At 43.1% G+C, this 205593-nt stretch overlaps 9 protein-coding genes, 1 long non-coding RNA gene and 3 other non-coding genes across 25 annotated transcripts; 9 read left to right on the top strand and 4 right to left on the bottom strand.

The window, feature by feature from the left end:
* Positions 1-59098: 59098 nt before the first annotated feature.
* tmem200b (transmembrane protein 200B) lies at positions 59099-60298 on the bottom strand. The gene has a single exon (XM_034545758.1). The coding sequence runs from the start codon at positions 60296-60298 to the stop codon at positions 59099-59101; it is 1200 nt and encodes a 399-aa protein (XP_034401649.1).
* Positions 60299-73946: 13648 nt separating this feature from the next.
* On the bottom strand, positions 73947-81916 carry LOC117739265 (tRNA selenocysteine 1-associated protein 1-like). Of its 5 annotated transcripts, none has more exons than XM_034545570.1 (9): positions 81859-81916; positions 80853-80950; positions 80676-80775; positions 80541-80590; positions 79279-79410; positions 75404-75520; positions 75108-75312; positions 75002-75035; positions 73947-74703 (listed from the first exon to the last, which is right to left on the bottom strand). In XM_034545570.1, exons 2-9 carry the CDS (start codon positions 80936-80938, stop codon positions 74543-74545), a joined length of 885 nt encoding a protein of 294 aa, XP_034401461.1. In that variant the 5' UTR covers positions 80939-80950; positions 81859-81916; the 3' UTR covers positions 73947-74542. The 5 variants fall into 5 exon arrangements, with proteins under 5 accessions (XP_034401461.1, XP_034401459.1, XP_034401457.1 ...); XM_034545568.1 differs by having other exon boundaries at positions 80676-80790; positions 81859-81915; XM_034545566.1 differs by having other exon boundaries at positions 75108-75306; positions 80676-80790; positions 81701-81909.
* A 1470-nt stretch (positions 81917-83386) lies between these two features.
* sacm1la (SAC1 like phosphatidylinositide phosphatase a) lies at positions 83387-100606 on the bottom strand. The gene is made up of 20 exons (XM_034544701.1): positions 100478-100606; positions 99121-99218; positions 97613-97687; positions 97396-97523; positions 92335-92484; positions 90365-90424; positions 90253-90286; positions 90019-90120; positions 89822-89907; positions 89613-89699; positions 89468-89536; positions 89308-89387; positions 88422-88520; positions 88211-88349; positions 87994-88063; positions 87781-87853; positions 87585-87678; positions 87123-87215; positions 86981-87038; positions 83387-86700 (listed from the first exon to the last, which is right to left on the bottom strand). The coding sequence occupies exons 1-20, from the start codon at positions 100504-100506 to the stop codon at positions 86564-86566; spliced, it is 1761 nt and encodes a 586-aa protein (XP_034400592.1). The 5' UTR covers positions 100507-100606; the 3' UTR covers positions 83387-86563.
* A 1547-nt stretch (positions 100607-102153) lies between these two features.
* Positions 102154-102222, top strand: LOC117739910. Its single transcript, XR_004610473.1, has one exon. It is a non-coding gene; the product is annotated as a small nucleolar RNA SNORD52 (small nucleolar RNA).
* A 1009-nt stretch (positions 102223-103231) lies between these two features.
* Positions 103232-103300, top strand: LOC117739909. The gene has a single exon (XR_004610472.1). It is a non-coding gene; the product is annotated as a small nucleolar RNA SNORD52 (small nucleolar RNA).
* Positions 103301-104296: 996 nt separating this feature from the next.
* LOC117739908 lies at positions 104297-104365 on the top strand. Its single transcript, XR_004610471.1, has one exon. It is a non-coding gene; the product is annotated as a small nucleolar RNA SNORD52 (small nucleolar RNA).
* A 1514-nt stretch (positions 104366-105879) lies between these two features.
* Positions 105880-111883, top strand: LOC117738963. Of its 2 annotated transcripts, none has more exons than XR_004610146.1 (3): positions 105880-106091; positions 106247-107590; positions 109940-111883. It is a non-coding gene; the product is annotated as an uncharacterized LOC117738963 (long non-coding RNA). The 2 variants fall into 2 exon arrangements; XR_004610145.1 differs by having other exon boundaries at positions 106247-107595.
* A 7111-nt stretch (positions 111884-118994) lies between these two features.
* ppp1r11 (protein phosphatase 1, regulatory (inhibitor) subunit 11) lies at positions 118995-121005 on the bottom strand. 2 transcript variants are annotated; one of them, XR_004610097.1, is made up of 4 exons: positions 120717-120830; positions 120203-120311; positions 119391-119657; positions 118995-119265 (listed from the first exon to the last, which is right to left on the bottom strand). XR_004610097.1 is itself a non-coding variant. In XM_034544640.1 (3 exons), exons 1-3 carry the CDS (start codon positions 120792-120794, stop codon positions 119467-119469), a joined length of 378 nt encoding a protein of 125 aa, XP_034400531.1. In that variant the 5' UTR covers positions 120795-121005; the 3' UTR covers positions 118995-119466. The 2 variants fall into 2 exon arrangements, 1 of the variants encoding a protein (XP_034400531.1); XM_034544640.1 differs by having other exon boundaries at positions 118995-119657; positions 120717-121005.
* A 251-nt stretch (positions 121006-121256) lies between these two features.
* vars2 (valyl-tRNA synthetase 2, mitochondrial) lies at positions 121257-145918 on the top strand. Of its 2 annotated transcripts, none has more exons than XM_034544637.1 (30): positions 121257-121527; positions 121640-121829; positions 123432-123513; positions 123589-123689; positions 123991-124112; positions 124206-124272; positions 124629-124726; positions 124814-124895; positions 126113-126232; positions 127435-127561; positions 127652-127740; positions 130197-130287; positions 130405-130532; positions 130729-130832; positions 132432-132513; positions 132706-132782; positions 132966-133053; positions 133268-133361; positions 134161-134231; positions 134315-134440; positions 134564-134668; positions 136562-136630; positions 136726-136804; positions 137435-137565; positions 139086-139238; positions 139403-139654; positions 141083-141194; positions 141332-141531; positions 142600-142752; positions 145609-145918. In XM_034544637.1, exons 2-30 carry the CDS (start codon positions 121653-121655, stop codon positions 145684-145686), a joined length of 3258 nt encoding a protein of 1085 aa, XP_034400528.1. In that variant the 5' UTR covers positions 121257-121527; positions 121640-121652; the 3' UTR covers positions 145687-145918. The 2 variants fall into 2 exon arrangements, with proteins under 2 accessions (XP_034400528.1, XP_034400529.1); XM_034544638.1 differs by having other exon boundaries at positions 121274-121527; positions 127453-127561.
* Positions 145919-148371: 2453 nt separating this feature from the next.
* Positions 148372-162248, top strand: mgat1b (alpha-1,3-mannosyl-glycoprotein 2-beta-N-acetylglucosaminyltransferase b). 4 transcript variants are annotated; one of them, XM_034544988.1, is made up of 4 exons: positions 148372-149999; positions 152681-152825; positions 154695-155964; positions 159499-162248. In XM_034544988.1, the coding sequence occupies exons 3-4, from the start codon at positions 155095-155097 to the stop codon at positions 160198-160200; spliced, it is 1572 nt and encodes a 523-aa protein (XP_034400879.1). In that variant the 5' UTR covers positions 148372-149999; positions 152681-152825; positions 154695-155094; the 3' UTR covers positions 160201-162248. The 4 variants fall into 4 exon arrangements, with proteins under 4 accessions (XP_034400879.1, XP_034400880.1, XP_034400878.1 ...); XM_034544987.1 differs by lacking the exon at positions 148372-149999 and adding an exon at positions 150010-150561; XM_034544989.1 differs by lacking the exon at positions 152681-152825.
* A 2096-nt stretch (positions 162249-164344) lies between these two features.
* Positions 164345-168442, top strand: polr1h (RNA polymerase I subunit H). Its single transcript, XM_034545210.1, has 5 exons — positions 164345-164503; positions 167141-167258; positions 167627-167730; positions 167809-167918; positions 168002-168442. The coding sequence occupies exons 2-5, from the start codon at positions 167141-167143 to the stop codon at positions 168024-168026; spliced, it is 357 nt and encodes a 118-aa protein (XP_034401101.1). The 5' UTR covers positions 164345-164503; the 3' UTR covers positions 168027-168442.
* A 1624-nt stretch (positions 168443-170066) lies between these two features.
* gtf2h4 (general transcription factor IIH, polypeptide 4) lies at positions 170067-179956 on the top strand. 3 transcript variants are annotated; one of them, XM_034545207.1, is made up of 14 exons: positions 170067-170258; positions 170520-170638; positions 170720-170824; positions 172445-172576; positions 172804-172989; positions 173194-173302; positions 175495-175563; positions 175684-175767; positions 177042-177201; positions 177679-177809; positions 178369-178416; positions 178510-178588; positions 179117-179178; positions 179677-179956. In XM_034545207.1, exons 2-14 carry the CDS (start codon positions 170523-170525, stop codon positions 179785-179787), a joined length of 1392 nt encoding a protein of 463 aa, XP_034401098.1. In that variant the 5' UTR covers positions 170067-170258; positions 170520-170522; the 3' UTR covers positions 179788-179956. The 3 variants fall into 3 exon arrangements, with proteins under 3 accessions (XP_034401098.1, XP_034401099.1, XP_034401100.1); XM_034545208.1 differs by having other exon boundaries at positions 170075-170194; XM_034545209.1 differs by having other exon boundaries at positions 170089-170136.
* A 2512-nt stretch (positions 179957-182468) lies between these two features.
* Positions 182469-194200, top strand: sh3bp5lb (SH3-binding domain protein 5-like, b). The gene is made up of 6 exons (XM_034545171.1): positions 182469-182854; positions 183063-183125; positions 183205-183333; positions 188573-188734; positions 190402-190575; positions 191463-194200. Exons 1-6 carry the CDS (start codon positions 182480-182482, stop codon positions 192063-192065), a joined length of 1506 nt encoding a protein of 501 aa, XP_034401062.1. The 5' UTR covers positions 182469-182479; the 3' UTR covers positions 192066-194200.
* Positions 194201-205593: the final 11393 nt, after the last annotated feature.

Genomic DNA, 205593 nt, shown 5'->3' with positions numbered 1-205593 from the left:
GAAAGGGCTGTTTATATCTTCACACCATATTTAAGATAAATAATGAGCAGCCAACACCCAGGCACAATGTGGAGTTTTTAAATGAACCATGGCCAGACCTTCATTCTTGCAGCTCAAATTGTATGCACTGGCTAATACACACATCACACAATTGTTCTTATTCTGAGCATGTTGTTGTTCAAATCATGAACTTCTGTCATGGTCTCTGCTGTGCCTCTCCCCCCTCCTAGTGTCTCTCTTTTCCCTCCTTCTGCCAATTAACCGGGACACATGCAACCCATCCACTCATCAAGCCCCACAGTACCCAGTTCTTCACCCCAGTCTTTGTCAGAATGCCAGTTCTCACTTTGAACAACTGCTGCGGCCAACCTTAATTTCCAGCAATTGTCTGCTTGCGACTTTGTCTAACCGGCATTTCCCTCAGGCTCACTGCTCCTCTCGGGATCCCCTGTGGCCTGCCTTGACTACCCAACCAGCTAGCAGCCTGCCTCCCGGTTCTCCCTGCCTGCTCAACCCTTTGCCAGCCTGCCACTCTGCTCCCATGATCTGTCCAGCCCGCTTATGATGACACACTCTGACCCTCATCATCTCAGCCCCTGGTTCCTTGCTAGTAAGTTCCTCAACTACTCCTGCTCTTTCTGTATTCTGCTTTTGGGTCTAGCTTTACACAAACATGATAACTTCCTCCACTGGTGCCGTGTCAGGCTCTGCTTACATCATGAGATCTGCCATGCCAGAGTTTATTTTGTTACTGATAAAAATACATACTGCAAATGCTGCATTATTGAAGCAGTGATGCAATGCTGACAATCTGTTCCACTGCACTGCCAATGGGCAGAGAGGAAATAAAACACCAGGCGGCAATCACACACGCACGCGCACACACACACACGCACACACGCACACACACACACACGCAAACAGGGCACTTTAGCAATTCTACCAATGTGAAGACTCTAAAAGCTGTGATAATGAAGCCACTGTACATTCAGTGTAGTCAGATGAGGCTCTGCAGAGGACCCGAGGTGTTTCGCAGTTCTCACTGTATCTTGTCTACAAGCTGCAGCTTTATATTGCATTAAACAGGTCGAGTGTGACCAATTTCTATCTGGTCCTGCTGAGGAAAAAGGAGCAGGAAAGTGGAGGGATTTTGGTACTATGGGACATATGGATGGAAAGAAATGTCAGATGTGTGCAAGAGCTCTTACTGAAATAAACATAAACCAATACTCTGATTAATTTTCTCTGTTGTTTTCGCCACTGGTGTGACAATGTGATTGAGTTGCCAGGAATGTAAGTCTATGTTCTGTGTTGTAGGCTGAGATACAGGATAAGCGAGATGGAAATAGATCTAAGATATCAGCATGTGTGTAGACATTTCAAGTAATGATTACCACATTAACTTCAGTCGACAATTCATCTCGCAGTAGCAGAGCTTGGGTTGAGGCCAGCTGAGGGAGAGAAAACTGAGGTGATGAGTAAAAAATAAAAGTAAAACACTGTTTGTTTTTTAAGTAGCTAATTGGTAAACATGGAATGGAATAAAAAATATATATTATTGTCTTTCTAACACTTAATTCAACTTCAGTCATGTTGACCAAGGTTAGGGAGTTAAACAAGTTGTCTGGAATGAACTTAAGCCATGGTTGCCGGATGTGAGGTGGTGTTCTTGGGTTAGACAGACAGAATGCACAGATTGGAGATAGAATGTGTGGGCTATTTTTTTCAATTCAATTCAGTTTATTTTGTATAGCCCAATATCACAAATTACAAATTTGCCTCAGAGGGCTTTACAATCTGTACACATACGACATCCCTGTCCCAGGACCTCACATCGAATCAGGAAAAACTCCCCAAAAATAACCTTTCACAGGGAAAAAAGGGAAGAAACCTTCAGGAGAGCAACAGAGGAGGATCCCTCTCCCCGGATGGACAGAAGCAATAGATGTCATGTGTACAGAATGAACAGCATTTACAAAGTTACATAAACACATTACATGAATATGACAATGTATGAATGGAACTCCAATCCATGAAACAGAAGGAGGTAGAGAGGAGGGGGCGGGGCATCAGCAGGGCCAAGGTGGGAGGCCGGCTCACCAGGCATCAGACACCTCCAGGTCCAATGGACCCTATGAGACGTGAAGTCACAACGACTCCGGGGAGGAAGCAGAGTTAATAAGGTGCAATGGAGAGATGTAAATGTATCCATAAGGAGAGAGAGAAGAGGAGAGAGGTGCTCAGTGTATCCTAAAACATCCCCCAGCAGCCTATAAGCCTATAGCAGCATATCATGGGGCTCGACCAGGGCAAACCTGATTCAGCCCTAACTATAAGCACTATCAAACAGGAAAGTCTTAAGTCTATTCTTGAATGAGGTGACTGTGTCTGCCTCCCGGACTGAAAGTGGAAGCTGGTTCCATAAAAGAGGAGCTTGATAACTGAAGGCTCTTGCTCCCATCCTACTTTTTAGGACTCTAGGAACCACAAGTAGCCCCGCATTTAGTGAGCGCAGCTCTCTAGTGGGGCAATATGGTACTACAAGCTCCTTAAGATATGATGGTGCATCACCAATCAAGGCTTTGTAGGTGAGGAGAAGAATTTTAAATGTGATTCTTGATAGTCTTGATAGGTGACTGGACTAATTGTTTCAACATTTTTCATGAACATGCTGACAGGAATAAGAGTCAGAGAGTAATAAGTCAGTCAGTGTCTCCTAAAAATTAAATTCATTTATTACTAAATAGTTTGAACAAGTGACAATAAAAGAAATTGCTTCTTGCATCATGTTCACTGGCAGCATGTGCTCCAGTCCAGCAAGTGTTTTTGTGCAGCCTAGTTGAAGTGGACGGTGGATGTTCTGAATGCAGGTTTGACAGCAAAGGCTTGGATTCTTTCAGTTAAGAGCAGCCACAGCTGTCCTTTCACTGTGACATGCTGTTGAATGGAAAACTACTTGAAATCCGAATGCAGTAAGAAATCAGGTCAAGGCTGTGATTTTTGTTCACTGACTTCTTTATAAAGATATTGATTTGCTGCAAAGCATAGTAAAGCCCTCTGAGGCAAATCTGTAATTTGTGTTTCTGGGCTATACAAAATAAACTGAATTTAATTTAATTAAACAAAGATAACATATGCTATTTCAGTCATTCTGATCTGATCATACTGTATTCCATATATTAACAAAATACTGCTCCATTGGAATCTAGTGCATGTTCACGGAGCCTTAGCATACTGTGTATAGACGGTTAGCATTTGTACAGGCTGGAACACATGATGTCACTATGTCCTGCATCCTGTCATGGCTTGCGGCAGCTATTTTCAGCACTTTCCCTTAAAGCCTAGGGAGCTGGATTACAGAGGACGGTGAGAAGTGGATGTTTTATGCAAAATGATAATTACTGTATGTGCAACAACTCTTCTTAGTTCCCTTGAGGCAGGAGGCACAGAGAAGGATGCAGGGCCATTAGGAAGGAGGCCAGGCCCAGGACAGGGGCTGGATGCAGGAAGCAGGGGCAAGGAGACAGGACCCAGGACCAGCTTCAGACACAGCCAGGTCCAATGGACCCTGTGAGGCAAGAAGGCACAAAGACAAAGACTCCGGGGAAGAGTTAATAATGTGCAATGAAGAGCTGTAAAGGAGAGAGAGAGAAGAGGAGAGAGGAGCTTAGGGTATCCTAAAACGTCCCCCAGCAGCCTATAGCAGCATATCTAGGGGCTGGACCAGGGCAAACCTGATTCAGCCCTAACTATAAGCACTATTAAAGAGGAAAGTCTAAAGTCTGTTCTTAAATGAGGTGACTGTGTCTGCCTCCCGGACTGAAAGTGGAAGCTGGTTCCATAAACTAGTAACATTTACTGGGCCCTGAACACCTCAGAGATCAATTATCTGGTGATGTGGTTTCTGTAGATGGCATTGCCCTGGCATCCAACACCACTGTAAAGAATCTCGGCGTTATCTTTGACCGAGACTTGTCCTTTAACTCCCACGTTAAGCAAATCTCAAGGACTGCATGTTTTCATCTACGTAACATTTCAAATATCAGGCACATCTTGTCCCAAAAAGATGCAGAAAAGCTGGTTCACGCGTTTGTTACTTCTAGACTAGATTATTGCAATTCCTCAGATCCGGTCCAGTAATTTCATGTCGGTTCTGGCGTTATTGGAATGTCATTTAATTTGTCTAATAGCGCGGGATAGCATTATTTCAGACATGCAAAATATTTCTTATATTCTCGTTAAAACTACTTCTTATTCTTTTGTTTAAATAGATCTTTTTTCATGATAGGTAGAATGTCATTGCATTCCAGTCTGTTTGACTCCCACTCTTCTCTGGTCTAACGTGACCATGTTCTCCATTTGCTGTTCTACAGACCGTTTCTCAATCTCCCGTCGTCTCAAATTCCTGGTCTAATGTGACCGTTTATCTGCTGGTCTAACGTGACCGTTTCTCCTCTCCTGGTCTAACGTGACCGGTTTGTATCTGTTGATCGAACATGACAATTTTTATCTCCTGGTCTACCTTGACCGTTTCTATCTCTTGGTCTAACGTGACCTGGTTTCAACATGACCCTTTATTTCCGGTTGTAACAGGTTTCCCTGTTACCCGGTGACTCGAACAGAGGCAGCAACACAGCTTGAGGTAGTTCACAATGCTTTTATTTGCAACAATCACCAGGTTACGTGACGCTCCTCGCTCCTCTCTCTCGCCTCTCAGTCCCTGCTGCTCTTTATTGGGAAGAGAGACAGATTAACCCCAGCTGAGGCTGAAGTCAGCCCCAGCTGAGACTGATTAAACATCATTCCGGCACTGTTCCCTGAACCACACCCCAGCTCCACCCACTCTACAGCTGAGTCTAACCACACCCCACTGCCACATACCTCCACCGCCCGTCTTAGGCAGTCGGCCAAGACCATCTGCGTCCCCGGCCTATGGATCACCTTGAAATTAAAAGGCTGTAAAGCCAGATACCACCGAGTGATAAGGGCGTTGGCATCTTTCATGCGGTGGAGCCACTGGAGCGGGGCATGGTCCGACCAGAGGGTGAATGAGCGCCCCAGGAGGTAGTAGCGCAGGGAGTCGACTGCCCACCAGATGGCCAGGCACTCCTTCTCCACCGTGCTGTACCTGGCCTCCCTCTCTGAAAGCTTCCGGCTGATGTACAGGACCGGGCGGTCAACCCCCTCTACCTGCTGGGACAAAACGGCCCCCAGCCCTCTGTTCGACGTATCAGTCTGCAGAGTAAAAGGATGAGAAAAGTTAGGTGTGTGAAGGAGTGGTTCCCCACAGAGAGCTTATTTTACCTTCTCGAACACCAACTGGCACTGCTCCGTCCACTGGACCGGATCTGAGGCACCTTTCCGGGCTAGGTCAGTCAAGGGGCTGGTCAAATCTGCAACATTCCCGGACCGGGGGAAGGTGTTGGAGAGCCGGCAACCTGAATCACCTGGCCCACCTGCACGCACCTCCAACACTCCTGCCCTGGTGTTCGAGAACCCCCCGGTGCTGTCGGTGGGCGGTGGCTCGGGGACCCGCGGGAGGGGTGCCGGACACTGTGCCGGCGTCGACCCCGCCAGGGGCTGTGTGGGTAGCATACTTCGGTGTGAAGTAAGCGATCGTTCACGGCCTATTGGGTTATGCGAGGAAGTCAGTACTCTCAAGGCACGAAAACAGGCCGCGGATTAGACCACTAACCAAAGCATGATAGTACGTATTTGACCAATTGCAAATAGTACACGAGAACTGCAGCAAGTTACTAGTTTTGATTTCAATTACGGCAGTGTATGTTAGCGGAACGAAAAACTGCAGCAATTCACTACGTAGACCGTTACGGGTTACTAGTTTTGATTTCAATTACGGCAGTGTATGTTAGCGGAACGAAAAACTGCAGCAATTCACTACGTAGACCATTACGGGTTACTAGTTTTGATTTCAATTACGGCAGTGTATGTTAGCAGAACGAAAAACTGCAGCAATTCACTACGTAGACCGTTACGGGTTACTAGTTTTGATTTCAATTACGGCAGTGTATGTTAGCAGAACGAAAAACTGCAGCAATTCACTACGGAGACCGTTACGGGTTACTAGTTTTGATTTCAATTACGGCAGTGTATGTTAGCAGAACGAAAAACTGCAGCAATTCACTACGTAGACCGTTACGGGTTACTAGTTTTGATTTCAGTTACAGAACGGACGATAAAAGTAATGAATAGCGAAGGCTGGCAGACATAGATGAAAGGACGATAAAAGTGATGAATATCGAAGAAAGCTGGGTAGTTAGTGACGTTGAACAGACTTGCGTTTCCCTCCAAGTGCAACCAGAATAGACGATTAGTGACACGCAAACCGGACACGTTACGCTAGCCCACTTGTTTGCTCAGACCACCTGGATAATTAAGAGACAGAGAAATCAGGGAATAATCGGGTGCTCCAGGTGGACTGGACCGTACGAAGGCAGCAGTACTGTACGTTTCTATACTAGCAGAATTTCTCTACGTAGGACTGAGAAAATGCCGAGCATATCGTAGGGAAAGCACAGCTCCACTCTCAGCGCGTGCCCGCGCACACCTCCGCATCCACCCCAGTGCGCGCGCGCGCACACACACACACACACACACACACACACACACACACACACACACACACACAGTTAAAGGCAGAAGAGGGATTGAGGAAGTGATACAAAGGAACGAGGCAAGGAGATAAGATGAAATGGCGTCAAACGGAGAGCAGTTGAGAAGCAGGATGAAGCAAGAAGGGAAAAAGGCAGGAAAAGGAAAGATAGCGGAAAAGTTGATAACTAGATGGGAGGAAGCAGGTCTGTTGCCACAGTTTGGAACCCCGAGTCGAGCCCAACTCAATGCCATAGTACTCGACGCACGAAAAAGATTGCAAGCAGCAAAAAGAAACGCTAAAGAAGAAGAAGAGATGTGGTGTTTCACATCTCAAAGACATTCAAGCCAAAGCGGGACCTTATGAGTGGTCAGTCTGGACCCGTAGAGTAGCACAAAAAGACAAAGAAGGCCTATGGAGAGCGCACAATGGAAGAATCGTGGCTCCTGCAGAACTATGTAAACTACTGCTCCCCAAGGCTCACAGACCCACCCATGAAGGACAAAAGACAACCATGATGAACATCTCGTCCGAATGGTGGCACCCCCACCTAGACAGTATGGTTAAATTGTACTGCGAAGAGTGCAAAGTGTGTGGCGCGCACAACTCTAGAAAACCATACAAAACACCAATGGGATCCTATCCTGTACCATCAGCCTGTTTCCAAGACATAAGTATAGATTATACTGATATGGGGGCAGAAAATGTAGTACAGGGAAAGAGATATCTATTAGTAATGGTAGACAGATTCTCAAGATGGGTAGAAGCAATACCTGCCCAAAGGGAAGACAGCAAAACAGTGGTAAAATGGTTACAAACAGAGCTGCTACCCCGCTACGGGGTACCAGATAGAATGAGGTCCGACAACGGAACACATTTCAGCAACAAGTTGCTACAGGAGGTGGAAACAAGTCTGGGCATCGTTCACAGCGATGGGTCCGTGTACCATCCACAGTCCCAGGGACTGGTGGAACGAGCTAATCAAACATTGAAAGCTAAGATAGCTAAGGCATGTTCAGGGAACAGGATGACATGGGTAGAGGCACTCCCCTTGGCACTCATGGCCATGAGATCGTCAAAAGGGGGAGGCACACACCTCTCACCGCACAAACTCTTAACCGGAAGGGTTATGCCAGGACCACCCAGGGATGGAGGTCATATGCCATCCTTGGATGTCAGTCAGATAGATAAGTCTGACTATATGCACGCATTGACATCTTTGGTCTCAGCCCTCTCTACCCAGGTGGCGAAAACTCTCGAGAAAGAGCCAACGGAAGGAGAGGACCAGACCGTGAAAATAGGTGACTGGGTAAGGGTCAAGGTTCACAAGAGAAAGTGGGATGACCCCAGGTGGACTGGACCGTACGAAGTGAAGGAGGTTACCTCACACTCGGTCCAGGTCAGAGGCAAATCAGGAGCGCCCTGGCATCACTTGACACATTGTTCCCCAGCATCTCCACCAACACGCTCCCTTGCTGAAGTAAGGAGGGACGTGGCCGATTTGGACAATGGAGAAGGTAGCGAGACGACTGTTAGGGGCTCCGGCCCAGCCACAGGCTTACAGACGCCCCTCCCTTAAGGAATTAGGTTTGACCAAAGAGAAGCCCCCTCCACCTCCCTATGAGGCTGGAATACTTGGAATAAACCATGCCCCGTCTGCATCATTTTTGACTTTTAACCCAATAGGACCTCACAAGAGGAATCCTATATGAAGCTTCCGCGCACTCTGTTTAAGCGCCTTTTCCTTGGATACTCAACCCTGTTGGATGTTCAACTTAGGACCGTGCACGTTTAACTGTATGGGAGCATTAACTCTGCTTTTTATTACTGAATAAATATTGAGAACTAACTTTACTTCACCGGACTCCGTTTGCTCATTAATTGTTGGGTTGTACTCCACAACATTAGCAACTAGAATTTATAGGTAATCAGAGAGGCCGGGGCAGTCGTTCCGGGAAAGTGAACTGACGATCTGGCGAGTAGTTGAGGGAGAACTGAGGCAGATATAGTTGGGAGCTTGATGAGAGAATGGGTTTCATGTGTGTGGGTTGATTGGCAACAGGAGGGGGGAAAAAAGGTTACGCCCAGGCAGACACACAGATAAATAGGGGACCATGACATATTGTGATTTTTCCAAACTTGCTTCGAGGAACCGAAAACCCTGACTCTCATCCGGAAGATTATCCCGGAAAATTATCCCGCTAACCACGTTAGCCAGGTACGAGAAATAGGGCCCTGCTCAAAATGGAGCTTAAGTGGTAGTCTAAGAAGGAAGAATCTCTTTGCACTACTCGTCATTCATAAGTCTATATTTCCCAGTGATTACACCATCAGCTGATTAGGGGGCGTCCACTTTTAAGCAACCAACAAGATGCGGCACTGTGTCAATCATATTGTTGCTGTCAAACTTTTAAATGGGTTCTCCGCTCTGCTGCTGTCAGTTGTCATTTCAGCTCAAAACCAGATGCGACCCTCCTCCACTCCAGGTACCTCCAGCCAGAATTCAGTCACTCTCCTTATTTATCAGCCTGATCAGAACTTAGTATTACTGCCCCTTGATTATCCTGTTTCAGGATAGAATCCAATTGCCAAAGACTTTGCACTATTCCAGACTTGAATAATGGAACCTATCCGTGACATTTTTAGTCCCCCAATAACAAAGGTTTAGGAATGGCAGAATTGTCAGACATTTGTTCTGTCCGACACTTAGGTATTGTGGACTGTAAAGAGCCTCCAGAGCTGCCTGCGAGACTGCAAGACTTTAGTCGAACATGGCGTGTGTTGTATTTGGTGAAACTCTACACAATTTCTACAGCTATTCCCTCTTGTTATCTTCAAATCTGAGGCTTGGTCTGCAGTACCTGAATGCCTTGTAATGTCACATTCAGAGAAGTGTGAGCTGAATATGAAATTCACAGCAACATATGACATTTCTACACAGAACACAAAAAGATTTTAATATTTAGCCTTATTATGAGCTTCCCTCATGGCATGAATAAATAAAAAGCAATCCGTTTTTACAGTCCTCTAGGAAATTAAATGGAGCACTCAAAGATGCAATAAATCAGCTGCCCGTTTGATGGCCTCCCAGCAACACTGACAGTAGTAGTTCTGAGAAGTTATTAGTTAATTGCCAAGGTTGCTTGAAAGAAACAATTGACTTGTGCTGCAAAACATCCATCTATTTTGTCAAGCATCCTGTCACAGTATTCTCCTGTCTATGTGGTTGGATGGTGTCTTTTTCATTTCCTCCCACCTGAGAGCTCAGGAAGCAGCAGGTAGTGTTTTGAAGTCTAAACAAAAGATGAATTGGCCCAAACACATTTGACACAAAGATGGGCTGATTTGGAGCCCAGCATATGTGCGCCTGTTTGTCAAAGGTTATGTTTTCCATCACTCTATTCTTAGCTGTTGGGAAGAAGAAAAAACTGTTTCATACACATATTGATGGAAAAAAGTTAATGTCAAATGCATGTTGAGTATACACTCCAAGTTTCCAGTGTAAGCTAAAACTAATGCAGTCAAATACAATAGTCCTGCATAAATCCTAAATTCATGAATGTTCCATTTTTGTAAAACTATTTGTGTGTTGATTTTACAATGTGTGTACTTTTTCTGTTTTTGTTTGTTTGTCTTGTTTCCTCTCTGATCACATTCAGCAGGGAGGAACTTTTAAACTTCCATCAACCGACTGGTCAAACTTTTTCTCTGTTTTTCATTAAACCGGAAAGCTTTACAGAGATTCTGGTTGCAGGAGCAGCGGCTCTTCTCGGAATTTACCGGGGACGCCGACGGGGAAAGCGCGCAGGAGCGCTTGTTAAAATGCGTCAGCGGGGATTTCGAACTATGCTCCGGTCCATCCACCTGGCGAATGTCCGCTCTCTGGCGAACAAGATGGATGAGCTGGGTTTCCAACTCCTCCGAGCGGACCGCGTCACGGCTCTGTCTGGGAAAACGAGGGGAGGCGGCATCTGCTTTTATATTAACGAAAGTTGGTGAACAGATGTCACAGTGTTAAAGGAAACATGCAGCCCTCACTTAGAAACTCTTTTAATAGACTGCAAACCATTTTATTCACCGCGGGAGTTTTCCTCATTCATTCTGGCCAGTGTTTACATCCCACCTCAGGCCTGTGTGAGTGAGGCACTCCAACATCTGGCTGAGCAGATCACCAACATGGAGCACAAACACCCAGACTCCCTGCTCATTGTTCTTGGGGACTTCAACAGAGCTAACCTCAGCAAAGAACTGCCTAAATACAGACAGCACATTAAGTGTAGCACTAGGGACAAAAACACACTGGACCACTGCTACGCTCTGCTAAAGGATGCATATTGCTCAGTCCCTCGTGCAGCTTTGGGACTCTCTGATCATTGTCTGGTTCATCTTCTCCCGTCCTACCGGCAGAAACTAAACTCTGCAACTCCGGTGGTGAAGACGGTGAGGAGATGGACCAATGAGGCCAAGCTGGAGCTACAGTCCTGCTTGGCCTCCACTGATTGGAGCGTTTTTGAGGCTGCTACTATAGACCTGGATGAGCTAACTGACACTGTGACATTAGTTTTTGTGACTAAAAACTTCTGCACATACAATAACAATAAACCCTGGTTCACTGAAAGACTCAGGCAGCTTCGTCAGGCTAAAGAGTAGGCCTACAGAGGTGGGGACAGGACTCTGTACAACCAGGCCAGAAACACCCTGACAAGGGAGATCAAGGTAGATAAGAAGAGCTACACTGGAAAATTGGAAAAAAGTTTTTCAGCCAACGACCCCTAGTCAGGCCTGGAAGTACTCACAAACTACAGGAGACCATACCCCCGCTCTGAGGACAATCACCGACTGGCTAACGACCCGAACGTCTTCTACTGCAGGTTTGATAAGCCCACTTCCACCCCCGCACCACCCAACTCCCCCGTCATCAAACAACAACCTACACTCTCTGCCTCCTTCTCACCTCTCCCAAACAACCCCCCTCCGGCACTGAGGATCTGCGAAGAGGATGGAGTCGGCTGTTTCAGACAGAAGATCAGGAAGGCTCCGGGCCCAGACGGTGTGTCCCCCTCCTGCCTGAAAGTCTGTGCCGACCAGCTGGCCCCCATCTTCACGCAGATCTTCAACCGATCACTGGAGCTGTGTGAAGTCCCATCATGCTTCAGGTGCTCCATGATCATCCCGGTCCCCAAGAAATCCTCCATCACAGGATTGAATGACTACAGGCCCGTCGCCCTGACATCTGTGGTCATGAAATCCTTTGAGAGATTGGTGTTGACCCATCTAAAGGACATCACAGGGCCCCTGCTGGACCCCCTGCAGTTTGCCTACCGGGAAAACAGGTCGGTGGATGATGCAGTCAACATGGGACTGCACCATGTGCTGCAACACCTCAACTCCTCAGGGACATACGCACGGATCCTGTTTGTGGACTTCAGTTCAGCGTTCAACACAATCATCCCGGAGGTACTTCACCATAAACTCTCCCAGCTCAGCGTGCCTGCCTCCACCTGCCAGTGGATCACCAACTTCTTGACAGACAGGACGCAGCAGGTGAGGCTGTGAAAAATCACATCCAGCACCCGGTCTATTATCACTGGCGCCCCCCAGGGATGTGTGCTCTCCCCACTGCTCTTCTCCCTCTACACCAACGACTGCACCTCAGGGGACCCGACTCTTAAACTCCTGAAGTTCGCAGATGACACAACGGTCATCGGCCTCATCAGGACCGGTGATGAGTCTGCGTACAGACGGGAGGTTGAACAGCTGGTCCTCTGTTGTGGTCAGAACAACCTGGAGCTGAACAAGCCCAAAACTGTGGAGATGACAGTGGACTTCAGGGGGAGCCCCCCTCACCATACTCAACAGCACTGTGTCTGCGGTGGAGACCTTCAAGTTTCTGGGATCCACAATCTCCCAGGACCTGAAGTGGGCCTCCAACATCAACACCATCAGGAAAAAGGCCAAGCAGAGGTTGTACTTCCTGCGCCAGCTCAGGAAGTACAACCTGCCCCAGGAGCTGCTGATCCTGTTCTACTCTGCCATCATCCAGTCTGTTCTCTGTTCTTCTATCACTGTGTGGTTTGGATCGGCCACCAAACAGGACAGAGACAGACTACAACGCATAGTCAGGTCTGCTGAGAGAACTATTGGTTCCAGCCTGCCCTCCATCCTGGACTTGTACACCACCAGAGTCAGGAAGCGGGCTGGAAAGATCACTACAGACCCTTCACACCCTAGACACAAGCTGTTCCAACTCCTCTTCTCTGGTACAGAGCACTGTACGCCAAAACCACCAGACACAGGAACAGCTTCTTCCCTCTGGCCGTCACTCTGAACAATTAATCAGACACATCCATCTGCACTATTTGCACTATCACCACTTTCTGCACTACATCCCCATTTCACTGTTGTTTATATTGTACATGCATGTTGCTAGTGTTGTCTTTAATGTCTTTATATCTATCCTGTTATATTGTAATTTAAATATGTAACCGTAGTCAAATTCCATGTATGTGCACTCATACATGGCCAATAAAGCTGATTCTATATTGTCATTTGGTCATTTTGGAGGATGCAATGTTTCTGTTATTTCAACTCATTCTCATCCCAACATGTCACATATAGGCGCTGGGTAGGAATCACTTTGCGTCACTTTCTGACATACTGGGTAGCCTAGTACAAATTTGGATGCTCCACTCTGGTCGCCGTAAACACAAGGTTAACGTTGTGAATTCAAACTAAAACACTTAGCTAGGTTTATGAAGAACATCATGGTTTGTGAAAAAAAAGTAAGTAAAACATTATCAATGTATAAGTACAGAACATTGGTAACACTATGGGACATGACCACCAGTCTCCTTTTGTTAAAAGTCCTGAGTCCTGAATTTGATTAATCCACCCTGTATTGGTTCTCTCAGTTTTTATACTATGTCATCACACTCCAAGAGCATTTTCTTTGAGCTTCTAGAAATAATGAGGATGGGTTTACATTGAAATGACTAGAGCCCGGTATGTCTCAAACTGATGCTACTGGCTTCAAGTGTTTAACAATGAAATGCAATTGTACCTTATTTGCTATAAATGAAAAACATGACAAAACAAAAACTAATATTACATTCCTGTAGTGCGTTGTTGGAGTTTGTATAAGGAGAAATGTATAAAGCAGCAACCAACACCTATACTTCCAGCCTTCCAGCTTAACTCTTTCAGTTCAGAATCAGAATCAGCTTTATTGGCCATGTACTCATACATGGAATTTGACTCCAGATTTACCGTTACTCTCAATGTACATCCACAGAAATTGACAAATAAACCCCAAAAAACAAAGACAACAAAATATATATATATGTATATGTATATGTATATGTATATATATATATATATATATATATATATATATATATATATATATATATATATATATATATGCCTAAAATGCATCGGATTCACATGTAATTTACACAACGTGGTCTACACTTCACGTAGAGACACATGATGCATGATGCTCAACTGGACTTGCTCAAATCTGCCCCAAACTTGTCGTGCTTGGGGGGGGGGGGTTCAGGGAACGGTGCCGGAATGATGTCTAATCAGCCTCAGCTGGGGTTAATCTGTCTGTGTCTCTCCCCAATAAGGAGCAGTAGGGACTGAGACACGAGAGAGGCGCGAAGCCGTCATTCAGCTGTTGTGTTAGACTATATATTTACTATAATAAAAAGGTTTTGGGAACTACAACCAGCCGTGTTGCTGCCTCTGTTCAGTCCGAGACTCACGTGATAACGGGGAAACTCGTTACAAGGTTCAACAAAAGTTCCTTGTACGTTTTAAAATTGAACATCTGCAGGAAATGTTTAGGGTCACAATAACAAATAAAATGAAACGCAAATAGAAGCAGTTCCAAGTAATTAAAAATGTATGCCTTTTCAAAGCACACATTTTGACTTGTCAAGGGAGGACAAGCACAGGTGGAATTGGTAACACTAATGATGGCTACATTCCTTATAGGTGGGTTTGTTCCAGTTTGCTGGTATTATGTATGCTCACTCCTGCTGCTCATTCCTTTAGCTCTCTCATTTGACTGTGCTGTGCTCAATTATGTGCAGTGTGAAACAGAAAAATGTGTGGAATAATTCCATAATGCCACAATCCCCCTACTATTGCCATCTGCATGTTTTTGATTTGATCATCTTGTTGCAAGGCTAATATTAAATATTAGCTCACAATAATAATAATATTAATTAAAGCTGCGAGCAGCGATGAACAGGTCCTCGCTCATTCGCACCATTCGGGGAGCTGGCTCCCGCCGATTGGAGCAAGTCCAGTTGAGTGGCACAATGAGAATATGAACATATACATGCATCATGTGTCTCTACGTGAAGTCTAGACCACATCACCACGATCTCTAACCTTCCCTTCCTCTCTAAGATCCTTGAGAAAGTAGTCGCAAATCAGTTGTGCGACTTCCTACATCAGAATAGTTTATTTGAGGAGTTTCAGTCAGGATTTAGAAAACACCACAGCACAGAGACAGCACTGGTGAAAATTACAAATGACCTCCTAATTGCATCAGATAAAGGACTCATCTCCGTACTGGTATTATTAGACCTTAGTGCTGCGTTCGACACCATTGATCATGACATCCTATTACAGAGACTGGATCAGTCGATTGGCATTTCAGGTACCGCACTAAGTTGCTTTAAATCCTATTTATCAGATCGGTCTTAATTTGTATTTGTAAACGATGAAGCCTCAATGACCACCAACGTTAATCACGGAGTTCCACAAGGTTCTGTGCTTGGACCAATTTTATTTACTTTATATATGCTTCCTTTGGGCAATATTATCAGGAAACACTGCATAAACTTTCATTGCTATGCAGACGATACTCAATTATATCTATCGATCAAACCAGAGGAGACCAACCAGCTCACTAAAATTCAAGAATGTCTTAAAGACATAAAAACATGGATGACCTGCAACTTCCTGATGTTAAACTCAGACAAAACTGAAGTTATTATCTACGTAACATTTCAAAAATCAGGCACATATTGTCTCAAAAAGATGCAGAAAAGCTGGTTCACGCGTTTGTTACTTCCAGACTAGATTAATGCAACTCTTTATTATTAGGCTGCTCTAATAAGTCTCTTAAATTCCTTCAGTTGATCCAGAATGCTGCAGCTCGTGTACTCACAAAAACTATGAAAAGAGATCACATTACTCCTGTATTAGCTGCTCTGCACTGGCTCCCTGTAAAATCAAGAATCACATTTAAGATTCTTCTCCTCACCTACAAAGCCTTGATTGGTCATGCACCATCATATCTTAAGGAGCTTGTAGTACCATATTGCCCCACTAGAGAGCTGCGCTCACTAAATGCAGGGCTACTTGTGGTTCCTAGAGTCCTAAAAAGTAGGATGGGAGCAAGAGCCTTCAGTTATCAAGCTCCTCTTTTATGGAACCAGCTTCCACTTTCAGTCCGGGAGGCAGACACAGTCACCTCATTCAAGAATAGACTTAAGACTTTCCTGTTTGATAGTGCTTATAGTTAGGGCTGAATCAGGTTTGCCCTGGTCGAGCCCCTTGATATGCTGCTATAGGCTTATAGGCTGCTGGGGGATGTTTTAGGATACACTGAGCACCTATCTCCTCTTCTCTCTACTTATGGATGAATTTACATCTCTCCATTGCACCTTATTAACTCTGCTTCCTCCCCGGAGTCGTTGTGACTTCACGTCTCATAGGGTCCATTGGACCTGGAGGTGTCTGATGCCTGGTGAGCCGGCCTCCCGCGTTGGCCCTGCTGATGCGCCCCACTCCCCCCTCCTCTCTACCTCCTTCTGTTTCATGAATTGGAGTTCCATTCATACATTGTCATATTCATATAATGTGTTTATGTAACTTTGTAAATGCTGTTCATTCTGTACACATGACATCTATTGCATCTATCCATCTGGGGAGAGGGATCCTCCTTTGTTGCTCTCCTGAAGGTTTCTTCCCTTTTTTCCCTGTCAAAGGTTATTTCTGGGGAGTTTTTCCTGATCCGATGTGAGGTCCTGGGACAGGGATGTCGTATGTGTACAGATTGTAAAGCCCTCTGAGGCAAATTTGTAATTTGTGATATTGGGCTATACAAAATAAACTGAATTGAATTGAATCATGTAAATTAAAAAGTAAAAAATGCAAAAATAAACCCTGGCTTGGATTTGAACACCGGTCTCCCGGTCACAAGGCCAATGACTATACCTTTACACCACCAATCTGATGAAAACACTTATTGTCTAAAACTTGTCATTTTATTTTTTTAGTAGGTGTTCCTATGACAATTTCAAATGTTTCTTCTTGTAAATGTGTTCAAGGCTTGACTGGCATGCGTGATTATTTTTGGAAGGATTGGTTTAGTTAAAGCAACAGTCCATAACAGGGGTGCCCACACTTTATAGGCTTCTGAGCTACTTTTGAAATGACCAGCTCAACATGATCTACCAACCAAATAAAACATATTGGCATTGTTGCAATCACAAAAATGTACTGAAATAAGAACAAATGAAGATTCCGCTACATTGTTTCAAAATTCAATTAAAGCTGCGAGCAGCGATGAACGGGTCCTCGCTCATTCGCGCCAGTCGGGGGCGCCGGCGGGCCGCCGACACGCTCGGCCGAGAACGCAGGGCCGCCGGTGGTACGTTTTACCGTTTGTCGCCTAACACTGATTTTCTTTTGCCAGTACGTGGCGCTTCGACTGACTGAAAATAAGCTTTGCGATATCCTCAGGTCGCGACTTGTAACAAGCACAACAAGTTTGGGGCAGATTCGAGCAAGTCTAGTTGAGCCAGTAGGTGGCGCTCTGACTGACTGAAATTAGACTTGTCAATATCCTCAGGCCGTGACTTGTAACAAGCACAACAAGTTTGGGGCAGATTCGAGCAAGTCCAGTTGAGCCAGTAGGGGTTCTTTGAGAATGTGAACATATACATGCATATGTCTCTACGTGAAGTGTAGACCACGTTGTGTAAATTACATGTGAATCCGATACATTTTAGGCTTATTTGTTTTGGCCAGTAGGGGGCGCTTTGAGAATGTGAACAGAAACCCTAGTTTTCTCTGGCCCTCTCCACAATCTGATTAATGATGACATGTATAACCGCATGTCGTCATTTAACCGCAAACAATGTGGGCGACATAGATAACTGGCAGACTTTCTGGGGAGAGCCTGATCTGATGAGTCGAGACAAAAAGGCTCTCCGTAATGCCAGAGCAGCCTATTACTAATCAGTAATAGAGAAAAATAAGAACAACCCCAGGGTTCTCTTTAGCACTGTAGCCAGGCTGACAGAGAGTCACAGCTCTGTGGAGCCGTGTATTCCAATAGACCTCAGTAGTAATGACTTCATGAACTTCTTCAAGAACTAGCATTAACCCTTTGTAAGTCAAATCCTGTTGCAGCCTGTTTTAGTGGTCACGGCCCACTTTCCACTGCTTGGAAGCGAAAAAATTACTAAAAAAAACATTTTAATATTGTAGAACCTATAGAATGTGTACTTGATTCCAAAAACAGAACATCCTTTCAGTACATTTCCATACTTAAGTCTTTACAGCAGATCCTAAGTTGTCAAACTGTTCTGGATAAAGCAATCAATTTGAAATCTCCCCATCTAGTTCAATCTGATGAAATTCAGTATAAGTCCTTTTATGATAGTAGTAATTACAAATATAATTTGCAATTGTCAAAGGAGTATGCTATTTCACTTATTTTGTATGTAGATGATTTTGAAATCTGTAATCCACTGGGAACATCCAATAAACATAAAATCTTTGGAGTGTATTGGGTATTGGGGAACTTACCCAGTAGTTTTAACTCATCGCTGTCTAATATATATTTAGCTGCACTTATTCATAGTGAGGATGTTAAATGCTATGGTTATGACAGTGTATTCAATTCAGTTTATTTTGTATAGCCCAATATCACAAATTACAAATTTGCCTCAGAGGGCTTTACAATCTGTACACATACGACATCCCTGTCCCAGGACCTCACATCGGATCAGGAAAAACTCCCCAAAAATAACCTTTCACAGGGAAAAAAAGGGAAGAAACCTTCAGAAGAGCAACAGAGGAGAATCCCTCTCCCCGGATGGACAGATGCAATAGATGTCATGTGTACAGAATGAACAGAGTTACAGAGTTACATAAACACATTACATGAATATGACAATGTATGAATGGAACTCCAATCCATGAAACAGAAGGAGGTAGAGAGGAGGGGGCGCGGGGCGCATCAGCAGGGCCAAGGCAGGAGGCCGGCTCACCAGGCATCAGACACCTCCAGGTCCAATGGACCTTATGAGACGTGAAGTCACAACGACTCCGGGGAGGAAGCAGAGTTAATGAGGTGCAGTGGAGAGATGTAAATTCATCCATAAGGAGAGAGAGAAGAGGAGATAGGTGCTCAGTGTATCCTAAAACTTCCCCCAGCAGCCTATAAGCCTATAGCAGCATATCTGATTCAGCCCTAACTATAAGCACTATTAAAGAGGAAAGTCTTAAGTCTATTCTTGAATGAGGTGACTGTGTCTGCCTCCCGGACTGAAAGTGGAAGCTGTTTCCATAAAAGAGGAGCTTGATAACTGAAGGCTCTTGCTCCCATCCTACTTTTTAGGACTCTAGGAACCACAAGTAGCCCTGCATATGTCTTTAAGACATTCTTGAATTTTAGCGAGCTGGTTGGTCTCCTCTGGTTTGATCGATAGATATAATTGAGTATCGTCTGCATAGCAATGAAAGTTAATGCAGTGTTTCCTGATAATATTGCCCAAAGGAAGCATATATAAAGGTAAATAAAATTGGTCCAAGCACAGAACCTTGTGGAACTCCGTGATTAACGTTGGTGGTCATTGAGGCTTCATCGTTTACAAATACAAATTGAGATCGATCTGATAAATAGGATTTAAACCAACTTAGTGCGCTACCTGAAATGCCAATCGACTGATCCAGTCTCTGTAATAGGATGTCATGATCAATGGTGTCGAACGCAGCACTAAGGTCTAATAATACCAGTACGGCGATGAGTCCTTTATCTGATGCAATTAGGAAGTCATTTGTAATTTTCACCAGTGCTGTATCTGTGCTGTGGTGTTTTCTAAATTCTGACTGAAACTCCTCAAATAAACTATTCTGATGTAGGAAGTCGCACAACTGATTTGCGACTACTTTCTCAAGGATCTTAGAGAGGAAGGGAATGTTAGAGATTGTGTTGATGTGGTCTAGACTTCACGTAGAGACACATGATGCATGTATATGTTCATATTCTCATTGCGCCACTCAACTAGACTTGCTCGAATCTGCCCCAATCTTGTTGTGCTTGTTACAAGTCACGGCCCGAGGATATTGACAAGTCTAATTTCAGTCAGTCAAAGCGCCACCTAGTAGCTCAACTGGATACTTGCTCGAATCTGCCCCAAACTTGTCATGCTTGTTACAAGCCATGGCATGAGGATATCGACAAGGCTAATTTTAGTCAGTCAAAGCGCCACCTACTGGCTCAACTGGACTTGCTCCAATCTGCCCCAAACTTGTCGTGGTTGTTACAAGTCACGGCCTGAGGATATCAACAAGCTTATTTTCAGTCAGTCAAAGCAATTTGCGACTACTTTCTCAAGGATCTTAGAGAGGAAGGGAAGGTTAGAGATCAGTCTGTAGTTAGCCAACACCTCTGGATTAAGAGTGGGCTTTTTCATGAGAGGTTTAATTACAGCTACTTTGAAGGAATGTGGTACATGCCCTGTTAGCAAAGACACATTAACAATATCCAACAGAGAGGTGCCAATTAAAGGCAGCAACACGTCTTTAAGCAGCCTCGTTGGGATGGGGTCTAAGAGACAGGTAGACGGTTTAGAAGTAAAAACCGTTGAGGACAATTGGTCTAGGTTAATGGGAGAAAAGCTATCCAAATATAGACCAGGGCATACAGCCGTTTCCAAGGCCACCCCTCTTGATGACAGATCGGCAGTAGTTTAGGGCAAGAGATCAACAATCTTGCCTCTAATAGTTAAAATCCTTTCATTGAAGAAGTTCATAAAGTCATTACTACTGAGGTCTATAGGAATACACGGCTCCACAGAGCTGTGACTCTCTGTCAGCCTGGCTACAGTGCTAAAGAGAAACCTGGGGTTGTTCTTATATTTCTCTATTACTGATGAGTAATAGGCTGCTCTGGCATTACGGAGAGCCTTTTTATATGTTTTAAGGCTAAGCGTGATTCTTCCAGATTGGTGGAACGCCATATACTTTCGAGCTTTCGTGAAGTTTGCTTTAGGTCGCGGGTCTGAGGGTTATACCAGGGAGCAAACCTCCTTTGCCTCATTGTCTTTTTCTTCAGTGGGGCTATCGAGTCCAGTGTCATTCTCAGTGAGCCTGTAGCACTATCGACAATATGATTAATCTGGGACAGACTAAAGTTAGCACAGGAGTCCTCCGTCACATTGAGACGTGGTATTGAATCAAATGCAGAAGGAATCGCTTCTTTAAATTTAGCTACAGCACTGTCAGTTAGACATCTGGTGTAGAAACTTTTGACTAACGGTGTACACTCCGGGAGTATAAACTCAAAAGTTATGAGGTAATGGTCTGACAGAAGAGGGTTCTGTGGGAAGACCTCCAAATGATCAATGTCAATGCCATATGCAAGAACAAGGTTGAGGGTGTGGCCAAAGAAGTGAGTGGGTTTCTGTACTCTCAGACAGAAGAAGCCCTTGGTTGAAGCCCTTGGTAGATGATCTTACTATATTAGAACAACAAGGACTATTTATTGCCAAGTTGGGGAAAACTTTGAAAGGCTTTGTTCAATGTGTCGTAGCAGACAACCTTGGGGCCCACAGTATTGCAGGTTTCTTGGGAAACTTTTCCGGTAAATATGTTTGCAGATTTTGTACAGCAGAAAATGTAGACATTCAAACCAAAGAAGTCAATTCAGGAGCATTTTGTGTGAGAACTGAGCACATTCATGTTTCTCATCTGAAAGCTATTGAAGAAAAATCCTTGGTTAATCATTTCGGTGTAAAAAGAAAGTGTGTGCTGTCAGAACATTTGTCATATTTTAATGTGACGCAGAGTTTTCCCCCAGATATAGCTCATGATCTCTTTGAAGGCATTATCTCTGTTGAGCTTGCTCTTTATCTTACTGTGTTAATCTCAAAAAAATGTTACATTGGGTGATTTAAATGAAGCCATAACAACAATTGGAGGAAATGCACACGAGAATTGGAGCCTACTGAGATTTCTTCCCCTCTTGGTCGGACCCAGAGTTCCTTCAAACGAACCAGCGTGGCATGTTCTTTGTGAATTGAAGGACATTGTAGAATTTGTGGTTGCACCTCTTCACACTGAGGACTCTATTTCATATCTTGACAAACATCATTACTTGGAGCATTATCCACAGTTGATACGCCAGTTTGGCCCCTTGTTGCTCTATGGACTTTGAGATTTGAATCAAAACATAGCTTCTTCAAAAGAGTAATCCGTCATACAAACTGTTACAAAAATGTACTGTACTCATTGCGCAAAGGCACCAATTTCAGACTGCATATAATCTGTACATGTGCAGATTTTCTAAGCCATCTTTGGAGGTTACTGATGTGTCAACACTTCCCCTTGATGTTATTAATGAAGATATTGCACTTGTAGTGAAACGGAAACACCCACATATGGACAATGTGAACCTGGCAAAAAATGTATCCTACAGCGGCTTCAACTATAGGATTGGAATGGTGTCGCTGGCTGGACTTCCAGAGTTTTGGGAAATTGTTCAAATGATTGTTCTACAAGAGAAACTCATTTTCATTCTCAAAAAAGTGGATGCCTGGAACCTGGAACATTATCGAGCTTATGGCTTGGTCATATCTAGTCCTAAAGAACTACGGCTTGTTGGTGTGGATGAGCTGACAGATCCCTATCCTTTGGCTCACTACATAGTTGGTGGACAGTGCATCATCTCTCTGAAGAGATACATTCATGCATAAGGTTGTATATTAATGAATTTGTGAATATGAATTTGATGTTATGGCCAATGTTATCACACTAATATTACTGTTTTCATTCATGTTTTTAACAGATCCTTTTGGATGGGCTGACATGGCAGGGAAAAGACCAGCCAAGTTGCGAGTGATTCTGAATTCTGATGACACCAGGAAGCTAATTCTGCCTGATGGAATTCCAGAGACAATACAGCAGCTGTTGAATGAAGTCAGAAAAGTATGTGAGTTGAATGGGAATTTTAGACTGCAGTACCAAGACAGAGACTTTGGAGATGCCCTTGTAAACTTAACATCTACTGCAGAACTTGAGGATTTGACAACTCTCAAGGTCATCCCAATAACTGATGATTGCAGAGAAGGATTTAATATCACTGCCTCTAATGAGTCAATGTCTACACAATCAGATGACACGGAGCTCCTGTCCTCATCCTCCAGCACTGTCTCTACACAAACTCAGTTGTGGCCAAGAGTGTTTCCGATACCAACGTTCTCTTACGAAACTGAACTGCAGTTAGAAACAGGAAATGCAGTGCATCGGTCAAACATGACAAGATTGTGAGTTTAAAATTAAAGTCAGATATCCTGGAAAAGGTAGCTGAAGAGATGTTTAAGTCCAAAGCCTACCCAACAGATGCTGACTTCAGTGACATGGCTGAAGCATTAATCAAGAAGCACCTATGTGTTGAAAATTATATACTTAAAAACTAGGATAGAAACCAGACACATAGGAAGGCCTTGAAACGCCAATTAGGTAGATAGCACACGTATAAATTATACTACGAAGACTCTCCTCCACACAGTTCTCAGGGACTCAGATAGAGAATTTGAGTACGCCTTCCGGGGTCGGATTTGTGTGGGAACGCATAGCGTAAAAACAAGCCCAGAGAGGTTGTTACGTGGGAGCTCATGAAATCGCGGAAATTAATGTAAAGGAATTTTACGAGGTAAAGATAAAAGTAGAACGTTTGGGTGAGGACGCATCGCTGTAAAAACGCTCCCGTTGGGTTGGTGTGTGGGCACTCACCGAACAAAGATTAAAGAAGTTAAAGAGTAAAGATTAAAGAGATTGAAGAGAAATGAATAAAGAATATAAAGAGCAGTGAATCTGATGACGCTGGTTTGATAAGTGTTTGAGCTTTGTGAGTCCGCCGTGTCAGCTGTTCCTGATAACACACACTCACACACACCCTCGTCGGAAAACGTGTGGCTGACACTGATAACATACAATCTGAATTAAAAGCGGATAAACCTTGCATGTTTTAAAATTAAGCAAATACAGATCCGTTGGTTGATTGCGCAATTGTTTTAGCGTCCCTTGTAATTTTAATATCCACGAGTAAAAGTTGTTTTGGGTGATAGGGAGAAGAAACAGGAAAAGAGGGAGTGAGATAAAGAGAGTAACAAAGTTGCGAAGCACATGTGGTAGCGTCAAGATAAACGGAGTTTAGTGAGTTTTTGACGGAGAGAGTAAAGGATAGACCAGAAGGGACAGGAGAAGAAAGATGGGAGGATTTGGGAGACAGTTTTAGGGAGATGGACGGTGAATTGCTGGATACGCCCCGGTCCAAAAGTCCCGAACAAGATTGATATGGCTAAAATGAGGAAACAAGATGTGGAGCATTCTCTAAAGCTAAAGCTAACAGAAAAAGAGCAGAAAATGAAGAAAGAGTGGGCTTGAAAGGATGGGATGAAATCATATGTCTCCATCTGAACAGGCCAATGGTGTCACGAAAATCGGGTATGCCCGGCAGCGCAGGTTCAATGTTTGTACAGAGAGCAGGATGTGAAGCGAAGAAGACCAAGAAAGACACTGAGAGAGAAAACGAAGACAGGGAAAGGGACAGCAGATCCGCCCCTCTTAGTAGCTCCGCCTACGTCCCTCTTTACCCGACACTACCTCTTTCTCCCCACATGGAGGCGCCATCGTTGCACGTACGGGGAGGTCCCCCGCCTTACTCCACAGAAACTGCAATAGCATCAGCTCCCCACATGATGGCGCCAATGTTGCAAGTAACAGGAGGAAAATTGATTGGAGCCATGTCAATGGATGTGACGGATGGGAGACTGGAAGTGGAGGACACACAACTAGCGGGGATTGTGGGGGTTCTCACAAATGAACTCACTGATCTCCAGGAGCACGTGCAACAAGTCAACCTGCACATAAGAAGCCTGACACTAGAGACTGCAGAACAATGGGAGGGACAGACCAGACCAAATACCCGTCCCCCGTTCAAAGCAGGAGAATTCCAGCTGTCAGGAGAAGGGGGGGTCATCTATGGAATGGAAGGAGATGACTCTGCAGCTCGAAGAGCAACAAACTCTGCCCCGTGGTGGAACACCACGGTTAAACAATGACAGCCAGCCCATCCTAGAAGGAAGACCGACCCCAACACCGCCACCTGCTGGCTCAACCGTGCCAACAACAATGACATCTCCACCTCCACCTGGTGGACAATCATTGACATCTGCGGTACAAATGCTGCCACCGGCTGGCCAAACAGTAGGAAAGTCCCAACACAGAACAACAAGACTGATGACAGCCACACCCCCTCCCATGCCCTTTCCACTCTCCCCCATACCCTTTCCACAAGCCCCTCCCGCAGGATCAAGAACCCCCACTCCCCTGAATACAACGATGAGATCCACCAACCCCTTCATAGGTCCAAGCGTTTTGGGAAACGTTTACGTCCAGCCAAGTGACCACATCGTCTACATAGATCACTATGGCTACCCACTCCCTCAGTCAGTGCCACCCTTCCCCGTGCCCACACAAGATCAACAAGCAGCCAACAACAATGACCCTTCAAGCCGCTCTGACAGCGAAGAAGATAAGTATGTGGTCTCAGGAACCTTGAGAGGCTCTGCAAAACCAGTAGCTCCCCGCAGGTCATCAAGAATACACCAGAAGAACAAAAAGGAGCAAGAAAGTGAGAAAATGAGGAAGAGGAAGAACTACAGCATCTTCACAACAACATGCCCCTGCGCCAAGTACCAGGAGCACAGACAGGTACCTGCAGCTTCTCCCCATTCAGCTTTGGAGACCTGACTGGAATGCTTCAGACACTGCCCCAACTAACAGCTGGAGCTGATCCATGGATTGAAGGATTTGAAGCAGTCACTTCTGGCCACCTGCTGGCCATAGGAGACATCAGAGCTGTCATCACAAGATGCCTGGATGGATACAGAGGCCCCAAGATCCTGGAACAAGCAGGAATTGTCTGTACCATGACACCTCCGACCCCCTTCAATCCCCACAGGAATGGACTATGGACTGTCCTACGATGCAAGTTCCCCACCCCATTGGACAAAGGTGCAGTCAAAAGCTGCAATTGGGATGGAAAAGAAACGCCCTCGGCATACCTGGCAGGCACCCAAGAAAAATGGAGAAAGGCTTTTAAAGAACCACATGATGCCTCAGACTCCACCATCTCCATGTGGCGATACATGGCAGTGAACGGTCTGCCCTTCTCGGTCAGAGAGAAGCTGGCTGACTATGCAGAACTGAATGAAGCCTCTGATGAGACCTGGGCAGCTCAAGTACGTCACCAGATGAACAGGTACATCACCAAAGAATCAAATGAAGACAAAGAAGTCAAGCTGTTGGAGAAACGCCTTCTCCTCAGCCAACTGAAAGAGAAAGAAGATGCTCTGGCTGAGAAGAAAGCATCAGCCCAGATGGCCGTTGTTCCCATGGGACCAGCAGAAGTAGAAGCCCTGATTCAAACACAGATGGCCGCACTGCAAGCACAGCCCCCTCCCCAACCCATGATGCAACAGGACCCTCCCCAGCCCTACTATCAGCCCCAGCAGCCACAACCCTTCTACCCGCCCAGACAAAGCCAATGGCCACAGAGAAGAGGAGGAGGAGGCAGAGGATCAGCCTACTTCTGCTATAACTGTGGAAGACCAGGCCACTATGCCCGAGACTGTCGTGCAGCCCCACAACAACAACAACAGCAGCAAGGGAGAGGAAGAGGACCCCCGCAGGCCGCACTAGGTCCTGCAGCGTACCCAGTGCCATATCAACATGATGCTTACCCTCCCCCACCACCAGCCTTCGACCCTGCCAACGGAGAATACCCCCTCCAAGCCCCTCAACGACATTGGTACGATCAGCAGCAGTATTGACGGGGCCCGCCACAGATGACGTCAGAGACACAGACCATGCACTTCTCAATATCCACAGAACCGCTGATTGAATGCACTATTGGAGGAAAGACCCATGTGCTGCTCGCAGATTCTGGTGGAACCTTCTCTTGTTTCCGAACGCCACAACCACTGTCCGCAGACTCGACAATGGTGGTAGGGGTCTCAGGGTCTCCAGTCCGACAAACTTTTACAGTCCCAGTGCCTGTCATATGGCAAAACACATCAGTCACGCATTCATTTCTCTCAGCCAAATCCTGCCCAGTCAACCTCCTAGGTAGAGACCTGATGTGTAAACTACGCATGCACATATACCTAGATGAAGATGGTGTCCATGTCTCATCACAAGTTCCGTCCTCCACTCTACAAAGACCAGTCCGCATGCTATACATGTCTGCCCCTCCACTGCCGACGGATCAAGAAGTGTTCTGGTTAAGACTCATTCCCACAGTATCACTGACACCTGCCATTCAATATTGTTTCAACATTCTGAAATCAACGATCTTCTCTCTCCACCCATACAAGACACCCCTTGATCATGTACACTGTACCCTCCATGTTGCCTCCAACCCAGATGAAACATATCAGGAAGATTGGGATGAAAACATGTCCCACTTGAAACCAAAACTATAATGTCACCACTTGTATTGTGGAAAAGAAGGTGTAGCTGCAAGCGTCCAACTAACCCCTTTCCTCCAAGACTGGTACAAACTGTCCGAAGATTCGGCACCCCATGTCATACTTGCCGTGGGATTTGGTCATGAAGCTAGAAGTCTTGGCCCCATGATAAAAAGAGCCGCTACACTCACGTGGCTCCCCACCACAGACCCTGCCTTACAAAGAGCGAAAGAAGAAATGTGGAGATTTACTAACGTCAACACAGAAGACATCGCCATTCCTGAACATCTGCCCCTGCCCAGACATCATGGTCTCTCATGCACAGATCACCCAGACACAAAACGAATGCTGGATTCAGTCCCAGCAACCATATGGACCACATCTCCATATGACGTAGGAAGACTCAGAACTGAACCTATCACGATCACCCTGACAGACCCACAGATGAGGCCCATCTACCGTCCACAATACCGCCTGAGACTAGAACAAGTGGAGGGGATCGCTCCCACCATCGAGGGATTGTTATCAGCAGGAGTAATATATCCCACAGAGTCTGACTACAACACAGCCATTTTGCCAGTCCAAAAACCAGGAGGTAAAGGATGGAGATTGGTGCAAGATTTCAAACCCATAAACGATGTCACCGTTCCTTCCTGGGTCTCACCGGATAGTCGTGCACATATCCCTGACTACAGTGGTCTCACTCAGCGACTAAGAGACATGATCAAAGAGGTTGGCAACAGGAACCTCTCAGCAACCCTGACTTGGACTCCTGAAGCTGAGAGTGCCTTCATACAAACAAAACAGTCACTGTCCCAGGCTGCTGCACTGATGTCACCTGACTACACTCACCCGTTCCATTTGGATGTTTCTGAACAGAAGGCATTTGTCAATGCTGTGTTGTATCAGAAAAAAGGGGGGGAGGGACAAGTGCTATTATACCACTCTTCAAAACTTCATGCAGTTGAAACAGGCCAACCAACATGTGCAAGATACGTTGCAGCAGTGGCCAAAGCTATTGAAAAAAACAGTCACGTGGTAATGTGTCATCCACTCAAAATCCACACCAACCACGGAGTCACAGCGTACCTGCAAAGCAAAGAATTTGCGTTCAGTGTGGCAAGAAACAATGCACTCAGACTCACATCACGTTTTGGCCATCAAGCAACAATATGGCCAACAAAATGCAAAATGGAGATCCGCATGTGTGTGAAGAGCTGGCCATAAAAGAAACAAAGATCAGAGTGGACCTGAAAAATGAACCAGGAACAGAAGTGGATGCCTGGCTCTACACTGATGGATGTTGCTACAAAGGAAGTGAAGGAAATATAGCAGCATATGCAGTGCTACAGCAACTACCAGACGGACAACACATCACCTTGAATGAAGGCATCATTGAACAGCCTGCCTCGGCACAATTGGCCGAGGCAGGCCAATTGGCAGGTAACAGCCCTAACAAAAGCACTTGAATGGGCAAAAGACAAAAGAGTGAACATTTTCACAGACTCAGCCTATGCGCACGGAGCAGTGCACATAGATGGACACTCATGGATCAGAAGAGGTTTCACAACATCCAATGATCAACCCATCAGACACAAAGCTGCAATGATAAAACTACTCAATGCAATTACTCCCAGTCACATTATCCGTAATGTGCAAAGGACATGACAAAATCAAAACAAGAGTGAGCGTCGGAATTGATGCAGCAGACGCAGCAGCAAAACAAGCGGGAGGATACACCCCCACTCAAATGATCATGAAACCACTGAAAGAAGTCACTCAGCAACCAGAACTGACAGAAGAACACATCTAACAGCTCCAACAGAAAGCAGGACCATATGAATGGTCAGAATGGAGAAGAAAAGGAGCCACGATGGATGGAAAAGGACTATGGAGAGCTCATGACGGACGTCTTCTAGCACCAGCCGAACTATGCCAAGTCCTATTGAAAGAAGCACATGGAAAACACATGAAGGAAAGAAAAGAACACTCGAAAGAATCGCCTACTTGTGGTGGCACCCCCACCTTGAAAGTATGACCTACCTCTTCTGTCACGAATGTTCCACTTGTGGTAACCACAATCCACGAAAACCATATCAAACGCCAATGGGAGCGTATCCAGTACCTGCAGCCTGTTTCCAAGACATCAGTATAGATTATACAGACATGGGAGCAGAGAACATAGTGCAAGGGAAAAGATATGTGTTAGTAATGGTAGACAGATTTTCAAAATGGGTGGAAGCAATCCCCACCAAGCGCGAAGACGCTCAGATAGTAGTCAAATGGCTGCAGACAGAACTCATAACTAGATATGGGGTACCTAGATGCATCAGGTCCGACAACGGAACACATTTCAACAACAAACTTCTGCAAAAAGTGTAACTAGCTCTGGGCATAAACCACAAGTTTGGTTCGGTGTATCATCCACAGTCACAAGGTCTGGTCGAAAGGGCCAATCAAACAATCAAGGGAAAGCTGGCAAAGATGTGTGCAGGTACAAGGATGACATGGGTTGAAGCCCTACCTTTGGTATTGATGACAATGAGGTCATCCCCAGGCGGTAAGACGCACCTTTCGCCACATGAGTTATTGACTGTTGCGTGATGCCAGGTCCGCCCAGGGATGGAGGTCATATGCCAGCCCTGGATGTACACGAGATAGAGATGAGTGAATATGTGAAGGCACTAAAATGTCTTTCTGAAGCTCTCTCCAACCAGGTTGTTCGTGCCCAGACGATTGATCCGGCGGAGACGAAGCTGCCACAGGTGAAAGTAGGTGACTTGGTTAGGGTTAAGGTTCATAAACGAAAGTGGACAGACCCCAGGTAGACTGGTCCGTATGAAGTGAAGGAGGTTACTTCACTCTCGGTTCAGGTCAAAGGTAAATCAGGAGCACCCTGGCACCACCTGACACATTGTACCCCAGCACCAGTTCCAACGAGAACACTGACAGAGGTCAGGACTGATTTGAAAGATGCAACAAGCTCTTAGAAGATGTTTTGGGGACCCTGATTATCCAATTATCCAAGCGATTCCTGTGTTGACTAACTGTCTGCATATCGTGTCAGATAAAGAACACCTGCTAACTGACCCCCCTGAAACTGAGAGACTATGCCCCCACTTTGCACATAAGATTGCACAACATACACACACACTGATCTGCTACGCCACCTGGAGGCCAGATGATCCGTGAGCCTAGAGGACGGGACCGTCCTGTGCTCCAATGAGGCTCTCAGAAAGTCTAAACCAAGAGCCGCCTCCATCAACTAGTCGACAAATCACAAATGCCCTTAAGGACTACTTAGCCTATGAGCGCTCTCTGCTTAGCGCCCTTTTTTCGCTGTTCTCAGCTAGATTGGGTCCATGCATGTTTAACTGCTGGACATAATATTCCTGTTACAATTAAATAAATGTTCATTGTTTGATTTTAATTTGAACAGGTAAGATGTATTCCAAAGAATTTAACATAAAGACAGGAAATGTGTGCAATAGAATTAGGCATGTTTTTGTAAATGAGAGTAGTTATTAAACATTTTAATTCTTTAAGGTAGAAAAGATGTCTCGTAAAAGACCGTTGCCAGGCCGAGGACAAAAGCAACATTTATTATATTATTTAAAGAACCAGCCAGTCAGAACAGCCAGAACAATTTATAGAAACAACAGAGCAACAGACAGAGGAGCAACACACAGGACAGAGAGAGATATGGACAGCTTCTGGGCTGGAATGGCAACAAGGAAACATAAGGTATACATTTTTTTTGGCAGGTGTGGCTTGACTACATCTGTTGCTTTTATTGATGCATACATATATTGTGTCATACATGATGCAAACTATGCATGTTGTATCTGAAGTTTGTTACAGTATACTTACAGTATTAATGAAAACAAAATATGGTATGTTTTTCCATTTTGTTCATTTTCAATAGGTGACAGGAGCCAAAGAATTTCAGAGGCTTGTTGCCGTCTCCAAGCTGGTCCTGGTTGCCCCATTCAAATGCAGATGCTGAGAGGGTGTTTTCAGTTGTGGGACTAAATAAAACAAAGACCAGAAATAGCTTGGCATTGGATGGCACCCTGTCCTCCATCATGGCCATAAAGATGGCCGACCTGGAGCCCTGCTTCAGATGGGAGCCCCCCTCAGCGGTCATCAAGGCCTCCAAGAATGCCACAAGCCAGTACAACCTTGCCCACAAATCGTAAAATATTCTGCTCTCTGATACCTAATTTTTTGTTATTTTATTTATGTGTTGAACCATTGTTTTGGTTAAAAAGGTTACTGTTTAAGCACTTTATTTGTTGCACTTTTTTGTTTCATAATGAAAAATATTTCTCCCTAACTAATCTAATACAATTATTAACAATAAAGGTTAGGTTTCAGTTAAGAATTAGTTAAATGCCATTGTAATCAAAATGTCAATCAACCTACCTTGGTCAAATCTTAAACACAGGTCTATTAATTAGGTTATATTGTGGTACATAGACAGTCATTGAGGCAAAACAATAGTTTTCTGGTTGAATGTTCAGCTCAAGTCTAGAAGGCCCTGCAAGTCATGAGCAGATTGTCACACCTGTATGTCAAGTTGGGTTTTTGTCCTGTCTCCATGTTTGTTTTGTGACTTCCTGTTTTATTTTGGAAATTAACTCTCCTTTCGTTTCAGGTTCCGTGCCCTTCCTCTTGTGTCACCAGTCCGATTGTCTTCCCTGATTCCTGATTGTGTCCACCTGTTTCCCCACTTCCCTCATGTGTCCATATAGTCTGTGTCTCCCCTTGTCCTGTGCCAGTGTGTCTGATCCTTCGTCCTGCACACGCCTTGTCATAGTCAAGTCCAGGAACCTAGTGTTAGAGAATCATTTTGTTCCCGTTCATCCCTCTTCGGAGGAGCTAGTCTTTCCAGGTTTTTTTTCCTGTGATTTTTTGTTAGTCGTTTACAGGTTTTTTTCCCTGTGATTTTTTGTTAAGAAATAAATATACTGTTAGTTAAACGTCCACTCTGCGTCCGAGTCCTCCTCCACAGTTCCCGCCGCGTGACACAGATGGACATGAATCGGAATAAGTTCAGGTATTGCACATCTTTAGCATACCACCCAAAGATCCACTAGAATGCATGAAATAACATCTACTTAAACCAAAATTTCCTGGAGGCGGACCACCATGTCTTTGCTTCACAGAATGTAACCAATGTTGTCCATCTCCCGGCTGGGACAGAAATATATGCTTATGATCCTTATTCTTTTATTAAATACTTTATATTATAAATTACTGGTCTCAGAACATCTTTCAAAGCGCGGGAAGCTCAGAATTTGGGTTGAACTTAACACCATCCAGGAATAACAGGAATCAGTTTCATCATAGGCATTGAATGCATAATAACCCTGTTATGTCATAGAAAAGAAGAGCTATGAACTCATGTGGGGCTCTGTGTCCGCCTCAACCCAATCACACATAGCCACGCAATGTAAAGGTCTCCATAAAACTAACGTAACCGTCTGCCTCTCACTTCAGACCCCCATACCTGCCGCAGCTATACTCACCGCTCAGGCTAGCGGTTTCCCTTCATGGGCAAAGTATTAAAGTATATTGTCTTGCTGGCTTTCGCCGACCTCCTGCGTCCCTCCGAGTTTACCGCCTCAAACTCAGATCACCATCCGTCACAACATACCCCCACGTTCGACATCTCCATCCTCCCGACACCATCAACCATCACCTCAAACTACGCAAGACGACCAACCAACCAACACTGTCTGCCTCAACCCACCTTCGCCTTCCGACTAGACTCGTACCGAAGTCCATGCGACCCTAACCGCAACTACTTAAACACTCTGCCAGCCGAACTTCTTAGCGAAACCACATCTTTAAGACGCGTGGCCGGCGGTCCTCCCCCACTTACCTCTCCTATACCTGCTCCAACCTAACGACACCAGTAACAGGCATGCACACTCCTTTATGAAGCTATCTTTTGGGGACTCTGCACAGCCAGAGCTTCAGAAGAGACGGCCCCCACCCACGATTTTCCACCCCCGTCTTTCCCTCTAACCACCGGACGCCAGCAGTCTCCCATGGCACCCCTCCAACCCTCTCTTCACGACACCCTCTACCCTTCTCGTTCCGGCTGATAACCATCCCTCGATCCCTCCATTCATTTATATTGCAATAAACCAACTGTAAACTCATATCGCTATTGGCGTGGTCTTTGTTAGTGAAATGGTGTGTTATTAATAACATAGTTCGGGAACGAAGACCACGCCCCGAACTCAGCCAAACATCCGAGCCATCACACTGACTTGAGTCACATGACTTCTGATGGCATTGTGATGGGACACAGAGCTGAACTTAGTTGCACTGACTGAGAATGTTGTCAGTGTTGTAACTTCAGTTGATAAATACAACAGTTAATATTGGTAGTTCATCCAGCCTGCTCATTGCAAATGTGTTTTTTCTTGTTCATATTGTGTGCGGTTAACAAATAATTTCCTTTTTATGTTGCACTGAAATTAAGTCATTTAGTGTGTTCTTGGTCACATCAATTTGAAAGCTGGACCAAAGTGTTTGATTTAATTCAATTACAATGAGGCCAAATAAAAAGCCTCAAGTTGTAAGTACAGTCTGTACAGTGTTTTTCTCTCAACGCCTCAATAGGTAGATCTTGCCTGTCACCAAAGCAGAGGTCAGGGATCTTGGGCTTAAAAAGGTTGGTGACCACTGGTGTAGACAAACGATATTTCTAATCATAACAGCCATTGAAAAAACTTTCAACAAATGTACAGCCAAGTCTCTCTCTCACTCTAAAACACACACCAACATTATTGTGATCATTTATTAGTAAGATCATTGTGCATGAATATACTTGATGTGTCCTGGCTTCAGAAAAACAAGAAAACATTTGATTATATCTGCTACAAACCAACAGCTGCCTGCCTTATAGCGCTGCAATTATGTGTTCGTCGCAACATCAAACATTTCCTTTCTCCCCTCGACTACAGATTACATCACACATGATGGTATATTTTCATTGGTTAGACAAAGTAGTGTAAAACTAGCTTTAAAATACATTAATATGCTACCTCATATTAGCCGTAGGATGAAATAAAGTAAAGCTTGTGGGTTAGGGTTGTGTTCTTACTGCTTTTTCTCATCAAAGTCACTTTCATATAGTATTTAGACATGTAAACGTCCCATATCTGTTCATGATATTTGACAGGTAGATTCTTTGATATATAATACTACTTAAACTTTGATGGCGATCGCCAAAGAAAATGCCAGCAAAAAGTTGGATAACTCCGGTTTAGGCCAATCCTAGCTAACGCTGTCCAGCGTAGGCCACCTTGGTGCTACAGTTAACTTTGTACATATGTTAAAATGCTATAGTTTTTAGATTTCATCTGCTTATTCTCATAATACAGTTGTAGATGTAGAGGCCATTCTGCCAACAGTGTGTATCTGCTGAACAGAGTAAATTACTGTTAGGTGCTGGACATTCTTGTAGAATGATTTGCCTCAGAATGTTTAAGATAAGATATTACTTTATTCATCCCCAGGGGGAAATTTCGTGAAACAGCAGCAAACATATTTACAAATATACAATACAATAAAATAGCAGGGCAAGACACATTACATTTAAGAATTTAAATAATAAAGGAAATGAAAATGTAAAAATTAAAGTGTATACAGTGCATCTAAAGAATATAGTGAAAGCGGTGCAAGGTTTATTGGTGTTCATTTGAGGAGGATCTGGCCAGAGGTGATTTATTGTACAGTAATTGTACAGTATCTGCCCTTGTGACAGCAGAGCTGAAGCAGTCTGTTGGAAAACGTGCTCCGCTGTCCCTGCAGTAGGTGGTGGAGATTCTTCAGTGTCCTCTCCACCACCTGTTCCAGTCCTGTTTGCAGCAAATGATCGAGCGGGCCTTCCTCACTAGTTTAGTGAGTCTGTTTGTGTCACCGGCTCCAATCCTGCTCCCCCAGCAGACTACGGAGAAGTACAGAACACTGGCCACAACAGACTGGTAGAACACCTCCAACACCTTGCTGCATATATCGAAGGATTGAAGTTTCCATCCTTTATACACCCGACCAGTCATCAGAAAACTTCTGCAGATGGCATGACCCCGAGTTGTACTGGAAGTCAGTGATGCACAGGGGTTTCAAACACCGATAGTCTTTTTCCGTTGAATGTGAATAAGAAAACACAATTGTAGATTTAAAAAGACAATTTATGATTAAATGTTACTTCATTTAATAGGTTTACGCTCAGCTCCATTCTTATTTGCATACAACATGTTGCAGTGTTCCTGTTATTATACCCTAAAAACAAAAGATTTTCAAATGGTTTAATAACGTGTTCCTGACTAGTTTGATTAGGCTAATGATTTACAGAAATGCAGTGAAGATTCAATAAGATAAGAGCAGTAAGATAATAGACCTCTAATGTGGACCGATAAACAGATCTTCTCTTATTGTCCTGGATGTAGTGGCCTTGCATCCGATATAGTGATGGCTCCAATTCACACTCATCTAGCTATGTTAAGTGGACTCTGTACTTCAATTCAACTCCAAATATAAAACTAAACATGCATATCAACCCCCCCCCCCCCCCCCCCCCCCCCCCACACACACCCAAAAAAATTGAACTATAAATAAAACCCAAACAGAGTAATCAATTAAAACGTGCACAAACAACAGTTAAAGAATGTCCCACCTTGACTCAAATAGTCATTTTGGACTTCCGATAAACTGAACTTAAGCTGAAGACTGTCCAATTGTTTTAGATATATGTTATTAAAAGGTGATAGTGAGACTCATTATACTATGTCATATAACTACATGTTCAGGCTGTTTGGTAGATTTGAGTGAAGTAAGCAGTTGTGGGACAGACAACAATGGAAGAAGTGCCTATCCAATGACTCATTACTTTGACCTGGTGGAAGGGTTTGTTTGCCCCAGTGACCCTAGGCCCTTTGTTGTTGGGGATATAGCTCTTAGTAGTATCTCCAATAGAAAAGTGGTCCCAGGGGATGGACCATTCCAAGAGAGTCCTGATAAGGGCACCAACTGGGGACTCTAGCTCGGACGTCAACACTCACATGGGTAAAGATGGAGAAAGTTGGAGGGAAATGATTGATTGGGTCTGCCTATATTGAACCCAAAAGGTGCTTTGTGACAGACTTCTATGCTAGTCATGGATTGTTTATAACAAACACAGAGCGCTGGAAAACATTGGTAGGAAGAGGCACATTTGGAGTGCCCTGCTGAGTCTGCTGCCCCCATGACCTGGCCCCAGAAGATAATAGATGGATGTAAAAAGGCACTCAGTAGAAATAAGGTCACATCTAATGTATGCAGCTGTCTGCACTGGGTCCATGCAAGTTCGCGTCTCAGCTGCGTAAATTCTTCCAACATCATGGCGGGTGAACACTTGCTCTGTCCAAAGACTAGTTTGTAAACACACAGACTCTCCCTTCACTTTTGCCCAGCAGCTGAGAAAAAAGACACAGGGCTGTCTTGGTTATTGAGTAGTATTCTTTGCAGTGTTTACTTATGCGCAAACTGTAACATACACGGTACATTTACTGCCACTAAACAATTAAATTCAGTGTATTTTGTATAGCCCAGAATCTATTATGGGCTATACAATCTGTACACATACAACATCCCTGTGCCAGGACCTCACATTGAATCAGGAAAAACTCCCCAAAAAACAGTAAATATTCTCAATGAAATAGAGAGAGAAAGACGAATAATTGAACTTAAGTCAGTATGCACCTATGGTTTTACAACGGTGGGCCTTTGACATTGCATCTTTACAACAGTCGTGACTAACGCCCCCCCAGTCACAGTTTACAGCATTGTAAACATTGACTCACTCACAGAAGTATCACATACATTTCTAACCAAAACAAGTTTTGGTTAGAGAGGGATCCTCCTCTGTTGCTCTCCTGAAGGTTTCTTCCCTTTTTTCCTTGTCAAAGGTTATTTTTGGGGAGTTTTTCCTGATTCGATGTGAGGTCCTGGGACAGGGATGTCGTATGTGTACAGATTGTAAAGCCCTCTGAGGCAAATGTGTGATATTGGGCTATACAAAATAAACTGAATTGAAAATTGAATTGAAGTTTAGAATAAAGGTTGCAAATATCAGAAGATGTAAACTGAAGTTACTGGAATAATATATTAATTGAATAAAGTTATGGAATGTGATCTAGGAGAAAGTAACTAAGTAATGTCAGTTAAGCAAACAAAAATAGGAGGTTGCAACTTGCGGAATGATCTACTCACAACACTGTCACAGGGAAGAAAAGGAGAGGTCTCGGAAAGCTGTCTCAGATTCCTGAGGACAGTGGAACAGTATGGGCTTTCCATCCACCATCTCTTAACATACAAGTATACAGCAGAGAACATTTGATATCAGAAGGAAAGAGGTTTTTTTTGGACAGCAACAAAATGCCACAGAATTTGGAATAAATATGGACTCAAGCACCCATATAGGTGTGCTCTCTTCATTCCCTGGCCAGATGTGAAATCCTCAATTTGTCCTGGAAATATAAAAACTTGACAAGGTTGGGTCTAGGACAGGGGTGGGCAAACTACGTCCCACGGGCCCCACATCGGATCAGGGAAAACTCCCCGAAAATAACCTTTTACAGGGAAAAAAGGGAAGAAACCTTCAGGTGAGCAAAAGAGGAGGATCCCTCTCCCCGGATGGACAGATGCAATAGATGTCATGTGTTCAGAATGAACAGCATTACAGAGTTAGATAAACATATTACATGAATATGACAATGTATGAATGGACCTCCAATCCATGAAACAGGAGGTAGAGAGGAGGGGGGGGCGGGGCGATCAGCAGGGCCAAACGCGGGAAGCCGGCTTACCAGGCATCAGACACCGCCAGGTCCAATGCCCTATGAGACGTGAAGTCACAAAGACTCCAGGGAGGAAGCAGAGTTAATAAGGTGCAATGGAGAGATGTAAATTCATCCATAAGGAGAGAGAGAAGAGGAGATAGGTGCTCAGTGTATCCTAAAACATCCCCCAGCAGCCTATAAGCCTATAGCAGCATATGAAGGGGCTCGACCAGGGCAAACCTGATTCAGCCCTAACTATAAGCACTATCAAACAGGAAAGTCTTCAGTCTATTCTTGAATGAGGTGACTGTCTGCCTCCCGGACTGAAAGTGGAAGCTGGTTCCATAAAAGAGGAGCTTGATAACTGAAGGCTCTGGCTCCCATTCTAAGTTTTAGGACTCTAGGAACCCACGAGTAGCCCCGCATTTATTGAGCGCAGCTCTCTAGTGGGGCAATATGGTACTACAAGCTGCTTAAGATATGATGGTGCATCACCAATCAAGGCTTTGTAGGTGAGGAGAAGAATTTCAAATGTGATTCTTGATTTTACAGGGAGCCAGTGCAGAGCAGCTAATACGGGAGTAATGTGATCTCTTTTCTTAGTTTTTGTGAGTACACAAGCTGCAGCATTCTGGATTAACTGGATATACCTAAGAGACTTATTAGAGCAGCCTGATAATAAGCAGTTGCAGTAATCTAGTCTGGAAGTAACAAACGCATGAACCAGCTTTTCCGCATCTTTTTGAGACAAGATGTGCTTGATTTTTTAAATGTTACGTAGATGAACAAATTCAGTCCTTGAGATTTGCTTAACATGGGAGTTAAAGGACAAGTCTCGGTCAAAGATAACTAGAGATTCTGTACAGTGGTGTTGGATGCCAGGGCAATGCCATCTACAGAAACCACATCACCAGATAATTGATCTGAGGTGTTCAGGGCCCAGTAAAATAACTTTTTTTTACATCAGGAAGTTGCAGGTCATCCATGTTTTTATGTCTTTAAGATACGCTTGAATTTTAGTGAGCTGGTTGGTCTCCTCTGGTTTGATCGATAGATATAATTGAGTATCATCTGCATAACGATTAAAGTTTATGGAGTGTTTCTTGATAATGTTGCCCAAAGGAAGCATATATAAAAAGGTAAATAAAATTGGTCCAAGCACAGAACCTTGTGGAACTCCGTGATTAACGCTGGTGGTCATTGAGGCTTCATCGTTTAAAAAAAAATAATTGAGATCGATCTGATGAATAGGATTTAAACCAACTTAGTGCAATACCTGATATGCCAATAGACTGATCCAGTCTCTATAATAGGATGTCATGATCAATGGTGTCGAACGCAGTAAGACCAGGACAGAGATGAGTCCCCTATCTGATGCAATTAGGAGGTCATTTGTAATTTACACCAGTGCCGTCTCTGTGCTGTGGTGTTTTCTAAATCCAAATAAACTATTCTGATATAGAAAGTCACACAACTGATTTGAGACTACTTTCTCAAGGATCTTAGAGAGGAAGGGAAGGTTAGAGATCGGTCTGTAGTTAGCCAACACCTCTAGATTAAGAGTGGGCTTCTTCAGGACAGGTTTAATTACAGCTTCTTTGAAGGAATGTGGTACATGCCCTGTTAGCAAAGACACATTAACAATATCCAACAGAGAGGTGCCAATTAAAGGGAACATGTTTTTAAGCAGTCCCGTTGGGATGGGGTCCAAGAGACAGGTAGACGGTTTAGAAGTAGAAACTGTTGAGGACAATTGGTCTAGTTTAATGGGAGAAAACCCATCCAAATATATACCAGGGCATACAGCCGTTTCCAAGGCCACTCCTCTTGAGGACAGATTGGCACTGGTTGAGGGCAGGAGATCATCAATATTGCCTCTAATAGTTAAAATCTTTTCATTGAAGAAGTTCATGAAGTCATTACTACTGAGGTCTATTGAAATACACGGCTCCACAGAGCTGTGACTCGGTCAGCCTGGCTACAGCGCTAAAGAGAAACCTGGGGTTGTTCTTATTTTTCTCTATTACTGATGAGTAATAGGCTGCTCTGGCATTACGGAGAGCCTTTTTATATGTTTTAAGGCTGTCTCGCCAAACTAGGCGTGATTCTTCCAGATTGGTGGAACGCCATATGGTTTCGAGCTTTCGTGATGTTTGCTTTAGTTTGCGGGTCTGAGGGTTATACCAGGGAGCAAACCTCCTTTGCCTCATTGTCTTTTTCTTCAGAGGGGCTATCAAGTCTAGTGTCACTCAGTGAGCCTGTAGCACTATCGACAATATGATCAATCTGGGATGGACTAAAGTTAGCACAGGAGTCCTCCGTCACATTGAGACATGGTATTGAATCAAATGCAGAAGGAATCGCTTCTTTACATTTAGCTACAGCACTGTCAGTTAGACATCTGGTGTAGAAACTTTTGACTAACGGTATATACTCCGGGAGTATAAACTCAAAAGTTATTAGGTAATGGTCTGACAGAAGAGGGTTCTGTGGGAAGACCTCCAAATGCTCAATGCCACATGCAAGAACAAGGTCGAGGGTGTGGCCAAAGCAGTGAGTGGGTTTCTGTATTCTCTGACAGAAGCCAATAGAGTCCAACAATGAGATAATGCAGCACTAAGGCAATCATTATCAACATCCACATGAATATTAAAATCTCCTACAATAATAACCTTATCAGTTTTAAGGACTAAACTTGATAGAAACTCTGAAAATTCAGATATAAATTCTGAATATGGACCTGGTGGCCAGTACAGTATAACAAATAGGATTGGCTGTAATGTTTTCCAGGTTGGATGTGAAAGACTAAGAACAAGGCTTTCAAATGAGTTGTAGTTTAATTTAGGTTTAGGATTTATTAATAGGCTTGAGTCAAAGATGGCTGCTACTCCACCTCCTCAGTCGGTGCCTCGAGGAATGTGAGTATTAATATGACTTGGAGGAGTTGATTCATTTAGGCTGACATTCTTCACGACTCAGCCAGGTTTCAGTAAGACACAATAAATCAATGTGATTGTCTGATATTAAATCATTTACCAATATAGCTTTAGATGACAGAGATCTAATATTTAGGAGTCCACATTTAATTATTCTGTTTTGTTGTACTGTTGCAGTAGTGTTGTTAACCTGTATGAGGTTATTTTGTATGACTCTTCTTCCGGTTACTTTTGATTTAATTAATTTAAGTGGCCGTGGGACAGACACAGTCTCTATAGAGTTAAGGTTAAGGGTGGGTAACTGCTCAAATGGAAGTGCAGAGAAGGGTGGAAGACTACAACTCTGCTTCTGCTTCCTGATCTGAACTCTGGGTCATGGATTAAGTCCGTTAATCAACTTGGCCATGTTCGCAGAAATGAGACGCGCTCCATCCCAAGTGAGATGAATGCCGTCTCAACTCATCAGATCAGGCTTTCCCCAGAAAGTCTGCCAGTTATCTATGTAGCCCACATTGTTTGCTGGACACCACCTGGACAACCAGCGGTTGAATGATGACATGCGGCTATACATGTCATCATTGATCAGATTGGGGAGAGGGACAGAGAAAACTACGGTGTCCGACATTGTCTTGGCATAAGTACACACCGATTCCACATTAATTTTAGTGACCTCCGACCGCCGCAGTCGGAAGTCATTACCGCCGGCGTGTATTATAATCTTACTGTAACTACGCTCATCTTTAGACAGCAGTTTTAAACAAGATTCAATGTCGCCCTCTCTGGCCCCCGGGATGCATATGACTTTGGTCTGTGGCTTCGCTATCTTCACGTTTCTGACTATGGAGCTACCTATAACCACAGTGGGTTTGTCAGCGGGTGCGTCGCTGAGTGGGGAAAACTGGTTCGAAACGTGAAGAGGTTGGCAGTGCTCAGTGGGCTTCTGTTTAGACTTAAAACCCCTTGGAACAGTCACCCAGCCATCCGGCTGCTCGGGGGCTGCCGGGGGCCAGCTAACAGAGGCTAATGCTAAAGGCTCCGCACCGGCTATGGGGGGAGGCGGGCTAACTAGCGTAACTGTCTGAGCTTCGATGGTGCGGAGCCGTGCATCTAACTCACTTAGAACTGCCTCCAACCTAGCAAATGAACTACACTTGTTGCATGTACCGTTATCATTAAGGGAGGCAGAGGAATAGCTATACATGAGACACTGAGCAAGAGGGAGCGGGAGGGGGAGAAGAAGACATCGCGAGCTGCTAAGCTGGCAACCGGAAGTGATGCAATACGCTTACCGGAAGAGAGAGAGCGATGCGTTCAGGAACCTCAGAGTTATCTACCGTTTTACATTACCCAATAGGCTACTGTGGTGGCGGGGCATGATTAGGCTCAGCTGCGGAGGAGAGTGGGAGAGTGGCTCAGGAAACCGGTGCTGGGAGGAGGCCTAATTGGCCTCAGCTGGATCTGATTAGATGTTTTGTGTCTCTTCTCTATATTAAGCTGAGTAGGGATGGAGGCACAGGAGAGGAGACCAAGAGGCAGAGACTACCAGAGTGCGCAGATCACAATAAAAATCATTGCAAACCGATACTTTGAGCGGGCTCAATCAATAGTGCTGGGGGGGGGGACTTGGGAAGGTAACACACTGTTACAGCTACATTTATACCTGAAGACAATACTAGTGGTTAATGTGGTACTGCAATTATCCCTGAAATGAAGAAATAATAGCAGATATGGTGATGTGCCGGATATGCCAGCAGATGAACAACCTGTTATAACATCTTCTTTCATCCTTTGATTTTCATCCTTTTCATTTAGTGCCATTAGATTAATAGATTACTCTTAAATCAGAGTATTTTTAACCCCAGGTTAACTTTCAGCTCAATTGCTTAGATTGATTCTGAAACGCTTGATAAATGCGTCATATCTTTATATGGCTCAGAGTTAAAGTGTGGCTTGGAAGGCAAACTGGAGAGATCTAGCTTAATTATTCTGTTTGAATAGCAGAAAGACTGCCTCTCTCCCCTTGCTACCCTCCATCCTGCCTTGGCAGCTCTGAAGCAGATGCATGGCTGCAACCCTGAGACGACTGGTAACAAGTCAGGGAATCTGGAGGAGCACCTCACAGACTCTTTACACTGACCTAAAGGGTCAGTAACACCCACATTGCAATGGTATAGCCATGAAGATAGTTTTGGATTGACTAATCCCTAAACCAGGGGTCTCAAACTGCCAGCCCTCGGGCCATTTACCCCTCCCGATAGCTCGCTACATAATGTCAAAATTCTCATATCTGGCCAGCAAAATATTTTATTTCATTATTTGTTGTTGTTTCATGTAAATTCAAACTACCCCTTAAAATACAATTTAAATAAAAAAACAATTCCAATAAATTTAGTTTGGCTCAAAAATAATGGCAAAGGTCAAAGGTGACCACACATGGCAGTTATGCAGGGATTTATTGGTTGTTTGGCTGCGAAAGATAAAAATGTCTGAAGTGGATGATGAACACAGACAGTTTCAAGATAGATGGACATTGCAGTATTTTTTTGTGGAGTTTAATGTAAATGCCACTTGCCTTTATTTGTTTTAAAAGGAATATAATCTCAAGCGTCATTACTCGACTAAACACTGAGAAAAGTATAAGTAGTACCTGGGAGACGAGGAAAAAAACGAGCCACGCAGCTTCAGAAATGACTCTAGTCTCAGCAAAGTATTTTTTACAAGACCAAGAAGGAAGGCGATGCTGCAGTTGAGGCAAGTTATGTGGTGAGTGAGTTAATTGCCAAAGCAGGAAAGCCGTTCACCGAAGGCCAGTTTCTGAAGGGTTGCATGTTGCTGATATTCTGTGTCCAGAAAATACAAGATATTGCTTGTTCAGCAATATCTCTATCGGCGAACAGAGATAGAATGGATTAACGAGCTGTCGAGTGACATCTTTGGTCAGTTGCGCCAACAAGCCCGAGGTGTCACTGCATGGTCTGTGGCTCTTGACGAAAGCACAGACAATGCTCAGCTAGCCATATTCATCAGGGGTATTAATGAGCAATTTGAAGTGACAGAAGAATTACTGTGTCCAATGCACGGTTGCACCACAGCCAAGAATATATTTCAGGAGCTATCAGAGCTGGTTTACCGTGGAACAGACTGGTGGGCATTACCGCGGATGGAGCCCCTTCTATGACAGGCAAAAAAAACAGACTGGTAGCGCTGGTACAAAGAAAGTTAGAGGAAAATGCAGATCCAGCAGTTGTTCTGAACTGCATTACATTACATGTCATTTAGCTGACGCTTTTATCCAGAGCGACTTACAATAAGTGCATTCAACCATGAGTACAAACTCAGAACAAGAATTGAGAAAGTACAATTTCTTCAATAAAGTTAAACTACAAAGTGCTATCAGTAAGAGCCATTTAAGTGCTACTAAAGTGCTACTAGGGCGCTACCTTCCCTATTCAAGGTATAGTCGAAGAAGATGTGTTTTTAGTTTGCGACGGAAGATGTAGAGACTTCCTGCTGTCCTGATGTCAATGGGGAGCTCGTTCCACCAATGAGGAGCCAGCACAGCAAACAGTCGTGACTTTGTTGAGTGTTTAGCTCGAAGTGAAGGAGCTACAAGCCGATTGGCAGGAGCCGAGCGATGTGAACAAGCTGGGTTGTGCGTGATATACTTTATTTTACTGAGGTGCGCTGGCTCAGCAGGGGAAATGTCCCGAAGAGATTGTTTGAGTTAAGTGAAGAAATTCATGGAAGATGGCAGAATGGATGTTTCTGAACTTGATGATCGAAGATGGGTTATGGACTTTGCATTCCTAGTGGATATAACACAGGAGCTGAACATCCCTGAGCTTTCAGTCGGGTAATGTGCCTTTTTATGGAAGCACATATCTGTGTGAGAAACTTCGAAAACCTGTACGCCCTAAAGCATCCTCTGCTTTATGGTCAGTTTGACTCTATATGGACAATAATTTACTAAATGAACATCATGCTGTATTGAAAAAGACTGGAAACTAGAGATTTGAAACCATAAACTCATGTTTACAATGTTTACTGAGGGAATAAATCAAGAGAAGTACAGTCATACCTTGTTATGAGAAAGTTACATGTTTTAAATGGGGTCATATTAGTTATAGGCAATATTACTATAGGCAGATTCACAAATGTATTTTGTGATTTATATGTGACTCTCCACAAAAATATTTTTTTATCAGAAATAGTTATATATTAATGGAAACAAAATCCTCATAAGAAAATATGATTTGCTTGTATGTTTGAACTTCACTGCAGGGTGTGAACCTGGAAACGGGTGGAAAGGAATCTCTTGGAAACCGCTCAGACTACAAACAGCTCAGCATCGAACATCTGTGTGTTGAAACAACCAAACATGGACAGATTAGTCTGTAAGGATCCTCAAAACAATCCAAACAAAGTGATGCAGCAACTGATTTAAAAGGTCACCCACAATGTTGAAGGAAAAAAACATAATCTGGCCCACAAACACATAGGTCACCCACAATGTTACGGTAATGTTAGCATTAGCCAATGATAGCTAATACTGGCTCTGATAACAGAAACCTTAAGCAGCCAGTCATATATTAGAATGAGTTTGAGAGGTGCAGGAAACTTCCAAAGGCTTGTGCGATATGTTATCCAGCTCATTTCCAATCAGCCTGACCTTGTGCAGGTTGGAGCTGAAGGACTGTTACTATAGCAACAGCTCCAGATGAATTTGAAGCCAGTTTTGAGGACTTAAAGGCTCATGTCAAATCATCAGTAATCAAATCAGGCTAACACAATTATCCAAGTGGGAAGAACACAGAGCAGCACTGTGCTGGCTGGATTTGAGAGCGTAGCTTTGGTACAGAGTGGGGAGTGAGAGGATTGCTTCAGGGATGCTGAACTTAGGTGTTCTGGTTCTGAGCCCTTTGGTCAGTACTCACTCACATTGAAGGAAAGGAAAAGAGCTTTCAGAAACAGTGATTTTAGCCATTTTTATTTCAACACAGCATTTAAACATTCACAATCAATAGCTTGGAGACAACCATCTGTTTGTTCTTTAACAATCTTTATTTAAAAAAAAAAAAAAAAGATTTTTAAGATTGGTATCATTGGCCAGTTGTCTTATAATTACTTGTTCATCAAAAACATTCAGTTTAACAATTATAAATTCTGCTGCCAAAATAAACGAGTGGGGAGATGTTGCATCCTTGTTCATCCCCCAAATCCAAACATATTAAACAGAAATGGATCCTCTAACATAGCGGTCTTCAACCTTTTGTTTAGGCCACGATTTGGTGTAAGACAATATTTTCACGGACTGGCCTTCAAGGACTGGGGGATTAAAATTACAAAATGAAATGATACGGCCGTCATAAAAACAGATATAAACAACATAAAAAACACAAACTCACCATTACGCTGAATTATCGCCATATTAAGCAGAGCGGGCGCGTGAGCATCACCTGTAGCAGTAAACCCGTATTTTAAGGAAGACTCCTGATATTGTCTTTTTAAATGCTCCTTTATTCCTCTTGAAAGTCGTAGGCCTTTTCCCCTTTCCAAAGAAGCTTTACAAAGACGTCTGTTTTTTACTCGCCTTTGGACTTAATTTTTGGGGTAAGACGAGACGAGCATCTTGACATGTGTCAAGAGGCTCAGACGGATGTATCCGGTCATTTTTCAAAATAAATCATCATTCAGACAGTGATAATAATAATATTTTTTTCTTATTAATTATTTCTGTGCGGCCCGGTACCTGTCTGTGGCCCGGTGGTTGGGGTCCACTGCTCTAACATATCACATACCTTTTAGAAGCCACTGTTGTAGCCGTTAAAGGTAGCGTTGGGCGCCAGACAGGTGAACAATAGCCCTTCTACCTAAAACAATTAGAGTCTTAGCCCGGATAGCCTGCTAACCCGAAAAGATACACAAAACCAATACATATTCATCCACTTTTTACTCTTAAAGCTAAATGGTCAAATCAAAAGCGCTTGGGTTAAACTCAATACAATCTTATTACACAAAATGTCCATGACCGAAAGAAACACAAATAAAGAGTCCGTATTTCGTAATCAAATTTCCTAAATCAAAGTAATTAAACTAAATGAGGACTCCAGAGAAATGCCAAGTGTCCAGAATGGGAAGGTTCAATAACTCCACGAGTAATCATCTCTCTTACTTGTTCTTCTACAATAGCTTGTATTGTCCCACAGGGGACATTCTGTAAGGTCGTTGTTTTATAGGCACACAGTTTGTGGTATAGAGGGTGTGCTGCATAACATCAGTTTTCCCAGGTTCATTACTACAGACCTTTGGGTTAGATTCAAAGAGTTGTCGTAATTGTTTTTCTCCATCTTGCAAGTTAGCCTCAGACACAACAATGTTGATGTAGTCTTTTACTTCCATTCGCACAGTTTCTAAAGAAAGAATGGGAGGGGGTACAGAACTTATTAGGGAAAGTTTTCGGACTGGAGAGTTCTGTGTAAATTGGGTGTTTGTTTGGTTGTTATGCTCTCTATTCTGTGGTAGGTTAGCATTACCTGGCTGGAATGGATAAGTTACAGAGGGGTTAAACATAAAACTATATGATTTATCAGCCACATGTATTACCATTCCAACACCAGAAATGAAATTGAGTCCAAGGACAATGCCATAGGCTAGAGCTTTTGGACCAAGTACAGCAATAGGGAGAGTGGAAACATTCCCGTGAAGATCCACAGAAAGGTTTCTCCATAGTGTAGCAGAAAGGGAGAATTAAAAAGCACAGACTAGCCCTGAGAAGCCCACAACCTGAACGCCCCAAAGAAATTCAACATGATGTCTCACATAAAGCAAAGTTGATGACTTCTGTTCCTCTGTGGAGGAAGCGAGAAGAGGAAAAGTGGGTGCTGCTCGAGAAAGTGGCTTAGCTTGAGGAGGCCTGGATGCAGAAAGACAAGTTCATCCACTCAAGCAGAATAAGTGTCAGGTTTCGAGAGGAACACATCTGTCGCCTTGAGAAAAAAATTGAAGACAGAATTATGCTCACTGTCAGTCTCTGATCACGCAGCAGAACAAAGAGATAAAGATCTTGAGACCAGGTTGAACACCACCCAAAGATGACACGATACGCAGCGGAGAACTTCAGCCTCAGACAGGAGAACCGTCGGGAGTAAAAGCCAAAGAGGTTGCAGTTCATGTTGTTGCTGAGTTGGAAGAGGCCTTCCAGAGGGCTTTGAAGACCAAAAGACCCAAAGAGACTCCAGCAACCACTTCAGCCCCTGTGCCTGTAGATACTGTCTCGGCAGCTACAATTGAGAGGCTGAAGGCTCAGCTGCTTCACAAACAGTCTGACCTCACTGGTGCCCTTCAGGCCTTTGAGGAGTACAAAGAAATCACCAACAAACAGATGTCACAGCTGGAGTCTGAGAAAAGATATCTTGAGAAGTCCAACGAGCATTTGGAAAACATTTTTTTACCATGCCACCCTGAACACGCCCGATCTCGTCCGATCTCGCCAGCTAAGCACCATTTCTGTAGCGTAGGTTTCCCTTCAAACCATTAAAGTTGGACGCCAGACAGGTGAACAATAGCCCTTCTACCTAAAACAATTGGAGGCTTAGCCCGGATAGCCTGCTAACGCCACTACAAAAGACACAAAACCAATAAATATTCAAACACTTTTTACTCCTTAAGCTAAGTGGTCAAATCAAAAGCGCTTAAACTCAATACAATCTTATTACACAAAATGTCCATGACCGAAAGAAAGTCGTATATCGGAATCAAATTTCCTTAATCAAAGTAATTAAACTAAATGATGACTCCAGAGAAATGCCAAGCGTCTTGGGTCAGAGGGGAAGTGTAAGTGTGTAGGAGTGTGTGAGCGTGTAGGGAAGGGAGGGGTTTGTAAGTCCTTTAAATCCAAATGAATCCAGTTTAATTCAAAAGAAAGGAGAAGCCTGGAGAGTGTGCAGTTCAAGAGACTTAGCTTGATGGCCCAATGACGCAAAGGAGTTCCACTGTGGCATCCAAGAGGGGTCAGGCCGTTGCTGATCAGGTCTGCTCCCGGGATCCACGCTCTTCACTGCCTTTGTTTTCCACCAAGGCAATAAACTCAGCCGGTTCTTTTTCCTTGTTGCTCCATTGGAGATATATTTCAACTATTTTTAGTTGAAAAGCTTATGGTTTCCAGAAACTGACTATTATGTAACCTTCTATTCCTTTAATCACATTCACTTCTCTCTCTCTCTTCTCTGCTGTCTTTGTTAGTTGATTGTTTTGTTTTTTTCTCACAGGTGTGCTCATTTAACCCCTCCTTGGCTCCACCGTCTTTTGCTGTCAGGAAGGGAAAGGCCTAATCTGCACTTTTAATTCTCCCTTTCTGCTACACTGTCAGTTTAAAGAATACTTTCTTTCATCATGTTAATAAAAGTCAAAATCTGCTTTATTTGATAGAATGTACTTATTTCTTTTGAAATTAATTTTGTTTCGGAGCAATCCATGCCTTTTTTGTAAGGGTTTTGAAAGAATTTCTCTCCTGTTGTTTGTCGACAGAATAGGTTTTCCCTCTTCACTGCACTTAGATCGTGACTTGATCAGTTTATTATATTAATTCTGTCACGGGGTGTGGTGAGGCAAAAGCTCAGGTGCAGAGAAGTAGGCAGGAGTCCAGGTAACGTGAAACAAAAAGCTCTTTTTATTAAGAAAAAGGTCAAACATGGAACTCAGGTAGAACGGCAAAGTGACACAAGAGACTAACAGGAATTAACAACATGACTAAACAACAATCTGGCAGGGGACAAGTGAAAGAATGAGAGTGTATATATAAGGGGGAAACCACAGGTGTAGGACATGAGTAATCAGGGAGGCAGAGGTGTGGCTGAGGGCGGTGAAGAGAATGAGCAAACATCAGACACTGGGGAGACCGACACAGAACTAACAGGGTTACACATTCTGTTCAAATCGAGGCGATGCTCGTCAAGTGTATCTCTTTTATGATATTTTCTCCTTCCACGTTATTTATATATTAGTTAAGGAGATTGAATATTGACAGATCTAATATTTTAAAACTCCTATTTCTGAGTTTATGATAATATGGAGTAATTATGTGAGACTTCATGAATATGATTTTTAATGTCATTACAATATTCATCATATTCTATATATCCTTTAAACTGGCAGACAGCGTTAGAGAGAGGTGTTACTGATAAATCAATAAAGCAGTGATCAATAAGTGGTCCAGGGGATATTTCACTGACTAAGCGTTTATCTGCCACCAACCAGTAATCTGTTCTAGATTTACTTGAGGCTTCTGGTGTTAATCAACAACACTCTCTGAGATTTGGACAGGCCCCGAGCATTGACTGTCAAAAGTTGAAGATAAAGAAGTAGAAGATAAAGCCGAACACATCTGGTATCTGCACATCTGTCCCTTTCAGTCAGACGTCAGCTCTGCTGCCGGCTCAGCAGAACAACTCTGCCTCTACCTTTCATACAGACCGGAGAGGAGGAACAACAGGCCGGCCTCGGTCTCCCTCTCTTGTTGCAGACACTTTCATACATCCATACATGCCCAAATGACCAATTACTGACTTCCACGTTTGTTCCGTTCTTTATTGTTATTTTGTAAATAAATATACTCATTCACCATTACTACACTTTGTTTTGTCCAGTCTAAGAGGCGGACTGTAAACACATCAAATGAGACCTCCCACTAATTTATATTGAGTCACGAAAGTAGTTATTTTTAAACTCTGGGTCAACTTTAGGTAGCGCTAATTGTTTTGTAAATGATTTCTGTTTGGCAGTCTACCATTAAACGTCTAAAGCATGCTTGACATTGTCAAAGATTCCCTCCAAACATTTTTCAAGGCTATAACATTTCTTTGCTTTGAATAATAATGTGTGCCTCATAAGGTTTTCCCACAAAAACAAAAGACAAAGACAACTACCAAAAAAATAGGTATATGAAAATATTGTTCATTTCAATATGCATACTGTACCATGGATTGGCTCCAAAACGTCTACCTATTAAAGATTTAATATCAGCATTTTGCGATTCCATGGATTTGTTTGCATTACTGCGTACAGACATGAAAAGACATGCAGCACATGATGGGAAATATACGCATGTCACTAGAAGAAGAGATTTCTGAGCTCCTCTCTGTAGGTTGTAGATGTCATGTGCACAGATGAACAGCGTTACAGAGTTCAATTCAGTTTATTTTGTATAGTCCAAAATTACAAATTATCCTCAGAGGGCTTTACAATCTGTACACATACGACATCCCTGACCTTTGACCTCACATCGGATCAGGAAAAACTTTGTCAGGAGAGCAACAAAGGAGGATCCCTCTCCCCAGATGGACAGAAGCAATAGATGCCAGGCAAAGATACAAGAAGTGTTTAAAGCTCCTGATGGAGCGTTCACTTCAAAGATGTTTTCTTCTCCCTGAAAACACTGATTTGGTGAATTACAGATCAAAAGATTTGAAATTAGTGGAAATATTGGAAAAACTGAAGTCATAGTTGTCTTATTAATAATTACCTTAGTATACTTCTAATTCTTTACGTCAAACAAAGAGGTCACTTTTAATGCAAAAAAGACAGTAAATATAAAGCATATTGTTTCTTAGCATGACTAAACAGTTGTTGATTTAACTGCATATTTTAGGTTATTGAACTATTTTATAAAGTTCACATTTTTAAAAGGATAGTGTTAAGTTCAACCGAAATTCTGAGCTTCCCGCGCTTTGAAAGATGTCCTGAGACCAGTAATTTAAAATATAAAGTATTTAATAAAAGAATAAGGATCATAAGCATATATTTCTGTCCCAGCCGGGCGCGCTCACGTGTCGTTGGGTCCACAGTCTATAATAACGATTTATATGAATAAAAATCAGTTAAAATAGTTAACTGTCTACCGCCTTCATGTGAGAGAACAACTGCCACGCCTTACGGAGTTCAGAAAGGTTAAATACAAATCCATACACTGAGCATAAAGCTTCTCCATTGGTTAGTATCAGGTATGCATGATTATACCTCAACTACACAACATGCTATCTGCCTATCAGTACAAGGAGGCGGACTTCTCTAAGCAATAAACCACAATGCTACTTCCACTATCTCTTCCCTTTGGGTCCTAAACAATAAGATGGGCTCCTTCAAAATAAATGCCTGTCTTCCAGTCTCCACTACTTTGACTACGCCTCCTTGGATCAATACATTCCATTCATACCTGAGTCATCTTTATAGTTATGATAACCCTAAAACATAAAACAATCAGCATACAGTTACAATAATACTTATTCAGTGATTACACTTTTACAGTAACATACTTATACAGTGACAGTGACTTTTCTCCCATGTTTCCCAAACACATTCCTTCAGAATATTCTTCATAATGTCCCTTATTGATTATCATATCTTGCTTATGTATTAATTTAAAACATGGACTTTCCTATTTACATGTGCAAGTATATATAAAAAACCATTACAACTCTACAATAGTTTAGGGTTAGTTCAGGTTGCATGAGGTACTTCTAGAGTATGGAGTTTGGAGAAACACTTGAGTGCATAAAAAAAATCAATATCCATGTAAGTACACGTTATATTTAGAATACTTTCAGCGCTTTATCTTTCTGTCAGACAGCGGGTAGTCTGTCTATGCTATATTTAAAGCCTTAAGACTGCTGACAAGAACAGTAAAGATACGTTTTACTTTTAGTGCAGTTCTGCATTTGAAAATATTGAATATATAACACAAAGTGATATAGATTTTTCTCAGTCGGTCTTTCTTTTAGGTGTCCACAGCAGTAAATAAGCTTCTGTGCTGATTCTCCAAACTGGAGCGTACCAACCATCTACTGTAACTGCCTGGAGTCAGTGTATCACAGCTGTACCCAAAGTGTCAATGGTCATATGATCTCCACTCAGCCAACCAAGTAGTACGACAATGCCTCTGTTCACAAAAGGACTAGCCAAGGCACAAAAAAACGAGCTAATGACAATCTACAGGCCCATTTTAGTGTACTGGCATCACTTTAGTCTGGATGAGTGGAACAGGACATCAGCTGTTCAAAGGATGTTGGATTGGTCTTTGAGTCTGTGGAAGTGCTGCACAGTACAGAACAGAGAGGTTTCCTTGAGTTACAGCAGGTAAACGCTGACATCATGTCTGCTTTTATTATTCTCATGGTGCTGCAATGTTTCATTCAGATGTTAGCAAACATAACATAATAGACAATCGATTTCTATAAGTGAAATTAATAAATACAAATGCATGATGGAAGATCAGAAGACACATTATGTAATATAAACACCTACATATGTTTTTGAAATGTATCACCAACGATACATGATGTATACACTGATGGTGGTGATGTGGTGATAATGATCCTACTCTGACCTTATTCTGAAGATGCCACTATTTACTAATCCCTGCTTGCCAGATACTAACTACATTAGCAAGTGGACAACAACATGATGTGCCAGTCATAACCTTGAACTAGAGCCATTACTTCGTGACAGATAGGGATTTTGATAACGACTAATTTCCCTGATTTTTAAACTTACTAGACCACTAGTCTAAAGGACAGAAAATGAGAGGAAATTTAATTTGGTATTCAGGCTCGATATATTCCATTTATTTCTGGAGGCCTTTCAGGACTCTAACTATTAAAAGTGTCAACCAGGCGAAGCTTTTGGCTGCTTTGATGTTGCCAGTCAGACTATATGTTGAGTAATGCAGTTATATGTCTGCTTAATATTGAAAATATAACATGAAAAAATAAAAGCTTTTAACCATTTTTCTGGACCGTTTGTGTCTCAGCATTGAAGGCTTGGATTGTGGATCCTAAAGTGACACCAACATCAGCTTGTCCATCATCTCTTCTTTCAAAGCTGACCTCGAGTCTGTCTGAATTCTGCTGAGACAGCTGAATCCCCTTTCACACTCAGCTGAAGAGACTCAGGTGCACATTTTACTGTCTTTGGATGGTAAAACTTGACACTGATGCATTTTTTCATCTACGTAACATTTCAGAAATCAGGCACATCTTGTTTCAAAGCGATGCAGAAAAACTGGTTCACGCGTTTGTTACTTCCAGACTAGATTACTGCAACTCCTTATTATTATTACGCGAGTAAAGCGTTGCGAATATTCGCATCGCGTTTGGTGTGAACGCACCATAATGCTATCTGGCTCTGCATCCGGGCCGCGAACCCTTCTCGAATAATTTCTGCTATGTCGACCGCAAAAAAAAAGAGAAAAGTTGACAGTGAGGGCCGCCGCTTTCAGATTTTCAAATTCACTTGTTTTATAGTTTAATGATAACAGACCACGTTGCATTACTTATAACTCCTGTTTAAAATGTTCATGAGGCAAAGATATTGGAAATTGAAGGTATTCTATACAGTTTGTTCAATGTTATCTGACTGAATGAAAGGCAGAATTGTGTTTTTAGAGTTGTTCACATCTGCCTGAGTGGCTTATATTTGGTTGTAACTTTTGTGGTTAAAATAATGTCAGAAGGAACTATCGGCCCCCGGGCATCTTCACTTTATCAAATTTGGCCCTCTTTGCAAAAAGTTTGGACACCCCTGCCTTAAGCGGAGCAATAATGCTCTAGCTGGCAGCTCTGTGGAGATAGAGATGTGGGAGACTGACGGTCACGTGCCTGTGCTGAATGCGGCCGTGTTGTTTATTCTGACACTGCCTTCATCATACAACCCTTCATCATACAAGCCTTCATCATACAAGCCTTCATCATACAACCCTTCATCATACAAGCCTTCATCATACAAGCCTTCATCATACAACCCTTCATCATACAACCCTTCATCATACAAGCCTTCATCATACAACCCTTCATCATACAAGCCTTCATCATACAAGCCTTCATCATACAAGCCTTCATCATACAAGCCTTCATCATACAACCCTTCATCATACAAGCCTTCATCATACAAGCCTTCATCATACAACCCTTCATCATACAAGCCTTCATCATACAAGCCTTCATCATACAACCCTTCATCATACAAGCCTTCATCATACAAGCCTTCATCATACAAGCCTTCATCATACATCATACAAGCCTTCATCATACAGCCCTTCATCATACAAGCCTTCATCATACAACCCTTCATCATACAAGCCTTCATCATACATCATACAAGCCTTCATCATACAACCCTTCATCATACAAGCCTTCATCATACAAGCCTTCATCATACAAGCCTTCATCATACAAGCCTTTATCATACAAGCCTTCATCATACATCATACAAGCCTTCATCATACAAGCCTTCATCATACATCATACAAGCCTTCATCATACAAGCCTTCATCATACATCATACAAGCCTTCATCATACAAGCCTTCATCATACAAGCCTTCATCATACATCATACAAGCCTTCATCATACAAGCCTTCATCATACATCATACAAGCCTTCATCATACAAGCCTTCATCATACAAGCCTTCATCATACATCATACAAGCCTTCATCATACAAGCCTTCATCATACATCATACAAGCCTTCATCATACAAGCCTTCATCATACAACCCTTCATCATACAAGCCTTCATCATACAAGCCTTCATCATACAACCCTTCATCATACAAGCCTTTATCATACAAGCCTTCATCATACAAGCCTTCATCATACATCATAAAAGCCTTCATCATACAACCCTTCATCATACAAGCCTTCATCATACAAGCCTTCATCATACAAGCCTTCATCATACAAGCCTTTATCATACAAGCCTTCATCATACATCATACAAGCCTTCATCATACATCATACAAGCCTTCATCATACAAGCCTATTTCCATCCACTAGCATGAAAATTCTGCCCCACCGCGCTGGTTTTATGAGATGTCATCTTTGTTCTATGAACGCGCCTATGTGTGAGTTATTTAAATCTGTCATTAGTAGCAGATTGTTTTATAAAGCAACATTTGCTGAAGATGAACATTTCAATGCAAATTATTATTATTATTATTATTACATGTAATCTAAATGTATAAAATAATGATAATCTTAATAATAAGTGCACCGACATGTATTTCTGGTGCCAACTGGAGCGTAGCAATGTTTATTCAACTATTCAACTAATGTGAACATCCCTAATCACAGAAACCTTTTTGTTTTGGTTGACAGTGTGGTGAAAGCTTGAACAAGTGGCTGTAAAATGATCCTAGATTTTTTTCACATCATTTACCTTCATGTGCTTCAGTCGAAGAGTGCGAGAGGTGCTGCTAGCTACCTTTATGAGCTGTTAGAAACCCAGAAGCCATATCGTAAATTATTATTGAAATGAAAAGAGATCGTGAGGGACTGCATTCCTGCCCAGAAGGAACCATAACATGTATGGAGGCAACATTTTGAGCATGCAGGAGGCACTGCTGAGGATAATTGCAGCTGGGGTATTCCCCCTGCCACTCCACTCAGTCCCTGAACAAATTTAATTTGTTGCATTTTTATTCATCGGGTGAAAAAGTAAATGCGGGCCTCACTGGTCCGGAGAAATATGGCTGAAACATAAAGGCTCCTTCAGGGTGAGTCTGAGGTCGTCAGCAGCTGTTGGGAGATGATCATATGCTGCATAAATAAACAACCAGGTGCCTTTACCTTGGCAGCTTGAATAAATGAGACGACAGCCAACAGGAGCTGCTTTTGCTTTGCCATATACTTGCAACACAGGCATGGCAATGTGGTTTAATTCTGTAGCGGTCACAGAGCAAGACACAGCCATTATTTAATCGGTCAGACCGCTCATATTGCTTGGTATACATTTAGAACACAAAGTGTCACACATAGCATACAGAACAGGCAGCACAGACCAAGAGAACACCAGAGTTAGACTGTTTCAGACGTGGAGGGGCTCTGCACGTGTTAAAGGAGGACAAGGAGCTGTGATTCACATTCTCTTCCTCCATGACACATCCCAAGCTGTGTGCAGTAACACTGCTCAACTCACTAAATCTGAGTGCAGCTCGCTTCATCTACACAATCCATTCTACATCTATCACAGAAGGCTGGGGGTGCAGGAGGAGGGGTCCCTGCTTTCATTACAAGCTACTGTGGCAACAAGAAGGACAACAAAGAGAAACTCCTTCATTAATAAGGCTCTGGCTTTTTACAACTTGGGTCTTGGGCCTCCTTCTTATGAGTAATAATAACATTGTAATCACCAGTTGAATATCTGGGAACACAGAGACCACTACAGAGACGTCAAACATTGCAAAAGCATTCCATACAGCTATGTAGGTTTGGTTTGGGCACGTTACCAGTCAACATATACATGCAGAAACATACATTGTATTCTGGTGACTATGTAGCATTAATAAGCAGTATACGATTTGCACTATAATGTATTTGTACACAGCTATCAGGAAATGCTCATTAATCTCTAGTATTACTCAGCAATTAATACTTCTACTATGAAGAGATATTTTATACTTTTACAACAATTGTCATTCATTATCTGTTTATAAAGCAGTTGTTGACAAATACTTTAATAAACACTTGTCTGTTTACATCTACATTATAGTCTGTTATAAACCAGTCATTAACTGTTTAAATACTGCCTATAAATGCTTAATAGGGAGACTTAAAATAAAATGTACTTAAAGATGTAATGCGAATATAAGTGTTGCAATTTAACATGTAAACGCATCATGTCACAGGGTAAGTTTAAAAAGAAAAGACAACAAAGAGCAGGAGACAGAATAGGACAGTGATAAGCTGCTGGATCTCAGGTCTTATGTCAGACTTCTGACCTAAAGTCCTCACATGACGGACACAGAGACAGCTGCTATCACTGACTCATCCCTGGAGGTACAGGTTCTGTCTTGTGCTGTGTTTAGCTGTGTGGTCGTCGCTGTAGCTCTCCGCTCATTATTCACGTGTTTTTAAATAAAGTGTGAGACAAACAGACTGTCTTAATAAAGCAAAAATAATTAACATAACTGCAATATGGGCAAACACATGTGTGAGGGGGATTTGTAGCTGAAGTCTTGTGTGCTGGGGCTGCTCATACATGGGTGTGTGTGTCTGTATTGGAAGTAGTGAAAATAGTGGCTATTATACTGGTTATCATCCAAAGTGTCCATTACAAGCATCCACCTCAGTTCGGAGACAGATGTAGTAATGTCATCGTGTTCCCACATCTCAGCCATCTTGGGAGAAAGTTGGGGAGAACAATGTTATCAATGTTATTGTAGCTGATATTGGAGAGATAGGAGCCAAAACTAAGAATATAAGACCCAAGATGTAATAAACCAGAATTATCCTATAACTAGCATTGTTTCTTATACACACAAAACAAAATGTGACATTCTCTGCATAAGTATTACGATGTAACATACTGTACATCACTGCCATGCATTGCATTTGGAGTATGGGAAAAAAATCCCATTTTTATATACTAGTTGCATTTGTCAAGAGCTCTTAGCACTTTATGGACTCAAGAGTCCAGGTAGTTTGGTTCAAAATGGATAGCACAGTGAAAACAATCACCCTTCTATCTCTGCTACACTAGGTTGTGCACACTGCGTCCTGGAAACAGGACAACACATTTTGGCATTGATTTCTTGCATTGCTACCAAGCCACACTGCAGAAGTAAACAGTCTGTCAAATTGCTTCTCCAGCTGTGACAGTGTAGGGTCTGTATATTGTATAAAACATCTGCCAAATCCAGTTGGAAGCCAAGCAAAGACCATAACCTGTGTATCAATATTCCACTGAAGATTGAGAACAAACTCAAGTTTTGGAAGATCCTTGTGAGAAATACTGTACAACAGATAATCCGGGGCTCTGCCTTTCTCTGCCCCACACAGGAAAAACTAAATATAGTGCAGTTAAAGAATCCAGTGGAAAATATCATGATGATCCTTTTTTATCAGGGGAATTGTATCCCTCAGTGGAGAGCAGCCAATCACTGGAAAGGCCCAGAGCCAAAATTATTATCCCACTGATAACACTGCTGCTCTATCTGGTCCAGCAGTTTGTCCACGGAGTCCTCTTTGTTCTCTAGTTTCAGATATCGTCTGCTGCTGCCCAGGTCTAGCCGAGGCCAGCTTCGGCGGGTTTGCTTTTCTGCAGCCTCCACAACCTGCCAAGGGATGTTCACGCAAAACTGTGAACCAGTCTCTCTTGTGACCACCAGCTGATTCATTTCTCCCTCCTCCCCCGGTGCGCGGGTTCCATCCTGCACACCAGTTCCAGCTGAATAAGGGTTAGTCCTGTAGCTCATACTGTGGCAGCGCCTCGGCTGGATATTTGGCATATCTACCTCGTCCAGTGTGGACATAGAGCTGGCAGACACCAGGCAGTTGTTGAGCTTGCCCCCGTGCTTGGCACCAGACTGTGTGTTAAAGTCTGTCTGACTAGAATTACATGAGTTGGAAAAGAAAGAGTGGGAGGACGGCGGAGGCTCTGACTCCTGGTGGTGGAGGGCTTCTGTCTGGAGAACAGCTTGCTCGTAGATGCTCTCCACACTGTGCTCCTGGTCTCTGGGGTGGCTGGTTTGGAGCAGCGGCTCCGAGCTGGCTAGCTGCTGCATACAGAGAATGTTGAGATGGGCAGCTGGTAAACTGTTCACCCACTGGTAGTGTTTGGCCATGGAGTTGGCTGCTGCTATTTCGTTAAGGTCTGCCGAGGGAACCGCCGCAGACACAGAGCAGATTACACTGCGCATCTGAGCCAGCAGCATCTGAGTCTCTCTGTCCCTGTTCTCGTACAGGACTGTGTTGGCACATATGAGGATGAAGAGTCCCACCCCCATGATAACAGGCCCCAGCAGCTTCATCCGCTCACTGTGGATGAGGCTGGCTGTAGATAGGAGGCCCTTAGCTCCCAGACTCCACCCAGAAGTCTGCGACTCAGTGAAACTTTCCCTATCTGCAGGCCCCAGGATGGATGCTCTCGGTATCCTGTAGGGCCAGTATCCTGCCACAGCCAGAGCGGTGCCGACAACCACCACAATGACCCCCAGCACCAGGAAAGCTCCAGGAAATGAGCGGATGCGAAGTTTCCCTTGGATTCCCCCGTCCTTCTTTCTGCCTAAGGTGAAGCGAGACTTCCGTCGGCAGGGAGGTGATGGTAGTGTAATACCTCGAGCCTTTTGGGTCTTCATGGCTCAGGTTGGTCCAGAGCTCCTGTTACACCCTGTCAGAGGGCTTTAGAAGTGAAGACAGTTTAAGAGTTAGTGCAGTTATAACAACGTATGTACATGTTGTATTCATCAAATACATACCAGTCTGTATTTGAGGATGCACAATAAATCAGTCCGCTTAATGTTTTCAACTTCGGACTGATATATCACAAAATTGTGATGCGTCAATAATTAATCTGTAAAACCTCTATGTGTACACTTTGAAAACGTGGGACTAATGCCCACTGGTGTTGGCATAGCTGTAAAACAGAAGTGGTGACAATAGGATATAACTCATCTTACCAAGGTATTGTTTAGTCATCACTAATTGACAGCTACTGGTCGCCAGTTGTTCAGTACCTACTAGCTTCACCAAGAGGACCAAAGAGACCAGAGAGGCTGTCATCACTTTCACTAAGTCAAAGTCAGTATTGAGAAGATGAGATATCTTTTACATAGCGACTGTGGCTTAGTGGTAGAGCAGGATCGTGCTTCAATCAAAGGATCAGTGTTTCGATCCCTGGCTCCGCTAGTCCATGTCGATGTGTACTTGGACAAGACACTTAATTACAAATTAAGTGCAGGCTGTTCCTGCGGTGTATGAATGTTAGTTAGTCCTGATATATAGTAGTGATATATGGTATCTTTGGTTTGGTTACTTTATTAGTACCCGTAGGTAGACTTGGTTTGCAGTAGTAGAGAAAAGTAGAAAACAGTTGAAAACGAGGCATCCATCTCGACATACATTACAACAAACACAGACAACCGGACAAGCATGATAAAAGTACTCAAAGATACAGATAAGTACTGTTATAATTATTAATTTGATTACATATGTGGTGGTGCGTTTTGTTATGAGTTCTGTTGTGTCCTGACTTTTCTGGGCTGGTTCAGGTGTCCAGAGGGTGGGGAGCCAATCAGAAGAAGGAGGGAGGTGAGTGAAGATAAAGGGGAGGTGAAGCTAGAGTTCGGGGGATGATTTCGAGAGTGGGGGAACAGGTGTGTTAGCGGAAGAGTGAACGGAGGGTTTGGGGATTGGCGTCGAGGAGCAGCTACACGGAGGACAGTGAGCCGGGTTGAAAGCGCGGTCGGAATGCGGCGGACCAGCTGACGGTTAACCCGTGAGGGGTTCCTTGAGGACGACGTAGCTGGCGAGAAGAGGGGAGGCAGGACGGAGGTTCCCGGGGATCATCGCGCTTCCAGAGGGGACCAGCTGATTTTAGTGGGATTGCATCAATCGCTCTTTCTGGGGACCGTGAGTACTGACCCCGCAGATGAGGAGGATTAACCTGAGCTCCAACAAGCGTGCCAGCCTAGGGTACCCTAGCACAGACTGTTATGGTATGAGTGTGTTTCCTGTTATCCGTATTGTTTTGTATAAGAATAAATGTTAATGTGTGTTAATCCAGTGTCTTGATAGAATTCCAGGGTTAGAAACCTGCTATATTTATAAAGGACACAAGGAGTTTAACCCGGGATATATATTTATATAAATACATGGGAGTTGAGCCCACACCAACAGTAGGCTATAGTGAGAATTTGAATAGACCCTTTTTCAGTGCACCTCCCATGCTAACAGGGGTAAAGTAGGAGGCCCCTGACTAAAACAGCAATTGAGAGGGGGGGCTACATTATAATAATGTGTTCACCTGCGTGATGGCTGCTGGAACAAAGCTGGTTTTATACCGCTTTGTTCTGCACCGTACCAGTGTGCGAATGGGTGAATGACGACATGTTAGGACGATTTGAGTGTTCTGAAAACTAGAAAGGTGTTATAGAAGTAGCTGACCTCAAGAAGGCTTTTGACACAGTTAATCATAATGTCCTGATTAATAAACTGTCAAATTTTCCAGTCTCCTTCCTTGCTGAAGAACCCAGTGTGTCAGAGTGGGTGATGTTTCATCATCTACTCTGAGATCTCATGTGGGAGTACCCCAGGGTTCTGTTTTAGGATCTTTTATTATTCAGTGTATACATTAATGATTTGCTGGGTGTCTGCAATAGGTGGATATAAAAATGTGCGTGCACATAAATCACTGTACTGATACAGTGATTTATGTGGACGCAAAGAACAAAGATCAAGCTACACTTAAGGTCAGGTCCACAATGACTAATGGCTTTCAGATTCCTGCCTTCACCTAAATGTTAAAAAGACTGTTTCAATTCAATTCAGTTTATTTTGTACAGCCCAATATCACAAATTACAAATTAGCCTCAGAGGGCTTTACAATCTGTACACATACGACATCCCTGTCCCAGGACCTCACATCGGATCAGGAACAACTCCCCATAAATAACCTTTCACAGGGAAAAAAGGGAAGAAACCATCAGGAGAGCAACAGAGAAGGATCCCTCTCCCCTGATGGACAGATGCAATAGATGTCATGTGTACAGAATGAACAGCATTACAAAGTTACATGAACACATAACATGAATATGACAATGTATGAATGGAACTCCAATCCATGAAACAGAAGGATGTAGGGGGGGCGGGGCGCATCAGCAGGGCCAAGGCAGGAGGCCGGCTCACCAGGCATCAGACACCGCCAGGTCCAATGGACCCTATGAGACGTGAAGTCACAACGACTGCGGGGAGGAAGAAGAGTTAGTAATTTGCAATGGAGAGATGTAAATTCATCCATAAGGAGAGAGAGAAGAGGAGATAGGTGCTCAGTGTATCCTAAAACATCCCCCAGCAGCCTATACATTACATTACATTACATGTCATTTAGCTGATGCTTTTATCCAAAGCGACTTACCTTTGCATTAAACCATGAGTCCAAACTCAGAACAACCAGAATAGCAGCATATCTAGGGGCTGGACCAGGGCAAACCTGATTCAGCCCTAACTATAAGCACTATCAAACAGGAAAGTCTTAAGTATATTCTTGAATGAGGTGACTGTGTCTGCCTCCCGGACTGAAAGTGGAAGCTGGTTCCATAAAAGAAGAGCTTGATAACTGAAGGCTCTTGCTCCCATCCTACTTTTTAGGACTCTAGGAACCACAAGTAGCCCCGTACTTAGTGAGCGCAGCTCTCTAGTGGGGCAATATGGTACTACAAGCTGCTTAAGATATGATGGTGCATCACCAATCAAGGCTTTGTAGGTGAGGAGAAGAATTTTAAATGTAATTCTGGATTTTACAGGGAGCCAGTGCAGAGCAGCTAATACAGGAGTAATGTGATCTCTTTTCTTAGTTTTTGTGAGTACATGAGCTGCAGCATTCTGGATTAACTGGATGTACCTAAGAGACTTATTAGAGCAGCCTGATAATAAGGAGTTGCAGTAATCTAGTCTGGAAGTAACAAACGCGTGAACCAGCTTTTCTGCATCTTTTTTTGGGACAAGATGTGCCTGATTTTTGAAATGTTACGTAGATGAAAAAATGCAATCCTTGAGATTTGCTTAACGTGGGAGTTAAAGGACAAGTCTCGGTCAAAGATAACTAGAGATTCTTTACAGTGGTGTTGGATGCCAGGGCAATGCCATCTACAGAAACCACATCACCAGATAATTGATCTCTGAGGTGTTCAGGGCCCAGTAAAATAACTTCAGTTTTGTCTGAGTTTAACATCAGGAAGTTGCAGGTCATCCATGTTTTTATGTCTTTAAGACATTCTTGGAGTTTAGCGAGCTGGTTTGTCTCCTCTGGTTTGATCGATAGATATAATTGAGTATCATCTGCATAGCAATGAACGTTTATGGAGTGTTTCCTGACAATGTTTGCCAAAGGAAGCATAAATAAGGTAAATAAAATTGGTCCAAGCACAGAACCTTGTGGAACTCCGTGATTAACATTGGTGGTCATTGAGGCTTCATCGTTTACAAATACAAATTGAGATTGATCTGATAAATAGGATTTAAACCAACTTAGTGCGGTACCTGAAATGCCAATCGACTGATCCAGTCTCTGTAATAGGATGTCATGATCAATGGTGTCGAACGCAGCACTAAGGTCTAATAATACCAGTACGGAGATGAGTCCTTTATCTGATGCAATTAGGAGGTCATTTGTAATTTTCACCAGTGCTGTCTCTGTGCTGTGGTGTTTTCTAAATCCTGACTGAAACTCCTCAAATAAACTATTCTGATGTAGAAAGTCACACAACTGATTTGCGACTACTTTCTCAAGGATCTTAGAGAGGAAGGGAAGGTTAGAGATCAGTCTGTAGTTAGCCAACACCTCTGGATTAAGAGTGGGCTTTTTCAGGAGAGGTTTAATTACAGCTACTTTGAAGGAATGTGGTACATGGCCTGTTAGCAAAGACACATTAACAATATCCAACAGAGAGGTGTCAATTAAAGGCAACCAAATATAGACCAGGGCATACAGCCGTTTCCAAGGCCACCCCTCTTGATGACAGATCGGCAGTAGTTTAGGGCAAGAGATCAACAATCTTGCCTCTAATAGTTAAAATCCTTTCATTGAAGAAGTTCATAAAGTCATTACTACTGAGGTCTATAGGAATACACGGCTCCACAGAGCTGTGACTCTCTGTCAGCCTGGCTACAGTGCTAAAGAGAAACCTGGGGTTGTTCTTATTTTTCTCTATTACTGATGAGTAATAGGCTGCTCTGGCATTACGGAGAGCCTTTTTATATGTTTTAAGGCTATCTCGCCAAACTAAGCGTGATTCTTCCAGATTGGTGGAACGCCATATGCTTTCGAGCTTTGGTGAAGTTTGCTTTAGGTCGCGGGTCTGAGGGTTCTACCAGGGAGCAAACCTCCTTTGCCTCATTGTCTTTTTCTTCAGTGGGGCTATCGAGTCTAGTGTCATTCTCAGTGAGCCTGTAGCACTATCGACAATATGATCAATCTGGGACGGACTAAAGTTAGCACAGGAGTCCTCCGTCACATTGAGACGTGGTATTGAATCAAATGCAGAAGGAATCGCTTCTTTAAATTTAGCTACAGCACTGTCAGTTAGACATCTGGTGTAGAAACTTTTGACTAACGGTGTATACTCCGGGAGTATGAACTCAAAAGTTATGAGGTAACTTGCCTGTAATCCTCGGATCCTGTTGCCGCGTGTTGTTCATTGGAGGACACAACACGTCCTGCTCATTCGGGATGGAGTCTTCATGAACAACTGTCAACTCGATTCCGACATGGCGTGTTTGTCCTCGGCTGTCTTCACTGTCCTCCGGACTAAACGGTCTATGTGTGTGACAGGAGGTCGTTTGGATGCAGCTGAGCTCGGCCCTCCGCTCTGGAGTCTGTCGGTCTGCGGTGCGGCGCGGCGCGGCGCTTCAAGCGGACCAGCAGCGTCAAGCGAGCCGCAAAACCTCCATTTGACAAGGCACTGGGTTTTTCAAAATAAAAGCATAACAGGGGCCCGCATCTAACAACATGACGACAACGTGGAGTCTTCTTTACTAGTCCGAATATGTCTCTTATCCTAACTCGTTGCTAGAAAGTAGCTCTACTCGGACTCAAGTACAGGCCATAAGCCGCCAATCCACTCCACACCTCCATATAATAATAGGATTTAACACTAAACTATATAATACACATATGACATTGTTTGTCATTAGGTCCCCAGATTAAGCATATGACTCCGGTGTGTAGAGGTAGATAGGCTACGGGAGTTACACTTTGCTATACATTTATTTACTTAATTGTTTTACATTTATTTACTTAACTTTACTTTATTTACTTTTATTCACTTAGAATATTACTCTATATCTGACAGCTTAAAATTAGTACCACCTCAACATTCTTTTCGGCAAACAGACAAAGGAAATAACTTACAATAACATGATCAAGAAAAATATTAGGTCTAAACAATATTCCTTTTACGGAAGTACGATAACATTAGATATGTCAACACATACGGTTCTACCTTATTTGCAACCTGTAATTAGTTACAACAGCAACTAAATCCACTCTCATGCTACCAGGTTGTGAAGTGTATGCAAGTTTTGTTTTCCAACTTTTAATGTTAATTTTGCCTGTTTGCAGTAAGCAGATCAAATACAAACTAAGCGTGATTCTTCCAGATTGGTGGAACGCCATATGCTTTCGAGCTTTCGTGAAGTTTGCTTTAGGTCGCGGGTCTGAGGGTTATACCAGGGAGCAAACCTCCTTTGCCTCACCGTCTTCTTCTTCAGAGGGGCTATCGAGTCTAGTGTCATTCTCAGTGAGCCTGTAGCACTATCGACTATATGATCAATCTGGGATGGACTAAAGTTAGCACAGGAGTCCTCCGTCACATTGAGACGTGGTATTGAATCAAATGCAGAAGGAATCGCTTCTTTAAATTTAGCTACAGCACTGTCAGTTAGACTTCTGGTGTAGAAACTTTTGACTAACGGTGTACACTCCGGGAGTATAAACTCAAAAGTTATGAGGTAATGGTCTGACAGAAGAGGGTTCTGTGGGAAGACCTCCAAATGCTCAATGTCAATGCCATATGTAAGAACAAGGTGGAGGGTGTGGCCAAAGCAGTGAGTGGGTTTCTGTACTCTCTGACAGAAGCTAATCGAGTCCAACAATGAGATAAATGCAGCACTAAGGCAATCATTATCAACATCCACATGAATATTAAAATCTCCTACAATAATAACCTTATCAGTTTTAAGGACTAAACTTGATAGAAACTCTGAAAATTCAGATATAAATTCTGAATATGGACCTGGTGGCCAGTACAGTATAACAAATATAATTGGCTGTAATGTTTTCCAGGTTGGATGTGAAAGACTAAGAACAAGGCTTTCAAATGAGTTGTAGTTTAGTTTAGATTTAGGATTCATTAATAAGCTTGAGTCAAAGATGGCTGCTACTCCACCTCCTCTTATCCTGTTTTGTTGCACTGTTGCAGTAGTGATGTTAACCTTTTATGACGTTATTTTTGTATGACTCCTCTTCTGGTTACTTTTGATTTAATTAATTTAAGTGGCCATGGGACAGACACAGTCTCTATAGAGTTAAGGTTAAGGGTGGGTAACTGCTCGAATGGAAGTGCAGAGAAGGGTGGAAGACTACAACTCTGCTTCTGCTTCCTGATCTGAACTCTGGGTCATGGATTAAGTCTGTTAATCAACTTGGCCATGTTCGCAGAAATGAGACGCGCTCCATCCCAAGTGGAAGCAGGCTTATGCTGCATTTGGTGTGAACGCAGCATTAGCTGTCGGCTTGTTGGGAGCTTTGTGGAGGCAATCCCTTAATTCTAGATGTGCTCTGAACTTTGGAGTTGGCACCTTAAATGATTAATACAAATTTGTGCTCGGTTGGGAGGGACATTTCTCTTCCATGGCGGCATAACTGTCTGGGCACCCCCCCCCCCCCCCCCCCCCCCCCCGTTATCTAAACAGCTCTGAAGAAGGGTGGTGTGGCCCAGCCTCCTCTGTACAGAAATATTTACACAAGAGGGAGAAATGACTTTGCTATGAGGGGTCTGACAGTCAGCATGGTGAGAACACTCATTGCAACATACTCAGGACCTCCAGTAACTGCAGTCAGAGTGTTTGAAGCTGTTTCTCCATTTTATTCGGCTTTCTTTATGACCCATGTGGGAACTCAAGAAGAACAGCACATGTTCAAGTGATTCTTTACTTTTGTGTATACCTCAATGAATTTACAGGCTCCCCACAGACATGGAAGGTCCGAGGAGTTTCACTCTTAATTATTTCCACTGGTGATTAACATTAAAAAAGGACTGTGCATGATAAACAACCACTGACTAATGAGTGACCAAAGTGAGTTAGGCAAGGCTAAACACAGATGGATTCCAGGCATCCACATGTGACGTGTAATGTCTCTGTAATAATGATAGATCAAATGCATTACAGTAGGAAACTATTAGGTTGCGTCTGCAGCAAACTCCTACTCTAAAGCCAGGTGTATGCTTCTTTGTCAGAGTGTTGCAGAGGCTAAGCTCAGAGGCTCTGACAAGGAACTCGCCAGAAGTAAGAATGTAGCTGCATGTTGGGGCTAGGGTCCCCACTGAGATACAACATGAAACCACAACAAGGACTGTGGCTGCTGGAGAATGTGGTTATTGAAGACAACATCAAGCAAGTTGAGAGACTCATCTGCTCCTTAAATGTAACACTGCAATGTTATAATTTGTGAACTAGAAAAAACATCTCCAGTACAAACTAAATATATGACATGATCAGGTAATGCTCAGCACTTTGTGGGAATGAAATTGTGTTACAATCAACTCTATAAGTTGGACTATTAAGCAGTTCTTACACTGGAACACCTATACAGAGAAGCATATATCCAGGTTTTGTAATAATAAATAAATAACCTTCTACTAATTACTTAATTTATTAAATGCATTATTATAGTACTAATTACTGAATATCAGTAGTGAGGGGATCGAACTGCGATCCTTGATTGAAGGACGACCCTGCTCTCCTGGTCCACGTTGATGCGTCCTTGTGAATGGTGTATGAAGGTGTTAGTCCTGATGGGCAGGTGGTACCTCGCATTGTAGCTCCTCCCATAATGAGCTTTATCATATCTCCCACTCAGTTTATTGTAAGATGATGTTATTTTCTGTCACAAGTAATTGTTGCTCCACCATGTTTTCCACCTAAAAGCACCACTGCATTACTCATTAATTCCCTCCAAGGAAGCCACAAGTTGTGCTTCATGATGGGATGGACTGCTACCCTTGCAGCGGGTGTCGACTAGTCTATCAAATGCTTCTTGTTCTGCCAGCGCATCGCTCCACAGGCCGCTAGAGACCGGCTCAACCCGCTGAGATCATCGCATTTCGAGGCTTTACTTGTGAAAGAAGCCGCATATAGATTTTCTATCGAGAGGAATAATTAGTTATATCTTTCTTTACCTGAGCGGTGGACTGCCCGTGCCGTGCCGTGTCGGGCTAACGTTCCCTCCCCTAAACATGGGTCTGCTTTAGTCGATGGAGACAACAATCCGACAGGAATGCGTGTGTCCGAGCGCGCTGCTGCATTCCTCTCACCGGGCACTCATTCATGGAGCAGAAGCTCCCACTAACAGGGTCCATGAGCCCCGAGCCTCTGGGCCGGATTCATAGACTCAACGCCACAAGTTACCAACCCAGCAGCCGGGACTTTGGGAAACTTGCCTGTAATCCTCGGATCCTGTTGCCGCGTGTTGTTCATTGGAGGACACAACACGTCCTGCTCATTCGGGATGGAGTCTTCATGAACAACTGTCAACTCGATTCCGACATGGCGTGTTTGTCCTCGGCTGTCTTCACTGTCCTCCGGACTAAACGGTCTATGTGTGTGACAGGAGGTCGTTTGGATGCAGCTGAGCTCGGCCCTCCGCTCTGGAGTCTGTCGGTCTGCGGTGCGGCGCGGCGCGGCGCTTCAAGCGGACCAGCAGCGTCAAGCGAGCCGCAAAACCTCCATTTGACAAGGCACTGGGTTTTTCAAAATAAAAGCATAACAGGGGCCCGCATCTAACAACATGACGACAACGTGGAGTCTTCTTTACTAGTCCGAATATGTCTCTTATCCTAACTCGTTGCTAGAAAGTAGCTCTACTCGGACTCAAGTACAGGCCATAAGCCGCCAATCCACTCCACACCTCCATATAATAATAGGATTTAACACTAAACTATATAATACACATATGACATTGTTTGTCATTAGGTCCCCAGATTAAGCATATGACTCCGGTGTGTAGAGGTAGATAGGCTACGGGAGTTACACTTTGCTATACATTTATTTACTTAATTGTTTTACATTTATTTACTTAACTTTACTTTATTTACTTTTATTCACTTACAATATTACTCTATATCTGACAGCTTAAAATTAGTACCACCTCGACATTCTTTTCGGCAAACAGACAAAGGAAATAACTTACAATAACATGATCAAGAAAAATATTAGGTCTAAACAATATTCCTTTTACGGAAGTATGATAACATTAGATATGTCAACACATACGGTTCTACCTTATTTGCAACCTGTAATTAGTTACAACAGCAACTAAATCCACTCTCATGCTACCAGGTTGTGAAGTGTATGCAAGTTTTGTTTTCCAACTTTTAATGTTAATTTTGCCTGTTTGCAGTAAGCAGATCAAATACACACCATTTGTAGGTCTCTCCAGGTCGCTGAAACCTCACACATTCACAAAAAGTAAATGTCCATATTGTTGGCTGCAGCCCTGAACGAAGACCATGCTAATGCAAACTTTACAAAGTCAATAACATGTTCGGTTACTCAGAATAGAGAATGTAGGTCTGAATGTAGACGTGAAGTCGCAAAGACTCCGGGGAGGAAGTAGAGTTAGTAAGGTGCAATGGAGAGATGTAAATTCATCCATAAGGAGAGAGAGAAGAGGAGATAGGTGCTCATTGTATCCTAAAACGTAGGGTTCACAAATACATTCCGGAGTCTTTGTGACTTCACGTCTCATAGGGTCCATTGGACCTGGAGGTGTCTGATGCCTGGTGAGCCGGCCTCCCGCGTTGGCCCTGCTGATGCCCCGCCCCCTCCTCTCTACCTCCTTCTGTTTCATGGATTGGAGTTCCAGTCATACATTGTCATATTCATGTAATGTGTTTATGTAACTTTGTAAATGCTGTTCATTCTGTACACATGACATCTATTGCTTCTGTCCATCCGGGGAGAGGGATCCTCCTCTGTTGCTCTCCTGAAGGTTTCTTCCCTTTTTTCCCTGTGAAAGGTTATTTTTGGGGAGTTGTTCCTGATCCGATGTGAGGTCAAAGGTCAGGGATGTCGTATGTGTACAGATTGTAAAGCCCTCTGAGGCAAATTTGTAATTTGTGATATTGGGCTATACAAAATAAACTGAATTGAATTTAATTGAATTACCCTCCACTACATGACTCATTCCGCATAGCTTTTCCTTTTTACCCGAAATATTGTGTTTGTTTGTTTTGTTTGCTCCTTGTTTTTCTATTTAGTTGTGTTCTGTTTGTCTATGCCTTATGTAAAGCGTCTTTGAGTGTCTAGAAAAGTGCTATATAAATTTAAAGTATTATTATTATTATAAGTGCCAAAAACTTGAGTCCGCTTGAGTCTGGCTCCCCATGTTAAAATCTCCAACTGTACAGCAGAAATAACCAGGTTTACAGCTTGGATCAAGAGACCGTTTTGATCTCTATAGCTGATTTCTGTTCATGAAAACTGTATTGGGGGGGAGGGGGGGTGGTTTGTATATAACTCCTACATTTAAATGCTTAAAGTTATGCATAATTAATGAGGTAATACAAATTCCAACGCAAGCCATCCAATATTTGTATCTCATTTGAAATTTCTGAAAAAGCCAAAGTATTGGAGCACCATAGTGGCTGAATGGTTACAGCCAATACCACAGCTCAGTTCCAGTCTTAGACTTGTGCTGTACATCTCTCCCACGTATTTCCTTTAAGACTCTTCACTCTTGAATGACCAATAAAGGCAAAACATGATACGAATGCTTGAAAGAAGTCCACACTCTGCTTACTTTCACGTCTCTGGATAACCTGGTCAGTCACTTCAATAAAAGGGCCTGATTGTCAATATTGTCAGAAGCAGCCACCCCAAGTCTACAGTTGGAAAGGTGTAGGAGTGAAGTTTTAGAGGCCGTTAAACCGTCAGACAAGCTATTTGCTGGAAGCATTTTGAGGCCTTCAACTCTGTGGCTCATTCAGGCCGTCTTCTTTTGTTAGACCTTAATGCTGCATTCGACACCATTGATAATGACATCCTATTACAGAGACTGGATCAGTCGATTGGCATTTCATGTACCGCACTAAGTTGGTTTAAATCCTATTTATCAGATCGATCTCAATTTGTATTTGTAAACGATGAAGCCTCAATGAGCACCAACGTTAATCACGGAGTTCCACAAGGTTCTGTGCTTGGACCAATTTTATTTACCTTATATATGCTTCCTTTGGGCAACATTATCAGGAAACACTCCATAAACTTTCATTGTTATGCAGATGATACTCAATTATATCTATCGATCAAACCAGAGGAGACCAACCAGCTCGCTAAAATTCAAGAATGTCTTAAAGACATAAAAACATGGATGACCTGCAACTTCCTGATGTTAATCTCAGACAAAACTGAAGTTATTTTACTGGGCCCTGAACACCTCAGAGATCAATTATCTGGTGATGTGGTTTCTGTAGATGGCATTTCCCTGGCATCCAACACCACTGTAAAGAATCTCGGCGTTATCTTTGACCGAGACTTGTCCTTTAACTCCCACGTTAAGCAAATCTCAAGGACTGCATTTTCCAAAAATCAGGCACATCTTGTCTCAAAGCGATGCAGAAATCTGGTTCACGCGTTTGTTTCTGGTCACATGACATCTATTGCTTCTGTCCATCCGGGGAGAAGGATCCTCCTCTTTTGCTCTCCTGAAGGTTTCTTCCCTTTTTTCCCTGTGAAAGGTTATTTTTGGGGAGTTTTTCCTGATTCAATGTGAGGTCCTGGGACAGGGATGTCGTATGTGTACAGATTGTAAAGCCCTCTGAGGCAAATTTGTGATTTGTGATATTGGGCTATACAAAATAAACTGAAATTGAATTGTTACTTCTAGATTAGATTACTGCAACTCCTTATTATCAGGCTGCTCTAATAAGTCTCTTAAGTCCATTGAGACATTACTAACTCTACTTCTTCCCCAGAGTCTTTGTGCCTTCTCGCCTCATAGGGTCCATTGGACCTGGGTGTCTGGAGCCGGTCCTGGCTCCTGGGTCCTGGGCCCTGCCCCTGACTCCTTACCCCTGCTTCCTGCATCCTGCCCCTGGCCTCTTCCTCAGTAGCCCTGCGTCCTTCTTTGTGCCTCCTGCCTCAAGGGCCTGGCCTCCTGCCATGGCCCTACTGATGCCCCTCCTCTCTACCTCTTTCTGTTTCATGGATTGTTGAAATATGGATCTTAGTCCATGCCTCCTAATTATTCATACATTGTCATATTCATTGAATGCGTTTATGTAACTCCGGGGAGAAGGATCCTCCTCTGTTGCTCTCCTGAAGGTTTCTTCCCTTTTTTCCCTGTGAAAGGTTATTTTTGGGGAGTTTTTCCTGATTCAATGTGAGGTCAAAGGTCAGGGATGTCGTATGTGTACAGATTGTAAAGCCCTCTGAGGATAATTTGTCATTTGTGATATTGGGCTATATAAAATAAACTGACTTTAAAATACAAACTGAATTCTGTCTCATAAACCAGAAATATAAATGATCATCAATCCTCAATAGTGGGTATGCTGGATGTGTACCAGCTGTATGTATGATTTGTCTACAATAACATTGTGTTTTGTATAAAGGCGTGGAGTTAATTTGGACACAACCTCCAACTCTTTGAGCAGTCTCAGGTTTATTTTACGTTAGCTCTTGGTTTCCCACCTTCCACAAAAGCCTTTGTTTTCAGTTTATATTTCGTTATGACACTAGTATCTCTTCATGCACACGCACACTGGCCTATTGACAGTAGCTGTGACGGCTCCACCTGCTGGAGAGTCCACTGAACAGCACTAGGACCAGTGCTTTGTCTTTTCCACCAGGAACAGTGACAACATGCGATACAAATCCTGTGCATGTATGCATACTATACACATTCTATATAGATGAACACTGCTTTCCTACAAAGTACTCAATGTGAATGGAAGGGCGTGCTACTTATATCTGGTTTCAAAGACATGGATGGATGTCAGTAACACATTTAGTTTGTGGCATTTCAGCGTTATGCTCATTTTATTCAAGTACATCTGATCAAAGATGAACAAGCTTTTCTCTACATGTGTACAACTGACTGCTCTGTAATTCTTCAGAGGCAACATCAGTAGAGATGAAAACAAAACTGACATTCCTGATTGGCTGTGCTGATTATTACAGCTTGACCCTTTCAGTTTTCTACCAACACATCGTCAGAATAATGATTACATAGGATCGGCATACATCATAAAACGTGTCTTGTACCTGAAGCCAATATGTCAGCTTATCCGTTTAACGCTGACACAAAACTGGTGTGTAATGGTATCAACATTTCTTTTTGGTTTACTTGATCCATGACATTTTAGTTTTTAGGATTTGATCATTTCATTTTACATTCCATGTTTTGTGTCTGTCATAACATTTTGGAACTATGTTGGAAATAAGACACTTTAACACATTATCTATTGAGCGCATTCTGTGGATTCATAAAAACATCAGAAACAGGTTTTGTTGAAGAGCACTGCGCATGACTTCTGTCCTTCATGTCCTTAAGGATCCATACTGTGAGCAGGCATCTGGACATAGAAAGCACCAGATGACAGTCAGCAGTAGACGGGCTCTGGAAGGCTGGAGGTCATATAGTCCTGCTCTGGAGAGAGCTCTGCTGGCTGCCAGTGACACTCAATCAGAGCGTCATACAGTTCTTCACTGAGCTCCATGAACTTCCTGTTGGCCTCCACCACATCCAGCTCTGGACTGGGATCTGCAGCACAGTAACGGTCCATTACAAAGTTTAACAGACATATCCTGACAACATAAATCCTTTGTCGGCTGAAATTATTTATATGACATTGATTTCATTAGCAAATAGAACATTGTTCTGAAGCAGGAACTAAACCCAAGTATTATGCTTCAGGTATGTGTAGTGATGCAATAAACACCTTTAAGATTTACAATAAACAATTTGAAGACTAAACAGAATAAACAATCACAACTCTGATTGATACACAAGTCAATAATGAAAATAAGGGTAATTTGTTGTTCTTCATCCCAATACCAACCTTCAAGTCCATCATCCTGAACAGCCTCACTCTCCTAGACAGAGAACACATGTTAGAGGGAGTCACATCTGTTAATGATGACTGGCTGAGAGGTGTCATCACTTACCTGTGGTGGAGGATACTGCGAGTAATCATACTGCTGGTAGTTGTAGCCGTACCCTCCTCCAGTCTGATCGTAGCCCCAGGAGGGGTAATACCCAGGATAGGCCTGTTGCTGGTACTGGTTGTACTGGTCATAGTTGGGCTTGTATCCTGAGCTGGACTGCCACGATCTGTGCTCTGACGGCTGCTGCTGCTGCCTGTTCCTTAAACTCAAGAGGCAGGAAGAGACACTGCTGAACTCCACCCATCATGTGGCTCGTGCTCCTGGCACAAATTAATCCTCTGAGCAGAATAACTCACTTGTTGGCAGCCAGGCTCAGTCTCAGGGGTTTACCACCCAGTCCCACAGCACCCTGACAGTCCTCTAAAGCCCGCTTCTGCAGCCGCTCGTCTGGGAACTGAACAAAGCCACAGCCCCTAAAGAGAGGAAGACAGTACAGCTGACCGTCTCTTTGTATTTAATGAGGACAGCTGGTGGAGAACAGAATTCTTACAACGTTTCTGCTCAAACCAACATTAAAACAGCCATAGTGAGCAGGTTGATTAATGCTGAGATTCTCAACTGTAGGATCACAATGGGATCTAAATCCATCTTGATCACCAACACCATCTCCGTCTGCTCCCAACGCCGTTGCTGGTTCTGGCACACAACAGTTGGACACCATTTCACTTTAACACCTGGCCTCAGGAGTTTGTGACATTACCAGACCTCTGCTGCAGGCTACGGGACAGAGGTGGCGGGAATGTGTGTGTAAACATGGTCTACTGTATAGTTTCCTCTCGTGGAGATGTGGACATGCTGGTGGAATTTAAGTAAAACAGATCTGAGATTTGTTTGATTCAAATCACCAGCTATAATAAAAAAATACCATCCAGTTGTTTTGTCATGCGTCTGCTGATGGCCTCCTACAGTTCCTGTGGTTTTGGTTTTGTTTTGCCTCAGGAGAATGTAAACAGAAGCAATATAAACTCTGGTGAATTTTCTGGGCAAATAATATGGTCGGCATCTGTTAGGTTGTAGTGGATTTTATATATATTTGCACATGTAGATAAGAGAAGTTTATGTTTTAAATTAATACATAAAGAAAGATATGATAATTAATTTGGGATATTATGAGGAATATTCTGGAGGAATGTATTATGAAACATAAGAGAGGATCACTGTTTTATTATTCTGTTTTAATGACAAATGTAATTATTAACTGTATGATGCATGAGAATGAATGAATGTTTTATTGTTTAGACAATAGTTAAAATGGATGCCGATTGAAACCTAATGTGTTGCTTTTATTCTGAAGGCAGGATAATAGGGTTTTATTGTGAAGGGGAACTTCCTGTCCTTGACCGGAAGAGTGAGCTTTGACCCCGCTAATTTATCAATTGGCTTAGCGAACAGAACGGCGGCATCCTTTGAACTGACCAATAGAACTAACCTTTAGGTGTGAATTCATTTGCATGACCAGACTAACGACCGAGCATTTGTTCTGGGGAGACATGGTTCTACTGGTCTGGAGACATGGTTCTACTGGTCTGGAGACATGGTTCTACTGGTCTGGAGACATGGTTCTACTGGTCTGAAGACATGGTTCTACTGGTCTGGAGACATGGTTCTACTGGTCTGGAGACATGGTTCTACTGGTCTGGAGACTCGAGACAGCCCCGGTCTGTGGCTCCTTGGGAGCTGCAGTCCGTCTGTGGAGAGTTCCTCCTTTCTGGCCCCACGATCGTGAACGCTACATGAGTATTATCTTTGCCATTAAATATTGTTAAACTCGAATCCTGAATTTCCTGCGGCCACGGGACCCGGAGCTTTGAACACGAATCTTACACATCTTAGCATTAAACATGTAATGAGAGAAGGGAGACTTTAATCAGGGAATCCTTGTCCTTCAACTTTTACTGCGTTTTAGCATCATGATGTGAACACACAGTGCGCCTCATCTCTTTATAGAAGAGTCTTGCGTTCTTTTGGCGCGTCATACTGTGCCTCGTCAAGTGCAATAGCTTGATCTGGGATGTTGTGATGAAGCCAGTTTCTATAAAGATGCATGCAGTCTCCTGTCCTAAATGTAGCTACGTCTGTGGGAACTACCAGCCGCCGTATCAACACGCACCACCTTTGCCATAGAGAAAAGAATGTAAGGTTTTTGGTCAGTTTCATTTTGTTTGTGTTGAGTTTGAATTCAGTGTATTTTACGATGGCTGTTTCAGCTGAAACTACTGGATTGAAAAGAATAATGTGTGGAATAGAAGACGACTTGTCTGGTTGTGCTGAACTGTCCCAGCTAATGAGTGATCTCAGCAGCATTGGGAACAGATCTGAAGAGGAAACCCTCCACTAAAGTCAGTCAATGAATACAACCCAAAAAGCAATGACAAATTAAAGCTGCGAGCAGCGATGAACGGGTCCTCGCTCATTCGCGCCAGTCGGGGGCGCCAGCGGGACGCCGACCCACTCGGCCGAGAACGCAGGGCCGCCGGTCGTATGTTTTACCGTTTGTCGCGTAACGCTGATTTTCTTTCGCCAGTAGGTGGCGCTTCGACTATACACTGAAAATAAGCTTGGCGATATCCTCAGGCCGTGACTTGTAACAAGCACAACAAGTTTGGGGCAGATTTGAGCAAGTCCAGTTGAGCCAGCAGGTGGCACTTTGAGAATGTGAACAAATACATGCACCATGTGTCTCTACGTGAAGTGTAGACCACGTTGTGTAAATTATATGTGAATCTGATGCATTTTAGGCTTATTTGTTTTGGCCAGTAGGGGGCGCAATGAGAATGTGAACGGATACATGCATCATGTGTCTCTACGTGAAGTCTAGACCACGTCATGTAAATTAAAGGTAAAAAAAAGTGATGAAAAAATTAGCCCTTGCCTGGATTTGAATACATGACTCCCGCACTCAAAGGCAAGTGTTTATCTCACTGGGCCACCGGTTTGCTGAAATATTTTGAGCGGAACTCATAACCATAAGACATTAGTGTCTAAAACTTGTCATTTTATTTTTTTAATAGGTGTTCCAATGCAAATTTTGAATGTTTCTTCTTGGAAATGTGTTTGGGGCTTGATTGGCATCATGCATGATAATTTTTGGAAAGATTGGTTTAGTTAAAGCAACAATCTCTAGCATAAAACAACACAGAAAGTGGGATTTTATTTGAATTTTTTTTAACGACAAGTGAGAAGCCGTGAAAACCCTGTTTTTTTTCTCAGAATAACCATCTTCAAGGCCTGCAGATCATGGAAAAAAAGATTGAAGTCGATTGGATATTTTTTGTGGGAGATAACGTTAAATGTATAACGGCGAAAAGTGCCCAAAACGAGCAAAAAACGGCCAACTTCTGCGAATTATTGTACCGCCCCCTAGTGGTCAAATCGCACAAGATTTGTTTTGCATGTTAAGGCATGCCATGTGCACTTAGGAAAAATGTTTGAGTGATTAGTCCCAATAGTGTTGACGCTATGAGCATTAAAAAACAAGACACGCCCCTAAGATATTCATTGGGCCATAGATCCTTACCACAATGAGATATCAAAAAACGGTTGACATATTCTAGGTCATCTGGCTTCAATGATTTGATTGATATCAGGTTTTGTTGATTTGGACCAAGCATGTAGTGTAGGCAGTCAATTGTGTGTTTTTCACAAAATTCAAAATGGCAGAAAATCTAAGTAGGCGGACCTTAGGGGTCTGAGAGGCTTTTTTGTAGAGCAGGTGGATATGGAAATTTCAAGTCAATCGGACATTCTGGGTGAGGGGCGTCGCCGGTCAAAATTTGAGGGGGCGCTAGAGAGCAACTACAAAATGAAAAAATGTTACTCCTTTATCATACGCCGATTTTCACCAAGCCTGACAAGCGTGCCACATTTGGTTAGTTTTCCAAATATCCAAGTTTGCTCCCAATGTTCTAAAATAAAAAGCGGAATAATAAGAATCCGAGCGAATACTTCGTCAGTCGCTCGGACCCTAATTAGCCTAGATTGAAAGAAATTACAGAGTGTTCCGTTATCAGTAGCTTTACAGTGGAAAAGGAATCTTGAATCTCCCTCGCACTCTTTGGTCAGATACACACTGTGGAAAGGCTAAATGAGGCTCATGCACACATACCTACATGGATGCAGGCCAACAATAAATGCACATTTGTCACATTAATAGGGACATTCTAATACTCACTTGGAGTTGCCCATGCTGTCCAGCACCACTTTTCCACCTCGGCAGGAAGGGTAGCGGTTGTAAAAGAACTCGTAAAGCATCCCATCATCCACCTCTGGAGTTAGATCTCCCACAAACAGAGAATACATCTGACTACAACAGGAAAAAGACATGTGATGCATCAATGACTCATTCTGTCATTACGTAGACATCTTACAGGGAAACGTCAGTATTCTCAAGCTAAACGTTTACGTGACTAATGGCGACAACAACCTTTGAATATGGTCTAGTCCTGATGGATAACGCTGTCATCAGGTCAGCTGAAATATAAATATGTGAAGGGCTGCATGATGGACAAAATGATGACAATATGCACAACCAACACTTCTCCCATTAGACCGCACATATCATAAAAAAACAGGCAAATTACTCATTCATTCATGTGCAATATCAATATGTATGCATGTGTAATATAAACACTTCATATTCCCTTCCTCAAATGTGCAATGTATAAAAAAAATTGTAAACGTTGCAGTCAAAGTTCACTTTGTTGTGGGAAGACAAAATCCTGATCGCCATTCATATTTGACTCATGTGCAGCCCTAAATGAAAGCACTCGTTTCTGCCACTAACAGACTCAGATTGGTAGAAGTGTCTGAACATTATGGAAGGAACTCTAGAGAGAACGAAATGCTTTGCTTTAAGATTCCCTTGATCCAGTCTGTTTGCTATTATGTCTAAGTCTTGTAAAATCTGAATATGGAGCAGTAACAGCTCTCTGTGGTCGGAGGGTCACAGCAGTCTCCGGAGCTCTATGGCCTCACAGCAGCTGGTTCACCCTTCTCTGCCTGTTGCCATCGAATTTAAAGACCTCATCCACTGTGACATTGGAAATATTTAAAGAACACCAAGCTATGCTTTCTGTAGTTAAACACAACAAACTGCCTGGCTTGCAGTCGTGTTTCCACTGTTGTCTTTTGGCAACACATAATCCATAATGTTACATTAACAAATCAAATAACAATCAATGCTTTTCTGGGAAAAAAAACAAGCCCTTTTAGTGGACGCACATTGGCGGTGCCAGGTTGCTCTGATATTACATTGCCGCTCGTGAATGGCTGTCTTCTGCAGCGCTCTCCCTCAATACCGGACCAATTTCAGAAAGTGTTGTCTCTATTAGTCAGTTAGTTAGACTTAAAAACAGAAGAAAATCGGGTCAGGTTGAAAAATAGCCTGAAATGTCATGGTCATCTTTGATTTCCTGCTTCTCCATATGGACTCACCCACTGTCTTGTTTTCCAAAGGTGGCTCGGTTTAATTTGAATCTTGTGGGCTGTGAGAAATAAAACATTTTAAAAAAATGCAAATTTTCCAGGACAACCGAGATAAAAACATGGTTACTGTCTGAACATCCTTACCGGATTGGCTCCTGGTAAAGCTTTTCCGTTGATTTTGCGGAGACATCTCTCCGCTGTTGCCTCATCTGTCATCTCAACAAAACAGTAGCCCAGGGCCCCCCTGGGTGATGACAAACTGTTTAACGTCAGAATACAGCGAGTCCAAAGAAGACAACTGCTTGTGGATTTAATTCTCACCCTGTCATCTTGTTGCGTATGATCCGCACATTAATCACCTGCTCCCCCATGGTGGAAAAGGATCTGGTGATAAACTTCTCATCCATGTAAGTCTCCAGCTACAGACCAACAGATTGTGAGAGAGAGCTCAGGAATCATTCTGAAACAGGTCAGCTGAACGCTGAGGGGATCGGCTGATTCTCCATCACTTAAACTGAGACAGCTTCTGGACATCACGGTAAAGCCCATTACAAATCAATGTATTCTATGTGTAAAAACTGAACAAAGCAGATAAAAAATAAACTATTCCATTGACTTTTCCGCATCCCGACAATATCTACATAAAAAGCTCAGTTTTCACAAATCTAAAAAGGGGTTTTAAACAGTCGCTCTTTCAAATATGGGCCAGGTTTGACAATCTACAGACAATGTTTTCTCGAACGTGAAATATGTTTTTATTTTACAGTCTCCATGTTGTACTAGTCCGGGTTTAAGAATATAAGCACAGTGGATGTTAATGTAGACCTGGTCTGGTGTGGTCTAGATGGACAATAAACACCGAAAAGCGCCGGGTTTTGACAACTTAAAGGTTCCACGCGTGTCCCTGAGCAGCCCCACCGCCGTGGAGCGGAGAGCTAGCCGTTAGCTGGTTTACTTGAATGGCTGCTACCGCTACGTGCTGCTGAGGAACCGAAACTAAACACTGGGTTACAAGCGTGGCCCAACAAGCACGGCCATATTAAAGTGTTGCTTTTCTAAAAGGCCGTTTTGAACTGCCTTCCATTCATACACCGTATGTAGCCTTAGCCCATGTTCAGGTCGCGTTAGCCAACACGTTGGTTCCGCGTTGTGGAGCAGCCGTTACTCACGTTCCCCATCCACAACGTGCTCATGCTGCTGCTGGAGGGTGAGCCTTGTATTACAAAGGGAATTCTCGGAGGATGTACGTCGTCAATTAGGCTGAACCGTCAAGGCTGCACATGCTAAGACGCGTAGCAGAATAATAAAAGGTGGAAAGTACACTAACTTTACGTGTTGACGTCACGTTACGTCATTCTTCTTCTTCTTGTCTCGTTATTAATGGCAGCCAGCGTCCAACATGTTGCATTGTCGCCATCTACTGGTTTTGAATTTACGTACACTAGTAGACCCAATAACTTTGAGCCTGAATGCTGCTGGAGAAGATCAACAATAAAACTGCAGTCAAATGTCCCCTGTGTCTGATCTATTAGGAGTCTAGCCCCTCCAAACGGTCATCAGATACAATTGATATAATCTCTACTAACAGATTCGGCATTTAAATTACTACTTCTAAGTTAGTATATAGTATATACTACATTTGGGTTGAGGCCACCATATTCAATCTTGGCTCACACGTGGAGAACATTTGTAAACTTCCAGTCCTGCCAGGCTCTGGCAAGCAGTAGAAGGCGTAGACCTGTGGAAGGCAGAGGCACGTCTCTGCTCCCTACACCCTCTCTTTACTGCTTGCGCGCGGCCAGACTATATACTATATACATATATGGACACCGGGGGGTGAGGGAAGCCTTTTGGCCCTTTTGGCCCAGGGGTCTCCTGAAGCAACTGACAGGTACCAGCAGGTCAGAAAGGCTGCGGCTGCAGTGGATGCTAAAACTTGGGCATGGGAGGAGTTTGGGGAGGTCATGGAGAAGGACTTTCGGTTGGGCTCAAGGAGGTTCTGGCAACCCATCTGATGGCTCCCCAGGCTGTTCTCAGCACTTTGAGGAAATCCTAAACCCGACCTACATGTGCCCTGGAGAGAAGGCACTTGGGGTGGGGGTCGCACCCATATCCCTGTCGGAGGCCTCTAAGGTAGTCAAAAAGCTCCTTTGTGGCAAGGCGCCAGAGGTGGATGAGATCCGCCCTGAGATGCTGAAGGCGCTGGACATTGTTGGGCTGTGTTGACTGACACACCTCCTCAATGTGGCATGGGGGTTGGAAACAGTGCCCATGGACTGACAGACCGGGGTGGTGGTTTCCATTTTCATCACACTACTCAGCCTCCGGGGAAAGCTGATGGCAGGGTGTTGAAAAGAGACTCCGACCATTTGTCAAACCTCAGATTCAAGACGAGCAGTGCGGATTCCGTACCGGCCGTGGAACAGCGGACCGGCTCTTTACCCTCGCTAGACTACTGGAGTCTACTACTGGTCCTGATGGTCCCAACCAGTCTATATGTGCTTTGTGGACTTGGAGAAGGCTTTCGACCGGGTGCCTGAGGGTTTTTTGTGGGGGGTGCTGCGGGAGTATGGGGTGCCGGACCCGTTGCAATGGGCCAGCCGGTCTCTGTATGCCTGCTGTAGGAGCTTTGTTCGTATTCTTGGCAATAAGTCAGACAGGTTCCTGGTGGGTGATGGCCTCCGCCAGGGCTGCCCTTGATCAGCGGACCCGTTGGTGACTTTCGTAGCATAACCTTCAGACAGCTGTACAGCGCAGGGTTGCATCAAACAAAGTATCTGCTTGTGTGCAATATCCTTTAAACCAATTTCTTAATTATCCAAAGTACAAACAAATGTTGAAAGTGTTTCATTTTATACGCTTGAATATATACTTTATTCTTTAAATGAAGAATGAACTCTCCACACATTTCAAAATCCCCAAGAAAAAGAAAGCTAAGGCCCTTGGTCCAAATGAACACGTTGTAGTAAAGTGTGCTCGTCATGTTACACCACACATATCACATCGTACACTTCAGCGGAGCAGTTATGTTTGGAAGCTAAACGTTTATAAAACACACAGTAAAGACTTAATGACCACATCCCAGAACAAATCAGTGGAACCTGCAGCCGCACACGAAGGACGGATCGGTTCTTATTGTGATAGCAGGGGAACATGTCCAAGCATACTTCAAATAAGGTGCAGCACTTCCACTCACATATTATACTGTGTTACATCTGCAATTAGAGCTCTCATTTGGAAAATGTACAGGCATTACAAGGATATGTCCATGAGACAGATTTCACCTCCACAGATTACATATGAGACATTTGTGTGAAAAGTATTTTGAAAAGAACAACTTTGCCCGAGGCCCAGTTCCTCCTGCAGCTCACTAGCAGCTCCACAACAACTGATCAAGACCAGAAGAAAGTAGAGCTAACCTCCAGCCACAGTGTCTGTATTCATATCCACAAGCTATATTGTGTAAATAAGAGATCATTATATGTTGTGCATGGTTTATCTTTTTTGCAATCTGTACCGTCTCGTTGGACAACCTATGATTATGCATAAGTTATGTTGATCTCACAAGGCTCTTTCATTTACACAGTTTTCTTGTTCACAAGATTTCTTTCTTGTGTGCACACGATTTAAAGAGTATTTCTCAGGACTTTAGGACTCCATAAATAAGAGGACTTTGACCAATACTGTAATACAAAGTTAGATCGTTCAGATCAGAATCACCTCTTGGAAACACTAGCATGATCATAAGTACATACACATTCTACTTCATGAATAATCACTCGCTCACCTAATGACATGTAGCCTACCACTCATTGTTCTGATCTGATACATGAGATAATGTTCACACTGCAGGAATGATCCTAAACACATCATAGACAACTAACAGCATACTTCCTGCATATGAAACAATACACAGAAAGGAGAAGACAGGGGCACTAGACTTCTACAGAAGACTATCTTTCATTAACATCTGAGTGTCGAAGCTAAATCCTCTTTAAGTATTAGCTGAATGGATCAACGTCTTTTTGCTCTCTGCTGAGGGGCAGGAATGGAAGGCTGCATTTGGACTCCTCTGGACCGCAGCAACACAGTCCCCGATCCTCTAAGAGGAAACTGAACCAGACTGAACACATGAATGAACAAATGCACGGTAAACTGGAGCCTTCGTGGTTACTAATGCATGTTTAGGTCTGAGATCCAAGTTAATCACCGTTAATAATCCTCTAAAGTATTTGGACTTCACCACAACATAAGTATCTGATATTGTCAAGACACAGTAAACATTAGATTTTAAGACATTGCAATATAAAGATCTTAAATGGAGGTCAGAATGGTAACAGTGTGCGTAGGCCATCATTCTTTCAAATATGAGAGGAATGATGAAGCCCACATGGACACACCGTGAAACACATGCACCTTTTCACCCAACATATTGAGACACTGATGTTCTGATATGACCACAAAACAACATCCGATATCTCCGGCTAACAATTACAATTAAAGCCACAATGTGAAGAATTTGAAATGCTTGAATTCAAACAGCTGCCATGGATCAACCCAGGGACACAGAGATGGACAGAGACCATTTCAGTAAAAACTGCTACAGTCTAATTGATCGGACAGACAAATTAACCTAGTTGGTAACGGTCCAGGTCCAGAAATGGCAACTTTAGGAGGTTCTATTTCTCTTGGATGACCATCAAAGAACAGTGCAGACACTGTAAGGCCACTAACAACAACCTGTGTCCATCTCATCCACACGTCAACATTATTCAGGCTATTTTTCTACTAGCACACTAGAGATGTAGACAGACACCGTCCTCAGTCACCATCCTGTCTATAAAGCTCTATGTCAGTCACCATCCTGTCTATAAAGCTCTATGTCAGTCACCATCCTGTCTATAAAGCTCTATGTCAGTCACCATCCTGTCTATAAACCTCCATGTCAGTCACCATCCTGTCTATAAAGCTCTATGTCAGTCACCATCCTGTCTATAAAGCTCTATGTCAGTCACCATCCTGTCTATAAAGCTCTATGTCAGTCACCATCCTGTCTATAAACCTCCATGTCAGTCACCATCCTGTCTATAAAGCTCTATGTCAGTCACCATCCTGTCTATAAAGCTCTATGTCAGTCACCATCCTGTCTATAAAGCTCTATGTCAGTCACCATCCTGTCTATAAAGCTCTATGTCAGTCACCATCCTGTCTATAAAGCTCCATGTCAGTCACCATCCTGTCTATAAAGCTCTATGTCAGTCACCATCCTGTCTATAAAGCTCCATGTCAGTCAATTGTTTGATCAAGCACAAGAACAGACCCATTTGAACCGCTCAACTAAATGAAGATGCAGGCCGAGAGCAGCACATTTCATGGCTCGCCAAAGTGCCAAATCGCATAGATACTAGCCAAGTTAGTGTCATAGAAAGACATATTGTTCACTCAGTTCCATACAAATCAGCCAAATATTCATATTTCATATGCTAGTTTGTAAGGCTTGTTGCATTCAAAACTCCATATGTACATACTGCACAGAGTGCACTGTTGGTTTCATTGTTCCTGTTAGGGCGGGACATCTTCCAAGCACTATCATTTCTATTGGTCTGTATGGTTTGGTGACATCATGACACAAATGTGGAATAAGAAAATGAGCAGTAGTGTTAGGTAGTTTTTTTGAGAAAACTAAAGAACATTGAAACAGTAAAATAATGCGCCATCACAAATCCTCCGTATAACTGACAACATAACAGTTGTCAGTTATCAGCTATACATAACACCAACAAAACCAGAAAAAACAACCTCAAGATACAGTATGTAAATATAATGTAAACCATGTGACGGAGTGTGTGCAGAACAAATGAAGAAGGTAAATGATGTTTGAGTCAAACAGCAGACAAGTGGTTTTGGAGGAGAAGGTGTGGAGGGTAGCATGGAGGCATCCGATCAGTCTGGAGTCCAGACCTGGGGAAGAAGATGGTGAGGACGAGGTATCTGGCTCTAGATACTCCTCACATACACACACTCACACACACTCAGTCCAGCTTCTCCTTGTGAACCAGTTTGGGGGCGTCCACAAAGTCTTGGCCGTTGAAGAGGATGATAGTGGCTGTGATGGCACTAGCAGCCCCCCAGAACAGCACGTAGGCCAGGGTCTCTGTCCATGTGTCACCTACAAGACAAATTGCAGTCATTTATTCTGGTTGTCAAAGATATAAGTCTTCTGAAGCTCTTCCATCTCACACACATGGGACTACATTCGCTTCTATTTCAATGAACACAGCAGTGTACAGGCCCGAGTTACAGCTTCATTTTACTGGTCCTATACACATGCAGCTGTCATCCAAGGCAGCTGTTTTGGCTACAAGTCTATTTATTTTGTTTTACAGCCCTGACGGTTTGAACCAACATAGATGATACGAGTGTACACCGATGAGCAGAGAAGAACTTACCAGCCATGAGAAGACAGACGATGCACATGGAAAATGCCACCAGCATAATGATGGGAAGCTGCAAAAAGAGCAGGATTTAAAAGGTTACACTTCCAGTCACATGAACTGCTGCTGCTGAGAGGGACAATGCAGATATACTGACTGTGAGGAACTTCCAGTCCTTCTGCACACGAAGAGGAGTGGGTCCATCAGACTCATCGACAGCAAAGTTACCGAGAAACAGGTCAATGGAATCCTGAAACCAACAAATCAACATGGACAAAATGTTAAACATGACAGGTTAAAGCTAGCTATGTATGAATTGGACATTATAGTGTGACATGAACAGGAAATAGAGAAGCACCTGCGTATTATGTGGATTCTCGTCTCACAGAAAATGCAACATAAACATTTAACCACAACTTTGTTCCAAAGATTCTGCTATAGTGAAGGTGTGCATTAACTATTTATTAAATAACAATGTGCTGTGTGTATTAATAGATACAATCTATGTTTATCTTTCACTGACAAATTGAAGGCAGCCTTGTGTTAGTTTAGTCTATGGAATATTGGCAATTAAGTTTCCCACTTATTTCAATGATGATGCATCTACAACACATCATACCTGTCTGAATCCATCAGAGAAGTTGTTTTTGTAGTAGCGGATCATTGAGTTCCAGCCGTCCATCAGCAGCCCCCATCTGGTCCTCTTCCCCGTCCTGATGGAGAAATCAGGTTTGATTAAGTACTGCAGGGGGTTTCCAGGAAACAACAACATATTGGTCCACTGATGTGTGAGATAGGATGGAACGGTACTGTACCGTGTGAAGTCTGTTTTCAAGGCTCCAGTTCCTGCGTACTGTACAGCGCATGCATTGGCGTTGTCGGCCCATGCTGGTTAGAGTACACACAGAGAGGAGTGAGGCTACACACACACACACACACACACACACACACACACACACACACACACACACACACACACACACACAGTAACAACACATGCTTACAGTCCAGCATACAGAGGACATTACCATTCTTGTAGATCTTTTCAAACTCAACCTGCTCTTCAACCCGCTGACCCACATTCAGAACCCCCATCCTCTGTGCACACACACAGGCACAATACAAATAACAAGACTCATGTTAAATTCAATAATCTGCACCTTTCCAAAATAACATGACATGAATGTATACATAGGAATTACTCCCCAATTGTGAGAGGCTGAGCGGTAGTGAGGTTAAAAATACCTGAAGCTGAGACTGAAGGGAGCGCCGAGCCAGCAGGCTCTGGATGACGTTGGTCCTGTCCAGGCAGTCCATGCAGTTACTGCGGAAGAGTCCTCTCTGTTGGGCCACCGTCTTCCCCTCTGGGTTCACCATGAAGTAACTGCACAAAGAGACACGTTTGAATATTCCTACACAACATGTAATATCCCCGGACAGATGCTGCTGAAGTTACCTGTATTGATCTTGTGTCTCAGCAACATCATCCACTAAGATCTGGAGACGGTCCCACCTCATGTGGCTGCACTCTTTGTGGAAGTCGAAGGCTACGTAACTGAGGACATGGGACACAATGTCATAGTATCAAAGTGCTATCGTCAGGTTAGGAGATGTCTTCATCGTGTTTCTTTGGTCAGGCAGTATTCATTTACTACTCATTTTAGCTCATCTAGCTACTTCATTACATTCATTTTTTATTCTAAAAATAGCTTAATAGATCAAAGCGGAACACCTAATGACATTAACAACTCAGACATGTTAATTATATGGCTGAGGAAAGTTATATCAATATGCTTGAACACAAGCTAATCTCACTCAAACGGGTGATGTCATCATGTAGGAAGTGTGTAGCTGCTCCATAGATGATGAATGGGAGACTGATTTTGTGTTTTTTCTTTTTAATACACAAATTAGTTTTATTCTATTGCAGTGACCCAGAAACATTCCCCTGGCGCTCAGTGTCATCGAACATCTCTCCCTACTCTTTGCTTATGAAGCGGCTCCACACTTTAGACTGGATGACATCACAGATCTGGGTTTGGGAGAGAGTGGTTTGTGTTCACTATTTGACCTGTGGTAGTGGACTCTCAGGAATAACATGTATGAATTTAGAAAATGGTCATAGTTCTCCTTTAACAAGATTCACTATGCATGTTCATTTTATGACCACTAGCCTCCAAACTGGTTTAAAACCACTGACGCCGGCCTAACCCTAACAGAAAGCATAAAAAGAGGAAAGCAGCTCAGCGGGTAGTAAATAAATTGGACTACTGACCTGATGACATCATGGACCATGTGCTCAGTGAACATAAATATAGTAAAAGTCCTGGAGGGACACTTACTTGAGCATACCATTGTTCATGCCAGACACCATCTTGGCAAAAGCCTGCTCTAGTGGCTTCTCTGAGCCCTTCTGGTTCACCTGGAAAAAACAAGACAACACAAATTGGCCTCAGATATTGTTCAAAGAAAGAATGTAAGGAGCTTGATTAGGGTCCTCACCAGGTTCAGAATAGTTTGCTTCCCATAGATGAGGAACTGAGAGTCAAAATGCCTCTGGAAACCATCCATCTACACAACATTTTCGAATGGTTAGCATTTTCACACTCCACCATTAAAAAGCACACAGAAACAGAAAGGCTCTCACGTGATTGGTGGTTTTGTTGATCACAGGTTTAGGTTTGTATTTGAGGTTGGGCCTCTGACTCCAGTAAAAGGGGATGGAACCTCGTGTCTGGGGATGAAAAAAAGGGAAATCTGCATTTCTCAAACTTGAAGAAAATGTTGCACAGAAAGACGTAGAAAAGGCCAGGTACCAATGAGCCATATTCAAATAGTCTTTAACAGCATACTTGCCTGTATAAATGAAGCCTTTGCTCCCTCATACAGAACTATCTGCTCAGTCTCCACAAAATTGGCAGCATGACCTTCAGAGTCGATGCCTGGAGGCAGCAGGACAGAGAGCACACATGAGCAGCTAGCAGTGAGGCGGACCTTCATACCTTCATACTGCAGATCAACAAAGAGACGGCGTCATTGCACAGAGGGTTTACCTCTAACATAGTATCTGACGCCGGCCCGGAAGCAGCTCCTCCTGGATATGAGGATCCACTCAAAGATCTTTCCGTTTATACGGCATGGCTTCATTACGATGACTGCACAAGGAGGGTCAAGGAAACGCTTTGCTCAGCAGTTTCTCTCATCTGATCTACCGTGTGTTGGAGATCAGATGAGATGCCCCATGCTCATTAGAAAGCACCAGATACTAGATTCAGTGAAAAGGATACATCCATGGACAACAGGAAGTGCAAACTTATGAAGCTACGAGGAAACAGTGACAGTTATTGTCATGAAATAAGTAGAAGAACATGGAGTGAAAATCAAATGGGCCAACAGTACCTCTGGTTGTGCAGCCAGCTCTCTCAAGAGGTTCCCATTCCACACAAACCTCTGATCTGCCTGAAAACCACATCAACACATTATTCACCAGGCACAGAATCAAAGGCATGATCATTATGATGAACTGAATAGAATCAAAACACACAGAGATTATGTATAAACAATGTACTAGGGGCAGGGAAATGGACTTATTTAGATTGTATTAATATTGGACAATGGAAGTCAATTTATATGTTTATTCCAATTATGGATGAATACAAATATACTTTTATGTTTTAAAAGTAGCAAGAAGTTGCACAGTGAGAAAAACAAATAATGTATAGAAATCAAAGTTTCTAATCGTAATAGCCCTCTGAATCAGAATCCTATGGTGGGGTGCCTGCAGATCCCCACCCTGATAAAGACTATAATACATCAATCATTTGAACAGTCATTTAGGCATTGTCACATATTTGTGTAAGAAACATGCATAGAAAACTCTAGTACATTATGATCTTGTACAAACCATTTATAAACTACAAAGAGATATATTTTTCTGATTGTAAACTAATCAAAAGAAAAGATCAAGGCAAACAGGAAGAACAATAAATATAGCAAACTGTCAATGAACAAAGTCTCATTCTCAATAACAAGAAGTATCAGTAAAAACGGCCTACGATAGATCATTAAACTGTTACAAATCTAAATATAACTTGACGGTTAAATCACAAAGGAAATATTGATATTGACCAGTTTCCTTGATATTGCACACAAGTGAATTGTCAGTTTCTACTGGAGCAGCGTTGATTGTTAAGTGTGACAGAAGTGAAGCAGCCTCTCACTAAAGAAGCTCTTCCTAAGCCTGCATGCTTTAGAATAATACATGTTATGGGGTCATGTTGGAGCTGTGCTTCTTGTATCCTTGTTGGAGTTTCACCATCACAGTCACATCAGAATCAAGTATCTTAGTGAAAGTGGAGTCGGATTCTCTAAACACCACCGTTTTTCTAATTCCTCATGAACTCTCCTTCACATCTTTCCTTGACTCTGTGGCGATTGCCATAGAGGTCAAGGAAAGGTGGTTAGGAATAGACATTAGGAGGTCATTTTTGGACTGTGTCAGTCCCTCACTTCTCTGACTTCCTGTCTGTTGCTCTCAGCCCAAGCCCATTGGTTCCTACTGAACTCATAAATACACTCAACTTCCTGTTTATTATGTACACCTATTGCAGTTTAAAGGTACCATCACATGTGTGAATGCAGGCCAGTGACCAGGTGGTGTTCAAGCTGAAGGTTTACCAGATGTGAATGTGCTTCACCACCAGAAGGCCCCTTGCTCACATAGAATGGAAGTGAGTGTATATGTTGTGCATGTGTGCCTGTGCCTCAACTGTGTGGTCATGCTGTTGCATTGTACTGCATCACACAGAGAGTGTGTTTCTGTTATTTAGCTGGAGAAAAATTATAGAAACATCTGTCAGTAAACAAATATGTATAGTATATACAGTTGAACGAACACCTCTCAAAAAGTTTAAACAAAAACACATCAACAACTGGATATATTGCAGGACTGTTGAATCCATCTGTATGAGTGATATCCAGGTGTACCCAATAAACTGACAACTGAGTTTACAGTTAAAGGCTCAGTAATTCCCTGAAACAGCTGATCTCTTTAGATTTCAGCAGACATTACTCAAACAGGAGGAAGTAGTGCATTTATTGGGGACTATTTTTAGTCCACATTTGGTGCTCTAGTGAGTATTTGTATTTGGGATTGATCCGAATAAACTCCAGTTCATGGTGATGAAGGAACAACAGCGAGGCTCATTGACCATATTCACACGCACCACAAACTCCGATGTGCTACAGACTGAGCACAACCAGATAACCACTTCAGTTCCAGGATGTATTTGGGCATGTCAGACCACTGGAGTGGTTACCATAAATAAAATAGGGTGAAACTCTGTGAGGCAACAGATGGGGTGTCTTACCCTCTCCAACAGACTCATTTCTTGGAAGTCGGGGCTGGTGTTGGCCAGCCGCTGCAGAGTGTGTGTCAGGTCGTAGTCAGTGCAGAAGTAGAAGCCGTCGGTCATCAGCACATTGTTGATCATGGACAGGAAAGTCTTATTCTCCTGAGACTTGGGGCGGAAAGAACACAGACTTTTAGAACTCAGGAAACTCATGACCATGCACTTTGCAGAGAACTGCATACTCGTGTTCTACTGGTGCTGTGTGTTCGGGATGCACCCATCCTTCCTCCTCTCTTTCTAGTGTCTGCCAACACTGAGACACCAGCCCTCTCTTCTACCTACATTGAGAGGGGAATGGCTCCCTGCATGGACCATCTTTTCAGGTTACCATTAAGCCTCGGACAGCTGTGGAGCCGTCATAGTTTCATGCTGCATAACATAACCTTTATCTTCTGTAAAGTTGTGCGGCTCAACCCGCAAAACACATGATGCTGAGCATGAGGGACAAGTATTGTTTTTGAGGTGGGGTGAAATGTTCTTATTGTTTCAAAAAGATCCTGTCTTTTCCTTGTGTCTGACGGTGAACTCAGACAGATGCTGCTTCACTAGATGATGGAGATGAGGCAGGTTGAACTCACTCTGTTGCTTCGTCCTCCATCTTTCAGTGGGTTTAATGGACTTCATGGGCCAAACACGGGATTCAGTCATGTCAGAAGCACACGAGGCAAATCCACACGATTTTCACACAAATGTAAGTCTTTGATGAGCTATGTAACTACCGGCTTTTCTCACTCAAATTTAAGAATTTGGAAAGTTGGTTTGGAAATATATGTAACATTTTTATTTATAACTAATACAATACTGGTTAGCTTCAGCCTTTTAGCATGGCCTCATGTATGTAGCCACCATGTGACTAGAGCAATGTGACTAAATGTTCCTTTCACTGACGAAGAAGACAGTTGGTAACTAGAAATGAGTGCTTTTTGTTACCTCCATCTCAAATCACAGACCCATTGTTTAAAAATGAATACGAATTTGAATAGTAAACCTGCATTATTATCGCCGTCAACTGCTTGACAGGCGTGGCAACAGTAACTAAGGCTGCTGCTCTTACATCATTCCATTCTGTCTTGTGAAGAGGAAGCCAACAGCGCTGACTGTCGTGCCGGGCTCATAGAATGCGTTTGCTAAGCCACAGCCCATTATTAGTTTGACACGCCCCAGTGTTTTACCATGAAGAATACGCTGCAGATGAATAATGCACTGAAATGAGATAGCACAGTGAGAGTCCAGACTGTAAAGACTAACCGATCCTGAAACAGGAGCTCTCACTTAGAGAGACACATGGAACAGAGGGGGATGGTGTAATGGACCATCAACAGAAGCAATAAAAGTATTCCAGCCCTACTATCATGCACCTCATTGGTCAGCCACATTCAGAAATGATAAGAAAATATAATGGAGGACATCATTTGACAATTTAAGTTCCATTTTGACTGCCAGTGGTCACTAATGTAATAATTCCAAAAAATCAAAGACCAAAGTTCGTCCCAAAGAGCATTGATGACCTCGGAGCAGATATAATTGGCTATGAATAACTGCAAGAAGGAAATGACCCGGGTGAAGACGTTTATAAAGAATTTTTAGTTGATTTGCTGCTATTATTGTAAAGGGCCTTTAATTGGGCTCTAGGTGTTGACATTTGTCAATACTACTAATTCCATTCTAACAGGAATTCAGAAAGAAGGTAAAGATCTTACAGAATGGAGTTCATACAGGCCAAATGAATTGTTACATGTTAACAAATATTAACTAGTAATCTATCTCTTTAGGAAAGAGAATTACCACTCTTACTGACTCAGACCAAACACATTTCATTTAAAAAAAGACAATACACAACACGTATGAAACGTTGAGGCTCATTTAAACGAATAAAATATATTGTTCGAAATTCAAGAAAGCTTTTGAAAGGTAACAATGACATTTGAAAAACACAGAAACATTTTGGTTTTCATTCAGTTTTCATGAATAGGCTGAGAGCAATGTACTCTGTATAATAATGAGAAACTGATGATATAAATGATGGGCAATTGGACAAACAAATAAAAGAGGACTTCAATAGATGGAAGATAAGTGTTGATTGATCAGTTGCAATGACTATTGCTTCTTGTTTTTCTTTCAATCTGTATATAAGTGGAAAGAAAACACAATCCAACATGATGCTCAATAAATTACTAAATAATAAAGCATAAAAAATGGCTATATTTTGAGAGTCAAATCTGAATCTTCAACATAACCAGTAACATGTTCATGTCAGGTAGATGTAGAACTACAATGTTTTCCTCTAAAGTAGAAGAACATTGCACCACACAATGTACATGTTATTACTTTTTTATCACTTTGAAGCAATATTGATTTTGAAAACCCTACATACATTACACCTCATAATTATGTTGACATTCCTTTACTGTTTATTTATTATATTTTACAAATTTGTAATTTGTGATTTTGGGCTATATAAAATAAACTGAATTGAACAAATTGAATTGAAGTTTGTCTTGTGTAGAAGTACACAGTAAGTAGTATACAGTTGAGTTGCTTATTTGTAAGTGCTTTGAGGGCCTTTAAATTATTTCAGGGTACAATGAGTGAAATAATTCCATATTTTTCATATCTAAGCCAGCCCGGCTAACAGAAAGCGGTGTGAAAGACCCAGAATGAGAAGGAGCAGAGCCAAAAGAAAGAGCTCAACCGAAAGGAGAAACAAGCAGCCTTTCACCCAGGTGACAAGGCTGCATACAGCATCACCAGAGCAAGAGTGAAAGCTGGCATCAAGGAGGCAAAGAAAAGGCGTCAAGAGAGACCTCAACACCAACAACACTAAAGAGATGTGGCAGGTGATCCAGAATGTCACTACAATAGCAGGAGCTCATCATGATGCCTGATGAGATGAACACCTTTTAGACTCTCCTCAACAGAGAACCAGCTGTGAAGTCTGCCAGAGGACCGGCCACTGTCGGTATCCTCAGAGGATGTGAGGAAAACCCCATGAGAGTGAATACGAGTAAAGCTGCTGGGCCTGTACTGAGAACATTACATTACATGTCATTTAGCTGACGATTTCATCCAAAGCGACTTACAATGAGTGCATTAAACCATGAGTCCAAACTCAGAACAACAAGAATCGAGAAAGTAACAATTTCTTCAATAAAGTTAAACTACAAGTAAGTAGTATTGTAAGTCGCTTTGGATAAAAGCGTCAGCTAAATGAAATGTAATGTAATGTACTAAAGTGCTACTACGGCGCTACCTTCCCTATTCAAGGTATAGTCAAAAAGATGTGTTTTTAGTTTGTAGAGACTTCCTGCTGTCCTGATGTCAATGGGGAGCTCGTTCCACCAATGAGGAGCCAGCACAGCAAACAGTCGTGACTTTGAGTGTTTAGCTCGTAGTGACGGAGCTACAAGCCGATTGGCAGAAGCCGAGCGAAGTGAACGAGGTGTGCCACAACATGTGCCAACCAGCTAACTGATGTCATCACCGATATTGTCATCATATCAGTCACATGAGAGAGTTAAAACGTCAAAACAGACCCCTAAAACATCTGCAGTGTCCAGTCTAAATGACCACTACCCTGTGAAACTCTGTGCTTTGACCAACTGTATTTTCAGCAAATCAGAAACAACCTGCCAGCCAGTCTGGACTCTCAATGTACCATTAAAATGTAGTTGTTAGCCACTGACTCAGTAGGCTATATCCCCTCATAATTTAGGCCTTTACTTGTAATGATAAGTTAGTCTTTAAAGTGGACCCCTGCAGTGCATGTCATGGTCCATTTTACTGTAACAAGATACAATGCTAGAAATAAATATGGCCAGTATTTAGCCCGTGTTTTGGGCTCCAGTTTCCCATTCTATCTTATCCAACTCTCTTAACAGCACACATTTAAAATCATTGCTGCTAATCAGAGTTAAAACACAAACATTGAACATTTGCAGGTAGCAAGCCCCTGAACATCATCAACTGAAGCACACATGCTCACCAATCTAATAGTCAATTGTTTAAAACAAGATGTAATGTCTTCCAACTTGCATGTGCTACCATGTGTGTTTCCTCAACAAAACAAATATTCTTCTGCATAAATGTTAATATGAGCCTGAACGTAGCTCTTCCTTTACAGATGGCCTTGTGCCCCATTTTGGGAGCTCCTCTGACAGATTGTATGGCAGTTCATTCTGCAAAACAGACTATAATTTTCCAGGATAACAAAAGATTTTACTTTGTCTAATTTCTCATGTGTTTTCATAGACATATGGGAACCCTGAGGTTTCATTTCATTCTCTGATTTCTAAATGAAAGCGGATAATGAATTTATTTGAGTTTTTGAGATGTTCTGTATTATATTTTTGTCTGTACTCTCATTACTACTATACTAAGTGTTTTAGGGATCAACTAGAAAATAAATGTCTTGTTATGTATTTTAGCTCACAATTGTGATATATGTAATCATCGCAATCATGATTTAACAACATCTGATGTGATGACAGTTGTGAGGTTGTTTTCTTCTCTCAATCAAATCTGATCAAACCACACTCACCCAGTCTAGATGAAGCAGACCAGACTGTCAAACTCTTATTAAATAACATTGTTGCTTATTTAATCAATATTCCATGCTGCTGAGAAATATGTAAAAGTTTGAAACCAATCTTTCAGGAGCTTTAAAGTCAAATACATACCAACATTTTGTGAAATACATCTCACCCAGAGTCAGAAGAGTTTCATTTGATTGTGTCCAGTCCAGAGATTGGTCCTGGAAGAGTTTGGACTTGAAGCAGAGGAAACTGCTAGCTAGGCCAGCTACGTTTAAATATATGTTGTGTTTCTCTGTTCACCTCTGACACTGAACATTGTTTTGAAATAACAATGACTCTAGGTTGTACTAAAACAGTGCCTGCATGGAAATGGGTAAACACCAGCACCAAGATTTAATAAAAGGTGAATCTGCAGCTCATTTATTAGTGGTGCATTTTCTAAAGAATCATTGTCTTTTGCAGTTTTTGAGAGAATAGTCTTGCTGACCTGGATCTCTGAGAGATGCAGCACAGTCTTCTTATAAGAGATCACGTCAAAATCCACAGCCTTCCACACAGCGTGGCCCAGGAGGCTGCCCACATTCCTCTTCCTGGTGATGACTATCAGGTACATCCCTGTGTGGTGGAAGTGGGCAGTCACAGCTGTTTTACTGCAGGCTTCAGAGACATGCTCAACAAAGTACAGACAGCACCACGGTACCTACCTGCTACCAGGCGGACGGTTCCCATGATGCCACATATAGGTCTGGTGACTGCTGAGGGGGGGATGTCTATTTTACCTGAGAAAGCACCACAACGGTTCAAACGTTACATGCTTTAGAAAAGTACTTTCACTTTCTATTTGATCTGCATTCTCAACTTCCTGGTTATGGGATTCAACTATTAAATGTAAGACTGATTGATAAAACACAACAAATAATATACAATACGCTCATATCGTTACCTCGATAGTGATTAAGTGTTATACGTTTCACAATAGTCCAAATCGTAACAACCATATATCCATTTTGTTTGCATATTCTTTTATGAAAAAAAAGAACAGAAAATTAATTTTCAGTCTGGCTTTTAATTGAGCTTTATTTATTATACTTTACCTTTTTAGTCTGGCTTTTAATTGAGCTTTATTTATTATACTTTACCTGTTTAGTCTGGCTTTTAATTGAGCTTTATTTATTATACTTTACCTTTTTATTCTGGCTTTTAATTGAGCTTTATTTATTATACTTTACCTGTTTAGTCTTGCTTTTAATTGAGCTTTATTTATTATACTTTACCTTTTTAGTCTGGCTTTTAATTGAGCTTTATTTATTATACTTTACCTGTTTAGTCTGGCTTTTAATTGAGCTTTATTTATTATACTTTACCTGTTTGGTCTGGCTTTTAATTGAGCTTTATTTATTATACTTTACCTTTTTATTCTGGCTTTTAATTGAGCTTTATTTATTATACTTTACCTGTTTAGTCTGGCTTTTAATTGAGCTTTATTTATTTAAAATCCTGCCTCTGTTTCCTCACTGTATATTGATGATATTTGTCCTGGCGTTTACTCAGTTTTTTGTTTATTTAGAAAAATAGCATGTAATAGCCGAATAGGGCAAACATGAGAAAAAGGCTCAGTCTGTTGGAAAATGGTAACAACTTCATTATTAAAGCCAGGGGTATACAATGACAGCCTGACATATATCATATAACATGATTTTATACTAGGACTTATTATAGGAGCTGATGTTGAATTTCAAATCCTTGCCGTAATATGTCATATGCATAAACACAGCCAAAATGAATGAAAAATGTAATGTCTAAAAGTAAAAGATGTCCCTATGGCTCACGAGTTAGGAGAGGTTTGAATATTAATTTGATCAATCTACCATCAAGCTTCATCAGACTCAGAATTTTCCCATCCTACCAACAATGGTTCTAATATGACACACTCCTCTGTCCATATGTATAGAGAAATGTACTGTATGTTGAAATACAGGACAACACTCTAGAAGATTGCGTTCACCTTTTTTGTTCATAAAGCTTGAACATGTACATACCACTTACATGATCACTCATGTCAGGTACATTTCTTGACATTTTTTTTAGAATAAATCTATATGCAGCAAATACATGTGGAGAGTGAAAACAAAGCTTAAAGCTGAGGGTTCAAAGGTGAGACACCAGAGCTGAAAGCATGTTGTCTTGCTTATTGAACTGTCAGACTTTCTACCTGTGAGGGTCATTTCATTTGAGACCCTGTCGATTGCCAGCACAGCATCAGCCCCCTCATCGCAGGCCTCGATGAAGAACTTCTCTGGGGTTGTGTGCCTGGTAGAGAAGAAGGGAGATGCTCAAGTTGAGTTTAAAGTAACAACGTGAACATCAATTCATTTTGTCACAGATTATCTGTCTCATATACAACGGTCAGGGTATAGTGATAGTTTGAGCAAATATGACAAAAAGTGGTTTCCAATAAAGTTATCAACTGCAGCTTTAAATGGACCAGAGATCATTGCGACAACTTGAGTGGCCCCGCTCTAAGTCGCTGCAGCATAAGAATGTGACGTGTAATGCAGTCGTGACACAACCCCACAATCACCCGATTGTTGGCCTTCCACGCCTCAAATGCCTGAGCTCCACCAACACACAGAAGGATTACTGTTTAGGGACCACGCCCCAACTGTTTGTGTGGGTTACCAACAACATGAAACTTGCTTGATTTATCCATCACAAGTAATATCCTGATGTTGTAGTTGTGGTATTGGGATTGATTTAAAAGCTGCACCATTGTGTAATCATTGTCCCAAAGGGTCATTATTATACTGGAGACCTTCTTGAAAGTGAGGTAAGAAAAGCAAAAAGAGTCGGAGCCAAGATGAAGCTAAATGCTGAGGTCATGAGTCATGTATTTAATCACACAACAACAACATCGATTTTCTGTATGTTTGATCTCCCTACAAAATGGTCTAAATACTGTTTTAAAGGATACTCCACAATGCCAGAATGTATCCGGTATAATGCAACGCCCCTTTTGTCGGACATATATCGAGCTTAGAATGAGCCTTACAAAATCACCATGTGTCTCTGGTGGAAATGGGACAGCAGGATCAACAGTGGTATGATCCTTGCCATGCACAGTGACACGTGCAGGGTGGTAGGACCATAGACTGTATGGTTTGAGGGGGGGTACACACAAGCTCTTTACAGCTGACCGAGTCACGTGAGAGAATAAAGAACGTCACGTTGACACCCCTGAATTGAAAAGCCAAAATATCCTGATTTCAGATGAGCAACAAACTCAGCAGGGTGAACATGAGCGGTTCGCTAGGAGAACTAACTGTGTGTTCGCACTAACCGATCACAGACAGGAAGCACGGGGCAGAAAGATGCCAACGTGTTTTCTTCTCAAAGTGGAGAGAAACTCTGGTTCCTGTCCTGACCAGCTACTAACCCTGACCCCTAGCCCTGACCCTGACCTGATCGGACTAGCCGCTAACCAGCTCCTGCTTGCCCTCTCGTTGCTCTTTTATCAGACTTAGTAAAAGACTGATTAAAAAAAACCGATTCACTATATTATATGTACTTACAAATTATATCTCTCGTAGGCGGTCGCCATCTTCGCTCCGTCTACCTGACCTCAGTGTGACGACGGCAGCAGTGGGCGTGGTTTCTGTGTGTGTTGCCAGGTGCAAGTTGCAAAACCCACAGTCCGGCTGATCCAAGAGAACCTGGCATCCACGAGGCGAAAGGATGGATGGTACTTGTAGTTTAATCACTGCAATAAGATACCCGACCTTTGCATGTAGTACATAATTACAAATATTGAAAACTAGCCAATGAATGGCTTTATCCTGCTTCAGTGTTGAGCTTGAGTACTCTTTCAAATAGGTTCTCTGCTCAAATAGTTACAATTCCAGTTTACATCTTTGATTAATAACCAACGACATATAGCTTTTGTAGGGGCTCATATCTGTAAATATTACATGTTACCTTTTGACCTTTTTTTCCTATTCATATGAAATTGTCCTCAAATTGATAAGGAATTCACTTAGATGAACATCTTAAGACTTCAAATGAGACATGAGTTTACTTCATAAATACCCTAAAATTATTACTTTTTTAAAAACACATGTGCATAGTCATGATACATTGTTAGTAAGTGTGTCTTAAAGTTGTTCTTGTACTTTCTAATTTTTTTTAAATGTACATGTAATCCATGGTATTTGTATAGACTGTTGTGTAATTTGCACAAACAGGCATTATTGTGGCCACGACACGCGGCGATTCGAAGGACCAGTGTATATAAACCCTGGCCGGACGTTAGTTCAGCCTCTTTCTGACTGCGCTTTACTCTGTAGGTTGTCATCTCCAGTCATCCAGGGTGGGCACACATTTCACGACTTCAAAGAAACAATGGAAAGTAATGTGATGCCCAGTGAGTCTCTTCTTAACGGTCTCTTAAGGCTTATGACTCGTTACCTTGCGGAAAGGGAAGAAGAGCACCGCGTGCTGTGCTTCTCCCAGGCTGAGCACGTGGCACCGCGAGAAGACCACGGAAGTCCAGTTGGATGAATACAGTGAGTCAGTGCATATTAGACCGTTTCGAGAAATGCTACGTTAATGGCGCCATGATTTAGTGAGTTACTAACCTTACTGTGATGGTTATATAAGGGGATACGGTGCATTTAAAATAACGGCCTAGAAACTACTTATAATGCAGCTATAAATATGAAGTCACGCTTTAAAATGGTGTGTTAACTCTAACGTGTAATACAAAGGCATTCCATTCCTATGACCCCATGCAATTTTGAAACTAACTTTACTGTTTTTTTAATGTTTTAAAACTGCTAGAAATGTATATTTACTAATACTTCAATGAAAACTCTCCATGACTGCTGTTTTTCAGGCTCACTGATTTAAAGATGGCTGCATCTGAAGGCTACCAGTTGGTTCTCACGACTGCTTGGTGTCACAGTACTCTGGTCCTATCTTCAGTAAGTTGAGTGCCAGGATTCCACTGAATGTTATGCTACGTGCACAATATGCTTCTCTGATGATTCACTAGACTAGAGTCTCTGATTAAACCATGAAGCTCTTTCACAGTGCACTGAGCATGCATATTACTGATTCTCCATACAAACTGACCATGAGAACTAGTTCTGATGCTGTTGTATCTGTATCCACCAGGTGTATGGCATAGTGGGACTAGATGGAGATGCTCTCGGTAAGTCTGGGACACAAAGTCCTCTGTTTTTTTTTTTTGTGGAATGATGATTTCATAGACTAGAGTCTCTGACAAAAGCATGAAGTTATTTTCACAGTGCACTGACCACATAACCACACTTGGCATGTTCTTCCCCATTTACTGTAAATCATGTAGACCCATTGATATTGTTTAATGCGTCATAGTTTCTATAGCTCGTAGTCATTACAACATGTCTGCTTTTATGAAAGCAGCATTATCTTGGTGCTGTGACACAAATATGGACAGATGGTCTTAAAAGTTTATTGCATCACTTCAGTGACACTTATTATTCACTAGAAACTCCGACTTTGGCTCACCCAAATCACAAAATGTTTTAACACATTTTTGCTGCTACCTTATTGCGTTGAAACTAATCTAGTTATCTAGAACCACACAGACTAGTTTCTTTATAAACTACTTGATGACAAATGTGTAGTGTAATTGCAGTAATGGGGCTCAAACATACCAACAGGTGGGGTCCCCAATCATGTCTTTGCTCTGCCATGTGATGGTATTGATATACATTTGCCTTGTAGCTCGGCAGCACACGGAAAGGAGTCGGTGGGACAGTTTACCAGCCGCAATGCTCAACCCAGTGATGGATCCATTTTTCAGGTAATAGAGAAATGTCTGGGCCTGTACTGGGCTATACGCCCATACTATTGATATTGGTCAATGATGATTCAGTTGTTTGGTTCTACCTGATTTTTACTGAAGTCTACTCGCAGCGCACTGAGACTCAGCCGGAGCTTCTGTTGAATAACTAATGGTAGGCAAACACTGGTGTAACTGATATTTCTATGTTGTCAGGCACGACTGGAAGCTCAAGCTGGAGGACATTCCGTTGCAAAGATTGAACCATGTTGCTGGGACGGTGTCTGAGGCTTGTCTTTAGGGTGAAAGGCTCTGATGTCCAAAATGCTGAGAATTAACCTGAAGATGTGATGTCACTTCACTGCTGCTACTTGTAACTTGAGAACACTACAAGTGTAAAAAATGGGCCAATACCATGTCCCCAGGAAATTAAGCATTACCTGGATGGAGATGATCTCTCGGTAAGTCTGGGACAAAAAAGCCTCTGGTTTTTTTTTGTTTGTGGAATGATGATTTCATAGACTAGAGTCTCTGACAAAAGCATGAAGTTATTTTCACAGTGCACTGACCACATAACCACACCTGGCATGTTCTTCCCCATTTACTGTAAATCATGTAGACCCATTGATATTGTTTAATGCGTCATAGTTTCTATAGCTCGTAGTCATTACAACATGTCTGCTTTTATGAAAGCAGCATTATCTTGGTGCTGTGACACATGGACAGATGGTCTTAAAAGTTTATTGCATCACTTCAGTGACACTTATTATTCACTAGAAACTCTGACTTTGGCTCACCCAAATCACAAAATGTTCCAACTAATTTTTTCTGCTACCTTATTGCGTTGAAACTAATCTAGTTATCTAGAACCACACAGACTAGTTTCTTTATAAACTACTTGATGACAAATGTGTAGTGTAATGGGGCTCAAACATACCAACAGGTGGGGTCTCCAATCATGTCTTTGCTCTGCCATTTGATGGTATTGATATACATTTGCCTTGTAGCTCGGCAGCACACGGAAAGGAGTCGGTGGGACCGTTTACCAGCCGCAATGCTCAACCCAGTGATGGATCCATTTTTCAGGTAATAGAGAAATGTCTGGGCCTGTACTGGGCTATACGCCCATACTATTGCTATTGGTCAATGATGATTCAGTTGTTTGGTTCTACCTGATTTTTACTGAAGTCTACTCGCAGCGCACTGAGACTCAGCCGGAGCTTCTGTTGAATAACTAATGGTAGGCAAACACTGGTGTAACTGATATTTCTATGTTGTCAGGCACGACTGGAAGCTCAAGCTGGAGGACATTCCGTTGCAAAGATTGAACCATGTTGCTGGGACGGTGTCTGAGGCTTGTCTTTAGGGTGAAAGGCTCTGATGTCCAAAATGCTGAGAATTAACCTGAAGATGTGATGTCACTTCACTGCTGCTACTTGTAACTTGAGAAAACTACAAGTGTCAAAAATGGGCCAATACCATGTCCCCAGGAAATTAAGCATTACCTGGATGGAGATGATCTCTCGGTAAGTCTGGGACAAAAAAAGCCTCTGGTTTTTTTTTTTTGTGGAATGATGATTTCATAGACTAGAGTCTCTGACAAAAGCATGAAGTTATTTTCACAGTGCACTGACCACATAACCACACTTGGCATGTTCTTCCCCATTTACTGTAAATCATGTAGACCCATTGATATTGTTTAATGCGTCAGTTTCTATAGCTCGTAGTCATTACAACATGTCTGCTTTTATGAAAGCAGCATTATCTTGGTGCTGTGACACATGGACAGATGGTCTTAAAAGTTTATTGCATTACTTCAGTGATGCTTATTATTCACTAGAAACTCCGAGTTTGGCTCACCCAAATCACAAAATGTTCTAACAAATTTTTGCTGCTACCTTATTGCGTAGTTATCTAGAACCACACAGACTAGTTTCTTTATAAACTACTTGATGACAAATGTGTAGTGTAATTGCAGTAATGGGGCTCAAACATACCAACAGGTGGGGTCCCCAATCATGTCTTTGCTCTGCCATGTGATGGTATTGATATACATTTGCCTTGTAGCTCGGCAGCACACGGAAAGGAGTCGGTGGGACCGTTTACCAGCCGCAATGCTCAACCCAGTGATGGATCCATTTTTCAGGTAATAGAGAAATGTCTGGGCCTGTACTGGGCTATACGCCCATACTATTGCTATTGGTCAATGATGATTCAGTTGTTTGGTTCTACCTGATTTTTACTGAAGTCTACTCGCAGCGCACTGAGACTCAGCCGGAGCTTCTGTTGAATAACTAATGGTAGGCAAACACTGGTGTAACTGATATTTCTATGTTGTCAGGCACGACTGGAAACTCAAGCTGGAGGACATTCCGTTGCAAAGATTGAACCATGTTGCTGGGACGGTGTCTGAGGCTTGTCTTTAGGGTGAAAGGCTCTGATGTCCAAAATGCTGAGAATTAACTTGAAGATGTGATGTCACTTCACTGCTGCTACTTGTAACTTGAGAAAACTACAAGTGTCAAAAATGGGCCAATACCATGTCCCCAGGAAATTAAGCATTACCTGTCCCTCCATTGTTCATACAAATAAACTGTTGCTTGCCTGTCTTTGTCCAAATCTTTCCTAAACTGTTAAATGGATTTTAAAGAAGTTTCAAATAAATATTTGAAAAGAATGATAGAGTTTTTTTGTTTTTTTTTTCTCCCTGGTGTTGGCAGGTTGATTACAATAAGTACAGGCCATTGCCTTGTTAGGAGTTAATGGTACTGGCAGTTGCATTGCAACTACTGACATGCATAGAAAATATATGAAAGTGCATGATCAACTCAACCGGTACCGATCCAGTTGGCAGCAGCGAGTATGAACCGACCAGTCAATGTATGACTGTTGGGCTACCTGTATTTTTAGAAATGCTCGACTGCTAACTTTGACTGGCAACGTAATTGCATAAATGAGTGCTGTTTATTTTTTTGTTTTTTGTGGCTCTTTTAGACTGACCACCCGATTGCATGTTACAAAACCTTAAAAGATAGGTTGAGACCGCGCCCAAGTTCTAAATCCTGAGCACAAAACATAGGCTTAAACCAAGTTACAAATGGTCAAGTAAGTTTTATTTTGAAGGCTGACTCCGACCCGGTAGTCCGCTTTTGTTCTGTAATTAGCTCGGTAATGACACCCGTTCCGGTGGCCCTGTAGCTCGTTCCGCTGGTTAGCGGTAGCTGTCGTCCGGTTGGCCTAAAGCTTGGTCTAAACGTACAAGAGAAACCCGTCCGCGTGTTTCCGACACCAGGAGGTGAGCAACTTATTTGATGCTAACCAAGAGGGCTAGCATCAAACCAGCTCGAGCTAACGTCGCTGAAGTGAGTATTTACCATATTGGCCAAGAACATTTCCCCTAAACGTGTTAGTTGTCCTTTTAGTAGCTAGTTACTAACTAGAGGACGTAACTTCCGTTAACTTGTTGACGTGGTATTGTAAAGAAGGGTTAGCTAACTCTGCGCTGTTTTATTTGCAGGTGTGAAGACTGAAGCATGTGTTTCGGGAGACTGAAAAGTTGAACAAGTTTGTCAAGCAATGACGTTAATTCTAGCTGAAGCGTAAAAAAAGCTGAAGCCGTGGTCAACTCAACCAGTTCAATAACCTTCTCATTGAGCTTTGAGCTATTAGAAAGCAACGTTGGCTCCATAGGGGCCGGTTAAACAAAGACATGTAGACGAGAAGCCTGGCTTACATATGCTCTGCGTGTATTAAGAGCATTGGAAGCGTCTCTGTTGAACTGTTCGAGCACCCACAGGTGTGTCTCTGACGTCACTTGGCCGAGGCCTGCTTCCATGTGAACAAGTATTACAACATTACAACTGAACTGGCAGTGCATGTGTGTTCTTCCAGTAAGCTTCAGCGAGAGGAGCCGAGAACTGAGTGACTTTGATTTGAGTTAACTCCACACGCTCAGAGAAAGCATGACCGCCGTGGTCACCCGAGCGTGGGGCTGGGTACGCTCATGGGGCAGCAGCACCATGTCAGAGAATACCACAGCGGTGATAACCAGGGGCCAGAATCCCGGCATGGGGGGGTGGACCTCTTGGATGTGGGGAGGTGGGAGATTTCAAAGTGACCAAAGTAGTCCAGCAGAGGAGTACTGGGAGGCACAGGAGAAGCTCCAGCCCGTGGCAATAGAAGTCCTCAGCTCTGGGAAACAGGAGAGAGAGCATGTTTCTAGATGGTGGAATAAATATCTCCCAACTTCTTATCTTTCATGGCCAAGAAAAACAGAACCAAGTGGATTAAGACAAAGGAAACGTGAGGGTCGGAGTGGAGATGTGTGTGACTGTGATGTTGATGGGGACTTTTCTGACTACGGAACGCCTCCTCCGTCTCCTACGCCTTCTTCCTCTGAGCTGACATCTCCTTTCCGAATCTTTGCGCACAGCTTGAAGGTGGAAGTCCTTCCGGAGCACTACGAGATTTGTTTCAACTTCCTCCGCCACTTGTTTGATCTGTTTGTTGTTGGCTTTCTGTGGACTGTGTCCCCCCCTGCCAAGCTGATCCTGGAGGTGTTGGGGGTCCAAGGAGCGCTGAGGCTGTGGTTCCACGGTATGGCCATGTTTTTTGTTTCCACAGTTGGAATGGCAGGATTGCTCTGGTTGATCCAGGAGTATCTTCCTCAGTTTGCCTTGATCTATGGCATCATCCAGGCATTGGTGATCTCTGTCAGTGTTCGTCAGAGTGTGATCCTCGGCGTAGAGGAAGAAAAAGATGACTTTGACGTGGAGGGCAAGGAGAACGAAGACATGAAAGACAGTGTGGAACCTAAAGAACAGCGTGTGTCTGTTAAGGACAAGGTTAAGACAAGTTAAATGTAAGGTAAGCCCCTTCATTCATCTGCTGTAATATTTGGCTTACATTTGAATACCTGCTAGACATTTTTTCCTCTGACAGTCTCGATAGTGTTTTGGTTTTATGACTGCATAAGTTAACATTTTCATTTAAAAAAGTTCCAAACCAAAAGCCTAAGCTTCACATCCGTATGAACAGCAGGAGTAAGTGAAAAGAAAGACAGCATTGTCAGTGCAGCAAGTTCAGTTTAGGTACTTGGTCTGGAGGCCAGGAGGCACCATGACGGTCTGGAGGAGCCCTGCATCATCATGGACAGCCGAAGCAAGACTCTGGATCCATAGTGACCATAATACATGAACCAATATTTAAAGAGGGTGACAGATTGATTCCAGATGTCCTTTAGTCTTTATGCGCTATTAGAGAACTTTGAGGCACTTGTACTTTAGTTGAGTGTTAACCATTCTGCACTTCTTTATACCTCTACTTGACTACAACCTTTCACTCCACTACATTTATCTGACAGCTACATATACTGGAGCCCAACAAAGGAGCAACACAATTGGATTATTGTGTGTATGTTTATTACTATTGGTTGATATACTATTACCATATATGAATTATTCTCAACTATCAATATCACTATTGACATCAAAGGTTCATATCAGTGGGCTATATTTCTAACCGGTTACTTTGCAGGTTCAGTTTTCAAGTTCAAAGGGTACAATGGTCTTATAATATAGAATAAACTACACATCTCTTTACAACGTAGTTTAAATAGTTCCAGCTTGACCAACTACCTTTACTAATAATAATATAAAACATACTTATATATCCCTCACAAGTGCAGTTTTTCTTTTGAAAACAGAAATCTGTTCTTTTACATCTGGAAGATTTTGAATGGAATACTTTTACTAGTCTTTTAACTAAACTAACTGAGTGGTTAGCTGTGTTATATAATAATAGCCTGACCCTCATGTAGGCCACAATTTAATACGTTCTGTTGATGCTTCAAGGGATTTGATTGAGACAAGTCATATAAATCCCCTGCGTGGACTTTGTTCTTGGTCTAAGCCCAGAATAAGCAGCCAGTTCTGAGTGATTCTGATCATACTTTAGTCCGATTATTACCAGACCAGGTCCACCTCTGTCTTATTTGTGGGTCCGACACCCGAGGCTTGTACATGTTGGTGTATTTTTTATTTTGCACTAAGCACACATTGGTTAAAGGCTGGGGTCAGCTGTTATGACACAGGGGCTTAATGTATACCTATTTACGTTTTTCTAAGTTGAAAGTACAACTTGTCTCTCAGCTAGTATATATATGACACATACGCACACACAGACCATCGTCGTCTATTTAGATTCTGTTACCACAGAAAAAGAAGTGTGACATTCTGTGAGTGCTGTGAAACCAACAGGAACCACAGAGACGAAAGGATTCATAGAGTTGTTTTGCCTTAAGGCCTCTGATCTCCCACTGCTTCACTTTTCATTAAGAAAAATGGACCATCAGAAATGATTATGTCAAGACAACCAATAGCCATACACATATTGTCTACCTGTATACGGTTCCAACAAGCAGTGATCAAAAACAGCTCACCAGAAGGAAACACAACTGTGGTAGTTAATCTTTTAATCGTGGTATCAGTATCCTATTTGAGCCAACTAATGGCTCCCATTTTGTCATTAAAGGGAATGTTACTGGGTCTTGTTTCCATAGTTATCATTTCTGTCAGTTATGATAACATTGGATTCACAAAATTAATTGCTGAGATCAGCAAACACTGTGAAGAAGAAACCCAAGCAGTCACAGGATCCGACTGGTTAGTTTCAGTGAGCACCCCTGAGATGTCTCTTCTAATGGACTGGTATGATGTGTACAGATTGTAAAGCCCTCTGAGGCAAATTTGTAATTTGGGGCTATATGAATTGAAATTGAATTAATCTCGAATTCAACAGGAAACAAGCACAGTACAGTCAAAGCTGAAGCAGGAAGTGGTTACAACAGAAAGTTTGGCTACAAATGTTTTTCTCTTTCAGGACATTTGACTAACTTGGCAGTTTGTTTCCAACCAGGATGATCATCTTGACTGCTTCTGTTGTTTTGGTGATGTCATTGTGTTCTCAGAGAGTATTATGTTATTAAAAATAGAAATGGTGACCAGAGAAATGTGGAGGAAACCAGTTGCTACCCTGCGACAGTGTCCTGTAGTTCACTGATTGATTCATATGACCTATTTAGATCGTAGGGCAGTGTGTAGTTTTCCAGAAGTCCAATGGCACTGCACCAGCATCTGTACACACCCACCTCATGTTGGAGCTCTGTTCTCCACATCCGCTGCTTACTAAGAGAGCTCTGTCTTTTCCACAGACGCAGTGTGTTCAGGAGTCCAGCGACACCAGGCCAGCTGTGTTCACTGCACCTCTGTGTTCTGCACGGTCTTAACAGTTGGATTGCACCTTCATCACAAACTCATAGAAGCTTTACTCATGTCACTTTATTTTCAACACTATTGATGTGTCCTCAGTGTTGTCACCAGGATGTTCACAGTACAACGTTTAGTATCAGAAAGTAAACTACTCCTAAAATGGTGGTCAGTAATAAAAGGAGTCATGAATGTTCAAGAAAGAGAAAGATTCACTCTGTCTTCTTGTCCTGTGGGAGTACTTCTCTCACTGTTCACCATGACACGGTTTCACTGATGATTCACTGCCTGATCTGCATTCTGGGTGTGAAGAAAGGAACACAGTTGAACCCCAAACAACGAAATTATTAAAAAAATGTAGGCATTGGCACAAGAAGAAAAGAAATGCAAACAAACTGGTCAAAGGAACACCTGGTAGGGGACTGGAAGAAGCTGTGTTTCAGGACAGAGTTTTCAGATCCACTCAGTTAACATAAAGTATCTCAACAATATCACAGTGCACCTGATGGTCAGGTCAAAAGGGTCCAAAATGTTTTCTGAAGGACCAAACTTCTCTGTTCCCTCTGTCGAAAGCTTTCATAATGAAGTCCATATTAAGAGAAACTGGAATCAGTTCTATCCAGGTGGACTGCACTTTCACCATAGACTGTCTGTGTTCTGAAGCTTGAATTTGGGTTTTGTCTTTGGCCACCATCTTGAGGCAAAGTCACATTAAATGTCTCCCCAGCAAATATTCCTCCTACCTCTCCTTTAATTCAACTGCAGCGTGAGAGACAGACGGAGTCAGGGTGGATCCACGTGATGACAGCTTTGGTGTCGTTTCCAGCTGGCTCCAATAGACCTGCTTGAATTTGTCCATCAACCCTGGTTGAACTTTCACCAGCAATTCCCACGTCGAGGACTGAAACACTGCACTGTATTTGGAATATTCTCGCACGGCATCATCCCCTAGTTTTCTACAATATGACACTCCAGGACCACGGCTTTGTTTACAGTCGGATCATGCTGAGTAATGTTTCTGTGTTACTCACGTCACACCTGTGACATCGCGTCTCTTGTTGAACAGAAGGCTAATGTTTCTTTTTACTGGAGCGGAAATCCGAATGAGCTCCGTGTCAATGAGAGGATGGATGAGCTCGGAGAAACCCGCCCTGCTGACTGATGGACCTTTTAGACTCACACTATTAAAGCCATGAGGTCTCCCGACTCCACTTTGGCCTCAAAGTTTGTCACAGATAAAAATGTGTATTTGGAGGCCCAGGACTAAATGAATGAAATGCTACGATGTTCGATGTTCAGTTTATTTCTTGGAACAAATGTCTAATTGCTGTTGAAGTGGTTTCAGCACTTGTTAAATACTATAAATTGATATAACGTTCATCACTTTGGTTTACCATCACGCTGTTAAAGAGGCATACAGTACTTTATATAACATGACCTCATTAGAACATGGCAATATGATTGTTGCCTGTCAAAGGAATTACCCATTTAGCGATTTTAAGTGACACATAACACCACAAGCACATTTTCATGTGTTTCCTGCACAATAGTTTTTTACTTCATGTCTATTTCTTCTGCTATAATATTGCAAATATATTTCAAACTGAACTTTTCACCACAAGTCTGCATTTTTATGGGCTTTATCTTCCTAATGCTTAAGATTTAAAAAGGTACAAAAATGATATGTTTGTTTTAGTGCAAAATAGCATGTCTTGCATTCAACACTAATATGTTATTAGCCACTTTTTGACTTGGATCAGACATTCTCTATATAGCATGTGCCTCTAATCCATTTATTCAAAAACATGGCTACGTTTGCTGACCTGTATCACAGCCTGTAAGATGTGGAAGCCTGTGGCTGACATTGTCATTAAATAATCTTATTGAGATGTAATTGTCCAACTGTGTGTACACGATGTATGACCAAATTAGAATATAAATGTTGAAATCCCATATTTATGAAAAGGCAGAACTGCTACCAAAATGAAAAAGAAAGTCATTTTCAGTGTACTTCCGAAGTCATCTAACTAAATGTAAAATTGTCTTCTCAATTTAGTTTTCAAATTGGCAGACAATGTGTAACCTAAACATGAACATGAAATTGCTTAACTTAATGTCTGAATTTAGAGCTGGAATAATCGATTAGTCAACGGACAGAAAAGTTATCTGCAACTATTTTGATAATCAATTGCTTGTTAAAAAGGGAAAATCCGCCACCTTTAATGTGGATGTCCAATCACTGCTGATGGGATATGTAGTCCACTGAGGAAATATATTCCAAACAATTGCTTTATTGGTGGGGAAAGTTGATCTCTCCTCTTGTGGAGAGATCCATACTGGCTGGGTCTACATGTACCAGGATGCAGCTGCAATTTCACTACATCTGATAAATAAACAAAATCAATTCACAAAATGTCCATGAAGGAACTATTTTTCCACCTAAACAGAAGAATCCAACCGTGCACCTTCTGAATTTGAGTTTCTCTTTTACACTGAACTAAGACGGGCGTAACTTTGTAAAACATGCTTCATGAACTTAACGGAAAGTAAATCACACTCACCAAACATGTCTGAGTCTTTCATCAGTTACTCTGGTTTGCTCCAATTGAGTCTTGAATTCTCAGAGTGGGACATGAAAACATTCCAGCTCTACATTTAGTCGTCCGGCTGCTCTCACTCTTCAGAGGCCGACTATTAAATTAGAAAAGGACCGTTTATCTTCTGGATGCTGCAGAAGGTCTTCAGCACACCTCTGTCCCAGTGAGGACCAAACCTTCATGCATAGTAGTGACACACTCGCAGCTCGCTCTGGGTTGTCGGTGTCAAACAAAAACTTCCCACACAGCATAATGAATCTGTTCCTGTTGGCTTCGAGGGCAAGTCGGTGTTGGCTCTCGGCAGCTCAGATTCTGGAGGGCCCCTGTCGGCTATATCCTCTCTGCTGCAGCCTGAATATCTAAATCTACACTGTAATCATACTTTGCATTTCTATTTTGGGATGTAACACAAGTGATGAGAACCCGGAAGTGTTTGAGCTACATTGAGCTCTCAGCTACCAAAGCTGCACACTGGAGACAGAGAACACCAAACTAAACAGGAAGAGACAAGGTAGAAAATCAGCAACTGTTCTTTTCAATTCATCTCGTTCTAGGAGAAATGCTGAAGACTCAGCAGGGCCACGGAGGCAGGAGGCATCACGAAAGAGGCCAGACCAATGAGGTTGGCCTTTGAGGCAGGAGGCACAAAGAAGGAGGCAGGGCCATTGGGAAGGAGGCCAGGGGCTGGATGCAGGACGAAGGGGCAAGGAGGCAGGGGGGACAGGACCCAGGAGCCAGGACCGGCTTCAGACACAGCCAGGTCCAATGGACCCTATGAGGCGAGAAGGCCCAAAGACTCCGGGGAGGAAGTAGTTAATAAATCATCTACATGACATCTATTGCGTCTGTCCATCCGGGGAGAGGGATCCTCCTCTGTTGCTCTCCTGAAGGTTTCTTCACTTTTTTCCCTGTGAAAGGTTATTTTTGGGGAGTTTTTCCTGATCCGATGTGAGGTCCTGGGACAGGGATGTTGTATGTGTACAGATTGTAAAGCCCTCTGAGGATAATTAGTAATTTGTGATCTTGGGCTATACAAAATAAACTGAATTGAATTGAATGAAATCATTTACTAATACAGCTTTAGATGACAGCAGGCCCGTAGAGATCACCCCCGCAGCCCCCGTACTTTTAATCCAACACTAGCCAGCGGACTCGGCCGTATTGCGGCTAAGTGTCGGCTGACTCGGCTGTGTTCCGGCTCGATGCGGCCAAATGTGAGCCACCTTTGGCACATTTCACTGTTGCCATGTCTGGCCCAGGTGTAGCTGTTACGGACATGGGCAGATTCTGTCTGAGACATGGCAACCGGTTTATCGGCTGCCGAATCTGGGCCGAATAATGTAATAAATAAATAATATTACATTACGTAATAACATTAAGATATCCCTCAAAGTTGTCTCTCTCATATAAAGCTACACAATAAAAAAAAGTATTTTAAACTGGCTTTATAAGTTTTAAATAATAGTTGTAAAGGCAATCGTAACAGGCAACCACTAGGGCCTCCTGCTACGCGGACTGGTGTTATTGTTGGGCCGCGGTGTATTCTGGGAGAACTACGAGGAAATTTCTCTTGAGGAAAAATGAAACGCACATTTAAAAGTGGTGCCCAAAAGCGGCAATCAAAACAGAACATTTCTGAATTAAATGCCAAACTTCCCAAAATTATAAGTCTTTTTCGACCAGCTGGTGAAGGATGCACTCATCTGCCAGAAGAGACAGGTATTGTACTGTTTGCTATAGCTAACATTACCACGTAGCTAACGTTATACTTTGACAGCTGTACTGCTCTGTCTATGTATTGTGCTTGAAAATACATTAACCTTATTAAACCTATGCTCTCACTATACCCCCTGCGCCCATTATCGGACACGTTTCCTTAAGTATCTCCACAACCACATCGTTGTTTAACTTCATTTCACGTTGTCCAACACTGCAACCCTTTTCAGAAGACAACGGCTCTGTACAAAATAATAAAAGTAACCGTTAAGTAAGAAAGGTCATTTTCCAAGCTAAAACTGATCAAAACATATCTCAGAAGCTCCATGTCACAAGAGAGGCTGTCATCACATCGGATCAGGAAAAACCCTTTCACAAGGGAAAAAAGGGAATATAATATACGCTATACTGCATATAAATTTATCTTTTGAAAACCATCACCCTCTCTCACCAGAGACTCGTCTTTAGGTAAGGAGAACTAAAAGATGTTCCTTTCGGGATGCATGACCATCTAGTGTCAGACTTCTATGTAATATATAACACACTTGGAGGCCACTTTAATCAGTTAAAAACTTTAATTCACATTAAACTTACTCTCAATATGCTTAATAGTATATACATAAATGTGCATTACCAGTACAAGAACAATGTACATATGTAATAATGTGAAGAGATAGCACAGAGTGGTGGCATAAATGAACAGTGTGCTTCACACTTCTGTTACACATTAAACATGTTCTGAAACTGCAGGATGATGTTGGAGCTTGTGTCAGGAACGCTTTGGTCTTAGCTAACACATTAGTACAAAGCCAGCAGCCATGCAGCCCTGTCTACTTTGTCCTCTCTGCACTGTCCTGTCTGCTTTGTCCTGTCTGTACTGTCCTGTCTGCTCTGTCCTGTCTGTACTGTCCTGTCTGCTCTGTCCTGTCTGTACTGTCCTGTCTGTACTGTCCTGTCTGTACTGTCCTGTCTGTACTGTCCTGTCTGTACTGTCCTGTCTGCTCTGTCCTGTCTGCTCTGTCCTGTCTGCTCTGTCCTGTCTGTACTGTCCTGTCTGTACTGTCCTGTCTGCACTGTCCTGTCTGCTCTGTCCTGTCTGCTCTGTCCTGTCTGCACTGTCCTGTCTGCTCTGTCCTGTCTGTACTGTCCTGTCTGCTCTGTCCTGTCTGCACTGTCCTGTCTGCTCTGTCCTGTCTGTACTGTCCTGTCTGTACTGTCTGCTTTGTCCTGTCCTGTCTGTACTGTCCTGTCTGCACTGTCCTGTCTGAACTGTCCTGTCTGCTCTGTCCTGTCTGCACTGTCCTGTCTGCTTTGTCCTGTCTGTACTGTCCTGTCTGCTCTGTCCTGTCTGCACTGTCCTGTCTGCTTTGTCCTGTCTGTACTGTCCTGTCTGCTCTGTCCTGTCTGTACTGTCCTGTCTGCTCTGTCCTGTCTGTACTGTCCTGTCTGTACTGTCCTGTCTGCTCTGTCCTGTCTGTACTGTCCTGTCTGTACTGTCCTGTCTGCTCTGTCCTGTCTGCTTTGTCCTGTCTGTACTGTCCTGTCTGCTCTGTGTTGTCCTGTCTGGTTTGTCCTGTCTGCTTTGTCCTGTCTGAACTGTCCTGTCTGCTCTGTCCTGTCTGTACTGTCCTGTCTGCTCTGTCCTGTCTGCACTGTCCTGTCTGCTCTGTCCTGTCTGTACTGTCCTGTCTGTACTGTCCTGTCTGCTCTGTCCTGTCTGCTTTGTCCTGTCTGTACTGTCCTGTCTGCTCTGTGTTGTCCTGTCTGGTTTGTCCTGTCTGCTTTGTCCTGTCTGAACTGTCCTGTCTGCTCTGTCCTGTCTGTACTGTCCTGTCTGCTCTGTCCTGTCTGCACTGTCCTGTCTGAACTGTCCTGTCTGCTCTGTCCTGTCTGCTTTGTCCTGTCTGCACTGTCCTGTCTGAACTGTCCTGTCTGCTCTGTCCTGTCTGTACTGTCCTGTCTGTCCTGTCTGCTTTGTCCTGTCTGAACTGTCCTGTCTGCTCTGTCCTGTCTGCACTGTCCTGTCTGCTTTGTCCTGTCTGCTCTGTCCTGTCTGCTCTGTCCTGTCTGCACTGTCCTGTCTGCTTTGTCCTGTCTGTACTGTCCTGTCTGCTCTGTCCTGTCTGTACTGTCTGCTCTGTCCTGTCTGTACTGTCCTGTCTGTACTGTCCTGTCTGCTCTGTCCTGTCTGTACTGTCCTGTCTGTACTGTCCTGTCTGCTCTGTCCTGTCTGCTTTGTCCTGTCTGTACTGTCCTGTCTGCTCTGTGTTGTCCTGTCTGGTTTGTCCTGTCTGCTTTGTCCTGTCTGAACTGTCCTGTCTGCTCTGTCCTGTCTGCTCTGTCCTGTCTGCTCTGTCCTGTCTGCTTAGTCCTGTCTGTACTGTCCTGTCTGTTTTGTCCTGTCTGTACTGTCCTGTCTGCTCGGTCCTGTTTGGGCGACTGTGGGTCAGTGGTTAGCACGTCTGTCTTTTCAATCAGCGGATCAGCAGTTCGATCCCCGGCTCTGCTAGCATTAGTCGATCTGTCCTTGAGCAAGACACTTAACCCTGAATTGCTCCCCATAGCTGTGTCTACGGTGTATGATTGTAAGTCACTTTGGATAAATGAAATGTTTGCTCTGTCCTGATTGTTTTGTTCTGATTGTTTTGTCCTGTCTGCTCTGTCCTGCAGAGCACACGTACCCTCAGTCTTGAGATCGAGTTCATAGAGTCAAATGATGACCCACATGCAGCTGTACTGAATGGGCACCTATGGGTGCATTAAGAGAAAGGAACTTTCAACAACCCCAACCCCCATCTGACTTCACTCATTACCACCCTGTGCAAAGAAATACACTAAAAGTCATAGTTTCTAGGATTGTCCAGTGGATACATCTAAAAGGTCAATTGATCAATGAAAACCAGCACAGGGGTTTAAAGTGACAAACACCAGTGCTCTTCTGTCAGTAAGGTCTCATCAATAACAGGGATCAGCTGAACTTTTACAGAGCCATATGTCTGAATGGTCTCAAGACTATCCAGACACACGTTCTCTATATGGAGTGTTACTGATCCAGGCTGACATAATATCATCTGGCTCATTCTGTTCTTCCAAAATAAGAGAAAGATATTTTCCAATCAGATGAAGATCTCTTAGAGCAGTAAACTAGAAGTAATACATTAGAAGTCAAAGCAACATTTGAAGAATTGAATGAACCAGGCTTAATGAAGTTCTCGAGATGAAGAACAGGGCTGGCTTCTCTAATAGTGATTATGTAGGTCTGACAGATCAAACTGTCATAATATAATCCGTCTTCTGTAATATGCTCAGTCAGCATCCGTCACTGAACTTTAAACGGGTCTACAAACCAGAAACAGACAATACTCACTCAACTAAATAAAGGAGTCCAGTCCACTCTGTTCGAATTCTCACATAATGGTTGGCGATTGCAGTTTTACTACAGACTGAGGTCGACTGCATATCAAATATTAGCATGTTTAGAATGAAGTCCAGCAATAAAGTAAGAATAAAAAGCGACGTGCTGCATTCTATACAATAACCTCAGCATGTCATGGTCTCTATGTCCATCTCTTCTCTCCTAACGTGCTGCACGCTGAGCTCCAGCCTCTCCTGTTGGAGTCTTTGGAGATGGGGTAAGAAGTAGTGCTCCGTATGTTTTAGTTCATTCATAACAAATCTCAAACTCTTTACATTACTGCCGATCCAAAGCTCTCCAAACTGGTATAGACACTCAAGCCAACTCGTTCTCCTCCAGTATGAAAACCTAACTGGAGCTCATGGGTTGCAGTTATGTGAAAATGACCACGTTTTTTTTTTTTTGTAAAACAGGCAAAAACATTGTCCAATACTTTTATCGTCCTGGATGTTGACGGGTTAAACACTAACCATCCTAACTAGGTTAGTTGGTTCATCAGGTTTCATGTGTGGAGAGGAGAGCACAATTATCAAAGAGGCGTGTTGTCTTTCCACATGGTGACATCACTACACCCCATACAGTAGCAGTGACTTCACTGTTTTGGCTCATCTATGACAATCACATTTTGTTTACATTACTGCTGCCAATCATTTTCCAAAGCACACAGTCACATAACAACGAGGGGTTGTATGACCTACTTGTAAATGTTGTAATCCATCATTTGTTTTATTGTTGGGAAGAGTTTAGTAAACATCGGATGGGCGGTCATGCAGGTAGAAGTGCAGCCTGATGTTTTGTGGGAAAAAGTAAAAGCGATTTTAATCAGCTAAATTTGCCAGAATATAAATACCTTGACATATTTGTGAAGGGGTCATCTTTGGGTTTTTGGACAGAAAAATAAGCCACATTAAGTCAAGCCACCTTTATAGCGTTAAAACTTTTCGGACATTTGACAAACAATCTTTAATAGCGCTGTAGTGATTCGTCATTTGGTAGATTGACAGAATGAATCTGGAACTATTTTGGTAATTGAGCATAGGTAATCTTTTCTTTCATATAAAGCTAAAATGTCAAAACCTCACAGGATCCAGCTTCTAATGCTTTTCTTTGTCATATCAAGTGAATATTGTTTGTCACGAGGGTCCTGAATAGAGAGACGGGCTATGTTCTCCATCTTCACACATTTTAGAGACAAAAATAACTACTCCATTACTTGAGAACTTAATTGCATATCGGCATAACAACTCTGATAAAAAATAAAAGCAGCCATGATCACTGTGATGGAGCACAAACCTCAAGGTTTATTGGCATAGCATGGATAATTAAATGGAAACCAATAGGAAATCAATGCTAATGCTATCAGTGTGCTAGCTGCTTTGGAGAATGCTCAGCAGTGATGCACACCGTGTGTGATTCCTAGTAAACGGGCTAAAACATGCAAAAGTCATGACAGCGCGTCTCCTTTAAGACGTTGTAAATGTGAACTCGTAGTCATCATTCCAAGTTACGCATGTCAGTTGGCACAACACTGAGCATGCTTTATCTGTGGAAAGGAGAGCAGGCTTTTCAATTAGGCTTATTCAATAATCCATGTTGCTCTGTGCTTTTCAGAGCGGCAGTACAGAGGCAGTAATCCTGCTCCAGCAGCTGGCAGCTTCTGACTCCTACCTGTACTTCAGTGATGGAACCAAACTAAAAAAAGAGTGCAGTCGTTGTCATGGTGAGAAACCCCTCAGACCACTCACTAGTGGGTGTGTGACCCTCCAGAGTTTGGGGGCACTGTGGTCCCTCCACCCCCCCTCTGTCCATGGCCTCTTGTGCTGTGGCCCAGGATACAGTGAGCACTGCCGCACCCTTCATCATCATCATCATCATCACCCTCGCTTTCAGAGGACGACTCTCCAAACTGCCGGGGCTTCTCATAAATACAGCAGCCTGAAACACAACGTACACGGTTAGGATCCATCCACATCATCTACATCTCCAGCTGATGCCTTCACTGACTCCTGGTGAACTGCTAGTTCCCCTACAGTATGACATTGTGTTCAAATGCGCATCTTCAGAAATAGGGAGTATGTGGTAAAAATAGATTTTCAGCTGCAGTTTAATTTAATAAAGTAAGTAGTTCACCTTGAAGTTACAGATACTTTTTTATTATTTGTTGTATTGTTATGACTGATTAAAACCACCTAGAACCCCAGCATGTTCTACTGAGCATCAGTGATACGGCTGATAAGCGGAGCATGTGAAGAGCATTCCCAACCAGCGAGTACCTCAGTGAGATATATGACCAGTTAGGAGTAACAGTGTGTTAAAAGGGCCTTTAGAAGTCAGCACAACAATGCGGGACAACCTATTCCAAATTATCAGCATGTTAAAGCAGCTCCAGCTATCAAATGCAATACTCTGACCTTTGCTGACAGAAAAGGAACAAGTGCATTATTACTTTTAAGTGTGGCATGTGAGTAAGATTAACTCACATTTTGAAGACCTTCTCCCGAGGTGCTCATTGTCAACGGTGTCACTGGACCACTCCACCTTCTTCTCAGTCTTCCTCTTCCTCAGCTTGATTGTCAGGCTTCGTCCCTCCTGTAACATGTGAGAGACACTGGGCTTCAAATGTGTTTGACTGTCTGCTTCCTGGATGTCCAGTACTACAGATCCACCAGGCTCAGCTGGCAGTGCATGCACATGGCTCCTGGGACTGTATACAGTGCTCCTATAGTGACCCTATTATCGCTTTCAATGAAGGGCAGAGTTCAGATCTGAATAGGTTGTGACGCCACGCTCTGGTTTTCGTATCAGTCCCGAAAGCAAGACTTGAGTTGAATACCTGCTGTGCACCTGATTCAGAACCTGACCTGGAGCTGCGCAGAGAACCGTCACCTCTTACCGGCGAGGCCTCGTGAAGCTGAGCGCCGTGTTCGCCCCCCGAGAGGTTTCACTCTGCAGGAAGAACTACCAGTCACACGTTCTCACGACCTGCCAGCTTACCTGCTGGGGTGGCGGCGGCGTGCTCGTCTGAACGGTCTCCGTTATCGTCTCACTCGATGTCCCGGGAGCCTCCGCCATCCCTGGAGCTGCTCGCTAACGCTACCGCTAGCTCGCTTCAAATACGGAGTCCCGGAGCGGAGCGTTAGAAGGCTCGGTTCGCTGTGAGAGCTCACGCTACAAGTACAGATCTTATTTTTTTAAAGCACAGACTGTGTTACGATGGAAGATTGTTGACGTGACAATGATGAGGCGTTGGACACTGTGTTGAGATGTGGTCAAGCTGCACAATGAGTTGGTCAGACTCAAACGGAAGTTAAAGCTTTTCACGTCAAAACGTGTGTCACCTCTGTGAATCACGATGTAGCATTAACGATATACAGTGACGCCAAACCACCGTGCTATTGCATAACATAAGTATCCAACAAAGGAGCAGTTAGACCATTAATGTTGCATTTTTTGTGAACATTGTTCCCATTGGTAGTTTTATTTTTACACGTCGGCAGGATGCTTTGTCTTTCTCGGTCTGTCAGCAGCAGTGTTGAGGGGAAGACATTTCCAGAGGGACAGTGGTTACTTCCGGTTGTCGGTGAAATTAAGTCAGACCGTCAAAACATCACCCACATGCAAAGAAAAACATATTCCAACAGAGTGATATGAAATGACAGTTATTCTACAAAGTTATGCATCGATGCAATGTTTACATATAATTAACTACCTGACAGAAAAGCACTTTCTCAGGCTTTCATTGGCGAAGGGGCGAAGTTAAACGGTCTTGGTTGTCATTTGGGAACACTCGTGTGTTGAAAGCACAGTAAGTACACGAAGCCAGTTGGAATATGAACTGTCACCGCAGATCACGTTCAGCTAATGTGTTTGATAACTTACAACATGACTGAGCTACTGTGTGTTCGTTTCTCGCGCAGTGTGCTCTTGAGGATGTGGAGGGCAGGACGTGTCCCGAGCTGGAGGGTGACAGCCAGACTCTGTTCCAACAAGCCACCGACACCTTCCTGCTCCTCTTCACCTCAGTCAAACTGCTCTCCACGGCCCCACGCAGAGAAGCAGCGGCGGAGACGACAGCGGGAAGAGGCCATACTGTCAAGTCAACGCAGTGTAAGCAAGAAAGAAGCTTCAGGGGAAAACTACTGCTGTGAACAGCCACATCTTTATGTATCGAGTCTAGACGGTCGTGTTTGAGAGAGGGAAGGGGAGGAACCTTTGACTGTCCGTAGTCTGCAAGCCCAATTAGAGATCATCTTTCAAACTATGACATCATCAGGGTTATTTTCTCAGCCTTATGTTATATTAGCCTTCATGGTTTCTATTGGCCCAGTCCAAGGTGAGTCTGACTGAGCCGCTAGAGGACCGTCAAATTATTCTGAGGAAGTTGGACACATGTGAATGTATTTGCCACTGTTTCAAAGGAAAGTTGTGAACCGACTATGATTACAAAATATTTGATTAGCAAATGTATTGTCTCTTTTGTACTTCATCTTTGTTGCACTTATAAACTCTCCCTCTGGGAAAAAAAGACTTGCCCATTTTAGGACTGAGTCCCGTCCACTACGCGGGACACGTCTTCTATCTATGGGACATTTTAGGACTGTGTCCCGTCCACTACGCGGGACACAGTCCTAAAATGTCCCATAGATAGAAGACGCTGCTCTTCAGTGAAGGTGGAGCAGTTAACCACATGCACATTTGCCCAAACAACCAGTAGTCCTCATCTTTTCTCTGTGAAATAAAAGAAAGCGGTTGAAAACAAACAAAGCATGAATCTCTCTTTTAGGTTACTGTGCCAAGTAAGTTTTTGATTATGGCATCTTCTTTTGTGGCGCACCAAATTGTAATGGGCTCATGTAAACACCCACTGGTACGTGAGGGTTAGTGATGGAGGGGCTTTCCTATTTGTGCCAAAAAAGTGTGAAAGCTTCAGGGCTTCAAACACAGTGACATTTGGTAGTTCTTCAAACTTATATCAATACAACAACTGTGCCAAGCACAACGTTTAGCTTCAAAACATTCAAAACCGGAGAAAAGTTTTGGGAAATGTTTGTCAGTTAAAGAGCACAGCTGCTTTCCCGAGCTTTTCCACGGGACATCCTGGACTGTCTACCACCCGGTGGTCCTGAATGGGTTGGATCATTCACCTTTCATGAGCTACTAGTCTATCATATGACTAGCCCTGATCTGATTAGCATTCAGTAAAATGATCCTGAACACTAAGTGTAAAATACAGATATCTGATTCAGCCCAAACCATACATAATACACCAGCTTAACACTTTAGTTTCATTTATATACATGTTAAATTCTGTCTGTTTAGTCAAAAGTCATATTTGGTCTTGTCAAATTTGATGTTTTATTTAAATTCTTTAGATTTACCTGTTTGTTGAATTACAATGTCCCCCCCCCCCCCCCCCCCCCCATATCTCTGTCCCCTCATGTTCTTGCCTAAATGTCCACATCAGACAACCAATTGATTTTTGTATTTTTTCAGACGTCATGCTTGTCTCCCCGTAGCCTGTGTCTGTGGTTTATTCCTGTAACTCAGTGTATCAGATTTTTTACATGGCAATCAATACATAGGTACACATATCATATACATGTCTGATATCATGGTTCATTGCTCCCACAGTCCAGATGCACCCGGATATATTAAAGTAGTGGTTAATATGCAGTGACTGGAATAGTTGTGTGGTCTGTTGGTTTCCAGACTGCTGAAGATGAAGCAGTGACATGGCGTGAGAAGCAGAAGATCGTGTACGCTGCTCAAACACCACCAGGGACAAAGAAAGGTGATTGACTCTTCTGCAGCAGCTTGTCTGCCGCTTGTGTCTCTCTCGCACTTTTAAACGTGTTGTTCTCTGCAGACACCAGCTTGCTGCTCCCATCCTCATACTGTCCAGAGTATGTGGAATCCAGCTGGTATCAGTGGTGGGAGAAAGAGGGATTCTTTCGTCCAGAACAACATGTGAGGAATTTCAAACACAACAACACATCACACTAACACTTCCTAAAAACTAAAGCAGCCCCCCAATGATGTAACCTTATTTGACTTCCTTTTCGTACAGCCTTTGATATAATCTATGTCATATAAAATAACAGAACTATTGTTACAGACTAAAATGTAACAGTTAAATGAAATGCCTCGTCACAGCAGCAAAAGTTCATATAGCATTAATGAATGCTCCATTCCAGCGATACATTGTAGCAGGTAGTAAATCAAACACAGACACTGGCTCACCCATTCTCACACCTGTCATGTCCATCAGGAGAGGTTGTCTCACCGTGTGGATCAGACCTTTGCTCTGTGTATCCCTCCACCAAATGTGACTGGCACTCTGCACCTGGGCCACGCTCTCACTGTAGCTGTGGAGGACGCTCTGGTTCGACGGTAACATCTGCAGCCTGTCAAGTATTAGTTGTCGCTAGTTCATAATTTATCTGTTTGTTTGATAAAGTCAAATATCCGTTTCTAATCCACCAGGAGGAGGATGCAGGGCTACAGAGTCCTGTGGGTCCCTGGATGTGACCATGCAGGTATTGCAACACAGGTATGACAACGTTTTGTCTTCCTCTTTCATGACAGTCTGGGATTTGAAGGTTTGGCTCACCTTTTTTTAAATTTTTAACTTTCAAATGCCCATATGTAACCTGGCTGTAAATGTCTCCCCCAGCACAAAGATACTTCGCAGTCCAGATAGTGTTCTCAACACGATTGCTTGCTACAGTTTAACGTTTTCTCTGGCAGTGCGCTTTCGGACGCACCCCCGAGGCCACTGCTGCGTCTGGTTCCTCAGTCGGCCGTTTGGAGTGTCTTGTCTGCCGCCTACATGCACAGCTGTTTCAGAAAGCTCTCATTGTAAAGGACTTGTGCTCCGTCTCATGTAGTAATTTGTGTCTGTGTTAGACGGTGGTGGAGAGGAGACTGCTGAGGGACGGAGGGAAGCGCAGACAGGACTTCACCAGGAAACAGTTTCTACGTGAGGTGTGGAAATGGAAGAACGAGTGAGTCTGAACATTCCAATCTTACCCCTTTTCATCCAGTATTTGGGCCACAGCATGTTTGCTTCACTCTGTCTCTGTGTGTCCCAGGACAGGAGAAGAGATCTACCACCAGCTGAGGAGGCTCGGAGCTTCACTGGACTGGAGCAGAGCCTGTTTCACCATGGATCCAGTAAGATCACTCTCTTTTTCAAGCACCTGGACAATGTGTAGTGTATGTGTGTAGAGTCGCAAATGATCCTGATGGAGTTTGGAAAATGATGCTCCCCATGGGTCAAAATGTCTTAAGGAGTGCATTGTCAAGTTGTGTTTATTAGTTATTTATTCCAACTCAATGAAAGCGCAGGCTTAGTAATAGTCAGACACTATAAGACATGTCCCACTTTGTACACTGCACATGACAGCCACCATTGGTCAGTGTTTGATTAAATTCAATTCAGTTTATTTTGTATAGCCCAGAATCACAAATCACAAACTCCCCTCAGAGGGCTTTACAATCTGTACACATACGACATCCCTGACCTTTGACCTCACATCGGATCAGGAAAAACTCCCCAAAAATAATCTTTGACAGGGAAAAAAGGGAAGAAACCTTCAGGAGAGCAACAGAGGAGGATCCCTCTCCCCGGATGGACAGATGAATAGATGTCATGTGTACAGAATGAACACTGTTACAACACATTCTATGAATATGGCAGAAATTATAAATAATGAGTATTAGGTATGGACCACGATCCAGATAATAATAATAATAATAATAATGTACACTTTATTGATCCCCGTGGGTAAATTCTTCTCTGCATTCGACCCATCATTAGTTATTAAGGAGCCGTGCGCTGCAGGGAGCAACTGGGGGTTCAGTGTCTTGCTCAAGGACACGTCTACATAAACTGTGGGGAGACCAGGGATCAAACCGGGTACCTTGTGGTTGCGACCACTCTCCCTATGAGCTACAGCCGACCCCAAACCATAATAACCACAATCAATGTAAACAGAAGAATCCGAGGGGCATCAGCAGGGCCATGGCAGGAGGCAGGGCCAATGAGGTGGGAGGCCAGGGCCAAGGGGCAGGAAGCAGGGGCAAGGAGACAGGGGACAGCGCATAACTATATAGCATAACCTTCATCAGTGTAGTTCTGGATGCAGCCACTATGAGGGCCTGTCCGTCGCCCCAGAGTGTGGACTGCATCCTCCACAGCCTTCCCCTCTTCCGAGGGGGTAGGGGGTTGCCCTACATCCTCTTTCCTCGCTTATTGGGCAAATTGACAGCTGCTTTATTTTTATTGATGTATTATAAATAGCCAACATAATTACAACCATGGTGGGGTATTATAAGACCTTCAGTATATTGGCTTGGCTTTAATGTGATGTGTTTAAATGTGATTTCAGGGTTTCAGCAGGGCTGTGACAGAGGCCTTTGTCAGGCTGAGTGACTCCGGTCTGATTTATCGCTCCGAGGCTCTGGTCAACTGGAGCTGTGCTCTGGAATCTGCCATATCTGACATAGAGGTGAATACAGTGAATACAACAGGTGGACAAAAATAATGGATACCACATATTTCAGATGTAAATAACTACGGCCTTTCCTCTTATGGGTACCAGCTCATCTCTCTAGACATTGGACTGGGAACATTAAAGATTAACTTCAACATTAATATCAATTTCTAAAGATAGTCCATTAAATATAGTATTTATTTTCAGTTGTTACAGACTGATCAACACATACATATTTTAGTCTCTCCACAAAGTAATCTACATGAACTCCAGTTTTAGAACATAGAGGGCCAGAATTAATAGGAAAATGTGTGCTGTGGTTTTTATTGAGCTCCTGATTTACTGCTGCAGTTGCTCATTATGCAGTCAGCTCCTGGATTGATCCTAGATCTGAAACTCATAATCTAGTGATCTTGATCTGTACTATTCTTCATTCTATAATTGCACAAACTATGTCAACATGCATTTAGGGATTATCTATTTTTAAGTTGGGTCTACTTTTGATAAAGGCATATATTGAGATTGTACTTGTGTGTATGCAGTTTGTTATACTGCTGCAGCTTGATAATTATCACTGTCTTCAGCATTAAATCATTCAGTCTCACATGCCCAAAAAAACTACATGATGACATCATTGAATTCCTTTTACTAGTTTTGAAATCTTAACTTAAGGTCCATTTACTTTCTTTTCCTTGAGTTTTCAACTGGATCTCACGGTCTTCTCAGCGTTGTCAAAGATATATTTAATTTGTCATCACATGACAAACAGTTAGAAGTGACCTTTGGTATGTGATAACAAGAGTTTATTGGGGGGAGTGGGTTTCCTGTACACAGCTGAGCAAACTTTATTCACTGAGAGAGACTGACTGCCAGATGCAGTTGAAAGCTCTGGACAAATCTAGTAAGAGGACCTTGAGCAAAGATTTAGTTTTTGTCAAACTATTTCCCAGGTCAAGAATGATTTTTCACACTTCAACCCAAACTGTGTGTTGCCGCCTGGTAAACATGGTCCGCCTTTAAAGCATGGCTGGTTCCATAAATACCAGGGTCAGATTTACTGTTTCTTAACGGCCTTCATCGAACAAATATGAAACACACGTTGAGCGTGTGTTTCTCTTATTGTGTCAACCTCTAGGATCATCATTCATTTTTTTCTGTATTACTTTGCTGTAATGACAAAGAAAGTGCAATTGTAAAGAATGGTAAATGTACCTCAGCCTGTGGATTGCTGTCAGGTGGACTCCCAGGAGCTGTCTGGACAGACCATGCTGTCTGTTCCTGGTTATAAAGACAAGGTGGAGTTTGGAACCATGCTTACATTCGCCTACCCTTTAGAAGGTCACGGTGAGTGTTTGTGACTGTCTGGAAATATGACACATGTTGTGTTTGATGGTTAACCGTTTTATGATTCCCTCCCTTTTTCCTGTGTTTTAGATGGAGAGGTGGCGGTGTCCACCACCCGTCCTGAGACCATGCTGGGAGATGTGGCTGTAGCTGTTCACCCTGACGATCCCCGGTATCAGGCGAGTACTAGTTCTATTTCAACCTTCCTGACTGCCAGAGGCAGTGCTTAGCACTGGATATCTTCCGTCTCGCGCACACGCAGGTCGAGTCTTAATAACCTGCGACCTTGGATGACCCCAGCCGGGTATAGGTTCCGACTGCATCCTGAGATCTGTCCTTTTTCATCTTCTCGCTACGCTTGATAACTGCTATGTTAGCATCAGCTGAAGCTGAACCTTGTACAGAGAAAGAACTCTGAAGATGTCCCTCTTAGGGTCGGACCAGTGGACGCACCTATCTTCTGTCTTCACCAGGTTGGCCACCTTTACACCGTGAAACATCAACGGGTGAGATCGACTAACATTGTTTTTCGACAGCAGATTCACGGTTGGCCGCTCAGTGTGGCTCGATTGCTACACTGTCGCGACCGGCTTTCAGTGAACAGTGTCCCGCTCAGGTGGGACGCTAGTGAGGTTAAGTCGATGGCGATACTTATGCCGTGTACATTGACCGTGGTAACATTGCCACTGTTATAGCTAGCAGAGTGTCTCCACTCAGGCTAACTTGAGGCAACGCTAATTCTGACCAAAGAAGAGTGTCCTCACTCCCTCTCCCTAGACAGACTGTTAGCCACCTGTTTCCACAGAACCTGTTTCCACAGTAATTCAATTCAGTTTATTTTGTACAGCCCAAAATCAAAAATTGCACATTTGCCTCGGAGGGCTTTACAATCTGTACACATACAACATCCCTGTCCCAAGACCTCACATCGGATCAGGAAAAACTCCCAAGAAATAGAAAAAACCCATTCAGGGGTAAGAAAGGGAAGAAACCTTCAGGAGAACACCAGAGGAGGATCCCTCTCCCCGGATGGACAGAAGCAATAGATGTCATGTGTACAGAATGAACAGCATTAAAGAGTTACAACACATTCAATGAATATGACAGAAATGTATGAATAATGAGTGGTAGGTATGGACCACGATCCAGACCTCCACAATCCATGAAACAGAAGGAGGCGGGGGAGGGGGGGCATCAGCAGGGCCATGGCAGGAGGCATCGCTAAAGAGGCCGGACCAATGAGGCCAGGCCCTTTAGGCAGGAGGCACAAAGAAGGAGGCAGGGCCATTGGGAATGAGGCCAGGACCAGCTTCAGACACAGCCAGGTCTAATGGACCCAATGAGATGTGAAAGAGGCACAAAGACTCCCGGGAAAAAGTAGAGTTAATAAGGTGCAATGAAGAGATGTAAATTCGTCCATAAAGAGAGAGAGAAGAGGAGAGAGGAGCTCAGTGTATCCTAAAATGTCCCCACAGCAGCCGATAAGCCTATAGCAGCATATCAAGGGGCTGGACCAGGGCAAACCTGATTCAGCCCTAACAATAAACGATGTCTCCTGCCTAAGTGGACCTGTCTCCTGCTATGGCCCTGGCCCGCTCTACCTCCTTCTGTTTACAGGGATAGTGGAAATCTGGATCGTGGCCCATGCCTACTACTGGGTTAGCTGTAGCTTATGGGGAGAGTGGTCGTCCCATCACCACGAGGTAGCCGGTTCAAACTCTGCTCTCCCCATAGTTCATGTTGAAGTGTCCTTGAGCAAGACACTGAACCCCTAGTTGTTCCCGGGGTGCTTCACTGCAGCCCACTGCTCCTTAATAACTAATGATGGGTCAAATGCAGAGAAGAATTTACCCACTGTGGGATTAATAAAGGTGTACATTTATTTTCTTTCTTTCTCATCTTTAGCTCCTGGTGAGGATATAGTTATTCAATGGAACTTATATTGAGGGGGAACACATTCTTGTTCACAGTTCCCTGTTAGCATCCAACTGTGGGGCCCTTTGGCCTGCTCACTGACAGGAGAGCTGTAGTCTGTGAGTAGTCGGCCCCGTGTTGGCCCCCCGTGTCGGCCCCCCATCTTGGCCCATTATCGGCCCTGTGTCGGCCCCCCGTCTTGGCCCTGTGTCGGCCCTATGTCGGCCACCCGTCGTCCCCCCGTCTTGCCCTGTGTCGGCCACGTGTCCGCCCCCCTTCTTGGCCCTGTGTCGGCCCCCCCTCTTGGCCCTGTGTCGGCCCTATGTCGGCCCCCCGTCTTGGCCCTGTGTCGGCCCTATGTCAGCCACCCGTCGTCCCCCCATCTTGGCCCCGTGTCGGCCACCTGAATTAATTGTACAGAAGTGGAGAAGGTTTAAGAGGATTTGAAGATGTCTCCCATTGGCTTACATTGTAAAATATGTGATAAAAAGCTTATATTGTATATATTAAAAGGTATAAGCTAAAAGGAATAGAAACAAGAAAAGATATAGCTCTAATGATCTTAAAGGGCTAAATATGAGTTGAAGAATGAATTTGGATCACAATAGTATAAATGTGCCTGATTTAGCATTCACACACTGATAACTTAATACAACATGACATTTAATAACATATTTATTATAACATATAATATCTTTCCAATTTGTCCACTTTGTTCCAGGCTGTTCATGGGAAGCATTGCAGACACCCCTTCACCAACCGACTCCTGCCCATTATCACTGACTCCGTGGTGGACATGGAGCTAGGAACTGGTGACAGCAACCCCTCTCGGACACAGCCTCATCAAAAACATCAAACACAGTTGTTCTTTTTTTCTGGACACACAGAGTGAATGCTGTCATCTGATGGGAGCTGCTCGTGTTTTGAAGGTGCAGTGAAGGTGACTCCTGCTCATGACCATACTGACTTCCTGCTGTCACAGAGACATGCACTGCCACGCCTTACTGTGATTGGAGGAGATGGGACCATGACTCCGCCCTGTGGACAATGGCTTGAGGTGCATGAACACCACTAATATTTTCTGTCCACTTAGTGTTAGTATATGATGTGTTGAAGAAAGACTAAATGGATATGTTGCAGAGGTCAGAACACAGGGCCATGTAAAACTCTGCTGGACATTAGTGATTGATTAGTGATAGCAAAAGCAAGATATAGGTTTTTTTATCCTTTTCTGTCACTCTGTCTGTGTTCAGGGAGTGAAGCGGTTTGATGCCAGACAGCTTGTTGTGGATGCCCTGGTTGAGAAGAGGCTGTTCAGAGGAAAGCAGAATCACGCCATGACTTTACCCGTCTGCAGGTACTAATTCTGACTTTCTGTGTGTGCATGTATGTCTCTGCTCATGTTAATGCAAAGGGCTTTTTCAACAGCTGTTTTTATTCTTAGAGCTCAAAAAAGCTTTTTCACAAAAGATAAACTAAATGATATTCTAGTCTTCTGACCACTTAAAGTGCTTGAATACTTGAATGCTTGAGTGGAGATGTTTTCTCTCTGTAGTACCTGTTAAACAAACTGCATTGAGTATTTATACACAGTGTGTGGTATTTATACTGTGTTCTGTGTCCTGCTTATAAGTGCAGGACCGATTTCTACTGGCGGAATGCCAAAATGTATTATTTGCGTCTGTATGTTAAGAAATTCTGATTGTGACATCATTATAAAATAACCCACAATATGATTATGGTTTCTCTTCAGCACTGAGCACTGGAATAATGTTTTTAGGCTCAATGTTTCAGGTGAAAACTTAAATTATATAACTCATCAAACCTGACACTCAGGAATGATCAGCCTCACGTGACTGAATGGAAATGATGATGTAAAACAGGTTAAGAAAAGACTAATCTTTTTATAAATGAAGAAAGTTGTTTGTGGTCCTTTTGTTGTTCATACCTACAATGAACATATATGTTGAACAGATGGTGGAATAAGAAAACAAATCTAATAAATAGATCCGTCTTTACTCTGGTGTGAAACTTCAGCGATCAGTCTGATCAGCTGCAGTGTCCAATCAAATAACTGATGAACAATGAGGGGGCGTGTCAAGCGTGAAAGCGTTAAAAAACTTCCTCGAAGCCTGCTTTTGGGCCTCCTCGATCATGGATCCTCTTAGATCCCTCCTTGCTTCTCTTGGGACGGCCGTTAATATGGCGGTGCAGAACAACCATTGGTTCAAGCAAGGATCGAGGAATTAAGAGACTTGGAATGTACTCATAGACTTCTATACAACCAGGAGTCACCCCCTGGTGGTCAGTAGAGAAATGACGCTTTAACACATGAAGCATAGACTTCTATAGAGCAATTAAAAAAAACATTGTTTGTCTCGGGCTGCACGGTGGTGTAGTGGCTAGCACTGTCGCCTCACAGCAAGAGGGCCGTGGGTTCGATTCCCGGTCGGAGCGGTCCTTCTGTGTGGAGTTTGCATGTTCTCCCCGTGGCAGCGTGGGTTCTCTCCGGGCTCTCCGGCTTCCTCCCACAGTCCAAAGACATGCTGCAGGTTAATTGATCTCTAAATGTCCCATAGGTGTGAATGTGAGAGTGAATGGTTGTATGTCCCTACATGTGCCCTCGATGGACTGGCGGCCTGTCCAGGGTGTCCCCTGCCTTCGCCCTATGTCAGCTGGGATAGGCTCCAGCGCCCCCGCGACCCTAATGAGGATAAGCGGTATTGAAAATGGATGGATGGATGGATTGTTTGTCTCCTCCACATTCACAATGCTGCACAGTATTCTACTGATCTACAGGTAGCGGTAATGAGCCAAGAAATGCGCCAATAATGAGATTAGAAAAAGACTACAAACATGGATGTAAACAGTGCAGGATTTGTAAATGTTTGAATGAAATGCATTGTAATGTCCTATATGTTTGTGGTCTTTCTTCCCTCCTTTCTCCTTGTCTCAGCCGCTCAGGAGACATCATTGAACCTCTTCTAAAGAAGCAGTGGTTTGTTAGCTGTGAAGAAATGGCTAAAAAAGCTATCCAGGTAAATTGGTTGAGATGTTGAGATTGAGGTGACACTTTTAAAGTTTCTAGTTGTGTCCCATGCTATAAAGTAACCATGTAGGCTCCTTCGTGTCCATATAGTGAAGAATAGAGCAGTCAGGTGATGTCATCTCATCCTTGAACTCTTTGCACATGAAACACTAAAAAAGGGGACTATTTCTTTTCCTGTCAGGTTGTGGAGGATGGACAGCTGGAAATCATCCCTCACCACTACACCAAGACATGGAAGAACTGGCTGTCCAACATCAGGTAGGCTGTCCTGCCCCTTGACCTGGACAAAATCATGTGTTTGAACAGTGGTGTGAGGGGAACAATTGTGTGTTGTTGTTGACACTGGTGTGATACGTGCGTGAAATGACACCACTCTGGTGATGAATGAGCTCTTTTTTCAACGAATGAGTTGTCGAAAATGTACCTCCGTTTGCCTTGCAGTGATTGGTGCATTTCCAGGCAGCTTTGGTGGGGTCATCAGATCCCTGCTTACCAAGTGGAGTTTCCTAATTCTACTGCCAAACAAGAGGTTGGGTTTGTGGATATGTGGATATTCTAAGAATAATACTACTGTGAAATGTTTGGTTTTTCTCTTAGACTGAATGGGTTTGTTCCCCTTCAGCTAATGCAACCCTGAATAGAATAGAAACGTATACAGAAATGGATGACTGTAGATATTGTATATCAATGTCAGTCTGTCCCAGACTATGATGTACGTTTCTCTGTGTGTTTGTTTGTGATAGGAGCAGTGGGTTTGGGGACAGAGCGAGGACGAGGCCCGACAAAGAGCTGCTGTTAAATATGGAGTGAAGCCGGAAGACATCACTTTGACTCAGGGTGACTTACCTCTTAACCTGTTGCTAACCTCCTCTACATTCACCATCACATTCAGGGAATTCAATTCAGTTTATTTAGTACAGCCCAAAATCACAAATTACAAATTCAGGAAAAACTCCCCAAAAATAGAATAAAAAACTTTCACGGGAAAAAAGTGAAGAAACCTTCAGGAGAGCAACAGAGGAGGATCCCTCTCCCCGGATGGACAGAAGCAATAGATGTCATTTGTACAGAATGAACAGCATTACAAAGTTACAACACATTCAATGAATATGTCAGAAATTATTCATATAATGAGAGTAGTAGGCATGATGAAAAAGTTACAGCTACCAAAAATAACAGCAACAGTGGATAGATATAGTATAATAATAATGATGATAAAAGCAGTAATGGTATTGGATATACTAATAGCAATGTAACAGTTGTGACTAATACTAATAATGATAATAGCAGTAGGTGTTGTGCAGGACCATGGTCCAGATAAAACCACGATCCATGGAAACATGTGAGGAGAGAACGATATATAGAAAATATATTGAATTTTTTAATTCACTAATATCAATAGTATCATTAATCAAACAGGCTACTTCCACTCCTGCTGCTACTACGACAACTGCTACGTTTCCACTTACAGTAGATATTAGGTCATAAATAGTTTTTGAATAAATGGACCAGTTAAAAGCCGCGTCATATATATATATAATGTTGTCATTGTAGTGCTGCTCTGGTAGAACTGACATTTATGTAAATACACACATGCATGTCTTTATTGGTTACACCATCATACTTTCTGTGACAGACCCTGATGTCCTGGATACGTGGTTCTCCTCTGGGCTATTTCCTTTTGCAATGCTTGGCTGGCCTGAGCAGGTACTGCACCAACTCTAGCAGTACAGTGTCCTCAATAACAGCCTTGCCACTTTGTATCATAACCACAGCATCACTTCCCACAGACCACGGACCTTCAGTGTTTCTACCCCAGTTCTATTCTGGAGACGGGCAGTGACCTCATTTTCTTCTGGGTGGCGAGGATGGTGATGCTGGGCACAGAGCTGACTGGACAGCTGCCCTTTAAACAGGTTCTTAGATAATGAGAAACCTAAAACACAATGGTATTAATACAAACACTATTAATTGATTACTGTTTCAGCCCATCCTGCTGTTTTTCTCTCTCCTTTTGATCTTCCCATTATGCCTCTCAGGTTCTCCTTCACTCCCTGGTGAGAGATAGACATGGCAGGAAGATGAGTAAATCTCTGGGAAATGTCATTGACCCATTAGATGTTATACATGGAGTCTCTCTGGAGGTAGGTAGCACATGGTCTGGTCCATGAGGCAAATTACCATTAATGACTTGCTGTCACACTGAAGGAAGGGGCAGGACTATTATAATATAAGCACAGTCTTGCAACTGTTTGTTTGTGTAGAGTGGACATCAAAGAATACACAGTAGCCCGGAAAAGTACACATGAGTTTAAGGAGGCATTCTGTTTGGAGTTTACACATTCTCCCCGTGGTAGCGTGGGTTCCTTCCACGTTCTCCCTGTGGTAGCGTGGGTTCCCTATACCCTCAGGTTCTCCCTGTGGCAGCGTGGGTTCCCTCCACATTCTCTCCATGGTAACATGGGTTCCCTCCACACTCCCTGTGGCAATGTGGGTTCCCTCCACATTCTCTGTGGCAGCATGGGTTCCCTCCACACACTCCCCATAGCAGTGTGGGTTCCTTTCACGCCCTCCCCATGGCAGCATGTGTTCCCTCCACACTCTCCCTGTAGCAGCGTGGGTTCTCTCCACGTTCTCCCCGTGGTAGCGTGGGTTCTCTCCACGTTCTCCCCGTGGTAGCGTGGGTTCCTTCCACACTCTCCCAGTCGTAGCGTGGGTTCCTTCCACACTCTCCCAGTCGTAGCGTGGGTTCCTTCCACACTCTCCCAGTCGTAGCGTGGGTTCCTTCCACACTCTCCCAGTCGTAGCGTGGGTTCCTTCCACGCTCTCCCCGTGGCAGCGTGGGTTCCTTCCACGCTCTCCCCGTGGCAGCGTGGGTTCCTTCCACGCTCTCCCCGTGGCAGCGTGGGTTCCTTCCACGCTCTCCCCGTGGCAGCGTGGGTTCCTTCCACGCTCTCCCCGTGGCAGCGTGGGTTCCTTCCACGCTCTCCCCGTGGCAGCGTGGGTTCCCTCCATGCTCTCCCCGTGGCAGCGTGGGTTCCTTCCACGCTCTCCCCGTGGCAGCGAGGGTTCCCGCCACGCTCTCCCCGTGGCAGCGAGGGTTCCCTCCACGCTCTCCCCGTGGCAGCGTGGGTTCCCTCCATGCTCTCCCCGTGGCAGCGTGGGTTCCCTCCACGCTCTCCCCGTGGCAGCGAGGGTTCCCTCCATGCTCTCCCCGTGGCAGCGAGGGTTCCCTCCATGCTCTCCCCGTGGCAGCGAGGGTTCCCTCCATGCTCTCCCCGTGGCAGCGAGGGTTCCCTCCATGCTCTCCCCGTGGCAGCGTGGGTTCCTTCCACGCTCTCCCCGTGGCAGCGTGGGTTCCTTCCATGCTCTCCCCGTGGCAGCGAAGGTTCCCTCCACGCTCTCCCCATGGCAGTGAGGGTTCCTTCCACACTCTCCCAGTCGTAGCGTGGGTTCCCTCCATGCTCTCCCCGTGGCAGCGTGGGTTCCCTCCACGCTCTCCCCGTGGCAGCGAGGGTTCCCTCCACGCTCTCCCCGTGGCAGCGTGGGTTCCCTCCACGCTCTCCCCGTGGCAGCGTGGGTTCCCTCCATGCTCTCCCCGTGGCAGTGAGGGTTCCCTCCACGCTCTCCCCGTGGCAGCGTGGGTTCCCTCCATGCTCTCCCCGTGGCAGCGTGGGTTCCCTCCACGCTCTCCCCGTGGCAGCGAGGGTTCCCTCCATGCTCTCCCCGTGGCAGCGAGGGTTCCCGCCACACTCTCTCTGTAGCAGCGTGGGTTCTCTCCACGTTCTCCCCGTGGCAGCGTGGGTTCCTTCCACGTTCTTCCCGCAGGCTGTGCCTACGGTGTGTAAATGGTTAGCTGGTCCTGATGGGCAGGTGACATCTTCATGGTAGCTCCTCCCATCAATGTGTGAATGTAATATTTAGTGTTAAAGAGCTTTGGGTGATTGGAAGATGAGAGAAAGCGCTGTACAAGTACAGTCCATCCATAAATCCATTCTGATTCCCTCAGACGTTTGTCGTTGCTTGTTTCCTCCCAGAGACTTCAAGAGAAGGTGAAGGAGGGAAACCTCGACCCCAGGGAGCGGCTGGTTGCCATGGAAGCTCAGGTCAGCTCCCCTCTCTCCTATCTGATTCTTTCCTGCTGACTAAGCACACTCATTACTTCATCTCTTATCTGTCCCTTCCATCTGATTCTCCACAGAGGAAAGACTTCCCCAAAGGGATCCCTCAGTGTGGGACTGATGCTCTGAGGTTCGCCCTCTGCTCTCACAAGATGCAGGGTGAGTTTCACTCTGTCGAGGACGACCATTTGTCTGAGGGAATGAATGTGTAGAGCTCTGTGATGTCAAACAGTGTTGCAGGAAAAGAAGAGCCAGACTGAGAGACAGATGACAGTGAGCAGCTGCAGTAACAGGACATAGTGTATATATATTTTATATATATACATATATATATTTTATTTTGTATATATCTGTCATCCCTGTTCTTATATTATATTTTATTTTGTGTGTTTAGTTTATTTAGTCTATTCCATTTGGTGTCTGTAAAGTGTTGGGCGCTACTATGACAACAAATGTCCCCTTGGGGATTAATAAAGTATATATCTAGTGGTGTTTCACAGATCACTCAACGTTTGAGTTTGTTTTCATTTAGAACTGGGAATAAGAAATGTTCTCATGCTTTAATTAAATACTTCAGAGTTCATTTCGGTTCAAAAGTGTTTCTCCTGACTTCTTTTTCTACAATATAATACGTTTTTTGAAAGAAAATGTTTATATTCATTGCATTCATCCTTAAACTCGATTTGGACTACATTCCTACGATGGAACACACAGAGCAACCAATGAAGTGACTGACTGGAGGCCTCGGCCCTGCCACTAGAACTAAACTATTCACCTTCTTTTCTTCAGGAGAAGACATCAGTCTGTCCATCTCTCAGGTCCTGAGCTGCAGACACTTCTGTAATAAAATGTGGCAGACGCTGAAATTCACACTGGGAGTGCTGGGTGACAACACAACACCAGTGGCAACACTGGGAGAGGTACAGCAAAGACACCTCCAATTGCACTAATTATTTTATTTTCATATTCATCTACTTAGTTGTATTGTTTTTGGAAAAGGGCTAAGCTTGTCTTTACATTACTATGAGATTAGAACATTAACAACCGCCATCACTGCCAGCCTGTACGGTGGTTGCTTGTGTGCCACTGAGGTTTGCTTCACCACACAACACATCACTTTCTTGTGTACAATGGGAAGACAATGTTGTTCATGTTGCCGCAACGGATGGAGGGAAGGATTGGCTGAAATGTCAACATCTTGTTTAATAAAGTAAAGAAAATGATGCAAACGTTCTGTAACAATACACTCCACACATTACAAAGCCACATAGCATCTTTAGTCTGCCCTGGTATTAGCTGATATTTATGCATATACCAGCTTCAGTACAGTTCATTGACAGACAATGGTATGACATAAAGGCTACCAGTGGTTTTGTCCTGTAGTTGCTAAACATAGCATGATAAAACAGATCATTGGACTATAGCTCTGAACTGTCCAACTTGGTGCTACTAATCCCGAATGTGTGAAGAGGCCAACAACCTCTGTTGTCAGACAGAGATGTTGTTTGAGGAATGTAATGGATCTAGTCATCTGTTTTTAATCCTTGTACAACCTTGTTGCGTTGTCAGCAACATAAATCCACACAATCTCATATGACTGCAATGTAGCACAAGTACAGAGAGTCAGGATGTGGTTAGCCTAGCTTAGCATTAACACTGGGAGCAGTTAGCCTGGAGTCCTGTTGACACATTAGTCAGAGACTGGGATGTTTTTTCAAGAAATAGTTCCAGCACGTAACTTGGGTACAGATTAAAGGTGACATACATTTTAGGATCTTTAGAGGTGCTGGTCGATGTGCTTTTGAGCTTTAGACAGAACCAAGGTAGTTTGTTTTCTGTTTCCAATCTTTATGCTAAGAGAGCCTAACCGTGTCGTGCTTCCTACTTTACATGAGATTGATTCTAATTTCTCACATTCTGAAAATGTTGAACTCTTCCTTTGAGAAGGGTGATAGAGAATTAAAAGTAGCATCCAATAGCATCGAGCACACGCTGACATCATAGCGCATACTATAACTTTAAGTGTTCTGAGTAACTGAACCAGTAAACCAGCACTAAAGTCTAGAGCCTAGAACTCTCCACCTTCATTCCTCGTCTTATAACACTTTAAACTGGCCCATGTTTAGGCTCATTCGGTCTCCAATGGCTACAACCACATTGAGTTTTGCATTGCTGAAGATTTTTATCAAGATATTGTGTTCACTTATTATTTTAGATTACCGTATTGTTAGATGTTTTGGATGATAATGTCCTTGAGTGCTTTAAAGGGGACCTATAAATACAATGCAATATTATTAAAGAATAATCTGTGTCAAACAGACATGCTGCTTTAAATACAGGATGTGGACTACTATTTGAGAAGGATATTCAAATTCAAATGTGTATTTGACATGCTTCTTTGTACAAACGACGTATTGTCTAAATGCTCTAAATGTTTCAGACGAGTGCTCTGAGCAGCTTGGACCGCTGGATCTGCTCCAGACTCTACAGCACTGTAGCAGAGTGTGAGCAGGCCTTTGAGACCTACGAGCTGCATGTTGTCACGTCTGCCCTGTACTCCTTCTGGGTCCACAGCCTATGTGACGTCTACATGGTGAGGAGCACAACCATCACAATGCATTATGGGTACACTTTGACGATTAGAAATTAGAAGACTATGTATTGGCAGTACTGCTACTCACCTGGAGGCTCAGTCACAGGGTGTCAACGACTGATGGAAACACATGAACCAAAGTGTGTGTGTCTGTGTGTCTGTAGGAGCATGTGAAGCCTGTGCTGCTCCAGCAGGAGGAGGAGGCAGTGGTCCACGCTGACACAGAGCACCATGTCAGAGCGAGGCAGGTGGCCACCAGTATCCTCTATCACTGTGTGTCTATGTCTCTGGCCCTGCTCTCCCCCTTCATGCCCTTCATCACTGAGGAGCTGTGGCAGAGACTCCAGCCATTCGGACCCGGAGCTGCTGCCCAGACCCCTCTGTGTTTACAGCCATACCCCTGCTCCTCTCAGCTGGTACGACTGCAGCCATCACACCTCTCCTTCCCCGCAGTTACGTCATGATAACATTTTCACTGTGGTTCTACCCTGTTTGAAAAGGTCGCTCCTCACAAACTAGAACAGAACAACCTAAAGTGGAATCCAGCCATGCTGATGCTTTTGGTTTTCTTTGTTCAGGTTTTCAAATATTTACTGCCCACCCCAATCCAATTAAGGTATCAAAATGTATATCAGTGTGATTTTCCCGAATTCTTCAAGTGTTAATAATAATAATAATAATAATATAATCAAGTGTTAGCTTTAGCGCCACACTGTCCTAAAACCCAGAAACGAGTCAGCATATTTACACTTCCAGTTCCCTTGTCTCAAAGATTCATTGTTTATTGAATGTGTTTGGTTAGATGTCTGAAATAAGGTGAAATGATACAATATGTAAAATAGGTCAGTAAACACCCCTCTGCTGAGTTTGGAAACTTTTTCCGTGTCTTAAAAAAGAGTCTAAAGGAGACGACTAAACGTCCTCACTAGAACACTAGTCCTTTGTGGTGGAGTTCCTTTATAGCCTAATGTTTTACTTCTGCTGATTGTATTCACGCTTCAAATGATAAATAAATACAATTTAGTGAAGTCATAAACGTTTTTTTTGCCACAAAGGTTATTTTCTGCAATCTTTCAGAAACTAATTCACTACAATACTGTTCACTGTCTGCGTTTTAGTCGATTAATGTAATAATATTCCTTCAATTTAGATGGTTGACAGCTGACATTAATCCCATTAATAAAAAGGCTAGAAACAAAGACAGTAGTCATGTACTGTTAACTTAAGAATGCTACTTTAAAGTTATAATCTTGAACCTCTGCGCTTCGTTTCCTTTGGCTGTACCCATGTTTTTGGATCTCACTTCCCAGAGATCCAAACGGGGTCGCTGAATGTGACTTTTCCTGAGACCACAGACACACTTTATATTACTGCACATGCAAGAGCTTTCATTAGACATTAGACAGCTACGGGAGCAATTTAAGTGTCTTGACCAAGGACACATGGACTAGTGGAGCCAGGGATCAAACCACCAATCCTCTGATGGAAGGTTGACCGTGCTCACCTCTGAGCCACTATCATCCATAATGTTTAACATTAGCTTACCTTTTTTAGAAACGTCTACTTGCTAGCTGCATCTTTTAGCTATTTTCTTCCTATTTCTTGTCACATTTTCAAATGGGTTTGACTTGTTTTCTTTCCACAGACTTGTATTTAGTATAGGGCATTTGGATTGAGCAACATGTACTTGGGTTAGAGGCGATATACTGGTCTGCTCTGCAGGCAAAAGAAAAGCTAGAAGTTAGGTCTAGTTTTCTCTGACATACATGATCTCTCCTAATCGGGTTTAATTTTCCATGTCTTTTAGCTGATGTGTTTTTTTTGTAATGTCTCCATCCTGCCAGGCACACTGGCATTTCCCTGAAGAGGAAAGGGATTTCCAACTGGTGCAGGAAGTGATGCGAGTGGCTCGCTCACTACGAGCCCAGTGTGGCATGACCAAAGAAAAACCTGCCAGTAAGTTATTTAACGGTTCAAAAGTAATACTATGATGCTTTCATACAAAGAATACACTAATGAGCCGTATTGCTAAATGAATAAATGGATTACTTAACATGAGGTGAAGTGGTTTATCTCTCTGTCGTGTGTGTCAGTGTGGGTAGTGTGTTCCCCCAGCCAGGCCCAGGTCCTCCTTCACTTTGGGTCAGCTGTTTGGACTTTAAGCAGGATCTCCAGCCTCCATATCTACTGTCCGCATGGAGTGGACCAAGAGGAGCTCCACTCCATCCCTCCACCTACAGGGAGCCTCATCGGAGTGGTGGACCACACATGTCAGCTACACCTTCACATCCAGGTATGTACAACTACTTGATTAGTGGATGACAAAAAAGTAATCACCTACAGTTTTGATAATTAATTAATCTTTTCATATATTTACAATCAACAAATTCTGTCCCAGGCTTCTTAGTTGTGATGATTTATTGCTTTTCTTTATATTTTATATATATATATATTTTTAACATGCCATTTTCCAGATGTATAATACAACAAAGAAAACACTGTCACTGACAGAAACATGACCAGGCAGCAACACAAGCACAGTAAATAAAGCCCCTGCCCCACCTACACACACACACACATATATATATATATATATATATATATATATATATATATATATATATATATATATATATATATATATATATATATATATATATATATATACATATATATATATATATATATATATACATACATACACACACACACACACACACACACACACAGAGTGACAATGGAAGTGGTCTGGTTGTGTGAGACAGGCAGTACTCACCTGACAACTCACTCAGAGGTCAGAAGCCCAGCTTCCCTCCTGAACAGGCATTCTCAGCCTTGAATACAATCTCCCCCATGAAACTGGTAAACTTCCTCACAAACAGACCCCAGCCAGGTATTTTCTTATGTACCAAATTGAGACTACTAACTGCATGCAGAACAGCACAACAGTAAATGAGCCCTGTAACTTTGTATTCTTGAATAAAGTTACCTCAAGCAACATCTATTTGCGATCTAATTATTACAAATTGAAAATGTATTGGCGTGTGGATGATGTATGAAACTAGTACAAATCTAAGTAAAACAAATCAAATGCAGTACTGATAGAAATAAGATGAAAACTATATTGAAAATGTATTCAAAGTGTACTCTCAAGTAATAGATTAGATTGCCATAATTATTAGTGATTGAATGTGAAATTGTCCCGATTGTTACCTAAACTTAAAGATTAAAATGCAAACTGGAAGGACATGGAATGTAGCCCTATCATCCACATGTGTGCCCGACAGGGTGCTGATGTGCTCCACTGTTCTAGCTTGGCGTGGTGGGGATGTCTAATATTCTGTATGGTTTGCTCTCTCAGAGTGGAGTGAACATTGATAAACGGATGCTGCTGCAGCTCAGCCAGCGCAGAGACAAGATTGTTCCAAAGCTGGAGACAATCCTCTGCAGAGTCCGGTCTCCAGACTACCTGACCAAGGTTCCTGCTCATGTCAGGCAGCAGATGGACACTAAGGTGAGCACTGAGCAGTAAGGAGGCTGCTATGGGTTTAGTGTCATGTGTTATCATTGGCATGAGGAAGAGTTCATATTTTGTATTGGATCATATTCCTCCACACTGGCAAGAGACGTGGCTGGAAATTGGACAATGACCTCACAAAATAGTTTTTGAGCCATAACTCAAGAATAAGAATTCAAATGCTAATTATGAGCCTGGCTGCTGCAAGCCACACTGAATGTTCTCCTGAAGGCTTCTTTTATTAATCTTTCGTTTCTCCCTCTTCCGCCAGAACTTTGGTCTAGCATACAGCTCGCAGCGTTGGTCACATATGCGTAAAAAATACATAAAAACGTGCAACCTGATTGGGAATCGTGTGCATTTAAGTCTCAAAAAGATTCGCCTGGTCGTTTCTCGAAAAAACACGAAAAACTGGGGGGAAAATCGCAAAACCTACGGGAACAATCTTTCACTCTTTTTACACCATTTATGGATCAAAAACGTAGGGAATCTTGTGCTGGTCCTCACATGTGTCGATGGAATCCACAATGTTTCCCACATTTGTCAAGAGAAGCCTTAACGAGGGAGCAAGTCCACCTCTCTGCCCCATAGAGCCCCATTATATCTTTCCCTCCAAAGAGTCTTCTCACAGACAGTCGGACCTGATATCTAAATCGCCACTAGAGACACATTTCTTACACTACAGTCCCACCGTTTACAGTATATGTTCATCAAGTCATTCTTCCTCTCAAAAAATATTGGCGAAAGAAATAGAGCTACGGTTAACTGACTTTTTGAGAGAGATTGATAGGTGTTTTTCTAGCTTTAACTCCCTGTTTAGCCTGGCAACTGTCGTCCCTTTGAAGTCATCACTATGGCAACCTTTGATGTTGGAAGCACACAGGTGTTCTAATTAGTGCAGTTTGACAGAACCAAAGACACACACACACACACGTACACATACACAGATTCTTATTTATAATACGTAGTGTTAGCGTCGTTCAGAATCGTCTGCATGGGAAGAGCCGTTGGAAGAATTCAGCCAACAACTTCTCTCGTTCTAGTAGATTTATTTCTCTGATCACAACCGAAGTAAAGCGCTGAGATTGCAACGCCAGGGGAGTCATAACAACTCTGCCCTAGAACCGGAAAACCCGGCCTTTTCATACACAGATTTTGTCACAGGTTATGCATCATCTTAATTTCTGATTGGTGCTGAGCGATCAAGGAGGTGGATGATTTCATCTCACAGGACTGCGCCATGCAAGGCCAGTCAACATTTCGATGAGACTAGTCAATGACATTCGGGTGTGTTGTTTCCAAGACGAGACAGCCGCACATTCCCAGACACAAATTTCACCCTCTATGTGTTATTCTGAATTTGAATAGCCTGACAAAAGCATTACATTATAACAATGTATAAGCATTTATATTATCAGTAGTGGGGTCATCGCTGCGGAGGAGAGATATGAAAATGTGGGTGTGTCTCTGTGTCCACTAATACACAAGGAAGGAAGCTAGGCAAGGAAGGAAGGAAAGGGAAGAAAGGAAGGGAGGGAGGGAGGAAGGAAAGGACACTTTTGAGATCAGAGTTATTGTTTTCTGTGACGTTCCACATTTTGACAGGCTCTTTTTCATGAAATACCCCGCTTAGTCAGGGATACACAGCTGCTTCAAATGAGCTAATCAGGGCAGCTTTACCAACACATGCCCTCTCACCATGGCAACCAGTGATACACATAGAGGCAGTGTGTGGCTCTGTCACCTGCCCCTCTGCACTCTGTGTCATACACATACACGCAGGCAGGCAGGAGCAAACTGAACGTAGGAGGGAAGAAAAGGAAAGGAAGGAGGGAAGTGAGCAAAATAGGCAATGAAGGAAGGAAGAAAGGAAAGGAAGGAAGGAAGCCAATCAAGGAGGCAAGTAAGGAAAAAAGGAATGTAGGAAGGAAGCCAGTCAAGGAGGCAAGGAAGGAAGGAAGGCAGGGGGGAAGGAAAGGAAACAAGGAAAGGAAGGAAGGAAGCCAGAAAAAGAGGCAATGAAAGAAGGAAAGGAAGGAAGTGCTTTGGTTCAGCTAACTAACAGGTGGTTTATTTCAAGAAGTGGATCTTTTTTAACAAACATCTACAGAAGTTGATGTCCAGCAACATTAAATGATCTTAAAATGTTAAATGTGGCCTTCTCTGAAAGCTAAAGATGCTTTCACGACTGGAAGTTGCCATTGTTAGCTAAAAACAATACCACTACATGTTGACCTTCATAAACAATGTTGATTCTATGGAGGAAAGTCCGTCAGTCACAAGTGTCTGCCAGCTTGATAGAAAGTATTCTTGTGTTTAATATCTCTGGTATGGACATTTGACATTAACAAACAAAACGAGCTGGCCAGGAAAGATAGTCAAACACAAGTTATTGGATGACTTTTACAGTACAGCTGTACACAGTAAAGTCCATGTTGGTGACATGAGACTTATTAATGTGAAAAGTTATGTCACCACTGTTAGTAGTAGTACATTTTATATTTTTAGGGGGGACTTTCATCGTAGCAATTAGTATTTAAAATCGTCCTTTTTCAAAAGTCCATAAAAAGAATTCCAATAAATGAATAATTTAACCATAACTGAAATCATTTTTTTTATTTCTTGAATTTTCTTTTTAATCTTTTCTTAAATTATTTTACAATGTATTGATTAATTCATTGTGTTGCTGTATTTATTATCATTATTTGTAAATTATATTTATGTCTTCATTATTTTGTAATGACGACTATAGTTCAGTATATATATAGTATATATAGTTGCGTACTACATGTTGTTTAAGTGTATGCGAGTGAGCATTTCTTTACCTTACTCTTCCTTCTCCTGTGTCTACAGACATCAGCCCTGCAGCAGGAACTGAAGACAATTGAGGACCAGCTGAAGGTCCTGCGACAGACTCAAACAACAGAATAACTACAGCCAAAGAGCATTACAGTGACTGTGGACATGGTGAATTATTGATAATGTTGTCTGAACTGGAGATTTCTACACTGCTTGAGTGAAGGAGTCATTGTAATGCCAGTGTCAAACGTGATACTGCAGTACTGTCCTGTGCTGCATGATCAACGATGGAGTTGTGGCCGGCTGGAGGCTGTTAATCCTTCATATTGATCATTGTTTTAAAAATAAATGTGTCTTTGCTAAACTTGATCAAATGGGTTTTCTTGTTGGGAATGTGAGAATTCTGATACCTGGAGGATTCAGGGTCCTACATATCAGGTTTGATGTCCTGTAAATAGAAGCCGAGGTATGCAGAAAATATCACATTAGTCTAAACAGGCAGCAAACATGACACCAAATCCATCAGTGTTGGAGTGCTAAGAACATAGAAAAGAAATGTAATATTCAAATGATTAGTCCAGTCCAGACACATTGGAATTATTGTGCAGGGCTCTCCGAGTCAACAGTTTAGGAAATAAAAACACACTATAATAATTAAGAAAAATATAAAAAACACTTTCCAGAAGGTGGTGATGTGTACACTTTTAGATACAGTTTTAAAAACAAGATCTCAACAAGGAGAGGGCAAATGTTAAATATCAGTAATACATAGCCTAGTCCTGAGTGCTGTTCCTGGATTGGGCAAAGGGGAGAGTTATATGGGAATGTTGCACATTTTGAGAGGTGGAAGAAAGTTATGTGGGGATATTGCACAGTTGGATATTCAATTTCAATTCAATTCAGTTTATTTTGTATAGCCCAATATCACAAATTACAAATTTGCCTCAGAGGGCTTTACAATCTGTACACATACAACATCCCTGACCTTTGACCTCACATCGGATCAGGAAAAACTCCCCCAAAAAAACTTTCACAGGGAAAAAAGGGAAGAACCCTTCAGGAGAGCAACAGAGGAAGATAATAATAATAATAATAATAATAATAATGCATTCTATTTGTAAGGCACTCTTAATCCAAGAATCTCAGAGTGCCACAGAGCCAGTACATAGTTAAAACTAACAATAATTAAAAACATTTAAAAAAGGAAAAAGTCATAAAACTCAACTCAAAAACGCCTTCCTAAATAAAAAGGTTTTTAGGCCAGTCTTAAAAGCGTCCAGTGTCTGTGTTGCCCTCAGGTGGTCATGGAGACTGTTCCATAAGCGGGGCCCGGTCGCCCATGGGGCGGAGCTTGGTGTTGGGGACCCGGAGGAGCGAGCGGTTTGTAGATCTGAGGGTGCGGGTAGAGGTTTGGGGAGTAATGAGTTCTTGTAGGTAGGGAGGTGCATGTCCATTTATGCATTTATGGGTGAGGAGTAGGACTTTGTAGTCAATCCGGGTTGAGACGGGGAGCCAGTGGAGTGAGTGGAGAATAGAATGGGTGTTATGTGCTCATATTTCCGGACTCTCATCAGGATCCTGGCAGCGCTGTTTTGAATGTATTGTAGTTTCTGGATGTTCTTGCCAGTGATCCCAGTGAAGAGTGAATTACAGTAGTCCAGTCTAGAGGAGATGAATGCGTGGACGAGCTTCTCTGCATCTGACAGGGTTAAAGTGGGGCGGAGTTTGGAGATGTTTTTGAGATGATAAAAGGAGGTTTTGCACAGGTGTTTTATATGGTCATTAAAGGTCAGGTGAGGATCAAACCTAACTCCAAGATTAGTAACTGTGGAGGAGAGGGGTATGACCTGACCATCGAAGGTGAGATGAGTTATGGAGGATGACTGAACCTGGTGTGGACTGCCAACAAGGAGGGCTTCAGTTTTGCTACTGTTTAGCTGGAGAAAGTTGTTGCTCATCCATGTCTTTATCTCCCCAAGACAGGCGGTGAGACATGACATGGCTGCAGAGGGGCTTGGGGCAGTTTTTATGTAAAGCTGCGTGTCATCAGCATAACAGTGGAAGGACATCCTCTGTCTGCTGATGACACGACCGAGGGGGAGCATGTAAATAATGAAGAGGATGGGGCCGAGGACCGACCCTTGCGGAACACCACAGGAGACAGGGAGCAGTCTGGACTTGCATCTTCCCAGTGAGACATATTCAGTTCTGGCAGAAAGGTAGGACTGAAACCACTTGAGTGCAGAGTCTGACAGTCCAACAGCGGTGTAGAGGCGCTCTAGGAGGAGAGTGTGATCCAGTGTCAAACGCAGCAGTTAGGTCCAGGAGGATGAGGAGTGAGGGTGATCCAGCATCGGCTGTCATCAGCAGGTCATTCGTAACCCTGAGCAAAGCTGTTTCAGTGCTGTGGCCTGAACGAAAACCTGACTGAAACTTTTCAAACAAGTTGTTATGTTTGAGGTGGTTCTGAAGTTGAGAGCCTCCTCTAACACCTTGGACAGGAAGGCAAGGTTGGAGATAGGCCTGTAATTGGCTAGAACCTCCGGGTCCAGGGTGGGCTTCTTGAGAAGGGGACGGATGACAGCAACCTTGAGAGTAGGTGGGACATAGCCAGATTGAAGGGAAAGGTTAACAACCTTGGTGATGAGAGGACTGAGAGTGGGGATATGTGACTTGAGCAGAGCAGTGGGAATGGGGTCCAGGTACAGGATTTCATTTTTTTGTATATGTTCCATCCGGGGACCTTCTGATCCTATTTCACAAATAATAACAATATATCACATATTGCACATAAGGGAAGTGAGGAAATGTTGGGTTATTGTTACACATATTTCAATAGTTTTGTTTGGCCATCAGTCTGACTGTGGCAGGGAAGAAGCTGTTGAAACAACGTGTTCTCTGAGTGATGATGCTGTTCGCTCTGCTGTGTCTCAGGTTGTACGTGACCTGGGTGGAGTCTCTGATGATTCCCTCTGCTCTTTTCTGAAAGCGCTGCACATACATAGAGTCCATGGCAGGAAGGTGTGTACCTATGATCCTCTCTGCAGTCTTTATGACTCTCTGCAGAGCCTTCCTCTCTGCCTGTGTTGTGGTACCATACCAGACAGTGATGCCTGCGGTGAAGATCCTCTATACCAGTTCTCTGTAGGCCTGGGTGAGAAGGCGGCGGTTCAGACCGGCTTTCCTGAGCAGCCTGATGAAATAAAGCCTTTGCTGTGGCTGTGGTGGTAAGAGTCCAGCTCGGGTCAGATGTAACCTGCAGTCCCAGGAATCTGTAGCTGTCGGCCCTCTCCACCTCAGTCCCTTTGATAAGAGGCTGTAGAGGGGGAGGATTCTTCCTGAAGTCCAGTATTATTTATTTGGTCTTGTCCGTGTTAAAGATGAGGTCATTCTCCTCTCCATATACAAGAATGTTGTTTACCAGGGTCCTGTACCCTGACATTAAGAATGCGTGATATTCAACTTTTAAATAATCAGCGTCAGCTTTTAAATAAATCTTGAAATATTCCACATATTTCATACATTATTATAATAAGTGTTTTTAGAGTCTGCCCATATTAGGGAATTACGTCAGCAGCTTCAATTTGGCACATTCTTCTTGTTACACAGATTGCAGAGAAGGGGAATTCTAAATTATTCTAGGTTATAATTATTTTTTTAATTCTCTGGCAGATTTCTTTACAGATAAAAAATGTAATTAAATTACATTGTTCGGGTTAGGACCTGGCTTATGTCAACTCGATCTTAAACGAGTCACTTGTCCGGAAGTGTAGTTATTTGTAGTCAAATGAAAAACGCCGTCATCACACATCAAAAGAGGTGATAGAGGATGAGAAGCTGAAGCAACATGTCACTGGAAGCACGAGCCGGGGGCAGAGACTCTGGAGCCTGCTAGCAGCAGCTAGTGTGGATAGAGAGCACCCAGAGGTGGGGGGCAGAGACTCTGGAGCCTGCTAGCAGCAGCTAGTGTGGATAGAGAGCACCCAGAGGTGGGGGGCAGAGACTCTGGAGCCTGCTAGCAGCAGCTAGTGTGGATAGAGAGCACCCAGAGGTGGGGGGCAGAGACTCTGGTGCCTGCTAGCAGCAGCTAGTGTGGATAGAGAGCACCCAGAGGTGGGGGGCAGAGACTCTGGAGCCTGCTAGCAGCAGCTAGTGTGGATAGAGAGCACCCAGAGGTGGGGGGCAGAGACTCTGGAGCCTGCTAGCAGCAGCTAGTGTGGATAGAGAGCAGAGCGGTCAGGCGCGGGAACCAGAGACACTGGAACCGCTCGGCAGCAGCAGGAAGATGCGCTGTGAACGGGACAACGAAGGAAATACAAGGGGGCTCCAAGTGGTAGCCAGCCAGCCAACTAGCCAGCCCACCGGTCAGCGCTGCAGCTCGACATGAGCCGTGTGTCCTGACACGGAGCTCGCCGGACCAACTCGTTCAGAACCGAATGTCGGAGGTGAGTGACACTTGATTCAGATGCTAAGTCAATGGCTTCAATCAGGGCGGCTCATGAATGGAAATAACCTTTACTGTTAGCCAGGTCGCTAGCTAGCTAGCAGCATGTCTGGTTAGCTAGCACCTCAGACCCCCAGTAGGCGCGAGGGGTTGACTCCAGCTTGGTGACAGCTTAATGGCTTCAGAGAAGACCGTGAAGCGTCACAGCTGGGGTTCATCTCGACAGACTGAGCAGCTGCACCGCTGCCGACCTGCTCTGCAATGTGGACCCTTGCACCAGTTTGATTTAGTGTTAGCCATCTCAGAGGCCTCGCTGGCCGGTGCTCATTGCCTTTCCACAGTAGAGTCATGCGGACCAGTAGCCGGGTGGGACGCTGGCTGATGCCTCAGTAGATGGACTGCCTGCCGCAGACTCTTCTGTGTGATCCTACCAGTCAGTTCCACGTTGTGTGACGGAAGGAGGAGGTGGTTAAAGAAGAACATAGTTTCAGCAGAAGAGCAACACTTCTTCCCCCCCACCGTCCAGTCTGTAACGCTTTACTGCAGGGAGAAGACGAGTTCAGGTAACGTCTGCTTATTTTTCCACTTCATAGTCTTTCGCTGTGGACTTAACTTCTTGTTGGCACATGATCCCATTAGACATCTGACCTTCTCTGCTCACTCTGAGAACTAAAGCACCCTGACTCTTCCTTCATGGTTGTACTTTTCTACTTGATTTGACCAGTGTGTCTGATGTACTGTGCTTGGTTGTCGGTGTGTTTTCAAAGTAAAACAGATTAAAAGTGTTCATGTTCCTACTTTCTTTTTCAAGATGATCATTTAAGTATATTGAGTTTATCAACTCTTTTAAAACACAGTAGTGAAATATACAACTAGTAGGGCTGCATCCGATATCTGTCCGGTACTGACAGATTACAACACTTCCTGTTGACCACTTTTGTTGCTGCATTAAAAAGGTTTGCGCTTGAATTGTAATTCCTGTACATTTTGAAGATGCTTTACCAAGTTGCTCATGTACACGATTGATTTTAATGTAAAATAAAAAATAAATGTTTATTTACATATTTATTTGTACCAAGCGTGGTGTTACATAAAAGAATTAACGTCATCACACCAAGGCATACAGTTTAGCATTTTCACACTGGTATCGTTATTAAATAAACTCAGGTTTTGGTTTCAGTACTGAACAAGTAGGATCAGTGCATGCCTATTCATTAGTTACACCAAGCTAAAACGAATGCTTTCTAATACAAAACCACTGCATTCAACCGTAATCTTATGAATGTTCAGTTTTTGTTGAAACTATAAGAGATGTTAATTAATCTTCATGGTTATTTTGTTTGATGTGGTTTATGTTTCTGCTGTCCTTTTATTGCGTTACACAGAGAGGTGGTTCAGTTATTTAGCCTAACCTTGTTGATATCACAAACTAATATTATTACATTTTACGTACTTTTTAAATGTCACAAATGTGGCCTTACTGAGAATTGTGTACACGTGTTAAGGACCAGTTTTTTAATCATCTTAAAATGATTAATTATTATCATCTTAAACCAGTATGTGACTGCTGAAAGTGCCAGTCCTGATAGCTGTAGCTGTTGGATTTGGATTTCTTTTGGATCATCCAGAACCTGCGCATTCCCCCGACCTTAAACACAGCCATTTGCCATCAAACGGCTCATCAGCTATTCTTTAAACATCGTATGTGTGTCAGTAGGTGGGACAAATGTGGAATATGGGTGTTGGGGGGGGGGGGGGGGGGGGGGTTCTTCGTGAGGTGATTCAGACATGGTATGTTAATAGCTTGCAAAGCATTGAAGCACAGTCAAAGAGTCCTTACTGATCAAAGTGTGTTTGTTCCTTGTAGTCAAACGATTACCATACAAGATTATTGCACGCCTATATTTATCGGCAGTAATTGGTTTAAGCTTACTAATGCCGAGGAGCTTCTGTGGCGCAGTCAGTGTGACCTTCTTTATCCCTCACTCATTCAATATGTCCCTCCATCCTAGTATAGCAAAAAAGGAAACCTTTACTGTCACATACACACTGTTGACACTCTTGTTGTAGTTGGACTGATGAGCTTTGTATAAGCTTTTCAGCATTTGTACTGTGGCCTGTTTGTTTATGGGAACAAGTGGACTTTGTAATGTAAAAACTCAGGTCTAGTCAGACACTAAATAGAGCGCTAATTTAAAGGTCCAAATGGCTAAATTACAAAACAAGTTTTCTCATTTGCTTCTCGTGGTAGAAATTTACATACACATTTCTGCTTCTTTACCAATTTAATTATTCAGCGTTACATTTTTGTGTATAGTGTAACAACCAGCACAGTCGACATGTACACAAATTACAGTGTAAACCATAGAATGTTGGTAGCATAGAAATAGAATAGGAGTAGAACGTACATTCCCAATCAAATCCACGTTGCAGAGTGGTAGACTACCACTACCATTACAACCGTTGAAGCGGGATAACTTCTGTATAAACTAAACCGACTATTACGGCAAGTCACAAGGAGAGGAGATTTGGCAGTAACGATTTAAAGCGATGAGTGGAATAGTAATGAGAGTGTACAGAGAGCCAGAAAAGCTGAGTAAAATTAACAAGTTTAATGCTTTATCCACACAATTAATAAGATAGCTAGCTTGCTAATTCCTCCATGCTTTAATGCTTAACTAGTTACAGAAAAGGAGCTGAACAGCGGGCTGTCTCATCGTCCCTCCGTCCCTCTCCAAGCCACTCGGCTACATGGCTAACTATCAGCCACCATAACAACTAACAAGAGTCTGCTCCACTGTGGGACAGTTAGTGTTGAGAGATTGAAGTAAGTATCAAACAGTGTTACTCATGGTCTGACCTCTGATCCAGTTGCTCTTCGTTGTTCATTAAGATTTACATCACCACAGGAAGTGTGCACAGAGAGGGCTATCCTGCCCACCTGTTAAAGTAAAAAGATTTTCGGTTCACTATGAAACTGTGGCAGGACAAAATAGACTTGGCGGGCTTCCATTGTCTCTGTAATTAATGTGAAACACTGGTACAGCTCTCATGTCTCCATCCACCTTACATTGGAATACTCTATTTCAGTCTTGGTACAGGAGCATACAAGAGTTTGTTTCCCTGAGCCAAAGGGATTTCTTTAGATGTCTGATCAACAATCCAATGTTTTTTTAAGTCTTTTGCAACAACGTTGGTTAATACCTTATTTTGTCATCTGGATTCCACATACTGCTGAATCAATGTTTTTAGATATCCCACATGTTTGTTAACAGCATTTAAAAGCATTTATTTGTGAATTCTGCTCCTGTCACAAGTCACTGCTTTTATTCAAGTCCTTGGCAGGGAGGAAAAGATTGCAGTAATCTCCCATGTTTGCTTTCAGTGGATAACAGTAAATCATCATGATCATAAACACAATTTGAACTGTTGTAATGTTCTAAGGGAAAAAACAATTTAAATGGTATTTCCTTTTTTACAAGAATCCTCATGATCAGCACAAAGGTCACTGGGACGTTTGACGGCTTTCTTCACACATTGTTCATTGAAACACTGAGCATCATATGGAGATGAACATGATATCCTGTTTGCATGACATTGCCTGTTTGTGTAAAATGTATGAGATTATGCAACATGTTGTTACACTGTCATATATAGAGTATAGCGTATTGCTTGAAATGTACTGGCACAGGTTAAGATACCTGTGAATATCATACGGTCAAGAATTGTCAAACTTGATCTAAGACTATGATCAAAAACAAGATTATGGATCTGACCACACATGCAATGCCAGCTTTCAATACTGGACTGTTTTGATAATTTGTGCTATGGTCAGCTGGACACATTTTTGGTTGTTACAAAAAGTTATTGTGCTATCTGTTTACCTGCATGCAACCAAAGCCTGCTCAAATGTGGTTGGTCAATGCAACTTGGACTAAAAACAAGCACCCAAAACATCCACTAACAAACTCTTGTCCCGTTGCCTACTTATCCTATACAAACCAATGAACAGAAGTTACCATGTTTGGAATGCGTAGGAGTGAATGATGTAGAGATGCCGTATAAGGCTCTGGTAGCTGCAGTGACCTGTCAATCACATTGTAGCCCCGCCCTCAAGCATACCCTGCTTTATAGTCTGTTTGACTCTAAATGGACCATCATGCTGTATTGAAGACTTGGAACTAGAGATTGAGACCATAAACTAATGTTTACAATATTTACTGAGGGAATAAATCAAGAGAGAAGTAATTTTCTCATAGACTTCTATATAACCAGAGGAGTCGCCCCCTGGTGGTCAGTAGAGAGAATGCAGGTTTTTAAGGCATTTTACTTGGCAGAAGCCGAGGTTGCCACCTGGTTTGAACATTGGAAAATCCTCAACACCAATCGACTGCATTATTTTACTCTGCCACCTGTTTAATTGATTACACATACTGTAGTCAGTTCTGCAACATTTCTTTAAATTGATATCGCTCAGGAAAAATGATTATAATGATTATTATTTTTGATTGGTTTGCACATCCTACACACATACATGAGAACGTAATGATACTGCGGGTGCTTTTGCTGACAGTGACTGGTTTTATTCACAGAATTTTACACAATTGTACAGTGTCTGAAAAGTGCTTTTCCTTCTACTCAATGAAATGAGCTCCATTCATTCTGTTGATCATTTGTTCTGCTGTTCTGTTTTCAGGATGATGGCTGAAGGGTAATATCCAAGAAGTCGCATTCCCTCAACCCAAAGTGACCCCACTTCCCCCTTCTTTTACGTTCATCTGCACTTTTGCAACCTCCCCTTGCCTGACTTTGCGTGTCCTATCTCAGCCCTTTTCCAAAATAGGATTTTAATGGAATGTGTGCATTCCACAGTAGGATAATGTGAATTCAATTGGACAATTCTCCTCCTCACAGCCTTCAGACCAAAAAACAGAATGACTTTCAAATTTGAAAAAATTACAATGTGATCGGATATCAACTTCTGGCCCATCTGAGATTTCCACCTCAGTCTGTAGGACTCGGACTCTGGTTCCATCACTTGTTCCCTACCGGCAGCCTTTTCCACATCCCCATCCCTTTTCACGTGTCAGTGGGCCATGGTTCGCAAGAAAGGTTCTCTTATACTATGCGGTGCTTTCCTGTTTGTTGCCTGGAATGCTTTGCTTCTACTTTATCTTTGGGGCCGTCCTCCCATTGGCCGCCTCGGAGAAGGTGTTGGAGCCGAACCAGGAGGAAAGGAAGAGTGGGGTGTGGACAGAGGGAAAGGAGTCCCTGTCAACCTGGCCGCGGAGGTGATCCGGCTGGCAGAGGAGGTCGAAATTCAACTAGAGACCCAGAAAGAGCTACTGAAGCAGATTGAAAGTCACAGGGCAGTGTGGGCTCGACAGAAAGACGTTGGGAAAAGAGAAACTGAGGATACAAAGGAAGTCAAACAAGAGGTTGTCCACCAGCCACTAAAGCCTCCACTCTCTCGAAAAGACAGTGAGGATGAAAGGGACCAAACTCAAGTAAAAAATACACAGAAGCCTGTTTATACAGTAGCTTCAGATGCTAAGTTAGAACAGCACCAGGCCATTGACATAAAGGAAGACATCGGTGAGGGCAATAAATTGCCGACTTCCGTTGCCAGCCCAGAGGTCGTCATTCCCATTCTAGTCATTGCTTGTGACAGAGTGACAGTAAAACGGAGCCTTGAGAGACTGATACAGTACCGCCCTTCTCCAGCACTATATCCAATTATTGTGACCCAGGACTGCGGCCATGCCGAGACGGCTCGAGTGATTGCCTCATATGGAGATCAAGTGACGCACATTAGCCAACCGGACCTGTCGGACATCAGAGTCCGACCAGAGCACAGGAAGTTCCAGGGCTACTACAAAATTGCCAGACATTACCACTGGGCACTTAACCAGGTGTTCAACACGTTTTCCCAGTCTACTGTGGTCATAGTGGAAGATGACCTGGAGGTGAGTGCTCTCAGACCTTACCACACATTATAGTCGGCATTTACATTGTGTCATTTTGCTTTAATTGGATAGTTTGATGGTAAATACTCGCAGGAGAGGTCTGTAGAGTGTCCAGTGGTTGATGTCGGCATCGGTAAACCATGCCATGCTTCGACATGTCGACAGTGGAGTTTAACTGCCAGCCATCTTTCGAGGGTAGCAGAACAATGAAGAGCAAGTTTAAAGACAAAAAGAGTTGGGTTGAGTCACCATGTTCATCTTGCTTTGGTTACAGTACTCAATGTAATCAGAAATGGCTGTAGACATAATACATTGATTTACAAATGTTGTGTTGACAGACACAACTCTCCCATGCAATGCGACGGGAAAAACGGAGACGCTGCTCTCAGCTAGAAGGAAATAATCAAAATTACTGACAGTGATGAGACGGCTATGGAACATCTTTATCTTGTCTTAAGTTTCCACAATAGAAATTGGCTGTAGATGCTAAAGCTGCAGTTTTGGGCAGAGAGCTGCTGACGATGTTGGAGGTGTTGCAAACTGATACCCACATCCATTCCTCCATTCATGTTATAGATTAAGATGGTACTTTGAGCCCTGGTAGTGTCATGGATATATGGACATCGGCTCAGTGTAGACGAGCCAATTAATGGATGAGAAAAAAAACCTGTTTTAACAGTCAAGAACAGAATAGCTCATTAGTGTGTTGTGTATTCATGGAACTATGTTGTCTTCTAAATAATAGATATCCACAGTCCACCCGGGCTAACTACATAGGAGTGGTTCTAGTTATTCACTTTTATTTCAGTAAGGGACTATCAGTCTCATATGTGTGTTAAGTGCTAAGATTAAGTGTTAAGACATGGTAGGCCTAGCTTAGCATAAAGTTAACAGCTAGGTTAGCTCGGTGCACCCACCAACACTGCTCAAGCTTCCTGATGAACAACTCTTCTCTGTTGTTTGATCTCTACACAAACAGACATGTGAAAACATCAAATTTTTGTTTTAGAGGTCGTTACATGCTGGAACCACAGCAGCCTGACTTTGTGATTGCTCTGCACTCTCACCAGTACCCATTTTAGTGTGTCACAAAGCCCAGACTGGTTTCCAGTCAGAGCCACCACACGGCATATTTAGGTATGTGGGGCAGTGTGTGAAACGGGCTAATACTTGATAGTTGGCAGTAGAGCGATGACAGGAAATGAGGGTGGAGATGAATGTTGCAGTGACAGAGTCACTAATCTCTTTGAACAAGAGTGTTTCCTTCTCCAAGTTAGGGTTTCATTTACTCAAGTACAGTACTGAAGTACAATGTTGAGCTACTTGCAGCGTACTTCACTTAAATCTTCCTATTTCAACCTACTTTATTAATCCATCCCACAACATCTCGGAGGAAAGTATTTCACTTTTTATTCCTCCTCTCGCTTCACTTCTTTGACAGATGTAGTAACCAATGACTTTTCAGATTAAGATTTTGCATTAAACGGGGTTTGTACGGTCATGGAAAACCTGGAAAAGTCATGGAATTTTAAAAGGGTTATTTCCAGGCCTGGAAAAGTCATTGAAGAAAATGAAATCCCAAAGGTTTTGGAAAAGTCATGGAAATGTGTTATATTTATGTTAAGTTACGCTGAGTTTGAAATAATGAATATGCTTTTAAAAGAAAGACTCTCAAAATATAAGCAGGCATACGCTCTCATACGAGTGAACGCACCTTAACTGAAAAGTTCAGTGGCCATAGCAACAGTAGCTCAGGGATAATCCACTATGCCAGGGAAGATTTAACCATGCTTGGCTACATGTGGAAAAGTACATGTCATGGGTTACAACAGACAAAGACCCAGACGAGCACAGTGTAGGTTGTGTGGTGGCAAAACATTCGGCATTTCAAACATGGGAGAGGCAGCATTAACGAGACATGCTAGAGGAAGCAGACACCAGAGTGCTGCTGCTAGCTAGCGTAGCAAAGCTACAGCAACCCCCATCACCGGCTAACTCACCACAGCGAGGGCAACTGCTACGCGGAGCAGCACGTCTCTCTTTTCGGCTAGCTAGCAGGCGTCGATAACCCTGTAACGAAAAGTGAAGTCCTAACTGCGGAGGTAATGTGGGCACAGAAGGTTGCTAATTCACATTATTCTTTTTAATCACCTGAAGATGCCAGCCTGCTATTTCGATGAATGTTCCCCGATAGCTTGTATATATACATATCTCTGCTCATTGGGGCTCGCTCCTCACTTCAAGAGTCTCACATTGTCCAACGTGTTGAAGCAAAGGGCCGATATCCAAATTTGACCAAAGCCTGAACCATTATTTGCAGTCCAAACAGATGGATTTGCACCTAAGGGACAATGGTTTGATTAAAAGAATAAACATTTATATACTATAAATGTTTATTCTTTTAATCAAACATGTCTCATTCATTGTGTCATTTGTGTCATCCTGTATGCTTTGGAATTCTCATTGTTAGTTTAAATACTACATGTTCTCACTTTTTCATGTAAACACTTGAGATTTCACAAAATGTTTGGTCATGGAAATTTGGTGAAAAGTCATGGAAATCCATTGGTCAAAATACGTATGAACCCTGATTAAAAAGATATGAGAGACTTATAAAACACAATGTCAAGATGAAATGATCAGTGGGACTCCTGATAAAGAGCAGTGTCTAGTTTGGGCCTTTTGTTATCAGATGTCTCGGAATTGTTAGCAGATAGACTAACTTCTCACATGGCTATATTTTTTAAACTGTTCGAGGCCCAAACGTATGTAGCAAATGTAGCAAAACAATGTAGCAAAACAAACTCTCCTGCCACCACGGCCCCTCGAGTTCATCTTAGGACCCTTTGGAGGGGCCCGACCCTTAGGTTGGGAACCACAGGACTAAAGTAAAGTTTCTACAACAATAACATGATACTTCCACAAATGCACATTGATGCATCAGTGTTAACTATATAATAGCGTTGGTATACAATGTTATAGTATTTGTTTTCAGCTTTTTTCCTTTTGAAACACTATTTGTGCTCAATGTTGATCAAACCTGGGGAAGCATAAGGGAAGCCTTCTACTTCTCCAAAGGTCAATTTAACAAATCCATCATTCTAGAAGAACAACTCTAGTTAATCTCATGTTCTAATAACATTTTACTCAGCAAGTTGGAAGCTGGGAACATGCTGACATCCCCAAAAGGAAGGAAACGCAGCTCTCTCTTAAACCTTCCCTTCCTCCTTCAACACTTACCTACTGTGATTTCTGTATTTGTGCATGTTGCTGTGCTTCCAGATTTCAACCAATAACTTGAGTCCTAGTAAAACGGATGGCCAAATCTTTAAAAATCAGACCCAGGTATTCTCTAAAGGCTGTTCTGTGGAAAGAGGAGTGAAGTGAATCAAATGCTTTTAAATGATAACAATCTTCCTAAAGTTACAAGAGTGTTTTGCTGTTGAACTCACGTCACAATGATGCCTGTGGTCGGTTGGACTGTTTCTCTGAAGCAGAAGCTCACCACTGTGCTTCTGTCTCCCCTCATTTAAGGTGGCCCCGGACTTCTTTGAGTATTTCCGAGCCCTGTACCCGATCTTGCGTGCTGACCCCTCCCTGTGGTGTGCTTCTGCGTGGAACGATAACGGCAGAGACGCCTTGGTGGATCCATCCAAAGCCGGCCTGCTCTACAGAACAGACTTCTTCCCCGGTCTGGGCTGGATGCTGCTGAAGGAGATGTGGGATGAATTGGAACCCAAATGGCCCTCTGCCTTCTGGGACGACTGGATGCGCCAACCGGAGCAACGCAAGGACCGCTCCTGCATCCGACCCGAAATCTCCCGCACTATCACCTTTGGCCGGAAAGGCGTCAGTTTAGGTCAATTCTTTGACCAGTACCTTCGCTATATTAAGCTCAACACTGAATTTGTGCCTTTTACCAAACAGGATTTGTCTTATTTGCTAAAAGAGAAGTATGATGAAAATTTTATAAAAGAGATTTACAGTGCCCCTCTGGTGAAATTTGAGGACCTGCAACAAGGGGGCAGCTTAAGAGGCCCTGGACCATACAGGGTGCAGTACTCAACCCGGGACAGTTTTAAAGTCTTTGCTCGAAATCTAGGGGTGATGGACGACTTGAAATCTGGAGTTCCTCGTACAGGTTACAGGGGCATAGTGAATTTCCTGTACCGGGGTCGAAGGGTGTTCTTGGCTCCACAAGAGGGCTGGACCCAGTATAACGTCAGCTGGAGCTGAGAGAAGGATCCAGACTACAATGGGAATGGTGACGGGGAGAGAGCCTTACTCAGAGGAACACCCTCTTAGACCAAAGAATATCAGCAGACACAGTGGTTCATGAAGGGCCTAAAGCAGCACCGATTGGTGGGGAGATCAAGTGTTGACCCGGGCCTGTTTGTTACGCAATGCTGATTTAGGATCAGCCGGTTCAACGGCCACACATACTTCAAAGAGTTAAAAGTTTTAGGGCACGAAAATTCCACCTTAAACACTACTTTAAAACAGCCATTGGCAACGTGCCTTTCTTTCTGGGCCCATTTAGTTTTTGTGTTTTATTCCTCTAAAAAACTGTCCGAATGCAAACTGAACGTCACGGTCACATGTTTGCAGCAGCTGTAAATGCAGTTGGGTAGCAGGACACATTTGATCTGTTTTAGTGTCTGTGATATGATGATACACCTGAGGCCAAACGGGCAGAGTGATCATCTCTAGAACCGGTTCATCTTTTTTCATTCAGCAAAGCTAATGAAAGCTGTTGAAATTGATCTAACTCTTCAGATTATGTTACTGTTTAAATCCATAAACTAATCTGAGGCCGTTTGGAAAAGCAAAATGAGAAGCTCCTCCAGTGTTTTAGAGGGCAAATGAAGGCTGTGCCCAGTGCTGAAAAGTAATCGTATGAAGTCATCTGGTGGCTAATTACATTAACGATTAAAGACATTATTTCACCAGAATTTTAACCAATGAGATTGGAATTGCTCTTTTTAAAAGAGTCCTTAAAGGAAAGCAGCAAACAAAGTCAAAACAAACATCATCCAGAGAGAAGAAAGTGCAGAAGAAGCAGTTGCCCTGATCCAGGACCAAAAGCTCCTCAGTCTGACCATCAGACCAAGAATGGGGTCATCTATTGAAGTGGAACAAACCATGTGGGATTTCTTTCTCACTCATGTCTGGAGGGACGACAGTCGACAGGAGATTGTGTAGCTCCTCTCCTGTCAACCAGTACACACTCCCGTCAATCACTTCACATGGTCTGTATTGTTCTTGGTCAAAGTAAATCTGTTATTTCACTAGCTTTCAAAACACTCACAAGATGACCTTCCATCAGCTGATTTAGGATTGGTAACATCCTTGGTTTGACACATTAATGAGCTGCTCATCAGAATCAGCTTTATTGACCAAGTATGTGTACACACAAGATTTTACGTAGCTCTCGGTGAGCTGACACTCACAATTTACAGGAAAGGGCGTCGCTTCCACTTGACCACAACTGTTTACTAGGGGCTTTGGAAGCTTAGGAAATAATGCAAAGAAGTTGTAGTTGCCAGAAAGTAAGACTAACAACCTGAGTGTTTTCAGGACGTAGCAGATGTATATGGGTGTGGGAGGATCAATGGTGGACACTTTCTTGAATCATAGGTGCTGATGTTCTTAGATCAGTTCATGAACACAGCCTTGAAAGTGGGATGACTGAGTCAGAGTAGAGGGGATCTCAGTTGTGGGACGCATACTGAGGCCTTTATGGTGGATCTCCTGCTCAAGCTGGTCTTGGAAGGCCTGGTATTCTTTTTTCGTTGTCTTTTTTGGTAATGTAATGTATTTAATGTTTCTGATGGTTGAAGATAATTCCCTTCTACTCTGAGGGTTTGTAAAAGAACACGGTAAATATGACGGATGAAACTTTAATGGTAAGGCTATTTTGAAATGATTGAATTATCTTGAAGTTCTAACAAATGAGGTCTAAAGTGATGACTGATTGTGACATTTTACTGGTGATCCCCCTGAAGCCCTGATACAGGGTGAGTTGCAATTACATGTCATGCAAACCATGTTTGTTCATCTTAGGTTTGTTAAAGAACCACTGATTGTTCGACACGTTTGGTTTGTGCAACAAGAAGGCTGTGCAGTGGCTCGAGGGATTATCACTGTACTGTAATTAGCTTTGGGAGATTATCCACAGGGTCGATTGATTCTCATGTCTGTATGGTGATGTGTAAAACCACTGCCTGATGTGTTTATAACTTTAATACTATATAAATAAAATCAACTATTTTGCTATTCGCCCACATGCTGAAGCAGTTCCTCTTTGATTGAGAGCGCTCATTCAGCTGTTTGATCCTCAGTTCTGAACCTAGGCTCCTGCCATTGAGAACAATAATTGACTTGGATTGTTGTTGCCTTTCAGCCCTCTTCACCACACAACCTGGACTCAAGTAAAATAAAGCCTGCTGTATAGCCGCTAGCCCTTTTTTCGTTTCTATACCTAGGCTATGCAATCACAAATATTCCCTCAAAGGACTTCTCAGATGGTTTGGTGTCATGGTGGTAAAATGAAAGAAAGGGTTCCAGAAATGCTCAAAAGTACACATGAATCTGATCAAGACAGATCAATTAAGGATTTTCCCCCACGTTAAATTCCTAGTTTGAATTTTAAATAAAGTCCAGCAGTAGGAGGACCTCCTGTACCAGGCTCGTCCAGTGTAGTCCTAGTTGCAGTGAAAAGTTGTATATTAAATATTAAAATGCTCAGTTATTCACTGTTTCATCTGTTTGGAATTGGATTAGTAGTAAAGTCTTCCTTTCTGTTTTGCAACTTGTTCTAAAACGACCAAATCAAATCTTCACTCGAGGTCCACTTCCTAGCTTCCTCCAAAGCTTTCAAACTGTGGATCCTTTCTTTTCGCATTGTTTCAGGATGGCCACCAACATGATTTGATCCTCCTCCGTCATGGCGAGCTCGCTACATTTATAGGCTCGTTCGAGATGAGCCAGTTATGCGCAGATTCGATCGGCGGCGATCGGCACGCAATGCATGCCGGTTAGATTTGTGTCCGACTTGCTCCCGACTTGCTCTGACGTCATGCACACGTGGTCAACGATACTCTCACGAGAGCGAGGCGGCCGTCGGTTTTAAAGACGGGCGCCGCAGGAGCTCTCCATCCACTGCGTGGCCCAGTGCATGATGGGAAACGCCTGACTGTCGCCACATCATACCACGTGTTGTAGAAAATCCTTATTTTAACATTAGATTGTTCGCTATTTGTCTCATGTAGTGCAAAGATGTGGGTGTTAATAATGTATAAGGTTATTTATTTAGCATCTGTAAATAAATAATGTATAGAGAAATGACAACTATCTTCACATATGTATTTATATACATTTATGTGTAAATAAATATGACATCTAACAATTACAATATGGGCAATCTTTGTCCAAAATTCCAAAAATAACAGTTAAATAAATAAAAAGATGTCAACATTTAGACCACTGTGAAAAGTAGATTTATTTTATTTTGGAAAATCCCATTTGGTCGGTTTGAAGTGCTGTGAAGTGAACTTCATCTCCAGACACATTTCAGACACATTTCAACTTTTAAATGTTGACACAATCTTCAACTATTACTGTATGATTCATCTTTTTGATACTACTGCTGCTACTTCTTGGAACCACTGATACTTCTACTACAACCACTACTAAAACGTCAGCTGCTGAAAGCTACTACTCGTTAGTATACGACATAAGTAGAGGGATCTCTTCTGCCTCAATTTCATCGGCGATCAAGAATGCAAACACTATTTCTTCCGCCATAGTTATACAAATTTGGTCTGTAAAGTAGAACTAACAACTGTTGTTGTGACTTCCTGAACACTGACCACCTGTGTGTTCTTTGAAGGCAGCTGAAAACTGTCTGACTTGATCGCAGTTTGTTGGCCACGCCCCCTGCAGCGGCCGTCTGCTCTTGTCTGGATTCCAGGCGAGGCGCAGCTCTAACGAACGAGCCTATTGATAAATAGCCACAAGAATGAATGAGATTGCATCTGTAACGTTAGGTTGTTGAACATGGACTTAAAGAAACAACAGCTATTGAATTTAACTGTCCTGAAAAATGCAAACTGATCCTCGTAACCCCAACAGTCTCCTCTTTATCAGACCGAATAGGCCCGAATGCAAAATAGACTGAAGTGGCAGTTAAAATCTGATTGTCATGTGTGAACTTCACTGCATGCGTGTGTTTTTGAAACTCCACTGACGTCACTTAATTCACAAATGTATTTTTTAAATGTATTATATACAGTACGATTTTTGTCAAGAAGGGAATTATCCGCAGATAAGATCCCACCTTGTCTTATCCCGACAAATAGCAACTGTGGGCGGGGTCCTGTGCTCACAGAGCTGAGCTGTCGCGTCCTGTCGACAGCCCGATGTCGTCTCTGTATGCGACGGAAGAAGTTGATGGACCCGCATAGTGAGACCACCAAACTCACCGCAGCAGCAGAGACGCCTGTTCTTTTCGCGGAAAACTGCGTGTTATTTGAAGCCGGTGAGTAAAGTCCGATAATAGGCTCGTTCGAGATGAACTGCTCTCGCCTGGAAAGCAGACGAGAGCAGGCGGCATCATCAGGGGGGTTGACAAAACTGCGACCCAGTCGGTCAGTTTTCAGCTACCTTCAAAGAATACACAGAAACAGTTAGATCCTGTTAGTTCCTATAGGCTACTTGTAGTTTTACAGTCCACGTTCGGATTTATTCATGTGTTTGTAAATATATATTTATGTAGAAATGTGCGTGTACCAGCATTGTATGCTACCCTTTGTTCTGCTGTGAAATACATTACCACCAGTTTTGATATGTTAACGCTATATAAATAAGCCTTGTTATTATCAACCACACAATATATGTTTTAGATTAAACCTGAGACTAATAGTCAACAATCGAGCGTTAAGTATTACAACTACACAGAAAATAAGGATGTTCTACAACACGTAGCACCCCTGTTTCCCTCACTTGCGTCTTTTTGGAGAGACGCATGCGAGGAGAGAGGAAACGAGAGAAATGAGGCGTCCTTTCTTCTGAAGCTTCTCGTGAAGCGACGTCTGTTTCTTATGACTGCGGCCACTGATCACGTCTGCATCAGCTGTCAGACGGCTTTAACAGCTGGAGAGACTTTGTGTCTGAACACATGATCAGTGTAACAAAGTAGTTTTTAGTCCCGACAGATTTTAGCGAACATTCTAATAAAAATCCACTTACAATATCGTTAAAAGTGATCGTATAATGTTTTCAGTTGATTTAATGGTGTTAAACTACTACTTATACTAATAAACAGGCACGTGCACGTCTGTGCACCTGGGGGGCAGGTGCTCAAACCAAAATTCTTTATGAAATTAAAAGTAATAATAATAAATAAAAAACACAGTAGGATATTTTCAACTTGTATATTTATTTTTGTTAACAAACTAACTAAAATTATCAAATTGAATAAATAAATAACAGGCAAAAACAGACAAAACAAGGCCATATTGTATAACCAAATGCAATCAAAAAATATTCTAACTTATCAAGATAGCATAGTTTAGCTGCTATTTTCTAGCTGTGAATTCTTGTGACATTTATAAACATAAATTCAACATACTTTCGAAATGGTCTAAAAGGCATTTCTACAACAACACAAAGAAGATGCCTGCCTGTATATCTCTCCCTCTCTCTTCATTAAACATTACAAACGTCAGTAAACAGCTGGACGAGGCTTTGAAATCACGGATTTCGTGAGTTTTTTGTTTGTTTGTTTTTTTAGGAAACGTCTGACGTAATGTTTTCAGCGGCGCTAATGTTGTGGTTAATTTATCACCAAACAACGTCGGGGGATTGCACAAACACCGTCATTACCTGTTTGTCTGATGCTGTGGGTCAGAGAAGAAGTAGGCTGCACCCATTTGGCGTGAGCACTAAGAAGAGGAGGAGGAGGAGGAGGAGGAGGAGGAGGAGGAGGAGGAGGAGGGGCGGGGAGGAGCATATCGGGCAAAAGGGCAGGTGCTTGAGCACCACAAGGGGTCTATCTGTGCACGTGCCTGCTAATAAAGACATATTTATCATTAAGGTTGGGAAAACCGGTGCCAATATGGCAATAAATAGTATCGTTTTAAAAGTATCGTTTTAGATACTTTGTCCGTGTTCTTAGTGTTGTCTCATGCAGACAACATAAACAACCTGGTTCATAGTATTACTTTATTAACAACATAAACAACCTGGTTCAAAGTATTACTTTATTAACAACATAAACAACCTGGTTCAAAGTATTACTTTATTAACAACATAAACAACCTGGTTCATAGTATTACTTTATTAACAACATAAACAACCTGGTTCATAGTATTACTTTATTAACAACATAAACAACCTGGTTCATAGTATTACTTTAATAACAACATAAACAACCTGGTTCATAGTATTACTTTAATAACAACATAAACAACCTGGTTCATAGTATTACTTTAATAACAACATAAACAACCTGGTTCATAGTATTACTTTATTAACAACATAAACAACCTGGTTCATAGTATTACTTTAATAACAACATAAACAACCTGGTTCATAGTATTACTTTATTAACAACATAAACAACCTGGTTCATAGTATTACTTTATTAACAACATAAACAACCTGGTTCATAGTATTACTTTATTGACAACATAAACAACCTGGTTCATAGTATTACTTTATTGACAACATAAACAACCTGGTTCTCCTTTCCTTTTATAAAGGAAGGTCCAGTATTTCCTATACTAAAGGAGCTAAATAAGGAAGCATTGGAGCTCTTATCATGGCGGCCACTTAGATACTTCCGGGTCATTTCACTCCGTTAGGAACCTTCCTCACCAAAAAGGACTATTCGACCGCAGCCCTACTGTTGCTCATTTGCTCCAGTTCCAGTGTCATAACAGTCATAATATCTTCAGGACTTTAAGAGCACTTTTAACAAGTGTGACTCTTCCCCTAAATGTAAAGTGAAGTCACATTGAAAACTATAAATACATGAGTCCACATTTCTTGGAAAAAAGGACTAACTCTAGTCAGCTGAAACATTTGAATTGTGGCCAATATGTCTGTGCTCATGTTGCTGGTAAAAAAAGTCTCAAGCTACTATTAACTAGTAGCTCCTGTTCTTCTCACACAGATGTCGTGTTTTAGTGGTGATCCCAACTTCTGCTCCGAATGTGGGAATGTTCTCCCTCTTCCTGGAGTGCAGGACACAGTCCGCTGCCCCCGCTGCTCCTTCTGCATCCCTGTAGCAGGTACCAGTGTTACACCCCAACTGGTTTTCAACCCTACTGGTTTCCCTCTAGCGGTAGTCTGCCTCACTCATCAGATTCGTCACACATTCACAAACTTTTGGCTGGAGATCTACAAGCCGCATCTCATATCCATTGCAGCGATTACAGTACCAAAATGTGGTTGGGGGCCGCTGTTTTTAAAGACCCAACAGCAAAGTTCCTTTGAGAAACAATGACCGTGTTGCACTAAATAATCCATACACCTCCCTGTGAACAGTTATACAAAAAATATCCCATATGCAAACTATTAATCTCAAACATTATTCTTTGATAAATGCACCTATTTCCAACATTGATTATCCTTGACATGCATGTATTTGATCATCCAGAGTTTTCAGGCCAGGAGATCCGCTCTACTGTGATATTCAACCCAGAGGAGCAGTTGTCGGTGGCTCTGGAGGACGAGGAGGCCTCCGACCTGAAGGGACCTGTGGTAAGACCAGCTGCTCACTGACTGCTGTGTGTCATAACCACTGGACTCTGTATTCATGAGGGCACCTGCTCCCTATAGATTGACAGGCGCTGCTCTCGTTGCAATAAAGAGGGGATGGTTTACCACACCAGGCAGATGAGATCTGCAGACGAAGGACAGACTGTCTTCTTCACCTGTATACACTGCAGGTAATCAATATTGTGGCAGTTAATTTGAACATTTGGTGCTGCTGTGTGATCTATTGCTGATCATTTTGATGTGGGTGTTGCAGGTATCAAGAGAAGGAAGACTCCTGAGAGGAAGTCCAGCTCAGAGGAAGTCCAGCTCACCCTCTCCATGTCTTCCAGTGTTGGTGTCAGATGGTTGGATGCTTTCCCAACACATGGATTGTAAATCTAACAATGGGCCCTTCACCTTTGCTTTGCATAATGACGCTGTGCCCTGCAGAGCTGACTGGAATGTAGGTGGGGAGAGCTGAGTGAGCTGAAAGAGAATGTGTAGCGTGTGTTCTGGGCACTCGAGGCCCTCCCTGTGGCTCACTGCTCAACCATGCCACCGACTTTCAGAGAAGAAGGCTGATGTGCAGCTTGGCAAATCTATACACATTATCAACCTTTCAAGGTCCTTATATTACCATTTCTACTGAATATTGCCTGTAACTTGTCATCCTAAAACTAACGTTTTTCCTGAATAAAGTGTGTGGCATGTTTTTGATAAGTCCCTTCTTCTAGCTGAAACTGAGCTATTTTGATCTCAACTGAGGAAAGTGATGCAGTGAAACGGCTCGCTGTCTGTTTCTGAGAATTCAGTTATTAACATTTAATGGCCAAATTGCTTAATTTTGAAAATTCTGTTGGTACGCCAACAAACAACATTCCTCTGCATTGTCTTAACTGCAAACCCAGAGAACTCTGGTAAACAGGCGTGATCGAAGCCAACTCATTGTCATTACCATGGCGTCAAGTAAGTTGGGTTGTGACATCAACCACATGCTTCAGCTGTGTGTGTTGATAGCAACACTGAGATACAGCTGTTTTACAGATGTAGTGGTGGGAGGCAAGATATGGAAGAGATAGGATTAATGATCTCTGTTCATTACAGGAGATCAAAGCTTACCAGGAAAAGATCTAACATGTCCCGTTCTGATGGAGCAGGTTATTGATGCTGCATTATATTTGACATTGAAGGAATTAATTCCAAGGTTTGATGATGTGAGAAGTGGATGAGAGTTTTGATCTGGGAGTGAGAGTGCGTAGAGGTTTTGTAATTACTCCTCTTTCATCCTCTGATTTAATATCTTTAGGCATCCATTGATTCAGAGATGATGTTTGCAGATGATTAAACAGAAATATATAGCCACATGTAAATGTTCATTACATGGGCGTGGTGGCAAAGGAGCTCCAAAAGTTGTCCACCCAAACGGGCCGCATTTCTCCAGCACATGGTCCTTATCGCTCTGGGTGTTCTCGGTTGTACTGAACATCCATCATAGGTTCAAGAGTTGATACTGACAATGTTTGACATAGTGGCCAAACCGTGTAATTACAACATCCGGGTCTGTCACATGAGGCCCAAAATGACTGTTTCTCATAGACTTTGATTGGGAAAGAGACGTCTGTCAATCAGTAAATCATTTATTCGAGGTAAAGCAACTTCCCAGTACGAACACTTGAACAGTCCTAAATGAAATCATTATGTCCTGAATGTTGTTGAATTCCCTCCTAGCCAAATCCAGAGTTATTTTCCTGGACATGATGAACTGCCGTTCATGTGGGCTCTATCGGCCCATGGAGAAGATCGGCATACATTTTCACTATGCCACTGAGCAACTTTCTCTTTTTCCATGTGTCTCTGTGTCACTGTGGAGGAGACAGTGAAGAACAGATTCAACAACTACAAACACAGAAACAAGTGTGTTTCTGAAATACATTTGTGTTTGACAAGTTCTTTTAAACTACGCTGTTATGGTCATTTTGAATAATCTATGGATGAATATATGGATTATGCTTTTAAAAATCTACACATCAGACATTATGAAGACTAGGATCTCACATACTGCTTCCTCTGCTGCAACGCTACTATGCATCTTCAAGAATGACCTTGAAACAAATCATTGACATGGAACCTCCACATTTTTTATTTCTATGGATACAACATAGAGATTGAGTCTGAAATGATGAACGATGAAAAGACGTTTTTACTTTTCTTTATTCAGGATTCATGAATCCCAGTCCACGCACTTCATTCTCGGTCCAGCAGGGGACGCTACTGCGCCCTTCAAGTTGTTCCACGTTTGGCATTGAAAATAGCAGAAGAAGAACATGACCAATAAGCTCGCTCGTATTAAGGTCACATGACCTAAAAACATGGGCCCACAACGAAAGACAAGTGCCGGATGACAACAATGTAGTTACTTTGTACTTTAAAACAAGTTTATTGTCGGTATTTTATCTCTGTCTTCACGGTAAATAACACATTTGACATACACATGCTAATCAGCGTATTACAAGACTTGTGGCCCCTATAACGTAAGTTACTTTGTTGGGAGTGACTGTTTTGAATGTAACGCATCATTTCGGAATAAGCTGTAACACACTGCCTCACTAAATACAAGTTGCGTATCACGCGAATAAAAGGTTGGTCCAAAGAAGAAGCCCGGGTTCAGTCATATGTCATTAGATCACTATTCGCAGCACATTGCTGGAGTTTGAAAGGGGACGTGGTGCTCCGTTGCGCTGTCGTGCTGATGAACTGCGCCCCCATGACGCTCTCCTTCCTTCTCCTGCTAGATCATGAAGCTCCGTGTCCAGCTGCAGTGTAAGAATCTGCACGAGTACCTGAGGGAGCTGAGTCCGGAGATCTTGGACAGACTGTACAACCACCCAGCAACTTGTCTGGCCGTCTACAGGTATGCTGGCTGTGACACTTCATGGCGTTTATGGACATATGACTCCCAGGATCATTTTATATTGGGTCTAATCTTCAACAGGGAACTCCCCTCTTTGGCCAAGAATTATGTGATGCGTATGCTGTTCCTGGATCAGCCTCTCCCTCAAGCAGCTCTGGCATTGTGGGTGAAAATAGAAAGTCAGAAGTAAGTCCCTTCCCTTGTTGTGTCTTCCTTGCACCTCTAGCAGCACTGTAAGTTGGCGCGTTGGAGCATTTTGATTCCGCTCTTTGACTATTTTGTAACATTTCCCCCCACTGAGCTGTTACTGGATAGTTTTACTTATGATTTTTTAGGGATTAGTGACATACCACGTTTGTGGCACGCCCATTCATTGCAGAGTTGAAGAGAACAGCTCATCGCTCATGGACTCCAGGGAAGTGAAGAATACTTTGGTTGTTACTGAAGTATAACCTCAGCCTTTAAAGGCCCGCTGCGACCCAGTCCACAGAGCCCTGCGACCCTAGAGCCCTGCGACCCTGCAGCCCTGCTCTGCTGCTGCGGCCCTGTCACCAAGTGTGAAGTAGCAAGTTGATGTTCTTGAGATGTGCAAAGGAAGCACGCAGCAATACAGAATTTATAGTTACTACTGTTACAGCGCCCTCTATTGGCCAAATGGCCCCACATTTTTCACAGTTACTCATATCTACATATGTCAACCAAATTCAATTTATTTGTAAAGCTCCAAATCACAAATTTTCCTCAGAGGGCTTTACAATCTGTACACATAAGACAGCCTCTGTTTTTGGACCATCGGATCAGGAAATACAAAAGATGTCATGTGACCAGAATGAACAACATACCAGAGTTAAAACACAATCAATGCATATGACAGAAATTATTCATATAATGAGAGTAATAATAGTAGCACCAACAGAATAATAATAGGAAATGATGACTAATAATAATAACACCAGCAGTAATGATAATACAAATAAAAACTGAAATAGTAGCAGTAATAGAAATGTGGGCAGCAGAAGCTGTCATTCACCCTGAAACAAGTACCTAAACCAGGGAGGCCCCGATCCATCTTCTCCTCCCCGATCCAGATTTTGCTCCCTGATCCAGATTCTGCTCCCTGATCCAGATTCTGCTCCCTCTCCCCGGAGTGTCTTCAGATTCAGAGAACATATCTGATATCTGTGCTCTCTTTGTGTCACTTGTTAGTTGGAATGTTGTACTTCAGGTAGTATGAAGCCGGAGTCGGCCACCTGCTGTGACTGAATGTCATAATCTCAGGGACCAGTCGGGTTTTGTGGTTAATTCCAAAAGTATTCAGTGTTTGGAGGCATTGAGCACCAGACGGACAACAGTAACATGGGAAAATATGAACTTATTCAAAATGAACCAGTAGAATTTATAATCTCAAAACATGCATTTTGTATGTATGCTATCAATACATGTAATAATACTAATACATTTATTGATAATGCATTTAATGATACCAATACATTTATTGATACTAATACATGTAATACAGATGACAAATTCCCACCGTAATGTCATGTTTGCTTCTAGTATCCATTACTTCTGTTTTTAAGTCTTCCTGTTTGTTGTATATTTGTTCATGTAAAGGTATTTAACTCTACCCAAGAGGCTCAATAACATAAATGTTCTCATCTAAAATGACCACAGGTTTCATCTGAGAATGCAAAAAGGTCTTGATGATCCAGCTAAGTGTGAATGAGATATAATTCTTGCATGTTTGAGCTCAAGGACCTGTTGTTGTGACACTGTTAATGTCACCTCTTGTTTTTGTCCCTGCAGGGATCATGATGAATGTGTGTTGGTGTTGGCAGGACTCCGCCTCTGGCACAGTCAGCAGCTGCAGGGTGGTCTGCAGGGATACATTTTAAATCCAGTGTTCAAAGACAACCTGAGGATAGCGCTGCTGGGCGGGTAGGTGAACACGGATCACTCCTCATGAACATTCAGCTGTGTGTCACGTTCTGTGTTTGTTGGCCTTGTAGTTGAGCTTCACCTATTAAATGTCTGAACAAGGTTACATGTTAGAGTTCTAGACATGGATCCAAAAAGGTAATGACATCTCCCTCCCACAGTAAAAGCCAAGTCTATGTAGCTTTAGGTGGACAATGCTGTTTGCAGTAAAGACTGTCGGCACACAGGGGCAAAGCTTGGGCAGATGAGGGCAGCACTCTGGGTCCTGACCGCCATGCACGGGACATTGACAGTCTGGACCGCTACGCCATTGAGCGCTGGGAGGTCATCCTGCATTTCATGGTGGGTTCTCCCTGTGCTGCGGTCAGTCAGGATCTGGCTCAGCTACTGGTTCAAGCAGGCCTCATGAAAAGGTACACACTCGTAATACAAGTTCATGTCTTCACTGTAAAATGTCCACTCGGTTTATGTATGGGTCACTTCTGCTTCTATATGTTACGTTCATATTTTACTATCGATATTTTACTATCTGTTGAATAATTGTTGTGTTGGTGACCCATAAATGCCCACTGGTCATGTGCTGTCCCCCATGTCCTGTCATCTGCTCTGTTTGTCAGTGAGGCAGGAGAGGCGCCCTACATCACGTCAGCTGGTTTCCAGTTCCTCCTACTGGACACAGCCTCTCAGCTGTGGTACTTCACCCTTCAGTACCTCAACACTGCCCAGGTATCTGGGGATTGTCTGCTTGTTTGACCTAATTTGCTTTATATCATCCATCTACCGTTAAATATGTAAGAACTTTAGTTTCAAACATTCAAAAGTGAACTCTCATCAACAACAGAATGTGAAGCGGTTACAGTGTTGATGTCAAAGATGTCTAAACGTGCTAACCAGCTGGCCTCGCCCCGTCCATTCTTGTCATACCACGTGTACCTCTTGAGGCATCACTGTAGCATCCAGTTGGTCCTCAGTCCAACATGAGGACCGAGTAGAGCTGCCCCGAGGGCTTATCAATGATGCATCCACGGTCTGTGTACGTTTTTATAGTTTTTTTTATTGGATCAAATCCAAAGTGGCAGAAACAAGAAAACCACTTGCCTTGTCCTCATAGCCACCAAGAGACTACTTTAGTGGGTCCCCACCTCCACAGGGTGTGATCCTGGGGAATGCCTGACCCTCCGCACAATCAGCAAACCTTCAGTTGCTGCCGTTAAACCGGTTCAATTCAATTCAGTTTATTTTGTATAGCCCAATATCACAAATTACAAATTATCCTCAGAGGGCTTTACAATCTTTACACATACGACATCCCTGACCTTTGACCTCACATCGGATCAGGAACAACTCCCCAAAAATAACCTTTCACAGTGAAAAAAGGGAAGAAACCTTCAGGAGAGCAACAGAGGAGGATCCCTCTCCCCGGATGGACAGATGAATAGATGTCATGTGTACAGAATGAACAGCATTACAGAGTTACATAAACATTCAATGAATATGACAGAAATGTGTGAATAATGAGTAGCATGGACCACGATCCAAACCTCAACAATCCATGAAACAGAAGGAGGTAGAGAGGAGGAGGAAGGGGGGCATCAGCAGGGTCCATGGCAGGAGGCATTGTGAAAGAGGCCCAATCAATGAGGTCAGGCCCTTGATCCAGGAGGCACAAAGAGACGCAGTGCTCCACCAGCCAGCTGCTCTAACCACCAACCAAGGCTCAGTCCCCTGGCTGCGCGCTGCCCTTCTGACCAAGTACAAACAAGTGTGTTTTTGTTTTGACCAAAACAAAAACACAAGGGCTTCTCTTTACTCTGCCCTCCCAGACCCGAGCCCTGCTTAGTGTTGCAGTAAACACACACAGCTAATGTAAATTATAGGCCGACGCCTTATAAGATTCTAAGATAGCAGTGTTATTTTGACTGGCTGGTACAGTTTAGGCAGTTGGTTAAATATTGTGTATTTTCACCATGCTGTTAGTAAGTAGTTGGCTTTTTCATAACTGATGACTGTAAATTGAGTTTGTATGAGCCAGGAGTAGAGGTGAGATGCTGACCCCTGTTTGTTTGGAGCACGCTGCTAGACATTACACAGTGCACCTTTTTAAGGCTCTAGAGTCTCACAGCTCATCTTCATTCCTCTAATTCCCACTGCTTCAAGCATGTCATGAGCTGCTGCAGACTCTTGGGTCACAGTGATCCATTTCTAGGATTTCTACTTCCTGCCAGACTTCCTACATGAGCCTGATCAATGCCCTACTAGTGTGTGGAATGAATACAAAATAAAGAAGGACAATGCTTTTTACTAACCACTAACTGCAGCATGGGGAACTCATCTGACAGAGAAATGGTCATACATTTCATACAGACATAAGCAGCAGCTGAATTCATCTTGGTTCTTTTTGTTCTGGTCCTTCTGAAGAACCAATCATGTCCCAGTGAAGTAGAAAATTAAACCAGCATTATTCAGAAACAATGTTTTCAAACAGGACTACTTTCATACCAAAGAGTAGAACAATAAAGTCTTTATTACTGCCCTATCAGAGTGTGGAGGTTTAGAAACAGCACTCTAACCTTAATGTTGAGATATTTATATGTACAGACAATTTAAGTGAACAGTTGACTAAATAAATGCATTGTTAAGGGAAATGAAGAAACATAATTGCTTGTAGACTCTTAATGTCAAATATCTGCAGGAAGTGTTAAGTTTCAATGATGGTGGTTTACCAGTATGTGAAAAGGTGTGTGTGTGTGATATGACTGAGTCTGTGCTTTGGTAATGCACATCATACTGAATTTACCATACAAGCTATTAGAGTGGGTTCTAATGCCAGTCAGTGGTGTTTGTTAGGCTTTTTTTTCATAACCTGCATTTTTCTGAGAATATCTACTGACATACACTTGATGACTTGTCTCTTGCAGTCCAGAGGGATGGACCTGGTGGAGATCTTGTCTTTCTTGTTCCAACTCAGTTTCTCTACTCTTGGCAGAGTGAGTGCACAGCAGTTTGCTTTGGTTTGATTCTGTGTGTGTGCTGTACAGCAACATGACCATGTCAGCGGTCTGAAAAGAGATTGTTGTTATTGATCATGTGTTGCCTGTGTGTCTCAGGATTACTCCGTGGAGGGCATGAGCGAGTCATTACTCACCTTCCTGCAGCACCTGAGGGAGTTTGGACTTGTCTTCCAGAGGAAGGTGAGGCACTGAGAAGGAGAGGGAGGATCCACTAACACAAAATAGTGTTGGCACCACTTTCTTACTATCTTCTTCACATGATCCTCATGGGGAAGGGGCGTCACTGCAGTGATAACATAATGATTGGGATACACCTGTACTTGCACTGGAACTAAACAATGAATTTTAAAGGTACACTCACTTGAAATAACAAGGGAGCAAATGGTTCATGTTATTATATTTAAGCAACATCCAGCTCTAGAACATGTTAATACAAGCAGCTTGTACCTCACAGTAGCAGCAGAAAGGCAAAAGACCATTTTACAGCCGACATCATCCAAAGTATGCATGTGCATGTTGTCAGCAGAAGTGTGGTTTTGCCTCAGACATCCAGACGAGTCAGCAAGCTGAATTGAAGTAAAACCGTTGCCAGGATCATCAATGTCTGGTTGTTGCATATTTAGTTGTCAGAATCGTTATTCCAACATCAAACTCAAGTTCTGCAATCAATCAATCAACAATCAAAATTCATTTCAGACTCAAGGTCCATATAATACAAAACAATTGAATAGAATGGAATGCATACAAAAGCACAATTAAAATACATAGACCTACCAATGCCTTATGGAACTGGTAGCGTGTAGTACTAAACTTTTGATAAAACGAAGATGATGAGTCATTATCTCGGCAGATACATTTATACATAAGATTTCTTAAAAGAGTTTGGAAAGTATTAACTCCTGCAGCCACAAACATGTCACTGGCATCCATCTCAGTCTCTTCAGTGGGCTAAGAATCACAAGATCATCTGCATACATAATATGATTAACTAAAGTATTGCCAATCATGCACCCAGTATTACAGGCTTTCAACTGCTTGGACACATCATCAATATATACGTAGATTAAAAAGAACTGGGGACAAGATCCCCCCTTGTCGGACCTTCCTGCAGGATTGTGTAGTGACCAGTGAAAACGGTTAAAGCATTGTTACAATTTGCCAATCTTCAAGGATTCAGCTGGGTTAATTGAATTCACATCTACTGATCCCCTGGCGGGTTGCAATTGATTTTGGCACTAATAGCTCACACAGGTGAAAAATACTTTTTCAGCAACTTGATGGTTACTAATGAATGATGAATGCAAGCAGAATTTGCTGAGACAAAAAAGACTCTTTAGAATATGTTTGTAAAAACGAAACAATAAGAAATGAGTGAAATTGTTAAGATAGTCCTGACACATCTGTATATTTATGATATGTTTATATTCTTTAATTCGTCTGATTATTGTCATCAGAGGAAGTCGAGGCGTTACTACCCAACCAGACTAGCCATCACCCTGGCTGCAGGAGTCACTACCACCTCTTCCTCTCCCTCCTCCTCCACTTCCATCCCTGGTACTGGAGATGCAGGCTTCATCGTGGTAGAAACCAATTATCGTATCTATGCCTACACGGGTATGTACGGACACTGGAAGCTTTCTGTGCTGCATGCTAATAATAATAAAGACATTCTACATAAGATAGATTGTTTTTTTAAGAGAAGAGAGAAGCTCAGAGAAGTGTGAACTGCATGACAGTTAAATCATTCCACAGTCATTATAATACCTCAGATTATCCAGGTGTTTAGTCGGTAACAAAAAAGGAGAGTTCAGGTGGATATCATGTCTGTGTGTACAGACCTGGAGTCAGGAAGTGGTTAGCTTAGCATTGAAACGGGTATCTTTGCGCCACCCAGTGTTCATAAAACGTACCAAAACATCTAAAGCTTTCCACAATATGCATTCAATGTTTCTGAATGCATTTGATTAAGATGGCAAATGGACTGTTCTTGTATAGATCTTTTCTAGTCTTCCGACAATTCAAAGTACACATGGCAGTGCATAAAAACTTGAAAGGACTAACTCGCAGAACTTGTTTACGTGTCCCTTCCAGACTCAGAACTTCAGATCGCCCTGGTGGCTCTCTTCAGTGAAATGCTGTATCGCTTCCCCAACGTAGTGGTGGCTCAGGTCACAAGGGAGTCCGTTCAACAGGCCATCGCCAACGGCATCACAGCACAACAGGTACTCTACTACTGCACACAATGTATTACTGCAGCTGTTTAGGGGCCAGTAGGATTGTACCATAACTCCATTGTAAATAACTTTTATATTCATACTTCTCTCATTAACACACCAAAATATGAGGAATGTGCTGCCATAATATTGTCCAGCTGGCCCCAAAATACCTCATAACTCACTGTTTATGTGTTGATATTGGGCATTTGGAGATATGTTTACAACATGTAAACAATATGTAAAGCACATCAGGTATAAGCCTCAGAATTCCTAATAACGATAAGAATCAAGTAATTCAGTTATTACACGGATCAGGATGTTGACTATTTCCAGTGGATCAAAAACATATCTCTGTTTCTTAGTTTAGTTACTATTTACAATGAACTTTTCTGACAATGTATTCAAACGTGTTACAGAAATACCTCAGAACTCCAAAGTGTTTTGAAGTGTTGGTACCAGAAAATGATATGTTATGGAAATGCTTCTCACCCAACTGTATGTGTAGTAGATCAGACCTCCTTTGAAAACCTCCAGCTGAATGTGTGAGGTGTTTTTTACCCTGCAGATTATCCACTTCCTAAGGACCAGAGCTCACCCTGTCATGCTCAAACAGGTACGTCCAACACATCCCTTCTGCTCACACTTCATTCTAATGGTTGGCCTTTAGCGGCTCTGCAGTGTCTTCACCTCCATCTCTGTGCTCCAGACTCCAGTGCTGCCTCCAACTATAACTGATCAGATTCGACTGTGGGAGCTAGAGAGAGATCGACTGCAGTTCACAGAGGGTAAGTTCATTTTTCAATGTGAGTGCAAGCCCAGCCAACAGATCATTCCCCCTATTTCATAAGTATACTTTGTCTTATTTTATCTCTCTCAGATTTCTTATCTGCACCCATTTTATTTTCACACTTCCTCCATGTTTACCTGTTGTAATGATACATGATACAATGTTATCATTTCCTCACCTCAGCACTAATTCTAACAGTGCTGCAGGTGTGTTTACAACGACACAGGTTGTTGCAAACACACCTGTTGAAGATCTGCACTCTACTCGACTTCGGAGAACTGGCTTGTATTTGAGAACTGTATTTTCAGCTTCAGTAACATTATCAAAACATGTCTTTATGTTTGTAACACATGTTTTATAAACACTGTTTTTGTAACTTGGAATCAGTTAATTGAGAAGAGAATGTGTGTGATTGATTTCTCAGGCCTGAAGGCTCAGGCAGACACAGTAATAGAGAGGATGAGTACCTGGTGCTGGTCTTTAACCCCTTCCTCACCTGTCTGTATGTTGTGGATGTCTCCTTCAGGAGTGCTCTATAACCAGTTCCTCTCCCAGGCTGACTTTGAGGTGCTGCGAGACAGAGCTCAGGTTGGTTTTTATTTATTCCCCATCTCCATGACTGAATAATATCTTATGATGAATATTATATTTTTTCTGTCTCTGTGTGTTCTGCTGTCTCTGATCGCTGCACTTTTACACACTGTTTATGCTTCAATTGCACATTTTGTTCAGGAATTACCGGCAATTTTCCATGTTTTTACTGCAATTATACATGCACTATAAAAGTATCTGGACATTTGTGATCCCATATGTTTGTGTACTTGAAGGGAAGTCTGACCATCACTTGTATCAGTCATACAGTTTTACTCACCAGTAAGTAATTGCTATGTCAAGGAATGTGCCGACATCGCTAACAATAGATCTGACAGGGCCAAACACACGAGCAGTCAGACGATCATCATCTAACCAAAGGATAGAACAGGATTCAATATGAAGGTCCAGTTCCAGAGGTTCCTGTTAGAGGACCTTTGTACCTCTGTAAGGAAATCCTCATACTGTGTGTTTAATGGAGCTGTTGTGGTGCAGGGTCTGGGCTGTCTGGTGTGGCAGGACGTGGCTCACAGGGTGATGGTGGTGTCGCCGCACGGACACAGTGAGGTCAAGAGGTTCTGGAAACGCCAGAAGTCTAACGCGTAACAGTGACATCACACCTGATGACAGTTACTCCCGGGATGTCAGGATTGTATTGCTGCCACATTGGTTCATTGATATTAGTACTGAAACAAAGTGGCGATGATTTGATTATTTTGTATGTTTCATTAAATTATGACTTCCATGTAATGTGGATTAAATGGTGATAAGAACACCTCTGCTGATTCTTCTTTAAATTCAAACTTCCATACCAAGTAGTTATGTAAATTGCAGATGAAATGGTGTCTTCATATACTGTAAGTAAAACAATGTCTAAGTATGGATGTATGTTATTATATTCTTACTTAAAGGTACCCTGTGGAGTCTTTGACCACTAGTAGTACTGTGGAACACCATGTGTCCCCATTTCATTAGTATTGAGCATGTGGACCAGTGGCCTTTCTCACTAACGTGTTTGTACATACTTGCTACCTTTCATGACTTTCTCCCCTCACGTCTTAGTCACACCCACAAGAGATGTGAAGGAGGCATGGAAGAGATGTGAGGAAAGAGGAGTCAATGTAACAGGCATTGAACAAATGAGACGTCTTGGTTTTGAAGAGACTTAATAAATATGACACATGGCACTGGTACTGTACATGGAACTGTAGTCAACCAATATCTGAACTGAATATCTCAGTATTTCTGTTTGAAGTTGTTTTAATTAATTTGTAATAACTTCAAACCACAATACAGCAAACATAAGCATAATACTGAAACCAAAACTGGTTCTATCTATATATATATAGATATATTTTGGATCTTGGAAATCTGGATCGATCGATCCAGATTTCCAAAATCATGTGTACAGAATGAACAGCGTTACACATTCAATGAATATGACAGAAAGAATAGCATGATAACTGAAGGTTCTGGCTCCCATCCTACTTTTTAGGACTCTAGGAACCACAAATAGCCCCGCATTTAGTGAGCGCAGCTCTCTAGTGGGGCAATATGGTACTACAAGCTCCTTTAAGATATGATGGTGCATTACCAATCAAAGCTTTGTAGGTGAGGAGAAGAATTTGAAATGTGATTCTTGATTTTACAGGGAGCCAGTGCAGAGCAGCTAATACAGGAGTAATGTGATCTATTTTCTTAGTTTTTGTGAGTACACGAGCTGCAGCATTCTGGATCAACTGGAGGGATTTAAGAGACTTATTAGAGCAGCCTGATAATAAGGAGTTGCAGTACTCTAGTCTGGAAGTAACAAACGCGTGAACCAGCTTTTCTGCATCTTTTTGGGACAAGATGTGCCTGATTTTTGAAACGTTATGTAGATGAAAAAATGCAGTCCTTGAGATTTGCTTAACGTGGGAGTTAAAGGACAAGTCTCGGTCTAAGATAACTAGAGATTCTTTACAGTGGTGTTGGATGTCAGGGCAATGCCATCTACAGAAACCACATCACCAGATAATTGATCTCTGAGGTGTTCAGGGCCCAGTAAAATAACTTCAGTTTTGTCAGGAAGTTGCAGGTCATCCATGTTTGTATGTCTATAAGACATTCTTGAATTTGTTCTAAATTATTTGAAATGTATTATGTTGGTTTTCTTTCTCAGTTTTATTGGAGTTCTTAAGTTTTCTCCATTTTTTTAATCTTCCTTAAGTATATGTTTGTGTGATTTTCCTGCCATTTTTACATCTAAAGAGACTGGAGTCATAGTTGTTTTATGTCTCTTTGTGGTCATTTTGTGTCTCTTTCTACGTGTCTCTTTGTGTTTCCTGCTACGTGTCTCTTTGGTAAGTGAAGGCCAGGGGGTCCTGACACATTGGACCCCTGGGCCTGTGCCAAGAAGTCCTGTTCCCCTATCCATCCATGATCAGACTGAACAAAACTGCTGTGGAATCCTTCAGTTTTCTGAGATCCACCATCTCCCAGTACCACAAGTGGACTTTCAACATAAAGACCCAGCAAAGGAAGCTTAGCTCAGGAATTTCAACCTGCCTCAGGGGCTGCTGATCCAATTTTACAGTGCACTCATCAAGTCTGTTGTCTGCACATCCATCACTGTGTGGTTTGGTTCCAAACATGATAGGAACAGACTACAACCGGCAGTCACGGCTGCAGGAAGCATCATTGTGTCAACCTGCCGGCAGACCATCGTGCTCACCACTGTTTTAGCGTCCCCTCTGATCACTCTAATGAACAGTTAACATATGTCATATATATCGTCACTAAAGTTTAAACCAACATCCCCTTTACCAATCAATTATATATTTCACAGTTTAAATAACCACTAATTTTAACATGTTAATATCATTATCAATATAAATATATGTATTACAGTATACACCATGTACACTGTCATATCTACCGACCTCATGTGTACATAAAGCAATCTTATTTTACATTAATACATCAAGGATTACAAATATAATTGTTGCGTCTGTGTTAGTAGGTAGGATGGTGAGGGATTATCAAAGCTGTAAAAAACATTTGGGAGTATTTATTATTAATTATTATATAACTTATTTACAGCCATGGCCACGGCCACCATGGGGACAAACACTTAGGGAACCCTCAAAAGGCTTGGGCCTGCCCTGGCTACAGACAAAATGTATTATTGGATAACTTAGAAATAAGAACATCAAATACCACGACATAACTAAATAAATAAATCACAAAATGTTTAAAATAATAAAAATAGAGCAGGAGCCAGGAGGATTCTCGCAGAGACTGAAGCAGCCCGGCTCAGATGGCCAGCAGTAACCGTCCCGTGAGGTTTGTAACGGCTCAGCGAGACATTGGAACGCTCAAGTATTCAGTGTCCGGGCGGCTAACGCAGCAGGAACGGCAACGGAACGACAGGCCGCCAATGGAGCCAGGGACCTCGCCTGGAATCCCGAACGGTGCGGGGTTCCCCAAACCGGCCGGTATACGGGAGGAGACCCCGGGGGAAGAGGCGGAGGGCGGAGAGCGGAGCTCCGTCATGTTGAAGCGGAGAGGAGGGGACGAAGACTCCGCGGAGGAGGTGAGAGCGACATGTGAAGACGAAGCCGAGGACCCGGGTGGGACCAGAGGGGAAGAGGATGCCGGCAAACACGAGGACGAGTTGGACCCAAGGATTCAGGTTTGATACCAAATGGGCATTATCACCGACATAACGTTAGCCAAACAGACGCGGTAACGGGGCGGTTTTTTTCAGTTTCATAAGAGTACCGTTACTTCTGGCAAGCGTAAACGTATGGCCAAGTAACGTTCACGGTACAGACTGGTACCGGGGCTTGGCAGCCTCACTATCTGCTGCTCATGTGTCCCGTCTGTCCCCGTGTCTCCAGGAGGAGCTGGAGCAGCTCAACCAGGCCAGCGACGAGATCAACCAGCTGGAGCTGCAGCTGGATGTGAGGAAGCTGTTTGTGTTGTGACTAGTCCTGTGATCACAAGCTCAGCGTGATGTGACTGCTGCTGTGTTTTCTTCAGGATGCCAGGTCCAGTTACAGGAGGATCCTTACCGACTCAGCTCGGAAGCTCAACGCGCAGGGCTCCCAGCTCGGTGCATGCATTGAGAAAGCAAGGCCCTACTATGAAGCCCGCAGACTGGCCAAAGAGGTGTGTTGTGTGTGTGTGTGTGTGTGTGTGTGTGTGTGTGGTGTGTGTGTGTGTGTGTGTGTGTGTGTGTGTGTGTGTGTGTGTGTGTGTGTGTGTGTGTGTGTGTGTGGGGGGGGGGGGGGGGGGGGGGGGGGGGAGGGGGAGAGATATGAACTAGTTCTGCAATACATCCTTCCTTCATGCAGGTTCTAATGTTGGCTATTTGTTCAGTCTCTGTTCAGGGATGATAAACCCAGTGGTCATGCAGGAGGCTAGTTTGTAATTGTATTATGTTATATTGATAGTGTTTGTAACCTTTAGTCTCCCTCTCAGTATATTATATAGAAAAGCTAAACAGCTTTCTGTGTGACCTCTAACATCGCGATAGACAACAAAGACACATTTAAATTTGAACTATACACACCAAAGATTGCAACAGATGAATTACAAAAAACAAGATTGTTGGATAGTTTGGCCATTTACCTTTTAATATTAACATCTGACCAAGTTAAAGTTAACTTTACTTAAATAAGGAAAAGCATAATAGGTCCCACACGTTGCCACCATCCAAGGGTGTATGTTCACTAATGCATTGATGGACACTTATTCTGTGGAGTGAAGTACGTGTAACTATTAGTGAGAAATGTTTGTTTTATTTATTTATTCTGGGGGACAATGCACATTGACCAGCATTACTGTTAATGTGCTAGTGTTAGCAAAAAGGCTAGTCTTTAACTGTTGGAACGGGACAAAGCAAAACAGGCTAAATAGGATATCAGGATAATAGGTCAGAGGAGTACGGCAGCATCAAGCAAAGTAAGACAGGTAGAAAGCACACAACTAATACAAAACAATGTTTAATTCAACTTCATTTATTTTGTATCGCCAACAGAGAGCAACAGAGAAGGATCCCTCTATCAGAATGGACAGAAGTACAATAGATGTCATGTGACCAGAATGAACAACATAACAGAGTTACAACACATTCAATGCATATGACAGAAATGATTCAAATAATGAGTGTAACAATAGCAGAAGTAGCACTAATAATAGCATAATTAAAACCAGTAACAGTGATAGAAATAGAAATGTGATTAATAATAATAATAATAAAAGCTGCGAGCAGCATTAATCGGGCCCTCGACAATTCACGCACGTCGCGGGTACTTGCTGGACGCCGGTTCGCGCGTCCGAGTGTCTGCGTATGAAAACAATCACACAGAAATCAAAAAGGCCGACTTCCGGTACAGTTTGGAGCATGGTCCCAAGAGACTTTCTTTTTCGTTTACATGTGTTACCTATGCCTACCAAGTTTTAGACATGTAGACCAAACGTAGCACTGGGGCTGCTTGAATTAATATTTGTAGGGGGCGCTATGACTAGAATTTGAATTAACATATGGATGTCTTTAGGGTCAGTATGTCATGACATATGAGAAATATGGAGCAGATTAGATAATGTATGGCCGAGTTAAAACAACTTCCATATTCATGACGAATGGCATGCCCTACTCACAATCGCTGTTTTACAATGTCCAAAAACGTGAAAAAATGGCAATATTGAGCGATTCACTGCAGCGCCCCCTAATGTTCAAATATTATGAAGAAATTAGGGTAGATTAAGGGATACAATGTGAGCATATGCTAGCAATTTGGTGAGAAGTTATGGGTCTTTAAATATGAGGCCATACCCCTTAGATGTTCATTGGCCCATATCGTCTGAACACAATGAGATATCAACACGCTTTTCATAACTTCTGATGACATTGAACAAATTATGAACCACAGACCTTTTCCTAACAATCGGACCAAGCGTTTAGGAGAAAATGGAAAAAAAGTATTTTTTACAAAATTCCAAATGGCGGAAAATCTAAGTTGGCGCATTTTATGGCCACCATGAACATATTTGTAGAGCAGGTCCAAGTGGACATGTGTACCAAATTTCAAGTCAATTGGCCATTGCTGAAAAAAAGTATTAGCTTTTCCAACTCAAGGGGGCGCTACCGAGCTAATTTTTCCGACTTTTGCCCGACACCCCAATCAGATAAGTATTTTCACCGATTCTGATATGTGTGGACATTTTGAAGTTTGCAACTTTAGGCCAAGGTCCTCCTTTCCCCATGCAAAGTGCCAGCATAGTAATAATAATAAGAAACATTTGAAAAACAATAGATCCTCGACCCACTTCGTCGGGTCTCGGGCCCTAATAATAATAATAGTCACAGTGAGTGTCAGGCAGGGCCACGGTCCAGGTAGCAGCACAATCCATGGAAAGCTGTGAGAATACACAATTGTACCGGATAATAGTAAGGCATATGTAGTTTATTTGATGCAAGTAAACCGTAAGGCATATGTAGTTTCTTTGATGCAAGTAAACCATAGCTGATACTGAATGATTTGTCTGTCATGGAACCTAATTGATTACGTAAAGCTTTTAACCTTTGAAGCAGTCAGGATTAATCAACATGCTGATGAGTTATTTGAAACTGTAATTGAACTAATGAAAATTGAGTGGAAGAAGAGCAGAGGTCTAATCGAAAGCAATAAAGCAAATAATAGATTATTAATCTGAACTGTAACTGTTAAGCACTGTCATTTATAGTTATAAAAATGCAAATTATAAAATGAGGAAATTGTCTTTAGTGTCAAATCAATAGTGTTCATATGCAGAATTCAATAGGCTTTGCTTTGTTATTACTTAAATGCCTGCATGTTTGACAAGCCTGTCATGTAAAGACTCCATACGATCAAAACCATCATCACCAACAGTGATACAGTTATTCATCTTCCATCTTTTGGTATCCTTCTCCAGTCGGGCCTTCCTGCTGGCTTCTCATGCAAAGAAGTCATTCCCATGTGATCAGAGTAACCTTGACGTTAACTCTGTTCCCCAAACTAACACAGATGCAGCTTCCTCCAGGCTTTGATAGAACCCACTGAGATGCATGTGGAATGTGTTCTTTAGTCAATATAAACCCAGTGACAGAGGTTTTCTTTAAAGGAGGGTCTAAAGTACATATAAATATGATCAATAAATGCCTTTAAATGAGATGATATAACTTTTGACAGAAGAAATAACATAATATTTCTATTACAAATACAAAGGTTGACTTCATTGATAATAAAAACAAGCTAATTAACTAAACTAACTGAACTAAATGTGAAGTTTAACAACATCCGATTTCTTAACGTTGTAATTAAATACCACTGAACTTATTGCATTGAAATGTTTTACTTTCCAACCATCTTTTATGCATATTCAAGTTGCTTCAATTCAAATTCTGAATCTAGAGAGAAGTTCAAACCCTGGCTCTTTTCTGAGCCCCACACAGCTGACCTTTCATGGTGAAGTGGCTGTGAATTTTGGATTGTCGGTTTCATAAAGTTATTACACCCCACTCACACGTCAATAAGTTACTGGAGTTCTTTCAGAGGAAACTCTGTGAATACCGCATGCAGGCAAATCACTTTGTAAAAGTGGCATCAGCTGATGAGCTCTTCAGGCTTCTGAGCAGTCACCTGACAACATGGCTGTTTTCCGCACTCTGTGAGGAGACGGGAGCGGAGCTTTCAGCTGCTTCACATCGAAGCTCGGTGGCTCTCACGAGGGAAAGGGTTGTCGCGAGTCTTTGAGCTCAGAGACATTAAACGTCTTATGCATATACATGTCATACAGGACAGTTGCTGTTCATCTGTACACATGACATCTATTGCTTCTGTCCATCCGGGGAGAGGGATCCTCCTCTGTTGCTCTCCTGAAGGTTTCTTCCCTTTTTTCCCTGTCAAAGGTTATTTTTGGGGAGTTTTTCCTGATCTGATGTGAGGTCAAAGGTCAGGGATGTCGTATGTGTACAGATTGTAAAGCCCTCTGAGGCAAATTTGTAATTTGTGATATTGGGCTATACAAAATAAACTGAATTGAATTGAATTGAATTGAATTGAATTACAATACAATTGAAATTGTACACATATTATCCATACACATATTATTCTGCAAAGAGGAGGTGGACTCAGTTCATCATTTATTTTATCTTTAATACACTTTTTGGAGTCAAATTTATTTATTCAATTATAATTATTAATTTGCAGGCAAGTTTGCTGATGAATAATTTCTGAGGAAATTGGCCTATCTCATTGACATATTTGGAAAGCTGAATGAATTAAATCTTCATCTTCAAGGCAGAGAGCAGCACCTTCCTCAGCTGACAGACAAGATATTTACAACAAATATTTGAACTTGTTTTGTTGTTTTTCAGAGGTTGCACTTTTTGTTATTATCTTGAAAAGATATCCAGTGCCAAACATGTTAATTGCAGCCACAATAAGGTATTTGCCAAATTGCACACATTTATTTGCATTGTTCTAACAAAGTGATTGCACTTTTTATTTGTTTTTGTCTGATGGAGCAATTTGGTTTAATTAAACGTGATTGCAATTTTCTTTATTCTATTATTTGAAGCGCATATGGAGGAGTCACAAAAAGTTGTTATTTCAATAAAAATCAGCATGGACCATTTAGTTACAATTTTGTTGGGGCACGAACATTTTTATGTTCAGTAAATGCCCCGATGTGCTTGGAGTGCGACAAAGGTCATATCCGTATTCCAGGCTCAGGTCATGTGGCTTTTTTCCCATGAGATACCTAATGCAATTAGAGAATCCAGTTGGATGAGGCTTCCACAAATATCTTGTTTTAAAAAGACAGAAAGCAATCCACATCAGTCACACGTGGAAACTTCATTGGGATACATTTCAGAAAGTTTAACAAGAGAAATGCAATCAGTGAAGCACTTTAAACTGCATAAGGACACGTCTACAGTAATGACAATTCACGTGGTAAATAACAATTATAAAATCTGAATTTGTCTATACTTTTTGTGAATTTTGATGTATTGAAAGGGTTCTATAAATAACCAAAATGTAGTTTACTTTAGTTATGTAAACAAACACAATATATTGTACAGCCCTCTGAGGCAAATTTCTGATTTGTGATTTTTGGCTACATAACATGTATTAAATTGAATTGAAGAGAGATACATAATGTCACAGTGCAGGAAGAGGAAGAACACCCACTGGGCTTATTTGAAGCCTCCACCTTTATTATATTAAAAGAGAATACAAAATGAATATACATTAAATGATTATACGTAAGATATGTACCATTTGGATAGCAGCTCTGGGAGGCATCCTTGAAATGAGTGCACCTTTTTATTGTTGCAGTAGATGACATGTTTCTGAAGCTGCTTCCGTCTGCTCCCCAGGCTCAACAGGAGACCCAGAAGGCAGCTCTGAGATATGAGAGGGCCGTGTCCATGCACACTGCTGCTAGAGAGATGGTGTATGTGGCAGAGCAGGGCCTCTTGGCTGACAGGAACACCATGGACCCAACCTGGCAGGAGATGCTTAATCACGCCACCGCCAAGGTACACACCCAGGCTTCTCCCGGAGCCTGTATTCTATACAGGCAAAAAGAAGGGCAATGTGTGAGACCTTTATCTACAGGTTTACATGAAGAGAGGAAATTGATAATAAATCAATGAATGCATGTTATGTGGTTCACACTGGCGACTGTGAATCAGTGGTAGAGCAGGGTTGTCCTTTAATCAGAAGGTTGGTGGTTCGATCCCCAGCTCCTCTAGCCCATGTCGTGTCCTTGAGCTAGACACTTAACCCACACTTAATTGCTCCTGTGTCTACAGTGTATGAATGTCACTTAGTCCTGATGGGCAGGTGGAACCTTGCATGGTAGCTCCTCTCATCAGTGTTGAATAGGTGAATGATTCAATTCAATTCAGTTTATTTTGTATAGCCCAGAAGGACAAATTACGGATTTGCCTCAGAGGGCTTTACAATCTGTACACATACGACATCCCTGTCCCAGGACCTCACATCGGATCAGGAAAAACTCCCCAAAAATAACCTTTCACAGGGAAAAAAGTGAAGAAACCTTCAGGAGAGCAACAGAGGAGGATCCCTCTCCCTGGATGGACAGAAGCAATAGATGTCATGTGTACAGAATGAACAAACTTCATTGTACTTTAACACTACATGATGACATGTAGTGTTCAAGTACTTTAAGTGGTCGGAAGTACAGTTTTACAATTTATGATTCACTCAATATATCTAGACAGATATACAGTAGTACAGCTTTGTGAAATTGTGTCGTACCATTGTTTACTTGATATTTGTGACCTTTGTGACTCACTAACCCCTACAGCTTGACCACAGAGGAAATCAAGTGCCCACGGCTTTGCAGAGAGGACTTCAGCATAGATGTGTTTGAGACAGCTGATAGGATGATGTATTGCCACACTCGAAAACTTAATAGGAGATGTAGTTTATTGAATGCAAAAAAAAAAAAAATTGTTTAACCTTGTTGCATTATTGATTGACTAAAAATACATGGACTCACATACTGACTGTGGGAGACTGTGGCTCAGTGAGCAGGGTCGTCTTTCAATCAGATGATCAGCGGTTCGATCCTCGGCTTCGCAAGTCCATTTCAATGTCTCCTTGGGCAAGATACTTAACAGTAAATTGTTAAAATAGCCCTGATGGGTACCTTTGCATGGTAGCTCCTCCCAGCGGTGTGCGAATGGGTGAATGATGACATGTTAAAGTGCTTTGAGTGGTCTGAAGACTAGGAAAGATCTATACATGTACAGTCATAATTCACAACTAATTTCTTCCTCAGTTTCAGGGAGGACTGAGAGACCTTTCTAGATTCCATTAATATAAACTTTTATAGTGTTATGGTCTGTCAAAATAAACGGTTCAATCCCATCTGAATCTATTTTCTTCCTCCATTTCCGCAGACATGGATCAAAACATCTATATGTAATTGTAGAGATGTATGCTTCAGTGTGTCAGGGTCCTGCTATTGTTTTTACGCTGGCTTACTGGCACACGGTCACGGCTCACTGGGACACCTGAATAGAACAGAGCTATTGTTAATGTTACTTTAAACATCAACATGTCTGCTGTTAAAAAGAAGCTGTTGAATGTGTGTCCACTTACTCGTGAGAGTCAGCTGTGGTATATATCTATATTATGCTCTCAGTCATTGTTCCTGTTCCATTGTGCTGGTCAGGTGAACGAGGCAGAGGAGGAACGCCTCCGCAGTGAGCGGGAGCACCAGCGGGTCACACAGCTCTGCCAGGATGCCGAGGCTCGAGTCCAGACCCTCCAGAAAGCCCTGAAGAAGGTCATCCTCAAATCCAAGTCGTACTTTGAACTCAAGGCTCAATTCAATCACATTCTGGAGGTTTGTAGCAGCAGCATCACTAATACACACCATGTGTTCATACTGTAAGCCACAAGCTGATGATTTCCTCTGCATGACACATGATTTAGCAGCTTTTTTACTTCTGTAGTTTCAGATGCCATGTTAATGTAGAGTCAGCAGAATGTGAGTGTGGTAATGGATGGGATTTACCTTACATGCACACATTTGTGGATCTGAGACATTACAAACTGCTGGTCAAATAATTCAACTTTCTGTGACTTTCATGGGGATTGTGATTGGAACACATTGAAGGAGTTGAGTGTGAAACACTGAGCGTTGATTTCTGATTTTGTGGTTCTTTGAATGTTGTTATGTGCTACTGTATATAAGTGATATTGATATCTTCAATTGTATCTTACAAGCTTAGGCCTGTGATTGATGCAACCTGCTGACAACAAAGGTGTTAATTATTAGTAGTTGTTTCCTCACACCAATCTTCTCTGATCATGTTTTTAAGTAAAGCTGAAACCTTGAGCATGGAACACTGCCTCTGTCATTTTATAGTATCCTTACTTAATAATAATAATAATAATAATAATAATAATATCCTACTTTTGGGTGGCTATTTTCATTTGTATATGTTATTCTGAGAGTAAGGGAGAGAGATACAATACATTCTTATATTAATTATGTTTGTGGGTACAAACAGGAGTGCAAATGATTGCTAATGTTAATGTGCATCTGGATGTGGAAGTAAGCCATAACACCTAACATGTTCACCATTGCAACTTTATAAGGTGATGCCAATGTTGTGTTAATCTACAGTCTTTTGTAAGTCATCTCTTCAGTTGATTTATGAATACAAAATACATTTAGATCAAAATATAAATGGCTGTAGAGTGAAATGTGTCTGTTCCCTTTTACAGGAACATAAGGCTAGAGTAGTACAGCTGGAGGAGCGAGTGGCAAAGGTAAAAACACGTTACTCTGTGGCCTTGCGGAACCTGGAGCAGATCAGCGAGCAGATCCACACACAGAGGGGCCGAAAAAGGGCCAGCAGGGGACGTCCTGCAGTCTGCGGGGGGCGAAGCTCCCCTGTAGGTGCTGAGGCTGAGGTCAGAGCCACCGTTGGCATTCACATCGGGAGTAGCTGTGCAGGAGTCAGCGGAGTAGAGAGCAACTGGGCGGACGGAGAGAAAACCAGGCTGTGGGTGGAGAGACACAGAGAGAGTGGCTGGGGCCAGAGGGAGCGGCTGGAGGCGGAGCAAGCCTCCTCAGACTGCATGTCAGTCATCAGCCTGCAGACCATCGCCTCTGACCTGGAAAAGTGTGACTCGGTGGAACACCTGGGAGACATGAGCGATGCTGGGAGTGTTCTGGGGGAGGAGTGGGGCCGCGGCAGGAAGCCTAACCAGGAGCCAGTCAGCAGGGAGGAAATGACCAAGGGGCCCCAACAGGAGAAGGGAGGGGTTACTCAAGAAAAGCAGGAGAGCTTCATCAAGCAGCACCACAGAAGTGTTAGTCTATGATAGTCATCAGGAGGAGGAAGCTAGTGAGTGATGAGGAGTGATGATCATGGTGATGGCTTAAGATGAAGGATCAGAGAGGACATTAGAGGGGAGAAAAAAACACTGTGTACTCTGACTGTACGCTGGTAGACGAGCTGGCAGGGACCTCACAGTGATTGAGCCATCGCTGCCCAGACACTAGTTTCTTTATTCTTATTTTGCTGTGTTCGGGACATTTTTTGGTGCCGGCAAAGAACACTTGGAGTGCACCTGGGGCTGTTATCCCCAACCAATAAGAAGGGTGTGACGTTCTCATTCCTAGGTCAAACACCGCCACACCCCTCGGAGTACCAAGGCTCAAGCTCTGTGTCATTTTAAGCGTAAAAGCGGTGGCTTCCCCCGTCAGTCTCTCTGCTGTGTGCTACTATATTGGACCAGAAACCGAAACCGAGCGGAGACACAGACAGGCACAGAGAGAGTAGACAGGCCACAGCAGGAAGAAATGTGCTTTGGGCTGCATACATTTCCAATCCGGCTTGTGAGGGTGTCTATTTGTGCTTTACCGAAAACCAGATTTTATTGTCATATTATATATACACATATATGAAATGTGTCCTCTGCCCAACTGGGGGTTCAGTGTCTTGCTCAAGGAAACTTCGACATGCAACTCTGGGGAGAGCGGGGATTGAACCAGGTACCTTGTGCATACGACGGCCACTCGTCCCCATGAGCTACAGCCGTGATTGTGAAATAATCACAAACTAATGGCCAAATCCTACTTTTCCATTGCCTTCTAAATTGTAGCCATATGGCTTAATATTTATATAGTGGTATGTAAATATTTGATGGCGGTATTGTTGGGATACAGATATAAACGTGGGAGTCACAAAAGGAACTTTACTGGCGGGCTATTGTTTGGCCTTAAAAATCCCATTTATATCCCATGTTATGCCAAGGGAATTAGCCAAATGTTTGATAAGTATTGTATTTAAAGTGCTTATGAGTCCTAAAATGGTTTGGTTCGCCAGAAATGATCCGACTAATAATCCTAATAAACTCCAAGAGGTGGATGCTATATATTTACAGATACATAAAATGATTTGATGGAGTGACTAATGAAATGAAACTAGTATTAGTAAACAGATGAAGAGACTTTATCATATATATTTTTTAAATGTTTGAGGTAGATTCAAGCTGTATGAGTTAAAAGGCACTAAAGAGAAATAATTGCTTGTTGAGTGTTCATTGTCCTCAGGTTAGTCTCATGTTTATTCAGTGTTTCTACCTTAAGATTGATAACAATATCCTTTCTGAAGTTTACCGTCACGTCTCTCCTCCTAAAACCACAAGTTGTTTTTCATTCCTGTTTATGTATGGATTAAACCATGATGTTGACCTATTTAAAAGGGCCAGTGTGTACGATCTTCAGAAACATGGTGGTGCAACATGGCGTACCCTATGAAGATATGAGAGTTCATTCTAAGTTAAGGAAAATACAAGGTGACTATACACTAATGAAAATATTGTCTTGAATATTGAATTTCATTTTAGATAAAAGATCCCCCTAAATCTACTCAGTGGCCCCTTTATTCTGTACAAATGTAAACGTCACTGCAGGGTTTGAATTCTCCATTAGAACAGAGGTGGAACTGACGGGCGCTCTGACTTTCACTAAAGGTCCAATATCAACCATGTTATACCCGTCTAATAATAATCTGATATAATTTATGCTGTGAAATTTGATAAATAGTTGTAATGTCATATTTTTTGTACCTTATTTTAAAATGTGTTTCTCTTATTTGACGTCACACATTTACATTTGCTACTACATGCAGAGGCAAAGCTGAAACAGAAGGACTTGAACTTGTGATTCAAACAGTATTGTGTGTATACTTTGTTTTGCAAAACCGTGCTGTGATGACTTTTTAAAGTGGGTTTGCACAATGCTGCACTTGATTACTTTGTATTAAGCATATTTAATAAATTAATTCTAAAACCTGGTCAACAACTTTGCAGGAGAAAACGTATTCACTGTGCAGAGTGAATGTACAATGTTGAGAATAACTGATGTATAATGCTGCTGAGCGTCAGCCATGTACCTTATGTAACATACAAATGTTATTTTATGGAACTTCATTATTAAAAAGTTCAGTATATAACTTGCTTTATTGTCAAGTAGTTTGGGATATATTGAGGTTTCTTTTGTATATCAACATCACTTTCACAAGTCCCCACAAGTTCATTCTTGAAGTTGAAATGGTAGTTTGACTAGTGCTGTGAACAGTCAACTTCAGCAGATGTACTGTATATAAATATAGGTGACAGGGGAGCCCACCTGCTGGCACAGAGAACAAATGGGGTTTAAACTTACAAATGAATACAACATTCAGGATTAATGTGTGACATAGCCATAAACTGTCTGTCAGGTTCTCAGTGTAGGATACAACAATACACAAGCCCATAGCCTGAGGCAATGAGAGCGGATGGCACAAGATTTAGGCCAAGTAGCTTATTTTCTGCTGCCCCACTGCAATTTGATTGGCTATTTGCCAAGAACTGTTGTCATCTTTTGATTGTAGTAGGAAGAAATTAGAATTTCTTTTACTATTAGTTTCTACAAATTGAACACCTCTGTGCCCACCAGCAGTGGGATATTGTTATAAAAAATACTCCCAGAGTTTACGTGGAGGGATTACGCAGGAACATAGGCCAGAGAATCCCTTCTGTTTGCTTCCCATGTGTGTTTTGGGAGAGGATGGTCCAGAACAGGCTCTCGTGATCTCAGGATCCTTTCTGAGAGGATTACAGAACATGAAGCAGCAGGACAAAAATAATTCAAATTGAGAAATTGTGTAATTTTCTGGTTTTGCATCTGTACAAAGTACTTGTTGCCCCTATATTCTTTCCACCTTTAAACGCAACTGCATATTATGAGTGTGTATATATATATATATATATATCCTTAATGACCCCTTTTTATCATGACAAATGTCAGTGGTGAACAGGGTTGTCCTTCACCCAGAGGATCGGCGGTTCGACCTCAGCTCCGCTAATCCATGTTGATGTGTCTTTGGGCAAGACACTTTTTTTGTTCCAGGTGGCACCTTGCATGAGCTCCTCCCATCAGTGTATGAATGGGTGAATGATGTCATGTAGTGTTAAAGAGCTTTGGATGGTCAGAAGACTAGAAAAGATCTATACAAGTACAGTTCATATAACATTAGTTCTTTGGTCAAACCACTTGCAATATTTTGGATTTTTTTTTTACACTTTATTTCTGTCTTTTGTCAGATAGAACACATATACATAAATGAAAAATAAATAATAACAACAACAACAAAGAAGAACAAGGGTCTGGTATGCTCTGTTCTCTCTGGCCCTCTCCCCAATTTGATCAATGATGTGTCAGGATCTGTAGTATGTTTTGTGTTTCCTGTTTTATTTTGTAGTCCCCGTCTCTCGTGTCCTGTTTCCCTGCACTTCCTGTCCCTGCGATTGTCTGCCATGTCCCTGATTGTTTCCTCCTGTGTCCAATCACCTGCACCAGCCCTGTGTATTTAAACCCTGTTTGTGTCTTTCCCCTTTGTCAGTTTGTCCTGTTATGATCACCATAGATCACGGGGGTGAGTCAGTCTATTGGATTTTTGCTGCAAGCAATAAAGTTGCCTTTTGTTGCCTATTTGTTGACGTTTGGGTCCTATTCTTGCCGCTACTCCCGTGACATGATGACACGTCTAGCCGCATGTTATCATTCAACCGCTGTTTGTCGAGGTGGTGCCCAGCAAACAATGTGGGCTACGTAGATACCTGGAAGACTTTCTGGGGAAAACCTGATCTGATGAGTCTAGACAGGTCTCATTTCTGCAAATATGACCAAGTTGATTAACGGACTTAATCCATGACCCAGAGTTCAGATCAGGAAGCAGAAGCAGAGTTGTAGTCTTCCACCCTTTTCTGCACTTCCATCCGAGCAGTTACCCACCCTTAACCTTAACTCTATAGAGACTGTGTCTGTCCCACGGCCACTTAAATTAATGAAATCAAAAGTAACCAGACGAGGAGTCATACAAAATAACCTCATAAAAGGTTAAAAACACTAGTGCAACAAAACAGGAAAATTAAATGTCATTAGTAAATGATTTAATATCAGACAATCACATTGATTTATTGTGTCTTACTGAAACCTGGCTGAGTCATGAAGAATACGTCAGCCTAAATGAATCAACTCCTCCAAGTCATATTAATACTCACATTCCTCGAGGCACCGGCCGAGGAGGTGGAGTAGCAGCCATCTTTGACTCAAGCCTATTAATGAATCCTAAACCTAAATTAAACTACAACTTATTTGAAAGCCTTGTTCTTAGTCTTTCACATCCAACCTGGAAAACATTAAAGCCAATTATATTTGTTATACTGTACTGGCCACCAGGTCCATATTCAGAATTTATATCTGAATTTTCAGAGTTTTTATCAAGTTTAGTCCTTAAAACTGATAATGTTATTATTGTAGGAGATTTTAATATTCATGTGGATATTGATAATGATAGCCATAGTGCTGCATTTATCTCATTATTGGACTCGATTGGCTTCTGTCAGAGTACAGAAACCCACTCACTGCTTTGGCCACACCCTCAACCTTGTTCTTGCATATGACATTGACCATTTGGAGGTCTTCCCACAGAACCCTCTTCTGTCAGACCATTACCTCATAACTTTTGAGTTTATACTCCCAGAGTGTACACCGTTAGTCAAAAGTTTCTACACCAGATGTCTAACTGACAGTGTTGTAGCTAAATTTAAAGAAGTGATTCCTTCTGCATTTGATTCAATACCACGTTTCAATGTGACAGAGGACTCCTGTGCTAACTTTAGTCCGTCCCAGATTGATCATATTGTCAATAGTGCTACAGGCTCACTGAGAATGACACTAGACTCGATAGCCCCACTGAAGAAAAAGACAGTGAGGCAAAGGAGGTTTGCTCCCTGGTATAACTCTCAGACCCGCGAACTAAAACAAACTTCACAATAGCTTGAAAGCATATGGCGTTCCACCAATCTGGAAGAATCACGTTTAGTTTGGCGAGATAGCCTTAAAACATATAAAAAGGCTCTACGTAATGCCAGAGCAGCCTATTACTCATCAGTAATAGAGAAAAATAAGAACAACCCCAGGGTTCTCTTTAGCACTGTAGCCAGGCTGACAGAGAGTCACAGCTCTGTGGAGCCGTGTATTCCTATAGACCTCAGCAGTAATGACTTCATGAATTTCTTAAATAAAAAGATTTTCTCCCATTAACCTAGACCAATTGTCCTCAACGGTTTCTACTTCTAAACCATCTACCTGTCTCTTAGACCCCATCCCAACGAGGCTGCTTAAAGACGTGTTGCCTTTAATTGGCACCTCTCTGCTGGATATTGTTAATGTGTCTTTGCTAACAGGCCATGTACCACATTCCTTCAAAGTAGCTGTAATTAAACTCTCCTGAAAAAGCCCACTCTTAATCCAGAGGTGTTGGCTAACTACAGACCGATCTCTAACCTTCCCTTCCTCTCTAAGATCCTTGAGAAAGTAGTCGCAAATCAGTTGTGACTTCCTACATCATAATAGTTTATTTGAGGAGTTTCAGTCAGGATTTAGAAAACACCACAGCACAGAGACAGCACTGGTGAAAATTACAAATGATCTCCTAATTGCATCAGATAGGGGACTCATCTCTGTACTTGTTTTGTTAGACCTTAGTGCTGCGTTCGACGCCATTGACCATGACATCCTATTACAGAGATTGGATGAGTCGATTGGCATTTCAGGTACCGCACTAAGTTGGTTTAAATCCTATTCATCAGATCGATCTCAATTTGTATTTGTAAACGATGAAGCCTCAATGACCACCAACGTTAATCACGGAGTTCCACAAGGTTCTGTGCTTGGACCAATTTTATTTACCTTATATATGCTTCCTTTGGGCAACATTATCAGGAAACACTCCATAAACTTTCATTGCTATGCAGATGACACTCAATTATATCTATCGTTCAAACCAGACGAGACCAACCAGCTTGCTAAAATTCAAGAATATCTTAAAGACATAAAAACATGGATGATCTGCAACTTCCTGATGTTAAACTCAGACAAAACTGAAGTTATTTTACTGGGCCCTGAACACTTCAGAGATCAATTATCTGTGATGTGGTTTCTGTAGATGGCATTGTCCTGGCATCCAACACCACTGTAAAGAATCTCGGCATTATCTTTGACTGAGACTTGTCCTTTAACTCCCACGTTAAGCAAATCTCAAGGACTGCATTTTTTCATCTACGTAACATTTCAAAAATCAGGCACATCTTGTCCCAAAAAGATGCAGAAAAGCTGGTTTACGCGTTTGTTACTTCCAGACTAGATTACTGCAACTCCTTATTATCAGGCTGCTCTAATAAGTCTCTTAAGTCCCTCCAGTTGATCCAGAATGCTGCAGCTCGTGTACTCACAAAAACTAAGAAAAGAGATCACATTACTCCTGTATTAGCTGCTCTGCACTGGCTCCCTGTAAAATCAAGAATCACATTTGAAATTCTTCTCCTCACCTACAAAGCCTTGATTGGTGATGCACCATCATATCTTAAGGAGCTTGTAGTACCATATTGCCCCACTAAATGCGGGGCTACTTGTGGTTCCTAGAGTCCTAAAAAGTAGGATGGGAGCAAGAGCCTTCAGTTATCAAGCTCCTCTTTTATGGAACCAGCTTCCACTTTCAGTCCAGGAGGCAGACACAGTCACCTCATTTAAGAATAGACTTAAGACTTTCCTCTTTAATAGTGCTTATAGTTAGGGCTGAATCAGGTTTGCCCTGGTCGAGCCCCTTGATATGCTGCTATAGGCTTATAGGCTGCTGGGGGATGTTTTAGGATACACTGAGCACCTATCTCCTCTTCTCTCTCTCCTTATGGATGAATTTACATCTCTCCATTGCACCTTATTAACTCTGCTTCCTCCCCGGAGTCTTTGTGACTTTACGTCTCATAGGGTCCATTGTACCTGGCGGTGTCTGATGCCTGGTGAGCCGGCCTCCCGCGTTGGCCCTGCTGATGCCCCTCCCCCCCTCCTCTCTACCTACTTCTGTTTCATGGATTGGAGTTCCATTCATACATTGTCATATTCATGTAATGTGTTTATGATGTAACTTTGTAATGCTGTTCATTCTATACACATGACATCTATTGCATCCGTTCATCCGGGGAGAGGGATCCTTCTCTGTTGCTCTCCTGAAGGTTTCTTCCCTTTTTTCCCTGTGAAAGGTTATTTTTGGGGAGTTTTTCCTGATTCGATGTGAGGTCCTGGGAGAGGGATGTCGTATGTGTACAGATTGTAAAGCCCTCTGAGGCAAATTTGTGATATTGGGCTATACCAGCGTCGGAAATACGAGGGCAAAGGGCAAAACTGCCCCTAAGAAATATAATTTTGCCCCTGATATCACTAGGAGAGGGGCAAAAAATGCCCCCATAATATCCTCTAATAATTATGATAATTTAATGAACTTGTCAAAAACATCGTAGCCCTGACCCGATCCAGTTGCCATATCATGTTTTGGATTTTCGCCTCGATGTTGCGTGTGCGTGATGAACCGAGTGGAGCGCTTCTTGATCTCCTGTGAGTGGGAGGAGAAATTTTCGTCGTCAACCCAGCACACGTTGAATTCTTCTGCAGACTTCATCAAGGGGAGCGACAACGTCAATAAATACGTGGCCATCGCCTCCGGTGAGTGATAACTAGTAGTAATTATTTTTGAACTTATTTAGTTTGTGCGTTAGCTCCAAAGGCTCGCTTGCTAGCTAGTGAACGTTAGCCAGAGTGCAGCCACATCCTCATAAGTTAATGCCATCTTGTGGTTCACAACAATCCTCTATTTGGGGATAAATACAATTAGTTGAGACTGGGGGTTTCAAGTGTTACATGTTTAGATTAAGTCCCTTATCACATGTAACATACTATTGTTGTTTTTGTTTGTTCAATCTCAACCCAGTGGAAGACCTCTTGATGATCTCACTGGAGGGACCAGAAGAAGAAGATGCAGCATGTGTATAATCTGCTGTGAGAAGAAAGCCTGGCGGCCTCACATAAAACCCTCTGAGCAAGGCAGCAGGTCAGACCAGCAACTTCTCCAATGGCTGACAGTGACACAGATGACGATGATGAACTGGTGCTCTTTTACAAATAAGCCACTCATATGTATATGTACATATTTATTATTTGTCTACACTGTACTTATAAGAATAGCATTTAATATGATTGTCTGATTTCTGTTAAAAAAAATCTAAGAAAACACTTCTGTAGACTACTGCCTAATAGTCTTCTTATTGTCATTTGATGACAGTTGCTCATATACTGTAAGCCTAAATAAGTATATTTATTATTTTGAACAAAGGTTAAATGTTATTTCACAAGTTACAAAAAGTGCCCCCAATTTTTTTATAAATGCCCCTGGATTTCAGTCAGTGGGGGCAAAAATTGCCCCCGAAAAAAAATGTAAATTTCCTACCCTGGGCTATACAAAATAAACTGAATTGAAATTTCCATATACAAAATAAAAGTCGGTGGAGGAGTTTGAGTGGCTCGGTGATCCTGGGAGCTATGTTGTCCGGGGCATCAGCCCCTGGTAGGGTCTCCCAAGGCAAACAGGTCTCGGGGGAGAGCCCAGACTAAGAGCGGTTCAATAAACCCTGATGATAAGCAGCCCACGGACTGAAGCTACCTTGCCCGGACAAGGGAAACCGGGGCACTCTCCCGGAGCCAGACCCAGGAGGGGAGCTCGTCAGCGAGCGTCTGGTGGCCGGGCTTTCGCCCATGGGGCCCGGTCGGGCTCAGCCCGAAAAAACACCATGGAGCAGCAGTCACCCTGTGGACCCACCACCCGCAGGGAGAATTATCGGGGTCGGGTGCTATGTAGACCGGGCGCCTACGGGTTGCGGGGAGTAAGGCTCTGACTGTTGTTTGTGCTTATGCATCGAACAGCATTTCGGAGTATCCGGCCTTCTTGGAGTCGGTGGAAGGGGTCCTGGAAAGGGCGCCGCCTGCCGACTCCATAGTTCTCCTGGGAGACTTCAACGCTCACGTGGGCAATGACAGAGAAACCTGGCGGGGCGTGATTGGGAGGAACGGCTTGCCCGATCTGAACCTGAATGGTGTTTTGTTGTTGGACTTCTGTGCTAGCCACAGTTTGTCCATAACGAACACCATGTTCGAACATAAGGTGGCTCATAAGTGTACCTGGTACCAGAACACCTTAGGCCGGAGATCAATGATCGACTTTGTAATCGTATCATCTGATCTGCGGCCGTATGTCACCACCTGGTGGTGAGTTGGATCAGATGGCGGGGGAGTCGGCTAGAAAGACCTGGCAAGCCCAAACGTGTAGTGAGTGTGAACTGGGAACGTCTGGCAGAGGATCCTGTCCGGGAGGTCTTCAACTCCCACCTCCGGAAGAACTTCTCATAAATCCCGAGGGAGGCTGGGGACATGGAATCCGAGTGGACCTTGTTCAAAGCCTCTATTGTGGAGGCGGCTGCTCGGGGCTGTGGCCGGAAGGTCATCGGTGCCTGTCGTGGCGGCAACCCGAGAACCCGGTGGACACCGGGGGTGAGGGAAGCCGTCAAACTGAAGAAGGAGGCCTTTCGGGGCTGGCTGGCCCCGGGGTCTCCTGAAGCAGCTGACGGGTACCGGCGGGCCAGAAGGGCTGCAGCTGCGATGGTCGCGGAGGCTAAAACTCGGGCATGGGAGGAGTTCGGGGAGGCCGTGGAGAAGGACTTTCGGTTGGCCTCAAGGAAGTTCTGGCAAACCATCCGACGGCTCAGGAAGGGAAAGCAGGGTCCACCCCAGGCTGTTCTCAGCAGGGGGGGGAAACTGCTGACCCGGACTGGGGACATCGTCGGGCGGTGGAAGAGCACTTTGAGGAACTCCTAAACCCGGCCAACATGTCACCCGGAGAGGGGGCAGCGCCGGAAGACTTTGGGGTGGTTTCACCAATATCCCTGGCAGAAGTCGCTAAGGTAGTCAAAAAGCTCCTTGGTGGCAAGGCGCCAGGGGTGGGTGAGATCCGCCCTGAGATGCTGAAAGCGCTGGACATTTTTGGGCTGTCTTGGTTGACACGCCTTTTCAGTGTCACATGGGGGTCGGGAACAGTGCCCATGGACTGGCAGACCGGGGTGGTGGTTCCCATCTTCAAGAAGGGGGACCGGAGAGTGTGCTCGAACTATCGTGGTATCACACTGCTCAGCCTCCCGGGAAAAGCTTATGCCAGGGTGCTGGAGAGGAGGCTCCGACCGCTTGTCGAACCTCGGATTCAAGACGAACAGTGCGGATTCCGTCCCGGTTGTGGAACAGTGGACCAGCTCTTTACCCTTGCAAGAGTACTGGAGGGGTCCTGGGAGTTTGCCCAACCAGTTTACATGTGCTTTGTAGACCTGGAGAAGGCTTTTGACCGGGTCCCTCTGGGATTTTTGTGGGGGGTGCTGCGGGAGTATGGGGTGCCGGACCCGTTGGCACGGGCCATCTGGTCTCTTTACGCCTGCAGTAGGAGCTGTGTTCGTCTCCTCGGTAGTAAGTCAGGCACGTTCCCGGTGGGTGTTGGCCTCCGCCAGGGCTGCCCTTTATCACCGGTCCTGTTCGTGACCTTCATGGACAGGATATCTAGGCGCAGCCTGGGGGCGGAGAGGATCCGGTTCGGGAGTCTCGGGATCGCCTCTCTGCTGTTTGCGGATGATGTGGTCCTGTTTGCCTCCTCGGACCGTGACCTCCAGCATTCACTGGGGCGTTTTGCAGCCGAGTGCGAAGCGGCAGGGATGAGAGTTAGCACCTCCAAATCTGAGGCCATGGTGCTCTGCCGGAAACCGGCGGATTGCTCCCTCCAGGTGGGGGCAAACTGCCTACCCCAAGCGAAGGAGTTCAAGTATCTCGGGGTCTTGTTCATGAGTGAGGGTAAGGTGGAGCGGGAGATCGACAGGCGGATCGGTGCGGCTGCAGCAGTAAAACAGGCGCTGTACCGGTCCGTCTTGGTGAAGAGGGAGCTGAGCCGGAAGGCAAAGCTCTCCATTTACTGGTCGGTCTACGATCCAACCCTCACCTATGGTCACGAACTCTGGGTCGTGACCGAAAGAATCTACACGGGCCATGGCAGGAGGCCGGCTCACCAGGCATCAGACACAGCCAGGTCCAATGAGACGTGAAGTTACCAAGACTCCGGGGAGGAAGCAGAGTTAATAAGGCGCAATGGAAAAATGTAAATTCATCCATAAGTAGAGAGAGAAGAGGAGATAGGTGCTCAGTGTATCCTAAAACATCCCCCAGCAGCCTATAAGCCTATAGCACCATATCTAGGGGCTGGACCAGAGCAAACCTGATTCAGCCCCAACTATAAGATAAGATAAGATAATCCTTTATTAGTCCCTCAGTGGGGAAATTACAGGATTACAGCAGCATTGCCCACAGTAATAAGTAAAACAAGTAACAATAAGAGAAATAAGATAAAAGAGTAAAAACAAGAAGAATATTATATATACAGACGGAGTAGAAATAGAATAAAGTGGATAAAGTGTATAAAATAAATTTAAAAAATTAAAAAGTACTTAAACGTATTAGTATAGCACAACTGGGCTAAAGTGCTGTTCAGTGCGAAATCCAAAGTGTTCAAGTGTTTGTGTCCTACTGGGAGCTCAGCTTGTTGTGTAGCCTGACAGCAGCGGGGAGAAAGGACCTGTGGTACCTCTCCCTCAGACACCGGGGATGAATCAGCCGGTGGCTGAAGGAGCTGTGCAGCGCTGCCAGAGTACCCTGCATGGGGTGGGAGGGGTGGTCCATCAGGGACGATAGCTTGGCCATCATCCTCCTGTCCCCCACCACCTCCACAGTATCCAGAGGACACCCCAGCACGCTGCTGGCCTTCCCCACCAGTTTGTCCAGTCTCCTCCTGTCAGCTGCTGTGATGCCGCTGCACCAGAAGACCACTCCATAAAAGATGGCTGATGCCACCACCGAGTCGAAGAAGGTCTTCAGGAGTGCTCCCTGCACCCCAAAGGACCTCAGTCTCCTCAGTAGAAAGAGTCTGCTCTGTCCCTTCTTGTAGAGTGCATGAGCGTGGTCAGACCAGTCCAGTTTATTGTTCAAGTGAACACCCAGGTACATATAAGACTTCACAATCTCAATGTCCAGTCCCTGGATGCTCACTGGTGTTGGAGGAGAGCGTTTACCCCGGCGGAAGTCCACCACCAGCTCCTTGGTCTTGCTGGAGTTGATCTGGAGGCGGTTCCGCTGGCACCATCCTAAGAAGTCCTGGTTCAGTTCCCTGTACTCCCTGTCATCATCGGCCGAGATGAGGCCGACGATTGCAGAGTCGTCAGAGAACTTTTGCAGGTGGCAGTTGGCAGAGTTGTGTTTGAAGTCCGATGTGTAGATGGAGAAGAGGAATGGAGCCAGAACGGTTCCCTGTGGAGCCCCTGTGCTGCAGTACACCCGATCTGACTCACACTCCCGTATCCGCACATACTGTGGACGGTCGGTGAGGTAGTCCAGGATCCATGCAGTGAGGTGGTGTTCCACCCCGGTCTGCTTCAGCTTGTCCCTCAGGAGCAAAGGCTGAATGGTGTTGAAGGCACTGGAGAAGTCGTAGAACATGACTCTCACAGTGCTTCCAGCCTTTTCCAGGTAAGAGAGGCATCTCTGCAGCAGGAAGATGACGGCGTCATCCACCCCGATGCCAGATTGGTAGGCGAACTGAAGTGGGTCCAGGGATGAGCTCACCAGGGGGCGGAGATGGACAAGGACCAGCCTCTCCAGGGTCTTCATCAGGTGGGATGTCAACGCCACCGGCCTATAGCTGTTGAGGTCCTTGGGCCGCGGGGTCTTTGGTACCGGTACCACGCAGGATGTCTTCCATAGCTGTGGTACTTTCCCCAGCCTCAAGCTCAAGTTGAAGATGTGCTCCGCTATCCCGCACAGTTGGTCTGCGCAGGATTTGAGGAGCCTTGAGCTGATGCCATCTGGACCCGTGGCCTTCCTCACCTTGATCCTCCTCAGTTCCTTCCTCACCTGGTGACGGGACACGCTGGGGGGTGTGGTGTTGGAGTAGGGGTGGGTTGCCGGTCGTAGAGTGCTGATTATGAGTATGAGAGGTGTGAAGGGGGGCCGAGTGCTGTAGAAAGGGGGGAGGTGCAGGGGGAGGGGGGGTTATCCGCAGGGGGTGCGGATGATGGGGGCTGCAGCGGCCGCAGCAGGGAGGTCTGGGAGGGGTGGATGGCTGGTCAAATCTGTTAAAAAATGAGTTTAGATCATTCACCCACTTATGGCCCCCCTCAGGCTGTTGGTTGAGCCCCTTGAACCCAGAAATCGCCTTGAGGCCCTTCCAGACCCCGATGGTGTTGTTCCGCTGCAGCTGGTCCGCCCGTATGATGCGGAACCCGTCCAGCGTAGCGTGCGTGTCCGGAATTAGCTCCGTTAGCCAAGTCTCCGTGAACACCATGAGGCTACACTGCCGGTATTCACTCTGATGGCGAGTTAGCGCCG

This window comes from Cyclopterus lumpus, chromosome 11 (assembly GCF_009769545.1).
Source record: "Cyclopterus lumpus isolate fCycLum1 chromosome 11, fCycLum1.pri, whole genome shotgun sequence".
NCBI classification, from domain to species: domain Eukaryota; kingdom Metazoa; phylum Chordata; class Actinopteri; order Perciformes; family Cyclopteridae; genus Cyclopterus; species Cyclopterus lumpus.
Note: the sequence above shows the minus strand (reverse complement) of the source record. Positions and strands in the feature narration are given on the sequence as shown.

Excerpts from the sequence above, each read along its gene's own strand:
- gtf2h4 (XM_034545207.1), top strand. The coding sequence starts at position 170,523 with ATGAAGCTCCGTGTCCAGCTGCAGTGTAAGAATCTGCACGAGTACCTG. Across the intron at positions 172,577-172,803 it reads AGGATAGCGCTGCTGGGCGG|GGGCAAAGCTTGGGCAGATG; the intron begins GTAGGTGAACAC and ends GTCGGCACACAG. Across the intron at positions 178,589-179,116 it reads TCGACTGCAGTTCACAGAGG|GAGTGCTCTATAACCAGTTC; the intron begins GTAAGTTCATTT and ends TGTCTCCTTCAG.
- tmem200b (XM_034545758.1), bottom strand. The coding sequence starts at position 60,298 with ATGAAGACCCAAAAGGCTCGAGGTATTACACTACCATCACCTCCCTGC.
- LOC117739265 (XM_034545565.1), bottom strand. The coding sequence starts at position 81,724 with ATGAGCACGTTGTGGATGGGGAAC. Across the intron at positions 80,591-80,675 it reads CTTTACCAGGAGCCAATCCG|CCCACAAGATTCAAATTAAA; the intron begins GTAAGGATGTTC and ends TATTTCTCACAG. Across the intron at positions 79,411-80,540 it reads TTTGGAAAACAAGACAGTGG|TCAGATGTATTCTCTGTTTG; the intron begins GTGAGTCCATAT and ends TTCCTGTTGTAG.
- polr1h (XM_034545210.1), top strand. The coding sequence starts at position 167,141 with ATGTCGTGTTTTAGTGGTGATCCCAACTTCTGCTCCGAATGTGGGAAT. Across the intron at positions 167,731-167,808 it reads CCGACCTGAAGGGACCTGTG|ATTGACAGGCGCTGCTCTCG; the intron begins GTAAGACCAGCT and ends TGCTCCCTATAG. Across the intron at positions 167,919-168,001 it reads TTCACCTGTATACACTGCAG|GTATCAAGAGAAGGAAGACT; the intron begins GTAATCAATATT and ends TGGGTGTTGCAG.
- vars2 (XM_034544637.1), top strand. The coding sequence starts at position 121,653 with ATGTGGAGGGCAGGACGTGTCCCGAGCTGGAGGGTGACAGCCAGACTC. Across the intron at positions 124,896-126,112 it reads CCTGTTTCACCATGGATCCA|GGTTTCAGCAGGGCTGTGAC; the intron begins GTAAGATCACTC and ends ATGTGATTTCAG. Across the intron at positions 126,233-127,434 it reads CTGCCATATCTGACATAGAG|CCTGTGGATTGCTGTCAGGT; the intron begins GTGAATACAGTG and ends AATGTACCTCAG.
- ppp1r11 (XM_034544640.1), bottom strand. The coding sequence starts at position 120,794 with ATGGCGGAGGCTCCCGGGACATCGAGTGAGACGATAACGGAGACCGTT. Across the intron at positions 120,312-120,716 it reads CGCCGCCGCCACCCCAGCAG|GAGGGACGAAGCCTGACAAT; the intron begins GTAAGCTGGCAG and ends CACATGTTACAG. Across the intron at positions 119,658-120,202 it reads CGGGAGAAGGTCTTCAAAAT|GCTGCTGTATTTATGAGAAG; the intron begins GTGAGTTAATCT and ends GTTGTGTTTCAG.
- sh3bp5lb (XM_034545171.1), top strand. The coding sequence starts at position 182,480 with ATGGCCAGCAGTAACCGTCCCGTGAGGTTTGTAACGGCTCAGCGAGAC. Across the intron at positions 183,126-183,204 it reads AGCTGGAGCTGCAGCTGGAT|GATGCCAGGTCCAGTTACAG; the intron begins GTGAGGAAGCTG and ends TGTTTTCTTCAG. Across the intron at positions 190,576-191,462 it reads AATTCAATCACATTCTGGAG|GAACATAAGGCTAGAGTAGT; the intron begins GTTTGTAGCAGC and ends TCCCTTTTACAG.
- sacm1la (XM_034544701.1), bottom strand. The coding sequence starts at position 100,506 with ATGGCGACCGCCTACGAGAGATATAATTT. Across the intron at positions 90,425-92,334 it reads AAATGAGTCTGTTGGAGAGG|GCAGATCAGAGGTTTGTGTG; the intron begins GTAAGACACCCC and ends TGTGGTTTTCAG. Across the intron at positions 89,908-90,018 it reads CGTCAGATACTATGTTAGAG|GCATCGACTCTGAAGGTCAT; the intron begins GTAAACCCTCTG and ends TGCTGCCTCCAG.
- mgat1b (XM_034544989.1), top strand. The coding sequence starts at position 155,095 with ATGGTTCGCAAGAAAGGTTCTCTTATACTATGCGGTGCTTTCCTGTTT. Across the intron at positions 155,965-159,498 it reads TAGTGGAAGATGACCTGGAG|GTGGCCCCGGACTTCTTTGA; the intron begins GTGAGTGCTCTC and ends CCCTCATTTAAG.